Genomic DNA, 277,314 nt, shown 5'->3' on the forward strand with positions numbered 1-277,314 from the left:
TTTACGGAATGTCTGCTTTATGTTGGGATGATATTTTATGTGTCCTCACCTATTTCTAGGATGTTATGAGGCGCAGAACTTTAGGTGCAATTTTCTAATTTTCATAAAAAAATCGCCAAAACTCACATTTTGAGGGACCATTCAGCTTCCAAGTGACTTTAAAAGGCCTAAATAGTAAAACCCCATAAATTATAATTATAAAAAGTTCACCCCTCAATGTATGTAAAACAACTTCTATTTAGTCTATTAACCCTTTAAGTGTTTCACATGGGTTTAAACAATATGAATCTGTGATTTAGAAACTTTAGATTTTTTTGTGAAAATACATTCATTTAGGGCAAAACTGACAGTTTCGTAAAGAATAAAATGATGAAACGCTCTGCAAAGTTTGATGCCCAATTTCTCCCGAGTATACCCTATATGTGGTGGTAAACTGCTGCACTGGCGCAAAGCCGGGCAAAGAATGAAAGCAGCGCCATTCACAGCAGATTTGTATTGTCGCATTGTACAGGCTATAAATTTACATTTTTGTGGTAATGTGAACATATGAGGCTTATTATTTGCTGGGTGAGAAACACTTGTAAAAATAATTGATTTTGGGGGTCTATAGCTTATTCATGAGATTTTATTAACTATTTAAAGGGGGATACAAACAAAATCATAAATTTTTATTTTGGATTTTTAGCACTTTTTCCCCCCCCTGCTGATTATAATGTGAAACTTATATTATATGTTTATTCTCTAGTTTACTACGATTACAGTGATACCTCATTTATATAGTTTTTCTTATCTTTGCTCAATTTTACTAAGCAAAACCAATATTTTAGAAAATCGCATTGTTTTGACTATCGACAACTTTTCAGGGCCATAACTTCTATATTTTTCTGTTGTCAGATCTGGTTGAGGGCGGAACCCGGCGAGAAGAGGAGCCGGAAGCCTCGGGGCACTGACCCCGGGGCAGCGGCAGGAGGGGTCCGATCCACGGGGGACATACTTACACGCCGCGGTCGCACTTAGATGCACCAATAAAAAGATAGTGAACTCTGTCGGACCTGAGCGGGGAAGTGACACATTCAAGATATCGGGCGCACGATCTTAGTGAATCGCAGCAGGGTGCACTATAGTCGGCCAATGTGAACTCCGGTGACCGGGTAAGTAGATGTGCCCCTATGTGTGTAAGCTTCAAGGCAGGTGTCAGCTGCATTATCCTGTGGATAGGGGATAACATTAAAACTTGGTACAACCTCTTAACATGCAAACCCCCTAAATTAAGCTCAGTTTCGTTATTGCTGTATGTAATGTTTACAAGCATCAAACTGTGACTAAACTCCATTGCAAGTGCAGTCCCCCAGATCATCCAGCCTTTATTTTATATTTAGATTTCTTCATTTTTGTTTCTTATATACTTTTTTCATTTAAGCCAGGGGTAGGGAACCTATGGCTTGGGAGCCAGATATGGCTCTTTTGTTGGCTGCATCCAGGGGCGGACTGGGAATTTAAAGTGGTCCTGGAAAAAAATTTAAAACTGGCCCCATTCTGTGGGCGGAGTCAAAACAAGTAGACGTGGCCATGTGATATGAGTGAAGACACTAAACTCAACACTAACTGTTTATAGATGGTCTAAATCAACATCTACAGCGCATAGAAAGAGCCTCATATGTATATATATATACACAAAATACACCCTACTACAATACCTTCTCCGATAAACAAGAATATAACTACTATAATACTGCCTCCTATGTACAAGAATATAACTACTATAATACTGCCCCTATATACCGTATATACTCGTGTATAAGCCGAGTTTTTCAGCACAAAAAATGTGCTGAAAAACGTCCCCTCGGCTTATACACGAGTCTATATAAAAAAAAATGACCCACTTAAAAAAAAATAAACTTAAATACTCACCCTCCGATGTCAGCGCGGCTCCCCGATGTCGGCGCGACTTACCGATGTCCCCGATGTCAGCGCGTCCCGTCTTCTTTCTTCTCCGCGGCACTTCTTCTTTCTTCTATCTTCCGTCATGGACGCGGCCATGTCTTCTTAGAGGCCGCGCATACTATGACGTCAGCAGCGCCGCGTCATAGTATGCGCCTGCTAGAAGAAGAGATGGCCGCGTCCATGCCGGAAGATAGAAGAAAGAAGAAGTGTCGCGGAGAAGAAAGAAGACGGGACGCGCTGACATCGGGGACATCGGTAAGTCGCGCCGACATCGGAGGGTGAGTATATAAGTTTATTTTTTTAAGGGCCGTGGGGGCAGGCTGGCTGTATACTACTGTGGGCTGCTGTATACTACTAGGGGCTGCTGTATACTACAAGGGGCTGCTGTATACTACTGTGGGCTGCTGTATACTACTAGGGGCTGCTGTATACTACTAGGGGCTGCTGTATACTACTGTGGGCTGCTGTATACTACTGTGGGCTGCTGTATACTACTAGGGGCTGCTGTATACTACTAGGGGCTGCTGTATACTACTGTGGGCTGCTGTATACTACTGTGGGCTGCTGTATACTACTGTGGGCTGCTGTATACTACTGTGGGCTGCTGTATACTACTGTGGGCTGCTGTATACTACTGTGGGCTGCTGTATACTACTGTGGGCTGCTGTATACTACTGTGGGCTGCTGTATACTACTGTGGGCTGCTGTATACTACTGTGGGCTGCTGTATACTACTAGGGGCTGCTGTATACTACTGTGGGCTGCTGTATACCACTAGGGGCTGCTGTATACCACTAGGGGCTGCTGTATACTACTAGGGGCTGCTGTATACTACTAGGGGCTGCTGTATACTACTGGGGGCTGGCAGGCTGTATACTACTGGGGGCTGGCAGGCTGTATACTACTGGGGGGGTTTGACCAATGCATTTCCCACCCTCGGCTTATACTCGAGTCAGTAGTTTTTCCCAGTTTTTGGTGGTAAAATTAGGGGTCTCGGCTTATACTCGGGTCGGCTTATACTCGAGTATATACGGTACAAGAATATAACTACTCTAATACTGCTCCCTATGTACAAGAATATAACTACTATAATACTGACCCTTCTGTACAAGAATATAACTACTATAATACTGCCCCCTATGTACAAGAATATAACTACTATAATACTGCCCCCTATGTACAAGAATATAACTACTATAATACTGCCTCCTATGTACAATAATATAACTACCCTATGTACAAGAATATAACTACTATAATACTGTCCGCTATGTACAAGAATATAACTACTATAATACTGCCCCCAATGTACAAGAATATAAATACTATAATACAGCCCCCTATGTACAGGAATATAACTACTATAATACTGCCCCCTATGTACAGGAATATAACTACTATAATACTGCCCCCTATGTACAAGAATATAACTACTATAATACTGCCCCCTATGTACAGGAATATAACTACTATAATACTTCTCATATGTACAAGCATATAACTACTATAATACAGCCCCCTATGTACAAGAATATAACTACTATAATACTGCCCCCTATGTACAAGAATATAACTACTATAATACTGCCTCCTATGTACAAGAATATAACTATTATAATACTGCCCCCATGTACAAAAATATAACTACTATAATACTCCCCCCAGTATATAGCCAGACAGCCCCCCCACGGTATATGGCCAGCCAGTCCCCCAAGTATATAGCCAAAGAGCTCCCCCACAATATATGGCCAGCCAGTCCCCTCAATATATAGCCAGACAGCCCCCCCCCAGTATATGTCCAGCCAGTCCCCCCAGTATATAGTCAAACAGCCCCCCCCTTCCCCAGTATATAGCCAGACAGCCTCCCCCCCCAGTGTATGGGCAGCCTGTTCCTCCCAGTATATGGCCAGCCTGCCCCCCTCCCTGTAGGAAGCTACCACCCCCCTCCCCTCAGTGTACAGACAGCCTGCACACTGCCTTTCGCCCCTCCCCTCCACTCCACTCCACATTAAAATAAAAAAAATCTACTCACCTTTCCGAAGCTGCGCTGATGCGGTCTGGTCGGCAATGACAGGTCCGCGCACACCGGCATCGCATTGCGGCTGACGTCATAGTCTGTGAGCCACCGTCGCGCACGGACCTCTCATTGTCGTCCGGAACGCATCAGCACAGACTATGACGCCATCCGCTATGCGACGCCTGTGCGCACGGACTTGTCATTGCCGGCCGGACCGGGACCGCATCAGCGCAGCTTCGGAAAGGTGAGTAGATTTTCTTTTTTTCCGACCGGCCCCAGTCCAGTCCCAGACCGGCCCCAGAGCAATCGGCCCACCGGGATTTCTCCCGGTGGGTTATATTGCCAGTCCGCCCCTGGCTGCATCTGGCTCTCAAACAGATCTTTTTTTTTAATCAGATTTTTCTTTATTTGTTTTCAATTTTAATAACATACAAACAATAAAAGAGAAAAACAATCCCCCCCACCCCTATCCCAGCCAGGGCTATACATTATTTATGGCATATTCAGCATGCATCCCTTACACTCTTAGGTCGCCACGCAGGGCTATAAAAGGATTAGCTCATAAATGCAATAAGCTTTATATTGTATAATAATACATATGTTGAATAAACATTTCTCAGACAGATCTTTAACCCCTTAAGGACGCAGGGTTTTTCCGCTCATTTCTCGCTCTCCAACTTCAAAAATCCATAACTTTTTCATTTTTACCTGTACAGACCTGTGTGAGGGCTTGTTTTGTGCGTAACTAATTTTACTTTCCTGTAATGTTATTTATTTTAACATGCCGTGTACTGCGAAGCTGAAAAAAAATTCCAAATGTGGAAAAATTGAAAAAAAAAACGCACGTGCGTCATGTTCTTGTGGGCTCAGTTTTTTCGACTTTGACTGTGCACTCAAAATAACACCTCAGCTTTATTCTTTGGTTCGGTGCGATCACGGTGATACCAAATTTATATAGGTTTTATTGTGTTTTAATACATTTTCAAAAATTAAACGAATGTGTACAAAAAAGGAAAAAATTTTTTGCGATCTTCTGACGCTAATAACTTTTTCATACTTTGGTGCACAGAGATGTGTGAGGTGTAATTTTTTGCGAAATGAGGCGACGTTTTCATTGCTACCATTTTGAGGTCTATGTCGCAGAGGTCACCGCCGGCCGTAACCGTTTTTATATTTTGATAGATCGGGCATTTTGGGACGCGGCGATACCTAATATGTTTGTGATTTTTACTGTTTATTATGTTTTATATCAGTTCTAGGGAAAGGGGGGTGATTTGAATTTTTTATATTTTATTAATTTTTTTTCTTTTTTTTTTCCACTATTTCTTAGACCATCTAGGGTACATTAACCCTAGATGGTCAGATCGCTCCTACCATATACTGCAATACTTCTGTATTGCAATATATGGCATTTTTGCAGGTCATTCATTACAATGAGCCACTGGCTCATTGTAACGAATCTCCAGAAGCCATGTAGCCTCGTGTCAAAAGAAGACCCGAGGCTACCATGCTAACCGATCGCCGTACCCCGATGACGTTCGGGGGCACGGCGATCGTAAAAAACGCCGCCGGCGACTTTGTCGGCGGCAATGACAGGGTTAATAGCCGCGATCGGTGCAAGCACCGACCGCGGTTATTAGCGGTGGGGGTTTTCTGCAAAAGCCCTCTTCATACACTCCTTATACCTCTGCGCCGTAGAGCTACGGCGCAGAGCGTTAAGGGGTTAATAAATAGTGATGGCTGCTGTGTGTCTCTTAGACTGATCAGTGGACACAGGCAGCGATGTTACCACTACCTACGTCCTTTGTACGACCCAGGCGCCATCGCCGCCATCGTCTAAGCCTGGGTCAAAGAGAAGAGCGTGGGAGCGATGAGGAGCTGGCTGCAGGGAGCGCTGGTAAGTGAATATTCTTTTTTTCTTTTGCTGTGGCTACCTATCTACTGGGAGTGTGTGCTGTGGCTACCTATCTACTGGGAGTATGTGCTGGGGCTACCCATCTACTGGGAGTATGTGCTGGGGCTACCCATCTACTGGGAGTATGTGCTGGGGCTACCCATCTACTGGGAGTATGTGCTGGGGCTACCCATCTACTGGGAGTATGTGCTGGGGGTACCTATCTAATGGGGAGATGTGCTGTGGCTACCTATATCCTGGGGGCATGTGCTGTGGCTACCTATCTAGTTGGGGGCATGTGCTGTGGCTACCTATATACTGGGGGACATATGCTGTGGCTACCTATATGGCATCTGTTGGTCTTTATAAGAACCCAGGAAGTGGGCAGCGCCAATCAGTGCCCATGGACAGCCGGAACGGGAGCCGGAAAGTGGTGGGTTGAGTGAGCTCGGAAAGGGGCGCCACCACAGAGACCTAGATCGCAGGGGCACCTGTGACACTGGGACTACCTATCTACGGGGGGCATGTGCATATGGTACGGCTCTTACGGAATAACATTGCAAAATATGTGGCGTTCATGGCTCCCTCAGCCAAAAAGGTTCCTGACCCCTGATTTAAGCTCTCCAGTAAAAGAACATATTTTTTATTGTGTAAATTCTGTCTGTGTGGAACTGTTACTCAAGTCTTTTTAAAGTATTCATTGCTGAGTTTACTGGCAAAGTAGCCAAAATCACTGCCAAATAATTTCTGCTGCCAACTTTTAAAACACATGCTGACATGAGCATAACACATGACACACATAGGCTTTATATGTAGATAATTTACTGCTCACCTGTTATCAAACAGAAAGGTGAGGCCTCATGAATAATTAAAAAATAAATATAATTTTACACAATCTTAATCAGAGTCCAAGTACATAAAACACCCTTAAGTTAAGTTTCAATCAATACTTCACTCTTTGGATGCTTTCACACAGAGTCAGGAAGTAAGAGTTCTCCTTACTGAGCGTTTGCCAATTAAGGCCGCCTTATAGGCATGTCGAGACTTATAGTCATTGATGCTCCACTAGGGATTCCAGGAAATATGCAAATATGTGCAACACCCCTGCCAATGTATAGGCAAGGGAGGAGTTGCAAATAAGGCCCTCAACCTGTCAAGACCCATCTATTGATTCTGATAAACTCATCAAGGGATAATGCAGGGAAGACTCAGGTAATTAGCAGCTGTAGATTATGCCTGAACAGGCAATAGTTAAGTGGATGCAAGTTATTGACCAATGATGTTGCTGCAATGTAAACTGGAGTGTGATTAGAAGGGTGCTACCACCTGACCAGGAGTATAAAACCCCTGGGCAGGGAGGAGCACGGTCTCTTTACCACATGCCTCTTGGACCTCATGCTCCTTCTCAGGAGCCTGTCTTTTACCAGCAGTCCAGACCACATGGTTTGAGTGAAAAGAGAGACAATGGGGTGCATTTACTTACCCGGCCCTGTCGAGATCCCCGCTGTGCGTTGTCCGATGATCATGGACTCCGGCGCGATTCACTAAGATCGTGTACCCGATTTCCTGCATGTGTTGCTTCCCCGCTCAGGTCTGCCGGAGTTCACCTTCTTCTTCCTGGTGCATGTAAGTGCTTGGTTATGCGACACAATTAAAATGTTCAATCCGAACCCTTCGGAATGTCCGACAGCCCGCCTCCCGATTTGCGGCGCATGAAAGCTGGCACGATTGAGGCAAAATTCAATTGCATGCGCCACAATACCCTTTTAAATGCAACCCAAATCAGTAATTGTCGGAATATCCGAGGTTTGTGCGGTCCGTGGACCTTTAGTAAATGAGCCCCAGTGTGTAGTACACCTTCAGTACTGACACTAATCTAATCCTAGGACCGTAGTCAGGAGACTCAGAGCTGCAGCTTACACAGCTCGGACACAGCTCCATCCCAGCCTGCATCTACTACCAGGCTGGTGAACTATTCCTGAGGACCCTCTCCACGATCACTCCAGTACCAGAATTTGCTGTTAACCATTAACCAACCGTGAGTTCATTTGCACAACGTTGCCTCCGTCTGATCTCTGGATACGGCTGTCTACCACCACGGGCTCCCCATCCATTATCCAGGGACTTATCTTACAGACACTTAGAGGTTGCCCCAGGGAGAACAAGTACATCAGCCTCTCCCTCCATATTTCTTGCACACCATCCGCTGGAGACCTGCCAGGCTGTAGGACAGCCATCATACCAAGCACCATGATATCAGCGTGCCTAAGCCTCAACCGCCAGCCACTCCGGTATTCTGGGCCCCGGCTGCCTCCAGGCCCCAAGAAAAGGCTAGGTGGGGGATGTTGCATATGTTTTCCAGGGTTGGAAAAGGAAACCAATGCCTCTTTTTGCTAGCTTGAAAGGTAGCCCCTTTAACACCAAGTATGACTTACAAGAAGCCTAATAACATTATGATGGATTGGCTTAATGTTGAACTTTCTTTCAAAGCCGTGGTAAACACGGCAGTGGCATTTAATTCCCTGCTCTATCAGCTCCCCCAAAGCATTTTCAGCTGGCACCAATCTTTGCTATGGCAACCCTGGAGTCTGTTCTAAGTCTCCTGGACTGTCCATAGTAAATGCCTGTAAGGTCCTGTAACAGACAGGACCTTACAGGCAATGGGGGTCATTTACTAAGGGCCGGAATCGCGTTTTTTCACGGCGAGTTACCCAAATTTTTCCGTTTTGCGCCGATTTTCCCTGAATTGCCCCGGGTTTTTGGTGCACGCGATCGGATGCTGACCGGCAAAAAAAGTCCATCCTGCTTTGTGGTGGGCTCTGGTGAAAACTGGGTGCCACTTAGACTCCACTCCCAGGTGTCGGCTTACGTCATCGTCCGTGGTGGTACAGAGGATCCACTACAACTGATCCAACTACCAACTGTATATTGGCCAGTGGCTTTTCTAACTAGCTCTTGCTTCCTGCTTTCATTTCAGTGTTTATCAATATTAGGTTTTTTTCTAATATACTTTATACAGTTTTTTTTATTTAGTAGAAGAATATATTTTGTGTAAATTCAAATTCTAAATGCAAGGATTACTAAACATTTTTTACAGTATTTGTGCTGAGTTTACTGGCAAAGCAGCTTAGAGCATTGCTGAATATTTTCTGCTGCCAATTTTTAAATATGCTGACATAAGCATAACACATGACACACATAGACTTCACATGTAGTTTATCTACTGATCACCTGTTGTCAAACCATAAAGGTGAGGTCACACGAGTAATTGAAAAATAAACATTTTGCACAATTTTAATCAGTCTAAGAACAAAGTGCTTTGCATTTAGAAATGTATACCCCATTAGGCTGTCTTCACAATAATTTTCTTTTTGTTTGGAAAAAAAATTCACAAGCATAGTGTGCACTCACCCCAGTGACTTGTGACTTCACCACTGAGCCTCTGTATACATACAGAGAATGGCAGTGACTGGAGGCACAATGCACTGAAGAAAGGTAAGTGTTATTTATTTTTTTCGTAGCCCCCAGGCCAGTATAAAAAATTATTTAAAATAATATTTCAGACAACCCCTTAAAGGGGTATTCTCCCTAAGACAAGTTTCTTACATGTACATTCTCTAATTCACTGTTATTAACAAAAATGCAGTATTTCACCCTGTGAAATGCAGCAAGTCCAACCTGTCTCTATCAGTCTTGGTGTACACAATTTCACTTGCCCCTAGATCCGACCCTGTAACTGCAGACTTAGGGTCAGGTGGTGGCCATCTTGGATGAGATCGTGCTGCTGAGATTTCTGTGTCTTGTGCCTGTAGATAAGTAATCTGGGGGAAGGGGGGGGGGCAGGCACATATCTGTGAGAAAAAGTATGTCAGCCTCTGTCTGCCATTTACTTACCTGGTTCCTGCGCGATCCCTGAGGTGCGTTGTCCGCCGGAGTCTCGCGCGATTCACAAAGATCGTGTGCCGAGTTCCTGCATGTGTCGCTTCCCCGATCAAGTCTGCCGGAGTTCACCATCTTCCTCCCGGTGCATGTAAGTGCTTGACTTGCGACACAAATTGCTTTGTTAAATCCCGCGCGTTGTCCGAATCCCTTGGATCATCCGACTGCCCGCCCCCCGATTTGTGTGGCATGAAAGCCGACGCCGATGCGGCAAAATCCGATTGCGTGCGCCGAAAACCATTTCTAAATTTGGCGCACATCGAAAATCGTCGGTTATTCCGACGATAGTGTGGACCGTGGACCCTTAGTAAATGAGCCCCTATGTGTCAGTGTGTTAGTACAATGTCAGAAGCCAGATGAAAGTGCATATACACCTTGTATCCTGATGATCTAACCATATTGTCACCCCACAGAACTAGATGGATTATAATGTGTCGGCTTAGAGAGGCCACGCCCACACTCTGGAATTTTGCACTGAACACCATTGAGAGTGATAGGAGCTACAACAGCAATTAAACTGAGTAAAATTGTAAATTAAAGGATTAAAATTATCTTTATCGTGTTAACATCACTAGGGGATTGAAATGTGAGAATTTTTTTTCGTGGGAAAACCCCTTTAAATTCAAAGTATAAAGTAGATTTATGGTGACAGTGGGCAACCTTACCTACCGACCACTGTGCAGCAGCACTCTTGTCTGCTCCTGAGTTTTCCCAAGCCATCGCTACTGGGTTAAGCCATCTAGCCTTTACTGCTAAAATTGGAGAAAAATCGGGTTCAGGAAGATTGATTTTTAGATACCGAAAGTGAATAGTTATCAGAGCTTTACAATAGGCTAGAGAAGGTGCTCCTGCACTAGTTCTACAGAGTTTCAAGGGGTTGTCAGGGGCCTAACAATAGCCTCCAAATTTGCCATGTATGAATGCATATTAGACGCAGCCACAACCAGGGCCTTAATTATTGTAAAAGCCACAATATACTGCAATGCAGAGTTATTTTGTGTGCTATGTACAGGGAATTAAGTGATCACATGTTCAAGTCTCCTCGTGAACAAGAATAAAATTGCATAAAGTTCATCATGGCAGCGGAGTGAAAGCAACAATCTAGTGAGCAACATCAAAAAAAACGAAAGAGATGGTCATCGACCTAAAGAGGAACAAAATGGCCGCAGTACCAATTAGGATCAACGGGCGAGAAATAGATCAGGTCAACACCTACAATTACCTGGGGGTGTACATTCAAGACTTGATTGGAGGACCAATATCGACTGGGTATGCGGAAGGGAAATGACCAGGTTGCACTTGTTGATAAAACTGAGGTCATTACAAATCTCCACCCTAACATTAAAAATATTTTACAAAACGATGATTTAGCGAGTGTATTGTTCTACGCAGTTGTCCATTGGGGAGGAGTCTTAAACATTAGCGAAATGAACCGTCTCAAAAGACCAGAGCGCTATTGGGGAGAAGCTGTATCGGCTAGAGGAAGTCTGGCAAATCATATGCCTTGGGAAATTTGCCGCCATTGCGAAAAACAGCACCCACCCACTACACAATACACTACTGCAGCAACAGAGCTCTACAACTCCTTCATCACGAAGACAATAGAACTATTTAACCATATGGTGGCTAAAGCAAAGGCCGCACCCTCAGTCCCCCCCCCCCCAAAAAAAAAAACCCTGTCCCACAACCAAAAAATTAAGGTAGCAATTGTAATGTTATTTGTGTTGTTTATTATGTAAAACACTGTTCATGCCTTGCCTGGAGTAATAACGCACAAAACAATTTCCCAACGGGATTAATAAAGTTTTTTTCTATTCTATTCTATATAATGGCATTGCACAGTAGTACTACTCCTATCCAACATTAATGGACACAGCAGAGTATTGCGCTTCTTATCTTTAATTTATGAGCACAGCACAGTACTAGTGCTCCTATCGTTGTGCTCTACTATTCCTATCCTGGGTACATGGGCAAAGTACTGTACTATACTGTTCTGTACTACTACACCCATCCTGTATATTGGATTCCCAATGTCCTCAATAAAAATTAAAAACAGAAGAATTTATTATTTACTTAGTTTTGTTAGATTTACCGTATATACTCGAGTATAAGCCAACCCGAATATAAGCCGAGACCCCTAATTTTACCACCAAAAACTGGTTAAACCTATTGACTCGAGTATAAGTCGAGGGTGGGAGCCAGCCCCCATGTAGTATACAGCCAGCCAGCCCCCATGTAGTAAACAACCAGCCAGCCCCCAGTAGTATACAGCCAGCTCCGATGTAGTATACAGCCAGCCAGCCCCCATGTAGTATACAGCCTGCCAGCCCCATGTAGTATACAGCCTGCCAGCCCCCATGTAGTATACAGCCTGCCAGCACCCAGTAGTATACAGCCAGCCCTATGTAGTATACAACCAGCCAGCCACCAGTAGTATACAGCCAGCCAGCCCTATGTGGTATACAGCCAGCCATCCCCATGTAGTATACAGCCAGCCCGCCCAGCACTTTAAAAAAAAAACTTACATACTCACCTTCCAGCACCCCGATGGTCAGCTCCCGAACCTCGTCACGGCTCCAGGTGGCTCCTCTTCTATCTTCTCTATGCAGTAGTAGCCGGCATAGATGCGTCTCTGCCCGCTACTACAACACAGAGAAAATAGAAGAGGAGCCGCCCCGAGGATCGGGAGCCGCGTGGAGCATCGAGAACACTGGAAGGTGAGAATGTTTGTTTTTTTTATTGACTCGTGTATATGCCGAGGAGAGTTTTTTCAGCAAATTTTTTGTGCTGAAAAACTCGGTTTATACATGAGTATACACAGCAGTTTAGATTACATGGGCCATTTATAAACTGCAGGCCCTGTCTGATGTAGAATTTTATTACCAAGGACTGTTTATGCTTGAAGGGTTGCAGGCAATAGCGATTGTGCAGGCATGGGACAGACATGCCCCATGCTGGCCCACCCTGCCACTGGCCGTGCCCCCTTTACACCCACTTGCTATGGAGGTGGCATAAAGGGGAATATAATCCCTGCCAGTTTGCTATGCATCATGATCAAGCCCTGATAAATGTGTTTATATCTGTAACTCAATCAGACCTCGATGCAGAAATGAGGGAAATTCCCAAAGGGCTTACTTACGTTTTCTTTCAACTGCACTTCCTGTATAACTTTATATTGAAAAAGGATTGGATAACAATCAGTCAATAAACCTGATGTTATAAACGCAAAGATTACAATCAGTGCATGGAGTAATATAATATAATTTATGTAAACTTTCTCAATATTTTGTTAATGTAGTTCGGCTAAGTTCCTCTTAGCGCTGGAGCTTTTATCGCAAACCCAGTTTAAAAACATATTGGGGCACATTTAGTTACCTGGCCGCTGGAGTTCACAGAAAGTGCATTGTCCGACAATAATCCACAGTGCCGCAATTAACTGATCGTGCGCCTGATATCCTGCATGTGTCGCTTCCCCGCTCAAGTCCGACAGATTTCACCATTTTTTTAGTGGTGCATGTAAGTGCTTGGGCTTGCGGCACAATTTGAAAGATAAATCCCGGGCTCAGTCCGAATCAGACAGACTGTCCGACGGCCCGACCCCTAAATTGTGTTGCCAGCGCAGCAGAGCAAAAAAAAGATTGTGCGACACAATCCCTTTTGCGCGTGTGACCCTTAGTAAATGAGCCCCATTGAGATAAAATTTTCAAAAGGAAATGCACCTCTTTCGGAGGTGCTTCTGTGTGGAGAAATTGACTACTTCATTCTTTTTTTCTGTTTCTAGGTTATAACGCTAGAGGCTGTCATTAAGTCTGTTTTTAAGGTGTATTTTTTATTATTGTTCTCCAGTTATTCTGTACACTCACTACCTTTTGGATTATGGGCTCCTATTTGTGACATAGAATATTAGTCGGGTAGGTGGATGTGGCAAGTGCTGTGCTCGTAATTGTATTTAACATGTCTATTTTTGTGCAGCATATTTATCTTCTGTGAACAATGGTACATGTGCACACTTTACCAGGATTCAATGTCAGTCAGCTGTCTCTAAATATATCCACAAATATAACCACTGTACAAGGTATTGGTCCAGCCTGACCTGGAATATGCAGTTCAGTTCTGGGCCACAATCCATAAAAAGGATGGAGCTGGAGAGGGTGCAACAGAGAGCCACAAAAATGATGAGGGGTATGGAGGGTCTCAGTTATGTGGAAAGATGAAAATAATTAGATTTATTTAACCTTAAAAAAAAACAACTAAGTAGGGACATGGTTAATTTATATAAATGGTATGTGTAAGTGGGTAGGAGAGCTTTAACACATTAAGGACAAGCACCAAAATGGCCTTCAGAGCATTGCAGCATATGGCATTTTACATAGATTTATCACAATGCACCATACAGCCTCGGGTCTGACGAAGAACCGAGGCTGTCATGGCAACCGATTGCTGCTTCCCGATGAAGTCCCACTTTTCTAGAAAGCTTCTGTTTTCCACCTTTTCGTTTGGGTATGTGACTGGTAACATGAACAATTGTCAGAGGGCTCGCTTGTGGGTCCTGATTGACGCACCAGTGCATTAGCAAAGCATTGTAGGACATGTAATATCAGAAATACACAAATATACAAAACTTATATTTTTGTCATTCTTAGCCAATAGTTAAATATAAAGTAGGACTGTGGCGTCGGTAAGCCAAACCTCCATCATTTTCACTCATCCATTTCCTGAACTTCGATTCCAATTCCACAATCTGTTCTCCTGGTCACTCTAGCAGTACTGAGATATATACAGGAATTCCTTCCTAGTGCTTTATTCCTCTAAACTATTGCAGAGCAGCTTCACTGCTGAGCATGTACATAAAGGGCAGCACATATTCATGGTCTGGGGTCCCCAGCACTATTTTGTCTGCTCTGAATGCAGTATTGCAAATTTCCATTTTTTCACGATTCCGACCAAAATTGTCACAGACAATTTCATAAAAACCAGTATTTATGAAATAATTCTGTGGCATGTTTTTTCAACAAAGTCAACAGCTAAAATATATCCATAATACGAAGATCAAATGTTGGCAGGCAACATTTGCCAAGTGCAATGTAAGGCAATTCAAAAATACTTTAATGTGTCTGATATGGCAGTTAATAATAATATATTGTTACATGCCACATTGCAAATAGGGGATTAGTAGCACAGTCTAAAGATTATTTTAGTACATGTAGACCTATAATTGACCAAGTGCTAACAATTACCTAGTATTCCAAAGTGCAATATAATTAATCCTGCAATTTAATCCATAAAATACTGTCAGATGTGTTCCCAGGAATATTAATATACAACACACAGTTATAATATCTGTAATACATGAAGTGTTAAGTGACAGAGTTACCTGATTGTAGGATGCATCCCGTAAAACACAACTAGTTGCCGATTAATTTCATCCAGAGGAATGCTCCTGTACCAAGTTATTGTTTTTTGACATTGATGGACATTCAAATTTCTTGCGGGGGGGGGGGGGGGTGAGGAGGATCTTGTGCCAGAATCTGATAAAACAACTCAATTCGGTGTGTAGAGGCTCAGCTGCTAAACTGCAGTTTATTTTTGTGTTCTCTGTATTAAATATCCTATATAGCATTGCCTCTTTGGGTCAGTTAACACAATAGGATTTGCCCAGTATTTTGCGCTGGAAAATCCATAGTTACATATTGGGTTAAAATACCGTCACAGGGACCCCATAGTAGCTAATATAGTTACAGTGCCCAACAGTAATAGATATTAAATCTTAAGTTATATAGCATCATCATATTCTGGGGTGCTTTACAAATCATGTTACAAATAAAATAAGACATTAGAGAGTAATAACATATTAAACAATAGGAGAGGTAAAAGTGCATGGTCCAACCATTTTTTTTAAATAATGGATTCGTATAAATGAAGTAATTAAATAATGCTGTTGCTTGAACCAGTTATCAACCACCATCTTACATACAGGGTCCAAAGTGAATAGTACTGAAGCTTTGGTAGTTCAGTATTAGTTTGATAGCCAGGGGTAGAACATTTCAGAGAATCAGTGCAGCTTGGGAAATTCCTGGAGATGTGAGTGGAAGGTTTGATTTAAAGAAGAGAATAATCTAAGATCATTGACAGCACAGTAGTTAATATTCAAATTTGCCCGCAGTAGGCAAGTCACAATTGCCCCCACAGTAGACAAAAAGATTTTGGCATAAGAAAGCAGCAAAATAAGGTAGCCGGTTTGGATTATGGTAGTATGTATAACTTCTTACAGCACATGTCTGCACAAAGTATGGTGACTTTAATAATTTAGTGGTTCATAGTTCAATGAAATGTAAAGAATTAAAGAAATAGTGCTAGAGAGAGGTTTATATTCATTTCATGTCTGGCTTGTGTCCATACTATCATATTTGTTTTTTCATTCATCTTAGAATTGTCGTTTTTACAGTATACACCTGCAAGTACTGGAAAAATCACTTGATTTTGTTTGCACAAGTTTTTTTTACTGACTTTTTTCACTTCAATGGAAAGCGCTAGCCAATGATTCTCAGAATCAAAATGTTTATCTAAAGGGAGGGACTAGTCTACTAGTGAAATAGTGGCTGAGTATCACAGTCAGTGTATGAGGAGACCTGAGCAGAGGATAATGGGAGGAAAAAAGTCTGGATCACCTCCATGTGAACTCGGTAAGATTTAAGCCTAATCATTTCTATGATAAGGAATTTGTTACCACCTTTATGTTTCCCTTTATTTCCTTATATTTGTGTGTATGCTGTAGTGTTAAAGAACATATTCAGGCATCCACAAGAAAAATTTGAATCTTTAACATTAGTTAGAAGGAATAACACCTGGTTCCCCAGCTACATAATTGATAAAAGACTGACTTGTACATCAGTTTTGTTGGTGGACCCCTAGAATTCTATTGTCGTGTGTGATTCCACGAAGTGGAAAAAAATAGGACAGGCTGCCAATTTGCTGTCAGTTTATATCATAATGACTGCCTCAGAGAAGGAAGCACAAAGGATTGTGTCAGGTTGAAATCAATACTGTCTTTACTGTAATACAGTTCAGGGCTGCTGTTTAGCAAGGCAGAAGGTACCATACTCAATGCATCATATATAATGAGTCCCGTCCTCTGCACTGTCTTTGGATAACTCCCAAGAATACCTGGGCCACTTTCTGGTTGTATGGATGCAAAGATACTATTGAGCACACAAACATTTCTGGTTGTAAGCACTAAACACATTGTCAAGATTGCCGCATTTTACTTTTTGTAATGTATACACTTTTGAATTATTGATGCTGGACCTGTGTGCAGTATAGAATAGGAGGTATCCATGAATAAGATCTGTCGCTGCACCTGGGCTACACCTGTAAGGATGATTTCTGTGTAACCATGTTGGGCTATAATTTAAAGGAAATTTACCATCAGGATCATGGATTATAAACCAAGTACACTTACGTGCTGGTGTGTGCCCCCTTTATCGGGATCTGCTCTTCTTTTAACTTCTTATGCCCTCGATATTTAAGAAAATATGCTTTAAAAACTATACAAATGAGCCTGAGGGGCTCCAGGCTCCATTAACTTCTATGGAGCTCCTCCGGCTCATTTTGAAGCTTTTTTTCGTAAAAATAAGGGCATAAAAAGCTTAAAGAAGAGCAGATCCTGACAAAGGAGGCACACACCAGCATGTAAGTGTACTTGGTTTATTATCCATAATCCTGTAGATGTCCTTTAAAGGCTATTTTGTAATTGCTCACACTTTGTTGCCCAGTTGGTGGAAATGCTAGCGGCACAGAGCAGCAGTTACTTTATTGTAGTGTTGTTTGCAACAGGTAAAGACTTTGGAAGGTAATAACTAAGAGCAGCAGCTATAATATTTTTGTTTTTTGTTCTATACAAGAAGCAGAATCCTTAACTCACCTTTCCTCGTTCCCCCGAAGCAGTGCTCCGCACTGTATGCGACATCTCTGAAGCGGGCGCACATGAAGATGTCATAAGATCACGTGTGCTTGCATCAGAGCCGGCGGGTACAGCGGGTAGATGTCGAAGAAAGAAGGCAGCTGCAGGCGCTGCTTTGGGGGAATGAGGAAAGGTGAGTTGTTTCTTTCCTGGAAGGGGGGGGGGGGCAGTATGGCTACAGGGGGAGGGGGGATCCAGTATGGCTACAGGAGGAGGAGGGGGGATCCAGTATGGCTACAGGGGGAGATCCAGTATGGCTACAGGGGGAGGGGGGTCCCATGTGGCTACAGGGGGAGGGGGGGGGATCCCGTGTGGATACAGGGAGTGGGGGAGATCCAGTATGACTACAGGGGAGGGGGGGGGATCCTGTGTGGCTACAGGGGGGGGGGGGAATCCAGTGTGGCTACAGGGGGTGGGGGGGATCCAGTGTGGCTACAGGGGGTGGGGGGGATCCAGTGTAGCTACAGGGGGAGGGGGCTACAGGGGGAGGATGGGATCCTGTGTGGCTACAGGGGATGGGGGGGATCCAGTGTGGCTTCCGGGGGAGCCGGGATCCAGTGTGGCTACAGGTAGGGGGGGGGGGATCCAGTGTGGCTACAGGGGGAGGGATGCTATAGTGTGGCTACGCGGGGTACGACAGTGTGGCTGCTGGAGGGAGGCCCACGAAGGGGCTCACTAAGGCTCTGTTGCCCAGGGGCCTACTAAAACATGGAGCCAGCCCTGTCTGTTGGGGTTAATCAGAACTGCTACCAGGTCACTACTAAAGGAGCAGGGGAAATTACATAAAAATAATATATATTTGGGAAAGAGAAATGATACAATGTAAACATGATTCAAAGTCATACCTTTCTATTCATGGGGTCCTGGAAACTATACATCTGTTACAGCCAGCGGAGCTGAGATGAATCGACAAGTAAAGATGAAAGAGTCAATCTCTCATAACTTTACTCTTTTTTAAAACACGGTGAAGTTTTAATGATGAAGTCGTGGATTTGTTACAGTGTGCAGCCATTTAGACTTCTTCACAATGTACATCTTGATAAGCCCAGAATCTTACAAAAAGTCCCTTGTGAGTGCCCCTCTTAAAACTGCCATAAAAAGTATAGGTATGTACATAGGTGTGCTCTTAAAGAACAAGTGAAACACTTGAGAAAAGGGTGGAGAAAAGTACTTTATAACAGCCGGAGCATTCAAGGGGGTTTTCCATATTTTTTATAAAATAGCCAGCCTATACCTACAACAAAGTGTCATCCGTGTTTAACAGATTAGACATGGACTGCAGAGACCCAGGGGATCAATGGGAGCATTGCTCTAAAGCAGTCACATTGTTTGATTAAGAATATAAAGGGTCAAGACATAACAAATGTGATGTGATTTATTAATAAAGGATACTGAAACTGCATCAAATGGATCCTGTTGCTTAGCAAAAACTTACACCTTTTAAAGAAAGTAGTGCTGTGTTTTGGCAAAATAATTTCCAACACATAATTTCCTATTAACGTAAATTTAAGAAATGCTAATAACCATCCAACTATATTTCACCACTATTGGTTGTCTATTTCTTCCAGCCGCATTTACAGGTCTGCAAAGTGACCCATTGATGCAGTCAAGAGCAGTGCACAAATCCTAAAATCTATTTGCGATGGACGGTTAACGGAAATTAAAATGAAGGGGCACTTACTTATAGATCCAGACACAGTTTCTGTTGTAATATTCTTATTTTTGTTATCAATGGCCTCCTTCCTTCTAAAATCAAAGTTTAAAAATATGCTAATGAGCACGAGGGGCTCTGGTGGGTGTTTCCAGAGCCCCTCAGTGATGTCTTTTCACAGGCCGTTACAAGTCTCCACTCCTCCTGCCCTTCCTGCGGCTAGATTACACAGGCACAGGAAGAGAGTCGGGGGAGGGGAGACATATTCTGCTCATTGTAATAGTCCCTGATACTGCAGCACTGAGGGGATATGAAACACCAACCAAAGCCCCACAGCCGAATTAGCATTTAAGCATAGTGTTAAAAGTTTATTTTAGAAGGAAGGCCATGGATAAAAAAATATAAGAAAATTACCACAGTCACGGTGCCTGGATCTATGAGTAAGTGTCCCTGGTTCATCTTGCTTGATTTTGATGTTAGATTCCCTTTAAGGTCTATTATTCAGCACACTGTTGCATCAAAGCAGCTTTTCATCTGCATTGGACAACCCCTTTAAGAACTTATGAAATCTGCACAGAACTGGTATTACACAACGCTGGCTGCCAAGGCATACTTATAATGAAGAGTGGAAAACAATCTGTTCTGTGCATGTTCTAATTCTCAATGATTTCTCAACACAATTAACATAAACGAGTGGGCCAGGCTTATCACATCAGATTTTATCAATTGTAACCTCTAGTAAATATTCTGCCAGCTGGCGTTTGCAAAAATAAATGTGCCTTTCTTCCTCCTCAGCCATACAGTTTAGTAAATATTTGTGTTTCCTACATCATCTCACATAATTCTCAACTTTTAGATGAAAAGAGGGACAAAACCAAATAATCTTACGATGTCATGCTCCCTAACCCTGCCACATTGCTGTTCCAACCTAGTATACTGATCTTCTAAGTGTCATCATAATAATCAAGTCATTCATGGAAGTCCTTGCGTCATACAAAAATATGATGCAAGGACTCCCTGTCCGCTGGCTTTACGGCAGGGGCGACATTCAGTGGTGTAACTTGAAGCTGATCGACAAAGTCTGTGCCAGGCCCCCAATTATAAACCTATGGTTTATAGTACTTGTCTTCTCATATGGGAAAGTGACACCTTATGGGTCCCCTAACCCTCTTGGGCCCTAGTTGCAACCTTTCAAGTTACGCCCCTGGTGAAATTATAACAGCTGTTACAGTGTCTACACTGCTATTCGGCTGGCAGGCAGGGACTTCTTGCACTGCAATTTGCTTGGTCCATAGGTTATGACCAACACACATCTTTTTCCATTTCCACAAACCGAGTACTGTATATTCAAGTGCAAGAGGCCTTAAAAGCACCTGCAGTAAGGAGCTCCATCCCAGAGGCTGCATTCACACAGAACAGGGAGGAACGCATTCAATCAGACTGCCAGAAACAAAGTTTCAAAAACGATAAATTTTAATTAACCCCCTATTCAATAAAATCAAAATATGCCAAAATATAAAAACAAATAGTGAACGTTGTAATAAAATAAATGTCCAAAGTCTGAATCAACACTTTTTTTTTGCTATTTTCCCAACTATAAAAATTTCCATAATTAGTGGAAAATGTTTCATCCAGCAGGATAAAAAAGGGGAAGGGGCAAGTTTACCTCACTGGGACCTGACCGCAGTGTGGGGGCAGTTTGATTCCCAGGGACCAGAATGGCTGGCTTGCAGTGCGGCCTAGTGCCAGGATTGTGTCATGGATGGCTTGGTCCACAGGAACAGGCCACGTCCATCGGGGCCAGCAAGGAGATATACGGTAGGTACGGAATCCCCCTGGTGTGTGTGCAGTAAAGGATTCCCAGGCAAATGGTGAAGCGGAGGCCCATCTAAGACAAAATTCTGCCTTAATTTGCACTAAAAGACTGTCTGCACCACATTTATAAAGGGTTTTAGACAGTTTGCTTGCACTCCTGTGACTAGTTTGAAAAAAAAGGGTGTGGTATATGAAGAGGAGCATGTCCTCACACCAAAAGGTTTGTGCAACAAAAATACTGCTGACCCGAGTATGGCAGAGTATGCCTAAGTATAACAAAGACTGTCTAGTCTAACTTTATTTATAAATCTGCCCCACAGTCTCTGTAACGGCACACAGTCCAGAACATCAGCAGGTAACAGGCTGTAAAGCACACGCAAGGAGGTGAATTGGTTGTGGCAATGATTCCATTGTGGAGAAGGAATTTAGTAGTACCTAAGGCTTGATCCAGTAGTCCAGTAGGAAATAGGAGCCAGGTTGGCTCTGCTGCTTCTGCAGGAGGCTAGGTACAGGGATGCATCTCTCTGGCAGAAACCCAAGAGTGAGACTGACCCAGAGCCAGAATTTATAGACTTGCTCTGTCCAGGCAGTTCTGGAATATTCTGAACCTTCCAATCAATCACAAGCCTGGGATTCTGCAGGAAAGTTACGTTAGCATTAAACAAAATTTAAAAAGATATTACATGAACTCCTCAGTGGCAGACATAATGTAATACCAATGTAAACACAACTTTTCAGTAGATGGCAACAAAAGATCATTATTAGATAGCTATAGCATAATTTAGAAGATTCCCAGGGAGAAATCACAACCTTATTGAAGGTTGAATTAAGGGATGACACGTCTTGCGGGACATTACACAGGCTGCTGTGTTTTTTTTCATTCAGTGCTCCTTGCTGGACGCAAGGCCCCACCTTCCAGGAAAAGTCTTTGGAAACACTCAGCTTATATGTCTGGAGCTTTATTGGCCTATAAAGAATGTTGCCTGAAAAGGCTTTGTACACCAAAGTATAAAGTGTTTTGCATTTTCAGGTATTAAAACTTAAGGGTGCAGCCACATGTTCAGATTTTTAGATGCAGTTTTTGAAGACAAAAGCAGGTGTGGATCATAATGGATGAGGATTATGACCGCGGCGTGTAAGGGTGTTTGCGCTGTGGATCGGATCCCCCGTGCCGCTTACCGGGGGATCCGATCCACTTCTGGGCAGCTCCGAGGACTGGCATGTGCCCCGGAGCTGCCCGGTCTCCCTGGCAGTCAGACCCCTTCCGGGTCTGACTGTAAACTGTCTGAGCATGCGCAAGCTTGCTCAGACAGTTTACACTGCTCTACAATAAAATAGTATTGTAGAGCAGTGTATTGAACTTAAACCAGTGATCAGAGCATCACTGGTTCAAGTTCAAGTATGTATAAGTAGAAATATGCAAAAACACTTAACACTACACATTATAATAAATAAAAAATAAATACATAAAAATATAAGCCCCTAAAATGTCACTTTCCCATAAAAACACTTAATAAAGTATAAAAAACACAAAAACACAAAAAACCCCGCATATTTGGTATTGCCGCGTCCGTAACAATCTGTATAATAAAACAGAATTGTTACTGCACCCGCACGGTACACGCCGTAGAAAAAAAACCGCAAAAACGTTCCGAAAAAAGATAATTTTTAATTAATACCCTATAAAAAAATGCTCTAAAAAGTAATTTAAAAAATGTTATGCACTCCAAAATAAGCCCACTAAAAAGAACAATTCTTCTCGCAAAAAATAAGCCCCTAAGCAGATTTGTCAGCCGAAAAATAAAAAAGTTATGCATATGAAAAGATGGTGATGCTAAAATGAACAAGATTTTCTCCAAATTGGTTTTTATTCAGTACAATTGAATAAAATACACAAAACCCCCACATATTTGGTATCCCTGCGTCCGTAACAATCTGCATAATAAAACAGAATCGTTATTAGAGCCGCAAAGTGAACCCCGTAAAAAACAAAACAAAAAAAAGCTCCAGAAAAAAGATCATTTTCAATTAATACCCTATAAAAATGCTCTAAAAAGGGATTTAAAAAATGTTATGCACTCTAAAATAAGACCACTAAAAAGAACAATCCTTCTCGCAAAAAATAAGCCCTTAAACAGATTTGTGAGGCGAAAAATAAAAAAGTTATGCATATGAAAGACGGTGATGCTAAAATTAACAACATTTTTGCCAAATTACTTTTTATGCAGTAAAAATGGGAAAAAATAAAAACACTATATAAATGAGGTCTTTTTGTAATCGTGGCGACCCATAGAATAAAAATAATATACTATTTTTATGGTATGGTAAACAGCCAAAAAAAAACCCCCATAAAAATCTTCCTGAAAAGTGATGATTTTCATTTCCTCCACCAACAAAGAGTTAATAAAATCTCACCAATTAGCCTATAGATTCCCCCAAATTACGTACCAGAAAAGTGCATCTCATGTGGCAAAAGAAATAAGCCCCTATAGGTCCACATTAAAAAAAAGAAAAAAATTATAGCCTGTACAATGTGACATAGCAAATCTGATCTGGATGGCGCCTCCTTCCCTTCTATGCCCGGCCGTGCGCCCATACAGCAGGTTACCAGCACATATGGGGTATCCGTGTACTCGGGAGAAATTGGGTAACAAACTTTGTGGAGCCTTTATTCATTTAATCCATTGTAAATGTTTAATTTTCCACCCAAAATGGGTGTATTGTGAAAAAATATTACAATTTGCAGACTGCACCTCCATTTTGTTTTAACCCCTATAAAACACGTAAAGCGTTAACAAACTTCTTAAAAGTGGTTTTTCATACGTTGAGGTGTGTAGTTTCCACAATGGGGTAATTTACAAGTCTCACTATTACTTAGGCCTCTCAGTGTCAATTAGAAGTTGAGCAGGTCCATCTAAATACAGGTTTTGGTGATTTTACAAAAAATGTGAAAAATGATACCTAAATTCTGAGCCTCATAACATTCTAGTAAAATATGTGGAATCTTAAAAAACCATCCAACAGAAAGCAGACATTTGGGAAATGTAAGTTATGAATTTATTTGGGAGCTATGACTATCTGCATCAAAAGTAGAGAATTTAGAACGTTGAAAATAAATAAATTTTTTCCAAATTTTGTTTTTTTTCATCACTAAACACAAAAGATATCATCCAAATTTTTAAACTAATTTGAAGTACAATGTGTCACGAGAAAACAATCTCAAAATCCCCTGGATATCTCATAGCGTTCCCACGCTATAACCACTTATAGTGACACAGGGCAGATTTGAAGAATGGGGCCGCGTCCTTAAGGCCAAAAGAGGCTGAGTCCCGTAGGGGTTAAGAAGTGCTACTCCTGCTCTATTTTCACTCCACTCCTGGTTTGGGCATGAAAAACTGACAGTGTGGACACACCCTAAAGGGCTTTTCCATGAAACAAGTTAGGCCCCATCCACAGGATAGGGCCTAACTTACTGATTGGTGGGGGTCTTAGTAATGGGACCCCCACAGATCATGAGAATGGGGGTCCAATATACCCCAGTCGGATCCCTCGTCACTCCCTGATATGATTTGAGCATGGTTAGACTGCCCCGCTCTCTATGGAGCTGATGGAGATCCCCGTGCGCCGTGCTCGGGTACATCGGACCACCGTTCTCGTGATCTGTTATTAGGGCCTAACTTGTTTTGTGGGAAAACCCTGTGAACAAACTTATATAAATTAGTCGCCACTGTGATCACACTGTCCTAAGCAATATAGGGGATGTGTTATCAGTAAAGCCAGAGCCTGTATGAAAAAATTCATTGGATTTGGAATTTGTTTCCAGCTTTCTGATACATTGCCACTAGGAATTACAACTCATCCCGCAGATAACAAACATTCATAAGTCTCTGAAATAAGAAAAATGAAGTTATTACTTAAATCATTTATCCAGATTTTCATTGTACAGTAAATCTACACCCACTAGGGATACATGTGGATATGTACGAGGGCAGCTGAGAGGAGCATCCTCGCATCCTCTGCTGCACTACCAGCTCCTGGCAGCAGGGGGCTCCTCCTGCAGGTGCCGTGCTCATGCCGCTCATCCTTCCGGGTCACGTCACCGAGGGCCGGGCTTGTCGGTGACACCGCACACTGGTGGAATTTGCTATGGACGCTGCGAAGTGACTTGTCCCGTGTAACCGGCGGCGGTTCTAGTCATCCATCTGGGAAGGTGAGCGACGGAGATGGCGGGAAGTGGCTTCCGGGTATGGAGGCAGGGCGCCGGTCACATGGTGTGTGCGGCCATAGAGGGCTCCGGTGCCCCATAGTCCACCGCTAAGGTGCCCGCTGGTGCCCTTGTCTGATAGGAAGAGCTGGGCATACATATAGCGCTGCCATAGCGGGAAGACGTGCAAATACTGTTATATTGTAACAACATAAACGACACTGATTCCTGGCAGCTGTGGGGATGAGTTCACACACAGCAGATTTGTTGCAGAAGTTACTTGCAGTTCTCTGAATGGTGTCTCTGCAGCAAGTACCTGGATACCACACACTGCATCTAAATAAATGTGATAATGGAAAGGAATCTGCTGTGTGTGAATAAGCCCTTACTTTGCCTTTAAGTAGCCATTCTTTGCATTGTTTGAAGAAGTATGTAAAACCGCGTCTCGGGATTACAGAGATTACCCCCATGCTGTGCAACTATAGCTCCCAGTCATGAGATATACCCCCATGCTGTGCAACTATAACTCCCAGTCATGAGATATACCCCCATGCTGTGCAACTATAACTCCCAGTCATGAGATATACCCCCATGCTGTGCAACTATAACTCCCAGTCATGAGATATACCCCCATGCTGTGCAACTATAGCTCCCAGTCATGAGATATACCCCCATGCTGTGCAACTATAGCTCCCAGTCATGAGATATACCCCCATGCTGTGCAACTATAACTCCCAGTCATGAGATAAATCATGTGTAAGGAGAGGCTGGTGCTCGGCTCCATCCTCTGGATTCAGGATATTACACGGTAGATGGATTGGTGTCTGCGCTTAGCGCCTCTTGTACATATGCGTTGCTGCGTATTTCTGGGTGACCTGTTTATCTATACAGTATTGTGGTGTTTTTCCCATTTTTACAGACACAAAGTTTACCCCTCTTATTACAATTATTTGAGGTTGCAGTGACTTCTTTGGGAAGAAAACTGTACCTATAGGGGGCATTTATCAGTGCTTATGTCTCAGGTTCTGGCGCAGAAGCACTGAAATAATCCTAGTTTTTTGGGGCACTGCAAGAAATTGCAATTATTTTTGTGGCTACACTCCCTCCACACCATGTTTTTGCCCCGGGCCTGTGTACTTTTTAAAAACCTGCAAACTGTTTTGCTACTGGGCACAGCTATGCCAGGTCCGACCAGTTGTAGTTTTCCCCGCTGGCGAGGCTGTCTGACAGATACATCAAAGACACTGACCTCTAGATGTATCTGCCATGACAGCGGGGAAGTGGCCTTTATCAGTAAATTCACTCCATAGTATTTGACAGAATATAATATGACAGAACTAATATGCTTCCTGATATCCTCTTAAAATGTGTGTAAATATGCAGCAAATGTATAAATGTACTCCATGGGGTAACATTGTCTGTTATACTGGACCTATATCTAGTCCTATTCTTGATAGATAGCGATGTATGTTGTCAATTTTAGTGGATTTTATTTTGGGAGTCATGGAATATATTAGCTGACTTGCAGCACATGACCGTGAATACTCTATCCAAATGTATTAGAACCTTTAAGTACATAACAAAATGCATGTTTTTAAATACCTTCACATCCTCACAATATTTTTGTACTCTTTGACCTATCATAGTTGCTTGAATCATCACTTAGCAGATTCTCTTAAAGGGGTATTTCCACAAAGACAAGTTTCTTCTATGTACTCAGGATGACAAAATAACACATTCCCTTATTCACTGTTATTAACAAAAATACAGCATTTCACAGATATAATTCCAACCTGTCTCTATCAGTCCTGGTGTACACAATTTCAGTTGCCCCTAGACACGATCCTGTAATTTTTGACTTGGGGTCAGGCTGCTACCTTGGATTTCTGTGTGAGGCCATGCTGCTGAGTTTCTGTGTCTGTCTGCTCTCAGCCTGTAGCCACGCCCCCTGCACGGAGCTCACACTGACGCATACACTGATTCACTACCTTCCAGCACATTGGGAGCAGAGAGAAGCTGCAAACTACAAGAAGATAATTGATCCAGGGGAAGGGGGAGGCAAGCACATATCTGTGAGATGTAGCAGAGCTGACAGTGTAAAAGTCTGCCAGCCTCTTTGTAATAGGCATCTCATCATCTCTTTTCTGTCTCACCTCTCTTTCTATGTGTTAATACAATGTCAGAAGCCAGATGAAAGTGTATATACACCTGTACCCTGATAATGTAACCACATTGTCACCCCACAGAACTAGATGGATCATAATGTGTCTGCTTAGAGAGGCCCCGCCCACACCGGGGATTTTGCACTGACCATCACTGAGTGATAGGAACTAAAACAGCAATAAAACTGAGTAAGATTGTAAAATAAGGGGTTAAAATGATCTTTATTGTGTTAACAGCAGTAGGGAATGGAAATGTGAGAATTTTCTTTTGTGGAAAAATCCCTTGTCACCAAATTGTTTATTCTGTGACCAGTACACTGTGACCTCTCCAATGTCTGGTACAATTATCTATGATTTGGGCAAAGTCTATCTAGATTTTTTTCTTCTTTGAATTAAAGATGGGCACTAAGAGTTCATTAATCCAGTGCAGAATGGTTATAGAATGATGTTTGTAGATGCTTGCGTGTACCATCCAGTATTGGCGTGGGATAGTTGTGCTACTATGGGGTAAATGAATAGGTGTCAGCTTCCTCAGGACAAGTTGTATTTACAGGCTTGGGTGTTTTTTTCCACTTATTGAAAACTTCTGTCACGTCTTTTAAACTTGTTCTCATCAGCTATGGATTACATGTAAAAAACATGACTGCATTTATGTACATATTCATTAAATAGTACATAATGATGTATGCACAGTGATGAGGACAGGCCGGGAACCACATGCACAGAAAACTCCTCATGAAATACCTGCAGATTGACCACAGATTGGGGGAGATATATCAGTCTGCCTAAGGGTGCATTCACACGGCAGTATGCTCGCCGGGCAGGCATACCCCCTTGCGCTGGAGAGGAGGAGGAGGTGACCCTCTCTACCCCTCCATAGGAAACAACGGCGTACAGCCGGTAAAAGATAGAGCATGCTCTATCTTTTCCAGTGTATTGCGTGGAATGGTGTTGGCACCAAAACCGCCGCCGGGCCGCCATTGCCGTCTATGTGAACGTATATGCGGCCGCATATATATCCCCACAGACGGGTGTGTGAATGAACCTTCAGGGTGGTGGCACACGTGACGTTTTGAACCCGGTTTAGGCCGTTTTTAGTCATGCGATTTTTGAAAACGGATATGTTTTTGTCCGTTTTTAATTAAGATAATTGGGAAAACTGGACAAAAACGCATGCTTTTTCAAAAAAAACGATCTGAAAACACATGACTAAAAACTGGTTCAAAACGCCACGTGTGCCCTCACCCTCCGGCTGCAAAAACACAATGGGGGACATTTACTTAAAGTGTCAGTGTCTGCATTGGCTTTGTTACCGACCTGCTCTCGGTAAGAAGACACACATTTAATATTGTGGAGCTGTGCAGAGACATTTCTGGCGCTGAGACTATTTTCCCCTTCATCACGACGGCACCACCAGAGAGATAGGGATCCGCCCTCCAAGGACAGGAAACCTGAGCATAAAAAGAGGCTCCTCCTACTCCACCTCAGTTTGGTTTCCTGTCCTTGGAAGGAGACCTGAGCACGCCATGATGAAGGTGTCCCTGCGGTGTCTCACTTACCCTTCTCCATGAAAGGAGTGTGGGACGCCGGCAGTTCTATCCTCCGGTGTGGGGATGAGGTTGTGCCGTTTTTTCCTCCCTCCGGCTGTGCAGGACCGCGGTCTGAACGGAGCTGATAGGAACCTGCGGCTGCCGGCAACAGGGGTGAGTGATTAAGCGCGCACCGGAAGTGACGCATAGTCACTTCCGGTTTCAGCTACGAGCGCTCGGAACAAACAGTAAAGCGCGCCGCATGTCTTCAAGAGCGGTGAGGCGCACAATTTTTAGTCAATCAAAAGGAAAGCGTGTTCTTTTTGTGTTTCATCATCTTTTGATATTTTTTCTCGCCGCTGGCAGCCTGACCAGGAAGTAGGTCAGAGGCAACGCCTACTTGGCGGGAGGTTTAAATAGGATAAGTGGAAACTGCTGAGTGCTGGTTACAAGTCAGTAGTGCAGCATGGCAGACAAACGTGATCTTGCAGATACACCCAGGACTCCAGCCCCGGTAACTATACTGCAGGGCGGTGAGTGTTTTTTACTTCTTTGTGCTGATCTTATAACAGGTGTTATTGTTTGTCTATCTTAGGGAGAAGAGGGGCCTAAAAAGGCTACCCGTAAGACGCACCATAGAGAGTGTAAAATTTGCGCCCATAAACTCCCTTCCAGTTATGAAAAAGCCACCTGTAACACCTGTATTGGCAAAATCGTAACTGAGGAATCTGCCGTTTGGATGGAATCATTAAGGAGCGTGGTTAGAGAGGAAGTCCAAAAGGCCAGAGAGTTGTCAAACCCACCCCCACTCACTCAGGATCAGCCAGGCACCTCCGCGGTATATGTTGCAGAAGGGTCAGGATCGGAGGAAGAAGGTGTAGCCTCAGTCAGCGATTCAGGTTCCCTGGCCTCTGAAGTAGAACATGCAGGGCGTCCTCTGTTTAATATTGACGACTCGGATCGTCTTCTTAAATTGGTCAGGATGACTATGGACATTGAGGACAAGAAGCAACCTAAATCCGTTCAGGATATTATGTTCGAAGGGCTTAAAGAAAGACATAAATTATCTTTTCCCCTTCATGAGACAGTGTCATCCCTAATACAGAAGGAATGGGAGAAGCCAGATAGGAAATCGTATATTCCTAGATCAGTGAAGAGGAAATATCCCTTTGACTCAGAGGTATCCAATACATGGGGCTCTGCTCCTAAAGTGGATGCGTCTGTAGCAAAGGTCAGTCGCAGGTCTTCTCTCCCGTTTGAAGATTTAGGTTCCCTAAGAGATCCTATGGATAAGAAAATTGAAAGTTTTCTTAAAAGATCTTGGGATTCGGCTACCTCGGCTTTTAAGCCTAATATTGCAGCCGCTTGTGTTTCCCGTTCTATGATGTTTTGGTTAGATCAGCTAGAAACAGATATTCAAAGTAAGGTGCCAAGGGATGCTTTAGCCTTGTCAATTTCTAATGTGCAGAAGGGGGCCGCCTTTTTAGCAGATGCCTCTGTCGATGCCCTTAGACTTACTGCTCGGTCATCGGCATTGTCCAATTCTGCTAGGAGAGCCCTCTGGCTAAAAAATTGGCCAGGGGATATAGGGTCGAGGAACAGACTATGTGGAATCCCTTGTGACGGAAAATTGTTATTCGGGAAGGTGTTAGAGGAATTATTGGAGAATGCAGGGAGTAGAGTAAAATCTTTTCCCTCTACCCAGGGTAGTTCCTTTCGTCCCTTTCGGAGGCCGAGATCTCAAAGAAGGGGGACAGAAAGGAATCAGAATTTCAGACCCTTTCAAAAAAACAGAGGACTCCTGTTCAATCAGCCCAGAGACCCAAAGCGTCAGAGACCAAATGCTTTATGACGCCAGGCTCCCCGTAGGGGGAAGACTAGCCCACTTTTTCGAAGCCTGGTCGGAGATATCAGGCAGCAAGTGGGTGCTTCAGACAGTTCAAAAGGGCGTCAAGATGGATTTTCTATCTCTTCCTCCCTCTCGATTAGCCATCACGTATCCCGCTTCCAGAGAAAACAGAGAAGCGATGTTTACAGAAGTCCGGACCCTGATCCAGAAAAAGGTACTGTGTCAAGTTCCGCTTGCCGAACAGGGCCAGGGATTTTATTCAAATCTGTTTCTGGTAAAGAAACCGGGGGGTTCATTAAGAGTCATTTTAAATCTAAAGCCCCTAAACAGATTCCTGATGGTCCCAAAATTCAAGATGGAAACCCTGAAATCAGCGGTAAACCTGTTGTTTCCCGGTTGTTTCATGGCCTCAATAGATCTAGCCGATGCGTATTACCACATCCCCATACATCAGGACTTTCAGAAATACTTAAGGGTGGCTATTCAGGTAGACTCGGAGGTTCATCATTATCAATACAGAGCACTACCATTCGGGATTGCTATTGCCCCAAGAATCTTTACGAAAATAGTGTCAGAAATGGCAGCCCACATACGAGAAACACAGGGGTTGTTCATTCCATATCTGGACGATTTCCTACTAGTAGGGTCATCAAGTCAGGAAGTACAAACTCAACTATCCAGGGTTCTTCAGATATTAAAGAAATTAGGGTGGCTGATAAACAAAGAAAAATCATCTATGGTTCCCACAACAAGAAAGCTCTTTTTAGGGACATGGTTAGATTCACAGAGACAGAGGACTTTTCTTCCAGTAGGAAAGGTGGAGAAGATAAGACGGCTAGTGCTAGAGGTAAAACAAAATCCCCTGATTTCCTTAAGAAAGGGTATGTCTCTTCTAGGTCTCTTTTCAGCCGCCATCCCTGCTGTTCCTTGGGCTCAGTTCCACTCAAGGAGTCTACAGAATTTTCTTCTACAGAAGTGGGACAGGGATCAGGCCTCCTTAGAAGTAAAAATTCTCCTCCCCCAAAGAATCTTAAACTCCCTAGATTGGTGGTTAAACGTAACAAATCTAGAGGTTGGTCTTCCCTGGAACCCCAGTCAGGACAGGTTAATCACTACGGATGCCAGTCCGTGGGGGTGGGGGGCCCACATGGAGAATCAGTATTTTCAAGGCATTTGGGAGGTGACAGAAAGGGACCTGTCATCAAACAAAAAAGAACTATTAGCTGTCTTAAAAGCCCTGACGCAAGCACTTCCTCTGTTACAGGGACATGGGGTGGCCGTGATGTCAGACAACACTACTACCATTGCCTATATCAACAGACAGGGCGGCACAAGAAGTTCAGGCCTCATGCTCATAGCCACTCAGATCCTAACCCTGGCAGAGACCTTTTTTACATCTCTAAAAGGAATTCACATAAGAGGTGTAGAAAATGTTTCGGCAGATTTTTTAAGTCGAGAGACCCTATATCAAGGGGAATGGGAGCTGAATCAGTCAGTATTCCAAAAGATAGTCAGGCTCTGGGGGATGCCTCTGATAGATCTTTTCGCCACAAGGAAAAATCGCAAGGTAGAAAGATTTTTTTCCCTCAACAGAGCAGACCTTCCCTTAGCTGTGGACGCCTTTTCTCAAAAGTGGGACAGTCCTCTTCTTTATGCCTTCCCCCCCATGATCCTCCTGCCCAGGATTATCAGAAAGATAAGACAGGACAGGGCAAAAGTAATTTTGATAGCTCCCTTTTGGCCTCGTCGGGCATGGTTCTCAAGTCTAAGGGAGCTGTCAGTAGCCGATCCCTGGGTGCTTCCGGAATCCAGGAAATTATTGTCGCAGGGCCCGATCCTCCATCCAGAGATAAAAGCTCTGCATCTGACGGCATGGCTATTGAGAGGATGATCCTCCAAAAGCAAGGTTTGTCTCGTGAGGTGATTTCCACTCTACAGAAGAGTAGGAAAACAGTTACATATAGGATCTATCATAGGATCTGGAAGGCTTACTTTTCCTTCTCTGGTCAGGACCCAGAGCGGTTGGCTCAGCCTAATGTTAGTAAGATTCTTGAGTTCCTGCAGAAAGGATTAGAGAAGGGTCTCAAGCCAGCTACTCTTAAGGTTCAGGTGTCAGCTCTAGGAGCCTTATTTGATCAGGAGTTAGCCAAACATCCCTGGATTTCAAGATTTATTAGGGCAGCAGGTAGAATTCGGCCCACAATTAGGAGTAAGTTGCCTCCCTGGGATTTGTCTATGGTCCTCAAGGCTTTGTCAGGCCCTCCCTTTGAGCCATTAGATAATATTTCTATTAAGCTTCTCACTTTTAAGACGGTTTTTCTTACAGCCATTACCTCAGCCAGAAGGGTAGGCGAAATGGCAGCTCTGTCCTATAAACAGCCATATTGTAGAGTCTTGGATGACAGGGTTATCCTTAGACCAGACCCAGGGTTCCTGCCTAAGGTAGTTTCTGATTTCCATAGATCTCAAGACATCATCCTTCCATCATTCTGTAGTAATCCTAAGACAGAGAAAGAGAGTGCTTTTCATTGTCTTGATGTTAGACGGAGTATTGTACAGTATTTGGATTCCACTTCTAGTTGGAGGAAATCAGATAGCTTGTTCATTTTCTTTTCAGGAAAGAATAAGGGGAATAAAGCATCTTCCACAGCCATCGCTAGATGGATTAAAGTGACTATTCAGATGGCCTATGAGATGGCGGAAATTCCTGTTCCGGTCGGCATCCGTGCCCATTCAACTAGATCATTAGCTACATCATGGGCCGAGTGTAGGGATGCTACGCTGGAACAGATCTGCCAGGCGGCCACTTGGTCTACCCCGCACACTTTCCTAAAACACTATAGGGTGGATGTGATGGGTTCTTCCTCTCTTTCATTTGGAAGGAAAGTCTTCTCCTCTGTTATCCCCCCCTAATTGTTTGTATTTTCTCTGCAATTCTCTCTGGTGGTGCCGTCGTGATGAAGGGGAAAACAATGAATTACTCTTACCGGTAATGTTGTTTCCTCAAGTCACGACGGCACCTGGTATTCCCACCCGGGTGTTACTTTTTTATGTGGTTTGATTCACGGGTGTCGCAAAAAAAAAAAAAAAAAAAAAGAGACATGAAGAAGATATATATATATATATATATATATATATATATATATATATATATATATATATATATATATATATATATATATATATATATATATATGTATATGTTTTGTCTACTAACTAAACGGCTCTTCCAAGAAATTCTCTGTAACCTAACTGAGGTGGAGTAGGAGGAGCCTCTTTTTATGCTCAGGTTTCCTGTCCTTGGAGGGCGGATCCCTATCTCTCTGGTGGTGCCGTCGTGTCTTGAGGAAACAACATTACCGGTAAGAGTAATTCATTGTTTTCTGTCCCTGGGACCAAAATCTGTCCCGAGCACCAGAAATGTGTCCAACAGTCCCTGCTAGACCAGTTTTCTTTTGGTCTACTTTCCTGCCAGAGCCACGCCCCTTTTTGGAGAAGAGTCGGAGCAGACGGAAAAAGTCATTTTTTCTCGCGCCGCCAGCTAATAAATAGGTCTGAGAGCAGAACATGTGGTGAGAGCGCCACAAAACTGGCAGAAACGCTATAGTAAATGTCCCCCAATGTGTGGCATCACTGCTACATTCACAAGAACGTATGGAGGACATTTATATGTGTATATACGTCCCCCATATATCGCAATGGCCTCACGGCGCTGTATGGGAGAGGTGCAGCACACGTGCGGCACCTTACTGTTCCATAGCCCGTAGAAAGATAGGACATGTCCTGTGTTTAGACGGAATACCGCGCTGGGCTCTATATTAGACTATAGTGAGGGCAGGGGTGAGCTACGTTCACTCCTTCCTCCTCTCCCCGGGACCGCCGTGTGCCCGCTGTGCTAAGGTACAGCGGGCAATGGCAGTGTGAATGTAGCCTAAGCCAGATTACTGAAGTCATTTTTGAACCTGTTGTGCAGTTTTCAATGTTGTGCGCCACACTTATTGGAGGTATCAATCATTTTAAGGCTTTTTTTCCCTACTCTTCTGAAAAAGGGCTATGTCCTTTGTAACTAGGGGCATTGGGTAGACAATATAATAACCCGTGCAACAGAAAATTCAATATTGTGGTGAAGCAAACTAGATCAACTAATAGGAGGTGCTAAGTAGGATTTTCCAATCTTATACTGCACCAGATTCATCATCCAGCATCAGACATGCGGATTAATCTGGCGCAGCAGAGAACCGTCTAGTCCTACCATGCACTGGTCTAAGGACCGCCACACTAATACCACACCAAAGTCTTGTGGAATAGAGAATTTCTCCACTCTGATAAAGTGAAGTTTCACATTAATGCACGGACCGACCACAGTGCAGAGGACAGGACAGTGCATCATAGTCATCTATATATAACACACCTGCATTCAGGTATAACTCCTCCCCAATGTGCTTGAATTGCGTTTCTAAACACAAAGGCCTTGGCAATGAGGAGATCCAAATTTGGAAAACTCTAGCTGTTCTTCAGTTACATGGTGGGTTTTTTATCTAAATGACCGTCATGCAATACTACATTTTTACTGCTGTAGCTCACTGATTCACTGACAGCAAGCAGCGATCTGTTACTAAATTTATCAGAGAACTGTTTTCCTTTGCATTATATAGAAAATGACATTTATTGACTTGGTACAAGTGTGCCCTTTAACTTTTACTGTGTATAATCTAGATTTCTTTTTGAGAATTGTATCCTTTGTATGTTTGCGTTCTAGATAACAGTGTTGTCTGTTTGTGAGTGGTGACTTTTATCACTTCAGTTTATTGTGTTACCAAATTTGTTTTAGGTTTGAATAGATAAGGATGTAAGCTCATGAAAGTTAGTTATAAAGATACAAAGAATCTTCTTACAATAACTTTCTGAGCAGTTCAGTGCGGTGACCTATGGACTGTACAGATTCTTGTGTCATACACGTTAGATGAACATTTCAGTGGGAATGACCAATCAGGGGGTTGTCCGGAGGTTGGAAAACATGGCAGCTTTTTTCCCAAAGACAGCGCCACACCAGTCCATGGTTTGTGCCAGTATTACAGCTGTATAGAAATGAATGGAGCACAGTAGCAATATCATGGTCCGGAGAGGCGCTGTTTTTGTAAGAAAACAACCTCTGGACAATTGCTTTTTTCCTAATGGCAGATGTTGGGGTAAGAAGGATCAGGGGTGAGAATGTAACATGTATGACAGGCAGGTGTATGACACTGTCATTGATCCACCACTAATCTAATGTGATTCCCTGTTTCAGTCTCCTCCATGTGATGGTTACGTGTTTTTATGCTATGAAGTGACTGCATTGTGATGGATCATGGTGGATGTTCTTGCATTACACAGATAAACTGAACTTTTTTTTAATCAGTTCAAGCGTTATATATGTCAGGGATAGATAAGGAGTCTACAGAAACGACAAACCCTCATTATACAGAAAATTATGAACTGTATGAACACTGTAATGTGATCCTGGATGCTTTCCATCAAGGTCACATATAACGCTGGAAGATGGATCTTTCCATTTCAGGTCATTATTTCCAAGTATCCATAACCGTCCTCTATGGTGCAGAAAGCTGGAAAGTTGGCAATGTTCATCCTGAGCCTCCTGGTTGATGATTGGATTAGCAGAAATTCTGCATTATTCAGTACTGTCACTAAATGTGGAGCATGAACATGACATATTTCACCCTTTCCTTCAACCATCTTCCAATGGATGGAACAAGGATCAGACAAGTTGGAGTTATTTGTTAATTTTAGGAAATTTTTTAAAGTTTTCAATCTATATACTGTGTGTGAGATAGGGATAAAAGTTTTGTGCCCCAAATTATCTGCCAGGATTATCGCACGGTCATCAATACTACCTTGACCTTGCTTTCCAGCACCTCAACTTTGTATCTATTTGATACCTACAGACTAGAAGATATTCCGTGCTGGCAGTGGACTTGTTTTTTTCCCTCACTATTACGTATTTAACTTCTTGGCACACAAATTCAAAGCAGTCACCTGGTCTCACAACAGACGGCTCTTTGTTGCTGCCGGAGGTTTCGCTTACTATTCATGTGATACCCCAATCTCAAGCTTTGTTAGAGAAGAAGCAGATGAGTGGTGATGGCTGCAGCACATGTATTTTGGCTGCCACACATTGGGGGGATATAGATACACATGGGATTTATCAGAAGTGTCTTAGAGCAGAACTGTCCTAGTTGCCCATGGCAACCAATCAGAGCTCAGCTGTTTATAAAATGAAAGCTGAGCTCTGATAGGTTGCCATGGACAACTAGAACTGTTCTGCTCTCAGACACTTCTGATCTCCCCAGCAGTTTCTATGCTGTATATTATGTGTACATTTAGAATATAGTTCTCAATGATAGTTAAAGGGGCATTCACATTTTAATTCAATTCATTTGCCATATGTACACATTTCTTCAATTGGATGTTAATCAAATAAAAATGTTCCTGTGTGAAGATAATTTCTCATAAATGTAGTAATGTTGTCCCTTAGAAACGAGATGGCTTCCTTGGATACGACCACCTTACATTTTGGCCACGGTGGCCAGACATCCGACATAGTCCTGCCGGATCACCAGGATTCAGCAATCATTACCACAGGATGGCTGTGGGACCTGCAGTAACTCCCGGACATTTCATATACAAAAACCTTCTGTTTCTTTGTGCAATCCTTCCAGCAGAGGTGGCTGTATCCAAGGACACAGTCTTGTTTCTAAGGGACCATATGACTACATCTATGAGAAATTCTCTTCACACAAGAACATTTTTTTTTAATAACATCTAATTGAAGAAATGTTTATATATGGCAGATTAATGAAACTGAATGCCGAGACGAGAATACCCCTTTAAGAGCGCTTAGAAATCCTGGATCCATAGATACTATTGGTCAGACTACTGTGACTTCACAACTTCTAGGATTGTTTGCCATATCAAGTACCTTGAAAGGCTTCTGTAGTGTCTTTATACAGTATTTGTGTGTGTTTTTTCCTTCGTCACACTATGGTGGAGGAGTAGTCTACATCGTCCAGGTTTAATTGCATGATGGAAAAATGACTGCCCATCATGTAACTCTGCTGCCTGTCATGGAATAAAATTAGAGGGAAATCTACAATGACAGGTGTCAGAGTTACATGATTGCAAATGATTTTTTTCCAGGGGAGCAGGGAGCTCTGTTTATTTGCTTACCTGATAATCTTGCAATCATGGCTTGCACAGCAGTGTCTTCCAGTCTCCGGAAATACGGCGCTGACTACCCCCCTAGTAATGAGCCTCTGTGTTACTTTTCAGAGCACCACATATACTTCTTATCATAGGAGATAAGGTCCCGATGTCTTATCATTGGTTTCTTTTGTGCTGCATTGGATATAATGTGTATGTGTTGACACATAAGAAATTTCGTTTTGATATGACAACTCCCACAAAACAGTATTTTATGCAATTATTATGTGCTCACTCTAGCTCATAATAAATAATTTTCTACCCATATAGTATTAAATAAAATGGAGATAAGTTTAAAATGTCATATATTTCCTTTAAAGAGGCTTATGGGGAAATGGGACAGCACTTTTATGGTTTCTGTGCGAGACTGGAAGTAACAACATACCGGTACTCATGCAATTGTCCTGGAGCTGGATAAAATACTGTGACATAACCAGCTGTAAGGAAACATACATAGTTTGTTATCGTATATAGTCTTCCTTTGATATCTTACTCTTATTGTAGGGAAACATTGAAACACTCGATTGGTAAATGCATGAATCTTTGGTTCGTGTTGTAATATTTTTTGCACAATAAAATACAGAGTAAGAGGATTAGAGAGTTTTCACCACCCCAGAGAATGTTAATCACTCAACTGGATTATATATGTTCCTTTCTCTACTAATATGTCGTCTCTGTGGAGCATGGGTCGTGATGAATAATGCCACACGCTATTTTGCAATTGCCTCCAATGCTGTGATCAGAGCTGAGGAGTGTGTAAGCCAAATTTCTGACTCCTCAATTTCCTGACTTTGTATCAAGCTCCACCACAGTGGTCATCGACTCCACAACTCTGACTCCACAGTCCTGTTTTCCTGGTCATTCTAGCAATGCTAGGATAAATGTGTGCTTTTCTTGTCAGTGCCTTATTACACTGATCTGTAGTAAAGGAGCTTCACTACTGAGCATGTACATAAAGTGCAGCCACATTCATCTCATTGAAAAGCCTTGATGCCATGGCATGAGTTGGGGTCTGCACCCTTATGACAGTCAAAGTCCAATGAGCACTAACATAACTGATGTGTGTGTCTGGGTATGATAAAGGGAACATAGCCCATAGTTTCTTATGGCAGTATAGAAGAACCCTTTATATCAATTTGAGACCCTACATTGGATTATTTGTGTCCCATCCTCTAATGTTCTCCATATGTGAGCCCTTCTATAAGGTTGTTATATCGGCCACAACAGACGCAAGATGTTGATGGATCAGCTGAAACCTGATAATCCTGGCTGTGTTTCCGGCTGGTATATTGCACAACTCTGACAACTACATCTGATTACTTGTACTCTCACATTTTCCAGGTTAATATTTGTTGAAGTAGTAATTGTATGCTTACAGCTTGTCCAACACTCGCTAGGCCACACTTGCCTGTGCACTCAGATATATATATATATATATAAAGCCTCTCGTGCTGTATGCAAAGAATGGATTAAATATAATGATAATCATATTCTGAATAATTAAGTGGATTATCCAGAGATTTCCAGCTGGTACTTATGTTGCAGCCTTCATTATGGTATTTTATACTGTCTTGATGGATACAGTATATAGAATGTATATGTAGTTCATTCATTGTCCCAATTTGTGTCAGATAATGTTATCATCTATGTTAACTCGTCCCTGTTTTCGATTTTAGTTAATGTGGCCTATACGAAAGAAAGCGAGACACCTGTTAAAAGTGCCACCATGTCTGACCAGAATTACCGAAATCTAGATGGTAAGTTTTCCAAATGATGTCCTCACTCCACTGCACAGGTTAGCAACCCGCAACGCTCCAGATATTATGAAACCACTAGGTTGTAATGATAGACATGGTCTGTCAGAGCATGTTGGGAGTTGTAGTTTGACAACAGCTGGAGTGCTGCAGGCTATTGTCCTTGGTCTTGCTCCCACTGCTAGGAGTCTTCTATGGTTATCCTACTGATAATTACTTGTTCTTTTGCATCAAAGCTTAAATCCTCTAATCCTCAAGAACCTTATTACTCTACCATTGGAAATAGTTGGTGTTGTGCAGTATATTGTACACTGGCAGAGGTTGGTGTAATGTGAGGCAGGTTGTGGCATGCAGGGAACAGGTTGGAGAAAACGAAGATGGCCAAGCAAGTATACGAGATGTCATCCGTTGGTGAGTGTTGTTATCAATGGAGGGCAAGTCCTAATAAGGGTGTTTTCTGTCTAATCACCTCCCCGCAGGGTTTACATGCTTTTGATATCAGTTTTCTGTTACAATGGCTGTGCCGTGTACCGTATCCTAGAACTTCCATGAAAGTTTCCTGCAGTTTCACAAAGGTGTTTGTTAAATTACATTTCATTATATTTACACAATTTGAAAAAATACAAAAAAAAAAATCACAGAAAATTCTTTGGGAAAAAATGTAGTGTGATCCCCGCTAAAATTGGGGAATAAAATCTGTGATTATTCTGCATGTAATACAGAAGAAATACATGTGCCAGGGAAAAAATTTGATTCTGCAAATTTTTAATTTAATGTTAATTTCCATGCAGAAACTTTGTGTTGTGTGCACACCATCATTTTAAAATCTCGTTGATGTCAAAGTTTTTGCACACAAGTCAATAAATCTACTGTAAATACGGATTGTGTACAGGGACCCTTAAGGAAACCCCTCTGATTGATGCCTTGAATTAAAATTAAGAATTGTACACAATTAATTTGGCACATTATTAGAAATTTACAGTAAGGTTGCTCCATCTAGCTTGATCTCAATAGCAAATGTAAGTCAGCGCACAGCTAATGTTTTTTCTGGTGCACAATATCCATCTGGGGTGAAGGATGTCAGTACTTGTAGCAGTGCAAAAATTGATCCTGAGATCAGGGAACAAATATTATAGTTGAACTTTCTTCGTTTTAACATAGAAACATACAAAAGTTGGGGACAAATCTAACGCGTTTTGTCCTCCGTGCTCTACCTCCTATTTGATCTTATCATCTTAGGATTGGCCAAGTGATCAAACAACATACAAGCCAATGTTCATTTGGTGGGTTTTCACACCTACCTGATCATAGGTAACTGGGATGTGCTCCTGACTATATTAAAAACTTTAAAGGGTTAAACAATTCTATTCCTGATTTTTTTATCCCCATTCAGTGCTGATGAAGGCTCATTAATACTCAATCATTGGCTCCTGTAATAGGGACTTATTAATTTTCAGATGTGATTTGACTATATGTAACATATATTATAGCAGTATATTTGATATTGCATATAATCTGTGACAGATTGATGCATGAAAGTCTCGCCACTGAGGCCAGTGATGGTGTACAGCGGTGCCTGTGCATGGTCAGCATGTCATCTCTATGCCACAAGTGACAGATTGGTGGGGTCACTATGGTGCTGCTTGATTATCAGGGGAAATTACAGACCAGTATAAAGATTTATCTTTTCACATTCGAGTTATTGTTACATTTGTAAATGACCAGAAAAACATCTTTAATGAAAAATTGTTATAAAATATACAACAGTATAATATACTAGGATGAAAACACAACCGTTGTTTTGTAGAAAGTGATTCAGCGGATCATGGATCTAAGCAGGACATCAGCGATGGAAGTATCGAGCCCATCATTGAGGGGGAACCATTTACCAGCTATTTTGATGAAAAAATAGCCATTCCAGAAGATGAGGTGGTAAGTGCCTTAAGAAGAGTAGACTGGTGTGAATTCTATTTTTTTTATAAGTCCCTATTAATATTGCAGTAAATGATTTGGAAATATGTTCTAGCAAAAGTAGAAGTGTGTGCAAATACCTCTTTTCTTGTTTTTTTACATATTTATTTAAGAAGTAACCCACATGTCATCTCTCAGTAGAACCTGTACCTACCCATAACCCTATTTTTTATGTGTGGTAGAAATTGTATTAATCTTAAATTAAACAGTTACCATCAGAATCTCTGGGATCTGCTCCTATCCCTGCTGTGGAAAGCTTTGTCTTGTGACATTAAAAACTGACATGTCATACACTAATCGTGTGAATACAATTTTCCACGGATGTCACATCACAGCAGTTTCACAGTTTTTATACATGACATGGTCTCTTCACAGCAGCAACTGGGGCAAATGATAAATTTACAGAATTTTAGAAAGATTTTTCCATTAAACAAAAACTCTACATTCCCCTCTTGGGGTTTCTGATCAAAGTAAATTTTGCTTACACATGAAAAACTTATATGGCTGTTCCATTGTATAGTAGCCCTACTATATACGGTGTATCTTTACATATTTTTATCCTCCTTTTCAGCATTCTTGGTTCAGTTTTCGGAAGTTGTGGGCCTTCACCGGACCCGGCTTCTTGATGAGCATTGCTTATTTAGATCCTGGAAACATAGAATCAGACTTGCAGTCTGGGTCTGTAGCCGACTTTAAGGTACATAAGATATGTTTAATTGATATGTCTTTACATCATGACTGGCAAACTTTTGATAACAATTTCACATAAAGCTTTTTACATTTCTTCTGTGGTGCTACGAGATATGATGGCGCTATATTACATCTAAAAAGAAAATGGATTTAAAAAGCTAATGCATAAAGGGATCTATAGGGAGGTCACAGGTTGGATCCCAATCATAAAATGAAGGCATATCCTATCTACATGCTGGTTTTGCAGCCTGTATATCTGTTTGGTACTGTCCAAGCTTGCAAAAACAGTCAAAAATAGGACCCTCTCTGAGTTTTGGAGCTCTGCAGTCAGTTTACATATGGAGCAATGAAAAATCTGGCAGTGTCCTTAAGCCTAGAAATAAATGTGTCCTTGTGTCATCAGTTGAATTAATGTGCATTTGTTTTGTGCATATTTGATGCTTTCTGAATATTTAGGAATACTAATGGTTTTGTTCTGTTTTCTCAGCTCCTGTGGGTTCTTCTGGCTGCTACTGTTATTGGCCTCCTTCTGCAGCGCCTGGCAGCTAGGTTAGGAGTAGTGACCGGTCTTCACTTGGCAGAAGTCTGTAACAGGCAGTATCCAAAGGTATGCTCTTATCTGTCTCAAAGTATGACCACTTTTTTACAACATGATGAATCTCACAGTCTTTCTTTTTTATTTCATAAGTTATATGTTTATGAACAAAAAAAAGTAAAACCATCCCCTTTTGGCCCCAAAGCCCCCCCCCCCCCAATTCTTTTGTCAAGTGTACATTGTAGGACATCTTCCATCAGGTTGCCTGATGGAAGACTATTGGTACTCACACACTTGTTATGTCTTTAGGGGCTCTGATCCACTGTTATTATCTTCAAGAATGCTGCGGTTTAGTTGAAAAAGAAAGTTAAAAAATATGCAAATTAGCTGTGTCATTAGAGCTCCTCTTGGCTCCACCTAACCTATCTAATAATTTATGCATTCCCCCTTACTGTCTGGTCACAGGTTCTCTTCAAATTTCGATGTCTTTTAAGTCCTTCTACATCACACTCTCAGTGCAGCAATGTCCATCATTGTCATGAAACATGTTATAATTTTCAGTTGCTTTATTCTTTGTTTTTAGTTTCCTCGCATTGTCTTATGGCTTATGGTCGAACTGGCTATCATTGGATCTGATATGCAAGAAGTTATTGGCTCGGCTATTGCCATCAACCTTCTGTCCGTAGGATTGTAAGTTGCTTATTCTCTTTCTTAAATATCACAAAAATATCATCACATTCTTAGTTGTCTGCATAGTCAAACTGATAATGGTTGTTAGATCATTATAAACAATATTACTTTTTATATGAAGTGATTGACTTGTGCATTATCAGTGGGATTGACACCTGGCTGCTGTATAAATATTCATTATGTGTCATTAATCAATTTAGGATCATCTTTATATTATAGAACATCTGTAAAAGACATATGGAACAAAACATGTATCTTCTATCAATTTGATGCAAAATAAGTTGTCATCACTTCGGATTATAATGTTATATGTAGTTTTGCTTCATCAGAAACTCTTATTTACATTGTCTGGTATTAAGTATAGCCAGTATGCTAATTCCTCAATCTCACTCATTTAATTATAGTTTGTGGATGAAATATGAGCATCCGCTTTTCATGTAACTTGCAGACCGTAGACACTTAAAAGATTATCTGACGCCTTCTTGTTTTTCCAGAATTCCATTATGGGGAGGAGTGTTGATTACAATCGCAGACACTTTTGTCTTCCTCTTCCTTGATAAATACGGTAAGGATAAAAATTCATTGAAAACTACTACCGCGCTCTTTTGGTATGTAAATTTGTATTGTCCTGAACATGTAAATCTTTTAGGGAGCGTCCAGAAATCTGTGCTGTGGTGTAGGGCATCCATTCATGTCATGTTAATCATTTGTGAATGTTAGGGCCTTGGCTACATTGAGATTTATTAACATAATCTGGTCAACATAATCATGTCCTGTCTCATGTCCATGAAATGTGGCCCAAGTGCTGACCCAATTACCTGGACCGACTAGGAATTTGTAAGTTATGATGAAAGGAGCTCTGGAATGGATGGGCCACTACTGTATGGATTTATCAGCATCCATAAACACAGAATGAAGGGCAGCACTCATATGGTGATCACCTAATCAAGTTAAGGTTTTAATCCAGTGATGTAATTGTCGGCCACATACTGTATTTCTGTGTTCCTGCTTTCTTCCAAAAGGTTGTTTCGGAAGTGCTGCATCACTGGATTAAAACCTTAATATTTTTACCGGTGCTGCCCTTCAGTCTTTGTTTGTGAAGTTTCTATGGGGTAAAATGAGTCAAGATTACCTGCAAAATAACAATACATATACACATTTGTAGTTTGTAACTTTCTTCTATTTCTGAAGGACCTACACATGTCCTGTCCCAGTGTACTAGAACTGCAGTACTGATGACACACAAACAAATTTAGTTGACAAACTAAGGCCCTCTGCACAGAAACCTAGTTAGTCTGTGTAAATGGACACATGTTCTGATCAGCTTTAACGGACCAAACACAGAGCATCATGTTTGCATCATCCTGATATGATGCAAGGAGTCCCTTTCTGCCAGGCGAAAATCAGTGCAGGCACTGTAACAGTTGTTGGTGTCAGCACTGCTGTTCAGCCAGCAGACAAGGGACTCGTTGCATCATATTTCTTATTCATGTGCAGGTAGCCTAAGATAGCCGAAGATATTTGGCATTTAGGCTAACGTTTTTGACTTTACAGTTTAACTTTGACTCCTTCCTCATCGAGGGTCATTGGTGCATGAATGTCCAACTCTTATTTTGCAGCTCTGTTCTGCTCTTTAAATGACAATATCTTAACCCCTAGGCGCACCAGGACGTTATAGTACGTCCCCGGGGCTAGATGCTTAGCGCACGGGGACGTTCTATAACGTCCTGCTTCTGGCACCGGCTCACGAACGGAGCCGGTACCAGAAGCAGCGGCTGTCAGCTGTCTAGTACAGCTGACAGCCTGCGCTAACACCCGCGATCGGAGCCGGCTCCGATCGCGGGTGTTAACCCCTTACACGCCGCGGTCAAACATGACCGCGGCGTGTAAGGGTGTTTGCGCTGTGGATCGGATCCCCCGTGCCGCTTACCGGGGGATCCGATCCACTTCTGGGCAGCTCCGAGGACTGGCATGTGCCCCGGAGCTGCCCGGTCTCCATGGCAGCCAGACCCCTTCCGGGTCTGACTGTAAACTGTCTGAGCATGCGCAAGCTTGCTCAGACAGTTTACACTGCTCTACAATAAAATAGTATTGTAGAGCAGTGTATTGAACTTAAACCAGAGATCAGAGCATCACTGGTTTAAGTTCAAGTATGTATAAGTAAAAATATGCAAAAACACTTAACACTACACATTATAATAAATAAAAAATAAATACATAAAAATATAAGCCCCTAAAATGTCATTTTCCCATAAAAACACTTAATAAAGTATAAAAAACACAAAAACACAAAAAACCCCGCATATTTGGTATTGCCGCGTCCGTAACAATCTGTATAATAAAACAGAATTGTTACTGCACCCGCACAGTACACGGCGTAGAAAAAAAACGCAAAAACGTTCCGAAAAAAGATAATTTTTAATTAATACCCTATAAAAAAATGCTCTAAAAAGTAATTTAAAAAATGTTATGCACTCCAAAATAAGCCCACTAAAAAGAACAACTCTTCTCGCAAAAATTAGCCCCTAACCAGATTTGTCAGCCGAAAAATAAAAAAGTTATGCATATGAAAATATGGTGATGCTAAAATGAACAAGATTTTCTCCAAATTGGTTTTTATTCAGTACAATTGAATAAAATACACAAAACCCCCACATATTTGGTATCCCTGCGTCCGTAACAATCTGCATAATAAAACAGAATCGTTATTAGATCCGCAAAGTTAACCCCGTAAAAAACAAAACAAAAAAAAGCTCCAGAAAAAAGATCATTTTCAATTAATACCCTATAAAAATGCTCTAAAAAGGGATTTAAAAAATGTTATGCACTCTAAAATAAGACCACTAAAAAGAACAATCCTTCTCGCAAAAAATAAGCCCTTAAACAGATTTGTGAGGCGAAAAATAAAAAAGTTATGCATATGAAAGATGGTGATGCTAAAAGTAACAACATTTTTGCTAAATTACTTTTTATGCACTAAAAATGGGAAAAAAATAAAAAATCTATATAAATGAGGTCTTTTTGTAATCGTGGCGACCCATAGAATAAAAATAATATACTATTTTTATGGTATGGTAAACAGCCAAAAAAAAACCCATAAAAATCTTCCTGAAAAGTGATGATTTTCATTTCCTCCACCAACAAAGAGTTAATAAAATCTCACCAATTAGCCTATAGATTCCCCCAAATTACGTACCAGAAAAGTGCATCTCATGTGGCAAAAGAAATAAGCCCCTATAGGTCCACATTAAAAAAAGAAAAAAATTATAGCCTGTACAATGTGACATAGCAAATCTGATCTGGATGGCGCCTCCTTCCCTTCTATGCCCGGCCGTGCGCCCATACAGCAGGTTACCACCACATGTAGAGTATCCGTAGTATCCGTGTACTCGGGAGAAATTGGGTAACAAACTTTGTGGAGCCTTTATTCATTTAATCCATTGTAAATGTTTAATTTTCCACCCAAAATGAGTGTATTGTGAAAAAATATTACAATTTGCAGACTGCACCTCCATTTTGTTTTAACCCCTATAAAACACGTAAAGCGTTAACAAACTTCTTAAAAGTGGTTTTTCATACGTTGAGGTGTGTAGTTTCCACAATGGGGTAATTTATGAGTCTCGCTATTATTTAGGCCTCTCAGTGTCAATTAGAAGTTGAGCAGGTCCATCTAAATACAGGTTTTGGTGATTTTACAAAAAATTTGAAAAATGATACCTAAATTCTGAGCCTCATAACATTCTAGTAAAATATGTGGAATCTTAAAAAACCATGCCAACATAAAGCAGACATTTGGGAAATGTAAGTTATGAATTTATTTGGGAGCTATGACTATCTGCATCAAAAGTAGAGAATTTAGAACGTTGAAAATAAAGAATTTTTCCAAATTTTTGCCAAATTTAGTTTTTTTTCATAACTAAACACAAAAGAAAGTACAATGTGTCACGAGAAAACAATCTCAAAATCCCCTGGATATCTCATAGCGTTCCAAAACTATAACCACTTATAGTGACACAGGTCAGATTTGAAGAATGGGGCCGCGTCCTTAAGGCCAAAATAGGCTGTGTCCCCTAGGGGTTAAAATAAGCTGTTACATTTCATACCAATTGTTATTTAGCGTATATACTTGTGTATAAGCCGAGTTTTTCAGCACAAAAAATGTACTGAAAAACGTCCCCTCAGCTTATACACGAGTCAATGTAAACTGTAAAAAGTACTTAAATAATAAACTTATATACTCACCCTCCGGTGGCCCCGACATGCAGCGCTGCTCCCCCGATGTCCGCGCCGCTTGTCTTCAGGCTTCCGCACCCCTCTTCTTTCTTCTGCTGGGCGCCGCCATGTCTTTCCCCCTGGCGGCGCCTAGTATGACGTCAGCAGCGGCGCGTGGGTGAGTATATGTTTATTTTTTTTTAATGCTGGGGGCAGTGCTGTATGCTACTGGGGGCAGTGCTGTATGCTACTGGGGGCAGTGCTGTATGCGACTGAAGGGAAGTGCTGTATGCGACTGAAGGGAAGTGCTGTATGCGACTGAAGGGAAGTGCTGTATGCGACTGAAGGGAAGTGCTGTATGCGACTGAAGGGAAGTGCTGTATGCGACTGAAGGGAAGTGCTGTATGCTACTGGGGGCAGTGCTGTATACTACTGGGGGCAGTGCTGTATACTACTGGGGGCAGGCTGGGGAGCTGACTTCAAATTCACATTTCTCCTAGAAACACAATTCTATTGTCCTATTAAACATCTCTCCTTCAATATCATATTGGGATGCTGTCAGGATTCCAGGTGAAACAGAACCAGAGATATCCTCTTTCAAATTTACAGTCCAGTATTGAGATCTGCAACTTTAGTGGTGGATATAATTTTCTGGTTCTATTTTACACAGTTATATTAATATGATAACTTTATCCTATTAAATGAGATATTCTCCTCTATAATAGAACACCAGAATTGGTTACAGGTAAGTAGATGAGAATGTTTTAAGTGGAACGCTCTCTTGAGGTGTATGTAAGTAATATCTGGATGGTGGATTTGAAAATACGACGTCCATAGCCATATGGCAGTCGTGAAAGGGGTTAACTTCTTCTAGTCTATATATTATGTACATTTAACTAAATGTCTGTATCATTGGTAGGTTTGAGGAAATTGGAAGCATTTTTTGGGCTACTGATAACAATAATGGCTGTCACTTTTGGCTATGAGGTAAGTTGCCCAATGAAGAATGTGTAATAGGCTCTTGCCGTGGTCTAGAATTTCTAGAATGAAGGAAAATGATTTTGCTTTGCATTTCTTCAGTATGTGCGCGTCCGTCCAGATCAAGGAAAACTTCTTAAGGGCATGTTTTTCCCTTACTGTGATGGCTGCGGAACCCCTCAACTTGAACAGGCAGTGGGAATAGTAGGAGCTGTCATCATGCCTCACAATATGTACTTACATTCAGCCTTGGTCAAGGTATTTATTAAGTGTGTGAAAGCACAATTCTTTTATAAATTTTTGTTACTTTTTGTTATTTTTGTTACATATTTGTTACTTAACCCCTTATCACCGACACTTGTTTTCAGCTTAATGACCAGCCTTGATTTTTCGAATCTGATATGTCTCATGATAATTGGTTATAACTTTGGAACACTTTTTAACATATCCAGGTGATTTTGAGATTGTGTTCTCGAGACACATTATACTACATGATTGTGGTAAAATTAAAGTGATAAGTTTTGAAGTTTTGTTTCATTCTGGGAAAAAAATAAAAATTTGGCAAAATTTTGGAAAGTTTGAAATGTTCTGCATTCTAGACAGGTAGTAACACCACCCCAAAAGCTAGATAACTAACCTTTCCAGAATGTCTGCTTTATGTTAGAATGATATTTTATCCGTCCTCTCCTTTTTCTAGGATGTTTAGGAGGCTTAGAACTTTAGGTGCGATTTTTCAAATTTTTATGAAAATTTCCAAAACTCACATTTTGAGGGACAACTCGGCTTTCAAGTGATTTTGAAAAGCCTAAATAATAGTAAAACCCCATAGATTACCCCACTATATAAACTACACCCCTCAACGTATGAAAACAAGTCTATTATCCCTTTAAGTTTTTCACATGGATTAAAACAAAATGGAAGTGTGATTTAGAAACTTTTGACTTTTTTTTTTTTTTGGAAAATACATTCATTTAGGCCAAAAATGACACTTTCATAATGACTAAAATGATGAAATGCTCTGCAAAGACACCCCATTTGTGGTGGTAACCTGCTGTATGGGAACACGGCCTGGCATAGAATGGAAGCAGCGCCATTCAGTGCAGATTTTTATTGTCACAATGTACAGGCTATAAAATTAAATTTTTAAATTTTTTTTGGTAATGCAAACATCTGAGGCTTATTATTTGCGAGGTGAAATACAATGTATAGATAATTAATTTGGGTGGTCTATCGTTGATTCATGAGATTTTATTAACTATTTCAAGGGGGATATAAACAAAATTATCCATTTTTATTTTGGATTTTTTTCCACTTATTTTTCCCTGTTCGTCATAACCTAAATAAATATTGTATCTTTATTCTCTGGTTCACTATGATTACGGTGATACCTCATTTATAGAGTTTTTCTTATCATTGTTCAATTTTACTGTGCAAAACCAATATTGGAGAAAATCACATTGTTTTTACTATCGACAACTTTTTAGGGGCACAACTTCTATATTTTTCTGTTGAAAGGTCTAGTTGTGGGCTTATTTTTTGTGAAAAGTGTTGTTCGTATCATATAAGGGCACGTAACTTTTTTTGATCACTTTTTAGAACATTTTTATACGATTAAAAATTGTATTTTACGGGTAGTTTTTGTGGGTTTTTTTTACGACGTTCACCGAGCGGGTTCAATATTGTTTTATATTTATCGTTCAATTTGATATGGATGTGGTGATACCAAATGTACTTTTTTGTGTGTTTTTTGTGTTTTATATACGTAATTGGGCTGATTAGAGGAGTTTTATTTTATTTAATTATTATAAAATGAATTTAACTTTTATTTTTAAAGTTTTTTAACATTTTCTACTTCTTGGCTTGAACAAGCGTTCATCCGAAGTGTATTGCAGTGTACAGTGTAAGTAACTGGGCATGCTGCGCATCCTCAGTTACATACCGCCAGTCCTGCCAGGAGCCAGCAGCCTCGGGGCATTCGCTGGACCCTGGGACTGCGGTAGGAGGGATTGGATCCACAGGGGACACACTTACACAACGTGGTCATGCTTGACCGCGGCTTGTAAGGGGGTTAAACACCCAGGATCAGAGATTTTGGCAGTGATGTCACAGCCAGACATCGACACTTTCAGTACCCGATGTCCTGAAATAATCTTCTGACGAAGAAGTAGTACTCTTAATGACCGAAGTAGATTCCCGATAGGACAGTTGTTAAGGGGATAAAATATATTTTTGTTTTTATGTAGAATAGACTATTTCCTCAATACTCCAATTTTTTCCCCCCTCTAATTTGTTATTAAAAAAAAAATCTCTGAAGTTAAGTTTATACCTTGACTTCTTGGCAGAATCATTGTTTTTTTTATTTTATATAATTTTTTTATTTATTTAATCGTGTATTAATATACAAGATATTGTTATATCACTATGTTAAACTATACATGAATGTTTGTATGTTGGCTGTTGTTTTCATTGCTTTAATGTGTAATTTTAAAGTGATTTAAAATTTAATATTTTCTGCCTTCCAGTCTAGAGAGGTCAATCGTTCCAACAAGAAAGAAGTGAGAGAGGCCAACAAATATTTCTTCATCGAATCAACCATAGCCCTATTTATTTCTTTCCTTATCAATGTCTTTGTTGTGGCAGTGTTTGCTGAGGCCTTCTATGGAAAAACTAATGCAGAAGTGGTGAGAACTTTATTTGCTAAGACAAAGCAATTATAATTATATTGTGCCTTGGATGATGGTATTTTGTGCAGACGAAGCCTGCTGTATTTTGTATATAAGAGTGATTTGATTTGTATTTGAAAGGGATATGTTGTCAGCACCAGTATTCTCGTACCAATACCTTGGGCAAGTAGATCTTATCGTTAATAAATGCAGCAGACCCCAAGCATCTCTCCATACAGCTTTGGTGTTTGCTGCATATTGCTGCAGACACACATGGCAAACACCTGCAATAAGTGCTTGCACTGTTAAACGCCGATTGGGAGTGCATGCCACCATCCAGGCCCAGATCATCGTCCGTGTGCTGTAATCGGGGGCAGAAGATCCGTTGCTATCACTAGGAAAACAGTTTTATGTCAGTATATGGTGTGAGCGACACTTAAAAGCAGTAAAAAAAAAAAAATATTAAAACCTCTAATAACCCTACTTTACCTATACAGGCAGTCCCTGGGTTACATACAAGATAGGTTCTGTAGGTTTGTTCTTAAGTTGAGTTTGTATGTAAGTCGGAACCGTATACTTTATTATTGTAACCCCAGTCAAAATTTTTTTGGTCTCTGTGACAATTGGATTTTAAAAATGTTGTGTTGTCATAAGAACCAGGATTAACAATAAAGCTTCATTACAGGCATCATTGATAACTGTTATAGCTGATTATTGTAGCGTAGGACTAAAGTACAGGAAATGACCAAAATCCAGAGGACCGTTTGTAACTAGGGGTCGTATGTAAGTCGGGCGTTCTTAAGTAGGGGACCGCCTGTATTGAAAATTAAAATAAACTGAAAATTAAATGATCTATCAAAATGTTATAAACGGTTACTCCCACCGGTAAACCCCGTAACGGAAAATAGTTATAGGTATTTAATAGTAAGTGATTAATAGGCTGTACAGTGCCAAAAATCATAGCAATGAAAACGTCCTCTTGTCCCGCAAACAGTGACACCTTAAACAGCTCTTTACACAAAAGAATTAAAAAGTTATTAGCTTCAGAATATGGCGACACAGAGAAATTGTTTGCAATTTTGTAAATGCTATTATAACATAATGGCTGTATAAATTTGGTATCCCAGTGATTGCGCTGACCAAAAGAATAAAGAAGAGTGCACAGTGAAAACTGTAAAAGCAGAGCCCACAAGAAAATGGCACAAAAGAGTTTATTTTTCACAGCATTTGGAATTTTTTTTTGTGGACATTTAGCACCAATGACCCTCAGTCACGAAGGGTTAAACTACAGGTCTCCATAGATAAAAATGCAATTCTTTCCAGTACCTCAGAATGGTACAAATTGTCCAGTTAACACGTTTTGGGCTGATTCTGAATTTATTAAGTAAAAACCTAATATTAAAGCAAAGCTACCATTTGAGAGAATTCTGTAGCATTTAATACCTGAACCAAGCGGTATTGCTCAAAAACCAATTATAAAATCAGGACCTTGGGAAAGCTGGGTTGCATGCTGGCCATACATAAACACAGAGCTTCCTGAACTGTACAGGACTAGTCAACATAAGCTGGATGACTCCTACACAGCAGCTGGGGGATGGTGCTGAGATTGATTACTTCTGCCTGTCAGGGACAACACACTGATTACAGCATTCTCTGAAGCATAATTAGTGTAAGAGGAAAGCGTCAGGGGAGCAACAGGAGCTACAGCAAAACCCCTCAGCTCAGGGATTAACCAAGATATTTTTCTGCATAAGTGTAGCTACAGAATTCTCAAGGTACCCTTTATACTTGTGTATAAGCCGAGTTTTTCAGCACAAAAAATGTGCTGAAAAACCTCACCGCGGCTTATACACGAGTCAATGAAAAATAAACTTACATATTCGTCTTCGGGTAGTCCCGATGCTCCCGTCCTCACAGCTCCTCTTCTGTCATCTCTATGCTGTAACAGCCAGAAGAGCGCATGGATGTATCTCTGCCGGCTGTTACAGCAGAGAGAAGAAAGAGGAGGAGCCGTGGGGAGCATCAGGACCGGCCGAAGGCGAGTACTCGCCTCACAAAAACTTAGCCCCCACAGATCCTCTTGTGTCTTCAGCTCCCGCGCGGTCCTATCGCATACATCATGACATCAGCCACTTGCTGACATCATGTGTGCCGATGGCGGTGTACACACTATGATGTCGCCAAGTGGCTGACGTCATGGTGTGTGCTACGTAGCCACGGGGACTCGAAGAGCGTTAGGATTTTTCAGCACAAATTAGGGGCATTCCGGTGCTCAGTCTGACCATGCAAAGTCCAATACAAATGTGTCACACGCCCCATATTAAAAGTGCACCAAAAAAAGTTGGTGCACTCTGTCGGAGCAGTGCCTGAATCTGGCGCCCCCTGCACACTACACATGTACTATGTATTCTCACAGCATCATGGTGGGTCAGGCTGACATGCATGGCGGAAGTCTAGGTGGGTGCAGGGGAGGCAAACCCCACGTGTATCGTCACTCCAAAGTGCCACTTACCCCCGAGGAAGTCACTTCGAAGTGAGGATACGCATGTAGTTTGCCGTCCCTGCATTTTTCTAGACCTCCGACATATTTACACTTTACTGTCTGCCTGACCGACCGTGATGCTGTGAGAATACATTGTATTGCTCTTCTTGTATGCATTGATTGTACAAAATTAGGTGCATTAACCCCTTAAGGACGCAGGGTATTTTCGCTGATTTCTCGCTCTCCATCTTCAAAAATCCATAACTTTTTCATTTTTCCGTGTACAGAGCTGTGTGAGGGCTTATTTTGTGCGTAACAAATTTTACTTTCCCATGATGTTATTTATTATTCCATGCCATGTAGTGGGAAGCCGCAAAAAAATTCCAAATGTGGAAAAATTGAAAAAAACTGCATGTGCGTCATGTTCTTGTGGGCTCAGTTTTTACGACTTTCACTCTGCGCTCCAAATAACATGCCTACTTTATTCTTTGGTTCGGTACGATCGCGGTGATACCAAATTTATACAGGTTTTATTGCGTTTTAATAAATTTTCAAAAATTAAATGAATGTGTACAAAAAAGAAAAAAATTTTTTTGCCATCTTCTGACGCTAATAACTTTTTCATACTTTGGTGCACGGAGATGTGTGAGGGGTCATTTTTTGCGAAATGAGCCGACGTTCTCATTGCTACCATTTTGAGGACTGTGCGACATTTGGATCATTTTTTATTACATTTTTTATGTCATCTAAAAAGGTGTAAAAGTCGCATTTTGGACATTTGGGCGCCATTTGCCGTTCCGGAGGTCACCGCCGCCCGTAACCGTTTTTATATTTTGATAGATCAGGCATTTTGGGACGCGGCGATACCTAATGTGTCTGTGATTTTTACTATTTATTATATTTTATATCAGTTCTAGGGAAAGGGGGGTGATTTGAACTTTTAATATTTTATTATTTTTTTACATTTTTTAAACTTTTTTTTTTCTCTTTTTTTCCCACTGTTTCTTAGACCCTCTAGGGTACATTAACCCTAGATGGTCTGATCGCTCCTGCCATATACTGCAATACTACGTTATCGCAGTATATGGCATTTCTGCACACTATACATTACAATGAGCCACAGGCTCATTGTAATGCATGTGCAGAAGCCATGTATCCTCGGGTCAAACGAAGACCCGAGGCTACCATGGCAACCGATCGCCGCCCCCCGATGACGTTCGGGGGAGCGGCGATCGGAGGTAAGATGGCGGCGCCCACGCGCCGCCAAATTTAAAGTGCCGCCGGCGACTTTGCCGGCGGCAAAGAAGAGGTTAACACCCGCGATCGGTGCAAGCACCGACCGCGGGTGATAGCGATGGGTCTTTGCTGCGATATGCAGCAAAGCCCATCACTGTATGAAGAAGGCTCAGCCCGTGAGCCTTCTTCATACAACCTTCACAGCTCCGTGGCGGATATATCCGTCACGGAGCGTGAAGGGGTTAACATGGACCTTTTCAGTTGTTTTTATGACTTTTACTAATAAACTTTTGTATTTTTGTATGTTACTTTGGGACCGTTAATTGCATCTGTGTATTTTGTAAGGAATTGTAACTAAATCACTAGATGGATGGATGGATAGATGGATATGAGATAGATATTAGATAGATAGATATTAGATAGATATTAGGACTTGGATAGATAAATAGACAGCTTCTCACATGTTACTGATCTTTAGCTACTTCCCTGCTAGTCAGGGACAGGAGCCCCTTTGCAGGACAGCAGGGTAACATGGAGGGACAGTGAATGGTGGAGAGTACAGGAGGAGGATGCATCAGGAGAGGTCAGAGGTCAGCCTGTTACTTGTGTTATCTCTGCAGCCTCCTGTATGACCTGACTAATGGTGGAGGGAGGAGAGGGCTGCTGCATTGCTATGATCCATGTTAGGGGAGGACTCCTCTGTGCAGCAGATAGCCATGTATGTCTGCAGTTACCTTGTATCTGCTGCTGTAGGCTCCTGGGTGACCTGACTAATGGTGGAGGGAGGAGAGGGCTGCTACATTGCTATGATCCATGTTGGGAGAGGACTCCTCTGAGCAGACATGTCTGGCTGCAGTTACCTTGTATCTGCTGCTGTAGGCTCCTGTGTAGCTGGTGAGCAGTGGCCATCACAGCACAATCTCTGCCCCTCCTCCTCTCTCACCTCCTATTGGCTGCAGTGTGTCAGCTGATCTCTCAGTGTGGAGAGGAGCTGTGAGCCCATGGAGTGATCTGTAGTGCAGAGCAGCAGGCTGACTCCTTGTGCACAGACTCGGCCAGATCAGCTGTAGCTCAGGACGGGACACAGCTACCACTAGGGGGCGCCAGCAACCAGGACAAAAGGAGTTATCTCAGTAAGGCTGCAGATTTTGTAATAAGTGTAAATGGTGAAAGTACTTGCCACAATGGACCCAATTACAGCCATGTGCTATGGTGACACAACCCCTTTAATTTATTTCTTGTCCATTAAAATCCCTCTCTTTTTTTGTTTCCTTTCTAAGCATGAACAATGTTTTAACCAGACCAGCGGTGGCCAAAGTAATTTATTTCCCAATAACACTGACCCTTTGAAGGTGGATATTTACAAGGGGGTGAGTATATCTGCCTTATCTTTAGATTCTGATGCGAACATACAGAGTGATTGTGATTACAAAGCTTTTATTCTAGTTTTAAAGGGGTTGGCCACTTTTTTTTTTTTTTGTAATGTGTATAAGTGTGGGGGGCAGAATATTGGGTAATTTACCAATATACATCTATTGAAAGTTTTGTTCCGCTCTTTTGTTGTGTAACGTGAAGCCTGGAGAGATCACATGATCCTCCATCTGCGGCCATTTTATGGACAGGAACGTCTGGCTGATGAGGTAAAAGACAGGAGGCTTCAATTTTTACTTATCAAGGAAGGGGAGCAGAACTTTTAATAGATGTATATTGGTAAATTACTTAATATCCTGCTCTCCACACTTATACACACGTTACAAAAAACATGAGGTAATGTGGCCAACCCCTTTAAGTTTTGTATTTTGTCCATGCTTATAGGGGCTGCCTACCTGCTTCCGCTTTGGCAACAGTCCTTTTGTCATTTTTGTTGCATTTTATGAAATTATTTTAACTGGAGCACAGTGTTTCAGCCTCCTTCTCTTTCTGTATAGACTTTTTTTATTTGTCTCTACATTGACAATGAAAGTTCATTGTTTGTTTATTTGTGTTTTTTCCTCTTCTAGGGTGTTGTTTTAGGATGCTATTTTGGACCTGCTGCTCTCTATATTTGGGCTGTGGGCATACTGGCTGCAGGTCAAAGCTCAACTATGACTGGCACTTACTCTGGACAGTTTGTCATGGAGGTAAGTAGGCAACACACACAAAACATTAACTCAGGGTTCCATTTTTGTTTTGGTATGGTATACTGGCGGTCACCGACTTAAGGAAACCCAACTTACAGTTGACCCCTAGTTACAGACGGACCCCTCTTCCCTCTGTGACCTCTGGTAAAGCTCTCTGGATACATTACTTTAGTCCCAGACTGCAATGATCAGCTGTAAGGTGTCTGTAATGAAGTTTTATTCATAATCCTTGGTCCCATGACAGCAAAAAAATCTTCAAAATCCATTAAAAGTGAATAGAGAGGTGGTCACACATGCGCACCGCCACTATATTCTTTTGGAGTGTTCAGGGGCCTTAGTTTATTTCATTGCTTGAGGTTTCAGCATCCGACGCTCACTGGTCACACACTTAGTCTTTACCCTTATTAGAGAGTAGAAGTAAAACTGTGATGGGAAACGCCTTTACAAAACTGTTTTCTGGTCATCCCAAAACGTACCAAATCCTTTAACGTAAAACGAGCAAAGATACCGGAATGTCCATCAATGAATCCACAGACTGGTTTACATGATGATGATTGATGATGATCGTCGATGAAGATGATCGTCCATGATATTAAGATTTTTTTTTTTTGTGTAATTTGTTTTATAGGGATTCTTGAACTTGAAGTGGTCGCGATTTGCCCGAGTGATCCTTACTAGATCTATTGCAATTACTCCCACTCTGCTTGTTGCCATCTTCCAAGATGTTGAGCACCTTACAGGGATGAATGATTTCCTCAATGTGCTTCAGAGTCTACAGGTGAGAAGTTGTCTGTGCTGTATCAGGAGTGTCCTCAGCAGCTCTGCCTCTAGTATGATGTTTTTCAGACTAAATGTATAATTCTACAGTTTGGGATCTTTGCTAGAGAATATACTTATGGCATAAATATCTAGTCACAGATGTTGTCTTAAATTTACCCCTTCCTTTGCCTTGTTTTATTTCAGCTGCCATTTGCTTTGATACCAGTCCTGACCTTTACCAGTCTTCGGCCTGTGATGAACGAGTTTGCAAATGGATTGTAAGTATATAATTAGCCTTTTGGTAGAATATTAATATACACAATGGGAATTTATGTGTTATCTACAGAAAACTATTTCTACAATATAATGGAAACATTACTATAGAGGTGTATGGAAAAAACGGTGCATGTGTAGTTATCTCTCCCTTCACAACCACCGTAAGCCTTTTATATAGAGGTAGGATAGTAATGTTGGGACCCACATTGTAGAGCAGATCCTGTTCCCATCCTGATTTGTTTTGCAGCTGCTCATCTCCTATGAGCATGGGTAATCACTCACCAATGTCAACATGGCAGAATATTGACACAAATAGGGGATCACTTTTCCCTGTTTTTGGCTCAGATTGCAAACAAGGTTGTATGCATGTAGCCTTAGAGTGATATCCGTTCTTAATCTTAAACCGTTTTTCATTTCCCTGCAGAGGATGGAAGATTGCTGGCGGTATCCTGATATTAATAGTATGCTGCATAAACATGTACTTTGTGGTGGTGTACGTGTCTTCCCTTGGTCATGTGGGATTCTATGTCGGAGCAGCCTTCCTGTCCATTGCCTATCTATGCTTTGTAGCATATTTGGTAAGTGTCAGAATACCAATTCACTATATGTCCTTTTTGCCTTTCAATCATGGCAATATTATGTGGTCAGTTGAATGATAGTTTATTTTACATTATAATTATAATAATCCTATTATAAACAACTGAAATGATTCAAAATGATATTTTTGGTTAAATTAGCATAACATAGGCTATTAGACCTGTCACCAGCTATAAATGACATTTCTGTTGACAGGTTTCCTTTAAATGATTGTAGTTTTCGACAATCATATAAACAGGAGACTCCCCCCCCAATATAGCTGCCAATCCAGATATTTATAGGTGTTTATTTAAGCCTAGGGTGGGAAATGCATTGGTCACAGCCAGTATATAGCTTATCGGTCCCCTTACCCTCTAGTATGAAGCCATCCAGCCCCTGCCATCAGTATATAGCCAGCAGTCCATGGCCAGGTATATAGTCAGCCACTCCCCTGCCCCTGTCATATGGCCGGACGCTGGTAGTGTCACCCAGAAGAGCGCCACACGGACCTGCTGCCGCTGCCGGACTGCAGAAGAGACGACCTGCAGAGGAAGTCGGAAAGGTGAGTATTTACTTACTCTTTATTTTTTGACTCGAGTATAAGCCAAGTTATTTTTTTAAGCACATTTTTTGTGCTGAAAACCTAGGCTTACACTCAAGTATATACGGTATGTAACTCACAACATGGGGAGTCTGATTTATGATTGGTCAAATCAATCATATGATATTTATATTTACTCTTTGTCCTCTACCTATTACATAGTTTTCATCTTGGCAGCATGTAAAGTCATGATATCCCTTGATGCTACTATTGAGGAACATGTGCAGGTTGGCCAGACTCTTCTGAAGACGCCCAGGCGTGCCAGGATTCTAATACTATTTATCTGTATAAAAGAGTAGTCAGTTTTGCAAGTGATCTAATGAGCATATGTTTTAAGCCACAAAATAGGAAGGTTAAATAACAGTTTACATATTAAAAAGGATTTTTTAATCTAGCCTTAATGTATAAATTATCCATACTGTGAACACTTTATATGAATTTTTTTTTAATAGAAAATGATTAATGGCTATACATTTTACATTAAAAAAATATAGCTCGTCCCACAAAAAATACCTTGCATGTAAATATAAAAAAGTTATGGGCATCAGAGTATCCAATAGCCAAATGATAGAAATTCTGTTTTTAGGGCATTTATCGCCTGTAGTGTTATACAGGTGTCATATAACTACTGTTGTTCTTATACCGCTGTTCTTCATTCTTCACACAGACGTGGCAGTGTTTGGTTGCCTTGGGCATGAAATTCCTCGAATGCGGCCAGACGGTAAGCATCCATCAAATAATACAGGCCGAAGACCAAGCTGATTCCTCTATTAATTAAGGGATTGACGTCTATCTGGGCGTGGCAAGTGGCCATCAGAGCCAGTGTGTTTCTATGGTTTACTGTGTGAACATACCAAATGTATGTGCAATTTGCACAGAGGACGCTGTGAATCTTATAAAATATGGTTGTTTATTTAACTGACACATGTTCTTCTTTAGTTGAAGATTTGTTCAGATCTGTTATGGAAAAGTTAAAATGGCTGTTTTTGGAAAATCTTATGTGACTCTTTCTGATGCAAAGCATATGCACTTTACTCACCTTACTTACACCTCCTCCAGGACCTCTGCTCGCACAATCCTACTACAATTTTTAAACCATAGCAAATTTACAATACACTAACGTGGAGGATTTCTTCACATTGACTTTGTTGCAACTTTCTAACAAACATTTAATACTCTTGTACCGCTATGGTGTGTATATCATTTGTCTTCGAAAGTTTAATTGTTGCCCATTCTTAGTTGCATTAAAGTTAGCAATTTCTATAAATAGAGTGTAGTAATGGAAATGTATAGCTGCATCCACACAGGAGGTATACACATTGTTTGGGATTTTAGCATATTATTACACTCCCCACAGGTTTCAATCTGTACGGTATCTTTTTAGTTTTGCAAAGGGTTAAAGTAGCTGAATAATTGTTACTACAGCAGTAATTCTGCCTAAGCCTAGACACATATAGACACTTTGACTGGAAGACTGAAAAATCATTTTGTTACAATGGGAATGACGGGAATCTGCTTGCTGCCTTTATTAATATTTAATGAACTCAATGCTGCAGTTAAATAGGCAAGCCACAAAAAGTATAAGACCCATTCATTGGTACAGGCTACAATCAGGGGTTGCATTATTGTGGACTGTCATCAGTTTGGGTAAATTTGGTATTGTTCCCTGCTGCGGCTGCCAGTTCCAGCATGTGTTGGATTGCTGGGGCTACTAGTTGGGTCACGGGATGTACTATAGACAATTTCTGGCATCTAAATGTCTACTCTTCTGGTCTGCACCTTACTGGGACTGAGAGCTGAAGCAGCAGGGTAATATTTATGTATATTTATCACCCATGGGGATTTCTGAGATTTTCAGGAAAACGCCTTTAAATACCCAGACCTTTATTTGGTTTGCTTATGAATTATTGGAATCTTCGACAAAGTCTCCTCCTTTCTCCTTCTGTTTGAATGACTCATAATTTAAAAGCATCCATCAGAAGATTGCAGTGATGGAAATCTCTGGGCACTACAGAAGTCCCCTATAGTTATCCATTTCATCCTCTCTGTGATCTTGTTACGTGTCCCCTCACATGCAACTTAATTTGTTTTTTGTAAACCAGGTAATGAAAACTATTTTGTATCATGATTAAGGTAAAATGACATGTATTGTAAAATAGAGCATAATACATTTTGTAAAGATGGTACTGGAGAGCCGTGTCTTTATTGTCTATGGTGCCACACTGAGGATGTTCTGTGCTGCTTTTAACTGCTAGCATACAATGGAAACCCATACATTGGAAATCCTCTGGAAAATGAAGAGCAGGCATGGTCACCTCTCAGTTCACAGTCACTTCATGTTAGTTCCAAAACCAGCTGAGCATGCTTCTTACAATAGAAATGTATAGAGAGTGTCTGATGTGCATGCCAGGGAAGGGGCCCACTTTCTCAATCTCTATCCCATGGGAAACCCATCATAATGATAGTGTAAAGTAGGAAAATATTTTACGACTTAACTAAGACGGATACAAATAGCATCTGTAGCTCTGTCTGACCTGTACGGTCCTGTGTTATTCCTTATTTGGAAGGGTACTGGAAAATGCTTATTACTGCCCTCCAGATGCTTCCTGGATAGTTCAGCACTTACTGCAGGTTCCCTTTACAGATAAGTAAGAGGGATGAACCTAACATGGAGAACTTCCTAAATGAGATGTTATTTTACAAATTAACTATCATGATAATTTTTTTTAAAGATGACCTGTATGATTCATTTGGGATGCTGTGGGTAAGGGCCCCAAATTGACCTGTATGCAGCCTCTAAGTAGAGAAAATGAAAAAAAAAAAAAAATCGCCTACAAGGAAGTTGGTGAGTAGGCAGCCATATTAAAAACAAAAAACAATCCTACATGGCCATTTGGGACACTAAAAACCTTAAAGGACATCTACCACCAGGATGAAGGATTGTAAACCAAGCACAAGCCTCTTATGCCCTGGTTTAAAAAAAAAAAAAATTATGCAAATGGAACTAAGGGGCTCCAGGCTCCATAGATGTTAATAGAGCCTGGAGCTCCTCATGCTCCTTTGCATAATTTTTAAAGCCCTGTTTGTTAAAAACAAGGGCATAAGAAGCTAAAAGAGGAGTGGATCCTGGCAGAAGAGGCAAACACCAGCATGCAAGTGTGCTTGGTTTTACAATACTTCATCCTGGTGGTAGATGTCCTTTAATGACCCCGACAGGTTCCCTTCCTATAAACATCACAATTAATTATCTGCTCAGATTTTTTTTTTTGGTATTGTTTGTCTTCTGAAAGTTTGGACATAGCTTAGAATTGATGCCCTGCCCAAGCAGGTTTTAGCTTTCATCTCAGACTCCAAGGCCATTCACATTGCTTAATATGAAAAACATTTTTTGTTTGACCTTCAAATAAAAACAAATTAAAAAAATATATATTTTAATGGAGAACGAGACTAAATCCTATAAAATGTTCCTGTATGATGTTGCATTAAGATTTCTGTGTTGTAAGATATCTGTTGGCCAGCCTAACCGGGAGATTCTTCAGACTACAGTGGATTCTCATGGGAGTGTTTTGCCCAGATAACAATCTGACATCATGTTTTCAGGGGTTGTGAACTATATACACTACTTCATGTATTCTATGCAGCAGTGGACTTTTCAGTCTTGTGACTACTGTAATTTAGACTGTGGAGGTGAACATCCATGCCCTTTCTTACAGAGCAGAAGCTTAAAGGGCATCTACCATCAGTTTACTGATTGTAGATGTGTTCTATAAGGCTCCCTAAAGGCACTTGGGTGAAGTAGCCTGAGTTCTCCAGGGTAGTTATCACAACTTTTATTACTCCATATTTCCATGAACACGGCACATACTGTTATAATAAAAGTCCTGAGGAACTAATGGTAGATGTCCTTTAAATGACACTGTTGGATAATACATGGAGACTTGGGAACAATGCTACAATCACTTGTTTGTTTGTTTTTGTCAGAATCTTTTTGTACAAAATTAACAAATATATCAACATGAAAGATTTTAACAAAATCCAATTAGTAGGAAGTGTACAGGCTACATCACAACAACTGTGATTGTTGTTGCATTCTTGGCCATAACTTTGTCACCAAGGATTTTCCACAGGTTTTTTATTTGGTTTAGAACAGAACTGTATGAAAGGTCCAGCTCCTGCACCAGAAAACATTCCCCGAACCATGACGCTTCCTTCACCACCTTTCACTGACTTCTTTACACACTTTGTAGCCTTTTCTTAGTTTGTCGATTGAACATAATGTTTCCCATCAGATCCAAAAAATGTAACTTGCTTTCATCACTAAAATGAACTGTGGACCACTTCTCCTCTATCCACACAACATACTCCTCAGCAAAGCCGAGTCTAGCCTTCTGATTCTGACAATGAGAGGTTTGGATACAGCAGTGGGGGCTTTCAGTCCAAATGGTTTTAAACGTTGAGAACAATGTATGAAGAAACAGATCTTTACCCGGTTCAGTGCTGAACTGATGAGCAATTCCAGATGCAATGTTGAAATGGAGAGTTCCATGGAGAATTCTCTACATTACCCTGTCCTCTCTTGCATTTGTCTTTTGAGGGTGATCAGCTTTCTTGAGAGACTTAAATGAGTTTGTGATGTTCTACAGACAGTCTAGACCAGTGGTGGCAAACCTATGGCACTGGTGCCAGAGATGGCACTAGGAGACTTCTCTGTGGGCACACGGGTTGTCTCCCAGGAACAGAGTTTGCCAGACATGTCATCTTCCTGCAGTCTCGGGCAGTCCAAGTAGTGCCCTGCTATTGTAAAGTGACCCATCCTGTGCTGCTTGGTCCTGTCCAAAGAGTGAAAGGGTGTTGGATTGGAGCTCAAAGATTCTGGTAGCAATAAGTTTGTTACTGCCTAAATTGCTGTGTTGGCACTTTGGGAAAAGCTAGTGGTTTTTGAGTCTCACTTTGGGCACTCAATCTCTAAAAGGTTCACCATCACTGGTCTAGACAATCGGTGGAATGATCAACTTCTCTTGCTATGGCTGATAGGTCACCCCATTGACCTTCATTTCAACAACCTGCTGCCGGAGGGTTTCAGTCACTTTGTAACGGCACAACATTTTTTAAGTCCGTTAAAACTGGAAAGTTTGGCTGCCAGTTAAATAGGGTTGTCGGATAATTAAAGAAATTAGCACCAGATGCTGGATTAACATTTTAGTCTGTGCTTTAGAAATATAGAGTTTATTAAATAAGCTTTAAATACTGCAATTTTTTTCATGTTAGGATATATTCACAATTAACAGACTTTTAGGAAATTGTGTGGTGTTTTCAGCTCCGGTGTATATGGAGTGTGTGTGCACAACCAGATATATATTTATGTATCATCTGATAGCTGGTCCCAACCATGTATCAATATTTCCGGTCTGATAGGGGAAAACCGTTCTGTATTATGGTGCAGTATAATGCAGCATGCTGTGACAGGTCAAAAGTTACACTGGAAATGTAGGTTAAAGGACATCTACCGCCAGGATGAAGGATTGTGAACCAAGCACACTGACATACTTTGCTCTTCTTAAAGCTTCATATGCCCTGGTTTTTAAGGAAAAAAAAATGCCTTGAAAATGAGCTCCAGGCTCCATTAAAGGGGTATTCACACGAAGACAAGTTTCTTCTATCTCTTCAGGATAACAAAATAACACATTCTCTAATTCACTGTTATTAACAAAAATACAGCATTTCACAGATATAATTCCAACCTGTCTCTATCAGTCCTGGTGTACACAATTTCAGTTGCCCCTAGACACGACCCTTTCACTTCTGACTTTGGGTCGGGTGGCTGCCATCTTGGATTCCTGTGTGATGGCTGTGCTGCTGTGATTTCTGTCTCTCTGCTCTGAGCCTGTAGCCCTGCCCCCTGCAGTACAGGACGAAGCTCACAGACTTTCACTGACTCACTTCCTGCCAGCAACCCCATCGTGAGCAGAGAGAAGCTACTGTTCTGTATCATCTCTCTATGTGTCAGTGTGTTAGTACAATATCAAACGGCAGTTGAAAGTGTATATACACCTGTACCCTGATAATCTAACCACATTGTCACCCCACAGAACTAGATGGATTATAATGTGTCTGTTTAGAGAGGCCCTGCGCACACCCTGGGATTTTGCACTAACCAGCAATAACACTGCGTAACATTGTGAAGTAAGGGGTTAAAATGATTTTTATTGTGTTAACATTACTAGGGGATTGAGATGTGAGATTTTAATTTGCAGGAAAACCCTTTTAACCTCTGTGGAGCCTGGAACACTTTTTCTGTAAAAAACAAGGCATAATAGGCTAAAAGAAGAGCAGACCCTGCCAGAGGGGACCCACACCAGTATGTCAGTGTGCTTGGTGTACAATCCTTCATCCTGGTGGTAGATGTCCTTTAAACATGTTCTTTCCATCCTCTCATTTTGATGTGTACCCCTTTTAAGTAAAAGTTTGGTTGACACCCAAACCCCTCATAGTTTTTAGTGTTGTCTCTTTGTCTTCATTCCAATTGTTCTTGTTTTACCTCGGTTCATTATCCTGAGAATTGTACATTTTACTTTTTGCCCCTGTAGTCTTATTGATTTATTTTTCTGTATATGTGTATTAGGCTTTATGAGGCCGTACGTGTTATATTCATTGTATTCATTATAAGAACATGTGTTTCTTAAGCCAGCATGCCGCTCTGTGACGTCTGACATAAATGATCTTGACTTTTTCAATAAAGGATTGCACATCGGGAGGAGCTGGCTTGGTGTGATTTATTTAAGCACAGATCTGCTTGGTGCCGATATAGAAATGACACAAATTGTCTACATTAAACAGGTTTACAGCCGCCTGGTGTGGGGTTTCCGTCACTTCTGCAAGGCAAATGGATTCTATATTATCTGCTGCTCTGATCTCTGCTCTAAACGGCACAAGGATTACAGGGAAAGCGACTTCTCTATCTGCCTCGCACTCAATAAAGAACATTATAGAGAAGTAGTGAAGAAAATAAAGTGCCTGCTTTCTGTCACTCCTTCCCACTCCCTTAACTGTAGTCTAGAATAAAATCAGAAAATCAACTTGGGAGGGGGTTCAGAAAGAGCTTGTTTAGTATGATAAAATGCACCCACTTCACTGACGCTGATACACATATCAGGAACCCCCATTCCCTTTCTATCTACATGAAGAATTGTTTAAAGGGAACCTGTCACCAGGAGACCCATTTTTAGCACTCCCCCGGGCCCCACAGAGCTTGGTACATACGCTGCCAAAGTGTTTTTGTATTAAAAATTTGTTTTACAGAAAAAAAGATATGTTATATTGTACCTTTCATTAGTATCCGCTGTGTGACTAGGCAGTTGCCAAATGGGAGGGCCTGGAAAGGAGCATCCCCCCCCCCCACCCTTGGGGAACAGCTCCTCCATGTGACCTTTTCAAATATATGAAAACACCCATCACTGGGCTTAGCAACGCCCCCTGCTCCTCTACAAACAATCCTGAGTATGGGGAGTTATTCATATATTTGAAAAGCACACCATTATCAATAAAGATAAAAGAAAAAACAAATATAACCTATATAGAACAATATAGTCTTTATTAATACATATGCAAACAGTATAAAATGGCACAACAATGGATGAAAGTTAAAAACAAGAGAGCAGTGCATGAAACCATGAAATAAATGTGTAAAGCAATATAAATTAGCAGTGGAGAGGTAGTAATAACAACGGCAGACAGAGAAACAATAAATAGCACAAAGAGAATGTGCTCTAATACAGAATATAAATCCTAAGCCAAATACCATACCACAACTAGGAACATGCACTGCCAGACCCCGACACATGCACTGCATGTCACTTTGTTCACTGGGTTGCACTTTATTCACGGATTTAGTTTTTCACCCATATATATGCTATATATAAATTTTTTTTTTTTTGCTAAATGATCCTCACTGTGTGTTATTCTTTATGATTGTCAATTTGAATATCATGTCCTTGATTACACTACATTATTTATCACCACATAATTTTATATAACTCTGGCTATGAATGTACTCAATATAAATTAATTGTACTCTTTTTATGTATTTATTAGGCACTATTAACTAATTTTTTGTATTATTCCCTATTTTCATATTAGCACTAGCACTTTGCTTTTAATATGTATATAAGTGTAATTTATATTTATATTTCAACTATTATATATTACAATCCCATTAGCACTAGCACTTTGTTTAAGATATGTTTAAAATATGTCATACAACTACATCCATCGCAAGGAGTTAATACTCACCGGGCTGGTACTGCGCATGCGCACCCTCTTTGCCGTCTATCTGGCCTCTGTACTGGACGGCGCATGCGCCGTTCTCCACTCTGATGACGTCACTCTATCGCGAGACTTTCCGGCGGTGTCCGGAGCTCTCGTCATTTCCGTATCCCGCGTCATCACGCTATGCTAACGCCACGACTCCCTACTTTGGCCACACACCTGGGTTCCTGATATAGTTTTATATTCGCTATGGCAACAAAGGCTCCCTTAGTGGATCCTTTGATCTTAACTCCTCCCACCATGACTATGTCATCCATTTCTCGCCATCCTATTGGCTGACCCTTCTCATATATACCCATGCTCCCTAATCCCAGATACTCCCCTTGAAAAAGCCTTATGCGAAACACGTGTCGGGGTCTGGCAGTGCATGTTCCTAGTTGTGGTATGGTATTTGGCTTAGGATTTATATTCTGTATTAGAGCACATTCTCTTTGTGCTATTTATTGTTTCTCTGTCTGCCGTTGTTATTACTACCTCTCCACTGCTAATTTATATTGCTTTACACATTTATTTCATGGTTTCATGCACTGCTCTCTTGTTTTTAACTTTCATCCATTGTTGTGCCATTTTATACTGTTTGCATATGTATTAATAAAGACTATATTGTTCTATATAGGTTATATTTGTTTTTTCTTTTATCTTTATTGATAATGGTGTGTTTTATGGTATCCTGAGTGGGGATAATGCATATTTGCACTATCTGTATTGCCCATATCCCCTAACTCTATACTATAATAGTATTGATTCTTTCCTGTATTTCCTACAGACGACTCTTTTGTATCCATAATATGGACTTTCGGGCAAAAGAACAAAGTTGGCGCCTGGAAGCAGACGCTGTATTCGGCAGCAGCAATGGAACCACTGAGGACACACAATCAAAACAAAATAAGGAACTAAAAACTAATCTACGAAACCTCCTACACCGACGAACTCGAATTTGGTGGAACCGCCTCTCACTAGAAAAATACATCCTATCGGGTATGATTCCACGAGGACTACGCATACAAATCTGCCCTTCTTTCGGGTATGATGATCTCACTTTCTGTAATAAATGGGAGGAGATCTGTAATAAAACCTCTATAGCCCTAATGCAACTCATAGTGGAACAGAATACAAAACATCTTGAAAATTTGGACTCCGAACTCAACACTATTCAGCTGGAGATCAGATCATCTCTCCCAACTGGGGAATTTGAACTCTTCTCTACGGAAATAGATGAATCTTCAAAAACCTGGGAAAAACAAATTAAAAACCAAAAGGCAAAAAAATTCCAACGAGACACCCAGGATATGAACCTTGGAAAAATCTATAAATGGAAGAATTTCAAGAATACACCCCGTAGTCGCACTCCATCAGTATCCTCTCAGATATCCCTGAGTGAGCTATCACAGACATCCTCTGAGCATGTGAACATGAGACCACATAGAGGGAATAAAAGGCGTTACGAACCCTACCACAGGCAACAGCCGAAACGGTGGGCACGGGCAGAGAACAAAAATGAAACTAGGAACTCAACATTAAAGGTAATTAATTTAACAGATATTACACTAACTAAAACACAATGTGAAGTGTTAAGTCTTGGTCTGTCATTCTCTCCAAGTGACAAATTTGATTGTTTCCTAGCAATAAAAGACCTGCATCTGTTTGCTCGGAAACTGGCATTTAAGAAGATATTTCACGACAAGGAAGCACTATTGTCACCACAAGACCAAGAACACTTGGCTCTACAAGCCCTAGAAGAACTTCTGGAAGAACAAGACAACGTATATAAAAAAGGTAAAATTCCATCTACTTTATTACCTAAATCTACTAATTTCCCAATTCTGTCTAACTTTGCTAACATAGATCTGTTTGTTAAACTAGTCACACGTGACTTCAAACAGATATCAAGATGGGGCCAAGAAACCAACTGTACAACAGCCCAGCGCAAAGCAATTACTGAATTGAGGGAGATGAAAAATGTGATAATAAAACCCTCTGACAAAGGGGGAAACGTTGTACTATGGTCTACGAAAGACTATGAAAAGGAGGCTTTTCGCCAATTACGCGATATTACCTGTTATAAAAAACTTACCTTTAATCCTTTACAAAAATTCAAAGAAGAACTAACATGTATTCTCTCAACAGCAGTAGAAAACAACATTCTAACGAAAAGCCAGATGGAGTGTCTAATTCCGGACTACCCCAAGATCTCTGCGCTGTATCTGCTGCCAAAAATACACAAACGCCCCAACAACCCACCAGGTAGGCCAATTGTGTCAGGGATCAACAATCTATGTGAACCTATCTGCAAATTAATTGACTACCACTTACGGCCTTTGGTGGAAGCTCTACCGTCATATCTGAAAGATACGACCGATACTTTAAAGAAATTCAACGGCCTCCACCTAGAATCCGACATGCAGATTGTTACGTGCGACGTAGAGTCGCTATATACATCGATAAAACATAGAGATGGTATCTCTGCTGTCAAATTTTTTCTTGATTCCTCTGACATGGAACCGCAGTTTGCGACACTTCTGATACAATTGTTGGAATTCGCCCTAACACATAATTTTTTTCTTTTTAAGGGGAACCTCTACCTACAGCTCCAGGGAACTGCGATGGGGGCGGCATGTGCCCCCTCATACGCAAACCTGTTCCTGGGGCTGTGGGAGAGGGAAATTTTCCTTACCAATCCCAATACATTGATTGACAAGGTACATCTCTATGCCCGGTATATTGATGATGTCATTATGATTTGGCAGGGCCAAGAATCGGAACTACAGGATTTCATGACATCTCTGAATACGAACGATATCAATATCAAACTGACATATAAAATGGGTCGCCACAATATGGAATATCTGGACATTTTGTTTGACGTGGATGATCATGGGAACATCTCATCCAATGTGTTTAGAAAAGAGACATCGAGTAATACCTTGTTACATGCAAGATCGTCACATCCCAAGAAATTAATCAATGGTATCCCTATAGGCCAATTCCTCAGAATACGCCGTATTTGCTCAGATGATGCCTCCTTCGAACAGCAAGCTCTTGACCTATGCCAGAGATTTAGAGAACGGGGATATTCGGAACAATCCATAAAAAGAGGATACATAAGAGCAAAAAAAGCTAAAAGGGAAGAGTTACTAATGCCCAAACCCAAGACAAAAAACAACGGTAACACAATACGATTTATTACCACATACAATTCCCAATGGGAAAAAGTGAAACAAGTCTTATTACGACACTGGCAAGTGTTAAGAATAGACAACACCCTCCAACAATATGTACCATCTCATCCAGCAATTACATACCGACGTTCCCACAATCTACGGGACCGTTTGGTGACAAGCATTCATAGGGAACAGGAGGTAGGTAACATTTTTGGATCAAAAGGCCCTAAATGTGGCAGTCGCCCTTGTGGCAACTGTGTTGCATGTCCTAATATTGAGAGAACTACAACTTTTTGTAATTCAGACAGGCAAAAAGAATATGAAATCAGGCACACAATTACGTGTACAACGACTGGCGTCATATACTATGCCACCTGCCCCTGTGATCTAATATATGTGGGACTCACCACTCGTGAACTTCGTCGACGTGTCCGAGAACACGTTCTTGGAATCGAGGCAGCTAAAGACGAAAAAGATCTATATAAACTGAAAACTATCCCACGTCATTTTAGAGAACATCATGGAGGCGATGGATCCAAATTTAAGGTAAAGGGCATTGACAAAGTCTTGGTGGATAGTAGAGGGGGCAATTGGAAACGGGCTTTGGCCCAAAAGGAAAGTAAATGGATTTACTTACTTGACACGGTTTCACCACGAGGTCTTAATGAACAACTTAGTTTTTCATCCTTTTTGTAATATTTATAAACTCCTCAGTTTCTTTTATGTATGTTATCTGGTTTATATGATATGTGGTCTTGTTTGTCATCCCTTATTGTTTATTGTTTATTGTTTTTTACTATTTTTGAATTTCTTTGCTGTTTTTATTCTTTTATTACTTACCTGTATGAATTTGGGTCTGTCATGGTTTTCTTTTTCTTTCTCAACAGATAGTGTTCAGCGTATACGAACCATCCCCTTTATTCCTTCTCAACAGAAAGTGCCCAGTGTGTACGAATTCCCCCTTACTCATCTCTGCTCTCGCTTCCCGATACATCTATATACCTCTGTCATGGAATTTAGTGTTTCTCCGCCTTAATATTTTTACTGCACTGCATGTCACTTTGTTCACTGGGTTGCACTTTATTCACGGATTTAGTTTTTCACCCATATATATGCTATATATAAATTTTTTTTTTTTTGCTAAATGATCCTCACTGTGTGTTATTCTTTATGATTGTCAATTTGAATATCATGTCCTTGATTACACTACATTATTTATCACCACATAATTTTATATAACTCTGGCTATGAATGTACTCAATATAAATTAATTGTACTCTTTTTATGTATTTATTAGGCACTATTAACTAATTTTTTGTATTATTCCCTATTTTCATATTAGCACTAGCACTTTGCTTTTAATATGTATATAAGTGTAATTTATATTTATATTTCAACTATTATATATTACAATCCCATTAGCACTAGCACTTTGTTTAAGATATGTTTAAAATATGTCATACAACTACATCCATCGCAAGGAGTTAATACTCACCGGGCTGGTACTGCGCATGCGCACCCTCTTTGCCGTCTATCTGGCCTCTGTACTGGACGGCGCATGCGCCGTTCTCCACTCTGATGACGTCACTCTATCGCGAGACTTTCCGGCGGTGTCCGGAGCTCTCGTCATTTCCGTATCCCGCGTCATCACGCTATGCTAACGCCACGACTCCCTACTTTGGCCACACACCTGGGTTCCTGATATAGTTTTATATTCGCTATGGCAACAAAGGCTCCCTTAGTGGATCCTTTGATCTTAACTCCTCCCACCATGACTATGTCATCCATTTCTCGCCATCCTATTGGCTGACCCTTCTCATATATACCCATGCTCCCTAATCCCAGATACTCCCCTTGAAAAAGCCTTATGCGAAACACGTGTCGGGGTCTGGCAGTGCATGTTCCTAGTTGTGGTATGGTATTTGGCTTAGGATTTATATTCTGTATTAGAGCACATTCTCTTTGTGCTATTTATTGTTTCTCTGTCTGCCGTTGTTATTACTACCTCTCCACTGCTAATTTATATTGCTTTACACATTTATTTCATGGTTTCATGCACTGCTCTCTTGTTTTTAACTTTCATCCATTGTTGTGCCATTTTATACTGTTTGCATATGTATTAATAAAGACTATATTGTTCTATATAGGTTATATTTGTTTTTTCTTTTATCTTTATTGATAATGGTGTGTTTTATGGTATCCTGAGTGGGGATAATGCATATTTGCACTATCTGTATTGCCCATATCCCCTAACTCTATACTATAATAGTATTGATATATTTGAAAAGGTCACATGTTTCCCAAGGGTGGGGGGGAAACTGCTCCTTTCCAGCCCCTCCCAATTGGCAACTGCCTAGTCACACAGCAGATGCTAATGAAAGGTACAATATAACATATCTTTTTTTCTTTAAAACCAATTTTTTTTTATAGAAAAACACTTTGTATAAATGCTCTGTATGTACTATGCTCTGTGGGGACTGGGGGAGTGCTAAAAATGGGTCTCCTGGTGACAGGTTCCCTTTAAATAAAAGGGGCAGTGCAGCATGCTACTGTACAGACTCCAATGGCTGTTATGGATTTCCTGAGAGCAATAGGATAAGAGGTTCAATCTGTTTTCCTGTTGACCAATATATTCCATGGGGGACATTTATCATATCTGGTGCTCCATGCACATGGCATATGATAAAGGACCCACCCACCCCTGCGGATACATCAATAGAGGCTTAGTCTCCTGATTTTTCTGTCGGGAGTTTGCACCGCCAGACGAGACCTGGTGAAGATTTCTGTAAAACATTTATCTGTAAATCACAGGACAGTAATGCCGGCCGTGTCCCCTTCACGCACTCGTCGTGTGGAGGTGGGTTTTTCAACTCTATGACAAAAAACAGGCATAGAAAACACTGATAGATCTCTCCCCATGTCCGTATTAAAGAGTTAAGGGAGGAAGCTTAGACTAAATAAGTCACCTAATATTCAGATCGGTAAAGATCTATACAGTCTGTCAACACAATACGACTAAATGTAAAAGTACAAAACAACAAGGGGGGGGGGCAAAATTGAAGAAAAAACAAAACAAAAAAAAAATGACAGTAGGTGGAACATTGAAATCATCTCATCAACAGATGAAATCACCATGTTTATGTACAATTACTTATGAATAACTATATATTGTACTTGACCAGTAACAAAATGCTGAAGCCAAGTGAAGAGGACAGGACCGAGTACATACATCTACCATGTTACCCCAAAAATGTTACCATATTACGAACTAAAATTACGACAAAATAAATTCTCACAGGCTAAAATGAGATAACAAACAAATTAAAAATACATGTCGGATATCAAATACTTTAGTCTTCTAGTGGCTGACATCCAAATTCCCAACCAATGTAGAGTTTTACACATGTTACTTTGACTGGATTTATCAACTTCTTCCCAGAGCTTTAAGCCCGAGCACGTCATTCATTCAATAATATTGTCATTTTTACTTTTCTTTTTTTTAATTAAAGGCTTTAATTTAGTTTTTGCAATACAATAATAAAATGAGTACAACCACATGCACAGCAGTAGAGACACCATGATGCATACGAGGAGACCAGTGACTAAATTGTAAGAAATAGAAATAAAAATCAACCTGCACATTCAATCTGGGCATACCTGGGCAAGGGCGGTCCACATAAGGCTGTACATAAGGAATCCATGGGGGTGAGGGGGCTGTATCTAATCAATCCATTGGGGGTGATGGGGGCTTTATTTACAATAACCATTTTGTTTGGGATGCTAAACTAAGGAATATTTTGGGGAACCGCAGACTGTTTTAGTTTCTGAATTTTTAATGCTGCCCGGGAGTTTCCTGCAAAGGGGCCCACAGAGTCTCTGCCGCCCAGGGGCCTACTAAAACTTGGAGCCAACTCTGCATTCAATACTTAACTGTGCATACACCTGCCAACCCCTCAACAAGAAAAGTAAAGCCCCAGTTCATATTCCTATCACTGAATTTTATTACATTGTACTCTGTGGACACACTTTTGGCCACAATTTCATTATTTGCAGATTTATTTAAACAATGTAATTATCTATCTGCACACTAAACCACAATGTTGTTATTATGTGTAGAAAACGGATCTCTTAAACTTAGAAAGTTGTCTAAGTGATATATAGACATCTGATCGTAAATTGTGAGACATTGAGAGGGGAGGCTGAGCAGCAAAAGACGAGACAACGTTCGTCTTTTGATTTCTAGACTTTTGTTACGTTCTATACATTTCGATAACACGTAAACTAGTTCAGTGAAAACCCATAATGCTCTGTGTGCTTGGTGATATTCTTTGGCCATTAGGAATAGGTTTCTGTGTCCACACTTAGCTGATCAAGTATCTGAAATGAAATATTAAATCCACAAAGATGGTTCACAGCTATTAGCTGGTAATATTCAGAGTAATGCCACTAGCAGCTAATGGTTTAATGTGTATGGGGTAACACCCAAATTGAAGGGATTTTCCAGGCTAAAATACAGATGACCTATCCATTGAGTATATCCCCAAAATCATATTGGTAAAGGTACAATACCTAGCAGATCAGTTGTTCTCAGCAGCTGAGAAACAGAGTGGAACAGGATGCAAACAGCTCCATTCTCTGTAGTGTGGCTAAACAAAGTCACTGCAGCTTAGCTACCATTCAGATTAATGGTTCGACCTGTTCCTTCTCTGTATATCAGCTGCTGATCTGTGAGGGTACTGGGTGTTATACCCTCACCAATATGATATTGAATACTTATTCTATATATAGGATATCAATCCCCCATTAAGGTATTACAAGCTCTGCCCTTTTTTGTAAACATTGTATGCACGCTTTTCTTATGATTAAACATACAGGTATAAGAAAACCCAAAAAAGTAATAGAAGCACAAGCATCAGTAAGGGCCTATGTGGCAATACACCAAAATTAGCGCCATGCACACAAACGCTTTTTACATGTGTGCTGGTTTTTGCGGCTAGCTCATGTCCCTATATATTTCTATGGGCTCATACACACAGGTGTGGTTTCCTCAGGCCTGTGTGTGAGCTAAGTCCCCTTGAGAAAAAAACTCGGAGCAAGTCCTATTCTTGCTTGTTTTTATGGTACTTCTCTCATATAGATTATAAGCTCCAGTGAGCAGGGCCCTCCCTCCTATTGTTCCATATCACTGTGTTTGTACTCTGTAATATATTTTATTTGTATGTTTCCCCTATGATTTGTAAAGAGCTACGGAATATGATGGTGCTATGTAAATAAAGATGCACGCAGGTGTCATCTATGTGCCGTCATCTATTGCTCCCTGCTCTGTCCTAGGTTTCAATTGTATTGGCATCCTGAGGACACCAATACAGTAGAAAGGAGAAGAAATTCAGATTATTACTGTAGCTTCCCTCCAGGGTCCTCTGAACAGGTAGAATCACAGGGCTCACAGCAGGAGTTCCAATGTGAATGCATCTTTGTCCACACATCTTCATTACTACTGCAGTTCCAGTCACTTCAAAATATCTATATATGTGGTACATCCTGTGATGCCTGGGACCGCAGGACCAAGTCCTATCTGGTGAACTCTGTGCTGGGGTAATGATCTGCATGCCCACAGGGAAGGCTCTGAGTGCCACCTCTGCCATAAGCAGGGGCGTAACGTGAAGGGGTGCAGAGGATGCGGTCACAATCGGGCCCAGAACCTTAGGGGGCCCATAAGGTGTCACACTTCCGTATAAGAAGACTAGTGCAATAAACTGTACAATACAGTCGGGGCCTGGCAAAGACTTTGCACTGGGGCCCATCACCTTCAAGTTACGCCACTGGCTATAAGGGATTGTGATAAGCTACTGACATCTCTTGTCTGTCTTCCATTTTTTTTTGGGGAGGGGGGGGGTCTGAAAAAACACAGGAGGTGACAGCCAGCATTCAGTACATATTAATACAAGTGTATATTTAGTATAAACACATAGAACATTCATCCAGGTCCACCCAAACCCACCCCCTCCCAACAACCCTTTGGTCTGTCACCTCTCCCTTGATCCACCAAGTCGTCACGCATCCAACACAGCCTCCAGTATGATAGAATACCCCTTACGGCCCCAGTATACTCCCCAAGGTTAACCTGAACCAACCTCTGCGCAGTTCCTCAGTTGCCAATCCTGGAAACTCCACCCAGGCGAACCACTGTTTCTCAAATTTTTTGAGGTTACCCCTTTTCTGGTAAACCTTCATTTCCATCCATATAGTTTTATCTGTCATATTTATCACCTCTCCCAACCCTGGAGGATCCGCATCTAACCAGTGCCTAGCTACACTTTTCCTGACCTGATAAAGAAATGTTGCCACAGCCAATGGTTCATTTTGAGTCCCCATTGTGCTGGGAACTTTAAAGTTATTTATACCGTTTGTTGGTGCTTTTTGTATTGTAAATGATAGTTTATCGTTTTTACTCACAAATATGTAGTTTATAGATGTGGTATACACATTACATAGCTAGTTATTGGTACACTCGATTGGGATACGTTGGTGTTTATTCTATAGTGTGTTGCCTTCCTATGAATATATGATGTTTTTACTGTTTTGCAAGCTTTCATTACAAATAGTGGCAACGGATGGTGTAAGTACAAATGAAGAGATGAATTTTGCATGTCGATTTTAGTGTATTTTTTATGTTACATGTTTGATTCACTTAAAGGACACCTGTCATCAGGTCTGTGTCACTAGTCCTGTCACTACTACCTGTTGGAGCAGCTCACAAGGATCCATCCCAGCCTTTATCTAGTTATTTCATACATTATTCATTGTAAAATCATCTATTTTTTATCATGTAAATGAGGCTGGTCACATGGTCAGAGGCAGTGATGTCACCCCTGTTACCCCTCCCCTCTCCTCCCCCTGCTCTGTGTGTAATGTATAGTAAAGCATTGCATCTGCTGACATGCTGCATCCTCCTAATATACAGGTGAGAGACACAGACATCAGCTACACATGAATCTGACATGTTCTGCTGTAACATGGCTGCCTGGAGCTGCTGTATCTCTCCTAAACACACAGACATGCACACACAGGCTGCAGGGGGCGTGGCCAGCAGCACATGGAGCCATCACATCATTATACAGCCTCACACCATTATACAGGCTGTCAGTCATGCACTGGGGGTGTGGCTGTACCTCCCACTCATGAATAGAGTGGACAGCTTGAATATGCTAATGCTTCATTGGACATTTCACAGGTCATTTGCATACAGCTTTAGGACATCATTGCTTAGGTTTACAGGCATGTAGAGGGACAATGAAGGGATAGAGGCAATGCTCTCTAATGGCAGTTTATGGAAATATATTTAGTTTAGGGGGGTTATTTTGCATGACGGGTTCTCTTTAAATTGTCAATGTCATTTTAAAGGATATGACCACATTTGACCTATTTGTATTTGCTTCAATGTATTTAAAACGCAAATTGAAGCAACTTTTCAAACCCTGAAAAGTTTGTTTTTGTATTTTTTTTGTATAGCGCTGTGAATTATACATTTCTAGACATTCATTATTCTCTATAGTTTGCTGTGTTTTTTTTTCCTTTGTGCAGTTTCTAATGTGTCTTTTTCTCTTCTATTATAGTATAATTTGGGCTTGACCACCTACCCTGAGCTTTTCCTGCTAAACAATATGGAGAAGGAAGACTTACCCACCCCCCGGTGATGATGGGGATCACATGGCACACTCCTTTGCTCTAGAGATCCTACATTATTTCTAGATCTAGGAGAATTCAGCAACAAAGAGATGCCATGTCAAATCTTTAGGGGTACAATACAAGTGGACTCAATAGTGAATCATTATAATGGCTCTGGTGATATTTATTATGTTCTTAGCACTTTTCTAATGATCTGAGCCGGTATGCGAAGTGTAATGCAACCAGTGTCTTGTCATAGTGGCCCTATTTGGTTGGGTTGTACTATTCAGCAATATGACTGTAAATGGTAGGATATAGGTGGGTACTGAAAGTTTTATAATTGTTTTTACCATATGACAAATTTTAACTATTTGTATGATCACCACACATCTGATAGGAAGGAATACAAATGCAGGCAGTCCCCGGGTTACATACAAGATAGGGTCTGTAGGTTTGTTCTTAAGTTGAGTTTGTATGTAATTCGCAACTGTATATTTTATCATTGTAATCCCAGCCAGAACTTTTTTGGTCTCTGTGACAATTGGATATTAAAAATGTTGGGTTGTCATAAGAATCAAGATTAACAATAAAGCTTCATTACAGACGCCTGTAATAACTGTTACAGCTGTTTATTGTAGCCTAGGACTAAAGTACAGTAAATTACCAATATCCAGAGGTCCGTTTGTAACTAGGGGTCGTATGTAAGTCGAGTGTTCTTAAGTAGGGGACCTCCTGTAGCTGAAACTTAATTCACCAATTACAAAAATGTAAATGAAAACTTGTACCTGATAACCCTTCTCCTTACTGTACACAAAATATCATGGTCATCACACTGGGGTGGAAATTGTGTATTACACCACAATGTCATTTTACTGTTTACTTAGAAGCTGTCATACTTGGGTAGATTTATCGATCTATTTAACAGAATTCTGTTGTAATTTGCACCTAAAATTGTCTTAAAGGCTATGTTTACCTTTTCCATCTTTTTTTGCCTATTATATTTGGAGTGAGATTCAAATAATTTATCACTAGGGATGTATTAAAGATTCCATAGCCCTTGTGCCTGGCAGATTACAGCTCCCTGCTGCTCCCTCACTGAAATATGTTATTCAGAGTCAACTTCCTAAATCTCCTCTAGCATGAGCCTCTGCTGCTGCTCCCCTCCAGTTTCCACCAAATAGTTTTTCCCTTTCCCACATCTAGAACTGTCAGTAGAAAAGAAAATATCCCTCTATGCCCCCCCCCCCCCCCCCGCACACAAACATCCTTGGCCCACGGAAATGGACCCATGTACAGTTCAGATCCCACAGACGCAGTCCAGTGGACGGAAAAATATGATGCAAGTCCCTGTCTGTAAATTAATTTTAAACCAAAAAATTCACAAATGCACTGTGATAGATCTGATGTGCTGAGGAGCTCCTAAAACTGGTGCATGAATTCTGCCTAACGATGTATCTCTACTAGTGTCTTTTTTGCAAGCAGTATGTTATATAGCAGGAAGAGCTCTTTTTGAGCGTTTTGATTGTACAGGACGGCAGTGTCTGCTAGCTTTATCCGAGGGTTATGATAAGGCTAGTAGTGTAACACTGTGGCATCTGTTGTAGCACTGGGAGCTTACCGTATTTTTTGGCCTATAAGGCGCACCGGAGTATAAGGTGCACCTCTAATAAATGCCTGCTAAGACATCTAGGTTCATATATAAGGCACACTTAAGTATAAGGCGCAGGATCAAATGCAGTACCTAAAAATGACCAGCAGGTGGCAGACCTGTGCACAGTTCAAGCCAGCTACACTTCCCGGGAAACGTGTCTTCAGAGTGTCAGAGAGCTCTGATCTCAGAGGTATGGGCTGCTGGGGGTTAATGCAGGGTGATGCAGCAGGGGTTAAGCGGTCTCCCTCTGCCACTTCTCCTTCCCTCCTCAGCCAGGGTGTTATTCCTGTGGGGTTCCCAGTGGCTCCTTCTCTTTCCCCTGTTACAGGGCTGTCAGGTATGGGGGATTTCTTACTGATGATGATTGCCTCGTGGTCGGCACTATGGCAGCTCTGATCTCTCCGTGCTAGGGGAGGGCAGGATGGGCACAATGTTAGTTGTGGTGACAAGGCACTTCAGGAGCCGGGGACCCTGTGTACTGTGTGGGAAGGTGCAGGAAATTTCTGGGGATGGAGCTATTAAACACTGGTAAATGTACAGTACATCTTGTCTGTAGTACATTTCTGTATAAGTTCATATATAAGGCGCACCGGCCTATAAGGCGCACCTTTTAATTCTGAGAAAATTAAAGGATTTTTGGTGCGCCTTATAGGCCGAAAAATACGGTACTTTAGTAAGCACCTCCTAGTGCATTTTTATGGGTAACAGTTCCTCTTTAAACTCTAAAATTCTTGCACCCTTATGGCGAATTGGAATTACTCCCATATAAGCCAAACATGGCCGTTCTACACTAAAGCTCCAGACATGACACAGCTCACTCCGCGACACTACCCTTCAAAAAGCCACCTGGAAATCCACCTCTTTGAACAGGTTACTACAAAATTACATCAGGGGACCGCACTCCATGAAGGAGATACAAATGTCTATGTAGTGTGGGAAGTTCTTTGACAACCCCTTGAGAACAGCATTAAAAGTATTTGATACGTTTTTTTTTAATAAACTTGCAGTTGTATTTGGGGGAGTTAAAATAAGCAGTTTTACTCCAGTATAAGCCTTGTAGTTGTAGTGCAGCTTTAAAGGGCACTACAACACGTAAGGTGGCCATGCACAAATGTTCCAAGTCTATAATTTATAGAATTTTACAGGATAATCTCCATGGGTAACCGTTTCAACACTATGGGTGGTTTTACATTGGGGTTTTTTTTTACTGAACCCATTTTGGCTTACGGACATATACAGATTTTCTCTTCCTGGCTTCAGTCATTTGTCACTGATGACTTACTGACCTATTTTTTTCAGTGGGCCTTTTCACGCTTCAGTTTTTTTTCCACTGATCCAATGTTTTCAGTGAAAAGAACAGCTTCTAAACTGATCACTGAAAGAAAAGTGTGAAAAAGCCCATTAAAAAGAACGGTTCAGTAAGAGCATCACTGAATCCAGGAAGAGAAAACCAATCTGTATGGGGGAGATTTATCATTAGGCGGCTCCATGGGACAGTTCTATGTCTATGAATCTGGCATTGCACGGCGCTTCACTAGCTTTTTTGCAACTTCTATACGCCAAAACCAATGATAAATCTGTTCCTATGTGTCCATAAGCCAAAATAGGTTCAGTGAAAAATCACTGATGTGAAAAAAAAAGCAATGTGAAACCACCCTAACGCTGTAATTGCTCATCAGTTCAGCATTGAACAGGATAAGAATCCATCTCATCACACAGTGTATCAATGTTTAAGAGCATTTCAACTGAAAAGCCACTCTGCAGTGCAGAGGAGAAGTGGTCCGCAGTTCATTTTAGTTATGAAAGCAAGTTTAATTTATTTGGATCTGATGGGAAACATTATGTTCATTGACTGGGGAAACACTGATCCCAACGTGTGCAAAGAAGTCAGTGAAAGGTGGTGGTGGAGAACAGTAAAACATTGAAACAATATATTGGCCAGCCAAGAGTCCTGGTCTAATCCCAAAAGAAAACCTCTGGAAAATCCCTGGTGACAAAGTTATGGCAAAGAAACCCACAACAGTCACAGAACTGTGGAAGAAGAGTGGACAAAAATCCCAGCAGAGCAGTGTGGGAGACTAGTGATGTTCTGTGGCCGCAGATGTGCTGAAGTCATTCACAGCAAAGTCCTGTGCACTGCCTGCTGATAGGTGACTCTAGTTTGTTTGTTTGTTTTTTTTTGCAAAATTAAGGTTTTATGTCGATATACTATTTTTCAAAACACTGTTGTACCCCTTAAAAAAAACCCATCAAATATTAATCAATGTAGATTGCTGTATATACTTGAGTATAATCTGACCCGAGTATAAGCCAAGACCGCTAATTTTACCACCAAAAACTGTGAAAACCTATTGACTCGAGTATAAGCCGAGGGTGGGAAATGCATTGGTCACAGTCTCCCCCTGTAGTATACAGCCAGCCAGCCCCCTTTAGTATACAGCCTGCCCCCAGTAGTATAAAGCCAGCCCCAATAGTATACAGCCAGCCAGCACATAAAAAAAACAACTTAGATACTCACCCTCTGGCGCCCCGATGCTCGTTGCGGCTCCTCTTTGGTCTCTCTGCTCTATTAGCAGGCAGAGACGCTTCCGGGCGCCGGAGGGTGAGTATGTAAGTTTATTTTTTTATTGACTTGTGTATAAGCCAAGGTGAGGTTTTTCAGCACAAAAAATGTGCTTATACACGAGTGTTTATGGTACATTATTTCTGACATAAAATATAACAATTTGCTGTTTATAAAGCTCACTTTATGTGATTATAAGAAAAAGTTGTGGTCCTTAGGTGTTATGTCTGCAATCCTCTGCCTCCTCCAACATCCAGTGCTTAGTGGTCACCAAGCTCTTCCTTGTCAGTGATTCCATTTATCCTTTTGCACTTTTAAGTTGAGGTCCACATCATTTTTGAAATAATGAAAAAAAACTGTTTAGTTATCGCTATCTATGTTGTTAGGTTGGGCTCTCCATGTGCCTTTCCTGAATTTCCTGAAAACAAATACTATGTAACCAGCATTGCAGAAAGTATTAGTAATAAAGTAACAACATGAATGATCTTGTGTTCTGTGCTGATTTTCTTAAAAAAAAAAAAAAAAGTGGTTACAGAAGATGTTACTATCATATTTATTAAGTGCATAAATAAACAATACATTCTTGAAAACACTCCCATAGTAGTACATAGTATGTGATGCTTTATATTTGGGTTATAGTTACAACCTGCCACCATGAGTCACTAACAGGTATTCCTTCCTGTCCTAATCCCTACACTGTCTTTATCTAATCTTTTCCCCTTAAATAACTAAAAACTTTATATGCCTTTTATGCAAATGAACCTCAGAGGCTATTGGGGCATGTAGTAGCCCAGCCAGGGGCTGAAGCTACACCACTGCAGCGCTCTTCTGCTGTTCCCATGCATGCACAGTAAGGCCTCATTCACACGACTGCTTGGGGGACGTATATGTGTCTCCATAGACAGCCAGACGTGCCATACACGGAAAAGACAGCGCATGCTCTACCTTTCCCTGTGTGTGGAGAGGGGTGAGCAGCGCTCTGCCGTATGCCCGCCCAGCTGCGGCTTGCCCCAGGAGGTGAAACTTAAGCTCCCGGCCGGGCTACTCCACGCCCAAGTAGCCTCTGAAGTTCATTTGCATAAAGAACAGATAACGTTTCTAGATAATGTAAGGCACTGGAGGGCTAAGTAGAAAGAAAGGAAGTTACCATCAGGAATACCGGTAGGAATTTAACTGGAACATCAAATATTAAAATTATTCAGTGGGTCAATATCAAAATTTCTATGTTTGGATTTCAAGATCTATTCTTAATTTTGTCCACCAATATAGCTGTATGATGGATTATTTTATGTAAGGCACAGTGAATATTTTTTATGGCACTATTTAGGATGCAAAAGACTTTTTGATACATTTTTTTTCTATAAGCATGTATAAAGAAAGATTACAGCAGGCACGGGTGACAGACAAACACCCATTAGAGAGAAGCGGACCCGACGTTTGGGGCTAGCAACTGGCCATGGCTATGATTGGCCAGGTGTCCTCCTAGCCTATCATACCCATGGCTAGTAGCTAGAAGGGTCAATTTGCCAGATTTGCTGATCTGGCAATACAATTAAGTTGGGTGGCTAAATCCGGATGTGGACATCAAGTCTGCTCATCTCTAACACCCATGAAGGGCTTAAAGGGGTGTTTTTATTTCATCAAATAAATGTGGTTGTTTGAATAATGAAAAGTTATACAATTTTCCAATTTTAGGCTACATTCACACGATGTATGCCCGCCGTACCGTAGTACGGCGGGCATACATCGGCGCTGCGGAGAGGAGCAGAGGATGAGCGCTGCTCACCCCCGCCCCTCTCCATGGGAAGATACAGCGCACGGCAACATGTCCTATCTTTTCCCAGGCTACAGAGCGGTACAGTGCCGCACGTGTGCTGCAACGTACCGCTCCCGTACAGGGCCGTGAGCCCATAGAAGTATCGGCCGTATATACGTCCCCCATACATGTGTGTGAATGTAGCCTTACTGTACTAATTCCTTCTCTAGATCTCTTCTTGCGGCCATTCTATAGGAAGCTTCTATGCTTGCTTCCAGTGGACAGAAATCTGACCATGGTCACACAGGTGCACGGCTCATTATAACACACAGCTCTAATTACTCTCTGTGATATAATGAGCCGTGCACCTGTGTGACCATGGACAGATTTCTATTCACTAGAAGTAAACATAGAAGCTTCTTATAGAATGACAGAAAGCAGAGATCTAGCAAATTGTGAGGAATTGATACCGAAAGTATATAGGAAAATTGTATAATTTAACATATAAACAATAACATTAATTTGCCAAAATAGGAATGCCCATTTAATGCACAGGCTTGTAATAAGGCCACCCTGACACGACCACGGTCAGTTCACAAATCACTGACCATACGATGGTTGGATTTCACGGACCAACCACAGAGGACAGGACTCCAAGCATCATAATGATATATAATGTATAAAGTCCATTCTTCCCCACGTAAAAGCTGCACCAAACAGTAACAAAGACATCTAACAATTTCACAAACTGCAGCTAGAACTTACAATACAACAAATTTTGCTGCACAGCACCACCACAGTCAATACATTGTAGTAATGTTACAAAGTAGAATTAAATACTAGTGATAAGTTAGTAGTAAAACACAATATGAATGAGCTTGTCCGGGGTTCAGAAGGATAATCACCAGACTACGCTGGCATTAGCAGTTCCCGGCAGGCTCCACTTTAACTTCAGTCGTCATCATCATGATGAAAACGAGGCTTTATATATTCCTTGTACATGGAATATAATACTCCTAAATCAGGAAAAAAAAAAGGTCATACAAAGCGAAAGGACTAATAGATCATTTACATGGATAATAACAAATTATTTCATTGGTCAATCCTATACTAAATCCCCCCCAACATGATGCATGTAAAACATTATTGTACATCGTTTTTTAACCGTTCTGTTGTCTGCAAAACTGCAACAAACTTGTCATCACTCACAGCCGTGGCTGTATCCATTCATGATTGCAATATGTGGGTTCAGCTCCTATATGTGGCACAGCCCCGAGCAGGTGCTACACTATATTGCCTTATCCAATCTCCCATCAGAATCACTGATAGTGGATGATTAGTAGTCGCCTCCCCGTCCCCCTGGGCTGTGCTGCAATCTGCCTTTGTATTAGCCGGTACGGCCACATTCTTCAGTAAAACACTTTTATTTGGTATTCAAATTAGCCTGAAGGTTTGTGCAGAGCACCGCAGACTAATTTGAATACCAAATAAAAATGTTTTACTAAATAATGTGTTTGTTTCAGCTAATAACATTAGGAGACTCCAGCACCGCACAGGGAAGCCCATTAACTTTTTAGTATGCGCTTTAGTCAGGACACCTGTGTGTGTGTCTTTTTTTTGTTTTGTCCATGTATAATCAACCTTATAATCTTCGTATATATAATCTCCTGGTATAAGGGGATCTGCGGGAAAAAAATTTGGCTAAAATTTTAAAAAATATTAAAAATGTAAAAGTTAGTTACTAGGGCTCTATGGGAACCTATCACTAGCTGTATTTGTGAAAAATGTGGTGACAGGTTCCCTTTAACCCCTTCCGACATTTAAAGTAATAGTACTGCATGTCAGTAGGTGAGTTCCCGCACTAATCAGTACTATTATGTCAATACCAGAAGCTGCGGGTGTCACACATGACCGCAACATGTACGGGGTCTCTAAACTGGATTGGACCATTTGCATAGACAGGCAATTCATGGTCCATGGATTTTTCTCCAGTCCAGGTATGAAATGCTACACTGCCTGTATAAGCAGACCATGGACTAATTCCTTTGAATTCTTTGGCCCCTAGGGTCACAGCACTCCAAAGAGGTTTAATAACAGGCCTATTCACCTCTGCCTTGGCCCTAAATTGTAATTAGGATTTGTAAATTATGATAGGAATTTAGAAAGGCAAACTACAGAAAGTATAACATGGCAGTATTTTTGTTCTATTACCACAGTTCACAAGTGAAAAAAATAAGGCATGCCCCAAATTTTTTTACATGGACTACTGATTCGTTGACATGTAGACTAAAAGGGGTCAGTATACGATCATTGGAAATCCCAGATAGCATATTGAGAGAAAAACTAATTTGTTAATAATCTTTCCAGTCTCTTAAAGTGTCTTAAAAACTTTCGGAATGGTGACGCGTTATCTTAATTTTCTCTCTCCCACAGTTCTGTTAGCCCGGTAACACTGATAATACTGCAATACATGATTAAGTCCAAATATTACAAAAGGTGCGATAAACCAACGGTCAACCTACCCAGAGTCATAGCACCGACAACAAATCCTTGGGCACCAACTCTCATGTGAATTATATGTACAGACATCTTCTGGTTCCCACGGCTGCGGATTTTGTACAGGCCGTAAGCCACCACAGCCAGGAAGCCGGCCATCCCTGCAAGAAAAGGGCAAACATTACAAGGGTGTCTTGACTTCTGTGTCATCAGAACCCTCTGCAGGCAAAACAGAATGGCCCACATTTATTAAAGTGTTTGCACCAGTTTTCTTTCTGACTTTGCACTGAAAAGAACCTGCAAACTGCTTGCACATGTATTTATAAAGTGTCTGCACCAGTTTTGTGTAACGGCTCCACTGTGTCCGCTGCGGCACAAAATTCGCCACCTAAAGGGGCATTCCAGTGCCGATTCAGACCATGCACCACATTTATTACAGCGACTCAACAGAATTCTGTTGCATTCTCTGTATTAAAGGTGCACCAAAAAATGGTGCCCACTTCCAGTGCAGTGCAAGATGCGCCAGATTTATAAAGACCATGCGCCAGTATTCAATCATCTGCCACAATCTGCACTTAGGGCAATAAAGAAAAGGAATGGTTTAGCTCATCCCCATGGTATAGTGTATTCTGGTACGAGAATGACGGATGTCTGGGTTAATGGGGTCAGAAGTATAATCCAAAATAGCACTGAGGAATATCCAGCTTTCACAACATATCAGAAAAGAGTTTGTACAAGAGTTTGAACCTTGATGGTTTAGAAACGTGTCAGACTTAAGATTTAGTGACGTCCAAAGATGTTTTTAACTTTTTTTCTAATGAAGTGGACTTTTAACTAAAACTTTTTTCTGCTACATTCTGGAAGCGGGATATTGCTCACGGCTATTTTGCACTTAGGGCAGTTTGCACTATTTTTGATCAATCTAGGCCAATAACGGAGAGTGGCATGACCTGCAGAGAATTGACCAGGGTGACAGGTCCTCTTTAAAGTGGTTTTCCCACGAACACAAGTTAGGCCCTATCCACCAATTGTAACTAGCGGGTTGTCTGTAAATTGGGTGTCCTAAAGTCCGGTACTGCCTGTATAAACCTTTTAATTACCTTTTAACCTTTAATGGCCAAATTTTTTTTATTAGGCCCTGATGGAATTCAAAGAGGGTGCGCATTCTCAGGTTTATACATCTTCTCAGCAGACATAAGCTCTTACATGACCTGCATATTGATATGGACATCACTAAGCAGTGAGATAAAATGTGCCTATTTATATGCTAGGCTCTAGAGATTACATGAAGAATGGATGCGCGGCATCTTTTATTTATACTAAGTGGACAGATAACTGGGCTATTTTAATACATTCAATCCAACTGCTTCATACGCTAATAGTGTGGACTGTGAATACTTTATTCTTTTTCAATTCCTATGTACTAGTATGACTGATACAAATCTGATAGTTCTGCACAAAATGAAAATTGTGGATTGTAGTCCTTTAACATTCTGTTGGATAAACAGTCCATGGATGAGCCCTCGAGACCCAGAAACACTTCAATAAAAAGTTGTATTCTGTTATCTTTTGTGTGGGCAAACACTGTGGTCTCTCCACTCCTTACTATGAACAGTGGGTGCATAAAGTATTCAGAACCCTTTAAATTTTCACTCTTTGTTTCATAGCAGCCAAATGGTAATATCAAAAAAGTTCTTTTTTTGCTTATCCCAGCGATCTTGGTTCTTCTTTACCTCTCTCACCAAGTCTCTTTTCCCATGAATGCTTAGATTGCCAGGACGGCCAGGTCAAGAAAGAGTTGTGGTCACCACAAACTGTTTTCATTTAAGAATTATGGAGGCCACTGCGCTTTTAGGAATCTTGAGTGCTGCAGAAATTCTTTTTTAACCTTGGCCAGATCTGTGCCTTGCCACAATTCTGTCTCTGAGCTCCTTGAGCAGTTTAGTTCCTTAGACCTTATGATTTTGAGGTCTTATATAGACAGGTGTGTGCCTTTCCTAATCAAGTCTAATCAGTTTAATTAAACACAGCTGGACTCCAAAGAAGGAGTAAAACCATCTCAAGGAGGATCAGAAAGAAATGAACAGCATGTGACCATAAGGGTTTTATCATAGGCCACTAAGGGGCCTTAGGCTAGGACGACAGGTTTCTCTATCGGCATAGCCTAAGTTCTGCACAAGAGTAATGACATCCAATCCAACTGTTAACCCGTCAGATCCCACGGACACAGCAATGACCACGGGATCTACATACCCGGTGAGGGAGGACATACCCCGCTTGTCCTCTCAGCACCACACAATCGCATTGTGAGGTGCCGTCTTCTCTAATCGACAGCCGGGACATAATGAAGGTTCCCAGGTTTGCCCTCTACATTGCCTGAACCGAGCCTTTCAGCCGACATGGTTATTGCAGGGCATTAGTATGAGCAAGTGATGACCGCCAAAACCGCCGACAGTAAATTGTGGTCTGGTTCTATGGTCCGGTACCCCCATAGTAGGCCCTCGCACTGCCATAGACCATCAGATGTGTACTAAAATGAAGGTACCCAGCTGCTGCCGAAGCAGAGTGTGACGTCACTGCACTGCCAGCAGCAAAGTGCCACCATCTTAGAACACCTTCGGGGGTATCATGACACCGCGAGGGAAGATGAGGACGGCTCACAACAGGGGAACAAAGGAAGGTGAGTACAATTTTATTTTACCTAGGACTGTAAATAGTTATTATGGGTGTGTATATAGTTAAAGTGGGCTGTATATATTTATTATGTGAATTTCCCCACTGTGGGACTAATAATAAAGGATTATTATCTTATCTTATAGGAGGGCTGGATATAGTTATTATAAGGGAGCTGTATATAGTTATAATGGGAGGCTATATATAGTTATTATAGGGGGGCTGTATGAAGTGATTACTGGGGGCTATATATATTTATTGCTGGAGGTTGTATACAGTAATTACTGGGAGCTGTATGTAGTTATTATTGGTAGCTGTATATAGTGATTACTGGGGAGCTGTATATAGTGGTTGCTGCAGGAGCTGTATACAGTGATTGCTGGGGGAGCATTATACAGTGATTGCTGGGGGAGCTGTATATAGTGATTGCTGGGGGAGCTGTATACAGCGATTGCTGGGGGAGCTGTATACAGTGATTGCTGGGGGAGCTGTATACAGTGATTGCTGGGGGAGCTGTATACAGCGATTGCTGGGGGAACAGTATACAGCGATTGCTGGGGGAGCTGTGTATAGTGATTACTGGGTACCTGTATATAGTGATTGTTTGGGGACCTGTATATAGTGATTGATGGGGGGGGGGGGAGTTTAAAGTGATTGGTGGGAGCTGTATATGGCCCTGATTATCAGTTCCTGCTTTTGGAAACCTTAACTGGATGCTTATTCCCTTTAGTAAAAAATTGTTGAACTGTGATTTTGTGTAAATCTAGGTCTTTCACAATGCTGTACAAAGCTGTCTTCAGCTTCATGTATCTCACAACTCACTATTATATCTTGATGATTGTTTGCATCAAGGCATTGTTCACACTAACAAGTCTTTCCTAAAAAGAACAAATAGCAGAAATAAGTATTGAATCCATCACCAATTTACTAAGAATTTATATCTCTAAAGGTGATATCGACATGAAATTCTCAGCAAATGTTGGTAACAATCCATCCAATCCATACTGGCAAAGAAATTAAGACATAGATGTCCATTAACTGTGTATCATGTGTAATAATGAAAATGTATTGAAGATGAATTGATATTTAATCATTTGTACAAAAGCCTTTTTTGGTAATGGAAAAGAAGAGAGAGCGGAGGACAGCATTTATGGGGTGAGAACCTCTTTGAAAAGTGGGTCGTGTCTGCTGGTGCAGGGGGACTCACCTGAAAGGGAACCTGTCACCCCTTTTTCTCCCCACTAAACTACTAATCGCCCCCTTTACTAGTCCTTTATAAATTCCCTTTTTATGTGAAATCTCACACATTGCCCTATAAAAAATCTCCCCCAAAGCCAGTTAAATATACTATTGTTACCTCATTTTCACATGAGATGAGTGAATTTTAGAGGATGCAGGGGGAGGGTCACAAATGCCCTTATCTTCTGTTCTGTAGCACCATGCTGCTGGTATCATCTTAAAAAAAAAATCTCATCTTTTCAGTTCCCATCAATGCTTATGGTTCTGTGAGCTACAGAACTGGACATACAGGCAGTTAAATATTGTTGGAACTGGATCTTTATCTGCAGCCTGCATTTCCAACTAAGTTTTTTAGCTGCCTGTATCTCTGGTTCTGTAGCAGACAAAGCCATAAGTCTGATGTGATCTTAAAGGTGAGATTGTCTTCAATATGACATAATTGCATATTTGTAGGTACTATATAACGGAAGACTGGAGTATCTGAAGTGACACTGCCTCTGCAACCACTACACCTGACTCATTTCATGTTAAAATGAAGTGAGAAGAGTCATATTTGCCTGACTTTAGGGAGATTTTGTATTGTAAATGGGTGGGGGGATTCTAACAAGGACATTTCATAATAGGGGACTAGAAATGTAGTGGGGTAAAACCTAGTGACAGGTTCTCTTTAAAGTGTTAGGGTCAATACAGACTTTTTTTTCCTGCCACCTTTTGGAGAAAAAGCTGAGATTTTTCAAGTCTCTGTATCTTTGGAACTTTGGTCCCAAAACATGCTTATGTTTGATAATAATAATAATTTTACCATTGAATAAATAACTTCCCGAAACCTATATAAGTATCAGTTTGTCTTACACCTTAAATACCTTTGATTACCGGCTTCAAGACGCCTCCTGTATAAATACACAAAAACTTTCAGATCCTGAAGGTTTAAACTGTTGTGTTTTTGCTTTAGTTTGTCCCAACAAGTGTGACTCATAAAAATATGGTCTGATACCTAAGTAATCAATGCTGATATCCATATAATTCCAAAGGGTTCACTTACTTTGTCTTTCAAATGCAGTATTCTTACAACAGATCCAGTAATGTCATTTATTCATTTTCATCAGGGTGGTCCTACCCAGTGACTGACCTTCCCTGTATGAAAGTGCATAAGTGACAGCTGTCAATGCACCAATCGGACTTTATGGCCTAAACTGAGCAGATTTAATGAATAGAATCGTGAAGTTTTAGTATCAAAGCTATATATCAATATTCTCACTTATTGCTCGTTAGTATATTGTCTGGAGATGGCTTCACATTGCATTTTTGATGTGACAGGTTTCCATGGACCTATAATAGACTCCCAGGCTGGAGGCAAATGCTTACAGATAACTAGCAAAGTGCATATTGTAGTGTATGGTAGAAGTGATCAGGCACCTAAGGGTTTAAGTACCCTTGAGGTCTAAAAAATAGTAAAAAGTAAAAAAAAAAATAGACCCCCCCTAAAAGTTCACATCACCTGCCTTTCCCTAGAACTGATATAAAAATAAATATCATAAACATGTTAGGCACACTGCATCTCAAAATGCCCAAACTATGAAAAATATAAAAACAGTTATTCCTGGCAGAGGTCGCACTAACATTTTTCCAGAAGGGTAAAAATACTCCTCTCACCATTTTTGAGGAGTATTTTTACCCAAGGAGGAGTATGAAAATGTTGGTAATACGCCACGCACACTGCGCTCACACTCCACTACACTACACACTGCGCACACACTCCGCTCCACTACACACTGCGCACACACTCCGCTCCACTACACACTGCGCACACACTCCGCTCCACTACACACTGCGCACACACTCCGCTCCACTACACACTGCACAAACTACACTGTGCACACTACACACAGTGCACACTACACACAGCGCGCACACTCCACTACACACAGCGCGCACACTCCGCTCCACACAGCGCGCACACTCCGCTCCACACTGCGCACACACTCCGCTCCACACTGCGCACACACTCCGCTCCACACTGCGCACACACTCCGCTCCACTACACACTGCGCACACACTCCGCTCCACTACACACACCCTCCGCTCCACTACACACTGTGCACACACTCCGCTCCACTACACACTGCGCACACTACACACAGTGCACACTACACTGTGCACACTACACACAGCGCACACACTCCACTACACACAGCGCGCACACTCCGCTCCACACTGCGCACACACTCCGCTCCACACTGCGCACACACTCCGCTCCACTACACACTGCGCACACACTCCGCTCCACTACACACTGCGCACACACTCCGCTCCACTACACACTGCGCACACACTCCGCTCCACTACACACTGCACACACACTCCACTCCACACTGCGCACACACTCCGCTCCGCCCCACACTGCGCACACACTCCGCTCCACTACACATTGCGCACACACTCCGCTCCACTACACACTGCGCACACCCTCCGCTCCACTACACACTGCGCACACCCTCCGCTACACTACACACAGCACACACTCCGCTACACTACACACAGCACACACTCCGCTACACTACACACAGCACACACTCCGCTACACTACACACAGCACACACTCCACTACACACAGCACACACTCCACTCCACTAAACACAGTACACACTCCACTCCACTCCACTACACACAGCACACACTCCACTCCACTACACACAGCACACACTCCACTACACACAGCACACACTCCACTACACACAGCACACACTAGACACAGCACACACTAGACACAGCACACACTACACTACACTAAGCACACACTACACACAGCACACACTACACACAGCACACACTACACACAGCATACACTACACACTCCACTACACTACACACAGCACACACTCCACTACACTACACACAGCACACACTCAACTACACTACACACAGCACACACTACACTACACACAGCACACTGCACACTACACTACACACAGCACACACTCCACTACACTACACACAGCACACACTACACTACACACAGCACACACTCACCCGGCCTTGCTCTTAAGTCCCGACATAAATGCAGGCAGCTGCGGGCAGGTAGGGAGATGGAGCAGGAAGGGGAGCAGCTGCCCCGCTGTCCACAGGTCTCCCGGGGCCTGCGCTCTCGCTCCGGAGCGCTGCTGACACAGATCACTGTGTCACGTGTCGCGCTGAGCAGCCCGGCACGCGCTGTGATCGCGCTACAGACACTTACCTCTTTTGCAGCGCGCGCCGGGCCGCTCAGCCTGTGCGCTACAGGTAATAATTGCCAAAGTAACTTTACGCATGGCAATTATTTTGGGGGGTAATGGCGCCTCATCACACGTCTATGATGCGTGGTGAGGCGTTAATGCGACCTCTGATTCCTGGTAATGATTGGTTGTACAGTCAATCAAAATGTTATCTCATCCCGCAAAAAGCGAGACCATACATGCATCTGTACACTGTAGTATGGAAAAATGTATAGCGCCAAAAGATGGCAAATTTAAGAAATTCTTTTTTTTATAAATGGAATATTTTCATTTTTTTTTTTAAATCTTTCAAAACATATTAAAGCCTATATAAATTAGGTATTAGCATGATCATACCAACCTAAGGAGTAATGGAAGTGTCAATTGGAATGAAATATGAAATGCATAAATACAGAGCCTACAAAAAAGTTGCTACTTGTTTTTTTGCCAATTTGACCACATTTGGAATTTTTTTCCCGCTTCCCAGTACATAGCATGGAATATTAGATACAATCACTGGAAGGTACAATTTGTTACATGGAAAAACAAAGAACAAGCAAAAAATGGAAACACAAAACCCCCCCCAAAAAAGGCATTAACATTATGGATCATCTCTATGGATCATATATATATATGTGTGTGTGTCTGTGTGTGTGTAAATACACATATATATTAAGGTAAGTGCAGATCTCAAAGCCAGCAAGACATTGTTGGAAATTATTGGTTCAATACTCACAACTACTATCAATGTCATTTGTTTGGCTGCGCTCAGTGCTAATTACATTTCCGTTCGGTAAAGTAGATCTTTCTATTTGACCCCTTAACGTCCAGGCTTTTTCCTTTTCCATTTTTCACTCCCCACCTTCACAAATCTATAACTTTTTTTATTTGTACATGGAAAGAGCTGTGTGAGGGCTTGTTTCCTGTTTAACAAATTGCACTTCATAGTGACAGTATTTAATACTCCATGGCTTGTGGGAAGCGGGAAACAAATTCCAAATGCAGTGAAACTGGGAAGAAAACGTATTTGCGCCATTTTCTTGTGGCCTTGGTTTTTATGGCTTTTCACTGTGCGCCCCAAATGACACATCTCCTTTATTCTTTGGGTTGGCACGATCATGGGGATACTTATATAAGTTTTATTGAGTTTTAAAACATTTAAAACATTTTTTTTATTCTGAGCTGTCATTTTTTTGCAGGATGAGCTGACATTTTCTATGCTACCATTTTGGGGATTGTACCATCTATTGATCACTTTTTAAATGTTGGTCCAAAAAATTGTTGTTTCCGACATTTAGGGGCTACTTTCCATTACTGGGGTTCAACGCCAGGAATGTTAGTATATTTGGGACGTGGCAATACTGATTTTACAGTTTATTTTTATATCAGTTCTAGGGAAACAGGGGGGGTGATTTGAAATTTTTTAAATTAATCTAAAAAAATAAATTTTTAACCACTTTTTAAACATTTGTGTTTTCTATTTTTCTGACCCCCTAAGGTACTTGATCCTACCATATACTGTCATACTACAGTATGGCCAGTATGGCTGTATACAGGGATTTTACACATGATCTGGCACAGATCTTCTGCAACTATACAACCCGGGCAACAGCCCAGATGGCGTAGCCTAAGACACCTACTTCGCCAGCGGAAATCAAAAAGTGCTAGCACTAGGATGTTTGTTAAAGCAAACAGCAAACAACCACCTTTTATGGAGAGGGCTTAGCTCGTGATCCTTCTCCGTACACCCGCAGCTAAAGTGTGACGTACATATACATTGCATGTCAGTAAGGGATTAAAATAAATATGAAAGGCTGAAGAAAACACAACAGCTGAAAACTACAGGGAAATATATCAATTGAGTTTTCAGTTCAGTTCTCCCTTCACAAGGACATTTCTGAACCAGTTTTACTTTACATAATAAGAAAACAGCATAGAACATTTAATATATGTATATTGGTAAATTACTTAATATCCTGCCCTTCCACAAATAACAAAAAAAAACATGTAAAGTAGACAACTCCTTTAAATTCTTCTGCAGCGGCAGGTCCCTAAACCATCCCAAGTGACACCTGTTCTGATTCACTCTTCAATGTGCACAGAACCCAACTTATACAGTATACTACCAAATAAATATTTAATACTTTACCTATTGGGACAAAAGGCGACTCCTTAGACTTTTTGATCAGTTTCCTAGAGGTTGAGATCCTTTCTTGAGGTTTCCATTCCTCAGAAGACATGTTTGCTTTCTGTGTGGAAGAGGAAGACATGCTGAAAAAAGAATTCTAAAATTCAGGACCTTGGGAAAGCTGTGTCAGGCTGGCTGCCTAGATAAACACATTACAAATGGAGCTTAGTCATGATTTAGTCAAGGCATAACTAATCAACCCGAGCTGGATCACTCATCCACACCAGCTGGGGGATGCTGCAGCAATTGATTATTCTTCCTTCAGCCACAACCCAGGGATTACATCATCCTGTGCAGCAGTGAATAACCCACGTGCTAGGAGAAGCAGTGAACTAGCCGTAGAAGGGACAGAGCTTCATAATCATAATTTTATAATTGTTTTATCAGCAAAACCACTCAGTTCAGGGATTATCCAAGATGATCCTGCATCAGTATAGCTACAGCATTCTCAAGGTATGTTTGCTTCATACTGCATCAAATCAAATGGTAGGTTTCCTTTATGGTCCAGTTCACACTATATTCTGTTATGTTCTCCTTTATAGAACAGCATGACGGAAATTAAATAATATGGAAGGTAAAGGGAAGATACAATAGATGTATAGAACTGTAACTTCTGCTATTCTTTCATTATTCATAGTGAATAATATAGCGTGGGCTCCTGCGCTGATGGAAACAGATGACTGAAGCTGCAGAACTCAGGTAGGGGGGGCCTACATAATAAATGTTATTAGTGAGGAGAGGCCGCTGCTGGACATGTTGTAAGTCAGGGGAGGCTGCTGCTGGACATGTTATTAGTGAAGGGAGGCCGCTGCTGAACATGTTATTAGTGAGGGGAGGCCGCTGCTGCACATGTTATTAGTGAGGGGAAGCCGCTGCTGGACATGTTATTAGTGAAGGGAGGCCGCTGCCGGACATGTTATTAGTGAAGGAAGGCCGCTGCCGGACATGTTATTAGTGAAGGGAGGCCGCTGCCGGACATGTTATCAGTGAAGGGAGGCCGCTACTGAACATGTTATTAGTGAGGGGAGGCCGCTGCTGAACATGTTATTAGTGAGGGGAGGCCGCTGCTGAACATGTTATTAGTGAGGGGAGGCCGCTGCCGGACATGTTATCAGTGAAGGGAGGCCGCTGCCGGACATGTTATTAGTGAAGAAAGGCCGCTGCTGGACATGTTATTAGTGAGGGAGGCCTCTGCTGGACATGTTATTAGTGAAGGGAGGCCTCTGCTAGACATGTTATTAGTGAAGGGAGGCCGCTGCCGGACATGTTATTAGTGAAGGGAGGCCGCTGCCGGACATGTTATTAGTGAAGGGAGGCCGCTGCCGGACATGTTATTAGTGAAGGGAGGCCGCTGCCGGACATGTTATTAGTGAAGGGAGGCTGCTGTTGAACATGTTATTAGTGAAGGGTGGCTTCTGCCGGACATGTTATTAGTGAAGGGAGGCTGCTGCCAAACATGTTATTAGTGAAGGGAGGCTGCTGCTGGACCTGTTATTAGTGGAGGGAGGCCGCTGCTGGGACATGTTATTAGTGAGGGGAGGCCGCTGCTGGGACATGTTATTAGTGAGGGGAGGCCGCTGCTGAACATGTTATTAGTGAAGGGAGGCCGCTGCTGGACATGTTATTAGTGAGGGGAGGATGCTGCTGAACATGTTATTAGTGAGGGGAGGCCGCTGCTGAACATGTTATTAGTGAGGGGAGGCTGCTGCTGGACCTGTTATTAGGGGAGGGAGGCCACTGCTGGGACATGTTATTAGTGAGGGTAGACCGCTGCTGAACATGTTATTAGTGAAGGGAGGCCTCTGCTAGACATGTTATTAGTGAAGGGAGGCCGCTGCCGGACATGTTATTAGTGAAGGGAGGCCGCTGCCGAACATGTTATTAGTGAAGGGAGGCTGCTGTTGAACATGTTATTAGTGAAGGGTGGCCTCTGCCGGACATGTTATTAGTGAAAGGAGGCTGCTACCGAACATGTTAATAGTGAAGGGAGGCTGCTGCTGAACCTGTTATTAGTGGAGGGAGGCCGCTGCTGGGACATGTTATAAGTGAGGGGAGGCCGCTGCTGAACATGTTATTATTGAAGGGAGGCCGCTGCTGGACATGTTATTAGTGAGGGGAGGATGCTGCTGGGACATGTTTTTAGTGTGGGGAGGCCGCTGCTGGACATGTTATTAGTAAGGGGAGGCCGCTGCTGGACATGTTATTAGTAAGGGGAGGTACATCGGTTTACACTTGCGTATATGTGGTATGTATTTTTTTTTTCCTCACAGTGAAAAGCCAAAAGGGACATTATAGTTGTCTGGGGATTTCTACAGAAAACGGGGTGTTATTATGTCCCCTTTTCTGTAGCCGTCTTCTTATCAAGACATTAAAAAGGGGTTACAGAAAAATGGGCAGCTGCAGGAAAAGGGCATTTCAGACCAGGGGCGGCCGGAAATGGCAAATGATATGGGTTGAAGTTAGATATTTTATTACAATTTACAATTTTATTTTCCAGGGAGCATAGTAAGAAAGTTACCAGGCCATGGTAAAAAAAAAATTTGGGATTTGGGTGCAGCTGGTCCCCAGATACAAAAAGCTTGGGGAACACTGCATTAGATGACTGTTATTACATATATACTCGAGTATAAGCTGAGTTTTTCAGCACAAAAATTTGCAGAAAAAACCTAGCTCGGTCGAACAGTGTACCTTTCCAAAGCCCCTCGCAGCTCCTCTTCTCGTTTCAGAGGCTCCGGTGCCTCTTCGGGTCATTTGGGTCCTCTTTAAGGTACTTTGGGTCGCTGGGATCCTATTTTGGTCCCCGCTGCACAAACAATGACAGCGGCAAGCGGCTGACATCATTGTGTGTACCAGCCGTGCGCGAGGACCCGAGGAGGCACCAGAGCATCCGAAGCAAGAAGAGGACCTGCGGGGAAGGGGGGCCTCATAATGGTTAGTACAGTGTTCATTTTTTAAATTAAGGCTTAGTATACTCGGGGCAGGGGCTGGCTGGCTATATACTGGGGGGCCTGGCAGGCTAAATACTGGGGGGGGATGGGCTGGCTTTATACTGGGGTGCAGGGGTTGGCAGGCTACATACTGGGGAGGGGCTGGCTGGCTATATACTGCAGGGGTTGGCAGGCTATATACTGTAGAGGCAGGGGCTGGTAGGCTATATACTGGGGGGTAGGGGCTGGCTATATACTGAAGGGGCTGGCAGACTATATACTGGGGGTAGCAGGGGCTGGAAGGCTATATTTTGGGGGGGCAAGGGCTGGCTGGCTATATACTGGGTGGCAGAGGCTGGCTATATACTGAAGGGGCTGGCAGACTATATAGTGGGGGGGGGGGGCAGGTGCTGGCTATATACTTGGGGGCAGGCGCCAGCTATATACTGGGGAGGATGTGACCAATGCATTTCCCACCCTAGGCTTATACTCGAGTCACTAGGTTTTTTGTGTTAAAACTATGGACCTCAGCTTTTACTTGGGTTGGCTTATACTGGAGTATATACGGTACTCTGTAATGTCTAATTTTATTTGTATATGTTCCCCAGAATCTGTAAAGTGCTACGGAATATGAAGGCGCTATATAAAGATTATTATTGTTAGGATATGTACTGTATATAAATGAATCTACATAGGATCACATTTTTGGAAATGATCTCGGTCTGATTGAAACATGATGTACAGGGAGGTGCAGGGGATGCTCTTATATATGGGTTTTATAGTTGTAATTAAAATCTGCAATAGGGATACACATAGGTTATAGTATAACCTGCATAGCAACAACTGGGGAAGTTACACAGAACTATGTGCCCCCATGTCATATACACACGCGCAGCACACAATGTACTGGAGAACTACAAGCCCCAGCATGTCCTGTATCTGTAATAACTTATAACAATTTCCCAATAATTGTATAATAACGTATAACATCCCGTGCCGCATTAGTGGCGCTCTATGAGAGTACAAGGTCAGGACCCACCTTGCGCTGCCCCTCCCGTGCCCGGCGCTGACCGCTGCCACCTGACGCCAAGCAGATCTACTGCGCAGTCACATCGCGGCGGCGACAGCTGCCAGGACCCAGTGACGTCACGGAACCGCGCGGCCAATCGGAAGGCTCGAGGCTTGTATAATAATAACACTGCTGTGGCCAAGTGTGTTCTCCCATCGGGGGGCGCTGCGCTATAGTATATGATAGTCCTGTCACACTATACACACATGCTGGGACCTGTAGTCCTCCCGAGCATGCCAACCTGTACAACGTTATACGTAGGATTTGGATTGTAGTTGATTAGGCAACTACATATAAATAAACCGAAACCTCGAGTTGTATGAAAAGGTCATTATTATGTGGTGGCTTGCATTAGGGCTGCATAATAAGTGTGAGGTGTGGTAAATGGGAGCCTATTAGTAATATGGGTCTTCTCCTTCTTTCCTTTCTTCAACTTTGTAAGATATGGATTAAAGGACTTAAAGGGAACCTACCCCCACGATTCTACCTAAATTGGGTGGTAGGTGGATGAACGGGACGTGAGGATAGCCCTTTTTTGGGCTAATCCTCACGTCCCGGCTATCTTTTAGTAAGCGAGTATGTGGCTACTGGGGCGTGGAGTAGCCGGACATGAGGCTACACGTCGCGTCTACGCCACGCCCCAGTAGCCTCTTTTCTCCACCTACCATTTCATCTTCAGCGCGCAGCTCGTCGTAGCTGCGCGCCCTTGTCCGAGTACCTGGCGTTCTGTGCACCTAATGTGTGTAGTTGTGGGGGGCAGGATATTAGGTAATTTACCAATGTACATTTATTAATAGTTCTTCTCTGCTTCCTTGATATGTAAAGTGAAGCCTCTTGTGTTTTACCTCATCAGCCAGACATTCCTGTCCATAAAATGGCTGCAAATGGAGGATTGTGTGAACTGTCTATAAATAATCGCCAATTAGATATCACATGACCCTCCATCTGCGGCCATTTTATGGGCAGGAATGTCTGGCTGATGAGGTAAAAAGACAGGAGGTTTCACTTCAAATATATCAAGAAAGCAGTGCAGAACTACTAATAGACATTTATTGCTAAATTACCTAATATATTGTCCCCCTCACTTACACACACATTACAAAAAACATGGGATAGAGTGGCCAACCACTTTAAAGAAAATCTTCCATCAAAATCAAGCATGATGAACCTGGGACACTTACTCATAGAACCAGGCACTGTGACTGTGGTAATCTTCCTATATTTGTTATGGGGTTTACATAGAGCATCAAAATTTAGTACATACCCACCCAAGCAAGATGGCTCATTTACACTAAATTCTACGCTCTTAGCCCTGGTACTCATTTAAACCTTAACTGCCTCCTCCAATACTTAGGAAACTCTTTACATAAACCCCTCAACAATTTAGAAACACAAATTACAGATAAACCAATTTGCTAATCAATTTGGTAACCCTATATCTTCAGAAACATAAAGTAAGCAGTGCTACAACAGATGTATCAGTGTTACACTGCTGGCGTTATCAGAAACCTCCAATAAAGGTAACAGACACTTCACCGTTAGAATTGAAACGCGGGACCCTGATGTAAGAGGTCGGGCGTATTCATGAGGGGGTGGTCCGAGGCGCTTCTTCTCCCCCGGTCCACCCCGCCCACTACATAGGCCGCCGGTGACTGCCGAGCATCATGCCCCTTGTTTATGCCTGGCATTTGTCCCTATTCTGATTCTAAATGTAATTGTGAGAGGACCTATATGGCAATAATTTATTGTAATTTATTATTATGTACAATTTCCACACAGGGCCCCCTTCCTTCTAAAATTACGCTAATGAGCCTGAATGGCTACTGGGGTGGTTCCCAGAGCCCCTCCGTGTTGCAGATTAACAGGCTGTTATAATGTGCTGAACCTTGGTGTCATGAACTACAATAAAATGTTTGCTCCCTAACTTGTCGGTACTTTGTTATCCTTTTGTACTTTTAAAAGGGTAAAAGTAAAGAAGTAATATAAAAATTTGCCCACACTGTATTAGTTAATATATTTATTAAGTGCACAAATAAACAATATATTTTTACAAAACATAGTTAAACACTCCCACAGTGATATATAGTATTTGAGACTTTATACCTGGGTTATAGTTTCTGTAGTAATGGCAAGGAGAAAGCATACAATAATGTACAGTTCTGGAGCCAATTGTGGCTGAACGCAGTCATTGAAGCTTAGCTTTCAATTAAAGGAATGGAAGCTGATCTGCATGAACCTAGCCCAGCCCCTACTGTATATAGAGAAGGGCACGGTCTGCTTGTTTGATTTTATGTATATCTGCTGCTGAGAACAGTTGATCTGTATAGTATTTTAGAATGGTACAATAATTTTAGGACATATACTCTGTACTGTAAGCAGTTTTAACAAAATAAAGAAAGTTTGTCTGATCATACAGTGCGGCCATATAAAGCAGAGGTCCCCAACCTTTTTTGCACCAGGGACCGGCTTTAAGCTAGACCAGTTTTCCATGGTCCGGTGGGGGTGGGGGCGGGGCTTTGGTCATATGGGGTGGGGTTATGGAGGGGTGGAGCTTAGTGCATACTTATCATATAATTATGATATTTATAATGAGAATGTAATTCAACTTACCATAGGTTCAGAATGAGTGGGAGCACTGGGCTTGTTTTCCTGCAAAAAGACGGTCCCATCTAGGGGTGATGGGAGACAGTGAAACCCGAAGTGTGTTCCTTATGTCCAGTCTACTCCGTAATCTCGTTTTTGCTGTTGTCATGGCAGAAAACCCAGTTTCAGTGTACAGCACTGCTACTAGCACTGCTATATGCACCAGACAGCACTGTATGGGGAGGATACTTGCGGGACCTCTGTGTACAGCGCTGCTAAGTAGCAGCATTGTACATTGAGCGTCAGCGCAACACACTGAACACCGGTACCGGGAGCCGCGTCACTGAAGCCAGTCTGCTGCCCCAGCACGTCCCACATAACATGTTCTGCCGGGGGCGTGTCAGTAAGGAGAGCCTGCCGCCCCACCCTGTCAGGAACACACCATGCTGTGCAGGAGGACCGCGTCACTAAGACCCGCCCCGTGATGTACAACAGGTACCATGCTGTGCTGTGGAGGGCGCCATCACTAAGACCCGCACGACGCCCCACCCCATCCCATCCTGCATAATGTTCTCTGCCGGGAGCTGTGAGCTGTCACGGCTATGGCAGAAAACATCATAAATCCAAACAGAGCGAGCTCTGACCACGTGCAGGGCCGCGGAGTTTATCAGCTGACCGGCTGATAAACTCCAACGGCCCGGTCCTGGTCCGCGGACCGGCGGTTGGGGACCTCTGATATAAAGGATATACAGTAAATATAAAACAGCTAGATGCACTATGTCATGCAGAATTTGTTATCAGTACATTCAGGTAGGAATTGGAACAATGTATTCAGTGGTATGAACAGCGTCCATGACAATGTTCTCAATATTGGATTAATATTTAAAAACCAAGCTAAGAATGGGCTGAAAAAATACAGAAGACTCATATTTACCGATACTAAATACTGACCACAATACCAGTCTGTGAGAATGGCAAAACCTGTCTAACCTACCTCAACCACCACGATTCAATGTGCAATAAATATTCATGGAGATGTAAAATGTCTATTATATGCAGTTGACTTATGTTTTTGTCCTGCTAGACTCAATAGTCACCATTGCTATTCATTCTGCCTGAATGGATCTGTCCGACACTAAAGACTTCTAAACAGGGACACATACTGTGAATGTAGCTGTACAGTGGCCAGAGTAGGAGCAGCCTATGATGACTTATAGATCGGACAGTGATATCATTTTCTTATCTTGGCTGAGGCTTTGGTTTAAAACTGCAGCACATGCTTAATACATACTATATGACAATACAGCACCAGTAACAAATGGTTAAAAACAGATACAAAAATATAATGTAGTGTATAACTCAGCCACTAAGAAACCAGCACTGTACAAAATTATACCTTCAGTTGCTTTTTCTTACACAGTATCACTAACAGCTGTAAGTAATATACAATTTGTGAGGCCTACAGGTATAAAGTGACTTTAGTGTCCAACATCTGTGGTATAAAGGCTGCCATTGTACAATACCCACTCTGACAGAACAAGGAGGAATTTCAGTGGAACCTCACAGATTAGCACTGTCCTCTCACTAAGACTCAGTTCACACTACTGTTTCAACCTTTGTTCCTTATCTCCGCTAAAAAAGTAAAGAACTAAGTTGTTAGCTTACACTAGTTAGATATGACATGTAAATCACTGATTTGTCAAAATATATGTTAAAAGAGAACTATAACTGACATGTCTTTAGTTATGTTCAGTTTATTTATCTTCTTTTTAAACAGAGATAAACAGAAATGTTGAGGGTAGTGTGAACTGAGCCTTATAGATGCAGTTCTGATACACACAAACATATGCTTGTCCGGGTTGCATCCGGATGAAAGACTGCAAAGTATAGGACATGTAGGATATTGGTCACGCTGCACTGCGACACAGAACTGTGACACAATTTCATAGACCTCTATGATCTGGCCGGCAATTTTGTTGTAAGATCATGGTTCCCATAACGGACGTGTACATGAGACGTAAGGGGTGGTTGAGCAGAGTCCCTAATTAGTAGTTCACACCGACTGTGATGCCTTCCTACCCTGCCACACCAGAGCCTGGGACCTAACAGTAGCCACAGGTAGATTTAGATAATACTGAAATAATGGTGGAAGGGTAGGTGCTCTCTTTTATTGCCTATTGCATACATCATCCTATATAATCTTCCAATTCCTAGGAGTCCGAAGTTAAAAGTATTAACCTTTAGCCAAAATCAGTAGTTGTCCCTCATAATAATGGCTACAGCAAGTCAGGGTTTTCTTCAAGTAACAGACCCACATGGATAATGAGCAGTCTGCTGAAAACAAACATTGACATATTGCTTTTATACAGGGAAAGAGAATGAAAACCATATTTAAGAAGATAAGTTTATTATTACATTTAAAGGGTTTTCCGTGACCACATGATCATCAAAAATTCTCTGAAACATTATAATACAGGCCAAATTCAGCACCAAATGTGATTTGAAAACATGAAAATCCTAATTATTTTATCGCACCAGTAATATTCATAAGTGTACAGATCTATAAGCCATCTATAATTGTATTCCAGGAACCATCTTTTTTTTTTTCCTTTGACATAGTTGTATGAGGGTTTGTGGCACTAGTTGTCCTCTGCTTTGTATGGCAGTAGCACCATTTTAGAATATCTAGGAAGTATTAGATTTTTTCATGCGATTTATTTTTATGGCATTCATCGTGTGGAAATATAAAAATATAAATAAAATATAAAACTAAAATGTATTCCGTGGGATATTACAATATTAAATTCCAATATCTATTTTATTGTTCCACCAATGAAGCTGTATAAGGTCTTATTTTTCTGCAGGCAGAGAAAAATATTTACTGGCAATATTTAGGGTACAAAACTCTTTTTCAGAATTTTATTTTACTTTTTTAGCATGAATAAAGCGCAGTTATTGCAGTAGTTGAAGACAGATGAGCAACCATGAAGGGCTTAATGCACAGCATTGGAATAAGGCTGTTCAAGAGAGACAAGCAAACCCAAACAGCAGCCTTATGTCCACCTAGCCAATCACAGCCACAGTTCCTGGGAGCATAAAGCTACCTGACTGACTGATCTGCAGCCTATCAAGCAACATGTCCGGGTTAGGCAGATGTGCTGAACGGTGGAAGTCGAACCTAAAGTTTGGGTCCGCTCATCTCTACTGTTGAAATAATGATTGTTACTGGCCATTAAGGAGTTACAGGAAATCTACCAAAGTCAAGCATGATAAACAAGTGACTCTTATCATAGGTCCAGGCACTGTAACTGTGGCAATTTGTTATCCATCGCCTCCTTTCTTCTAAAAATGATGCTAATGAGCCAGAAGAGGCGGGTGCCAGAACTTGATGCCAGTGCCAGTGCTGATGCTGATGAAGCAGAGGGGGAGACAGTGAAACAGCATGTTAAGCCAGACCATAGAGGGCCTCTGGCTCATTAGCATAATTTGGAACATTGCTTTTAGAAGGAAGGAGACCATGGATAACAATTATAAGATTACCACAGTCACAGCGCCTGGATCCCTATGAGTAGGTATCCCTGGTTTATCATGATGGATTTTTATGGTAGATTTCCTTTAATTTCCACAAATCCACAAATAAAGACTGCTTGCAATTTAAATGTGCAGTGCTGCCCCTCACTCACTAATACTGGAACTAGTTGTCTCTATGAATTGGGAAATTCCAGTCAAACTGCAGCAAAAACTTACAATACAGCGGATATACCAATACATAATCATAAAGTCAATGTTACATAGTAGAATTAAATGAGCTAGTGATAGTAAATAGTAAAACAATGAGCTTGTCCGGGGTTCAGAAGGATAATCACCAGACAGGTCTACGCTGACATTAGAAGTTCCCGGCAGGCTCCACTTTTACTTCAGTCGTCATCATCATGATGAAAACGAGGCTTTATATATTCCTTGTACATGGAATATAATACTCCTAAATCAGGAAAAATAGATCATTTACATGGAGAATTGTTTTTGAAAAATATAATTAATTTATAAGATATATTTATATATAAATTCATATTTAATATATAAAAAGAAATAGTGGGTCAATCCAATAGCAACTGACCCCAACATGATTGACATTACCATTATTGTATATATTTTTAAAAAAATTCTGCTGCTTATATATTGTTAAAAGGGTTTAAGAGGTTTTTAAAGGGGTTTTCCCCATGAAGCCCAACTTGCTGATCAGTGGGGGTCAAGGGACCTGAAAAACACTTTTGGAATAGTGACCCATTATCCTTAGTTTTTCTCTCCCGTAGTTAACCCTGTAACACCGACATACACATCACCATTACTGCAGGGTCCATGAAACCTTTTAATTTTATTTCTTGTGCGCCAATGATAAAAACTACAAAGGTTACGTTAAACAACGCTCAACCTACCAAAAGTCATAGCACCGACTACAAATCCTTGGGCACCAACTCTCATGTGAATTATATGTACAGACATCTTTTGGTCCCCACGGCTGCGGATTTTGTACAAGCCGTAAGCCACCACAGCCAGGAAGCCGGCCATCCCTGCAAGAAAAGGGCAAAGCAAAAAATTACAAGGTGTATTAAAGTCTGTGTGACCAGAATCCTCAACAAACACAACATAATAACCGAGCGTGTCATGACTTGTCAAGATCATTCAACATACAGGGGGGGGATTCAGCTATTTTTTTATGACAGCATTCTGTCGTTATTTACATGAAAGAACACCTTGTATCACAGTTCTTAGACACAATGGTGCACCAAAAAGGGCATGTCTTTGGGAAAAGGGGAGTGGTCTCCTAAAAGTGGGTGTGACCAACAGTATGTTGCAACTTGGCAGATTTTTCTACTGAACTAATGGAAGATGCAAAGTATAACAGGTTGGTCTTAAACTACTCCAGACTTCAGATCTAATACCAGACATTTTAATAAATTTGATGGACTCTAACTTTGCGCTTGCTTCCTTTGAGACACTTTTGATAAATCTGCCCCATTGAATTTACCAGTTCAAACAACCTCCAACACAAGTCTGTGAAAGGTTTAGCTGCATTTAATAAAATTAATGTATTTTTAGTGACCATGTTGTGGTCAAAGCCCTGGAAATGAACTGTTGTCACTTGTAAAGCTTCGGAGGATCATGCATTTAATGCGAGTTGGGTTTATCAGAGGCCAGTTTTTACCAATAGACTGACAGGTGCAAAATTACGCATAGAAATTAAAATAAGGATTAAAGTGCATTAACTTGACCTTCATACACACATCTACACACTATTAAAGCAATAAAAAAAGTTTTATGGCTGTAGTAGAATGTAAAATGTCATATAAAATGCATTCTCTACTTTATGGTTCCAATGAAAGTGTAATATAAAAGGACTCCACAACGTATATGAAGGGCTAGTTAGTTACTAAATCGGGCAGAGGTAAGCGTTAATAACACCAAACAAAGTAAAGCATGTACATAACCATTTTTGTGGTCGTGATATGGCCGCAGAAGTTGCCCCCATAGAGGTCTATTACACTGGGTCACTGGTCGGTGAGCACACATTGTCTCACCGCACCGTTACCGAGCTGGGCAACCACACCGCAAAAGTTAGGTACTATCCTGCCCAGATTTGTGGTGCAGCCAGTCAACTTCCTATGGAGATGGAAAGGAGTGAGCAGCCCCCTCCTCCACCTTTCCAAAAACGGGCCATAAACTGGTTGTGTGCATGAGGCCTAAGTAATAATTACCAGCCTTCTGCCATGGTCTTCCCCATTGGTTGTGCCAGTGCTGCAGCAGAGAATTTCCAGTAAATGCAGAGTCATCACTGCAGCCACTGACTTTAGCAGTAAAAGGCCAGTGATTATTAATTGGACAAAGTTGCATATACTCCCTGACTACTTAGTTCCCACAGCTGACGCTGCAGCTCAACCTCTTTGTGTGACATCAAAGATCACATTCTTAGATGCTTGAATTCTTGGTTTGCTTAGCATAATATTCTGCTAAGTATAATAATATTCTGACAAGTATGCTGCAGTTATACATTGAATGGATATAACATCAAACTCTCTTCTCTTCTACAGGTATAGATCTCGATTGCTGAATCCATTTTCACCCATCTACTGTGTCTTTAAATCCACTCTCACTTTCTACAATGATATATAGCTGTTAATTACCCTAATATTGTATGTGTCCGTTTTGACCCTTTTCTGTCCTACGTGATTTAATCTTCATCTATGCCTCTCATACTCGATTTGGTCTTCTCCTGACCATCTTCAAAATTTAATATCTAATTTTACCAATTCTTCCTTTCCAACTTTCAGACCATAACTTCCTTTCTTTTATTTTCAATAATCCTTCACCTTCTAAGAACCCTTCCACCCATCATTCATACCAGAATCCATGTACAATAGATACTCATCAACTCACAGAAACCTTACAGTCTGCACCCCCATCTCCTCTTTCACCAGTCCAAACCTGGCTACTAACCACTATAAATCACACTGTCAGAAATGCGCTAAATGAGATGGCGCCACTCACTATTCACAATTTTCAACACAGATGCAGGCAACCATGGTACACCAAACAAACTCGTTTCCTTCGGCAGTGCTCTAGGATTGCCGTACGTCTGGAGAAAAGCAGACTTTTTACACTTCAAATTTATGCTTAAAACATACAACTCTGCCCTTAACCTTGCTAAACAGGTATATTTTACTAATCTAATATCCTCTCTAACAACCCCAAAAGCCTCTTTGATATTCTTCACTCCTTACTAACACCAAAGCTGCAGCCACCTGTCACAGACCTTGGTGCTGAAGATCTGGCCACCTACTTTAAGGATAAAATTGATTGTATTCACCAGGAAATAATTGCTCAATCCTCTCACCCCACTATTCCCCTTCCCATCTCCAAACTCCTGGAACGCCTGGTCTATTCTCGACTAACCCGCTATCTCTCAGCTAGCTCCCTCCTTGACCCTCTGCAATCTTGGTTTTCTTCTTATCTCTCTGACTGCACTTTCGTCTCCTTTTCTGGATCTCTCTCTTCTCATCTTCCTCTCAGTGTCGGGGTTCCTCAGGGCTCTGTCGTAAGTTCTATACTTCCCCCATCTGACAAACCATCAGCAGATTTGGTTTCCAGTGTAATCTCTATGCTGATGACACCCAGCTGTATACTTCTGCATGTCACAGCATCCCTGCCTTAATCCAGAACACTAGTGAATGTCTCTCTGCTGTCTCTAACATCATGTCCTCTCTCTTCTTGAAACAATCTTTCTAAGACTGAACTTCTTGTCTTTCCACCATCTACTAACTTACCTAACCCTGACTTTCAATCTCGGGCACCAAGGCAGCAGGCCCCCTGTCTTGGGGATGTGCTGGACTCTAACTTCTCCTTTTCACCATATATTCAATCTCCTGCTCACTCTTGCCGCATGCATCTCAGAAACATCTCCAGAATCCGAACATTTCTGACAACTGAAACTTCTAAAATGCTAATTGTTGTTCTTATTCAATCTCAACTAGACTACTGTAACTCCTTACTAATCGGTCTTCCACTCACTAAACTCTCTCCTCTACAATCTATTCTTAATGCAGCAGCCAGGCTCGTCTTTCAGACCAAACCCTACACGGATGCCTCAAGGTTGTGCCAATCACTGCACTGGCTGCCAGTCTCCTTCCTTCACATGCTCTTCGATCTGCCAGTGATATTAGATTAATCTCTACCTTAATTCGAACCTCTTGTGCACTTCTCCAGGACTTCTCCCGAGTCGTTCCAATTCTCTGGAATGCCCACCTTCCAAAGCTCCCACATGCTCTTAAAACCCATCTCTTTAAGCAAGCCTATCACACTCGCTAACTGCATGAAACATAACTCTCCCTTTACTAATCCATCCTATCTCCTGCCTGTTATCCGGCAAACAACTGATATATACCAATATATAAAGATGATCATTATTATACCCAGGTGTGTGCGTTACACACTTCATCCTGGACTACTATCAGCTGAAATTATTCCCCCCACAGGCCTTGGGGAGTCAGCAAACAAGGGCATGGTCAAAACTTTAACTATCCCTTCCTGCCCGTGTCAACTTAGTCCAAACGGTTCTCCTACGTAAGATCTGGTACCTTCAGTTCCAGTCACCAGTGTATATACTGTGCCAATTCTTCCAGAAGCTTCATAGTTGCATAGCCCTATTTATTTGGGGAGGGTCAGGATAGCCGCCAGCTTGCAGTTTCGCTCCTGGGAGGAGGGGGTTTCCAAATTTTAAGCTATACTATTGGGAGGCCCAGTTGTCCCACTTTCCTTGGAAGTTCCACCTATTCTAATGTACATACATCACCTAAACATCTCCTATTTGGAGGGGTTGAAGGACCAGAGGGACGTCCCCCTTGATGTGCCATCTCCTTCTGTTTTGCTGGCAAGAGTTTGCTTCCACTACTATACCACTCGGCTTGACAAGTACACCCCTTGGTGGAATAACCCAGCTCTTTCTGAACTTTCCCTGTTGCCTGATGGGGCTAGATGAAGCGCCAGGGGTGTGTCCCATGTGGAGGATGTCTGCGTAGAAGGAATCCTCAGCTCATTTTAGCAGTTAAAGGATTCCTATGTCTTGCCGAACTCTTTCCACCTGTTATATCTTCATCTCCTCAATGCCATAAAACACACAGTTTCTGGGTGACCAGTTAGTAATCACAACTTAATCAACCTACCTGTATGTATTGGAGTGTGGGAGGAAACCAGAGTACCCGGAGGTAACCCACGCAAACATGGAGAGAACATACAAACTCTTTGCAGTTGTTGACCCTGGAACTTGAACCCAGGTCCCCAGCGCTGCAAGGCTGAAATGCTAACCACTAAGCCAAAGTACAAAGAGTTACTATCCACTCACATCAAACGAACACCTGCACTGGCGAGGGTAAGGTTGGAGAGGGACCTCGGTCCTTTGATGGACAAGAAGTGGGATCCTGCCCTCTCTTCGCCTAAGCTGATCTCCCCCAATCTGGGGGACAATACCTAACTACTAGTAGGGTTAGCAGATTTTGCCCTGGGTTTTCGGACCCCGGGTACCTTGTTTCACTTAATATGGTCCTGCCCTGTGGGTAGAGGGTTTGCAAGTTTTTGTACGATAAAATGGGACTGTCCCTGACGACCCCATGCTCCCTCTCTGCGCAACTGGATCAAGGCAGTGAATAACGACCTCCCACTTAAAGAGTGGCTATTTATTCACTGGAAGAAGGATTGGAGGTGCCACGTCACCTGGGACAAATGGCTTGATTCCCGCTTTACTATGGTTTCCCAAATTCGATCCTAGTCACATGCTCTCTGATACGTATGGGTATTTCTCACCCTTATCTAGTTACACCACTAGAGGCGGCCCTGGGGTGGGAATATGGTATACTCGGACCCATTGTTGTGCAGCGCACTCTGCACCTGTAGGATTGTAAACATCCTTGATGTTTCTACATGTTCTTTTTTTTCTGTTTGCCGTGAAGACTATCCAGCTATGTGTGAGGACTGAGTCTGCATACTGTATAACTGTATGCTGATCTCTGTATTTTTTGCTTTTATGCAGGGTCCTGTGAGACCACTATTTATTTGCTGTATCTGCCCTATGTACTGTATTTCCAAATATCCTTTAATAAAGTTTATTGTTCATTTAAAAAAAAGGCAAGGGATTTGCTGCAGTGTTGTCACTATAAATGGGCAGGTCACTAGAGCAGGAGATGGGGGGGACCAGACTGCTGTAAGAAGAAGGCATTATCAGGGTGTACTAGACACTATTTATACAAGATCATCACGTCAGTCAGTACTGTGCTGAAATAAATTGTGGCAGTAAAAGTAATATTACATAATGCAGTAAACAAAGGGTGCACAACATTTCTCTTCGTCTTCTCAGGAAGTTGTGGCTGATGCCACCAAACACACCAGACCAGGATGTGTTTGGCAACGCCAACCAGCAACCCCCACCCCTAAGCCAAACTGTGGCTTATGCCCACACCCCTCCCCCCGGCCAGACTGTGGCTCATGCTGCTGACCTCCCCAAATTTTGTGTGTGTGGGGACGGGGGTAATTCTTAGATTTTTTTTACATTCTTTTTTAATTGAATTTGTGTGTTTGTAATTTTTAGGTGTTTTTTAGGGACTCTATATGTAACAGTGATCTTAAGGAAACATCCCATTGGATCACTGTTATCAGTGATCTGTATACAGACGCCACGGGATCCCTCTTCAGGCACAGCACTCAGTAGGAACGCTGTATTCAGGGGCTGCTGTGATAGGAGACTGATGATATCAGACCCGTCACAGTAAAGGATCAGGCTGTCCGTGTGACACTCAGCACACATCGTACACAGGGCACATAGACGGCGCGCTCACTACACAGGGCACATAGACTATACATTCCGGCTCAGCAATCATACACATGCATTATTATGTAAATATCAGATGAGTTTCTCTAATAGAAACATGGTGCCATTACCCTGGAAACTGACAGTAACACAAGCTACTATTACCATATTTTTCGGCCTAAAAGGCGCACTGGACTATAAGGCGCACCTCTAATAAATGCCTGCTAATACATTTAGGTTTATATATAAGGCGCAGGATCAAATGCAGTACCTAAAAATGACCAGCAGGTGGCAGACCTGTACACAGTTCAAGCCAGCTACACTTCCCTGGAAACTTGTCTTCAGCGTGTCAGAGAGCTCCGATCTCAGAGGTATGGGCTGCTGGGGGTTAATGCAGGGTGATGCAGCAGGGGTTAAGCGGTCTCCCTCTGCCACTTCTCCTTCCCTCCTCAGCCAGGGTGTTATTCCTGTGGGGTTCCCTGTGGCTCCTTCTCTTTCCCCTGTTACAGGGCTGTCAGGTATGGGGGATTTCTTACTGATGATGATGATTGCCTCGTGGTCGGCACTATGGCAGCTCCGGTCTCTCCATGCTAGGGGAGGGCAGGATGGGCACAATGTTAGTTGTGGTGCCAGGGCACTTCAGAAGCTAGGGACCCTGTATACTGTGTGGGAAGGTGCAGGAAATTTCTGGGGATGGAGCTATTAAACACTGGTAAATGTACAGTACATCTTGTCTGTAGTACATTTCTGTATAAGTTCATATATAAGGCGCACTGGCCTATAAGGCGCACCTCTGATTTCAGAGAAAATTAAAGGATTTTTGGTGCGCCTTGTAGGCCGAATACCGCACCACAGTGTGAACACACGCACACAGCCTGTACCTCCCCTGGTGACCAGCACCTCCGCTTCCATGCGAATCACGGCAGGGACCGGTGATGTCAAGGTCATGTGACCGGGCAAGTTGAGGGGGGGGGGGGTAGAGCTGGATGGAGAGTAGTGAGGATCTGCAGGGACATCTTTTTACCCCCTTACCTTTCCTGAGTACAGAGCTCCCACGGATCATGTGTCCTGCTAAGCGATCCGCCACGCGGTGCGACCCCGCTACTGATATTTCCCTTCTTTGCAGCGCGCGCTGGACCGCTCAGCCTTTGTGCTATTGGGAATATTTGGCAAGCGTTCTTTTAAGCAATAATTTTGGGGGGTAATAGCGCCACATCATGCGTCTATGACGTGTGGTGAGGCGTTAACGCAACCTCTGCAAGATCTGTATATTGATGGACTACGGACATCGCTGAGCAACAAGATAACATTTTCCTATTTATATGCCAAGTTGTAACCGTCACATGAATAGTGAAGGCATGCCATCTTTTATTTACACTCTGAACAGATAACGGGGCTATTTTAGTACTTTCAATCCTATTACCCTGAGACACTTCATACACTAAGGCTTTACAAACATACAACGTGTAAAATATCGGGCCGAAAGCAATGGACCTGTGGTTCTGTGGCCCATGGGTCATTGGCATGTGAGGTCCACTCATGGGCGCATTAAAGTATTAATGGACTGCCCCAGGCACAAACATAGTAGGAAACTACTCCAAAATTTGGAGCTCAGGCAGTCTCCTCATACACACACACACACAGGTCCATGGAAACCACGGTCATATGTGTAAGGTCATTGAAATACATGAGGCTGGGTGCTATCATTTAAAGCAACAGCTAGCGCACAGCCAATAATACGTTTGTGTGCATCCAGCTTTATAGTGTAGAACTGGGCATTACATACTTTTTGTATTCATATATGAAATACAGCTCTGATTGTTCTGCAAAAAGGAAATATCGGTGGATTGTAGCCAATTGACTTTCTTTTGAATACACTGTGGTAGACACAGCCCGAGGGCCAAGAGGCCCTTGACACCTAAAATTGTTGGAAAAAGATGGAGGTCTCTCCACTCCTTAGCATGCACAGCCCATACCTTGCATGGCGGCTATGCTTGGTATTGAATGGGACTGAGCTACAAACAGCCATATGACAAATGGACATGACAATACTGGTCTATGAAGTGAGGGTGCCTGGTGTCTTATGGATAGGTGATCAATATTTTAATCTCCAAATATCAATTTAGGTAAAATTCCACAGCGGAGGGAGTAATATTAAGTAAATCTTTAAATTTAAAGAAATCTGTCCATGGTCATGTGTTGAACAGGCAGGTGCACAGGCAGTGTCACAGAGAGCAATCAGAGACATGTGATATATAACGATACATGAAGCTGTGTGACCATGGACAGATTTCTTTCTACTGCAAGTAAACATACAAACTTACTATAGAAGGACAGCAATCAGAGAGCTAGAAAACAATGAGGAATTTATACAGAAAGTGTTATGGAAAATTTTTATAACTTTTCTTATAGAAACCATAATAATTATTTGCTGAAAGTGGAAAACACCTTTAATAACCTAGATATTGCTCTTTAGCAGCACTCGCCTCCACCATATGCTTGCTGTAGCTGCAAATAAGATTTGCATGCTGAAAGGTGACATATGGCAAGATTTCTCAAGATTTCTTCTGACATGTATTTAACACAAATTTAACTTCTGGTGCTTGCGTTCTGCAAGAAATCACCGCAGAACCCCAAAATTTCTATATGAAAAAAACTATGCCACAAGTTCCAAAGATCCAGGAGTCACATGATTGCCGGGTCTGCAGGGTTAATGAGAGCTGTTGTGTCTGATCACCGTCACACACTAGGAAATTCATTTATAATGGTTATTCTGAGTTAATTCGAAAAATATATATTTCATATTATATTACAAAATAAAATCTTTTTCCCAGTTTTTGTAACCTTACTCCTAAAAAAACTAAACAATATATAGAATTTTTTTAAACTATCCCCATGTGCCTCGAAAAAAAAATGACGAAAATTATTTTAATTGGTTGTCTGGGTTTAAATCGAAAACATAACCAACCAGGAAAGCAAGAAAGAGCTTCTACTTACCTTCGCATGCGCTCCCGTTGTCCTGCGCCATCTCCAGTCAGTGCCCTGCCTCTGTTTGTTTACCGAAGCAGGGAACTTCGACCCGACCACTGCCGCGCACTGGACACAGCATTAGATTAGATGCAGGTCCGGTCTAGTAGATATATCAGAGTAGTAGTCACCACCACTCCAGATACAGCAAAAGGTAGTGTTCGGCAGGACAGCTGCAGCAGCGTACAATCCTACTGCGTCACAGCCTGTGAACTTGCAGCCATGAAGAATGATGTAAAGGTAGAAACAATCGCAATTACTGGCATACAAGCCCTGATAAATCTCCCCAATATAAGCAGATTAGTGTACATCTCAAAGCCAACAAGACATTTTTTGGAAATTAAACTGATGTCAGTGCCATTTGTCAGGCTAAGATCAGTGCTAATTAAATATATGTATAATTAATGTTTTCTAAGTAAAGATTATTAGAAATATCTGTCTAATTACAATAAAGATAAAAGGCTGAAAAACACAGTAGCTGGAAATAATTGCTGTAAACAACAAATCAGTCCAGTTTTCAATCCAGCTCATGTTCATGTTCAGGCTGGAGGTGGCCCTCAGGCCGCACAATGCCCAGGTCTTCTCTTGATAAACCATCAATAGATGACACCTGGTCTCCAGTCAGCTCTCCAGTCCTATGGAAACACTGCACAGGGCCAAAAGCTGAGGATGGGCCATAAATATAATTGTTTGCCCAAACTAAATTACCGGGAAATATACAACTGCAGACAGTGATGTTTCCCATCTACAAACAAGAGTTACATATTAAATGGTACATTACTCCTTCTGCAGCGGCAGGTCCCTAAACCAGGTCCCTAAAACAGTGACAGCTGTTCTTATTCATTCTTCAATGTGCACAGAGACCAAATTATACAGTGTACTACATGATAAAAATATAATACTTTACCTATAGGAACAAAAGGTGACTCCTTAGACTTTTGGATCAGTTTCCCAGATGTTGAGACCTTTTCTTGCGGTTTCCATTCGTCAGAAGACATGTTTGCTTTCTGTGTGAAAGAGGAAGAAAACTGATAAAAATATTATTGCTCTTCATTCTATCCATTCATCTCAATTACCTTTCTGAAACATTACACATCTAAATCTATAGTTTGTAAGGCCCAGTTGACAACTATGTTAGAGGGGGTTCATATGTGCTATCCATTATAGAATAGTGTAATGGAAACTAGAAACGTTAGAGCATCCCATCTCCATAGTGTTACACGTGTATCAGGGTCACTTCCACTATGCTGAGATGATTCATAATGGGAAATATAACACAGGCTCCTGCACTGTGAAGGGCAAAAGAGAAGCTGCCAAACTCAAGTGGGCTGGCAACATAACGCACAACCTATTAAAATACCAATAAAAACACTAAACAATGGTAGGGGTCTCGTTTCAAGAAATGAGATACAATACAGGTAGAGAACAAGTACTGTAGCTGTGGATATATTGTTTTAGTATAAACTTTGTGTTATAACCTTTCAGTAAAGACTTTGTGCACTTATAATAACAAAAACCGCAAATAAACCTCAGGCCCTAACTTGTCACATAACAGCTACAAAAGAAATACTTAGAAAAACGAAAGTTCTACTGCAGAAAGAAAAGTGTGTGTGTGTGTGTTTGTTGAAATAAAGTTTTATTTATAGCAGTAGCTATATTCTAATATTAGTACTCAATATTATTATTAAAATCTAAGTAACCTAATAAAAAAAGGCTGAATAATAGAAGAATATGGTGAAAACAACAAGTGACCAAAAGGTAAATATACCACCGGACCTTAGTGCTGAACTGGTGGGATGTACAGGTCATTGCCGATATCAGTGATTTCTCTTTGCTTCCTCCATAATGGGGATCATTTACTATGGGTCGTGCTGTGCACTTTAGTCGGGCTGTTCATGTTCTTCATAGCTAAAACGGCTTGCACAGGTAGTTAAGAAGTGTCTGCGCCACTTTTGTGTTGCGGCTGCGCTGGCTTCCATGTGACACAAATCAGGGGGGGTGTGGTCGGTCTGACAGATTTGGACTGAGCGCGGTATTTAACATTCAAATTGTGTCACACGGCCTATGTTACAGAAGCACCACAAAAAAGATGGTGAACTCTGTCGGCCCCGAGTGGGGGAAGCGACACATTCATGATTTTGGGCAAACGATCTTAGTGAATAGCTGCATGCGGCATTATACACGGACAATGCACTTTCTGTGAACTTGAGTGACCGGGTAAGTAAATGTTCCCCACTATGTTTATTTAATTGGACAGCCAATTTCACTTATATTTTTTATCACATAGCAGGTGTTTGTTACTGAATAATAACAGTATATATTATTTTAATTCCTAGATCAGAATACAAACATTTAAACATCGAAACCAGTTAGCAAATAACCCTGCATCTCACCATTTAAAGGGAAGGGAATAATGAAGGGTAATCCTGCAGCTCCCTGGTCTGGCATTGTACTAGTTACTGTCCTCAAGTGACCGGGCTGCTTACACGCTGTGAGGTAGGAAGTGTGACAGGCCGTATCAGCAGCTGCTACACTGCACAGGCCTGACGGAGATTGTGCAACAGCCCAGGCCCCTGCAATTGTCAATACAGTGGACATTGAAGTATAGATGCAGTTACCGTGATGACATATAAATCCTATTGCTGCAGACAGCCCTACACTCCAGATCTGTTTTGTAAATGGGGACATCAGCATCCTCCGTTGCCAGATCCTAACCACTGGCCTATGAATACTAATCAGGCAAAAACATATTATATTCAATTGGCACCAATGTACCGGTGATCAAACCCTTTATTATTTGTATCTAATGTGTAGGAATGGGGTGCAGAAGGGAAAGACACATATAAAGGGCTTATCTTGCATTGCAGTGATATGTGACTTGCCCTCGTGTCATTCACCAGCTCTGTCGTTGACTCTAGTAAGTAAACTGGAAATATTTTATGATGTTTTTGTTTGGTAGAAATTTATACCTAAATATTTTAATACATGAAAAAGGAAATGCAGAGAGGAAGTAGAGATGGGCATAAAATAACCAATATTCATCAATTTATCAATTTCACGTCTGGTCAAACTACAGGCAGTCCCCGGGTTACATACAAGATAGGGTCTGTATGTTTGTTCTTAAAGTTGAATTTGTATGCAAGTCGGAACTTTATACTTTATCACTGTAACCCCAGCCAAATTTTTTTTGGTCTCTGTGACAATTGGATTTAAAAAATGCTGGATTGTCACTAGAACCAGGAATAGTAATAAAGCTTCATTACAGACACCAGTGATAACTGTTATAGCTGTTTATTGTAGTCTAAGGCTAAAGTACAGTAAATTCCCAACATCCAGAGGTCCGTTTGTAACTACGGGTTGTATGTAAGTCAGGTGTTCTTAAGTAGGGACCGCCTGTATATGGGATCACATTTTGCATTAAATTGGGGGACGGTTTCGGTGTGAATCACAATGTGCAGGGGGATAGGACTGACCTTCATGTGTATATATGAGGATTATATAGGTGCTGTAATTAAAAAAAACTATCATACAGCTGTGACCTGTGTCCTGTTCACACATAACATCAACACCCTGAATAAAGGTGCACTCCTATGAGATAGCACCCATGTTTTATAGCCTTGCACCCCGCACAGCCAAGACTGACAACTGTGGAAGTCACACAGGACTATGTGTCCACATGTCATACACTCACAATGTACTGAAGAACTACAAGTCCCAGCATTCCCTGGCAGACAGTCTCACGGGTTCTGCACCTGCAATAACTTACAACACTATAAAGTCATATATAACGCATAACATCCCGTGCATCCGTCTCTGTGCCCCTGGAGATGACATAACGCGGTTACAAGGTCAGGACCCACCTGGCGCTGCCTCTCCTGTGCCCGGCGCTGACTGCTGCGATCTGATGCCAAGGAGGAGATCTACTGCGCAGTCAACTCAGGTCACACACAGCTGCCGGGATCCAGTGACGTCACCGGAACAACGCAGCCAATGGGGAGGCGTGAGGCTTGTATGCTAGCGCAGCCCCGCCTCACCTGTGTATGCCAGGCCCAGGCCTCACACACATTACTGTAGTACATGATGGACCTGTATATTATACATACAACCTGACTGTGACTGGCGGTGCTGGGGCTTGTAGAAGAATGCAGAACCTCCCCCAGCAAGTGCCAGCATGCTGACCAGTGCAATGGTATGGGTGGTGTTTGGATTGTACTTGGTTGGTGGGCTACAAGATAAGTTGGGGCTTTTAATGTGGGCAATTAAAGGGGACATTATGGGGGAGGTGTATTAGTGCTTTATCATTTTACTGGCATGGAAACGCCAAAATATTGTTAAAAATAATTGTGATTTTTAGGCTGGGTTCACATCATATTTTCTGTATAAACATATGCAACACCACTGCCGATGTATAGGGTAGGTAGTTGTTAGGAATAGTGCCCTCTCCATGTAAGGCCGCAGTCACACGTTCAGCTAGGTGTCCGTTCATAACGCGACGCTAGTGCCCAGGGGTGGTCCTCGGCCCGAACGCAAATGCGTTTCCAGGGACTGCCCCCCCCCCCCGTGCGATAGCGTTGCGTTATGAACGGATACCTAGCGGAACGTGTGACCGCGGCCTTAGGAGCTGCCTAGGGAGACCGCCCATCCCTTTAGGAGATCAACGAAAGTGGTAAACTTAGTAATTGCATTGTGAAGCCACTGCCTCGTAAGGCAAGAGTTGAGAGCATCCATTTTTGACAGGTTTGACCAATTATCTTAATTCAAACTGGTCAAAAACGCACACGTTTTTTGACAGACTGCTTAAAAACAGGCCAAAAACCAGTTCAAAACGCCACGTGTGCCAACACCCTCAGGTCGCGTTGACACGTTGCATTTCGGCCTGCGTTTGAAACACATTACAAAAGCTGAGGAGAGGTGATTTGCCTAATTACATTACTGTTAACGTTTCCGTTCACAAAACGCATTCTAAGCGCAATGTTAACGCATGAGTTAACAATACGTAATAGTACGTCAAGCTTCTGTCGGCTATATATTTAAGCCGACACCCGCCTCTAACACCCGCGATCGGAGATTTCACGCTGACCGCGGCGTGTCAGGGGCATTTAGCTGGAATCGGACCCCCCCCCCCCCCGCGGCGCTTACCGGGGGGGTCCGCTGCTCCAATGCCAGTGCCCGGGGCTGCGTGATCTGCTTCCGGGGAGCCGGGTCCGTGCCTTCTGGCAGGACCCGGCTGTGACACACTGAGCATGCGCATCTGTATTAGGTGAAGAATAGCTTGAACAAGCGATCAGTGGATCACTTGTTCAAGCTAACCTGTAAAAGTAAAGAAAAAAAGTAAAAAACACTAATTCAACACACTTTTGAATAAAAAGAATTAATTAAAGTCCCCTAAACACAAACATACACCTATCTAATAAAGTGAAAAAACCTGAAAATCACCAAAATACCCCACATATTTGGTATAGCCGCGTCCGTAACAATCTGTACAATAAGTCAGAAACATTATTGGACCCGCACGGTGAACGGCGTAAAAACAAAACACGAAAAACTCGCTAAAAATGTAAATTTTCATAAAATCCCTTCACAAAAATGTTCCAAAAAGTGATCAAAAAAAGTTATGTGTACCAAAATGGTAACACTGAAAAGGACAACTCAACACGTAAAAAAAATAAACTAGCACTGTCAACCAAAAAATATTAAAGTTATATCTCCGAAAAGATGGCGATGCAAAAACAAATGAGATTTTCTTTATATTCGTTTTGTTACTGTAAAATTGTAAAATATATAAAAAAATATATAAATGAGGTATCACCGTAATCGTAGTGATCTATAGAATAAAAATATTATAGTATTTTTAGTGTACAACCTCCAAAATATACAAAAAAACCCCCCAAAATTGACAATTTTCTTTTCCTCCATACATTAAAGAGTTAATAAAATCTCATCAAAAAGCTACAGACCCACTAAAATGAAGTATTTGTAAAGTGCATCTCATGTTGCAAAAAATAAGCCCTTATATGTCCAAATTTCCAAAAAAGTAAAGATTGTATAGCCATTATAAATGACAATGCATAATCTGCTCTGAATGGCGCAGCTCCCCTCCATGCCCTGGAGTGTGCCCATACAGCAGGTTACCACCACATATGGGGTATTACTATACTCGGGAGAGATTGGGTATCAAATTTTGTGGAGCGTTTTGGTATTTTATCCACTGAGAATTTGTACATTTTATGAAAAACACCTTTAGTTAAAAAAATAATTTCAAAATTGCATCCGATTTTGTTTTAACCCCTGTAAACCAATTAAAGGGTTAACAAACTTCATAAAAGTTGTTTTACGTACGTTGAGGGGTGTAGTTTCTATAATGGGGTAATTTATGGGGTTCTACTTTTACTTAGGCCTCTCAAAGTGACTTCAAACCTGAGCAGGTCCCTCAATAGCAGTATTTTGCTTTTTTTATGAAAATGTGAAAAATCGCACCTAATGTTCAAAGCCCCATAACATCCTACAAAAATGATAGTATGTATAAATGTCTGGTGCTGAGGTGGCAAGTGCAATGCGAGTGCAATGCGTTTTAAATGGATGGGTTGCTAGGTGACATGAATAATTCCCCTGCTCGAGATCGAGCATTTAATTAAAAAAACACAGTGAAGAACAGTGAAGAATAGAATAAAAACAGTGAACACAGGATCATTTAAGAGAAAAACACAGTGAAAAACACAGTGAAGAATAGATTGCAGATGTTCGGCACATCTGCTTACTTGTCGGAGATACGCGCGGAACGGTGCGAACAAAATAGTATGTGAAGAACAATATATATGTGTGTAAAGAACACATTGCAGATGTTTCCATACATCTGCAATGTCTTCTTCACACATATATATATTACTGTGTTTTTCACTTAAATGATCCTGTGTTCACTGTTTTTATTGTATTCTTCACTGTTCTTCACATCTGCTAACTTGTCAGGAGATCATATTCGCGCGGGACAGTGAAGAATAGATTGCAGATGTTTGCATACATCTGCTAACTTATCTGAAGACATTCTTTTTCAATTAAATAAAAATTTTATTCCCGAACCATGGTCCCTTTGAAAAAGTCCCATTGACTTAAAAAACGCACCGAAAATGCAAAAAAACGCGAACAACACGCGCGTGAAAAACGCAAAAATGCTAATGACTCCAAGGAAAAATGGAACAAAAACGCAGTCAAAAACGTCAGTTTTTCACATATTGCACCCTTACGTGAAATGCAACGCTAGCGTGGAAGGGGCCTAACATGAAGAACAATGTGTCATGAGAAAATAATTTCAAAATCACTTGGATATGTTAAAGTTATAACCACTTATAGTGATACAGGGCAGATTTGAAAAAATGGGCCGTGTCAGGAAGGTGAAAAGTGGCTTCGGCGTTAAGGGGTTAAGGCCGTTGCCTGCTGTTCGAATAAAGAACCGAGAGTTGATTTGCACAACGTGCCTCCATGTGATCCCTGGATTAGGCTGCTTAACCATCAGGGGCTCCCCATCTTCCATCACCCAGGGATTCCCACATACACCTCAGGGGTTGCCCCAGGGAGAAACTTCCTTCATTATCTTCTCCCTATACTTTCTTGCACAAACTTGCTAGAGACCTTCCAGACTGTAGGCCTGTCCTCCGCTCCCAATACCAAGGACTGTGACCATAGCGTGGCCAAGACCGCATAAGCCAGCCACTCCGATATTCTGGGCCCCGGCTGTCTACAGCCACCGAAGAAAGGCCAGGCCCCGGTGGGGGATGTTTCACATACACCGGGATCTGTCTGTGCCGTGCATTGTAACAACACATCAGATCCCCTCCAATGTGTCCTAACAACATATGCCACGAAATGTAATGTGAACCTAGCCTTATCTTGACTACACCACCTTCACGCCATTCCTGCACACTTTCTACAAATCTGCAAACATCCACTTCTGAATGTTTACAGATTTTTAAGCAAAACTACGACAGATGAGGCCACGTTCACTCGTGACTTTACTTCCTGTTCTGTTTAAATACATATGTTTGTGGCCCTTCCGTTCTATGTTGCATTTTGGCTATTGCGTTTTTGAAAAGCACACGCACTTAATTATGTTGCATTTTGTGATACATTTTAAATGTGCAGTCACATGTCGCGTATAACAAATGTGTTTCAAAATGCATTACACCAGCTGGAGAGATATTTGCCATTTACAAAACACAACCATTAACACAATGTAAATTTTGTAAACGCAAGTGTTAACAGCTGTTTAATTAGGCAAATCTCTTTCCAGCTTGTGCAATGAGTTTTGAAACGCGTGTATCTGCACCTTACACTTTCGTTTGCTGGAAAGAAGTTTCCCTCAACTTTTTCATCAAATTTCCAACTTTAAATGCGTTTTTCAGAGGTGGTAAAGACAATTGCTTTCAGCTGCGAAATATTATTAAACGCATTCACAAACTGGTCTTTTGCTGTGTTAAAAATGCATGCGTTTTGGATGCGTCAGAAACGCAACAAAAACCATAGTGCCACCTATACACAACCTCAGACCTGGAGTAGGTTTGTCAGCCAGCCAGCACATCATGAGGTGTAAGGCTCGTGATGTATCCGCTGTAGGGGCGGTGTTTTATAATCTTCCCCTTATCAAACACCTGGGGACGCAGCTCTTCCTGATCGCATATAGGTTTCCATGGAGATACAATGCAATACAAATGTCAAGTGTGGCCGTACTCAAAGGGCGAATTCACACGTCGACACACGGGAGAGGAAGAGGGGGGCTCATGCTTGCCCCTCTTCATAGAGATACATGGCGCACACGCCGTAATACAGGGAAAGATGGGACATGTCCTATCTTTTTCCCAGGTACCGTATGTCTCCGTAAGGCTACGTGTGGGACGTATATACGGCGGCCATATATATGTCCCCCTTATACTGCACACTAGGGTGTAGGTTTGGAGGTTAGGTTAGAGATATGGCACAGGACCACAACTTCTCACCTTACTTTAAGGCTACATTCACACGAATGTAGCCTTTCCCCTACCTGGAAAAATCAAGAGTCTAAGAACATCAAGACATGGTGGAAATCCTGTTTTTTGACCGCCTATACCAGGCAGAGACAGATGTCCTTTTTGACGGTTGTAATGGATTTTTCCATGTACATAAAGAGTATTTTTTATGGGTTTTTCTCTAACTTTTTTTTTTGTTTTGCTTTAACTCTTGTTCTTGATGGTTGTATGAGCCTGTGCATTGGACCTGTACTTACCTTTTACCATACATATTCCAGTCCCTTTCTACCTCTTTATGTTTTATGTCATGTATATCTCTTTAACCTTTATTAACCTTTAGAATAGTGGAGAGTCAGCAGGTTGAGCAACTTTAGGTTGCACCATCTACAAAATGCTCATAAAAAGCTTATATTGGGATATCATATAATTTTAACATGACCACAACATATGACTGTACTGATCTGCAACACACAGTGGAATACCATTGTTGTCTGGCAGCTGACATCGGACCAGCTTAAACGTTCCAACCCCCCTCTGCCCAACAAAGACAAACTATGTATTCCTTATTTCTTATGCATCACCTGATAACCGGGTCTGAAAAATTATTCAGAGCTATTGGGGGACATTTACTATGGTGTTTCCGCCAGTTTTGTGGCGCTTTCACCGCATCTTCTGCTCTCCTACCTATTTATTAGCTGTCGGGGACAGAAAAAATGACTTTTTCCGTCTGCTCCGACTCTTCTCCGAAAAGGGGCGTGGCTTTGGCGGAGTGGAAACTCAGACACAATTAATATGTGTCGCAGCCCTTTTTGGGCGCTGTAAATTGGCGGAAAGTAGACCAAAAGAAAACTGGTCTAGCAGGGACTGTTGGACACATTTCTGGTGCTCGGGACAGATTTTGGTCCCAGGGACAGAAAATGGTCTCGGCGCCAGAAATGGGGGCTCTTATAGATGCTTCAGTTACCATGAGTGGAAAACATTTAAGAAAAAAAACTGTAAAATGTCCCCCAAGGCTCTTTTATGACCACATATGGGACATATTAAGTAAAAAACCCACACATACATAAATTGTGAAGAAATATATAAAAATACACAATAATATTTCCCAATAAAATAGTAAAAAATCTTCCACCTCCAATATAAAAGAACATTGCCACGGTAGCCCCGTTACCCGAGAGTATACATATATATGTACATATGTATATACCAAAATGACTGCTGCACAATAGGGAATTCATTTACAGTGGGTACAGAAAGTATTCAGACCCCTTTACATTTTTCTCTTAGTTTCTTTGCATCCAGTTGGTAAGATCAAAAAAAGTTCTTTTTTTTGCTCATAATGAGTCTTCTTGGAAAGATGCAACAAGTTTTTCACACCTGGATTTGGGGTTCATCTGCCTCTTCCTTGTAAATCCTGGCCAGTTCCCTGGATGGTGTATGATGAATGCTAGTTGACACTAATTTCAAGTCTCTCCAGAGATGCTCAATTGGGTTTAGGTCAGGGTGCGGTCACACGTTGCAGTTAAAACTGCATCGCAATTAGTTTTGGGTTGGTTTTAGGTGGTATTACTTATTTTAACAAGTGAAACACATGAAATCAACAGGTGAAAGACATTTGTGGAACAGCTTTCTCCTTAAAAATCTAATTCAACCGTTCAGTTCATGTCTTTCACCTGTGAAATTGACAAAACTTCACCTAAAACCATCTCAAAGCTAATTGCGATGCAGTTTTAACTACAACGTGTGAACGCACCCTCAGGGCTCTGGCTGGGCCAGTCAGGAATGGTCACAGAGTTGTTCTGAAGCCACTGATTTGGTATTGTAGCTGTTAGCTGGGTCATTGTCTTGTTGGAAGGTGAACCTTTGACCCAGTCTGAGGTCCAGCGCACTCTGGAAGAGGTTTACATCCAGGATATCTCTGTACTTGGCCGCATTAATCTTTCCTTCAATTGCAGCCAGTCGTCCTGGCCCTGCCTCTATAGCATGATGCTGCTACCTCCATGTGTCACTGTTGGGATTGTATTTGGCAGGTGATGATCAGTGCCTGGTTTTCTCCACATACCGCTTAGAATTAATACCAAAAAGTTCAATATTCGTCTCATCAGACTAGAGAATTTTATGCCTGGGAGTCTGGGAGTCCTTCATGTGCAGGGCCGCATCTGCCCGAATCGCCCTCCGGATAAATCGCACCTGTCTCTTTAAGAAACATGTGTGATTTACATGCGGAGCGATACAGCGCCTTTCCGGCTACTGGCGTCGCCCCGTACAGTGCAGTGACACAGGCGGCGGATGATGACGTCACGCTGCCTGTGTCACTCAGCGGAGCCGCGGCTGCCAGAAGAGGCGCGTGAATACGGGAGCCGTGCGCCGTGGGAGCACCCTGCCACGAGGTAAGTATAAGTTTTATTATTTTTAATGTCCAATTATTAATTAAATGTGGCCATATATATATTAGGGGGTGCTTACTGCTGTAACGGGGGGGGGGGGGGGGTCTTCTATATATACTTATATGAGGCCAGATTCCTTTTTTTTACTGGGGAGGCTGTGTACATTTATAAGGGGCCAGATCCGCTGTATATATTTATATGAAGGGCCAAATTCTTATTACACTGGGGGGGGGGGGGCTTTATATATTTATATGGGGGGGGGCAGATTCTGTTTATTCTGGGGGAGCTGTATATATTTATATGGGGCCAGATTCTGTTTATTCTGGGGGGCTGTATATATTTATATGGGGCCAGATTCTTATTTTCCTGGGCGGGGGGCTGTATATATTTATATGGGGCCGGATACTATTTATACAAATATATATATATTCATTAGGGGGTGCTATATATTTACATTAATCAGGGTGGCACTCTATATAAATTGTAACATAATAACTGGGTGGGATATATTAGTTATAAGATGCATTAGATTACTTTTCATCATGTAAAACAAATGTTGGGGGGGGTCTGTATATATAAATTATTGGTGTTGTATATTGATGTGCTGTGCCTGCTATAATTCCAGTAGAATATATATATAATGAAGGGATGTTTTATATGTGTGGAGAGTGTGGTCAGTTGTGTTGTGAGGGGTATATATTATTTAGGAGCGCAGTGTTGTTATCCAGGAGACTTTATACTGTAAGTGACTGTGGTATTTATGGGGACCCCGGGGGGAGATGCTGCACGGAGCTGAAGATATCATGCCGTGAACTCAGCAGCGGTACGTCATCGATTGGAGAACCCGGAATAAAGTCCTCCTGATCGGAAGAGATAGTGATCTATAAGGTACTAGATGCCACTAATGACTCCCAGAACCTGTAGCCAGTCACACAGTGTCACACATGTTAACTGTCAGTAAAGTTTTCAGCATTTACTGAACAGGGAGCAGGCAATGGAACAGGAGGGGGGGTGGGATTTAAATATTCGCCTCAGGCAGCAAATATGCTAGAATTGGCCCTGTTCATGTGTTTTATTGCAAACTTTATGCAGGTTTTTAAACCCCATACTGGTGGAGTGCTGCACTGATAGTTGACTTTGTGGAACTTTCTCCTATATCCCTACAGTATCTCTAGTGCTCAGTGTTAGTGATCTTGGGGTTCTTCTTTACCTCTTTCAGCATGTCTTTTTTCCCACAATTGCTTAGATGGGGTCATCTCAAACTTCTTCCGTTTAAGGATTATGTGGAGGCCACTGTGCTCTTAGGAACCTTGAGTGCCGCAGAAATTCTTTTGTAACTTTGGCCAGATCTGTGCTCCGTAGGCAGTTCTTTGAACCTCATAATTCTCAACAGATGACAAACCACAGTGCACTGGTAAAATGGTACTTAAAAATTCACCTCTAATCATCCAAAGCCTGGTTGGGAAAGGGGTGCAGCAATTGAGGGGAGTCTGAAACCTTAATTAACCAAAAGGACACTAGATGACCTAGGCAGACATTGTGGCTCAGGGAGAGCAAGGTCATTTGATTGAAGCTGAACACCAATTCTAAAAGCTTAGAAAATTGCAGCATTTGCCAACTCCCACAGGCCCCCAATAGAACCACATAAAAAATTGTTTAGAACTGAAATATTAAGTCCTTTAGTGTCGCGGCTTCTTCATACATATATGTTTCCCATTAAGTGCCCCAAATAGCTGCGAAACTAGGCCAAATGCTGAAAACCATTTGCAATTCTCTCCAGTCAGCTCTGACATCACAGCAGAGAAGAGACTTTACAAATCAACTCACAGGCAAGCTAACAATCCAGGAAATTGTTGAACTCAAAAGAAATTCAAAATGAAGAGAAGCAAAAGAATGATGAATCTAGACTGCAGACCAGACAACAATCCACACCCCGTAGCAAGTATTATGAACTAGATACAACAGACTAGAAACAATAATTAATACAGATTCCCATATGAGAAAATTAACAAAAGAAAACCCAATTTAGAACAATAAATAGTATAGACCCCAAGGCAGTCAAATAACTATCCAGATCCCACAACAAGTATAAACCAATCCAGACAAACACTCACAATATAATTAAAATCCAGTAGCAAATAGTAAAATATTGCATACCATAGGTGAGAATAATTCATATGGCAACCATAACACAGAAGATGCAATACAGATTACATACACTACCATATAAAAATGACCCCTCGCCATACAATAAACAACAAAGTCCGGACAGTAGAAGATAAAGTATATCACAGATAAAGTAACAAATAGTCCAATAGACATTATGATGTTGGTGATAATTCCTTCCTTTAAAGGACTAACAGGACTGCAGAGAGGCTGGCTGCGGCAGTTGAAAATGCTGTTTGCTAGTAGGAACATTAGTGTGGTCCAGTGATCAGCTATGCTGGGAAGAATCTCCTATGGAGCCAGGTTGACTCTGCTGCATTAGCAGCACGACAGTAATCTCTGTGGTAGCAGTACACAAAGACACACACTAATCTCTACAAAGAGACAAATCCAGAAGGAAAGAGAGATCCACAGCTCTAGAAACCCTATATTTATAGGATCAGTCTAGACATCCTGCAAAAACCTCTGGCAGATACGAAATGTAAACAAACATTAACCCTTACAGGCTACAGACATATAATAATACAAATAATGCACTGTAATTTCCTATTTCAGCCACTTGGTGGTAGTGGAATGCATCTTAACCAGGAAATATGGTTACAAAATTTATGTAGAAATTTTTTTTTATTTTGCCATATTCTATCGCTAATAACTTTTTCATACTATGGTGTAGAGAGCTGTGGGTGGTGTCATTTTTTGCGACTTCTGATGAAGTTTTCAATGCTAGGACTGTACGACATTTTGATCACTTTTTATTGATTTTTTTTTTTTAATATATTTTTCAAAATGGCAAAAAAGTGCCTTTTTTTACTTTGGGCGGTATTTTCCGTTACGAGGTTAAATGCAGTGTAAAACGTTATTATATTTTGATAGATTGGGCATTTTAGGATGCAGCAATACCTAATGTGTTTGATTTTCGCTGGTTATTTATATTTATATCCGTTCTAGGGAAAGGGGGGTGATTTGAATTTTTATTATTTTTTTTTATTATAAATTTTTTTAAAACTTTTTTTAATTTTTACTTTTACTATTTTTCAGACTCCCTAGGGTACTTTAACCCTAGGTTGTCCGATTGATCCTACCATATACTGCTATACTATAGTATGGCAGTATATGGGTATTCTCTTCCTTATTCATTACAATGTGCTGATGGCACATTGCTATGGCAGCCCTGTGGTCCGATCAGTACCACAGGGCTGCCTGCTGGCACTGCCTGAAAGATGGGCATGTGCATAGGCTGACACTGCTAATACCCTGCAATACATCAGTATTGCAGGATATTATCATGAACAAGCAATCAGATGATTGCTTGTTCATGTCCCATGGTGAAAATAGTAAAAAAGTAAAAAAAATCCGCGGTATCGCGGTTTAAAACACTAACGAAAATAAGCTCCGGCACCAGCTCACCCTGAGCTGGTGCCCGGTATTTCCATCAGAAACCTGCCACTACAAGTGGTAGGTTTCCTTTAAGAACAAACCTACAGTCCCTATCTTGTATGTAACCCGGGGACTGCCTGTATGTCCCGCAAAAGACAAGCCATCAACCAGCTCTTTAACCCCTTCCCGACGTGCGCCGTACTAGTACCGGGTCGCGGGCCGAGCCCTCTCCATAGCCGGGTGCTTTCACCACGATCGCCGCCGGCAATGCTGCCGGAGGCTTCAAAAAGATGGCGCCGCGCGGATCTTCGCTCCCCGATGACGTCACGGGGAGCGGTGATCCATTGCCATGACAGCATCGGGTCTCACGAAGGCCCGAAGCTGTCTCGTTTTAACCCATTCATTACAATGTGCTATCAGCACATTGTAATGAATGAGGAGTAAAATCCCCATAAACTGCCATATTGCAGTATGGCAGTATATGGTAGGATCGATCAGACAACTTAGGGTTAAAGTACCCTAGGGAGTCTGAAAAATAGTTAAAGTAAAAGTAAAAAAAAGTTTAAAAAAAATAAATTATATTAAAAAAACCTAAAAATTCAAATCACCCCCCTTTCCCTAGAACTGATATTAATAATAAACAGTAAAAATCATAAACACATTAGGTATCACCGCGTCCGCAAATGTCCGATCTATCAAAATATAATAACGGTTTTTCACTGCGTTTAACCCCGTAACGGAAAATAGCCTCCAAAGTCAAAAATGACATTTTTTTGCCATTTTGGAAAATATAAAAAAATTAATAAAAAGTGATCAAAAGGTAGCACAGTCCTAACAATGATAGCAATGAAAACGCCATCAAAAGTCGCAAAAAATGACACCACCCACAGCTCCGTACACCAAAGTATGAAAAAGTTATTAGCCCCAGAAGATGGCAAAATCAAAAAAAAAATGTTTGTACAGGAGGTTTTAATTTTTTTAAATTTATGAAAACATTATAAAACCTGTACAAATGTGGTATCCCTGTGATCGTAGCAACCCAAAGAATAAAGTAGACATGTCATTTGGGGCACACAGTGAAAGCTGTAAAATCCAAGCCCACAAGAAAACGTCGCAAATGTGTTTTTTCACCATTTTCACTGCATTTGGAATTTTTTTCCCGCTTCCCAGTATGCGCCATGGAATATTAAATACCGCCACTATGAAGTGCAATTTGTTACGCAGAAAATAAGCCATCACAGAGCTCTTTATGTGGAAAAATAAAAAAGTTATAGATTTTTGAAGGTGGGGTGTGAAAAATGGAAGTGAAAAAACTAAAAAAGGCCAAGTCGTTGAGGGGTTAAAGTAGACATATGGGAAATGTTATTCAGCAACTTATTTAGGTGGTAAATCTATCTGCCTAAAATTCAATGTTTTCGAAAATGGCAATTTTTATTTTTTTTAAAAAAATCATTTTTTTTTTGTAAATAAATGCAAAACTTATCAGCCAAAATTTACCACTAAAATGAAGTACAACATGTGGGGAAAAAAAACAATCTTAGATTCACTTTGGTATTGTAAGAGTGGTCTAGCCAAGGTGGATGCCCTTCTGGTGGAAAAGTTGCAGCCTTCTGACAAAATTATACGTAATCGACATCCTGAAATAGAATGGGCAAATATTTCTTGATTAAATTCTGTATCTTGTGAGTTTCCAGGCTATAATTGGTAACAAAAGGTGATTTATTTTGAAAACTCATATTTTTGCTCGGTCTACTGTAAGTAGACAGAAGTTCAGATCTAGACTTTGTAGAGCTGATAGTAGCAGCTCTATGCAAACTCCATTTAGGGTATCCCCAGACAGAAAGTCTATTTGCAATATTTGACAGTTCATGTCAAAAAGAAGATTCTGTAGAACAATTGCATCTGGCTCTAAGCATTTGTCCCACGGCGATGCCCCTAATGGTATGGGTAGGATGACTAGAAGGACCATGTAAAATGTTGTTCCTAGCCGTGTCTTTACGATACGTAGAATTGTGTATGCTCTGAGACACTTGACCTGCAGTCCCATGTAATGCCTCAGATACATTCAGTGATGACTTCATGAGTATGATAATGTAGCATAATTGGCCTACAGTCCTAAGTAACATCACTAATATAGTGATATGGCATGGAATTAATCTAGACGCAAGATTATGCACCAAATAAACTAAGAGTTAGGCCCCTTCCACACTAGCGTTTTTCACGCGCAGAACTTGCATTGCACTCTGTCCCATTGTTTCCAATGGGTCTTTCCTCATTTGCGTTGTTTTTCACGCGCGTGCTTGCATTTGCTTTGACACGCGTCAAAATCGCAGCATGCTCTACTTTTGCGTTTCACGCGCGTTTTTCCCGCCCCATTCAAGTCTATGGAGACGCATCAAAAATGCATTGCACTTGCAAGCATTGCAAGTGCAATGCGAGTGCAATGCGTTTTAAATGGATGGGTTGCTAGGTGACATGAATAATTCCCCTGCTCGAGATCGAGCATTTAATTAAAAAAACACAGTGAAGAATAGAATAAAAACAGTGAACACAGGATCATTTAAGTGAAAAACACAGTAAAGAACACAGTGAAGAATAGATTACAGATGTTCGGCACATCTGCTTACTTGTCGGGAGATGCGCGCGGAACAGTGCGAACAAAATAGTATGTGAAGAACACATTGAAGAACACGGTGAGCAAGACAGAGACACCGGGGCGGCAGCACGGAGAGACACCGGGGCGGCAGCACGGAGAGACACCGGGGCGGCAGCACGGAGAGACACCGGGGCGGCAGCACGGAGAGATCGGGGAGACTTCAGTGGAAGAAGAGGAGCGGATCCCGGGACAGCGTATCTCCCGACAAGTAAGCAGATGTGCCGAACATCTGTAATCTATTCTTCACTGTGTTCTTTACTGTGTTTTTCACTTAAATGATCCTGTGTTCACTGTTTTTATTCTATTCTTCACTGTTCTTCACATCTGCTAACTTGTCGGGAGATAATATACGCGCGGAACAGTGAAGAATAGATTGCAGATGTTTGCATACATCTGCTAACTTATCAGAAGACATTCTTTTTCAATTAAATAACACATTTTATTCCCGAACCATGGTCCCTTTGAAAAATGCTCGAGTCTCCCATTGACTTCAATTGGGAGACGAGCACTCGAGCGTCAGGAAAAGTTCGTCTCGAATAATGAGCACCTGAGCATTTTAGTGCTCGCTCATCTCTAAACGTAATAAATCACAAAAAATGCCCGTAAGCCCCATAACATATAAAGAGACATATAACCCAAAAAAAAGTCTAAATCATAACAAAAACCCCACATATAGAGTATCACCACGTCCGTAACAACCTGTAGAATAAACGTAAATCATTATTGAACCCATACAATGAACGCCGTTAAAAAAACCTGTTAAAAACCCATTAAAAATTATAATTTTTACCTATTCAATCTTACAAAAAATGCAATAAAAAGTGATAAAAAAAACATGTACTAAAGAATGATACTTGTACAAAGTACAACATGTCCTGCAAAAAACAAGCCATTAACCAGCTCTGTAGCCAAAAAAAGGAAAAATGTTATGCCACTTGGAAGACGGCAATGCAAAAATGATTTTTCCCCACATTAGGGTTTTATTTGACAAATGTAGTAAAATGTAAGAAAATATATTCAAGTCTGGTATTCCCGTAATCGTATAGACCCATAGAATAAAGATAACATGATTATTAGGCTAAACGGTGAACACGAAAAAAAAAAGGCAAAAATCCAGTACAGAATTGATGCTTTTCTACTCCTGCCCTCAACAATAGGTGATACCAACCCCAAAATGGCAACACTGGAAAAAGCATCTCATCCCGCAAAAAAAATGCAGTCACATGGCCCCAATGATGGAAAAGTGAAAATTTTAGGGCTAAATGAACGTATAACCAGCACAATTTGATTAATTTCTAAATTTCACCTCCATTTTGATTCAATTACTATGAAGAACTCAAGGGGTTAACAATCTTCCTAAAAGCTGTTTCTGATAGCTTGAGGGGTGCAGATTTGAAAATGGGTTGGTTATATAGGGGGTTTTGATGCTAATTATGTAAAATTTCATTCAAAACAGTATTTATTCGCAAAAGAGTACATTCTGAAAATACGGAAAAATTGCTATTCGATTTGTTAACCGCGCAGCATCAAAATAAATTGTCCAGACATTTCAAAAATTATGAAAATGTAAAGTAGACATATGGGAAATGTTATGCAGCAACTTATTTAGGTGGTAAATCTATCTGCCTGAAAATGCAATGTTTTCAAATTTCATAAAAGTGACATTTTTCAAAAAATTCATCATTTTTTTTCTTTTTTTTTGGAAAATAAATACAACACTTATCAGCCAACATTTACCACTAAAATGAAGTACAACATGTGGGGAAAAAAACAATCTCAGAATCGCTTTGATAAGTAACAGGAGTTCAAAAGTTATAACCATATAAAGCGACGCAAGTCAGAATACAAAAAAATGGGGCTGAGCCTTAAACTATAAATTGGCAGCGTCCTTAAGGGGTTAAAACGTGCCCCATTGTGCCAGCTCTTCTATACAATTCAGTAGTGAAATGGCTAGAATGAAGTTGTTTACAGGAGATACGTAGAGAAACTCTATTCTACCAGCATCAATACAAAACAGACTGGTGAGCGTCTATGGGGAGGTTTCTTTAGCTGCTGCAGAAAACCTTTTAAAATAATCCCTCAAATATATAAATTAGCCCTTTTTTTAGGCCAATTTTTTTTTTTTTTGCCCTGGGCAGCAAAAGGCCTTGCTCTGGCAATGATTTACCTTCACAAGGAGTGCCAGGAGGTGGGCCTCGTCTCGATCGCATAGGCGTTTCCAGTGATCGCATGCGATCGGTAACCAGCACCCAGTGTATTTTATTGTTTAAATACCTCACAACTTTTGCTGGAAAGAAAGAGGGACATGCCTTTTGCTGCCTTAGTGCCAGCTCCCTGTCACAATGTGGCCCTTCTGATATTGTGCCTCCAGCTACCTCTCATATGGTATTAAATCCCTCCCAGAAGTCCCCCGTCATTTTGTGCCCCGCAGGAAGTTCACCCACTGTTTTGAGAGGAAATAATCAATTTTCCTTCTAGTCGGCGCTCCAGAGTTCTTCTAATTCTTCACCTTTAGATATCCATTCGATGAAATCCAGCATTAGCTGACCTTAACTGATTCTCTGATTCTTGTCAGACGATATTGCTATGAGGAACATACAGGCAGATGGTGTAGTGTGTTTCAACAGGTTAAGAATTTATTAAAAAACATACTCTAAAAACATAAGTAAAATTGCGCATCAAAATTAATAGCGGGACGCTAGCTCAACCGAGCTGCCCGACCCAGGGTTTCGCCTCCAGGGCTTCTTCTGGGGAGCAATACCTGTTGAAACACACTACACCATCTGCCTGTATGTTCCTCGTAGCAATATCGTCTGACAAGAATCAAGAGACTAAAGGGGAATAAACGCGGTGGTGCTGGTGTGAACTGAGGCATAATTTCATCAGAAGGATCTGTCATTGCTAATGCTGGATTTCATCGAATGGATATCTATTACTATAGGAGAAAAATTAGAAGAACTCTGGAGCTCCGGCCACAAGGAAGATTGATTATTTTCTCTCAAAAAATTGCTTTATCATTGAGACTTTGTGGACCGGTCTTGTTCCGTGAGTAGCTCCGTAGGGGCGAATTGTGCACTGCAACAACAATAGTTCACCCACTTATTGTACCCCCTCTTAGTATGCCCACCCCCAGCAGCTCTCCCACATATGTAGCTCTTCCCCAGCAATTCACCTCTTATAGTACCCCCAAGCAGTTGCCCCTCTTATTGTTCATTGTTCCCGCCAGCAGTTTTCCCTCTCCCCCCCCCAATAGCTCCCCCTCCTATTGTGCTCCCACAGACAAAATAATAAACTCATATACTCACCTTTCACCTGCAGCAGCTCCTTTTCTTTTCTGCTGTATGGAACAGTGAAGTCGGTAGTCATAAATAACTTCATCACCTAGCGCCTGCCGGCTCTGCTATATACAGCAGAATCAGAGGAACAATGATAGTGCATGGAGCTGAAAATTGTGACTGTGACTGTCCCACTGGATCCAAGAAGATTGAGAGTTATGCAATCGGGCCGAGGTCCACCCCATGGACTCTAGCATTGCATTCCGATATGCTAACAGCCTCTTGGTAGATCCTGAGGTCCACTCCATCAATTAGCTCAGGGGAGGCCTGGTGGAGTTTTTGGCTATAGTCTTCCCCCCCCCCGACGTCCAAATTGGCGTTCGGGCTGGAAAACAAACAATTCAGAAGGAATTGGTGGTTGTAACATGCGTTGTCCAGCAGAAAACCAGCGGAAAAGGAATGTTAATTTCCCCCCTTGTGTCCTGCTCTTTCGCTCTTGTCTGCAAATAAATACTTATTTGACAGCTAAAGCAGATATGGAATATGTAAGCATGTTCGTTCGTTTGCCATATAACAGAATTATTGTCACTTCAAATTTGAATCCTGTGTCTCACATTCTGTAAATGTGGCTTGTAGTCTGAATTTGCTGATAAAGTACCTTACAAAGTCTAATAATTTAGGGTATATTCACAAGCGGTATACCCGATGTGTGGGCATACCGCTGTGTGCTGGAGGTGAGGAGGAGGTGTCCCCTCCTCCCTCCATAGGAAACAGCGGTGCATGGCCGCACACTCGCAAAAAGATAGAGCATGCTCTATAGGGACGTATATACGGCCGCATATACGTCCCCATGAATGGCCGTGTAAATGAGCCCTTATAATGCTCACTAAATACTAAAAGCGAAGAGTGCTTTAATTTATGGTTTGGATAAATTCATCGGGTTACCACAAGAGGGCCCTTTCTTTCCAGGAATCACTTTATAGTGACCATTTTCCACTTTGTGGTTGCTAAACAAGTGGGTGAAGATCTAGTTGAGCGTTCTAGTCCAGGACAGGATAGTTCAAGTTACTGCGTATATTTAAGATTCTTCATTTGTTAATATCTTTGATTTGCTAACTAAAAAACGTCCCGTCTTCATGTCCCACATGACATCTCACAATATCTGAAGATATTAAGTAGTCTCGAAAGCTTGCGATTGCTGTCAATTATTTTAATTAGCCAATATCTTTTTTGCTCAATTTTAGTCCTGTATATATTATTACTATATTATTTTATAAACACAAAGATTATTTGTATATCAAAGAAAAATCTTAAAAGCCTTCCATAGGAAATGATGGTGATGGTCCCAAGGTAAGTACTTCATCCACTCAACCCTATTGTATAAGTAAGACAGTAAGCTCCTAAAATACTTTGATTTAATTTATATTACAGGCCCTTAGTGTACATTAACATAATCATACTATTTCTTCATAGGTGACTTCCATGGTCAGAAGGAACCCCGAAAAACTGGCTTTTGTCTCATCTTGTTTTTGCCTTCCTCTGACTCAACATCACTTGATAACTAGATGAGCTAGATGTACATATATTTTAGCACAACAAGGAATCTATCAGCAGTATAGATCATGCAAAGCTGAAAACAGTGTTAGGTAGCAACCCCTGAGATTTGTGTTACCATACCTTTGTGTGTAGTGTTAGTAGAAGCAGGACTGTGGATACATTATTGTGGATAGAATATTACAGGTGTATAGCTGCTATTGGAACACTCTGACATACCCCCAATCTCCCCAGATCCAGCGGAAAATATGCTAAGTTTTCCAGGATGGGATAAGGAAAACCACGCCTCTTTTAGCTACCTTGTAAGGCAGCTCCATGTCATAAGACCTCTTGTAGGTCATGCTTGATGTCAAGAGTGCTGCCTTACAAGGTAGCTAAAAGAGGCATGGTTTTCCTTATCCCATCCTGGAAAACTTTGCATATTTTCCCAGAATCCCCCTAGTGGAGCATCCATGGCTATGAGACTCCACACGCCTACATGGTGGCACTCTCCGTATGGAGAACTCTTACTTCCCGACCCAGATCCAGCAGGACAGTCCAGTTTTTTGGCAATGTCCCCCCCAGTGGAAGGTATGTTACAGGACATCAACCCAGCTGGGAGGATCTGATTACAGTGATATTGGACAGAGCCTCTGGTGCTGCTGTATGTAGCAGGTGGTGACATCATGTCATGATGTTATCTCTGCCAGCTGTATTCACAGCTACATACAGCAGAAGAGAGGAAACAAGAAAAGGAGCTGCTGCAGGGGAATGGGGAAAGGTGAGTATTTGTGTTTATTATTTTATTGACGGGCAAAAAAGGAGGGGGATCTACTGCAGTGGGGGAGGAGGGAGAATAAGAGATCTCTTCACAGAACATAGCACAGCCCCCCCTCTGCTAAAAGTCATTACTGTAGTAGGCTTCTGCTATAGTATTACAGCAGTTACTTATGGAGAGGGACTGTGTAATAAAGAGTAGTAAAGCGCTCTCACAAACCCGTGAGCATGCAATAAATATTATTGTTAAATATTGTATTACAAACACCCAAAATAATTTCATATCTCACTGGATGACACCAGAAGGAAAAATCTTCAGTAAAAAGTATTATTTATTTTCATCAGCCAGGTTTCAGTGAATACAGAATAGTTGCAAAGTCTATCGGTCACATGTTCATGTCAGTCAGTCTGTGTCGAGGTTGTGTTCAGGTGCAGGTCAGTGGGTTTTATCATCTCATGTTGGTCTTTCCATTATGTCATCCACATATGTGTATGTCCTCATGTGTCCGGCGGATATGTGTCTGCTCCCCATGTCTCTGTCCGTCAGTCATAAATAGTAAACCTAGAGTTTTGTCTTGGAGTCTTTAATGTCTTGTGTATATGTAGTTTTCTTTATATTTAGGCTTTACGCACCCATACAGTAACCCAAACCTTTGTACTGATATAGATTGTGTGTGTGTCAGTAGTGTGTATTACCAGTACTTAACTCTTCATGGTCTTACACAGATGAATATTGTAGGTCATCATTTAATAAAGGGATCCTTTTACATAGGGGGTCGTTCACGGTCCCTCTCAGACCGTTGGAGGACTAAAGTTTAGAAATAAACACAAAATAAGAAATTCCTCTGTACACTGCACATATCTTATTTTGAACTAAAAATACAAAGCAGGAACAAATACAATATTTAAAGTAAAGAGAAAGTACTTACCAGCATCTCAATGGGAAGTATGAGTCTGCTTTTGGTAAGATGGTCAATTTCCGGTTCCTATTAATTATTTCATATGCTGCACCTCATAATTATTTCTTATTATTTCCAATGCTGCCCCCACACCATTAATTATTTCATATGCTCCCCCCCCACATTAATTATTTCATATGCTGCACCTCATAATTATTTCTTATTATTTCCTGCTTTTGGTAAGATGGTCAATTTCCGGTTCCTATTAATTATTTCTTATGCTGCCCCCCCACCATTAATTATTTCATATGCTACCCCCACCATTAATTATTTCCTATGCTGTCCCCCACCATTAATTATTTCCTATGCTGCCCCACCATGAATTATTTCCTATGCTGCCCCTCATAATTAATTATTTCCTATGCTGTCCCCCACCATTAATTATTTCCTATGCCAGTGGTGGCGAACCTATGGCACGGGTGCCAGAGGTGGCACTCGGAGCCCTTTCTGTGGGCACCCAGGCTTTCACCCCAACGCAGAGTTTGCCAGCTAGGACTCAAGGCTTTCTCCTGTGATCCAATACAGCCCAAGACGCACCATTCTCAGCGCTATTCTAAAGTAACATCCTTGGCTGCCTGGACTACAGGAGTACTACAGGAGCGGGAAAGGCTGGATAGAGATGGATTGTCATTTGAGCTCCTGCTCTGGGTTCCCTGATTCTTCCTCTTCAGGGGACCCTGGAGGGAAGCTACAATCCAAATTTCTCCATCTTTCTATTGTATTGGTGTCCTCAGGATGCTAATACGATTAAAACCTGTGATACAGCAGGGATCAATAAGTTACTGCTTAAATTGTCATCTTGGCACTTTGCGACGTGCAAGTAGATTTTGGTTGTAGCTTGGGCACTCTGTCTCCAAAAGGTTCGCCATCACTGTCCTATGCTGTCCCCCACCATTAATTATTTCCTATGCTGTCCCCCACCATTAATTATTTCCTATGCTGCCCCCCACCATTAATTATTTCCTATGCTGCCCCCCACCATTAATTATTTCCTATGCTGCCCCTTCATCATTTATTATTGCCTATGCTGCCCCTCCAACATTAATTATTTCCTACGCTGCCCCTCATAATTAATTATTTCCTATGCTGCCCCCCACCATTAATTATTTCCTATGCTGCCCCCCACCATTAATTATTTCCTATGCTGCCCCTTCATCATTTATTATTGCCTATGCTGCCCCTCCAACATTAATTATTTCCTACGCTGCCCCTCATAATTAATTATTTCCTATGGTGCACCTCATAATTATTTACTATGCTGCCCCTCATAATTGTTTATTTACTATGCTGCCCCTTGTAATTAATTATTTTCTACGCTGCCCTCATAATTAATCTTTTCATATATTGGGACCCCAGGCGCCACAATCTTTGTACTGCCGTTTAAAAAAAAAATCCTATACTCACCTCTGGCTCCCGCGTCTTCTTTCTTCTGGCTGCTGCTGGACAGGAAGGGGTGCGCGGCCGCATGATGATGTAATCAGGCGGCCACGCATCCAGGATCAAGGAGCGATGTGCGCCGGGGTTGTCTTCCAGCCACATCGCTACACCTGCAGTAATAGTGCTAGAGCGGCTGTTTCCGGCCTCATCGAGCACTATTCAGTGACGGGCAGGAGCTTCCTGTCCGGACAGACGGAGGCCCCTGCCCGACAGCCAAAGGCTGCGGCCCAACTGCCGAGGGCGACGGGGGCCACATAAAAACGGTCTGCGGGACGCATGTGGCCCGCGGACCGTAGATTGGGAGCCCCTAATTTAATAGATGCACAATCCTGCTGCTACAAAAAGGTGTGGCTCCACAGAACTCCTCCACCTAACATTGTCTGCACCTTTGTAGGTTCATAACAGCTGACAGATTCCCTTTACAAATAGTAATTCTTCTATGTAAACAAAAGGTCATCCAATGGCCAAAAAATGCATTTTGGGAAAACTCTGTACATTGATCTCTGTGTAAACAATATGTCTTTTGTACATGGTAAACAAGATCTTGAGATATTTTGTTAACTGTATTTTGACAAAACTAGATATCCTTTATAAAATACTGGGTACATAAGAACATGATATAAATCATGGCCACAACAGAGATCCTGAGTACCTGCAGAAACTGAAGGCCCAGTTCACACCTTTGTAACTTCCATCGCTAAAATGATAATAACAGATGCATTAAAAGGTCACTTGATTTCAATGAACTTTTAATGGTTGTGGTTAGTGTCCATTTGCATTACTTCTGTTAGGGTTTTGTTATTAGAGACAGATAAAATAGCGCTGAAGCTTCTGTCTAACAAATGGACACCAATGGAAGCCATAAAAAGTCCAATGACTTCCATTATTATTCTTTTAGTGACAGTAGTTGATAGCAGATGTCTAAACACAGGTGTAAACTTGCCCTTACAGAAAGAATAGTCCTTATTTATGATCAGTGTGTTTTCTGATAACATCAAAATGTCCCAATTTGTACTCATTTAGATGCATTAAAAATTGGGCCTTTGACAAAATGGTGCCTGCTGCTAAAGCAAATAAAATTATGGGATGTATCAAGAGAGGAATAGATTCTCATGATAAAGACATAGTTTTGCCCTTGTACAAATCCCTGGTCAGATCACACATGGAATATTGTGTACAGATTTGGGCACCAGTGTATAAAAAGGACATAGTAGAGCTGGAACGGGTGCAGAGGAGAGCAACCAGGATTATTAGGGGAATGGGGGAACTAGAATACAATGACAGATTACAAAATTTTGGATTAATCAGTTTAGAAAAAAGACGACTGAGGGGAGACCTCATTACAATGTACAAATACCTGAACGGACAGTACAAGGATCTCTCCAAAGATCTTTTTATACCTAGGCCTGTGACCAGGACAAGGGGGCATCCTCTACACCTAGAGGAGAGGCGATTCTACCATCACCATAGACAAAGGTTCTTTACTGTAAGAGCAGTGAGACTGTGGAACTCTCTGCCGCAGGAGGTTGTTATGGCCGACTCTATGTACATGTTCAAGAGAGGCCTGGATGACTTTCTGGAGAGCAAAATTATCACGGGTTATGGGGATAAAACATTTATTTAATTCTTAAAGGTTGGACTTGATGGACTTGCGTCTTTTTCCAGCCTTATATACTATGATACTATGATAAAGCTAAGCCCTCTTATGTAGGGTGCAGGGTTTGGAAATGTGAACAGGAGATAAGTAAGAGATCATTTTGCTTCTGAACTATGGGATGTGCAGCAATTCCAAGGACCATTGGGAGAACAAAGTACTCCATTAACTTCTATGGGGCAGTACATAATCCCCATTCTAGCAGCAGCATAGAAGTAACTTCAGTGCGAGTGACTCAGAGAGAAGCAGAACCAAAGCTATCGCATTTACTCAGGCTACTGGAACAACGCATACATTATATCTAACATGCATTTTATGGCAAGATAGCGTAGTTGTTTTGCTGATAGTTGAATAGTATATCCAATGTTATGTTTCATACAACTACAGTCAGAAGTTTAGATTTGACAGAAGACAAAGCAACTATTAGGTTGGACAATCTGTCCAATTTTCTGGCTACATTGCTCATGACTCGGGATTTTAGCCAGCAAGATTTTTGACTGATTTAATTCTCAACCCTCAATTGGTTATACCACATAATGGGGCACATTTACTTACCCGTCCTGATGCGTTCCTGGAAAGTGCATTGTCTGACCAGAATGCACTGTTCCGTGATTCACTAAGATCTCCTGATATCTCAAGATATCCTGCATTTGTCGCTTACCCGCTCCGGTCCGACAGAGTCCACCACCTTCTTCCTGGTGCATGTAAGTGCTTGGTCTTGCAACACAATTTGAAAGTTAAATCCCACCATCAATTCCAACGCCCCCCCTCCCGATTTCTGTCGCATGTAAGCAGGTGCAGCCGCGACAAAATCCCCAGTAAGATACCTGTCAAAGCAGCACAAAACCCGAAAACGTCAGAAAAAATGACGAAAGTGCGGCTGTGGACCCATAGTAAATAAGCCCCAATATCTTGAGATAGCACCCAAAATGTAAATGTCTTTTTAATGAAACATACTGTAAACCATGTGAATAATGATAGTTGATCTAATGTGAAGTAGCAGTATATGAGGCTGGTGCCTAATCTTTGAGTACAGAGGAAGCAGGTGAAGGCATGTTTCTTATTCCGTTTTTACCTAGTAATTATTTCCTTCAGTAACTCTCGAATTTAGAGTTTTATTACTCTTGTCTGTTTCCTGTGCACCAATATATTTCATTTTTGTGAAGTGTTCTCAGAGTTGCCATAGTGTAGATATTTCACAGACCAGACATATTTTTCTACCAAATGAATCATGAAAAGACACTGTTTTGCTCTCTGCTGTGCGGAAGTTTACATGCACCATCAATTTATTTGTATTTGTTTTGTTCCCCTAAATTCAAGAAACCACCTAAAATAACATGGAGATGTGCTGTTTTGTCTTGTTGATGAAACAATAAATTGCTTACCCTGTGGTATCTAAAAAGTGTATTCATGTGTAAAAAAAAATGTATTTACAGGGAATGTGTAAGAAGAATTTAAATTATAAACCACTAACAATGCCTTACAAGGCAGAACACTGCCCAAATGATATTCCTTTTACGGCCCATAATATTACATAATATAATTAGACATACAAAATATACAAACTATATATATATATATATATATATATATTACATACAGTATAAACACACCATATACACACGTATTGCATATACATACATACATATAGTAGATAGATGTATCCTCTCCAGAGCCTCCTGACTGAAACCCAGGGTCTGGCAGAGTATCCCCGTTTCAGCTTCTTCTTCTGGTTGCTCAGGTACACTAGCAGTCTTTTACTCCAAACTTTGTCCACTAACTGCAAGACAATAGGGACTAGTACTGTACTCCTAATATACCTTCTACCAGGGGAGGAGTGGTTACATTTCAGTAACATTGTCCTATAGACTTACATTGAGTCCCCATAATATTCTATGGCAGCAAGTTTCTAAAGTGTAAACAACTTTCCAGACAGAGCCTGTCATTCTAAAGGTCAAGCTGTCTTCTTTTCTGGTAAACGAGTCTATTTGCAAAACAATCACTACTATAGCTGGAAAATTACTAGTTTCTCTTAGCGATAGAGATACACAGTAAGAAATTACTCTCAATGTTCATTAACCCTTTCTATTAATCTGTACAGATACAGCACTAATAAACAATTTATATGACAAAAAAATATAGATTAATCTAAGTTAACTCTCAATGTAAATTAAAGTAAGAAGTGCTGAGTTTGCAATAGGTGAAATATTCAAATGTCCACAAATGTTCCAAGTGCAATGCTCCTCTGTTACAGGCAGGTCCGCATCTGCCATGAGGTGAGATGAGAATCTTGCCTCAGGCTGCAGATGTCTGGGCCCTAATGGGGGCGGCAAATGGGTGAATCATTGTTCACCTTGCTGCACTGTTGCTGCCACTGTTGCTGCGGTGCTGCCAGTAGACCGATGGCGATACTGCACACACTAATAGTGCATGCCTATGCAGGATTGCCTGCGCCCTTGCACACTTCCTGTCAGCTGCGGATGTGGTGTGACGTGGGAGCGGATAAGAGAGGACTGAGAGGAGCTGTAAAAAGAGGACCAGAAGCAGTGCAGAGAGGCCCAGAGAAGTGCGGAGCAGAGAGGGATGGGGGAGAGCAGAGAGGAGCGGTATACAGTGGACCAGAGAGGGGCATAGGAGAGCCGTGCCCGAGAGGAATGGAGCAGAGAGGACCGGATAGGAGTGGAGCGAGTCAGTGTGATCAGGTACTTCAGCACAGTCTACCCATCTCTCACAATATACATTTATGAGGGGGCCCAGGCCCTCAGGCCAGTACCAGGCACAATACACCAACAAGTGAAGCAGTGAGACGCTAAGGGTTAACAAAGCAGACACCTTCAGTGGGGCAGAAATAGCCACTGCGTCTTTGTTAACCATTAAAATGCTAGGACTTCGCTGCTTACATGCTTCCACATTTTTAGGTTGGTCTGGCAGTATATAAAGTATACATACTATCTACTAGGTATAACTTGATTAGAAGAGGAGCTTCCGGCACTGGCTGTAGCAAGTTACTTGGTTTAATTTGTGGTTAACATCCCAAAAATCTTTATTAGGGTATCAAAAAGTTAGAAGATCAAATTCATCATGATGAGCTTGCTTGAATTTCATCATGATCCATTTGATCTTTTAAACCAAATCACTTAAGTTATCCACAAGTCTGGGTGTATACAACATCTTTGGAGGGTTTTGGCAGTATATACTATCTATTGGTGGTGGTTTGGTTGTATATTGTATCTATTGTGGGTTCTGGCTGTATACACTATTTACTGGGGGCTAATGGCTGTATACTATCTACACATGGTTCTATACTATCTGTTGGGGGTTATCTGGCAGTATATACTGTCCATAGGAGGGTTACATTCGCTAAAACGCAATGTAACCTCAGCATGTGGTCACGGCTCAAGCCTTTGCAGTGCGTCAAAAAACGTGACGTATCAGGTCAACAAGGCCAATGCTTAGTGGGGCTTTATATTATTCATGCGGTTTTATGTAATCAGTTCAGGAGGTCTGGTAAATATAATAAATTGTGGGTGCTGTACATACTATTATTTATTTGGGTGACTAAATAAAGGAATTTTTATGGGGAATTAGTGTGCTCAGTAGTGTTGTCAGGAAAATATATATTCAGGAACACGATCTATTATACTGTAAATGACTGCAAAAATTAGAAGTAGAGGGATGCGGGGTAGCATTTAAAATTTCGCCGCAGGCAGCAAAAAGGCCAGAATCAGCACTGGTTACAGAGCACTACGCATGTCCATAATACCAGTTATAACCAGCCTAAGGCTATATTCACACTAACGTGTGCCCGCCATACCGTAGCACGGCGGGCACACGGCAGCGCCGGGGAGAGGAGGCAGGGGTGAGCACGGCGCTGTATTACGGGGAAAGATAGGACCGGACTGCTCCCATGCACCCATTGCCCTCTATGGGGGACGTATATATGCCGCATAGACGTCCCCCATACAGCAGTGTGTATGTAGCCTTCGTGCATATGACATTAGACTTGATCAGTCTTAGATTCAGGCCGTAGTGCACAAACTAGAGGGCTTTGTAAGTTGTGCAGAGCAGGAGCTTAGACTGTTACAACTTTAAGCATAGCTATGCATATGTCACCAAACTTAGTGTGTAGAGAACTACATTGTACCATATGGCAAAGGACAAAGTACTTAGACCGCAGCTTAGTTTTTTGCAGGTATGCGCATGTTATTGGAGGCAAAGGACTTAGTCCACTGCTCGGTTTTATACAGGGGCACGCGTATCATTGGACTTGGTAGAGATATTTAGGTAAATATAAGTGCGGATGACATTTGTCTTAACATAAAAACGGGTTTTTTATCAAGCGTCTAGAGCTGTACTTACTATCTAGGCGCAGTTTTGTATATCATTTTGTGCAGAAAAGCACCACCGATAAACACAGTAATATTTTCTACAAAGAAACATATGTCAACAAGTATAAAGAAAAAGATTAAAAAAGATAACCAGGTAAATTGAATGTACTATAGCCATTTATATCAAACAAACCTCCACTAACAGTCTGCTCCTCTCCCCTAAGCCATACTGGTTTCCTTGGACCAGTATTATTTGGCCCACAGAAACTGTTACAATAGCCCGTTACCCCTGAGGAAGCCAGTTCTATTGGTTCTAGATAGCCAATCACTTGTATTTGACTCCAGCTAGTTAGATCAAACCACTTTAGCCTGTAGTTCTGTACTGCAGACAGGAACACTACTGATCTACCCTAACCATAACACTATAGGAACTGCAATATCTTCTTACCTGATGTCTGATGTGATTGGTGCAGTTATAAGCACTTTTCCTGACTGCCCATATGCACATCAGGGATAACCCTTCATAGAACTGTTGCCATCCCACAGTTGCAGTGGCATGAAAACAGTTCAGCAATCAATGGGGTGGATTCATATAGGGTTCCAAGCAGATTACAATTGTAATATTTTTTAAAGTTTCTCTAAATTAGTTTTTTTTGGCTCTGTGACAGGACTTTAAAGTATTTATTATGGACAGCCTTGTGGTCTTAGATCAGACCCCGGGGTTGCCATAGAAATGAATGACACCCGCAAAACGTTTCATTGGGTGCAGATCGGGCAGGGAATCTCTCCACAGTCATCTAAATGCCGTGGTCGCGCTGACCACGGCATTTAACAGGTTGACAGGGATGTCAACTGTAAGTTACAGCGGACACCCCATGTTTCCCAATGCCAGTTCATCTCTGGTGATTAACAGCTTCATGGCATACTGAAAATGCATAAGTGAGTTATGGCTTTTGAAAGGTGAGGAGTGTAAACTACCTAAAAAAACCCTCATACATTAACAAAATCTACAACGTAATTTTTTCCTTTAGTCCATGCTGGTAAAAGTCCAAAACTGGGGCCCAAAAGGAAGATTCTTTAAGCTATCATTTCCCACCCAGACTTCATTGAATGTCGTCTTTTTTATGCTCGTGAGCAAAACACAAACCAGGAGGCTTCAAAAATGAATGTTTTTTTTTTAAAATAGAAAAGCAAACCAGATGGTAAAAAAAAACGCGGGTACAACTAGATTTCCAGAATAGCAGGAGATGAAATATGCAGCAGAATGTAGGCGAGGATGAGCATTGGGATGTTTTTGTAGGAGTATAATGGAAAGATAATTTAATCTATTTATTTTCCATTCCTGACAATGAAAACCTATTTCTTCATTTATCTGCAAAATATAGGTGTAATGAATGATACAATATTACATGAATCACTGCAAATCATAGATGTAATATTTTCTATAATAAAAGGTTATATTGTGTACAAATAAATCTAATCTTCTGTGTAATAAAATGGCATTTTTTTTGTTTTATCATTCACGTATCATTATTATAAGAATTTATTACATCTGTTGCTCGGTCCTCTGCAATTCATGCTGCCAGGTTGAGAATATGCTGAATTCCATCTGGTGCTTTTCAGTTGGCAGTCTGAACAGTGCTCTATTTGCGGGACTGCTGGCTCTTTGCATCTCTTGCTCTAAACCAGCAAGGGTTAAGGCTTTCACGCCTTTGGAGCCCCATCTTTTTCACCTTGAGCCCTCTGAAATTAACTATCCACCTTTGCTGGTAAAACAGTTTTTCTTGCTAGCTTCATGTTCCTGGTACTTTTCTTGCTAATTCTTATACTTCTGGATTTTCAATTTTGGCTTGCACTCTCAACTATTCTATGAATTTGATTTTTGTAATTTTGTACTTTATTATCTTGTAGTGTCTCGGATTTTTGACCTCTCCTTTGTGTTATTTGTTTATCACAAAGTGCAAGGAGGTACCACTGCCCAGTTACTTGCCACTGTTTAGCGTGGACCATGTAAGCAGGCCGGGACTTAGGGCACATTGTCTTTGTCCTGCCATTACATAATTCCACCATTTTGACTTTTTTGTGGTTGAGTTTTCATTTATAGGTGCAAATTCAATTTGTATTATCAGATTAATCTACAAAAATTAGCAATCCCACATACTTACAATTAACTGAACCTTCCCATTTGTTCTGTCCCTGTATAATGGTAGTCTGTAACTAAATACAAGTACCCAAATACAACATAGCACCATACTTAAGTTTTTTTTCAGGATATTTTAGGTTCTTAATATGCTCCTGTCTATTAGATTTTTTATCATAATGAGAGACAGTTGTACACTAGCTCTTTAAGTCAAGAACAAGTTTATATCGTAATGAAAGGTAACACACATCTTTAATCCCACTATCACTGTATCTTAAGGCTTCCCTACAGTGCTGATAATGATAATCCTAATTATAATGCTGAGTATGGAGTGGCCACTGTAAATGGAACATTAAACTGAGCATGTGGCCCCTTTAGTATACAGTGATGATTTATCTTCAAACTGGCATCCACTTCAGTGACACAGACAACTTTTAAATTTGTATACCAGATTCCAAAATTAACGTAATATCAGACTCCGGAATTAATTTAAATTATACTCCTCCTATTCCTAGATCAAAAATGATTCAAGACCACCCATCAGACCCAGGAAACCTGTCAAACTGGCAGGATGCAAAAATCTTTGAATATTGGCTACATGCCAATGAGTAATCCTCGGCCATCTGTTATTCATGCCCAGTTCACATATATTTTGTATTTGTGTGTCCATTTTTAAAGGACACATATCTGAACAGCATCATTTGTTTCCCTGTTGGAAATAAATCATCTGTTCTTCATGGATGGCACGTGGATCCAATGTTTGTTTGTTTCACTGCTCATGAAGTGTTTTTACTGTGCACCTTAGTGTAGAAAATCTGCACAACTGGGGGCGTGGCTTGATAATGGTGTGATGACATGCAGTGCATGGGCTCCACACCTTCTGCCAGCAGTTGGGAGATGCAGTCTCAGCTGCCAAAGGTACAACAATCTCCCACAGCCAGTGGGGTCTGGAGCCTTGGCCTCCTCACAGTCGATGGCTTCAGCTGGCCACCAGCAACCGGGTTTATGAGCCAGCCCCATGTAATCAGAGTTTCAGTCCCCTAGGTAGCTTATACAGACCCTCCCCAACAGGCATGATCTGGACTCTGCTCTTCACAACAGTTGGCTCTGGAGGGATTTAGAGAGGACCATGAAGAGGTGGCTACTCACACTTTAAAGGACATCTATTACCAGGATCAAGGATTCTAAACTAAGCGCACTAACATACTGCCCCCTGTGGCAGGATCTGCTCTTCTCTTAGTTTCTTATGCCAAGGTTTTTACCCAAAAAGTCTTTTAAATTTTGCAAATGAGCCTGAGGGTCTCCAGGTTCCATAGGTGTTAATGGAGCCTGGAGCACCTCAGACTCATTGCATCATTATAAAGCCTTTTTTTCTTAAAAACAACAGCATAGGAAGCTTAAAGAAGGCACACATTAGCATGTCAGTGTGCTTGGTTTACAATTCTTGATCCTGGTGGAAGATGTTCTTTAAATGTCGAAAATGGGGCTTGGAAGTGGAAATAAGACAGTCCAAATCGCATATTCAGCACTTAACAAGCCTTGGATGTTTAAGAGAACCACAGCAGACGTAATAATATACGAAAAAAGGTCACAATGCATGCCCAGCCGCTAACAATCTGAATGAAAGGGTGACACATATCTTCTGTGATATCCTTCACCGCTCTACTAATACTTGCTGTTTAGTTGCTGTTTTATAGAATCCATAGAGTCTCCAGAATGTCTAACACTGACTTGTGTGCTCCCAGAGATGTCCGGTGTCGTCTGCACTATTTCACGGATAAGGAGAAGATTTTGTGTGTTCTATTTTGCTTGCTCTATTGCCTTTGACGTTCCCTCCTTAATTCTCCTACGGAGGGGAATTAAATCCCTAGTGTTCACATTTGGGACTTAGGTCTTGCTCCCTTTGTCGTATACTTCAGTTCTCCATCTTGTGCCTCTACTGAGCCTGCCCTTCAACGCACTTCTCCTTTTTCTTCCTTTCCTCTTTGCCCCCAGTCTAGGGTCGCTGGTTGACCACTGTTGGTTTACTTGTCCCTTGCCCAAGCCTTCCTCAGAGTTCAACTCCCTCCAATATTCCTGATCTTTCTCATTCCCTTCTCTTTCCCAGGTTCTGACCTCATTATCCTACTAATGGCGGTGCCTGATCTGGGTGGTTTGGGGGGTCCAGTGCAAATCAGTGATTGGCTCCCTCAATGTGAAGGGATTACACAGCCCTGAGAAGAGGCCCATACTTTTAATTTGCTTAGAGGGAGGAAGATACAGATTGCCTTTGTTCAGGAGACTCGTCTTACTGAAGTGTGACCATACAACTTCACAGATAGAAGGTATCTGCACACCTATTACACCTACTACGCTACTGACCCTAAGGCTCACAGCACCTTGATTTTGATTTCCACCTTGGTTCCTAGTCAAGGGCAAGATAGCTAACAGTGTATATACGTTTGCCTCTCTTTACTTGGGGCCAGCACAGGCCCTCTCCTCTTTTTAAAAAAAATTATTTTCTCATAAAATTCTCATAAAAGAATTTGCCGAAGGAATCTTAATCATTGCGGAAGACCTAAATGTTGCATTAGACCCAAGTATAGACACGTTTTCTGGCTCTTCCTCTGTGTCACCGGCCAGTCTGCGCTCTTCCTCTGTGTCACCGGCCAGTCTGCGTAGGCTAAGGGGACTGCTCCATGACAGACGTGTGGAGACTCTTGCACCTCTCTGCCAAAGAATTCACATTCTACTCCGTGACCCATAACACTTACTCACAATAAGATAACTTTTTCCACAGCAGCCTGGGCCTCCACCAAGCGACCATTGTGCTCTTTGTGCTTAATTTGCCTGAACCTACTGATTGATTTCCAATTGTAGTGGAAACCGAACACATTGCTCTTGAAGGACGCACTGGTTGCAGTAGAAATTAGGGTATCCCTTTAAACTCATTTTTCTAGGACATCTTCAGAGGGCATTCATCCATGCATTTCTTGGGAGGGCCACAAACACAACATTCGCAGTATATTGATCACCTACAGTTCTCGCCGCAAACTGAAGAGGGCTTGGGAGATGACATCCCTACTGGATAAAATTAGGAGGCTGTAGACATCTCATAAACGATCCCCCACAGACGAGGCACAGTTAATTGGTAAGGCAAAAGGGGTCTAGGCCAAATGTTGCAGACTATTTATGAATACAGGCGTAGTGGTGTAAAATTGTTAATACACAGTAGCATATGTTCTATCTCCTGGGCCTATGGGGAGACTGCGATGCAACACAGGCACAGACATGATAACAGAATCTGGTAAGTAAAAAACTATTAAATAGACAATATAAATGTATTACCTAGGTGCCAGGATACACGTAACCACCAAGATGCACAAGTACCCCGACGCGCGTTTCGGCACGCTGCCTTCGTCAAGACCCCTTGACGAAGGCAGCGTGCCGAAATGCGCGTCGGGGTACTTGTGCATCTTGGTAGTTACGTGTATCCTGGCACCTAGGTAATACATTTATATTGTCTATTTAATAGTTTTTTACTTACCAGATTCTGTTATCAGAATGACGAAGGCAGCGTGCCGAAACGCGCGTCGGGGTACTTGTGCATCTTGGTGGTTACGTGTATCCTGGCACCTAGGTAATACATTTATATTGTCTATTTAATAGTTTTTTACTTACCAGATTCTGTTATCATGTCTGTGCCTGTGTTGCATCGCAGTCTCCCCATAGGCCCAGGAGATAGAACATATGCTACTGTGCATTAACAATTTTACACCACTACGCCACCTGATGCTTGCATGTTACTTGTCCAGTACTAGCTGTTACCCCCCTCCCAAAAAAAGAATGTCCACTCCACATTTTTAATTATGTACGCTTTTATGTCATTTCATTTGATCAATAAAACTTTTTTGCTACATACTTTTCCTAACATAGTGTCTGTGCATATCTGGGTTTTGTGTGTTGAGTAGGTCTTTGTGTATTTAGGTCCAGCAACAGACATCACGATTCCTAATTGAGGACCATTGGGTGTTACTTCTTTCCTCGTAAATTATTTCTTACATTGTTATTTACTAAAACTTCATTGCAGACCCCTATAATAAGTGTTAGAGCTGTTTATTGTACCCTAAGGAAAAAGTACAGTACATTACCATTATCTAGAGGTCCATTTGTAACTAAGGGTCATCTGTAAGTCAGGCATTCTTAAGTAGGGGTCCGCCTGTACAGTAATAAATGTGATAGGTCCTTAGCCAGGGCATTGCAGCTCCAATGTTCCTATACTTAAACTCCTGAACTCTCAATGCCTTCGGGAATCACTTGAAATCTAAATTCTGACATAATAGCCACATTTTGTGACTATTATCATACATGGTACAATCTTGACCAACAGAGTATGCAATTCGCCGTCAGCTATGTGGGGTAAGATACTGTTCCACCTCTCTGAATCTGACCTTCCCACCCTTACTGAGGAGGAAGCAGAAACCTTAGAGGCCCCAATCACTGATTTAGAGTTTCCGTTGGCAATTAAGGAAATCCAAGCAGGTAAAGCTTGGCTCTGGCCCTGAAGGCTTCTCCCCACCATACTACAAAAAATTCCCTGGGCTCCTTGAACCCCACAGGACAAAGGCTTTAAATGAGATAGCTTTGGGTACCTCCGCTTCCTAGGGACACCCTCCCAGCAACCATTGCAGTAATACCCAAACCTGGGAAGGAAGTGACTCTATGCTCCTAATTACTCGCCGATTTCCTTGTTAAACCAAGATATAAAGCTGTTTACTAAGGTGAGGGGTTCTGTGTATAAGATAGCAGCATACACCGGTGACCTGCTCTTCTTTCTCACTAACTCCCAGGTCTCCCTTACAAATTTAATCCAGGAAATACATTCATTTGCTCAATTGTCTAACTTTCGTGTTAACTGGTCCACGTCACAGGCCTTAAACGTCTCCCTATCTGCAAGCCTCAGGGAAACATTAGAAGCGTCATTTAACTTTAAGTGGGAATCCCTACATAACTAGATATTCAGCTGTCCACTGACCTGACTAAGCTTTAAGCATTACATTTTCTACCAATACTTAAAAGAGTTCAGGAGGACTGCTCCAGGTGGAGCAGGGGTATCTTCTCATGGTTCGGTAAATGTGCTATAGTAAAAATGAATATCTTGCCTTGTTTATTCAATATTTTCCAGGCAGTCCCTATTACATTGTTAAAGGCCTACTCTTTGTCACTGAATGCTATTCAGCATAAATTTGTTTGGGCTGGCGAACCAGCTAGAATTAAACGCATTAATCTATACTGACCCAAAATGTTGAGGGGGAATGTTGAACTCCCAGACTTTTCACATGGCTGCTGTAATTCTAGCTTGCAGCCCCAGATATGCCTAAAGCATACTGTAATTCCCTTACAGGTAACACTATGGCTTGACCCTAGTAAGATGCTTACCCGGAAAACCCATCCCACGTTGAATTCAACTGTTCATTGCTGTGAAATAGTAAGAGAACGCCTTTTACCCCAGCAATCCTTGCTCACGCTGAACCTGAGTTATCCGGATTTTCCTCCAGGATGTGAGGATATTGTTTTCAAACAGTGGAGAGGAGCGGGTAAAATCAGAGCGGAGCACTTGATTAAAGATTCTACCTGACTATCTACCCAGTGGCTCATGGATCTCACAGATCCTAGCCCACTGGGTTAGTGGAGAGCTCAACATTATCTAACCTCCCTGCCTTAGATAATGTTGCAGGGCCGATTCTAGCTTTTTTGCTTCCTGAGGGGAAAACTGAAATGCTGCCCCCCCCCCCCAAAAAAAATTAAATCCTAGCCCTGATTTCCTCCTGTAGTCAGCCCACTGAATTTACAGACGCATCTTTTTTTAAAATCTTTTTAAAGTATGCCTACAACATTGCTAACAATATTCTCATACAAGACTAAAAATCAAAGACACCCTGTGACTGACAATACACAGGCTGACCCTGTCTCACGCACTAGTATCAATCAGTGACACAGATATTAGTGGCTTCTAGTAACTTACAGGTGACACTTTGCTCCATCAGGAAGAGGACCTCATTATGATTTCTCCAGGCCATGGTTTATCACTGCTGAATTCACCGCCAGGTGTTTTCAGCTCCATGCAGTATCTCCACACTGTGCCCGTAAAAATACAATTGTCTCTTACAATATAATATCACCTGGATATCCCAAACTACTCAATTTAATATGCAGCCTCCTTATAATTTAATAAATAGTGGCACCCTAATGAATTAATAAAACACCACCCTAATGAACAGCCCCCAATCAAATTATATACAGAACCCCTTATACAGCCCTCCTGTAATTAAAATCTGCACCCCATAGATGGAACCCACTTTAATTATATACAGTATGCCATAACAGCCTCCCCATAAATTCCCCCTTTATACATAAGATCTGTCCCCCATATTAAATTCCCCACCAGTTAAGTTTTATAAAGTAACATTACATACAGTACATATATCCACCCCTCCTCATACACCTACTTGTGTATAGAGCACCATACTGAGTTATCACCCCTCCCCCCGGTTTTGTCATATATATATATATACAGCTCCATAACTCTGCCGCCCCCAATTAAGTTAGTATTTCGGCCCAATATTTTAACATCCCACTCTACTTTTTTATTATATACAGCCCCCCAAATGAGTTTTCGTGGCCAGTTTAAACATAATAAAACTTTTACTTAACTACTTCCATGCCGTGGTCCTCTCCTCCAGGATTTTCTGCCGGGCAGCCCTTCCTTGCACTGCGTAACGTCATCAAATGCCAGCTGCTTCCTCCAGAGGACAAATGGGTCTGCGCTGCTCTGCACCACTGTCGGGCAGTATTGACTGCCAGCGGCAGGTCCGTACTGCTAGCGGGCGGTTCGGGCAAGTGCTGCCTCCTTCTGCACTCCACATATGCCACCTGAGGCAGAATTTTCATCCCGCCTCATGGCAGATGTGGCCCTGGGGCCACATGGGTCAGTTTTTAAACTGATGAATATTTTGGTACTTCTTTAACCTTTTGTAGTTATGTTTTTTGCTTTGGTCACTGTATAATGTCCTCTGCATGTACCCAAATCACATGGCCTCAACCTAAGGGGACATTTTCTTTTTTTATAAGTGTTAGATAACTTTAGGTTTTCTGTTTGACTAATATTAACTCTGATGAAAATCATGATTATTATCTTTATTACAGCCATTTATACTGATCAATCTGGAATTGTAGACATTCCAAGGTTCCAGTGGTTAAATCTCAAAGAATGTATTTTCTATTTTAGTCTGGAGTATTTTGTTTCTCAGTGTCAGCCAAGAACTGAATTTTCCCTACACATATACCGTAACCACCCTTGTTGTTATGGAGAACAGCTGAATTATATGAAAATACCAAGAAATGGCTTGGCAATCAGACGTATCCTATTTGTGTATTGGACACATTACATTATGAAAAAACTTTACAACTTCTCCATCATATTTTTGCAATGTATGTTATAAATAAAATATATATGTAAAAACCATTTTACAACATTTGGATGCACAAATGTAAATTTAAGGTTAAAACACATGGTTGTTGTCAGTCTGTGAATCACAGATCGAACAGTGTGCTGTTTCACAGACCTACTATGCTGGCAGTGATTCGACTCCATGCATCATAGCAAAATATGACGCATAAAGAGGCCCTAGGCTGAGGCTGCACACATAGATTTATTACCATTTACCTATACACCTGGAAATATAGAACAAACTGTCACAATAATTGATATAGGCAGTGAGAATGGCAAAACTGAGCCTTGAATTTGCATGCAAACATTTATTATAATGGGGGTCATTTACTAAGGGCCCGAATCGCATTTTCCCGACGTGTTACCCGAATATTTCCGATTTGCGCCGATTTCCCCTGTATTGCCTGGGATTTTGCCGCACACGATCGGATTGTGGCGCATCGGCGCCGGCATGCACGCGACGGAAATTGGGGGGCGTGGCCCAACGAAAACCCGACGGATTCGGAAAAACCGCCGCATTTAAAAAAAGAAATGTGTCGATTGGGACGCGCTTACCTTCACTTGGTCCAGCCCGGTGAACTCCAGCGCGTTCAGATGCTTTTCAGCACAGTAGCGCCACCTGGTGAACGGCGGAGGAACTACCTTGATGAATCCCGGCCGGACCCGAATCCAGCGCAGAGAACGCGCCGCTGGATCGCGAACGGACCAGGTAAGTAAATCTGCCCCAATGTGTTTACACATTCAAGTGTCGATCATAAAAGGACAGAAAAAGATTTTCTTGTTTTATAGCCTCTGCCCGTTGTGGATTCACAACACTGTCGCCAGGTTTTATGAAGAAGCATATGAATAAGAAGAAACTGTAAGTCTATCTGTAAAGCACCAGCTAGGAAATAAGAATAATCTTTATTTATATAGCGCCATCAAATTCCACAGAGCTTTACAAATCATAGGGGACATATACAAATATAACATTACATTACAGAGTACAAACAGTCATATGGAGCAATAGGAGTGAGGGCCCTGATCGCAAAAGCTTACAGTCTATGAACCCATGAAGCACCATATATTTAATGCAACAGTAGGATCTCAGTAAAGTTAGGGGCACACAAAAGTGAGATGAATATCAGCGTGAATGTTTGAACATTTGAGACTTAGGCTAGAAGTAGGTTCTGTGCGCTGTTTGGATTTCATGCACCGACCACAGTGTAGAGGAAGGTCCTCTGTGCATCATATTGATATGTGATGCAGGGAATCCCTTCTTCCCTGCAAAACAACAGTACCAACACTGTAATCATGATCACAGCATACCACTGCTGTTCTGTGGGGAAGCAGAGGCTCCATGCATAATATATCACGTTGATGCATAGAGGCCTGTCCTCTGCACTGTGGTTGGCGACCAAGCCGATTTTTAACTCAGTTTTCATCCTTCTTTCAAGGCCTAGGTGCGTCTATGTAACATTCATTTTTCACTGATCTTCATAAACCAAGTCTATGAGTGAACAGTGAAAAACACACATCACACTAGATCACATTATCTATTTTTACAGAACAGACACATGGTGATGTGAACGGATCCATTAAAAAGTACTGTATTCATTGCATCCTTGTGCTTTTAAAAATGCAGTGGGTCCAAGTATCTAAATCCTAGTGATCACACATGTATTTCTATACTGGACGGGATACATGTCGGTAGTGGAAAGACCCCTATACTCTATGTATGAAATTTCCCACTTTGCACTAATGAAACAGAGCACTGAAACCATAAGAAAGATAATTTTTAAACATCTTTTAGCTTAACAAAAGTGTTGAAGTGGGACAATCACTTGAAAGTGTTACCCTTCTCTGAAGGTACTGTACAGGGACTGATATTGCATTACTGCCTGGAGCACATTAAGAAGGAGGGAGGTATAGAAGATTTGAAATTCTGCAGCAGAGAGGTCACTTATTCCATACAGCTCCACAAACAATTTCCTTTATACTATTGAATGGTAGAACATCAAAGCAAAGTTACTTTTGAAATATGGTAACCAAACAGAGTAAAAGCTTCTCTTCAGTATCATTACCATACAGACCAAAGTGGACACTTCTCAACATGAAACAAGAAGACAAATAAATAAAGCTGAATATTGCATATGAATATTATGAAGCAAAGTTGCATGCTAAAAAATATTAGAATACAAGCTGTCAGCAGGGTAAAGCGACAGCAATACACGTTTATAAGTCTACGTCTAGTGATGAGTGGATCCGTTCAAGTTAGGATCTGGGTCTGCTCATCGCTATTTATGGCTAGGCTGACCATATGACCTGATGGAGGTCAAAATATTTTTTAACTCCATAGGAGAGTGCAGAAAAATCCTACACAGATTTTTTTTTTGTTATTTTTTTACAATATGAACATGTTCAATCAATACCTATACAGTTGCATACATAAGAGGTACCAAGGGGATCCTTGGGCTAATCAATATGAATGTTCACCCTTTATAAATATGCAGAGCATATGAACATGCCCTTTTAACTGTCCTATAAGCATTGCACACAAATTATATCATCAAAAAAATGGAACTCAAAAAAAGGACTAAAAAAATGATTAAATTTAAATCAACTAACAGACCCTAGAAAGTAAGTGACTTTTAGCCTGATGGTACAACAAGGTGATTGGTCAAGGAAAACCAAGTTTCCAGAGAGCTTCACCAGAGGTCACAGTGGGCAGAGGGGTCCGTCTGTAACTATGGGTCGTCTGTAAGTCGGGTGTCCTTAAGTAGGGGACCGCCTGTATATACATCACATATATGTTATATACATGTTATGCTGTACAATGTGCAGCATAATATGTATATAATGGTGCACATCCTCCACTCTTTTAGTATGTCAGGTCGGATGACGGGGCCCCCTGACACTGCTACCACTGTAGTTACGCCCCTGCTTGAAGACCTAAATAAAGTTGAAATAAGGAAGAGATATTTGGATTATCAACATAGCTTCGCTCAAAGGTTCTCCTGATCAGGAAAAATCATAGGCCCCGAAGCCGAACAACTGTATACCTGTTAATTCTTCCTGCTGTCCCAGGCAGCCCACAATGTTTAGAGGAAACCTACCACTTTGCAATAGGGCTTCTAAGCAGCAAATACCGTGCGCCAGCTCCTCGTTATGTTCTTAATCCGTTGTAAAGTGTTTAAACACTTGAGTGATCTTTATATACAAAGCAGCTCCGGCAGACGGTGGTACTTCCTATTCAGGCGCACGCACGGTCGTGTGCATGCTGCGCCGAGCGCGTACCACCGTGCGCCGGAGCTGCTTTGTATATAAAGATTACTAAAGTGTTTAAACACTTTACAAGGGATTAAGAACATAACGAGTATATGCTCCGGCACCAGCTCACCCTGAGCTGGTGCACGGTATTTGCTGCTTAGAAGCCTTATTGCAAAGTGGTAGGTTTCCTTTAAAATAGAGCTGATTTAGGCATGTCCTGGGTAGCCGGCAAGAGGAGGCCTTGAATCCTGCTAGGAAAACTCGGCGCTGGGGCACCAGCATGGGTGCTCACAGAGAGGGCTAACTTCCAGTTCATTAGACCCTTGCCCTTAGGCTACCAGCAAACGACAGGTGGCGTGTTATGGGACACAAACAACATTTCTGTGGACAAGTGTTTGCTTCCCGTGTGTCCTCGGTGGGTGCACTCTGCTGTGTCTCAGGCAGTCTGCTTCACAAAGCCATGGTCGTGAATGGGGATATGTGCTGGCTGTTGAAAAAACATCAAGCATATGTCCTCAAATTATCGCTGTGTGTATAAACCTTTAAATTGGGTTTCTTTGGCTGAAACTTTGAAACCTATTTCAGAACCCACTGGAGGGTTGTCTGATATTTCAGTGGATTTAATTGGAAAAAATTACCTGTTTAAGTTTTTATCTTTTTTATCAGCATCCATCCATCCATCCATCAAAAAGTGGTTCAATCTCTTTTCTACTTTATTAGATACTGATTATTTGGCTTTGAGTTATTTTGATAATAACTGGTAACACATTGTACAATGAAGACACACATGCAAACATTTACCGAAGGCTGCTACCTTCTCTCCTAACATATAGTTAAAGTGTGATATTTGCATTCATTAGAAGAATTTAGTCAGTCACTTATTTTATACTTGCACATATTAGCTCCTTGACTGCTATAGCTCAGTGTACATACATGTGATGTGATCTGGTCTGGATTAACACACACCATTCTGCTTTATACAACGTTTTTCTTAGCAAGCCACTGTAAATGTGAAAGTCTGTAAAGAAATATGGAAAACACTACATATAGAGTGGCATTCATAGGGTCAGTTTGTATGCAATGTTTTCAAAATTCTGCATACCATGGATGCTATAGAAAGATTTTATCGTGACACTTTTATCATAGGTTTTTCTAGCAGACAAAAAAAACAAGAAGAAACTTACCTGTATGTACAAAATGTAAATGCAAATTTTTTAAAAAAGTTACAGAACTGGTAAAAAAAAAACACTCTAAAAAACACAGAAGTTGAATGTCTTTTTGTTTGTTTTTAAACCATCTGTGTATGTAAAGGAGCCGTTAAGGACTTAGCTGACCTCTGTATTTCAGTGTAGTATTGGGAAACACCACTGTTGTTATTGGTACTAGTTCTAAATTGTGAGTCTCCTCTGTATTTCTTGGCATTGCTTATTTTATTCACCAAAGGCATCAACCCTGCACATTTGGAAATGGATGTCTTTTTTTTTGGAAAGCTTCACACAATTTGATTTGTTGTGATCAGTGTATGTTTCGTCTTATATAGATGTACAGATATACACGATCCGTGCCTGATTAAATGTGCAATTATTTACGATGATGCTGAGGAATAATAATGAAAATTGTAAATGGCTTCATACTGCAAATATACGATTTGCAAAAAGCCTTAATATACCTTAAAAATGGTTGCATTTATTCCCTACATTTTGGTTGTGAAAGCACACTCTTTCTCAGTTTGTGAACCGAAATAAGTTGATTTTCTTTTCCAAATTTGAACTGCTACTACAATTTGTTACTATTAGAAAAACGACCTTCTCAGACTCCTGTTGCACACACATATATTATCCCAAGTGCTTCTCTTTGTATCATAATTTGATATACAAAGGCATACATAATTTTTATGAAATCATTGGACCCAAACTAGTTAGACTGGGATACACACGGAAAACCTAACACAAAACAAACAAAAAGATCATTAGATACTACATTTGTTATTGGTTATATAGTATGAATGTTTGGAATATTGGAAAACAAAAAACCCCTTTGCTTTATTAAGGTCCTCTGCGCCTGGCTTCATCTCAGACATCTTATCCCTTTAAAAACTGTGCAGCTGGCGGGAAAAACAATCTATGATTTATGTAAACCCAGGCAAGTCACATGGTTTTCAGGAAAAGATGCCTCCCCATGTCATTTCTCCCCACGCACTCTCCTCCAGTACTCACTCACTCCCTCCCTACCCCTCCCCCTGATGTTCTCTTTCTCCCCAATGTGGCCTCAGATTGGCATGCAGCAGTTTGCTAAGGAGGCCTAGGGAGGAGAAGAAGGAAGGAGGGAGAAAAAAAGGGAGTAAAAGGCGACCTAAAATGACACAGGAAACCAGAAAATTAACCTCTTTACTGCCACAGGGCTCAAAAATAATGTATAGGCACACATATTCTCGAAACCAAGTACAACACACACAGATGTTGTATCAGTTTTCTCATTTCCCTTATACATTCCAATAGTCAACAACATGAACCTATCTCACATAACTAACATAGCGCGAACTTCAGACATGCCATACAAGCATTGAATAACACTCTGAAGTCCGTCACAAACAAAAAAAAAGGCTTATGTGTATGTAGAAGACACAAAAACCTTAATCTATATATTACAAACATCTGCAGTGCTCTCCGATCTGGAGACCCGGGAAACATACAAAATGTAATATTAACAAACATTCAAGCATCTTACCATATGATAAATGGTGACCCTCAGCATTTTGTAATATAAGATTTTTGCACCGCAGCGCGTTAAAATAACATTGCATGAGGCAATTTTTGTGTTTGAAAAAGAATTTAAATATTTGCAGCCAAATGCACAATTTACAAGCAAACTGCAATAGGAACACAGAAAACACAGCATTTAATTTTATTCATAAAGCATAAAATGATTTCATCTGGAACTTCTGTGTCAGAAATTTCATTTTAGAGATAAACCGCATTACTAAAATGGTTTATTGTATGAACATGTATTTCCTTGGGGCAATGAATTAAAAATTAATTAATCGAAATTTTGATCATAGTTTAAACGGTTGAAAATCATCTAAGAAGCTTCTCACAGGGTATTTAATGAAAAGACTACTTTCATCAACTCAGTGTATGCCTCCCTTACAACTCATTCTGGAAATATAATGACAAGTCCAGATATAGTCATAGTTTTGAAAAATCCAGCTGAACAGGCAGAGCAAGTGGATTTTTTCAACATGAATTTTTTTTCTAAGTATTTCAGAGAGCAATTGCGCTTTTAGTCTTCTTTGAGAAAATCCCATAATAAATGTTTATTGTCACACCAACATATGTTATTACCCATATATATACAAATTCTAACAGTCTATTCAGTAGCACTATCAGCTGTGTATCCACCTGACTTCTGCACAACACAACTGATGGTCCCAACCCCATTTATAAGGCAAGAAATCCCACTTATTAAACCTGACAGGGCATCTGTGATGTGAAAACTTTTTCTGGTGACTACCTCTTGAAGCTCATCAAGAGAATGCCAAAGCAAAGTAAAGCAAAGCAAAAGGACCTAGAATATGACATATTTCAGTTGTTTCACACTCTTTTGTTAAGTATATAATTCCACATGTGTTAATTCATAGTTTTGATGCCTTCAATGTGAATCTACAGTTTTTATAGTCATGAAAATACAGAAAACTCTTTGAATGAGAAAGTGTATCCAAACTTTTGGTCTGCACTGTATATATATATATACATTGCCCATAATAAAAATAATAATAAATCTTTATTTATAAAGTGCCATCATACTCTGCAGCGCTTTACAGATCATGGGGTACATATACAAATAACAATTAGAGTGACATGAGCTTATATTCTATTCATTATATATAATGTACAATATAAAGAGCAACATAAAGCAAATTATTTTAGAAATACATGCCGAAACTCCAAAATTACTCTATCATTTCTGGGGAGAGTTTTTAGGGTGTGCTATGCAGAGGGAGAAGGGAAGCTTTCACAATCACCAATTGTCAGAAGGGTTTTTGTGTCATAAAACCAAGGTCCACATGGCACCCGATCGTGGTCCTGCCATGAATCATAGACCATGCACTGGCTACATTTCACTGCCAAACCCCGGGACAGAATATCTTAGTGATAAATAATGCAAGGACTCCCCTCTTCCCCAAAAATCAGCAGACCCAAACTGTAATCAAGATAAAAGAAACTTTAAGCTCCAAAAGTGTTTAACAGAAAATAAGTATCTAACAGAAAACATCACTTGTTTTTTACTTACAACTAGATTTTCAAACACCCTATTATGGAATTTTGAGGAACTTTAACTCCTGTTTCTCTGAAGGACCTATCCTAAAATAATGAAAATAGAGGGGAAATTTATCAAGTCTGAAAGTCAGAATATTCCAACCAATTACAGCTCAGCTTACATTTTACCAGTGCTCATGAATATTTTAAAGGGGAGCTGTGATTGGTTGCCATGGGCAACTTAGAATATTCTGACTTTCAGACAGCTTGATAAATCTGCCCCAGAATGTTTCTATGGCACCATTGTATCCTACAATGCATGTACAACCAAAATAGTTGTTACAGAGTAACATCTAAAACCTTACAATTTATGAGGAGCACAGGAGCTAAATGTGCTTATCCTGCATTACATATACAATCCATTGCTATGGACAGGAACTGTATAATGTTTCATTTGCCCTGTGGCACAACTGATAGGAAACTTACCACTTACCACTCTTAACCCATGGATTACAGATGACCACTCGAGGGCAGATTATTTTCAAGGGACATTGTTGCTGCTACTGCACTATGACGTTTTTAAAGATTTTAAAGCTTTGGGACCAAAGCATGATCTCCCTCCTGCCTGGTAGGGTGTTCCATTGTACCTATACTCTACATGACATGAGACTGAAGGGAGACAATGTTGACAATTAGTTCCATCATCTATAATTTTTTTATGTATATTTTATGACCTAACACAAGAAAACATACAAATGTTGAGATGCAAATATTACATAAATAGAACAGAAACCTCATGTATCTTTTGTATTTCTCCTTTTGTCAAGTAACCCTTTCACTAATTAGAGAAGTGGAGAACTCCTATCACAAAAATAATACCAAAGATGTGTTGTGGGATTTTTCCCTTTAAGTGCTTTTGGGTGCCTGTAAAAATGTCTAGTCAGAAGTCACATTCAACTACTAAATTATACCACAATATATTCATACAGAGGTAATAGAAATTGAAAAAAAGAGCAAAAAGGTAACTATAGAGAAGAAAAAGGTTGACATTTCTAATAAACAAATATTCAGTGCAGGCACCAAGGACATTGCTCTGTGTTCAAAAGGTATACAGTATACCCACTTGGATGAGAAGTTTGCCCTTTTGCATTGCGGTTAGTGGCTAGCACACGTCTCTGATTACTTCTATGGGCTTATGCACACGGCCATCGATCCCAGGGCCCCCGTGTTGCAAGAGATAGAACAGGACCTTTTCATGGCTGAGTTTGCAGCTTGGTGCAGTCTTTTTCTACTGTCATCAGCCCTTGAGTGGCGCTCATCCACTATTGACACACGGGCCACAAACAAAAGCCGGTTGAGAACTGCACACACGTTCAGGAAGCCTTAAATAGACATGGGCATCTTTTGGAGCATTGGCTGGGATGCTTCTGTTCTCACTTTATAATTTTCACTGTTAGGTCATTTTTTTAAAAAAAACCTAAACGATCACCTGAAATACTGCTCTTGTTTTTGTGTGCCAAGGGCCCATATTCTGGTCTAATTCCACAGGTTGAATACATTGTACAGGATGGGCGTACTTGCATCATACAAAAACACAAGGAGGGAGTTTTTGGTCTGTCTTTGGGGCTTTGCTGCTCGTCAGATGAAATAAATTGGCTTTGGCCCTTTGTAAATGTTCTTATGCTGTACTTGTGTCTGGGATTTTTCTTTCAAAAAGACTCAAAAAAGGTTCAAAATGCATCAAAAGTCGCAGCACATACACCAGCAAATTATTATTATTTTTTTAAAGTAATAAATGTGGCTTAGCATGGCGTTGCACTAGCAGAAGTTCTATGTTTATGCCAGTATAGTGAAGTGGCGGGAATAGTCATGTGCTACTTTTATACGCAAAATAAGCCCAGCAAAACCAATGATAAATCTCCCCCAAGGATTCTGCCACTCTACATTACTGCCAGCCAAACTGTATCATTGCTCCAACAGACGGGTAGTCCTTGCACCATATTTTTATATGATACAAGGACTCCCACATTGTGCAATGTCTTCAGTCTGTTGGATTGGACCTGTATACTAGTCCACTTCCACAAGCTGCACACTTATGCAGTCGGCCTTACACTACAGAAGTTAATCTATGCAATGCAATTGATAATCTGTGGGAAACTAGCTACAAGTTAATTGTTACTATTTTTCAACTGGTTTCTGCTGCAATATGAATTGCTGTGGAATGTATGTTCCAGACATCTTTGCTTAAAATGGCTTACCAGTTTCTTTGTTTCCCTGTGTTTGGCTGCCTATATTGCAAATTTTCCAAGCTATTTCATAGTAAACTATGACTATAGTTACACCCTTCACACCCCTTCTAGTGGAGCTGCAGAGGACTCACTCATTATTACCATAATTACACAGAAGTTCCACTTCTGTTTCTTTGAAGACATGTTCTTTAATCCATATTTTATGGCTGTATTTACAAGGTGGACGTTTGAACAAATTATAGCATAGGAATGTAGTCAACTGGACAAAATGGACTCATAATCCAATAGGTGGATTACTACTATGAGAAGGAAATAAATAGAACTAAATAAACATAATATTTTATTGGTTTTGTCTTTAACACAATGTTCAGAAATATGAATCCTGAATATATGAATGTGAACCATGGATAACTTGTGATATTGCGGTACAATCTTTGGTAAGTTATAATTATCTGCATGAGCCATCTGCCGTGCTATAGAAACCCATTGACAAGCTGTGTTAAAAACTTTCAGCATAAAATTACCGGTATTAGTATTGCAGGTTTTTAATTCTTTAGGCAGATTTCAACCTTTGCAATATAAACGTTAAACTCCACCCCTGTCTGGACATAAATTCAGGCTTAATATACAGACATTGGCCCACATTTATTAAAAGTGAGGTAAACTGCATGTAGTCCAGAGTGCACCAGCACCGGAGCGCGGTCTTCATGAATCTGGAGCGCACAAAGTACATAAATTGAGTGCACCAGTTTTTTATATCTGGTGCAATCAGTTTAACAAGTGTGTGCCACAATTATGTTGGATGCACTGGTACGCCCATATATATGCACATAATTGTGTCACGCCATGCACACTCCAGTCGCGACAGATAACGGGCAGAAAAACTTCATATATACATGTCTAAGCAGACGGCCTGTAAATGTGGGACATTTTGTTTCACCGCAGCCAGAATCATTGCAGAATTTCTGCAGGTATTACATAGTGATTTCTCTCCTTTGGTTGTGGCCAAAATGCTGAAAATAAGGCAACCCCTGATTGATAATCTGGGTAATCAAAAGGAAATCTACCATCAAAATCCATCATGATAAACCAGGGACACTTACTCATAGATCCAGGCACAGTGACTGGTAATCTCCTTATATTTGTTATCCATGGTCTGATTCATTCATGCTTGATTTTTATGACGGATTTCCTTTAATGGTGTCTCAAGATCTTTGTTAGATTTCCATTGCCACCACTTCTTGCGTGTGGATGAACATGTACAGTAGTTAACTTGAGATTGAATGACCTTAGTGTTAATGTTTAGTATGTTGTGTTCTTGATCACAGTAATTGGAGACCACTTTCAATGCAACGCACACTTCACAACTTGGGCATAAGTGATTGTCTGAAAGATAATAATAATAATTCTTTATTTATATAGCGCACACAGATTACGCAGCGCTGCACAAAGCATGTCAAATTGGTCCCTGTCCCCCTGGGGCTCACAATCTAAACAACTTAACAGTATGTTTTGGAGTGTGGAAGGAAACCGGAGTACCCAGAGGAAACCCACGCAAACACGGAGAGAACATACAAACTCTTTGCAGATGTTGACCTGGGTGGAATTCAAACCCAAGGTCCCAGCGCTGCAAGGCAGAAGTGCTACTCACTCAGCCACCGTAAGATCATGAGTATACACTGATTGGCTACATGTGCTCCAAGGCTCTTTACCAACACCAGGAAAAGCTCTGAATACTAGGTGTTGGGAAGCTCTGTAAATGTATTTTTTTTATTACTAATTTATAATAACTATTTATTGTTAAGGAAAAAAGTTCTTGTACTGTATTAGACTGTGGTGAGAAATATTACAGAGTTCTAAGATATTGATATCTCTTTTTGGCTCACTAAATGGCTGATGAATATAGCAAGCTTTCAGGACTACAGAATCATCATAAAGCATGGTATAACGCAATAGGGCACATTTACATGGGCCGTGCGGCAGTTTTCAGTTGGACTTTGCACGTTGTTTTAGGTGAAAACTGCTTGCACTGGTATTTAAGAAGTGCCTGCGCCACCTTTGTGTTGCACTCGACCCTTTTGTGGCACGTTTGCTCTAGCCATCATACGACACAAATTAGGGAACGTTCTGGTGCTCTGTCAGATTCAACATTCAAACTCCGACAGAATTGTGTCGCACGCCCCATGTTAAAGGTCCACCAAAAAAAAGTGGTACACTCTGTCGGAGCAGTGCAGGGGGCGCCAGATTCATGCAGAGAGTATGGACCAGAAATCCTGAATCTGGCGCCCCTTGCACAATATACAGGCAAACTGCATTTAGTGCAGTTTGCACTGTTCTTAGTAAATGTGCCCCAATATCTGAAGAAAAACATATTTATACACAAAAGCACTTAGTTGCCTTAAGAGTTTCAGTTTACTCAAATGGAAACTAAAAAGGAAACAGAAACATATTACATACTGAGATTGGTCTGCACTCAAAGAACCAATTACAGTAGACCAAGCATTAATAATCAGCAAGTACATTGTCAGGTACTCCAGCTGATCTGTTTGGAAGAGCTGTAAAACAGGTCATCCAGAGGATAGACTTCCACAAATTTTGTGGTAACTAGACCATAAAAGTACTATGTTTACACCAAGTGCTTCCTGTTCCGATGTGGGATCAAAGCATTTAGCTACAGTGTTTTGCTCTTACTTATTTCCAGGCAGAAGATCTTTAAATACTTGACCTATTTTTTACTAACCCCACACAGGACAGGATATTAGAGACATGCTTAGATGGTATATACCCTCATGTAGATAAAAAGTTATCTAACTTAAGGCATATATTTCATTCAGAATTTTATTAATTTGGCCATATTTAAGTCAGTTTTTTTTCCAGAATTTGTAATTTATTTACTAATTTTCTTTATAAAAATATATGAATAATGATTTGAAAGTGTAAGCCCTCATGCACTCAAGCTTGAATATGGGACACATGCTAGCACACAGCCCCAATAACCACAGCCCCCTGCATGGGCCGAATGCACAAGGTCCTTTTCCTGCCCAAACTTGTTGCTCAAACAGTCTTTTTCAATTGTCATTGGGCGCATGACCAGACCTCAAATGCCAATGACACATAGGATCAGTAAACTGCACTTGTCATGTATAAGAGGCCTAACACAAACTAACTGGTGCACTAGGGTACAGGATGATCATGCGGTAAGTATAGGTATGGATTGTAGAAAGTCCCATCCAAAACTGGACAGATAATGGGGCACATTTACTAAGGGCCGTGCGCTAGTTTTCTGGCGAACTTTGCACAGGTATTTAAGAAGTGACTGTGCCACAATTGTGTTGCATGGAACCCTTTTATGGCACAGCTGCACTAGGCATTATTACGGGGCGTTCCAGTGCTCAGGCAGACCGCGCGCCAGATTTATCATGCAAAGTCTGATAGAAGTGTGTTCGGTGCCCTATGTTAAAAGTACACCAAAAATAAAGTTGGTGCACTCTGTCGGGGTAGTGCAGGGAGCACCAGACTCAGGATTTCTGGTGCCCGCTCTTCATGAAACTGGTGCCATTTGGTGCAGTTTGCCCTGTTCTTAGTAAATGTGCCCCATTATAGAAGGGTCACCTTCCATGCTGGTTTATTAGTACAGGCGGTCCCCTACTTAAGTACACTCGACTTACATACGACCCCTAGTTACAAACGAACCTCTGGATATTGGTAATTTATTGTACTTTAGTCCTAGGCTACAATAATCAGCTATAACAGTTATCAGAGGTGTCTGTAATGAAGCTTTAGTGTTAATATTAATTCTTATGACAACCCAACATTTTTTAAATCCAATTGTCACAGAGACCAAAAAAGTTCTGGCTGGGATTACAATGATAAAATATACAGTTCCGACTTACATACAAATTCAATTTAAGAACAAACCTACAGACCCTATCTTGTATGTAACCCGGGGACTGCCTGTAACCTGTCGGATCTAATGTATGACCTAGGGAGCAGAATTCAACCAAAATTACTAAAATAACGATTCAGGTACCTGTTTAAATTTTTACATAATTGAATCCTAATTATTCTCTATAATTGATTCAGATCTACTATTGTAAAGAATATGGAGTGCATCCATATGCTTAGCCACTAACTTGATCCTACACAGGCTTTTAGACAACCGATTGCTATCCAGATATTCTGTTGGTGACATATTGCTAGTGTGGATTTTACATGTACTGTATGTATACTCTTATTACAACTATTTTAAACATGTATTATAACACGGAGCTCTGTCATTAATTCCTGGAAGGAAACTGGGTGAACCTAAGAGCTAATACATTTCCTATGCTGAGTAGTTTTCTTGATCAGCAGTGAAATGTGAGTTGAATAGGCCCCAGCAACCCTTTATGACCTTCCCTATCCATCTGTAAGACAGAAATGAACCGGATACAGGCTTGAAGAAACGCCACATTCCTAGCATTCTATTCTTCCTACAGACTTTACAGACAAGCCCACCTGCTCCGCTGGCTATACTAATGAAAAGCACTGCAGCCCTCTCCCAAAATGTATTCTGCTTATGTATCCTTTAATATATATCACAGAGAAAGAAATATTGCAGGGGCTCAGCGTATATATAATATGTGATTAAAGTTACTGCATTCTTTCTTGATCTTATATTACCAGTTCTGGGAAACACACAAAATGTAAACGCTAAATGATTTACTTATCCTCCTTCCCCTTCTATAAAGCAGTGGTAAAATTGTCGTATGTTTCTGTTTCACAGTGTGATAACTGAGGTTTATATGTTACTTTACAATAACATATCATGATACAAGCTGTGCCATTGATAAGATAACCTCCGCTACATTGACTCTAACATCTGTACCGGATACGCTTAAATAATGAGTAGTTATCTCTTTATACACCATTGTATGTCCTCTTATACTTTAGTACAGTACAAGTTGTGACTTGATACCAAATACTGCAATGAGCCCCCCAATCTAACTCCTGTCTCCTAAATCCTTCACCTCTGTGGTGCATGGGCGGGCGGGGAGAGGAGAAGGCTGTTGCTCAGAGCTCAGGAATGCATAGCCAATGTGGCAGCAATAGGAAACAACCTCAGATTACAGCAAGGGGCCCCACTAAGGGAAACTCCAGCCATGTCCAAGCTTAATGTAAACATTGTATAGCAGAAAAGTTTAAGAGAGAGAGAAAGAAGCTGGAAAAAACAAACATAAATACATCAACGCAGACATTTTCGTGTCCGCAGACTCTGATAAATGTAGCAACTATACGCGGAATTATGAGTCTCTGTAAAGCTGGATTTACACGCAGCGTTTGTACAGCATTTTGTGAGGTATTTTAGTAATCATAAATGTTGTAGTAAGATTTCCTATAGCCTCAATAGTAAATAAATGAAATGTCTAAAAAATAGCATTTTATGACTTTTTATTGAGAATCTGGGTTTTTTGTTTACATTCTGTATTTTATTTTTATTGTTTCATTCTGTCATTTTTCTCCACAGGATTATATACTTTAATGGACTTTGGAATGTAAAAAAATCTATGTTTCTTATGTTAAAAAAAAATGTATAATTTGAAAAAAGCCAGATGCTTGCTGCCTGTGGTGAGTTATGAAATGCATTGCATAGTATTTTTTTCTTTTTGTTTTAGACAATGGTATTTTTTTGCAAATCACAGCATGCTCTGAGACTTCTTTTCAAGTGTTTCCTCTATATGGAGAACGTGCTTCTTAACCCCTTCACGCTCCGCGGCGGATATATCCGCCACGGAGCGCAGTGACTTAGCGCTCAGTGGCGGATATATCCGCCACGGCGCCTATGCCGGCTCGGCTCTGGATCAGAGCCGAACCGGCATCGGGAAACACGGGGTGCCGGCTGTAACTAATAGCCGGCACCCCAGTGTAACACCCGCGATCGGAGTTGTCTCCGATCGCGGGTGCTTAACCCTTTAGATGCCGCGGTCAGCGCGACCGCGGCATCTAACAAGCATCTGGGGTGTCTTTCCCCCACGATCGGCCCCCCCGAACCGTTTTCGGGGGGCGCCGATCGTTGCTATAGTAACTCTGGGGTCCGATCTGGACCCCAGAGTTACTAGCAAGAATTGCCAGTAAGATGGCGTCTGTGACGTCATCTTACTGGCAAAGTGCCAGCCTATGCAAGTGCATAGGCTGACACTGATAATACTCTGCAATACATGAGTATTGCAGAATATTATCATGAACAAGCAATCAGAGGATTGCTTGTTCATATCCCATGGTATAAAAGTAAAAAAGTAAAAAAAAAAGTTATTCAATAAAAAAATAAAGTCATAAATCACTAAAAATGCCCCAAACCCCCAAAACATATAAAGAGACATATAACTCAAAAAAAAAGTCTAAATCATAACACAAACCCCACATATATAGTATCACCGCGTCCGTAACAACCCGTAGAATAAAAGTAAATCATTATTGAACCCCCACGATAAACGCCGTAAAAAAAAACTGTTATAAACCCTCCAAAAATTATGATTTTTACCTTTTCAATCCCACAAAAAATGCTATCAAATGCGACCAAAAAACCATATGTACTTAGACATGATACTGGTGCAAAGTACAACATGTCCCGCAAAAAACAAGCCATCAACCAGCTCCGTAGCCAAAAACGTAACAAAGTTATGCCACTTGGAAGATGGCAATACAAAAATTATAGATTTTTCCCCACATTAGGGTTTTGTTTGACAAATTTAGTAAAACGTAAGAAAATATATTCATGTCTGGTATCCCCGTAATCGTATCAACCCATAGAATAAAGATAACATGATTATTAGGCTATACGGTGAACACCAAAAAAAAAAAAGTCAAAAATCCAGTACAGAATTGATGCTTTTCTACTCCTGCCCTCAAAAAAAGTTCCTAAATTTTCAACAATAGGTGATACCAACCCCAAAATGGTAACAATGGAAAAAGCATCTCATCCCGCAAAAAAAATGCCGTCACATGGCCCCAATAACGAAAAAGCGAAAATTTTATAGCCTTCAAAAGGGGCCAATGAGGAAACTAAAATCCTGGCAGCTGCAGGGCTCTCCTTCCCTTCTGCGTCTCGCTGTGCGCCCATAAAACAAGTCACAGCCACATGTGGGGGGTCTTTGTACTCAGGAGAAATTGCAGAACAAATTGTATGGTGGGTTTTCTCTTTTTATATTTTGGAAATGTGTAAATTTTAGTGCTAAATGAACGTATAAGGGAACAGTATGACCATTCTAAATTTCACCTCCATTTTGATTCAATTACTATGAAGATCTCAAGGGGTTAACAATCTTCGTAAAAGCTGTTTCTGATAGCTTGAGGGGTGCAGATTTGAAAATGGGTAGATTATATAGGGGGTTTTGATGCTAAATATGTAAAATTTCATTCAAAACTGTATTTATCCCCAAAATAGTCAATTCTGAAAATCCGGAAAAGCGATATTCTATTTGTAAGCTGCGTGACATCAAAATAAATTATCCAGACATTTCAGAAATTATGAAAATGTAAAGTAGACAAATGGGAAATGTTATTCAGCAACTTATTTAGGTGGTAAATCGATCTGCCTGAAAACGCAATGATTTAGAATTTCGAAAATGGCAAATTTTTCAAAAAATGTATCATATTTTCTTTTTTTTGTAAATAAACGCAAAACTTATCTGCCAAAATTTACCACTAAAATGAAGTACAACATGTGGGGAAAAAACAATCTCAGAATCGTTTTGATAAGTAACAGTGTTCAAAAGTTATAACCATATAAAGCGACGCATGTCAGAATCCAAAAAATCGGGCTGAGCCTTAAGCTGTAAAATGGCTGCGTCCTTAAGGGGTTAAAAACATAATGGGGGTGACTTATCAAGTGCTGGCACATTGCATGCCTCTTGTTAAAACTGGTGCCCAACCATGCGGCAAAGCAAATCCATGGCAAATGCAGCCTAGCGTAAAATTGCACTATATCCTGGGCCCAAAAATTGATGCAGGCTACAGCTAGTGTGCCGACGCAGGGCATGCCAAACGCTAGCTGGCCGGCTTTGCTGTGGGCCACGGGCCACTCATTGCCCTTCCCTGCCTAGTTGGCATAAAAGTAACAGAAGGGGAGAAAAAGTGCGCCAGCGCGCCCGGAGTTTAGACTTTATACCAGGCTTTTAGGCCAGTACAAGTCTTGATAAATCCCACCAATCAATGTGTGGCTAGAAAAATAAACATCAAGGCAAAAACCAAAAGTGACAGACGGGGTCGGACATTCCTCAGTGGTCATTGCACTACAATTTCGAACATCAGAAAAATGTAGCAATTCCAATGCAGCAGTGGGACAGAGCATTACAAAGGTTGAATTCAGAAACCCGGATCCCCAGAAATCATTAACATGTAGTAGATTGGAAACCTAATTAGTATCCTGCTAATGTAAATAGCTTTGGATCAACTGCAGGCGATTTTGCTGCAGCAAATCCACAGGGATTTTACCCTGTTAAAGCCTATTAAAACAAAACTATAAGGGCACGTTCACACGTTGCGTTTTGGTTGCGTTTTCATTGCGTTTGAAACGCATATACAACAGCTGATGAGAGGTAATTTGCCTAATTACATTACAATGCATTAACATCGCGTTTATGATGCGTTTTGTAAACGGAAATGTTAACAGTGATGTAATTAGGCAAATCACCTCTCCTCAGCTGTTGTATGTGCGTTTCAAACGCAATGAAAACGCAGGTCAAAACGCAACGTGTGAACGAGCCCTCAGGGTGATGCCACACATGGCATTTTGAACCCGTTTTTGGTCCGTTTTTAAGCAGTGTGTCCAAAAAAGCATGCGTTAAAAAACAGTTAAACAGTTTTAATTAAGATAATTGGTAAAACCTGTCAAAAACGGATGCGTTTTTTAACGGACTGCTTAAAAGCGGACCAAAAACGGGTTAAAAATGCCATGTGTGGCATCATCCTAAGGGTGCGGTCACAAGGTGAGATTTGGTTGTGTTTTGAAACGCATTATAACAGCTGAGGAGAGGTGATTTGCTTACATTACATTACAATTAACATTTGCGTTTACAAAATGCTGTGTAAATGTGATGTTAACACATGTGTTAACACTATGTTAACAAAACCAAAACATGAATGCATCATTAACATTGCGTTTTGTAAAAGCAAATGTTAATAGTAATGTAATTAGGCAAATCACCTCCCAGCTGTTGTAATGTGTTTCAAAATGCAAAGAAAACGCAACCAAAACGCACCGTGTGACCGTGCCCTAAAACAGAATGGCCCAGATTTTATTAAAGTGTTTATGCCAGTTTTCTGTCTGACTTTGCACTGAAAATTATGTGCAAACTGCTCGTACATGTATTTATGATCTGTTTGCGCAAGTTTTGTGTCCGCTGCTCCCCACAATTCTGCACGTAAAGGATCGTTCCGGTGCCAATGCACCACATTTATTACTGTGACTCGACCGAATTGTGTTGCATGCTTTATGTTAAAGGTGCACCAAAACAAAGTTGGTGCACACTTCCCGCGCAGTGCAGGAGTGCAGAATTCATTAATCTAATAATAATAATAATTCCAATCTGTTTTAACACTTTATTTACCAGTTAATCCTGTGATTGTTCCTTCACAGTTTTCATGTCCTCAATATAAATCTACAATGTAGAAAATGTAAAAAAAAGAAAATAAGTAAAAACATGGAATGAGAAGGTGCGTCCAAACTTTTGACTGGTTTTGTAGGAATAACCCCTTTGAGAGCTACATTGGCAGTAAAATTGTTTGTCATTTAGCTTTCCAGAAACAGACGTAACTGAGACTACAGAAAATGTAATAAAAAGAGGGGATTTTAAGTGAATTTCTTAAATTATGAGGGAATGTACATTAGAATAATTCATATTCCTATAAAGTTGTTTTCCACTTACATTTATATTACTTTGCTAAAGTGGAGACGTGGATTATATTCAGAAGGTCTTAGACTTGTATGTAGTTTGGAGATGCTTTCCCACTATTTGGGGCCTCAAGATTTCTTTACTAGTTGAGTTTTGATCTCAACCAGAGAACACAACACAGGATGTTGTTGGGGTGGGGTAAGGCCAAGAACATAAAATAATGGTCCAGTGTCATGTCAGTTTCATTTCTTTCTTGTTTCTGTGCAGACTCTGTGGTGTCCCAGCTCACACTGTGTGTCTCAGGATTTCTTGGAAAAATGAAAACATACCCTGGCGTACGAGGAGAAAGCAGAAAGTTCTCGTTAGTTCTATAGGTTTTTTTTTTGGTGGCGAGAAATAGAAGTTTATTGAAACTTTATAGCAGTTAATATCATTCTGTATGGGATTTTAACTACACATTTTAACTAATACATTGTGTATTTGTATTGTGCCCTTTACATGCACAGATATAAATTTTGACACTATGTAACTACATATTTTTGTTGATCTTTCATGCCTACACATAAGTAATGCAGTGGACCAAATGAATATCCTGTGTTGGCAGTATAATAATGTGCCTGTATCATGTAATTATAGGTAGTCCGATCACGTGCCTCCTGCATGGCAGCCGAACATTACCTTGTGAAGCTTTTAGAGTTGGACTGGCATGGCAGGCATCCAAGTGAAGAGCTGGATAAACACTTAAAGGGGTTTTCCATTTGGATCCCTAGAATAGGTTCTCCCTTTGGAACACCCAGCATTCCCCATATATAAGCTTTTGTTAATAGCAAAAGGGACACAAAGGGAATTGAACAGAAGGCAAACAGCTCCTTTCTCAGTGTAGTGATCACACCAGGGGAGTGTAGAGCAGTTCCATTCATTTTAGCTGCTACACGAAAAACAGAGTTGTCTACTTACTGTTCCATTCTTATTTACCAGCTGATCTGTAATGGTGTTGGTAGTTAGATCTCCAAAAATAACCCATAATATTTCAACTATGGGTTTTTTTGGACTATAAGGCACACAGGATTATAAGGCACACCATCAATAAATGCCTGCTTAAATGTCTAGGTTCATATATAAGGCACACCGGATTATAAGGCGCACCTGATTTTAAGGATGAATGACCAGCAGGTGGCAGACCTGTGCACAGTTGAAGGCAGCTGTTGTCTGTAAGTATGGTTCATATATAAGGCGCACTGGAATATAAGGCGCACCTTTGATTTCTGAGAAAATCAAAGGATTTTCTGTGCGCCTTATAGTCCGAAAAATACGGTACACCTCTTGGGCTGCAATCAGACTTTGTGCTACTATGTGTTTCACAGTTGAATGAGAACCAAGTGAAAAACCTCAGTGTACACTGCAGTTTTGTTGAAGTTTAACAATTCGTGTAATCATATTTTTCCCATATTTTATCAGTCCTAAAAAGTGATCCTAAAATTACTTCCTATTTGGACATACTGCTAAATTCCCCTGCCTTTTACGTCTCTTGCACATGGATGTTAAATCGGGATTCTGAAACAACAATCCTCATTTACTTCTGTGTGCTCATGTACATGCCCATGGTCTTACACCCCAATGACACACAGGCTACAAACAAGGGACCTCTGGCCCTGGTGAAATGTACATGTTTGTGTGCAAGAGCCAGAAAGCTTTTTTACAGTGACCTGTTATATTCATCAAATCATGAAAAAGGGTCATCCACAAAAAATAGTGCTCCCATGTAAAAATGGTCAGCTTTATCCATACCTCATTCATTATGTATAAAACCTTTTAGTTTCTGTTGCATCTGAACAAAACCAAAAGACGTTGGACAAGCATATGATAACAACAAATCAGATTGGATTAAATAGAAGATAACATCTATAAAAAAAATACTCATGATTACATCCAAAACTGAAAATATGTGATGTCACAGTTTATCTGCATAACCTCTACCATAGACCTCAACTTGTCAACTCCAGACTATTGCCAGAGACTACTGTAAAGCATATCACTAAATACTGATAAACTAAAAATGGCAGCTGTCACAGTCCTCTCAAGATATTGGAATAATAAAATATATAGTAGGTAGTAAAAACAGATGACAAAAAATAACGATAAAAAAAAAAAAAAATTGATTATGCGGTCCCTTTAAGAGAGCTGTGCATAAACAAATTTCCACAAATCTCAATGTACTGAAAACACACTGTAGAAAAGAATGAGCCAAAATTCCTCCAGAATGATGTGATACACTGATAAAATCATACAGAAAACTTAAAGTTGCTAAAAATGATTTTACAAGCTATTGAATCTGTGAAGAACCTGTCCAGAAACAGTGCAACCGCAACCAGGCCTGGCACTATCTGTCAGACTGGGTAAGTGGTGGTGAACTCACCCTGCAATGTCCCTGTGGGCTATGGCCCTGCCTGCAGCAGATTAGCTGCACTGACAAGGGCGAACCCGCTATCCGGAACCTAACTAATGGTCCCTGAGTGACCCTACAAGGTAGGTGCTGACCCCTATATGTGACCCCAATCCTATGATGTGGGAGCAGCTTTATCAAACTGCTCTCTTTTCCCGGCCGCATTGGTTTCTGTGGGAGCCATAATTACATTCAGTGCTCCCTGGCCAAATGCAGAGTTACCGCGCATGCACGCCAACTCTCCATTGGTTTCTCTGGAAGCGACTGATACTTTCAGCGCTCCATCGGTAAATGCAGAGCTACCGCGCATGAGCGGAGGCTCTGCAATGATGTCTATAGAGCGGCGTGTAGTTTCCTCACCCCGATAGACATATGTTTAGCAGGACAGGCAGAGTTTCATCGGCGACGGCGCACGTGCCCACAGGAACGGCTCTGCGTGCCGCATGTGGCACGTGTGCCATAGGTTCACCATCGGTGGTGTAGGAGATGTGGAAGTTACCTCTGGCTGGCCCGGCCTCTGTGCTCTGCAGCTGAACTCACTCTCATACTGTAAATACTCACGTATAAGCCAAAGCTCCTAATTTTAACCCCCTCCAAAAAAAAAAAAATGGGGAAAGTTATTGACTATGGTACGAGCTCTAGGGTAGGAAATACAGCCGCTACTCTAATAACATGTCCAGCAACAGCTGCCCTTTATTATTGAAATGTCCTTCAGCAGAGCCCCCCTTTACTGAAATGTCCACTGGCAGGGTCCCCTTTTATTGAAACTCCACAGCATATGCCCCCTTTAATGAAATGTCCACCAGAGATGCCCCCCTTTAATGAAATGTCCACAGCCAATTCCCCCTTTAATGAAGTGTCCACAGCAGATGCCCTCTTTACATAAATCCCCCCCATCATAAATAAAATGTCCATCCCAGATGCCCCCTTTAATGAATTGTCACCCCAGATGCCCCCTTTGATGAAATGTCCACCCCCAGATGCCCCCTTTAATGAAATGTCCACTCCAGATGCCCCCTTTTATGAAATGTCCACCCCAGATGTTCACCCTTTACATAAACGCCTACAGCCGTTATACTCACCTTCCGGCTTCTTCTCCTCGGCCCCGCAGCTCCGTCTTCTCCGTCCAAGGCCCCAGGTGCCCGCCCATACCGCCTATATTTATCGCCTTGCTGTATGGTCTCATGTACTACTTTTTGAGACACCCTGGCGCGGTGGTTCAGGGGGTGGGCGCGGACGGGCGGGGAGTGGTTCGCTACTGGGTCTTTCTGTCCCCTCGCCTGGCACTCACTGCAGCCGGCAAATTTTCATATATGACTTCACTGGGGTAAAAAAAACGATGTGCAGGTCTATATAGTTGAATGAGACATGTTGGGGGACATTTTGTGCCTTACAACAGTACAGCAAAGCACTTTTAAGAGCTATGAAATATATATATTTTTCTGTTAATATGGTCAGATGTTTTTATCACATACAGAAATACAAGTGCAATCATATTATGAGTAACAAAAGCTTTTATTGACAGTCAGAATGAGTTAATGCAGCAAGTCAATATTTGTAGTGTTGACCCTTCTTCTTCAGGACCTCTGCAATTCTCCCTGGCAGCTCTCAATCAACTTCTGGACCAAATCCTGACTGATAGCCGTCCATTCCTGCGCAATCATTGCTGGCATTTTGTCACAATTTGTTGGTTTTTGTTTGTCCACCAGTCTCTTGATGATTGACTACAAGTTCTCAATGGGATTAAGATCTGGGGAGCCATTTAGCTATCACCTTTGCTTTATGGCAAGGTGCTCCATCATGCTGGAAAAGGCATTGTTCATCACCAAACTGCTCTTGGACGGCTGGGAGAAGTTGCTCTTGGAGGACATTCTGGTCCCATTCTTTATTCATGGATGTGTTTTTAGGCAAGACTGTGAGAGAGACGATTCCCTTGGCTGAGAAGCCGCCCCACACCTGAATGGTTGCGGGATGCTTTACAGTTGGCATGAGACAAGTCTGGTGGTATCGCTCACCTTGTCTTCTCCGAACAAGCTGTTTTCCAGATGTTCCAAACAATCGGAAAGGGGATTCATCAGAGAAAATGACTTTATCCCAGTCCTCAGCAGTCCACTCCCTGTACCTTTTGCAGAATATCATTCTATCCCTGATGTTTTTTCTGGAGAGAAGTGGCTTCGTTGCTGCCCTCCTTGACACCAGGACGTGCAGATGCACTTACACCCGCCTGCTGCCATTCCTGAGCAAGCTCTGCAATGCTGGTAGCTCGAATCCCGAAACTGAAACACTTTTAAGAGACGGTCCTGGCGCTTGCTGGTCCTTCTTGGGCCCTGGAGCCTTTTTGGCAACAATGGAACCTCTCTACTTGAATTCCTTGATGATGTGATAGATTGTTGACTGAGGTGCAATCTTTCTAGCTGCGATACTCTTCCCTGTTAGGCCAGTTTTGTGCAGTGTAAGGATGACTGCACGTGTTTGAGATAACCATGGTTAACAGAAGAGAAACAATGATGCAAAGCACCAGCCTCCTTTTAAAGTATCCAGTGGTGTGATTCTTACTTAATCCTGACAGATTGATCTCCAGCCCTGTCCTCATCAACACCCAAACCTGTGTTAATGGAGCAATCACTGAAACTGTTAGATGCTCCTTTTAAGGCAGGCCTGCAATGAAGTTGAAATGTGTTTTGGGGGAAAAAGTTCATTTTCTAGGCAAATATTGACGCTGCAATTAATTGCTGTTAAGCTGATCACTTTATAACATTCTGGAGTATATGCAAATTGCCATTATAAAACCTGCAGTAGACTTCGTAAAAATTAACATTTTATCGTTCTCAAAACTTATGGCCATGACTGTATAGTCGACTACTGCAACAACACGTATAACACAAGTATTACACGTTTATTTTTTGTCTACGGAGTAGGTTATGGGCTTGTCTTTTGCGGGATATGTTGTACTTAACACTAGTACCATTTTTTACATTTTTTAATTTGTGTTCATTGTGTAGGTTCATTAAAGATTAAGTTTTATTGTAGGTTTTTTTTCTTTATATCCAATCTTTATACATTTATATGATATTTTAAAATCATTTTGCAAATATTTCAGGTAAACACTGCTGAGGGCGAAAGCCACTTTAATAAATCTGAAGGGAAGTGGAGCTCCAAAGGCAGTCTTAGAACTGTCCCGAGAAGCCTACCTAATGATAAAAAAGAGAGCAGTGTTGGAACAGAGACAGGCCTATCATATATTATGTGTCTGGGAATAATTGATGGCACTGTGTGGCTAGCACTAATTGTATATATTGTGTGATTTGCATTAATAGGGGCACTGTGTGGCTGGGAATAACAAGGATTGAAACAGCATGAAAAAGAGACCACCAGTGTCATGCACTGTTTCCTGACACTGTATACTAAGTAAGAAAAAGGGAAAAAGTTTTTTTTGTGTGTGCTCACCCTTCTGTTGAATCGTCCCAATAGATGGCCGTGCTGGATGAGAAGAACTCTTGGTCTGGATCCAAGGTGATAAGTTGCAAAAAATGAGGAGAAAATAAAGGAAATCCGCACAGGCAACTGTTAAAAGTGAAAAATCCTTGTAAAGAGCTTTATTAATTACATGTTAAAAGTGACATGTTAAAAGGTCGAGCATGACCGCGGCGTGCAAGTGTGTCCCCCGTGGATCGAACCCCCCCGGTGAGCTTACCGGGGGATCCGATCCCTCCTGCCGCTGCCCCGGGTCCCGACGAGTGACCCGGGGCTGACGGCTCCTCTCTGTGCCGGGTTCCGCCTCCTGGCAGGACCCGGCTGTAAGTAACTGAGCATGCGCGGCATGCTCAGTTACTTACACTATACACTACAATACAAGTGTATTGCGGTGTAAAGGCTTGAATAAGCGATCGGATGATCGATTATTCAAGCCAAGAAGTAGAAAATGTAAAAAAGTTTAAAAAAAAAAATTAAATCTTTTTATAATATAATTAAATAAATAAATAAAATAAAAGTCCCATAATCTCCCCAGTAACACATAAAATGCAAATAAAGTAAATAAAACACAAAAACACGTACATATTTGGTATCACCGCGTCCGTATTAATCTGTACAATAAATCTAAATCAATATTGAACCCGCTTGGTGAACTACGTAAAAAAAAACTCCAAAAACTTCCCATAATATACAATTTTTCATCAAACACCATCACAAAAAATGTTCTAAAAAGTGATCAAAAAAAGTTACGTTCCCTAATATGATACGACTGAAAAAAAACAACTGTTTTCGCAAAAAATTATCCCTCAACCAGATCTGAAAACAGCATAGTAAAAACAATGCGATTTTCTCCAATATTGGTTTTGCTCAGGAAAATTAAGCAAAAATAAGAAAAACTATATAAATGAGGTATCACCGCAATCGTAGTGAACCAGAGAATAAAGATAAAATATTAATTTTACTTTACGGTGAGCAGGGGGGGGGGGGGAGATAACAATCCAAAATAAAAATTGATTATTTTGTTTGTGTCCCCCTTGAAATAGCTAATAAAATCTCAAGAATAAGCTTTAGACTCCCAAAATAAATTATCTATACACTGTATCTCATCCCGTACATATTAAGCCCTCATATGTTCGCATTACCAAAAAAAATAAAAATTTATAGGTCGTACAATGTAACAATACAAATCTGCTGTGAATGGCGCCTCCATTCATTCTATACTTGGCCGTGCGCTCGTACAGCAGTCACCACCACATATGGGGTATCAGTAAACTCGGGAGGAATTGGGCATCAAGCGTTGCAGCGCGTTTCATCATTTAATTTATTCTGAAAATGTCAGTTTTGGCCTAAATGAATGTATTTTCCAAAAAAATTCTATAGTTTCTAAATCGCAGGTCCATATTTTTTAACCCATGTGTGAGGGGTGAGCTTTCTATAGTGGGGTCATTTATGGGGTTTTACTATTATTTAGGCTTTTCAAAGTCACTTGGAAGCTGAGTTGTCCCTCAAAATGTGAGTTTTGGCAATTTTCATGAAAATGAGAAATATCGCACCTAAAGTTCTGCGCCTCATAACATCCTAGAAAAATGACCGGAAGCATAAAATATCATCCCAACATAAATCAGATATTCTGTAAATGTTAATTATCAAACTTTTTGGGTAGTTTTACATCTTGTCTGGAAACCAGAACATTTCAAACTTGGAAAATGAAGAATTTTTACAAACTTTTGCCAAATTTTCACTTTTTTTCAGAACGAAATGCAAAACTTATCACTTAAATTTTATAACTAACATGAAGTACAATGTGTCACGAGAAAACATTCTAAAAATCACCCAGATATGTTAAAGCGTTCCGAAGTTATAACCAATTATCGTGAGGCAGGGCAGATTTGAAAAATCGAGTCTGGTCACTGAGGTGAAAACTAGTGTCGGTGATAAGGGGTTAATGTTATGTTTACATTGAGTTTACAATGTGCTACCATTGCATTCACATTGCAATAACATTAAATGTTGTGTAAACACGGTGTAAACATGATGCTAACACTATGAAACTCACCATGTGAATGCAGCCTGATTAGTTTAGATAAAACCAAAAAACTTGGGTCCCAGAGGGATCAAGCTATCCCATTTATCCCTAAGACGTGTATACTTTTTATTTTTGATTTATGCCAGGTTTATCATTCGGTATCAGACACTTTGATAAATCTCTATCAGTATTCAACTGCCTGTCTATCTTTAAGACACTTTTATACTCCTGAAAAATCTGCACCATTGTACTGCACGGGCGGCACGGTGGCTGAGTGAGTAGCACTTCTGCCTTGCAGCGCTGGGGTCCTGGGTTCTAATCCCACTCAGGTCAACATCTGCAAAGAGTTTGTATGTTCTCTCCGTGTTTGTGTGGGTTTCCTCTGGGTACTCCGGTTTCCTCCCACACTCTAAAACATACTGTAAGGTAGTTGTAGATTGTGAGCCCCATAGGGACAGGGACCAATTTGACATGCTTTGTTCAGCGCTGTGTAATCTGTGTGCACTATATAAATAAAGAATTATTATTACTGAAATGTGGTTATAGATACAATGACAGCTCCTTGCGATAGTTCTATGTCTGTTTTTGGAGCTCCGCTGCCCATGAGATTCATTAGAGTGGCTTTGGACACTTAATAAATGTTTGTTTGCTCTAATTGCTGTGTTTTTTCAAAAAGTTCCCAAAAAGTCTCAAAATGCATAAAAAGTCCCAGGGAAAATATGCAAATAAGTTTTTCAAAAAGCCCAGTAAAACCAATGATAAATAACCCCAGTATATGTAAAATGTATGGCTGGTATGGTGTACAAAAACTTGCCAATGTGAGGGGTATAGGAGAGGAGGTTTGTAAATAAAATATTCTAATATGTATATATGGGTTAGACATTCTTTGTAGAGTTTAATCTTAACAAAATAGGATCATGGTGTAGCACTGAAGCGGTAAACATGGCATAGTACCAAGCGATTGACCTCATATTACCTCTGTGCTAGAGGCCAGTGTTGTTTTTCTTAGTGACGCTCTCACAGTATTTGTGTTACAAGGACAGAGGGACTGTACTTCTCGCTATAGCAGAAAGTTTAACGTAAACCTCACATAGGTCACAGGGTTTTCTCAGCTGCACCATCTGTGTTTTAACTGTGTTTTTTGAACTAGACATTTATTTACTAAGGCATATATTGCAATTCTTTGAAAAAAGTACTATATATATATGAGAATAATGGAATATAAAAATTCTAATGGAAATCCCAATGTAAAATTACACAGTTACACAAATATAATAACCACAACTTTATATTTATTTGTATATACAGTACAGACCAAAAGTTTGGACACTCCTTCTCATTTAAAGAGTTTTCTGTATTTTTATGACTATAAAAATTGTATATTTACACCGTAGGCATCAAAACTATGAATTGACACATGTGGAATTATATACTTAACAAAAAAGTGTGAAACAACTGAAAATATGTCTTATAATCTAGGTTATTTTGCTGTGATTTCTGATTTGCACACTCTGGCATTCTCTTGATGAGCTTCAAGAGGTAGTCACCTGCAAAGGTTTTCACATCACAGGTGCCCTGTCAGGTTTAATAAGTGGGATTTCTTGCCTTATAAATGGGGTTGGGACTATCAGTTGTGTTGTGCAGAAGTCAGGTGGATACACAGAAGATAGTCCTACTGAATAGACTGTCAGAATTTGTACAATGGTTAGAAAAAAGCAGGTAAGTAAGGGAAAACAAGTGGCTATCATTACTTTAAGAAATGAAGGTCAGTCAGGGAAAACTTCGAAAGCGTCCCCAAGTGCAGTTGGAAAAACCATCAAGTGACCAGCCTCAGAAATTGCAGGTTAACAGCAGCTCAGATTATAGACCAGGTCAATGCCACACAGAGTTCTAGCAGCAGACACATCTCTACAACAACTGGTTAGAGGAGACTGTGTGCAGCAGCCTTCATTGCAAAATAGCTGCTAGGAAACCACTGCTAAGGACAGTTAACAAGCAGAAGAGACTTGTTTAGGCTAAAGAAGACTAGGAATATACATTAGGCCAGTGGGAATCTGTGCTTTGATCTGATGAGTCCAAATTTGGGATCCTTGGTCCCAACCACTGTGTCTTTGTGCGACGCAGAAAAGGTAAACAAATGGACTTTACATGACTGGTTCCCACCGTGAAGCATGGAGGAGGCGGTGTGATGGTGTGGGGAGAGCTGGACCGCAGAGTGAAGGCAAAAGGCGCTAAGAAGCGCTAAGCATCCCTGGGAACACCTTCAAGCTTGTTGGAAGACCATTTCTGGTGACTACCTCTTGAAGCTCATCAAGAGAATGCCAAGAGTCTGCAAAGCAAGAGGTGGCTACTTTAAAGAACCTAAAATATAAGACATATTTTCAGTTGTTTCACACTTTTTTGTGTATATATTCCACATGGTTTAATTCATAGTTTTGATGCCTTCAGTGTGAATCTACAATAGTTTATAGTCAGGAAAATGCAGAAAACTATTTGAATGAGAAGGTGTGTCCAAACTTTTAGTCTGTGCTGTATAGACACTAGAGATTAGCTAACAATGTATGTTATAATGTTACAATGTTATAATAATGTACTGAGGTAAAAATGTTATCTACATTGATCAACATTTGATGTTTTGTTAGGAGTACACCATGCCACTAGCACAATGTGGGAAATATGCAAAAAGATTTTCCTAGATGGAACAAGGAAAACCATTTCTCTTTTGCTACCTTGTAAGGCAGCCCCCTTTTCATCAAGCTTAACTTTCAGGAAGCCTAATGAAAATATTATGTTCGATTACAGCCTCCTGAAAGTCATGCTTGATGGCAAAGGGGCTGCCTTACAAAGTAGCAAATGAGGCGTGGTTTTTCCCATTTAGGAAAACCTATTTGCATATTTCCAAGAGTCCCCTAGTGGAGCATAAACATGAGTCAAAACATGAATGCGAAATGGCCTTAATTAGCAAACTCTCTGTAAAGAGAACTCTTACTCCCTCACCCTAGTCAAAAGCCTCTCACTCAACTAAACCAGTACACTTCACTGTACTGAAGTGACGCAACCACATTGAAAAAGTGCTGTCTACAGTTGGGGATCTGTTACTTCTGGAATAGATATATTGGTTTGGCTTTAATCCTTTAGAAGATTAGGCTTTCCGAAAGACATGCGTGATGGTAAGGGTGGCCTTGATCACCCAGCAATCACAGTCGAGAGGTGCCAAAGAAAAGGAGAAGGAGCCGACTCCTTATGCTAAACATTTGGATGCTGCTGATAGTATAAACAGTAGTGCCTATGGGGTTCAATGGCCACTATTAGGGAGAACAGTGATTGCCACTTTTAAAGGAATTGCACCCGGAATTATTGTATGTAAAGGGGTGTAAAATACATGCTTACTGGGATGGCCAGTTGCGTAAAGCTGATGCTATTGGTATGCAGAGTTATAACTGGGAAGAAGTGGCTGAGTCCACCATTCACAAAGATTCAGCTATATTTAGATACTAAAATGAATGTTTAACTGTCAGGAGACCAATGATGTTTCTTTAGGCGTTATCCATTTTATAGCAGTTTTACAGCTCATTACAGCTTTGTCCATGTCAAATGAGTAGGACTGAGCAGAAATACAAGGCACAGCTGCTACTCTAAGTATGGAGCAGAGGCTGGCAAACAACCAAGTGGATGAGGCCACTTAAATTATCTGGTTATCATGGTGCCAAGAGTCGGAACCTCACCAGTCTGAAATTGTTGGCGTATTGTATAAACTGGATATCTAACAACCCTTTTCCTTTCTTTCCCAACTCTCTTTCACTAAGGGCTGCAATACCAAACAAAGCTGTACATGGAATGCTGACCTCAGTGCCTTGAAGTATTTTTGGGATATGGTGGAACAGTATGACATTACTAATTGTCTTATTTCACTTAATTTTCTTAGTACTACTGTGGGTAGTAATAAATGACAACTGTGTGTTCCCTCTGCCATTTGTTGGCATATTGCTATGAGACAGTATTGTATTTCCCTGCATGATGTACACTACTAATTTGTCAGTGGGATCTGCTATTTAGCAGTAATATTGATTTCTTGTTAGCTGTTCTAGGCTACATTCAAATCTTGTTATTGCCATACGTTGTAAAGATTCCTGCCGTGTCCTTACAACTTATAGAACGGACGTATCCCACTGTATGCTGTACAGGAGGATAAATTAACTGGTATCTCCTCCCCCCTAAATGCAGCCAGTGATTATTGGTGTTTCCAGTGAAGTCACTATCTGTTTTTTGTTCAGTGACATAACTGTGGTGCTCCTTCCTCTGATGCATATGCTCAGTGGATGTCTGGGGGGGTGCAGTACTATTGCATCCACCCCCATAGACTTCAAGGCCTCCTCTGAACATACATGGCACTCAACAGGAGACAGCAGAATAGAAAGACGTAGCTTGCTGCATCTTTCATTCAGCTTTTGCACAGTATACAACATATACAAAAACGATGCCTCCGTCTGCCAGTACAAGTCTAGGTATACTCTGAGAGTATACACCAGGAGCTTTCCTGACCTATTCGCTCCGCATATACATAAAACATGGTGTGAACCTAGCCTTGAATACATGATTTGGGGTGGGGTGTGACAGAAATAGCTGCCTGCAGGGGCCTCTAACAATCATTTCAATGAGAGATTCCAAGTTTATATCCTCTGCAAAGAAGACTTTGACATGGTTGAGGATTAGTAGGGGGTTCATGCAAATACACTTTTATGTTATGTATTGTATTGCTATGCCATAAAAGTTCATTTGTGTTTAGTCTACTAATATGTGAACTAGGTAGTGGATCATTGTTCTAGGCTTTGCTTGTTTATCTATGGGGGTTGTGAGAACTCTAGGTATGTCTCCAGCAGATTGCTCTTGTGTCCATTCATTACAGATTTATTACAGAGTATCTACAGACTGTAATGTTTCTGCCCAATTAACTCAATGTCATGCCCATTGACAAAAGATGTCAGCTGGGCTGAAGTCTACGTTTTTTTACATAACTGCATTTTTTCCAGCGCCCACACTAACTGCAGGAACAGGACAGTGTCTTCAGCTGTCAGAGGCAGCCAGAGAGCCTGGGGAGAATGCCCCAATATACTCCTATAATGTACAAAATTTTGCCAAAACCAGGAGTTTTTTTTGCCAATTGGTCCCCTCTACTTCCCTTAAACAAGCCAAAAATGCGTGCCTGTATTGTAAGTTGTATGGCCATCTGAAGAAGCCTTCCCATATTTTCTACCACCATTTCCCAGAACTGGGGATCTTTGCTACAACAATCGTATCTAACAAAATATTTCCACATAAATACTCATGTATTACCCTCACCTCGCCAGTCCATTTATCTCCTATTCTCTTTACATTATCACTATGTTCTTTCTTTAACCAAAATCGAAGCAATCTTTTACTTTTCAATTTAGTACCAAGAGTCCAAACTGTAGCCCGACATATTAAACTTCTCCAGTGATTTCCACCAGTGGAACAGCTGTAAATAGGAGACATAGCAGAACCCAGGCAAACAAAATTCTTTCTGCAACTCTTGGAATGATTTAAATATGCTCCCATTACCCAATTGAAAAATATATTTAATATCTTTCTCCATCCAATATCTGCAATCAACATCTGGTACCAACAATTTCTTATTGCCCCAGATTGGTGTAATAACATTAAAGCCATCATTATAGGCTTGGGACTTTAATTATTTCCATATCTCCACCATAACATTTTATGTGGTCATTGGGGATCACCTTTAATTGGTTTCCAAATCTCAGTTTCTAAAATTTCCAAAACATTGTACCTGTATCTATCCATCTTCACAGGCTGATCCAACTTTGATGTAATGTCCATAAAACAAAATGAGGCTCAGTATTGTGTGTGGCCTCCACGCGCCTGTATGTCCTTACTATAACGCACACTACATGCTCCTGATGAGGTTGCGGATGGTCTCCTGAGGGATCACCGCCCGGACCTGGACTAAAGTTTCCGCCAACTCTGCCAACAGTCTGGTGCAACGTGACGTTGGTGAATGCAGCAAGACATGATGTCCCAGATGTATTCAATCAGATTCAGGTTTGGGGAATGAGAGGGCCAGTCCATAGCTATGCTCGCCTGTCTCCTGGTAGCACATCCAGGCTCTGGAAACTACCAAACAGATGCCAAACCTTCTTGCCACAGCTTGCATTGATATGCCATCCTAAGTACGAAAACTTGCCAAAAATGCTTCGTCATTAAAGGAAGCCACCAACAGGGTCAAGGACTATAATCCCAGCACACTTACTTTACATGCTTGGCAGGGCCACCTCTGACAAGATACACTCTCATAGCTTCTTTTGCCCTTGTTTTTACTAAAAAGGGCTTTAAAAATATGCAAATGATCCTGATGGGCTTCTGGCTCCATAGGTGTTAATGTAACCTGGAGCAACTCAGGCTCATTTGTATAATTTTTAAAGCCTTTTTTCTTAAAAACAAGGGCATAAGAAGCTAAAAGAAGAGTGTATCCTGCCAAAGGGAGCACACAATAAAAAGCCCTTTCAGCCACTGCAAATTTCTACATTTGTGTTTTTGTTTGTAGCACACAATTTCAATTACATGAGCTTAAAAGAAATAACACTTCATTACTGACCGCGGTCTCTGGTTCAAAATAACAGGACACAATGAAAACGTGTAGTGTTCACATTAATCATGTAGATGCCACCTGTCCCAGCCACCAGATGACAAGTCCAAACAGTTTCGTGAAGTGCATCCGTAGAGCAAGTAACATGTGAAAACTAGCTTTTTTTCTTAGAGTATCACATAGCAAGCAATTTATTATCCTTATACTAATGAGAAGGGGAAGAGAAAAAAGAAAAAATGCATTTATGTTTTTCTACACCGCAATGCTTACATTCCAGACACATATTCCAGGACATGCAACTAAATTGTACTTCCCATCGCTTTTAGAATCATAGACAGTGGGATTCCATTAGGGCATTGCTGAAGGATATCATTGTACTACTATTCAAGAAATTAATTGTACAATTAGGATCTGTCCAAACTTTAGTTTTGTCACATTTATGTATACACCAGGAAATCTTCCAATGCACATGCAGACGATATCCATAGGCCTTTGTTTTTGGTAAACATGCATTGACATACCTTTTTTGTAGCAAAGTCTGCTACATATTTCTATAGAATAAAACACAACAATAAAGTATGCTGTTACATATGCCAATCAAGGGCCGGATCACAGGAAGAGCTCCAGGGGCGTGCTCCCCAGGGCCCCTACCACTTTTCTTATAAGGGGGCTAGCACCAGAAATGTCTGTCTCTGGCAGTGATGCACAGGTGCCACTACACTGCATGTTCGCCTTGCTCCGAGCAGTGACTCATTTGCAACAATGGCAGCTAGGCTAACATGTAAGTAGGATAAAGTTTAGAATATTAATGATAATTTAGAATAGTAATGTGTTCCACTGTCTGGGTTACATTCAGTGGGGCTCCAACCAGATTTTGCGCCTAGAAGCCTCCACCTACCTTAATCCGGGCCTGTGCCGCTATATGCCTATAAAAGCATATATTTAGAGGCTTCTGTGATAAATATGGCCAGGGGGAGGGGAGGCCTTATACTACTCAAATCCCCCACTTCCCTCTAGCCTCATCCCAATTGTTGCCTTGAGATTACTTCAGGCAGAGGGAGGGGAGACACTCTAACTGCCTGTGAAGCTACAACACGTAGGGGCTCTTTTAAAACCTCCAGAGCCCTGGCTCATTTGTATAATTGTAAAAGTTGATTTTAGAAGGAAGGAGGCAATGGATAACAAATATAAGAAGATTACCACAGTCACAGTGCCTGGATCTACGAGTAAGTGTCCCTGGCTTATCAAGTTTGATTTCTATGTGGATTTCCATTAAGAATTAAACAAAGAAGAGCCTTGAATTGACCAGATCGGATGATTATGGTACTATTGTTCATTGTTACCGGTCACATTTATTTATAAATGATTGTTATTAACTTTCTTTCTCATTCACAAAGCAAACACGTTCATTGTGTATGTAAGTGCATTCTTTCTCTTCTGTAAGACGTACCCTGCATAATCTGTAAATTTGAGCTGTTCTAGCTTGCAAGAGGCCCAAGTAAGTGAGTGTTAATGTAACTCAATCTCTTGTTATCGCTTCCCTATTTAGGAGACAAACTGCTGCTTGATGCTATATTAACGTTTGACTCTTGGAGAATGGGGCTCACATGGCGTCAGTGTGTTATAGATTCTCACAGGACTGTCTTGTGGGTGGGGGGATGAAAATAAAGGGGAAATTATGGATTACACATTTTAGTCCATGCAATTTATAATGTTTTAGATTGATGTTGACGTGTTAATGAAGAGAAGATTCGTTCTAAATGGATAGATATCCCGTTTGATATAAGCTTTTTTATAAAATTGGTTTACATTTTGTTTGTGTACAATTTGTTTTGTAGATTTTTGATGAACTCCTGATGGATAGTATGGCACATACTGTTTTTGACATCATCTTTATTTGTTTTATTTAATCTTTTCTTTTTTTATTATTAGTTTTATCTATTTATTGTTTTTATCTATTAATTTATTTTAATTTTTTTCTGGCTGTATAACTTCCACTGCTACATATATACTCTGGTCATTCTTAAGTAATAAACTATACCCCTGGTATTCCCCCACTTTATGGCGACTTGGTTTATGATATATAGTTAGGTTCACTGGGGATGGCTCTGAGAGGTGTTTGACTTAATCATTGATCTAGTGATCAAGTTTCATCACCAGCTAATAGTGGACAGGGGAATGATGTTGTAAGTATGTAAAGCTCTTGAGGCATGGCGTAAAATTGGAGTCTGTGCAGTGTCATTATATCTATTTATGCTGTGGTGTTTCAGTAATGTAGTTTTCTTTTGTCTACCTTTTGTTATTTTTTGTTATGTTAGCTTTTAAAAATATATTTAAAAAATTTTTATTTGATATTCTCCTTATTTTGACTTTGAGCTGGGTTAAAAGTGAGATAGTCGAGCCTTGTTCAGCACTGCTGTGCTCATTTTTCCTGTGATTGACATGGTGCCTATTAATACAATTTATTATTATTTATTTATAGAGCACCATTGATTCCATGGTGCTGTACAATCAATAAGGAGTTCACATACATTAAATTAAGACAAGAACAATTGTATGTACAAATACCATAACTACAGTGATCAGGACACAAGTAGAAAGAGGACCCTTTATGCAAGGGTAGATGGAGACACAAGGTATGGGACCATAGCAGTGCACTTATACCACATGTACTTTGATTGGCATTACAGGACTCCTCTGTAAGAGATTGGAGACACTAAACCACACACTGGTTCATATGGACTGGCGATTTAGCATCCCAAATCATCCTATATCATTTTTGTTCTGACCCCTAACAAAAAAAACAAAAACTTACTAATATACCCCAGCAGGGCCGATTTTAGACAAAGTTGGGCCCCAAAATAAAACTATTTAATGAACGTCCTTAAGGTGCACCCGCCCCGGAAGAAGCTGAGAACGGCGAAACCCAGGGTCGGGCGAGCGAGTGGAGCTGGAATAAAATCCAAGGTTTTAAGAATGTACTATGCGATTTGGTGCCTACTTTCTCTTTTAGTTTTTGCTACCACACTGTTGAGTGAGTTTAAGGAGAAAACTGCACCTTAAGGACGTTCTGAATAGTGACCTACATCTTGTTGCAAAACTTTCCTCATCGGTAGAATATAATTGAAGATCTTTGAAGGAATTTTGAACAACAGCCGTATTGGATTCATTGGGAGCTCCGGTCAGAGTTTTTTTTATACTCCTTTCTTTATTGTTTAAAGTGGGACTTGTTGGATCGATCTCGGACTGTGGTGTTAGCTCCTGTGGTATGGAAGTGTGCTGCACTGTTTTTTTTTATAATTTTTGCTATTTAATGAACATATTCAGTAAGAGGCTCCTTTAGCCCTGCACAAGTACTTTAGATATAAGAGATACTGTGGATAGATACAGTAAAAGAGATAAAAGACTGATAGATGGATAGATACAGTAATAGACAGGAAATAAATAGGTCGATAGAAGAAACATACATAAATAGATAGACAAAAAGCCAGATAGATAAATGGACAGATAGGAAATAGGCAATTTATAGGAGATAGATACAGTAACTATCAACCAAGGGGTATTAAAAGAGCAATACATCCTCTTTCCACAGGGGGCCCTGGGAAAATGCCCATTTTGCCACCTCCTAATGCCAGGCCTGCACCCTAGCTACCCTACACATGTACCAAAGGTCCCTTGGCTCTGGCAGCACCATGGTTTAGTATGTTACATCTTATCAGAATCATCTTTAGGTAAGTTTAGGTAAGTTTAATTTTTTTTTTTAATAGTGGCCATGAACCAAGATGATATAGGGAGATTTGGGACACTAAACTAAAATACTTCACAGATTGACAGGTTCCCTTTAGAGCAGGGGTCGGGAACCTATGGCTCGCGAGCCAGATGTGGCTCTTTTGATGGCCGCATCTGGCTCGCGGCCAGGGCCGCATCCATAGATCACGTTCGAAAAATCTACTCATTTAAAAAAGCCCCGAGTGTATATATGAGCTTGGGGCTTCTCTCCTCCCTCAGTCCCGGCAGACACTTACGCCCCAAGGATGGTCATGTGACCGGAGCCAGTAATTGTGTACATACCGTTGTTGCTCCGGTCACATGACCACGAGGTCTGCCGGGATTGAGCCTCGCGCTGCTGGAGCTGTCCCTCACCCCCTTCTGCAGCAGCAGCCGACTGTGTGAGGAGGGGGGAGGGGCTGCAGCTCATGTCTGCCGGGATCCAGCTCAGAGAGCAGACACTGAGCTTCCTGTGCAGCCTCTGTACAGACCCCTGCACTGATATCCTGGGGGATTTGGGATCTATTCAGAAGATGTAAGTGTGTAGAAGTAACTGTCAGTGTGTATTGTGCTGTGTGTGTGTGCAGTGTCAGTGTGTGACATGTATTGTACTGTGTGTGTGTACAGTGTGTGACATGTATTGTACTGTGTGTGTGTGTGCAGTGTGGTGTGTGACATGTATTGTACTGTGTGTGTGTGCAGTGTCAGTGTGTGACATGTATTGTACTGTGTGTGTGTACAGTGTGTGACATGTATTGTACTGTGTGTGTGTGTGCAGTGTGGTGTGTGACATGTATTGTACTGTGTGTGTGTGTGCAGTGTGGTGTGTGACATGTATTGTACTGTGTGTGTGTGTGCAGTGTGGTGTGTGACATGTATTGTACTGTGTGTGTGTGCAGTGTGGTGTGTGACATGTATTGTACTGTGTGTGTGTGCAGTGTGGTGTGTGACATGTATTGTACTGTGTGTGTGTGCAGTGTGGTGTGTGACATGTATTGTACTGTGTGTGTGTGTGTGCAGTGTCAGTGTGTGACATGTATTGTACTGTGTGTGTGTGTGTGTGCAGTGTCAGTGTGTGACATGTATTGTACTGTGTGTGTGTGTGTGCAGTGTCAGTGTGTGACGTGTATTGTACTGTGTGTGTGTGTGCAGTGTCAGTGTGTGACATGTACTGTGTGTGTGTGCAGTGTCAGTGTGTGACATGTATTGTACTGTGTGTGTGTGCAGTGTCAGTGTGTGACATGTATTGTACTGTGTGTGTGTGCAGTGTCAGTGTGTGACATGTATTGTACTGTGTGTGTGTGCAGTGTGGTGTGTGACATGTATTGTACTGTGTGTGTGCAGTGTGGTGTGTGACATGTATTGTACTGTGTGTGTGTGCAGTGTGGTGTGTGACATGTATTGTACTGTGTGTGTGTGCAGTGTGGTGTGTGACATGTATTGTACTGTGTGTGTGTGTGTGTGCAGTGTCAGTGTGTGACATGTATTGTACTGTGTGTGTGTGTGTGTGTGCAGTGTCAGTGTGTGACATGTATTGTACTGTGTGTGTGCAGTGTCAGTGTGTGACATGTACTGTGTGTGTGTGCAGTGTCAGTGTGTGACATGTATTGTACTGTGTGTGTGTGCAGTGTCAGTGTGTGCAATGTATTGTACTGTGTGTGTGTGCAGTGTGGTGTGTGACATGTATTGTACTGTGTGTGTGTGTGTGTGTGTGCAGTGTCAGTGTGTGACATGTATTGTACTGTGTGTGTGTGCAGTGTCAGTGTGTGACATGTATTGTACTGTGTGTTTATGTGTGTGCAGTGTGGTGTGTGACATGTATTGTACTGTGTGTGTGTGCAGTGTCAGTGTGTGACATGTATTGTACTGTGTGTGTGTGTGCAGTGTCAGTGTGTGACATGTATTGTACTGTGTGTGTGTGCAGTGTCAGTGTGTGACATGTATTGTACTGTGTGTTTATGTGTGTGCAGTGTGGTGTGTGACATGTATTGTACTGTGTGTGTGTGTGTGTGTGTGCAGTGTCAGTGTGTCACATGTATTGTACTGTGTGTGTGTGTTTATGTGTGTGCGGTGTGACATGTATTGTACTGTGTGTTTATGTGTGTGCGGTGTGACATGTATTGTACTGTGTGTTTATGTGTGTGCAGTATTAGGCCACATGCACATGTGAATTTTGCAGTGGGGTGATAACATCTGATAACAGTGGGGTGAATGGTACTTATCTCGCCACTGTCCATCGTAAGGGACTGTGTGGGATGCAAAGATGACAGGTCTTAATCCTGCCGTCTTTGCATGTATAAGGAGGTTCTGCAGCAGCTGAGGCTTGTGCGTAACAGTGTTCCTCCCTTCTGTGCTAAGCCACCACTGGACAAAAACAATGGTATTTCCCTGTAAAATAAAAAACTAGATAATTTACATTGGAGCCTGTGATGCTTGACAACTCTTCCAGGACTCTGGCTTCTTCTTTTTAATGGACTGGATCTGGCTTCTTCCCACCTGATGAGAGATGCAGCTTTCAGGCGTGCGCAGAAGTAGGAAGACTGCTGGACGAGATGTCATGCATCACAAGCACGAATGTAAATTATCTATTTTTTATTTTAAAGTGAATTACCATTGTTTTGCTCCAGTTGTGGCTTAGTACAGCAGGGAGGAACACTCCTTGTTGTCCTAATGATTACTGGAGCAATTGTTCTGTCAGTGTCCCTTTAAACATATTGTACGGCTCTCGCAGAATTATATTTTTAAATATTTGCCGCTTATGGCTCTCTCAGCCAAAAAGGTTCCTGACCCCTGCTTTAGAGAGATTATATCCACAGAGGGAAGGATGGTCTCAAAATGATATATTTATCATCACTATATTATCCTACTAATTATTGGCAGCATAATCGCACACCGTATTTATCCTATATTATTGGAAACTTTGTAAAGACTCCTACAATGATTTATGGTTATATGGTTTGCATGATTTCATGCTCATAATTGAAGGGGAATATCTTTCATGACAAGAGGGGTCCTGTCTTAACACCACAGCGACAGGTGAGATGACTGCACATTTCCGGATAGCTCTATTTATTTTTATAGGAGATCCGAGAATAGCTATGTACCTGAATTCAGCTATTCTGTGTTTTCCTACAGATGTGAATGGAGAGAGCTGTGCAAGCATAAGACAGGGGTCAGGGGACTTACTTTAACATGTGCAAGTAATTGTACCAAAGTGGTCTGTTTATGCTACCCAGGGAGATTCCTCGTCCATTGCGATGGCTGCTGCATCTTCACTTCTGGTTATGCAATGTTAATGCACCTGCACTGTAACGGTAAGGGTAAATTCATTTGCAAAATTTTCATGGTTGAAAATCTGTTGAATAAATTAAATAGGGTTGTGTATATAATAATATTGATTCCCACAATCAATTCCAATAATTTACACAACACATACATGTGCTTGTATTTATGCAAACTTTTTTTTATGTATAATAGGTATTTATTAAACAGCACCATGACGTTGGGGAAAGCCATGGTGGGCTTGTATTTCGCACACCATGGCGTTCCCCAAGGTGACGGAGATCGCATGGGCTCAGAAGCAGAACCCGTGTGATCTGTGCAGGAGGTCAGCTGTATGTGTCAGGAAAGCCTTTGCATGAACAACTGGGATTCGGATAGTTGGCTTTTTAACCTATAGGTGCCACGGTCACCCGCTCTCCATGCCAGTTACAGGGGTGCCAATCGTCTCCACAGCAACCCTGAGATTCAATGAAGGACCCCAGGGCTGTCTTGCTTGACTGCCTGCTGGGTTTTGACTCTGGCAGGACCTAGCAATGCCAGTGTCAGCCTATGTAAATGCTGACTCTTCTAATACACTGCCACACAACAGTATTAATTGATCAAATGATCACTTGTTCTAGTCCCAGAGGGTGTAAAACAAAGTAAAAAAAAAAAGTTTAATAAAAATAAAATTTAATACACAATAAAAGTCTCCTAATTGCCTCATATAGTCTAAAATTCCCAAACACAATAGGTAAAATTCACCACACATTGTCACGGGTGCTCCCGCGATCCCTGTCTCGGATCGCGGGCGCATCCGTGCACCCCCGTTTGCCCCCGCTGCAGGCCCGTCGCTGGACTCACCTCTCCCGGCTCCAGCTCTTCCCCGGACTGCTGTGCGCGCGCGTCCCCGCCTCCTAGGGCGCGCGCGCGGCTCCTGCCGAAAATTTAAAGGGCCAGCGCACCGCTAATTGGTGCACTGGCTGAACCTCACCTTTAAGAATCCTGCCTCTTCCTGTGTCCCCTGCCGGATCTTTGTGCCTCATAGCCTTAGAGAAAGCTTCCAAGCGAGTATTCCTGCGTTCCTGTGTATTCCTGCGTTCCTGTGTATCCCTGCGTTCCTGTGTATTCCTGTGTTCCCGCTCCTGAGTCCTGTGTTACCTGAGTTCCTCCGTGTTGCTGTGTTCCGTGTGCCTGTGTTCCCGTTCCCACCTGCCTGGACCTCCCGTTGCTGACCCCGGACTTGGACCTGACGTTGCATCTCTGCCGCCTGCCCTGACCCTGTGCCTGGACCCGACTACGAGCTGTCATCCGCTAAGGTACCTCGACCTCGGCTGCCACCGTGGGCTAGTCACACCTGGGAACGACCTAGTGGTATCCTGCCGCAGCAAGTCCAACCCGCTTTGCGGCGGGCTCTGGTGAATACCAGGTGCCGCTGGGCTCCGGTTCCGGGTGTTGGCTAGTTACATCTCCCACGGTGGTCCAGAGGATCCACTGATCCTAACAGTAAGATCCGGCCATGGATCCCGCCGAGGTTCCGCTTCCCACTCGACCAAACTTTGCCGCCATAGTGGTCCAGCAATCCCGGGAGATTGCCGCTCAACGCGAACAGCTGGATCAAGTTACCACTATGCTGCAACAACTACTAGCCACCCAGCAACAGCAACAGGTTCCCGTGTCTGCTCCCGTGGCTCCTGCAACCCCGGTCTGCCTTCCTGTTGCTGAACCACGACTACGGCTGTCTATGCCCAGCAAATTTGACGGAGACCCCAAACAGTGCAGGGGTTTTATTACTCAGTGCTCCCTACAAATAGAACTTATGCCTTCGCAATTTGTCACGGAGCGTTCCAAGGTGGCATTTTTCGTCAGTCTTCTCTCTGGGAAGGCCCTGGCCTGGGCCACTCCTCTTTGGGACAGAGGCGACCCCGTCACGACTACTCTTGCGGCTTTTCTGGCGGAGTTCCGGGCCGTTTTTGAGGAACCAGCACGGGCTTCTTCTGCCGAGACTGCGTTGTTGAATCTGCGCCAAGGCAACTCATCTGTGGGAGAGTATGCTGTTCAGTTCCGCACCCTGGCCTCTGAACTTGCCTGGAACGATGCAGCTCTCATCGCCACCTTTAAAAAAGGACTCTCGCCGCAGGTCAAAGATGCGCTGGCGGCTCGGGATCTACCGTCAACTCTGGGTGGTCTCATCTCACTGGCCACTCGGATAGATGTCCGGTTTAAGGAACGCGCCGAGGAACTTCGCTCTGAGCATCCTCAAGCTCAGGTAAGACGTTTTCCTCGCCTCGCACCTGCCTTCCAAAGACCGCTCCAGCCTCCGCCTGTGTCGTCTGCTGAGGAACCCATGCAGGTGGACAGAATCCGGCTCTCTCTGCAAGAGCGTTCCAGAAGACGACAGGAGAACCTTTGTCTGTATTGTGCCAGTCCAGGGCACTTCATCGGGACTTGTCCTGTTCGTCCCCCACGTCCGGGAAACGCCAGCACCTAGGGCTCTTGGGAGAGGCGTCCCTAGGTGTATGCAAAGCTTCTCCACGTCTGATTATTCCTGTGCTCCTCAGCGTAGACACCGGCACCCAGATTCAAGTTTCTGCTTTCCTGGATTCAGGCTCTACAGCGAACTTTATGGACGCAGCCCTGGTCTCCCGGCATCACTTCCCAGTGGTTCGTCTTGAGAAACCATTGTCCATTGCCTCAGTCAGTGGCCAGATCCTTTCCGTGCCCATCCGGTTTCGCACGGAACCCCTGCTTCTGCAAGTTGGAGCCTTGCATAAAGAAAGACTTTCTTTTTTTGTACTGCCCCAAAGCACTTCCACCCTCCTGTTGGGTCTCCCCTGGTTGCAGCAACATGCCCCTGTGCTGGACTGGTCCTCTGGGGAGATTCTCCGTTGGGGCCCGGCTTGTTCTTCTCATTGTATGGATGTCCCTCGTCCGCTCTCTGTCTGGACTTCCACCTTGCCTCCCAAGCCCCTGGAGGGGCTTCCCGCTCCATACTTGGATTTCGCAGATGTGTTCTCCAAGAAACAGGCAGAGACTCTTCCTCCACATCGTCCCTATGATTGCCCCATCGACTTGCTGCCCGGCTCTTCTCCTCCACGGGGTCGGGTGTACCCGCTCTCGGTACCCGAAACAGCCGCCATGTCTGAATATATTAAGGAAAATCTGCAAAGAGGTTTCATACGTAAATCCTCCTCTCCAGCTGGCGCAGGTTTCTTTTTTGTCACCAAGAAAGATGGCTCTCTTCGCCCCTGTATTGACTATCGCGGTCTTAACAAAGTCACCGTTAAGAATCGCTACCCCTTGCCGCTGATCACGGAGTTGTTTGATCGTCTACGGGGCGCGAGAGTCTTTACCAAGTTGGATCTTCGTGGTGCCTACAATCTCATTCGCATCAGGAAGGGTGACGAGTGGAAGACTGCCTTTAACACCCGTGATGGGCATTTTGAATATTTAGTTATGCCCTTTGGACTTTGCAATGCACCAGCCGTTTTCCAGGAATTCGTTAATGATATCTTCAGGGACTTATTGTACAGCTGTGTTGTGGTTTACCTGGATGACATCCTCGTGTTTTCTGCTGATCTCGAGTCCCATCAGTCCCATGTACGGCAAGTGCTCGGTCGCCTCAGGACTAACCATCTCTATGCCAAACTGGAAAAATGCCACTTTCATCAAAGGAGCCTTCCATTTCTTGGCTACATTATTTCCGACAGAGGCCTGCAGATGGATCCTGCTAAACTATCTGCAGTTCTTCAGTGGCCACGCCCAGTGGGACTGCGTGCTATCCAAAGATTCCTGGGCTTTGCCAATTATTATAGGCAATTCATTCCACATTTTTCTTCCCTGGTAGCTCCACTGGTGGCGCTAACAAAGAAAGGTGTCAATTCTCGTCTCTGGCCCCCTGCGGCTGAGGAGGCCTTCACGAGATTAAAGACGGCGTTTTCCTCTGCATCTGTTCTTACCAGACCTGATACCGAGAAGCCATTCTTTCTGGAAGTCGATGCCTCTTCCGTAGGAGCTGGAGCGGTTCTTACCCAGAAGGGGCCTAGGGGCCGAACTCTCTCCTGTGGCTTCTTCTCCAAAACATTTTCCTCCGCAGAGAGAAATTATTCTATAGGGGATCGTGAGCTTCTGGCTATCAAGCTTGCCTTGGAGGAATGGCGTCATCTACTGGAGGGAGCTCGATTTCCAGTCAGTATTTTCACGGACCACAAGAACCTTCAGTACCTGCAGACTGCTCAACGGTTGAACCCACGTCAAGCCCGGTGGTCCTTATTCTTTTCCCGTTTTGACTTCCAGATCCATTTTCGCCCAGCCGAGAAAAACATCAAGGCTGACGCCCTGTCACGTGCTTCCGATGTTATGGGGGAGGACTATGCTCCGAGACACATCATTCCTCCAGAGCGGCTTGTGCTGGCAGCGCCGGTGGACCTTCGGCAGTTACCTCCCGGCAAGACTTATGTACGACCTGGACTTCGAAAGAGGATCCTGACCTGGGGACATTCTTCTCGAGTGGCTGGGCACCCTGGGGTGCAGCGCTCTGTGGCCCTGATTTCCCGTTTCTATTGGTGGCCTGATTTGGTCAAGGATGTTCGGGATTTTGTGCGGTCTTGTGCCTCTTGTGCTCGCAATAAGCCCTCACGACAAAAACCAGCTGGTCTTCTGTTGCCGTTACCCGTGCCTACCTGCCCGTGGTCTCACGTGGCTATGGACTTCATTACTGATCTGCCGCCATCATCTGGCAATACCGTTATCTGGGTGGTAACAGACCGCTTCTCTAAGATGTCCCATTTTGTCCCTCTACCAGGTTTGCCTTCTGCCCCACGTCTTGCCAGTCTCTTCTTCCAGCACATCTTCCGGCTTCATGGTCTTCCCCGGCACATCGTTTCTGATCGAGGTGTTCAGTTCGTGTCCAAGTTCTGGAGATCTCTGTGCAATCAGCTGCAAGTGAAATTGGACTTTTCCTCTGCCTATCATCCTCAGTCCAACGGCCAAGTAGAGAGGGTGAATCAGACTTTGGGATGCTATCTCCGCCACTTTGTGTCCGCTCGTCAGGATGACTGGGCTTCTCTCTTACCATGGGCGGAGTTTTCCTACAATTCCCTGGACTCCACTTCTGCTGGTTCTGCTCCCTTCTTTATTAATTACGGACTGCACCCACGGCCTCCTCTTCCGTTACCTGTGTCTGCAGATGTTCCTGCTGTGGAGGACTTGGTACAGGATCTAAAAGCCATCTGGGAACAAGTCCGTACCTCATTGCTCCAAACCTCTGCCAAGACCAAGCATCAAGCGGACAAGAAACGTCGGCCTTTTCCTGTCTTAGCTCCTGGTGACAGGGTCTGGTTATCCTCCAGGTACGTCCGACTGAAGATCCCTGGCTACAAATTGGGACCCCGGTTCTTGGGTCCATTTGAAATCCTCAGTCGCATCAACCCGGTAGCCTACAAATTGCGTCTACCTCCTAGCATGCGCATACCCAACTCCTTCCACGTTTCCCTCCTCAAGCCAGTCATCTTAAACCGCTTCACCCAACAAGTTCCTCTCCCTCCGGCCCCACAAGCAGACTCTACTGATGTCTTCGAGGTGAAGGAGATCCTGGATACTAAGACAGTGAGAGGTAGGCGGTTGTTTCTGGTAGACTGGAAGGGATTTGGTCCTGAGGAGAGATCTTGGGAGCCAGAGGATAACATCTTGGACAAGAGCCTGCTCCAACGTTTTCTCAGGCCCAAGAAGAGAGGGAGGCCGAAGGGGGGGGGTACTGTCACGGGTGCTCCCGCGATCCCTGTCTCGGATCGCGGGCGCATCCGTGCACCCCCGTTTGCCCCCGCTGCAGGCCCGTCGCTGGACTCACCTCTCCCGGCTCCAGCTCTTCCCCGGACTGCTGTGCGCGCGCGTCCCCGCCTCCTAGGGCGCGCGCGCGGCTCCTGCCGAAAATTTAAAGGGCCAGCGCACCGCTAATTGGTGCACTGGCTGAACCTCACCTTTAAGAATCCTGCCTCTTCCTGTGTCCCCTGCCGGATCTTTGTGCCTCATAGCCTTAGAGAAAGCTTCCAAGCGAGTATTCCTGCGTTCCTGTGTATTCCTGCGTTCCTGTGTATCCCTGCGTTCCTGTGTATTCCTGTGTTCCCGCTCCTGAGTCCTGTGTTACCTGAGTTCCTCCGTGTTGCTGTGTTCCGTGTGCCTGTGTTCCCGTTCCCACCTGCCTGGACCTCCCGTTGCTGACCCCGGACTTGGACCTGACGTTGCATCTCTGCCGCCTGCCCTGACCCTGTGCCTGGACCCGACTACGAGCTGTCATCCGCTAAGGTACCTCGACCTCGGCTGCCACCGTGGGCTAGTCACACCTGGGAACGACCTAGTGGTATCCTGCCGCAGCAAGTCCAACCCGCTTTGCGGCGGGCTCTGGTGAATACCAGGTGCCGCTGGGCTCCGGTTCCGGGTGTTGGCTAGTTACATCTCCCACGGTGGTCCAGAGGATCCACTGATCCTAACACACATATTAGGTATCGCCACGTCCATAACAACCCATACAATAAAATATATTATTACTGAACTCATATGGTGAACGCCTTAAAAAATAATTAAAAACTCAGCAAAAATTATGACTTTTGCGCATCCAGCCAAACAAAAAAATACCATAAAAAGTTATCAAAAAGTCACATTTACCCCTGCACGATTCTTCTCTTCAAATGAGGTTTTATTCTGTAGAACAAGTCAAACAAAAAAAGCAATATAAATAGGATATTGCCATAATCGTATGCACCCATAGAATATGAGTAATATGTTAGCTATGCTATTTGGTATATAAAACACAAAAAAAGTCAAAATCAATTACAGAATATTTTTTTTTGTATCCCCCACCCAAAAAAGCTAATAAAGGTTAAACAACGGGGTATATAGTGTTACTGCAATCCTTGAGGGGTCTAGTTTTTAAAATAGGTCCACTCTTTTGAGGTTTTTTACTGCCCTACAATCTTAGGGGTTCAGCAATTGGGACATAGCACTTGAAATCTCTTCTAGCAAAATCTGCCAATAGACTCTCCTTTCCTTCTGAGCCACATTTGTGCGCCCATACAGCAGTTTGTGATCATATGTGGGATATTATTGAATTATAGGGAAACTGAGCAGCAAACTATGGGTTGTGTTTACTTCCTTAATACCTTCTAAAAATGAAATTTTGTAAAAGTGTTTTTCCTACTTTCCCTATCTGGGATTGCCAGCATTAATGCTATAAGTTTCTTAGTTGCCAATCGATGCAGCATATGAACATTATATATATATATATATATATATACATACATACATATAGACAACCCCTAGTTACAAATGGACCCCTGGATGGTGGTAATTTACTGTACTTTAGCTGTAGGCTATAAAAATTAGCTGTAGGAGATATAAAAGGTGTCTGCAGTGAAGCTTTATTGATAATTCTGGTTCTTATGACAACCCAACATTTTTAAAATCCAATTGTCACGGAGACCAAAAACATTCTGGCTGGGATTACAGTTATAAACTATACAGTTCTGATTTACATACAAATTCATATATATATGTTCAAGTGCAAACTTTGTTTATATGTATGTGGCAGTCTCTACTTGATTTCTATAAGCTTCTTAGTTTAGACTTGGTGCATTCTAATGATGTAATCAAAAATGTAGATCCATAAAAATAATGGTAAAATATTTTGGGTGCAATTTATCTGATGCACAATGCTGATTTCTGTCAGAGAACCTTTTATTTTCATGACGCTACATTACTCAAATGTTTTTCACATTTTAGAAGGCCTGAATGTAGTACGATTACTTGTTTTGATTTGCAAGTCTTGACAGTGTATATAGCTTGTTTTGTGTTCGGATGACTAGCTCCCAAATGACATAGACACCAAATTCTGTTCCTGGCGTCCATCTCACTTTCTCGTGTTGTGTAATGGGAACCGTGCCCTGCCGTGTCACATGACTGTCGCATAGCAACCTCTGCTCTGGGGCTCCACGCTGCACACTGTTAAACGGGAGAGCTGTGTAGGAAAACAAGAATGACATTTTTAGTCTTGCTGAGAGCTCTTCTCCGTGACACAAGTCTTTCCTAGTATATATTACAAGTACAGGCACTGCATGATCTGTCAGTCGTATTTAAAACCTAGGAAAGAAAACATTTCAAAGGTCAGGATGATGTTGTATTGTGAATTAAAGACTGGTGACGAAGTCCCTGTGGTCTACCGTTTAGTTTGCAGAATGTTAATATTGAATGCACTTATATATACATACAGCAGGTGTAGCGGTGAAGCAAATAGGAGTGTAGTATCCTAATATTTCTCCTCCTTTATGAGGGATTTTGTATACAACAAGTAAATACGTATTGGACACATTTCCAAGTAACTATATTTCTACAGAGGTTATTGACATGAAATTATCAGCAGATGTCGGTAGCAACCCATCCAATCCATACTGGCAAAGAAATCATACCATAGATATCCATACATTAATTGCTTGACAAAGGTATTCACACCGAAAAGGTTGCCACACTTGAATAAACGTCACCATTGATACACAAAATTGGAGTGCTGCCTGATTTCTTATATATCGTTTGTAGGCCCTGCCTGGACCTGTGGGCCTTGCACCCCTCTCAAGGAGAGTTTTCACCACACAGTACTGCCTTGAACTTTCTGTTACTTATATCCATACATTAAGTTTAAGGGATATTCTGGGAATATGAACGTCTGACAAAAACACATGATGATATAAATAAATGAATACAACAAAACTCGATGTCATTAGTCACAAAGTGGAGCTTAAATAGTTTGATTTTATGACTTAAAAAATGAATGACCACTCTAAAGTATGCAAAATGATCACCAAGATGGCCACCACAGGAAACTACAAGTCCCATGATCCTTTAGTTCTGAGTAACAGCTCCTCCCTCTTATTCTCTGCTCCCAGTGATGATCTAACAGACTTTCTTGCTCTGTTACTATAGTAATGATGTGTAACTGCCATCACTGTACATTACCTCACTGAGATGACGTCTCACCACAACACTGGCCATACTGGATTGCACTGCAACCAACCAGCTACAGCCAAACGTACTGGTTATCACATGACCTGCCCAGGAAAGTGCAGGACATGTGATGTGGACATGTGACCAGCGGCCATCTTCTGCATTGTAATTCTTCATTACAGTGTATGTAAACAGCATTTTCTGCTAAGGGGAGAAAACATTTTTAATAACAATTAATTACATATTAGTTTATATTTTGAGGACCCATTTGTATATGAATTATGCTTATTCCTGGAATACCTTTAAGTGTAATAATGAAAAATGACACAGGTAAAATGTATTGAACACAAAAAGAAAGAGAAGTTCAAAAAGCCATATAAAATCATGACTAGAGATGGTTAGGTTCAGCCAACTGACTCATACATTTTGGCCAACATTTGTGGCCGAACAGCTTATTTCACAAAGTGACATATTGATTTTGAGGTATATTAATAAAATTTAGACCCTTTCATTGATCTCTGAGCTATCTCTGCAGCTTCCATGTATTTTATTACTGACTTCCACAAGGCTGGTAACCACACTGGATACACCCACTCTGGAAGGCAGCAACCCTGAAGAGATCATTGCCCTGTTAAGTCCACATAGCCCATTAACAGAGTTTTGCCTGTGATAAGCACCTATTAACAAGCATTTTTTATAAAAAATATGTATATATATATATATATATATATATATATATATAGCATATATATATATTACCTTATGAGCACCAGCATTCTGTTAACAAAAGCATTCTGAAATGTTTTTAAAATATATTACTAAATCACCCAAGTGGCCCCAATCTTGATATATCCTATCTGGTTCTGGGTCATGGGATTCCACTTCCTTTTCGTGATCATGATAGCGTTTTCTGTGTCCATATGTCACTAAAGCTCTTATACAACTAAGATAGCTATTGGGTGAATGGGAGAATAGAAAGAAGCTTTCTCAAACACATGCACTGGCCTGGACAAAAGTGCATATGTGCAACAGCTTAACATCTTGGGGCAGATTTATCAAGCAGTCTGAAAGTCAGAATATTTCCAGTTGCCCATGGCAACCAATCACAGCTCAGCTTTCATTTCACCAGTGCTCATGAATATTTTGTATTTTTAATACATTAAATGTCAGAGGGGATACGAATCAGATAAGGGGGCAGATTTATCAAGCAGTCTGAAAGTCAGAATATTTCCAATTGCCCATGGCAACCAATCACAGCTCAGCTTTAAAATATTCATGAGCACTGGTGAAATGAAAGCTGAGCTGTGATTGGTTGCCATGGGCAATTGGAAATATTCTGACTTTCAGACTGCTTGATAAATCTGCCCCCTTGTCTGATTCGTATCCCCTCTGACATTTAATGTTGGCAGAGATTTAGGAGGTTCAACCCTCAAAAACAGGTGGATTCTGATAGCTTTCATATAATGTCTATAGGCTCCTTAAAGGGAACCTTTCATAAGAAATTTTTCTAATAAACCACCACCAGTATGCGGTCAAGCATCTGAGCAGTTTTATGTCATGTTTCTTTCATGGCCTGGTGCTGTGGCATCATACAGAAAGTCAGCTTTCTGACAATGAGATGTTAATTAGCTTTATGAAGTCAAGGTGGAGATTTTAACACTGAATTAGAGTTTACCCTGCCTCAGATTGCCCCCTTCACTGTAATTTATGGTTCTGTGTCCAGGGACATTATTGACTAGATTAACTGAAGTACAGCGCATTATATCAATCACCGGGTAAGAGGTTTCAGAGGCAGGGAGAGCTTTACTTTAGTGTTAAAATCTCTGCTTCCCTGACTTTAAAAGGAAACCTACCACTTCGGATAGGGCTTCTAAGCAGCAAATGCCGTGCACTAGCTCAGGGTGAGCTGGTGCCGGTGCTTATCTTCGTTATATTCTTAAACGGTTTTAAGGTATTTAAACACTTTATTAATCTTTATATCCGTAGCTTCCCCACACTGTAGTCCACACTCAGCGCATCATGCGCGCTACCACTTCCTATTCAGGCGCACGCACGGTCGCACGTATGGTGTGCCGAGTGTGGACCACGGTACGGGAAGCTACTTCGGATATAAAGATTAATAAAGTGTTCAAATGCCTTAAAACTGGCTAACCACTGCAAAGTTGATTTTCTGGTTGATGCCATTGAGCATGAAAGAAACATGATCAAGTTGTACAGCCGCTTGAAAACATACTGGTAGTGGTTTATTTGGCCAATATCTGTTGATAGGTTCTCTTTAAGGCTGTGAGTGTTAAGCTGGCCTGTGCTACCATTTGATTTTATGCATTATGAGGCAAACATACCTTGAGAATGCTGTAGCTACACTGATTCAGGATCATATCTTGGTTAATCCCTGTGCTGAGTGGTTTTGCTGATAAAACAGATCTAACATTATGATAATGAAGCTCTGTCGCTTCTATGGCTGGTTCAGCACTTCTCCTAGCAGGTAAGTTATTCACTGCAGGAGAGGATGATGTAATCCCTGCAATTGCTGCACCATCACCCAGCTGCTGTGTATGAGTGATCCAGCTCAGGTTGATTAGTCATTTCTTAACTAACCTCCATTTGTAATTACAAGCTCCGTGTCTAATGTGTTTCTCTAGGAAGCCAGCCTGACCCAGCTTTCCCAGGTCCTGAATGTTATAGTTGTTTTCTCAGCAAAACCACTCAACTCAGGGATTAACCAAGATATGATCCTGCATCAGTGTAGCTACGGCATTCTCAAGGTAAGTTTGCTTCATAATGCATCAAATCAAATGGTAGATTTTCTTTAAGAAAGAGTAGAAAGTGGATGTGTCAGGGCCAAAGGCTTATAAGTACAGGTTGATATACTAAGAGTGAAAAGACAGTTTTATACCAGGCAGAATTGCACCAGACAAAACTGTCCGTAGACAGTAGGATGATGTGGGTTGTGGCTCCTACACATTAGCCCACTCCATGCCCCTCCACCCCACTAGGTGTAAGGAGGAATATAGTAAAAATTCCTGTTTGTGACCCAGGAATTGTGACTTTATCAAGACTTGTGTGTCACAACTAGCCTTGATAAATCCTCCCAATGTTTTTATTTTAACTAAGCAATCATCAATATATTTATAAATACAAGGAAGAAAAATAATAGGATAGATTCCTTCTACTTTACTTTTTCAGCATACAAAGCATGGATTTAGGGTTGGACGTCTTGGTCTGACAGATTTACTAAAATAATGTATATTTCAGTTCTTGTGATCACTGGATGTCCCAGATATAACAGAATTATAATTAGGCCAGAACCTCTTAATAATTCTGGGGTACCTCTTACCAGGGGTGTGAGGATAATAAATTGAACCCATTGTATATATATATATATATACGGTACATTTCCAATTATTTATACTGAAGATAAATGATAATAAATAATCTTATCTCAAAAGAAGGAACAGAAGGTTAATAATAATATTCGATAAATGTGCATGTAGCAATTTCAGTACAAGCTGGTGGTAGTTATACGTAAGGATAACGTAAATCCAGATTTGTATTTTTGCCATCTGTAAATTCATTTGCAACAGTTGCTGTGTTCTGCTTGTCTACAAAAGAGTGATCCAAGAAAAAGTCATTGAAAATACACTGCTCAGGATCTTTATGTGATTGGTGCCATTGGTGGCTACTTGCTGTAAACTTTATGCTTTTAATGCATGAAAACCAAATGAAAAATAACATATCAATTTATATTTTTATTAAGTTTTTTTAATAAATACAGCGAATATACATAAAATGTGCCTCTAGAAGCATCTTTCAATGCATATATCGGTAGCAATTTTAAAAAAAGTGGTCACAATACATTTCCACTAGGACCTTCAGAATCAAGAATTTTATCTTCTACATTTCTAGATAGCATAAGGCAGTAGGATCCTGATAGCCCAGTAACCCGATGGCTATCTGCCTATGCCTTCTCTCTTCTCTTCGCTCATCTCTTTAGGCAAGCCTATGACAGCCTCTAAGCTCTTAACTGTTTCCCCTTCACCCTCATACACTGTAAGCTCTTGTGAGTAGGACCCTCACTCCTATTGTTCCTTATGACTGTTTGTATTTTTATGTATGTAAAGGTATGTAAATGCAACCAGCCTAATTAGGCAATGCTTGTTCTGCTAGAAACTTTCAAAGGCCAGATGCACATTACCGTATGCTCGCCTAGGCTGTAGCCCATGCAGCCTTACAGCCAGGTGCAGGAGAGAGGAGGGATGAGTACTGTTCACCCTCTGCTCTCCATTGATAGCTGTACTATAACACAATATAGGACATATATATGTGCTCACTGCACCATGACCAGGAGCCATAGATGTCTATGGTGGCAGTAATCTAGCCACAAATTGTGTGGCCGGATCACATTCCCCAATATGGTAGTGTGCATGAGGCCTAAGGGAGACTTTTCTTTGTCATGTAGTGGTACTGATAACAATTAAATTGTCTAAGAGTACTGATGTCTGGAAGAGCAGATGCCATTATATTTAGCGTAAACTACTACCACACAAGTGGTAGAGTTCCTTTAAGTTTGACTGCTTAGTTTTATCAACCAGAATTATTAAGTGAAACATAGTTTGTGCCTGTATCTACCAAAAAGACAAAGCCTTTTAGTAGATATGGGCTCCGGAGCGCCGGCGGGGAAAGATTTTGTGAATTAAATTCTCCCCATTGACTAAAACCATGCACTAGTTTCACCTCTTAGTAGAATGCTAATGAAGAAAAATTTCTGGAAATTACTTGTAATTTACCATATGTCTGTTACTGTGAGCAAATGAAAAATCTAAGAGATCTCATTTCCATCACCAATCACCAACTTGTTTTCTGCTGTTCCTTCTGCTGTTTTGACACATTTTTAGCCATTTTGCATTCATATCATGCTCAACACTTTTAGAGATGTTTCATGTAATGGTCAGACATTAACGGGACTCAACTTTGAAGTGAACACTGCATCTTTTGATAGGACAACTATTACCATCTTACCATTGTGTAAAGTTTGGTACTGGCATAACAGGCATAATAAAAAATGAACAAAAGATACATCCTACAAAGTAATCAAGGGGACCATTGACTGCTCCTTTTTAAACAGCCAGTTAGTATACTCATTGCATGCCATGCACTGATTTTGTATTAAAAGCATTCAAAATGATGCATTAAGTTGAGCATTAAAACCTTTGGACAACATAGAGAAAGTCCGTCCTACACACAAAATTAGTGTCTCTCCATCTAAATGACTACAACTAGGTTAGCCATTGATTTTGATGGTCAGAATGTAAATCTATAATTCCAACTTCACTGACCATTGTCAGGGACTTCAGAAGCACCTTATACATGTAACAGTAGATCTTCATTACACATCTTCATTAGACAAAGCTCCCTATATTAACATGAATCAAGTGTGGAAGTGGATGAAGCTTATAAATAATACATTCTTTCCATTTTAATTGAAATAGAAACATACTAAATATGTCCTTGTTGACATACTTTAAACAAGATTTAAAGTGATATTCCAATAAGGAGTAAAGTAGACAGAGTTATCACCAAGATGGCTGCCACTGGAAACTACAAGTCCCATGATCTTTCAGTTTTCTGTAACTCCTTCACCCTATTGTGTTCTGCTCCCAATGATGATATAACAGACTTTCTTTCTCTGTTACCATACACTGGCCATAATGGATGCACTGCATCTAATTAAAGGGCCAGTAGCATTTTAATTCTTCATTATACTGTATGTCAACAGCATTTTTCTCCAAAGGAAGCAAAAAAAAGTTGTTAAATAACAAATAATTACAAATTACCTTATATTTTGAGGACCCATTTTTATATGAATTATGCTTATTCCTGGAATACCCCTTTAAATATCACAAAGGATGAGGGATTGGAACTGAAGAAAGCTCTGGTTTCGGTAAAGAAATAAGATTGTTCTGTTTCCACTTTCATTGACATACATTCAGGATTTTAACTTTTCCTTTTCCCTGATATTATTTACATTCAATGTAAAACCTACAAATTCTTAAAGCACATTCTTAGTCTTTTCTATTTCATATATTCTATACTGATATTAGAGGATTTTACTCATTCTCCAATGTGTTCCTATGTGAGAAATTATAAACTTATCAATTTATGTAATTGTCTACTCAACTCACTATCAAGAGACTATTTAAAGATCCTGAATGACAAATGAATACCTGGTTTTTGCATATCATGTTGATGAAGGATATAGGTCCCATTTAAAGACAACCTGGCTTTATACTTTTTTTTCTTGAGATTAATGTAGGCGATTACTCTAGTTGCATAGACAATGATAAAAGTTTCCTGTTCCTGTTTTTCTTAACTGCTTTATTGTGCAGAGGGACCGTTATTATTTTGCTTAAGGAATACTGAGGAGTCAGATCTCACCAATCACACAACCATTACCTATTCCTATTTAGCCTAAATCATGAATGTTACATCTTTTATACAACAAATAAATACTTCTGTAAGTTTCTATCAACTATAATTACCATAAATTAGTATGAACAGAGGGTTAAATTCTTCAGTGGTGTAGGAGGACTTTAGAAAAGATAAGTTTTTAGGAAACATCTCATGTGGACATGAAAGTAATTTGAAAACACATAAGTTATGGTTATAGGAAATTGATATCTGTGCAATGCATTTTTTTAATGTTCAAAGAAATGACCAGAATCTAGCTCTTTAAAAACAGGAAACCCTCCCTTTAAATTGTATTGTAAGATGACCCGAAGCACCAGATGCCCTTACTCTAGAGCTACACCACTATATAGTGAATTAACAGCCATTGGCTTTTGCAAATGTGGCCATGTATGTGCAGCCATATGGGATAAATGCTTATAGATGTATAAATACATGAGCCATAACCCTACACAGTGCCCCTCACTTATGGAATTAAGGGGTCAGTTTTCCACATAGGGAACAATACTCACTAGTTGATTAACACGTGGAATCTGGATGAAGAGCCAACAAGGATCATATACTGGACAGTAGACAATTAGGGAAATCCACACAGTAAAGAGTGGAGTTAACTTCACAGTTTACCTTTTATTAGTTCATTTAAAACATATCTTAGATCATTTTTTAATCAAAAAGTTGAAACATTTTTGAAAGTATCTAAAGCAATGACAGTAAGTATTGTAAACCTGTATTGTAATTATTACAACATTTACACTAGTTCTAAATTATAACTACAACTAAATAACTTCAAACTATTTTTTCACGTATAATCTAAGAATCTACAAAATCCAGTTTGTATCAATTTAAATTATTTGTTCTATGAACTTAGTGAGTTTACATTTCTAAAAATAATTTTTTTAGTTTTTTCATATTTTATGATACTACCATTTTTAGGTTGGGTTTACACACAAGTCTATGTTACAGCAGTTTTGTGAGCTATCTATTTTCATATTAAAAAATGCTAAATCCATGTGTTACATACAAGTCAATAAGGAATAGGATACCCCACAAAAAAACTACCTGAAAACAAGTTTCTCACAAAACACATTACCAAACAAAACCAACAAATTTTTTTTTTATAAATGTACGAATTTCATCATGTTTTTTTTACCAGCCCCAAAAAACTACCCCAAATATCTACACATGGAAGTCCTCAAAAGGAATTCTTTATATATTTTTCAGTAAATTATGTGCATTGCAAACATTTTATGCATTTAATTTTTATATTGATGTTATTGTAAAGTTGGTTGCTTTTTGACATGTTAAAAAATATACAAGCAGTTACATACAAGATAGGGTCTGTAGGTTTGTTCTTAAGTTGAGTTTGTATGTAAGCCGAAACTGTATATTTTATCATTGTAATCCCAGCCAGAACTTATTTGGTCTCTGTGACAATTGGATTTTAAAAATGTTGGATTGTCATAAGAACCAGGATTAACACTAAAGCTTCATTACAGACACATTTGATAACTCTTAGAGTTGATCATTGTAGCCTAAGACTAAAGTACAATAAATTACCAAAATCCAGAGGTCCGTTTGTAACTAGGGGTCGTATGTAAGTCAAGTGTTCTTAAGTAGGGGATCGCCTGTACAAGGAACAATGCAAGAAAAAAATTAAAATGAGCAAAAAGCACAAAAGCTGTGTGGAAAACGGAAAACTTCTAAATGTTCTAATGTTCAGTTGTAGAACTGTTTAAGAAATATCAAAATAATAAAATAAGAATTAAAAAAATAAGCATTTAAAAATGGATTTGTGGCTATAGGTGTCAATTACCAGAGAACTAACCTAGCCTAATATAATCCTTTGGTACTTTCATTGCCTTCTAGAATTAAAGATACTGTTTTGGTATAGTACCATCTTTGATGTTGACCTTGCATTGTACAATCTTTTTTTAATTTATTGCAAAAGAGTTTCTGAACTCTATTTTTAGATATACTTCAGTTAAAGTTCAAAGCTCTAACTTTTGCTTTTGATGGGCAGTAAATCATGAAGAAAGTGAAAGGCTGTGTATGTTGTCATATTCTTGAGTACGTCCCAGTCACACCCTGATTCCCTGATTATAGAAGAAAGTAAACTGCTCCTTGAGCAAAAATGTGTATGGTAAGAGAATGAATGTGAGTTCTTATCACTGTTAAAAATTAATCAAAGTAAGTACTATTATTTGTTAATCCTGGATTCATTTTTGATCACATGGTCATTGTGAAGTTATCCACTAAAGTTGCAGAGGTTTTATATTCACCTTGATATATGGATACCTCCAAATCTAATTTTACATAATTATTTTCTGATTTACTTTCAGGTTTATTAGAATGGAAACAACATTCCTGTGTTGGAAGATGGAAATTTGACAGCTATATCACAAATACAACTACAACTATATTTATTACAATTCCTTTATTTATATAGCACAAACAGATTACGCAGCACTGTAAAGATCTTGCCACAATTACAACAATTATAATAATTATAATTTATTTATTGTATCATAACAATTTCTACAATGTTCCTATATATTTTATACATCAATAACTCAATTGGTTTAATGATTTATGCTGGTTGTCATTCTTGAGAAACCCTCATTATTTACAACCATTGGACACCCAAGAAGTCTTCTAACAATGAACAATCCCACTGAATGGAAAAAAAGCAGAGATCCATAAAATAAATAAATAAAAGGAAATATTACAGAAAATATCTTTAAAAAAAGTTGCAATTATTGTTGTTATACAAAAAAGCTGTATTTACTGCAACTGTAATTGTAGGTAGGCAATAAGTAGGTTTTTATTGTTTACCCTACACACACACCACTCACTGGTTTTCCAGCTATAATGGCGTGTATCTTTTTGTTAAATCTGTATCAGGAAATATATATATATATATATATATATATATATATATATAAAAGACATGATCAATCGTAACAAATGATTTATGTGAACTGTAGAACACCATTTATCACTAATCAAAAAGAGAAAAATGCAAAAATGATTATGACTTTATGTATAATACTCTTGCACAATGATCTCCGCTGAACAAAGCATGACAAATTGCTCCCTGATAGGTTCATTCTTATGGGGGGGTTGTCAACATGAGTGTTTTTTCTAAAATGTTGACAGGAAATAAACAATATACAAACAGAGCTAAACAATATACTGTATATGTAAATAAGTTAGCCATCTAATTCATCAATAGTTAATGAAACACAAAAAAGCCTTATTCCTGTATATATAAAACAATATAACAGAATCATCAATTATTATTATTATTTTTAAACCCTGCATGTTGTACACAATTTTGTAAAAGATAAAATATTTGACACGTTATATTGTTTGTTTAGTCAGACTGGTTACTAAGTGTGCAACCTTCAGTACACAGATCTTACCACTTTCTAAATTCTGAAACATACCATACCTTGTTCAATGTACTCCACTTTCCTACAAATCAACCATGAATAGCCTCTCTTGAAACTGCATAGGTCTCGAGGGATATATGGATCATGGAGGAAAATATGTTTTTCTTTGAAATCACTGGTGAGCTTGTGTTTGATAGACACAAGGTATGTCTTACTCTAGCTGTAGTGTATTCTACATTGACGTGGTCAGATTGACAGATTTCTCATGATGTAGGTTGGGAAAATACATAATGTGGCTCAGGATTACATACCCTGATTACAAAAGTAAACATGTCACACACATAAAGTTTTTTCAAGATAACACATGAAAAACTTACATTTAACCTTCATTTCTTTTCATAAGAGATCTTTTATACAATGTTTTCAGCCTGCATGAACTACATAGTTATCACACATGCTCTGAAAGTAGATTGAAGGAAATTGATGGTACAAATCTTCTTGAAGGAAGGATCAACAGAATTAATGGCCAAGGGACCATGGGAAATGGTGAGTATAGCTTCTTATGTTTTGTAAAAGCCAAACTAGGTCATTTTATAAACAGAAAAAAAGTTTTATGAAATGCTCACCCCTACATTGTGGGGTGACATATTTCAGATGAGACTCCCTTGCTTGACAAAGGATTCTAATCTAAAACATGTTGCAATGCATATAAATTGAACACAACATTGTTTACTGTCAAAGGAGGATTCCAGATCCCTACTTACAGCTATTTCCTCCCATGACAATGGTGGCACTCAGTTACATTGTCAGATTGTCAATGCCATGCAACTATCACTTGCAGTATGTAGTTTGTAGGATGTAGTATTTCAAACCAAGCACATTTACACCCTGGCATGTGTTCTCTTAAAAATGATCCATTCTTTTAATCTTCTAATGTCCTCATTTTATAGAAAGTAATCTTTTAAAATTATGCAAATGAGCATCAGAGGCTCCTGTCATCTGATCTAAATGCCTCTTTTCTGTGTTGCTGCCCACCTCCACTCACCCCTAGTAATGTCATAATTAGCAGATTGTTAGCAACATTGTAGTCCTAATTTGTAATTATAACTGTATTGCTTTTTGTGCATGTAGTAAAAGGAAGAGCCATATGGGAAATTGGAAGAGAAGTGCACACTCTTGTCAATTCAGGTGCTGGAGAATGAGGCATTGGGAGGGCGATGGAGCCCATTAAATATTGTTTGGAAGTTTAAAAAAACTCCAAACTCCAAAACTTGACAATATAAACCATGTCCTTGGTTGGTTGTACCTCTTTAGTATTGCAATCTCAACAAAAGCTTAGACTCTCATGAAAATTTAATCTGTCAAATGATGCAGGATTACGGTTAAAAGTAAGGGTGCATCTGATTTGTCTTTGGCTGCTGATGTGCCACGACTCATGAGGGATGTAGCACTTTCCAGGACTTTGTCACAGGTTAATTGGCAAAAATGTTGATCTGCTGGGTTCGAAAGTATGGAGTCTTATAGAACATTAGAATAAATATAGAATATTTAAGTACACATTACATTTCTTCTGTTGTCACTTTTTACAAACAGCTTTGTACAATATCTATTTGTAAAGTTTTGCACAGAGGGGATAATGATCTAATGGTATTTTTCATAGTTTGTGCAAAACACTTTTCTACTGAAGGGTAATATCAATACAATAGTCATAGTGAAACTATAGCATGCATGCCCTATAGCACTCAAAACCCTTTCTATGGGCACCCACTGGCTGTTGCCGCAGCACAGAACTCACCAGACAACACTCAACACTACAGAAAGAGTGAGAAGTTGCAGACAAAGGGGCACATTTACCCGTCCCGTTGCGATCCCCGAGGTGCATTGTCCGGTGAGGATTCGGAGCTGCCACAATTCACTAAGATCGTGCATCAAATTTCCTGCATGTGTCGCTTCCCCGCTCAGGTCCGTCAGAGTTCACCATCTTCTTTCCGATGCATGTGAGTGCAAAGCTTGTCACACAATTTTGGATGTTGCATCTTGCGCTTAGTCCGAATCATACGGGTTGTCTGACGGCCATGCCCCCGATTTGTGTTGCATGAAAGTCGCCAAAAACCCCAGTTAAACACAGCGCAAAATGGAAAAAGTCGGGAAACCTGACGAAAATGCGGTCCGCGGCCCCTTAGTAAATGTACCCTAAAGAGTAGAACCACAAAAAGTGCCCATATTACCACACAGGTTTTCCAAAAAGTTCATTTGGAAATGAACAGTTATTTCAAATTAAATGGAATCCCAAAATTGGTGCTGCACACTCAGCTGCAAATTCAGAAACTATCTGTTGTTAGTTATGGTAAGTGGCCAGTGTATTAAGTTAGGTTTTGTCAAATATAAGCCCAAGATAACAAGCTTGTTGCTTAAAGGTCTATAAATTATATATATGTATGAAAAAAAGTTTTGGAAAGATTGAGGAACAGGGAAGACATGGCAGAAGAGATAGCTGACAGACTTTTACTAGAGTTGTTCAGTAGAACAGGAACCCCCTCAGGGTATGTTCACACATGTCAGATTCTATTCTGAAATTTCCCAAACTGCATAAAGTGTTATATTTCTGAAAGGGATTACTTAATTCTTACCAACCTTATGCAGATCTATATTGATTTAATACAGATTTTGATTTAGTCATAGAAATGTCTGTTATGTAGATCCATGAAATAATATTTTATGCTTATGCGCCTTGGTCTTTCCCTAAATTTATAGATAAAATAGCAAAAAACAACCCTTTCAGTTTTGTCACCAAATTCGCTCGCACAGCTTGGACACCACTTATTGAAGGGCTTCATAAAAAAACGCACAACATCAATTGATAGCACTTCATAGCATGTCGATTTATACAGATTTGAAAAATGGAATTTAACCTTTGGAATGCTCCTTTGCTCATTTAGCACAGGTAAACTAGTTTTCGGCAGCAACTCTGTCATGTATGTCCCTGGCCTTAATAGGCTTTCTACCATTTTTTAATTATTCCACATGTCTCAACAATACTTGTAATATAAATAGTGGCCTGTGACCAACAAAAGACATTACCTCTAATAAGAGATTGGGGCTTGTTTACTAAGGGTCCAGCGGATCGCACATTTGTTGGCTTTTAGAAATTTTCTGGACTTGCTCCGCTGGGACAGCTATATAGAAGGCGATTGTGTTGCACGCAATTGGATTTTGGCGCTATCGTGCCTACTTTCATGCAACAGAAATCAGGGGAGCGGACCGTCGGACGTTCCAACGAATTCGGACTGAGCACGGGATTTCACTTTAAAATTGTGTTGCAACAGATGGACTTACATACACCGGGAACAAGAAGGTGAACTCCAGCGGACCTCAGCGGGAAAGCAACAGATGCAGGAAATCGGGCGCACAATCTTTGTGAATCGTGGCAACGTTCATTTTCGTCAGACAACGCACAGCGGGGATCGCGCAGGACAGGGTAAGTAAATGTGCCCCATTATTTTCAATCTGAAGTACCACAAAGAAGTCAGAGATTGACATTTATTGGTATTCTTTTCTATTTCCACTGTGTACACCCTTACATTGGCATATGAATATATGGACTTATATGGTTCACTATTAAAGTCTGCCTCAACTTCCATATTTACAATTCTAAAAGAGTAACTAAATATCATAATTAATCATCATAATCTATGTATTTGGATATTCTATGTACAGGTACATGAATATTATTCTTGACAAGTCTGCAGGTGTAACTAGGAGAGGCAGGGCCCCATAGCACTCTTCTGAATAGGGGCTCCCCTTCCTACTTAAAAAACATACATATTTGTATACTCACACATGCGAGTTACAATCTTATTCATTTATACATACATATATATATATATATATATATACAAATGTATATACTTATATATATATACACATACAGTTCTTCACTCATACACACATATAGAGCATGTACACACACAGTGCCATAAACAAATTTATAGCATATATACCATACACCTTAACACATACATCATTTACACATCACAGATATACATTCTCCATTCTTTAGTGTGTCAGTTTGAATGGCGGGGCCCCCTGACACTGTGGGTCCCACAGCAGCTGCTATGGCTGCTACGGCTGTAGTTACGCCCCTATTTGGAGGTTTATTTTATTAGATATAACCAGATTTGTATGTTTTCTTCAGCACCGTTCGAATACCACTGTGCTCTTTGGAGTGGATACTTCCCAATGGCCATGCACAAGCTGAAAATTTTGGAAAAGAAGGCACCCATTCTCATTTTATTCAGCCTTCTCCCAGGACCATCAATCAAAGAAAATGTCTCTACACTTTGTACATGTCTTCATTATCTACCATCTATCTACCAGATTATTGCACTAGTCTTCACTGAAGCTTTCTCATGCACCCTTCTCCAATTTATCCTCAAATCTAGTTGCCCAGCAAATGAATTTTATCATATGGACATTGACATATAGGTCTGTTCACAATACTTCTTCTCCATCTGTACCCTTGCCTTTTGATACCACCCCACAGCCATTCTTAACAAAAAAAAAATATTTGCTCTTCAGATAGACAATAGAAGAGAGAGTTTGAAGAAAACAAGGGGTCTGTTGGGGTCGCACGTACCACGTCGGACCCCTCGTCGCTCCGTCAGAGTAATGGAGTAGACAGCCGCCCATGACCGTTCTTTATGGAGCTGGTGGAAATTGCCGAGAAGGAGCAACGAGAGGTCTGATGGAGGTACGTGGGACCACACCGGACCCCCTGTTTTCATGATCTGTGAGGGTTTCACCACTGAGCCCCACTGATCAGCAAGTTAGGCCCTATCCTTAGGATAGGGCCTAACTTGCTTTGGTGGGAAAACCCCTTTAAACTCATGAACGTGGCCTGAATGTGAATGTATGGAATGTGTTTGCCATGTAAAGCTTATATTTAGCATTGTATCACTTATATTCCCTAATAGGTAGGTGGATATGAATTAAGTTCTGTTCAGGGCAGGGGTAGGGAAACAAATAGAAGAATAATTAGACTAGGTTCAATTTGTTTTTTTAATAGTGAATAAATTAGCGCAGCAGGCTCCATCTTTTTGTGCCACTATTAATATCAGATGTTTAACGGAACATAATGGAAGGTCAATTAAAGTCATTGGGGAAAGTCTTCCACCTTCTGTTTTTAGTTTCTGTTACACTCTCCATAAACAGAGCATCTAACAGAAAGTCCTGAGCCTTACCCTGCTCCATATCCTCCATCGCTCTGGTACTTATAGTTTTTGCCATTGCTTCTTCCTGAAAGTAGTCAATCCATAAGTGTTAAGAAGAAAAGATGCAGCTCACCGACCCAGTATGTTCCTCCAATGACTCGAAAAACCACCAGTGTAATTAATCGCTTTTGCATTGCAATGCCAGCTAGACTGCAGGATATGTATCCACAGAAGAAGTGTGGATGTTTGGATCCCGGCTCCTTTAATAAAATGTTTATTCTTTATTTGTGCTTCTTTAAAAACATCATAGACTAGAAGTTTATGAGGTCCCTGGTCAGGGCCGGCTCCAGGTTTCAGTGGGCCCCTGGGCGATAGAGCCTCAGTGGGCCCCTTAACGGTGAACTCTACACATTCAATATATACACACGGCACATACGCACAGATATACACACGCATCCAGTATATACAATACATACGCACAGACATACAGCATATATACACACATCCAGTATATACAACACATACACACACGTATACAGCATATATACACACACATCCAGTATATACAACACATACACACAGATATACAGGAGAGGTGGGTAGCTTGGGACAGGTAACATGTGAGGTGGGTAGGGCAGGGGGCTCTTCCCACTACCTCTCCGCCCACCTCCTATGCGGCCTACATTCAGGGGAGGTAGTGGGACCGGCCCGCGGGAAAGTAATAGACCTTCGTGGGTGGGCCGCTTTAAAGCTCTGGGGCCCCGGCACTTGCCCAGGTCAGCCGGGTGCTGACGCCGGGCCTGTCCCTGGTGACAGTTTCCCTTTAAGTTTGAATGAGTGGATCACATTATCCTTGGTAATACTTGTCTAGTGCTGAGCAGTAACCATCCAGGGCTGAACCATATCATATTTTTACTACAGGGGTAGATACAATGTATGGAGCATGTAGAATCTTCCTTCAGATTTATGATTATCTTGTTGAATGAGGAGAAAACGTTATCTGATTCCTCCTCAACGGCATTTCTTTATGAGTAATCATGATTTTGAAAAAAAAGAACATACTCTCCAACAAACCATAGAAGGAACCATTTCCAATGTAAAAGTGATTTAAAGAAGAGAGAATCTTCAATTTGAACACACAAGGTACAAATCAGCAAGAGACTGGATCTCGTTGTCTAAACAGGCCACCTCTGACTTCCCACACAAGCGGACAAGGTCCATCAACATCGGGTGACAGGCCAATAGGAAAGATCAAGGAAGAGGGTTTTTTTAGATAAAGAGTCCCCAGTGACATCTCTTGATGGGCTGCAAACCCATATAAACATGATATAGCGCACTATGCAGATCTTGAACCTCTTGAAAATTGTCCTCAAACCTACAGAGAGGGCCCGATAGTTTATCTTTTGTACCTACTACAGATATGATCCTTTATTTGGATGAAAGACCTGCATCTATCCTGCAGAAAATTGAAGAAGAGAAAACTCTTCAAGATCCATGATAACAGACAATGTACAGAACTGCACATACATAAAGAAGAGTTGCCAGATGCCCAATTACTAGGGTGACTATGGGAGGAGAGATAATGAGAGACTCGGAAAGAACCATTTACTATCTTGCAAGACCAATCCAAAAAATATCCACCATCACACTCCCATTGATACCTTCATGTCAGTGGTTAAACTCACATGAAATTCAGAAGATATGAATCAATCGAGGGAGGAAAGTATAGCTTTTGGGATCTTACGACAGACCCCTTTAATTAAAATAAAGACAGAAGATAATGGAGGTAATACATTAAACATGAACAGGGACACATGTCTCAATGTGTAAAAACATTTTGAATGACACATCTGAATATGAAGTCCTTCCCCTAATATAGTGCACCAGGGCAACCTGAAACACATCATATTAAGTCATAAGTCCTATCATCTCATTATTGCAAGTGAATTTGAGTTTCTACTACCGGAATTCCCACAAAGAGCAACCTTATATTCATTGTCCATGATTAATACAGGGAGCAACCCCATAAAAGGACCCACTATAATCCCAGGAATTGGGAGCTTCATGAAGAACATCAGCAAGATCCTACGTCCGTTTGTCATTGCTTTCCTTCATAGTTTGTGATGTTATGTATGAAATGAGGAGGATCAAGGATATTATGATATCACCTAGTACTTTCCTGACATATCTGGATGTGGAAATGCTCTACAGCTCCATTCCTTACTCATAGTAATGTTTTGCTGTGGAGTGTTTCCTCAAGACAAGAGGAGCACTTCAGAGATTTATTTTGGACCATAATGTATTTATGTTTGACCTTCTGCCAGATCAGGGGAGTGGCTATTGGGAGACCATCATATGATAATCTCTACCTGGGCTGGTGGGAAAAGGACCTTGTGTTTACAGAGGATATGGAGAGATGGAAATTGCAAATATTGCTTTGGTTGATGTTCATCAATGATATCCTGATAGTCTGGGATGACTCGGTCCAAGAATTCCAAGATCTGGTTGGAAAACTCAAACCAAAACAATGGTTGGAAATTCAGGATGATAACATTCTTAGACCTGCTGACCGCAAAATCAGATAGCAGTCACCTAAATATAAGGATGTTTCATAAACCGAAATCAGGTAACAATCTCATTAGATAGGATAGCAATCATCCTGAACCTCTAAGGAGTGGAAACCAATATTTGGGAGCCAGGCTGAATTGCTTGCAACTTGCAATACATTGCACAAGGAGGTCAGAGAGGTGCTTGAGGACTACTGGGGCATTCTAAAATCTGATCCAGACATTGGAAATCTAGTAGGAGACAGACCGCTAAACACATATGTCAAGGGTTCTCATTTACGTGATACATTGCTGCAGGGCCTTCTAGCTGTGGCCACACCAAAACAATATTGGTTAATCAACTGCAAAATACAAGGTCTCATATGTCTGGCCACATATAGATGTGGAGCTCATTAAGACTATTAATGAATTTAGGAATCGGTTTCCTAAATAGTTTTTAGTAGATTTTAAACATATTTTGACAAATTCTGAGGCCAATAACTTTTTCACACTTCGGTGTACGAACCTATGTAAGGTGTTATTGACGCTACAAAACACCGATATAGTGGTGCGGGTCCGTAAAGAACGAGCCTCTTGCTATCAAATTAGATGGGAACCATGGTTCATGGCAGCAGTTAGGTGTACAACGCAGAAGCAATATCTCAGCCTGTTTGCAGCTCCAGCTCACATGCTACTTGGTAACCTAAATTATAAACTTTAAGATTTTTGCAGCCAGGAAGAGCAGGAAAGTAGTGACCATAATCAGAGGTTGTGAAACCTGTGCGGCCCCAGGACAGACAATGGTCCAGAATTATCAAAAATTACGGCAGTCTGTACTACATGCAATTCACCTGTGGAGTGCGCTGGATTAATCAAAAGTGGTGCACAGTCTTCATTAACCTGGCGCCCCCTGCACTGCCCTGAAAGTGTGCACCATTTCTTTTTTGATAAACTTTCTTCATGCTGTAGAAGTGTGGCGCATGTCAGTAATAAATGTGGCGTAAACTCTGACTAAAGCACTAACACGCACCTTAAGGGTGATGCCACACATGGCGCTTTGAAACAGTTTTGAAAAGGTTTTTGGCCCTTTTTTAAGCAAAAAACGGGCCAAAAACGGATTCAAAACGGGTTCAAAACAAGTGTGACATCACCCTTAGGTGCACATTTTTTTCTGTCTTGTTGGACACAGCGCAGCCGCAACACAAAACTGGCGTAGACACTTTATAAATACATGTGCAAGCAGTTTGCATGTTCTTTTCAATGTAAAGTCAGACAGAAAACTGGCGCAAATGCTTGTGTTCCCTTCTTCCGCACGGATTGTACGCTCTTGCGAGCCGTGCTTTCACTCCCATCGTTTCATATGACTGTTTTAACTCTGTACTGTCTTATTATATTTATATATGTCCCCCCTATGATTTGTAAGGCACTGTGGAACATGATGGCTATATAAACAAATTATCATTATACCTTTTTATTTCTATTTATTAGTTTTAATGCTCATTCTTTTTTAGTATGTCACCATTATTATTACTACTTGTTGTGGGCACCATATACTTAGTTTTCTTGCATATCTGCCCCTTTTTTATCACTTATTTTCAGGATTAGCTGTGACTGGGAATCTATGAGGGACCAGGACATGTGCTAATGCCACTACCGGTACTGGGTGCCGTCCACATGCACTTCTCAGGGCAGTGAGAGGGGCAGGGGACATTATGAGCAGGTTGGGGCTGCTGTAGACCCCTCTGAGGCACGGCGGCGGCCCATTAGCAGCACAGGGCTCATGCACTGGAATGTAGTTAGATAAACACTGCATAGTAAGAGCCCGCCCTTTTAATACTGCCCACAGAAGTGGCAACCAATCGGCTTTGGCGGCCGTTTCAAGTCTCCCCGATCACACTGCCCTGCTCTAGGAAAACAAAGCTTAATTTCCACGAAATCTTTTATTTTCCCCGCTCTGACGATCATAGCTTTTAGTTGTAAGCCAAGTTACGTTCCCGGGGTGCAGCTCTAAAGAGGATTGCAGTGCAGAAGAGGCAGATCTGAGGAGGTTGTTTATCTATAGTATTGGGGGGGCCTTGAAACTGCCTGTCCTATTTCCTCTGTTGTTTTGCTTCTCTCGGTCTGGATTCTCCATGTTGAACCAATTCTGATATTTGGGCTGGGACCTGCCTGTGTATGTATGTGCTGCTATAGGTTATGTGTAGGCTCTTATTCTCCGCTGCTGCCGGCCGTGAGCGCATTACGCGGGAGAGGATTGTGTAGTGAGAGTGACAGAGTTAGGGATTTGCAGGCGAGATCGCTCGGGGTGGAGATCTGCAGATCAGATCTGGGAAGACGAGACCAACACTGGATCCGTGCAAGTATTAGATGGAAAGCAGCTGTATCATCACCCAAGTGCAGAGAGAAGAGCCTCTGGTGCATCCAAAACAAGGTAATTGCGACCGCCGTCGCTTGCGATCTGGATCGATCAGCACTTGTTTATTATCTCACACGCTTCATAGGCTGTGTGCACTGCTGCTCTCTATTATATGCATCCTCATGAATTATAATAACATGTATCCTGCTATGTATATGGTTATTCTGCAACATTGTATTGTATCCGAGATCACCCCCCTTTCCTAAAAATCTGATTCTATAGAAGAGGAAAACAAGTGAAGACCCCTCCCTGTGTGTAGGGGTGTGATCAGGGCACATTTCAAATAATGCTTTTCCTCCTGGTGAAGGTTTGCAGCCTGGTGATGATCATTACCAACCTGTCATTGCTGCTATTATCCTGAATGATCGATGTTGACAGTTTTTTTTTTTTTTTTTTTTTTTTGCCAATGAAGCTTTTGGTGTTTTTTTGCTCTAGTTTTAGGTGATGCGTCAAGTTTTGATGTTTCCAGTTGTTTTTAATTGGTCCTTTGACAGGTATTGTAGGATTATGTTTATGTACACAGTGTGGACGGTGTCACATTGCTCTCTCTGATTGTCACCTATGTTGATAGCTTCAGTTTTGTGCATTTATATTTATATGTGTGTGATTTTATATATATAATATTAGTGTTTTTTTGCTATCTTTTGAGCTCCTATGTTAATAATAAATAATTATAAGTAATAATAACTCCAATGTGGTCTTGTTATCCTCTACCCGTGTTATTATATAAAGAACTAGTCTCCTCCGTCCTCTTCTAACTAAAACGTAAACAGCCATTTCCCAGAATCGCACAGGTATCCGCACCGCCTGCCTCTTTGTGATCCTCTGCTGCTCAGATATAATCCATCCACTACTGGCTGTACAGAATATGTCCCATAGTCAATCCCATTATTGTCGCCCTTTAAAATTATTTCATCAAATTTGTCCATATGTATTTGCCATAGAGAAAAAAGGGTCTGTGCTGAGCTCAAAATGGATTCCTTGCATCTGTTTAGTTTGTCGGTGCCATGTGATGGCTGTCTATATACAACCGCTCGTCGCCCCGCACATCCCAGTCCTGTGTTTTCGTGAGCTGTGGGATGTGTATGGCTGGTAGAGGAAGGGTTAATGGGTAACCTATCTGTGCTGTGTACATTTTGATGCTCAAGCTGACCCTTTGATGTGCACTTATCAGGTGCAGCTGTTTGTTCAGATTATTTAATGCAGTGCCATCAACCATCTGGGATGTTTACGACAACTGTCACAGGTCATCTACATTTGGCACTATGAACCCTTTGCCCTTGTTTTTTGTTGTTGTTGTTTTTACAAATGTGTTTTCCTTCTAAGTTGTGTAAATGAACTTGCAGGTGGTGGAAGTGTTGGGGCACAACAGGCTCTGACAGGTGACAGCCAGAAAGTTCCCCTACTACCAGAGCAGTGTTTTCCAGACCTCATTGAGAAGAGACTGGGATGTGCCTAGCGAGAACCCCTACCTAGTTTTATTTTTTTAACAATTATTTTTATCGTAGTGGAAGGGGGGATCTTTCACTTCTATCAGAACTTATTACGTTATACTAGAATTGCTTCCAAACTCTTTGTTTCACACTGCAGTATTCCAGTCAGTATTTGTGATACACATCCAGGAGAAGAGCGTACACAGGAATAATATCATTTGTACATCTATTGTGTTTAACATCCATTTGTGATTTTTGGATTCAGAATGCTGAGCAGACTATTGACTTAAAGCTCTGTTTACATCTTTATTTAGGGTTTAACGAAAGTAACCTTACAGTTCCCATACAGTTGCATGTATGAAATGCGTCCCTTCTTTCATGCGTCCACAATATGGAAGCATTCTTTTCATAAAATTCCTTACGTCAATGTCTGTTAACGGAAGGGTTTCTATTTACCATCGGTATTTGGTTTCCGTTACTCTCTCCTATGACAAACTGAGATGTGAACTGACCCAGATTATGGGTGTATGTATATATATATATATATAATATATTAACAATTTTGATGTTACAGGCAGTCCTCTACTTAAGGACACCCGACTTACAGACGACCCCTAGTTAAAGACGCACCCCTCTGCCCACTGTGACCTCTGGGGAAGCTCTCTGGATGCTTTACTATGGTCCCAGACTGCCTGTATTAGTTAGAAAAGACCACAACTAGACAAGTTGATAATCCCTTCCACTTTTTAAAAACACGCCATCAAAAATACCTCAAATTGAGAAGGTTATGACTCTGGAGGAAATCTTCCATTTGCAATCTACTTAGTAGATCCAGACGGTTGAGTCCCCAAATCTAACTCCTCCCTATACACCTTTTACTATATTTTTTTAAAACAGAGCTTGTTTATTTATATGTTTATATGTTAATTTGCTGCAGTGGCCACTCAGGGATGGAATAGCTTCTGTGAGTTCCTAAGGCTGCCTTGCATCACGCTTTTTGCTGCGTTTTTGCTGCATTCAAAAGGCTTGAATTATGATCACGTGCTGAGGTTACATTGCGTTTTAGCAAATGCAGTTTAAACACAATGTGACCTTAGTATGTGATCAAGGCTGAAGCTTTTGGAATGCATCAAAAACGCAATGCAACGCATTATGTGAATGAGGGCTGAGGGTGTGTTCACACTTGGTTTTAATGCATGTGTTTTCAAATGCAATGCAACAGCTGACAAGAGAAGAATTGCCCAATTACATTGCTGTCAACATTGTGTTTACAAAAGACACCTTCTTTTGTAAACGCAATGTTGACAGCAATGTAATTGGGCAATTCTTCTCTTCTCAGCTGTTGTATTGTGTTTTGAAAACGCATTTCTTAACGTCATGTGTAAACGTACCATAAGGCTACTCCATGCCCCTGCAGATAAGCCTTCCTGCATGTCCATGCCGCCAGTGAATACTGTGCACCGGCTCCTGGCGTGTCACCGGCATGCGCAGAGCTCCCCTCTGGCAGGCAATGCATTGGATGCCACAGCACTCGTGCAGGTCTTGTCACAGCGTTTACAGACCGCATGGACGTGCAGGGAAGTGGTTCTGAAGGACTTCCCTGGGTGTGGAATAACCCAAGGCTGCGTTTTTTTAAAGTCCTTTTTCTGATGCTTTTTATTTCGATTAGTTTTTTGCAGCATCTTTGGATGCATTTCTTTACACTGCCATGTTTATTACCATCATACTGGATGTCATTTTCATGTAACAAACAAGGCAGTGTTCTGTCCTTGTGTTTATGCCTTATTATTGTGTAACTCGTATAGAGATTCCTATTGGAAAAGAGAAGGGGCATAGGTTGTACCCAGTCACAAAAGCAAGTCACATGTATAAACATTTGGGGGGGGGGGGGGAATGGCTAAAATACATCTTCCATCATTATCTCTCCACATAATTTAACTTCCTCTCTGGCATAATGCTGTTTTTAACTTTAACTTCCCCTTTTAGAAAGATGTGAAGCATATATGAAAGTTTTTTTTTTTTTTTTTTTTTTTTTTTAGAAGAAGTTAGTTATTTTCTAATGCCATTTTACGTCACTCAGAGGATAGCTTGCCAGGTTACATTTCAATGCCACCACTGTGCCTTCATGTTTTGTTATAGGAGAGGGAAAACTCATACATTGCCTGTTATAAAGTATTGATAAATGTGATACAACTATCCCTTTAAAACCCCCAAAACTGTTAAACTGCAGCATGTGCACTGATGCTGCGGGTTTACCCAGAGGCTTCCAGCAGAGGTGTAAGGGTCATTCCACACATGGTGTTTATAGTCCGTTTTTAAGCATGCGTTTTCAGTCCGTTTAAAAATGCATCCGTTTTTAACCGTTTTCCTATTCGTTTGGCTGCTTACAACCTGTTCATCTATTGAGAGAATTGGGGGAAAAAAGGACAAAAACTGATGCCTTTTTAAAAGGACTAAAAACGCCATCACCCTAACGCAGAATGTTTACTGTGACTTTCAATTGAAATGTGATCAATTCTGATAGTTGGCTTGCAAATTATTGGCTGTCGCCTTTCAGAGTATTCTGATGATAGGACAGGGACATTAAAGGAAATCTACCACCAGGATAAAGAATTGTAAACCAAGCACACTGACATACAGGTGTGTGCCCACTCCGGCAGAAGCCGCTCTTCTTGTAGCTTCGTATGCCTTTGGTTTAAAGAAAAAGAGGTTTTAAAAATTATGCAGATGAGCCTTCGGGGCTCCATTGACATCTATAGAGTCTGGAGCCCCGGAGGCTCATTTGCATAATTTGTGAAACTTTTTTTATTGTAAAAACAAGGTGGGGCACTCACCCGTATGTCAGTGTGCTTGGTTTACAATTCTTTATCCTGGTGGTAGATTTCCTATAAAGAGAGCTGCAGTTCCCATGAACCTTCCATAGTTGCCCGACCCAAGATTGGTGACCATGTCTGACCATAACAGCAGCTTCTATTGTGCTGATTCATTTGCAGGACACTTTGAGAATAAAGATTCTCCCTCTTTATCTGAATTTTTAGAATGCTCCAGGTTATAAAGGGAACATTCCCTATTCAGGTATGATGTAAAAAATGACATACAGTAATTATCTAAAGCAGATTTTTGATCCAAAGCCAAAAGTGGACCCAGGAGGAAGAAGTCTGTCTCTTATACTTGACGTTCCTTTTGAATCCACTCCTAGCTACAGCTCAGGTTACTACATGGACTGGATGTGTATATTGCTCCCTACTAAGATATTTGGAAATAGAAATGTGTCACATATAGACTTAGTATCAGTCCATTTCATCTTAAGCCTCTATGGTAAACAGCATTTGGAGGGAGAACACATGTACTGACACGAATCCTACTATGTAAGGATTGCCGTGTGCCTTCTCACACAATGAGGCGCTCATTCTTTTGCTTATAAGTGGCCTATCCAGGCTTATTATTGACTTTCCTGGCTGATGGTGTCACAGGACCATTGTTAGGTGCTTTTTTTTTTTAACTTGGCTCAAAATAACCATGTTGTTTGTTGGCTCTCCAGCCTTTATAGAAACTACAAATCCCAGCATGGCTGTATGCAGTCTCTACAAAGACGTGGAGATCCACAGATGTTTTTTCCAGGCCATGTTCAGTGATTATGATGTAAACATGAAAACTACCAATATAATAATAATACATTAAGAGACAACTGATATGAGTATTACAAGTAAATATTGTTTATTTTTCACGCTTTATCTTAATTGCACATATTAACGTATACAGTGTCTACCTGGGCACCAATCGGCCCTCTCCATAGCTGATTGTATAGATGCTGTGCACACAATCCGGAGCACAATGCTGTAATACACTGCAGAAAAGATCAAAGAAGCTTCTAATCTCCAAAGTTAATCCTTTGTATTTTACTATCAAGCTGACTACAGTATGAAAGCAAGGACATATGGGGGGCCTTTTGGTATCATGTATAGTGGCCACATACCATATATATATATGCACTTACCAGCTATTTGTCTGTGTTGCCTTTTGCTCAGTCATAGTATGGTTAAATGCAAGAGGTAAATACTTGTGCAGTGGTATACGGTGTGTATATATGTGTGTTGGCTTATGTTCAGGTAGTGATAGATATAAAAAGTATATTGGGGGAAGTTTTACTTGTACTGTCTAATATTTAGACAATGTAAACTCGTGCCCGTTTCCCAAGAGTGAGTTCAGTCCCAAAAACCTGCTGTGTGCTTCAAGAATTTCCCGGACCGAATCTTAAATTGTTATGGATCCGTTCACACGTGGTGTTCCAAACGCCAATGCGATCGGGCCGAGGCCCGCCCCGGTGGGCGCGACTTTGTCTGCGTTTGCAAGCGCAGACAAAGCGCCACGTGTGGTGCCGGCCTTAGACCGTTTACTATGTGTTTGGCTGCTTAGAACCTGTTTATCTAATAAGATAATTGGTAAAAATGGTCAAAAACGGATGTGTCTTTAAACGAACTGAAAACTTGTGCTCTAAAATGCACCAAAAACACCACGTGTGGCATCACTCTAAACTGCCCTGAGCATGTCCTTTCAGTTAAGTGATTTGAGGTTTGATTAGGGAAATCCTGCAAGTGCATGGGGTGAGTTTCTTTGACCTGGGCATCTGGCCTTGTCAAAGAAAGCCACTAAAGCAGTAAGAAAACTTGCACCAAATTTATCTGCGTTGTTCACGGTTTCCTTCCTTATGTGTTTTTAAAACGCATGCGGTTTTTAGCGGACTTCTTAAAAACGGGTTCAAAACATTTCCATTGCACAGGTTGAATTCTGGACCAGCTGCTTTTTCTACCCTGTGTATGTGGGATTTGGATAAATCCCCCAGACTATACTACTACTGTATTGACCACACAGAAAATCCATGTGTAATACGGTACATTAGGGGGCACCGTTCTCCCTTAATTTGGCTTGTTACAAAAAAAAGTGTTTTTTCTCACATGTTCTTATTAAGAAACAATCCTCATTGTGGTTCGATATTAGAAGCACTGTAATACTAGAGATATCCTATCTATCTATATGTCACATAACTGCTTAGACCTTTCTTGGTTTCTTAGATTAAAAGGATACCCTCAGCATAGCTGAGCAACTATAATGCTATTTACATTAGAATTGTAAATTATTTTAGTACCTTACTAGTACATTCAGCTGTTCTCTAATGGGTTAACTTTGTGGCGTAGTAACTGGAGACATTTGCCTCTTAGTACAAGGCTCACTGGCGTCTACATTCTGGCTATGCCGAATATCTGTTTCTAGAAAGCAGCTTCTTGTCAATCAGTTCTGTGTGTTTTAGTCATACGTATGTTATCTTTATCGTTTAATTTGTATCAGTTTGGGTTTACGCTTGCATGTCAATAATTTTATTTATTGAACAGTTACAAAATTTTCTATAATTGTGTGTGTCTTTAGGAAAACACACGTGCTAAAACTTCATCTCCTATGCCAATGTGAACATAGCCTTACCCGCACATCTATTTACATAAGAAATGTAGTGAGTATGTATAAAGCTTTACTGTTACCTAGTAGGCTAACATGTCACGCTTACTTGTCCCCAAAGTGAAGCCAGGGCTAGAGAATATCACTTTGTGGGACAGATTCTCCCATTGGAATGTAGACTTTCCTTTCATTCCTGCTGGGATTATTCCATGTGACATTTACATTCCTCTGAAAGTAATAAAAAAAACAATAATATTGACAACAATTATGATACTCAGTAGCTGCTGTCATCGTGTAGTGCATGTCATTTCCAACTTTTAGAAGTTTATTAAGAGGATAACCCCCCCCCCCCCATTATGTTGTGGGATCAGTGATCCTAGTTGCATGGAAGTATATGGTGCTACTTTATGTAATAACCATAAAAGTAAAGATAATCTATAACTGGTTTGAGGAAGAATCCTTACAGTAAATTTTTATTGCTTACGTTTTTGCTAAACCGTGAGCAGTTTATATGTGTGCCATGATGGAGTGCTCTAATAAAGTTCTGGAATATCCTGTACATGGCATAATGGAGACGACTGTGGTGGGCACCTGCTCCCTGGTTGGCACTATACTGCAGATGCCCATCTTCAGAGTGAAGTTTTGTTTGTAACTTTATACACGACTATCTGATTCCAGGAAGATACAGATCTTCATTATTATTTCCATATGAATGCAGAACTGTCTGTGTTGAATACATAGAAAGAATGCAATGATTCTTTCATTTCCTAACCTACTCTAGAGGAATAAAAGCTGGAATCTAGTTTCTATGGAAACTGCTCTTGACTTTGCCTATTGCTCTGTCACCAATTGTCTGCTTGAAAAGCACAAACAAAATTGGACGCTTGATATCGGGTAAGTCTAAAGGCCCATCGGCTCAGTATGAGGTGAGGAATAAACGTTTGGATATATTGCGGTCTGATGCTTTACTGGCTGGCTATATACTTCTGCACACATAACGTAAAGGGGGCAGAATTTACCCCATGGATTATCCCAAAACCATTCCACAAACGTAAGGGACAAGATGAGATTGACTCGATTCTTGTGTATAAAATGGTGAATGAGGGTTGAGCTTGGCTTTTGCATTGCAAAGATTGACTACTGCAGCAATAATTGACAGGTCACTTATTTGCTGCTGGAGACGGAAGTAAATAATGGAGCAAATCTGGGAGAACGGTTCTGAGAGCAGAACCGTTCTAGTTGCCCATGAGAGCCAATCAGAGCTCAGCTTTCATTTACCCACAGCTGTTTAAAAAATTAAACCTGAGCTCTGACTGGTTTTCATGGGATACTAAAACAATTTTACCTCAGACACTTCTGATAAATTTCCCCCAATGTGGGATTGTAATAAATCCCATACACTGCTATTGTATTACACTGGAAATCATGCATAGCAAATCTGTGTACAGATACTGTTAGAGCTCATTCACCCAGACTGGATCCCGGGCAAAGCACTCAGCCGAGGTGAGAAGGGAAAGGCGGTGAACTCTCCTCACTCTTCCCTTCACCATAAAAACCTGAGCGGCTATGCCACACAAAAAGATAGAATTTGCCTCATCGTACGATGAAACACAGTGTGCTCACTACATCGTGATCAGGTGCCATAGTAGTCAATGGTGGCCATGATCTTGCTGTGATAACGTCAGTGTGACTGGAGCCTTAGATCTACATGACCAGATGTTTTTCAGCAGCTGCAGATTATATGCTTCTGTGTGTTTGTAGCCTTCATTGTCTTTACTCTCCTTCTCAGGCATAGGCATAATATGCTGAGGAGCGGTTCTATAGAAATAGTGTGAAATGAGTAGTTTTGCATTTATTATTGAGCATAGTATAAACTTAAACCAGGGAATACTCCTTGATTGATCGCTCTTCTGATACACAATTTCAGCTGCCCCTAGACACGACCCTTCTGACTTGGGGTCGGGTGGCCGCCATCTTTGATTCCTGTGTGACTCTGTGCTGCTGAGTTTCTGTCTCTCTGCTCTGAGCCTGTAGTACAGGACGGAGCTTACAGACCCGCACTGATTCACTTCCTGCCAGCACCATATCGCGAGCAGAGAGAAGCTGCAAACTACAAACTCCAGGCAGATAAGTGATCCGTAGGAAGGGGGAGGCAGGCACATATCTGTGAGAACAGAGATGTAGCAGGGCTGACAGTGTAAAAGTCTGTCATGCCACTGTGTAATAGGTATCTCTTGCATCTCTGATCTGACTCCTCTGTCTTTCTATGTGTCGGTGTGTTAGTACAGTGTCAGAAGCCAGATGAAAGTGTATATACACCTGTACCCTGATAATGTAACCCACAGAACTAGATGGTTCATAATGTGTCTGCTTAGAGAGTCCCCACCCACACCCTGGGATTACACTGAGCAGCCTAGGGAGTGATAGGAGCTAAAACGGCAATAAAACTCTGTAAAATTTTAATGTAAGGGGTTAAAATGATCTTGATTGTGTAAACATCACTAGGGAATTGAGATTTGAGAATTTCCCTTTCATGGGAAAACCCCTTTAATGTTCCATAGATCCTGCATTGAATGCTACATTGGCCATGAGGTCCCTCTTTTGACTTTCCCTAGAAAAGCCTAAAGGGTCATTTAGTCATTATTATATTGACAATGCAGTCGCTTCTGTCATCGGTGTCCTTTTTGTGCCTTTATAAGTGTATGAATAGCCTTTGTCTATTAGTGTTTGGTGGTTTCCTTTGATGACGGTGGTTTTATTTTTGGTCGACGTGGAGGTGCATATGTAGCTCAGCTGATCGTTGTATACAGAAGACGCACCCATGACTTCCGGTGTGATATTTACTTCCTGTAGTTTCAGTGTGTATGACAATACCACAATAGTGAAAATGACTGATGTTATATTTATTCTATTCTGTCAATATATAAGGCTACCTGCAGGCAAACGTGCCCAAAATCTACCCCGATTTGCATCAGTCTCGCCTCCATGAAAACCGGTTCGGACAAGGACATGCGCTACTTTTCAATGGATAGAGAACACAGATCCGTTGTAGAATATAGCATTCAGTGCAGCGCACAGCTGCTGTTTACTGTCGTGTAGTATTATTTTAGACTAGTCTGTAAACTTCCTCACTGAACAGCTGCAGCCTCCAGCAGCAGAGGACACTATCTGCAGGCAGATAGATATAAGACCTAATTATGGCTGCTAGTAAAAAGCACCTTGCTTTCCAGCAATTACTAGATGAGAATAAAAGCACAACAATAGTTTTCTAAAGTTGATGGGGAAAAAAAAAGTTTTCTTTTTGCCACACTGAAATAAGTGTGTGAATCTCTAGAATCAAATTCTTAACCATATACCATAGACCAGTGGTGGCGAACCTATGGCACTGGTGCCAGAGATGGCACTCGGAGACCTCTCTGTGGGCACTCGGGCTGTCTCCCAGGCACAGAGTTTGCCTGACATGACACCTTCCTGCAGTCTCAGGCAGTCCAAGTAGTGACCCATCCTGTGCTGCTTGGTCCTGTCTGAAGAGTGAGGAGGTGTGGACAGGGTCGGATTGGAGCTCAAAGATTCTGGTAGCAATAGGTTTGTTACTGCCTAATTTGCCGTGTTGGCACTTTCGGAAAAACTTGTGTGTTTTAGGTCTCATTTTGGGCACTCGATCTCTAAAAGGTTCGCCATCACTGCCATAGACCATATACTCGTCACAGCTGTGCGGTGATAGATCACCCCTTCGGTAAGCCTTTGTGGTTTTCAGTTCCTTGGGCGGGAGATCCCATGGGCGGGAGATCCCATGGGCGGTCTGATGGGCGGGAGATCCCATGGGCGGGAGATCTCTGCACACGTGATGACAATACTAAGACTGCCCGAGCCACAAACTCGGGACGGCTCTAACTTTTGCAGCTTGGGTCATGCAAAGCTCCATGGCCTTGAGCTCTTATAAGCTCCAGTGCAGTCCCTTTCCCCAGTGATCTCCCTTTGCATGTTGTATAGGGATTTGTTTTCCCTGAGACGTTTGGTTAAAACTGCTCCTATTTACATTCATTTGTGCCTTTATTGTACATTATGGAAACGCATAGCTGCACATTACATGTCTGTTCGCTCAAAGGGTCGCCATGTCTTTCCACTCTGACAGTATCTATATTCCAAAGGTAACTTCCGCCTCTCCACTTCACATGACGCCTTCCCGCTGCCATAATCGATCCCAGGAGGGGTCGCATCATGTATGCAGATAATGCTCATTGTCTTGGGTTGGTACGCCCCCTGTTCCTGAAGTCATGATGAAAATCAGTGTCCTCACTGTTCTGTACTGCGCATACCCGAGATTTGAAGAGACCGAGCTGTCAGTCAAACAAAGGGGACGTGATTTGTACATCAGTCATAATATATTATAATCTGTGCTGTATTTTACGTTTTTGTATTGTGAATGATGTAATTCTGGTTCTGTAAATGTGATCTGCATGAAGCAGTAGGTTGTATAAGTGAATATGTAGGATATGAATACTGTTTTGCCCATGATTTTACATGCAGCTGCCAGAGATTCTATAGAATCGGCTTATCGTTGGGGAGACAACGTGGGGCACCAGATTTCCTAAAGCTAGAAGTGTACAGGATATGTAGGGTGCGGGCTATTGTCTAGTAGTAACAGTTCGCTGTCCCTATGTCATATGGTCTCATTGAGATGTAATGTATTAAAGCTATACATGATGGCGAGATGTCCATTCTGGAGAATCTTCGCCCCTGTGTATTACTGTTCCTTTAACATTATATATAAAAAATAATTATAAGTAAATTAACATCTGGGTCTATCTAATCTATTCCTAATTGTACTGGTATTGCTAACCCTAGTGTCATTTATAAGACGACAAAGATCAACAAATGCTCTCTAAGGTGTTTTACCACCCAATTTGTTTCTGTAATACCACAAAGTGTGATCCGTGCTTCTTCCTTCAGTGTACAGCTCTGTGCAGTTCCGATGTTTCTTTCCTTACAGTCTTGTGTTTTCGTTTCATTTAACGAGGGACATTTTTCATCTTAAATGTTCATTTCTGTTTTGTAATGATCTCTTAGGGCTTTGTACATTTTCTACAAAGACTTTCCAGTCCCTGTTCTTTATCTCTAAAAACCCGCTAATGGGGTTGTTTTATTATGAGGCTAATTTATTGTTATTACCGCTTTAGCAAAGCTCCCAGCACCCTCAAATAACTCAATGTTTTACCTAGCGGCTGACAGGAAACGTATTCTCTTTCACCTCGGGTTGATCTTTGGCACATGTAATTCGAGGGTCCTCTCTCTCGGGGTGGCCTCTCCAGGGTACAGCTTGAGAAGTGCCCTTCTTCTCTTTTCTCCGTGACACAAGATCCACAAGACAGATTGGAGCACCATCTGCCTCGTCAATGCTACATGAAAGCATTGCCAGCCCCAAGTCATTCCCTCTGTAAATTATCTCTCTAGTAAGTTGTGTAAATAGTTTTTTTCTTATTGGTGATCTTTTTACTCTTTTGTTCCTTTTTTTTTTTTAGCTCACAAAAATGCCTATTGTTAAATGTGTTCTAACTAATTATAATAATAAAAAAAAAATATGTAGTAATCAGTAATCATATTGTGCAGGGCCAGTTATGACATAACATTAGCTAAAACTTATACACCATTGCTTCTGTCACATTCTTGACTATATTGTGATATGATCAGTGATCATATCATTTAGGGCCAGGTATTAGGGATGAATCTAAACTGTCTGCTGCGGGAGGCAAACTATAGAACAACACACCTTCCTGCTCCATCCCAAAGTTATATATAATGTTATTTTTTTAGTAAGTGGGTTTTCCACACATTGTCTGGCTTTATAGCAGGCAATGCTGCCCCTCATCTTGCTGAAGTTGATGCTGCCTGAGGCAAGAGGCTCAACTCTACTCATAGATGTTGCACCCCTGGATGTATCGCTAGCTAAAACCTATGAGCCACTATTTGCCATCTTCTTCTTGTCTATATTTTAACTCCTTTTTCATTATCTGATCCACTTTTGTTAAAAAGTGTCACATACTATCCAAATCTATCATGCCCTTCATACCTTAATCAATTGTGCATTAGTAGGTAATACTTGATTCTGTATGCAGATAAAAGCTAAATAGCAGGTTTTAAGCCAATCTGATGAGCTATAATTGTGATGTACTAAAAAGTGCGTAGGAGCTTGGTCTTTCACATACTAAATTATTCATCTTCTCTTTATAATACAGTATCCATATTTAACACAGTACAGTATAATGTATGTTCTGCTGTCTTGCTAAGTTAATGTGTAATAGAGTCCAAATAGTAACTTTCATATTCAGGAGATCCCCAATTTAAGGACACCCCTGATTTACAGACAGACCTCTCTGTCCACTGTGACGTCTGGTAAGGCTCTCTGGATGCTTTGCTCTAGTTGATGGCTCTAAGTCTAAGGTGTCTGTAATGACAGCTAAAAATATTGAAAATCTATTTGTTATAATTATAAAATTGTTCCGACTTGCATACAAATTCAACTTGAGTACAAACCTAAAGAACCTATCCTGAACATAACACAGGGACTGCCTGTACTTAAAACGTAAACTGTTTGCCATGTGGTCAAAAGGTCTGAATTTTAATAATTTGTCAATGGCAAACTGTCTGGAAGTCTTAAAGGGAACCTGTCAACAGGGGGCTCTTTTTCACTGTTGTCAGGTTCCAACAGAGACTGAACAGTACATGGCAAGCATGCTTTATCTTTTCTGTTCAGTACTTAGTTTTAGAATTATGCTCTTGTGAACTTTACCTGGCTCCCTGGCAGCATGCACTCACAAGTCCCAGGGGGCTGCACTTTCAAAAGGGTAACGGTGCCTGTTCATTTGAATCCATGAGAGGCTCGTCCCCCGTCCCCCCCCCCCGCTCCTTGCTAATCAGTCCAAACCCACTCCCATATCCTTCTTGAATTCAACCTCCTGCTAATGACATGGGCTCCCACTAACCACATAGGCTTTGTAATCCTGGCATGCGCAGGTCCGCACTGCTTAGTATGACAGTGTAGCAAAGGGATGCATGCGCAGGGAGTAGCAAGGCGAGCCGCCTCGCTGCTCTCTATGCATGTGAGGATTACAAAGCCTATGTTGTTAGTGGGAGTCATTAGCAGGAGGTTGAATAGAAGAAGGATGTGGGAGTGGGTTTGGGCTGAATAGAAACGAGCGGGGGGATGAGCGTCTTGTGGATTAAAATGAGTTACCATTTTGAAAGTGCAACCCCCTGGGACTTGTGAGCACGAGCTGCCAGGGAGCCAGGTAAAGTTCACAAGAGCATAATTCTAAAACTAAGTACTGAACAGAAAAGATAAAGGCATTTTGGCCATCTATTGTTAAGTCTCTGTTGGATCCTGTCATCAGTGAAAAAGAGCCCCCTGTTGACAGGTTCCCTTTAACATGGGAACACCCCCAAAGATCCAGCACTGAAATAATATAATTTGGATGTGTAGGATAAATCTGAGATCACAGGTTTAGGTATTGCAGTGGCTCTTTATGGTGCTAAGGACCTTCCGGGGAAGAAGTATTATTGGGACTGTACATAAATGAGTGACTCACTGGTTTATTTGCTTTGTGCTTGTATAGATGGCTTGACAGATAAAGTGAAGGTTATGAATAGTAATAATTATTTTTTTTAACAAAGACCTGTCAAAAGCATAGAAAACATGTACACCAGGAAAATCAAAGTAATTGAGATCCACCAGCTATCGTCTTCCCTCTTCTTAAGAATCGTGAGGTAAAGATTCTCTCAATCTCTGGTGTCCAAAGTGTCAACTACTGTGTAGTAACATGCCATGTTGGATCTATAGTATTGTGGACAAGCTTAACTTCACAAACTTGCTAAAGCTTCCCAGCTCATGACCTTTTTGATATAATTGCCATAATGAATTCTAGGAAAATCAGAACTAAATCTTCACCAAAATTGGCGTCCTTATGCTCTTTGTGCTCTATGCTCACATGATGGACACTAACGGAGACTGACATCTCTGTCGGCTACTATTTCAAGTAAACTTGAAAGAAGGTACCTAAAATGTGAATAGGGTCCGCGGAACGCACTTTCGTCAGATTTTGGAAATCTTCGGGATTTGCGCCGCTGTGACAGCTATTTAGAAGGGTATTGTGTCACACGCGATGTGATTTTGGCAAAGGAGCTGGCTTTCATGCAACAGAAATCAGAGGCGGGCCAACGGACGATCCGACTGATTCGGACTGAGCGCGGGATTTAATATTCAAATTGTGCAGCAAACAATGCACTTACATACACCAGGAAGAAGATGGTAAACTCCGGTGGACCTGAGCAGGGAAACGACAAATGCAGGAAATCGGGCACATGATCTTTGTGAATCGCGGCACAGTGTATTGTCGTCGGACAATGCACTTCGGGTGAACTCCGTCGGTCTTAAGTGAGAGGGCGTGTTTCCTTTCGGGGGCTCAATACAAGAAACTGCCAATTAACATCAGGTTTGTAAGTTTTTTCTGGAAAACCACTAATGGGCCATACATAGCACTGATTTTCTGGAAAGTTGATGTCCACATTTCTTTTGAGTTTGTCTCAAAGTACAGTGCAAGTCAGTGTGGATTTTACAATGCACCTGGCTTAAATCTGTGGATTTTAGGACAATCTGTGATAGATCTGTGCATGTCTGGCCCGGGGACCTAGACTTTACCACTGTTAGCTCTGCACCAACTGCTTTCAGCATATGGATTGCTGCTGCTCTCCTTTAGCATTTGTCAACTAAGGTGTTAAACAGATGTGCAGTGAGGGTCCAGCCTCCTGTTGCATTACCCTGTAGATCAGTAATTGAAATGCAGTAGGACATAATGTACTGTATTCCAGCTGCTCTCCGTGCATGGTTGTGTCGCTCATAACCAGCGCGTCAGGAGAGAACATTCCTTATCTGCTTGAAGAGTCTTGTCCCGCTTCAGGGAATGGTTCTTGTTATAAAGGAGACAACAGTCTGTGGATTTAAAGGGTTTTAATTTTTTTTTTTTTTTACTGGCCGGGGATTGCTAAAAATGGTAAAAGACCAATTTATTACCTATTTTACTACCCTGACACTCTGGTTCTCCCTGGAGATATTTCTTTACTTGGCTTCAACAATGATTTTTTTTTTTCTTTTCTATCCATGTGACCCCCTACAACCACTGGTATTAGCGGTCTTATGTCTAAAAGTAGTCTAGTGATTGGCTGCAGCAATGACTCGGTTAATAAATGCGTCTAGCGGGAGCTGATGGGTAGGTATTTAAGAAGTGAAGAACCTATTTGAAGCATGGCCGGAAGTCATTATGGGCCTAAAGGAAGAAAATTCAAAAGATCTTGTAGGAACTCCCAGAGAAGGAAGCTGTGGACCTATAATTAGAGGCTTACTACAATGGATATATATATAGCATCACCCAACATGAGTCAGGTTTAAAGCTCCTACTCCCAGAATCTTCGGTCTTTGTTAGTCATTTAATGGTGACTGTCTATTTCTAAAACAAAGATTTGCGTCATTGTGCGTCTTCATGAAGTATGTTCAATAAGGTCTCACATACAGCTTTTACATCTGTCATATGTTATTGTAGAACTTCAACTGGGTTCATGGAAACAATAAAATGCCACTTTTGCTCTTGGCGCCCCTGAATAATGTGTTTACCCCAGAAAAATATAAGTCTACGTAAAAAACTTTTTAAAAAAGACCTACGAAGTCATATATTTTGTGGGAGATAAATGACCATAATGATGGAATGATGGTGGTCCTCATTTTAAGTATTTTTGGGTGCCAACGGTGTCTGCTGTGGGACCAATCTGTCGCTATAAATTTTTGGTGACATACTATTGCTAGTAGCCTCTTGCCCAAGTTTTCTGATAAACTGGTTAAGATGTAATTAACTTCTAGAAGGAAACGACCATTCTACTCCTGATGTCTTCACCTGTAAACGGAGTTAAGTATTAGTAACACATTAGTAACAGTTGGTAACACTGCTTGAGACCCAAGCAGTGTTACCAACTATCTTTAAATTCCCGAACAATTGGTAGAAATTAAACATTTCTTCTTTTGTCCATCAGAAAATGTTAACGTTTTTGAAGCTTGAGGACAAGTACCACTTTTAAGATTTGTTTGGTGCTTTGTTACTCCAATGTAGCTGCAAGTATAAAAAAAATTGTGATTTTTGGATAAATTGCCCAGAATAAAAATACTGACTGACTGACTGCCTTGGAAGCAAGATCACAAACGCGGTGCATCCTGTTCAGGATTGGTTAGCCAAGCAGTAGCCTTTGATGAGACAAATTATAACATTAGACACAAAGTATAGGATGCTTTATCCACTCCTACACAGAGTTTCATTGTGTCAGGAATGGCATCAGGGATCTCCAGGGGCTTTGTTTTAGTAAAGAGGTTGGGATTTGGTTTTCTAGATTTATCCAACTATACTAATACGTAAAAACAATCACTTGAAGAAGTGTTTCCTGACCGAAAAGGCACCTGCAAGAGGAGCAATTGGCAAAAGAGCCCGCAACCAATGCTCAACTCTCCTTTCTATACCACAACTAAAATCCAAGAAAGTAAAAGGTAAAGAAAGAGAACAGTACATTTAAGTTGGAGGTCACGTACACCACTCCACCCCGTCTCCGAAATGCAAGACTCTCAGTGCCTCAGAGCTTGGCCATTACTCCCAGTCATGATGTATGCTGTCTACATAAATCCCTTTACAAGATCTCATATTTGAATGGGAAAGGACAATCATAGATCCTACAGATGAGAGAGAAGCCAATTGTGCAGATCACCAAGATTAAGAGAGACAGATATTTATTATTATAGTTCTCACAAACATCGTTTTAAAATGGCGCTTATAAAGTGTAAAAGTTTCCACAGGACGCCACAGCACCTCGCCCCTATACTAATGTGTAGCTGTTTCACCCCAGGGATGGAGAAATTACCTTAAACCAATAGCTTCTTCGCTGTTTTGTGGAAGTCATTAAAAGTGTCTGGCTGCAGTCTTTTTTTTTAAGGTCCATAACCCTGTAGTCTGCTTCTGAAACAGTTTTTGGGTAATTTCACACCTGCTCTCAAGTGTTTACTACTGTCTGGCAGGTTTGCCGCTCGTTCATCAGAGGGTTCCAGATGGTATTGACCATGTAACCCTATATCCTACTGTTCTGGTGTTAATACTACTGGACAGATCCTGCTACTTTTGAATCTTCATCTTCTGCCCCTCCCTTGCCCCCCAAACAATGACAAAGCACATGTTCTTAAATTTGAAACCTCCGGATGTATTGTGATGTGGGAAAATGCTGTCTTTTTCGTAAATTGCTTTAAAGGACATTTACCACTAGAATGAAAGATTGTATGCAAATGATTCTGAGGGGCTCCAGGCTCCATTAACACCTATGAAGCCTGGAGCCCATTGTGCTCATTTGCATACAGTCTTTCATCCTGGTGGTAGATGCCCTTTAATAAAGGCAGATAATCGGGAGGATCTGTGGTCTTGGGAGCATTACTTTCGTAATTATTTCTAAGCATAAACCCGAAAATGACCCTCTATCAAAATGAGGTGCATATGATAAATAAGCAATCAAAATACTTAAAGGGGGTTTCCCACGAAACAATTTAGGCCCTATCCACAGCGTGGCTCTCTGGACTCTCTGACAGCTCCATAGAGATGGATAGAGCAGAACGGCATGCACGGTCGTCTGCTCCATTCATCTTTGGGAGCAACGAATGTATCTCGGACCCCTTGTTCCTGTGATCTGTGGGGAGTCTCCTCACGGAGTTCCCCACCAATCAGTTAGTTAGGCCCTATGTTTTTCCGACCCCTCTTGTGGACGCCTGGCTCAGCGTTGGCATGTTTTTAGCTGACAGACTCCTCGGGGGACGACCTATCTGCCTATGAAAGAAAAAGGATCCAGCATGTCCATTCTATTCAGCAATTTACCCACAAACGAAACCCCTAGATAATAGCAAAGTATAGGAAGCAAGCACAATTAAGCAAGTGCATATTTAAGGTTAGACTGTAGACACTATCTCGGATCAGTGGTGAAGCGTCTTGGAGCTCTTCCAGTCTCTCGGTTATTAGTTCTGTCTCCTCACAACCTACTAAGTCGTTGTGATGCATGGAATTCTTTGATATGAACTCTTAATTGACTGTTTTCAAGAAGAAAGTCGCGTTCCACCTCCAGGCATTTCCTGAAATCTGAGCATCTTGATTTTTGTGTGATGTATTTTCCATTATGTGGCTTCTGTTCAGACAGCTAAACACCAGGTTCCTGCAATACAGAGGGGTCTAGTCGGTTATGATCATCTTAACAATGATAGGGTTATATGCTTAGCGTTTTGTGTGTGGTTTGTTTTTTTTTGTTTTTTTAAAATATTTATATTTTTTAAGGAACTGGTTAAAGTTATAGCATTTGAAATATAAAAAATTCCCTTCTTGTAATTTTTTGTAATTAAAGGGTATTGCATAGAAAAAGAAGTGCTGCGCTTCTCATTATCCTGCAGGTCATTCCCCCGAATATGACCGTCTGTCTTTTTCTCTGTTTGATAGTTCACAAATACTTGACATTTTTGTAGGCAAGATATTTGAACCCCAACCCCTCCAAAAAAAAGTCAGATTATCTCTAATAATCTCTCATTTCATTGATGTTATTTTCCATCACATTCCCCCTTGATGGCCCAGCTGAAGGTTTCTCCTTCACTTTCTTTAGGGACAAGAAGTTGCAAAAATTTTAAAGGCCAGTGTGAATAAAGTCAGTGCCTTGACCGCCCCCTAGTGTTGTTGATACGCCAGTGTGGCATGGGCTGTAAATGTTTTTGTGATGAATTTTCTTTTTTCTTCTTTTAGGATACCTTCTACTGTGTGTTGTGATGGTTGAGTTGTTAAACACTGATCTTTTTTTCATGTCTTACATTTGTGGCACATAAAAAAAATCACATTTGGTGCTGGCATATGACCTTTTTCATGATCAAACAAGGCATGAACGCTTGCGAATGTGACCACTGGCACAACATAGACATATTACACATATCCCTTCATATTGTTAGACCTTATGGCTGTTGATCAAGTACAAAGTGTCAGATCGTAAACTATTGGCAACCTAAAACAAATGCCCTAGTGTTAAAACAAAAAAAATAACCTAAAATTTCATAGAAATAATACATAAAGCGTAACTGAAGTATACATGTCTGCTTTCTTCCAGGGCTGGTCTCCAGGTCCTCGCCAAAGAAGCCTAGAAGCCGGAGCATATTTAAGGCACTATTCTGTTGCCTAAGTGCACAGAATGTCAATCGACCAGGAGGCACGGGTGAAGCTCCTACCCAAAAGGAGGAGACCCAAACTACCCCAAAGGTGTGTTCCACAATAACATTTAGCAGTCGTGTAGGGTCCTCGAAAGAGATGTGAAATGAAGATATCTATATTTAGTGGGCTAATATTTTATAAGGATGGCTTACTATCTTCCTTTTTCTTTCAGTCGGAGTTACTCCAGTGTCTTCAGTATCAGTTTTATCAGGTATGTCTTATTTGGTGCTAGCATCACTTCCATACATACACCAATATCAAAATTATTTTACACTGTTGGTTTATACGCGGCTTCAAAATTTTCTTAATGTTCCCATGCCTAGATATCCCTGCTACACCTGTTTTATTGCCCCCTTGTGGTCCTTTGATTCATGACCACCTTGTATTGGTGCTGGTGGTGACAGTTGCTCAGTCCAGTAAGGACAGGTGCACTAGAAGTGGTTTCTTTTATACCAACCCAACACGTTTAAACAGACCATGGAAAGAACCACAGAATCACAAGTAGGTGATGGGAATATCTAGGCACAGGAACATCTAAAACAAATATTTGTATACAAATTGAATTGCAAAAATATATACTTATGAATTGGAGGACAAACCCTGTAAGTAATCATAAGGTACAAAGACTGACTAGTCTTATTTAGAAGGATCCTCTCGGTGCAAGCCTCTTAGAAATCTTGTTCATTAGCCAGTTGGGCATATGTCCAGCACGTTGGATGAGATGGGTGACCCCTCCCCTCTCCATAGAGATGCACGGAGTACGGCCGTGCACACGGGGAAAGATAGGACACGTCTTATCTTTTTCCCGTGTACGGAGGGGTATGGTTCCGCGTGTGTGGGGTATCACATCGCTTTGTGCGGCCATTGTCGTTTGTAATGGGGTGTTTGTAAGCCCAAGCTTGCGGCCATACATGCGTCCCCCATACTGCTGTGTGAATTCGGCCTTACAGTGTTTGTTAGGTCAAGGCAACCCATGCTATCATCTCCATTAAGACTCCATAAAAACTCCAGTGTAAGATATCCCATGTAAAGGCTGAGGCTCCTAATTTTTCCACAAAAAATGACTTCAGTGTCAGCCTAGCCGCTACAATTTAATGAAACTTCCAGCAGCCTCTCCTCATTAATTAAACATCCAGCAGCGCCCCCTTAAAATAATACTTCTGTAACTTCTGTCTCCTCTTCTCCCTGTGGCTTGCGGGGTCAAGTAGTGGCACATCCAGTCACTTTGCCCACGCAGACTATTACATCACATGGTGGCAACCCCGCTGTATCATGGTGTGTGCGGGCAGAGCTGTGAAAAGAAGAAGCCAAAGCTGTGGGAGTGCCAGAGTGGGGCTTTTTTAAGCACAAAAATTGTGCTGAAAAACTCTGCTTATACTTGAGTATATATGGGAATAGTAAGATTCTGAGAAATGGTATAAAGAAGTAGATATGTAGGAAACTTACGGGTTGGCTACTAATAAGAAAGTTTACCAGGTTAAGTAAAATACCTCAATAGGCTCTTGCATATTGTACTTTCCCCTACTGTTCATAGGAGCTGTGTTACAATATGGTTGAACCTGTTGGGGTATTCTGGTAAACTTTGTTATTATTGCCCAACCCCTTTAAGTAAAACCAGATGGCCACATTGTGATTTCCTGGAGGCTTTGCATCATCAGAGGTAGTGGATGGTGGACCAACATGGTTCAGTTTTCTTAAATAACGCACAACTTTTAGATAGGCACTCCCAAAGTTTGTTTTAAACAGCCCCCTTCCCTTCCAATTGTTAAATATAATTCCCATTGGTGAGTGGTCGGAAAGACAGAGCAAAAAGTACAGAAATGTAATTTTAGGGTTACAGAAATGCAATTTATCCTGACAGGTTCATTCGGGGTGGAGAGGGGCTAGTGAAATAAACTTTGGGAGTATCTAGTCAGTCACATGTTTCCCCAGACACTTGTCTTTTTGTTACGTCTTAACATGATCACGGTGACCTCATACCAGTGTGAAGTTACTTCTCTTAGTTTATTCCATTTCTTTTAACCCTCCAATCCTGTCCCCAGATTTTTGTTCTGATTTTCATTTTCTGTGCATAGCTCATAAAATCTCAAGAAATTAATTTGTGAAATTCAGCTTCACCAATAAGCTTCTTCCACCTGCACTTTTAATGCTTCAACCAGTGGGACCGAAGAGGGTGCTCAGCCAGCTGAGACTCCTGCCTGGAAGCATCTGTGTGACCTGCAGGTCGCAGGATCTAATCCCGGCTAGCTCTGCTCACTCTTTCATCCTTTCCAGGTAGATAAACTGAAGACCGGTGATAATTGAAGTGCTGTCTTCCTGTATCTGTAAAGCCACCTTTGTCCCAAAGAATAAATTAGGACTGCTTAATAGATACATTTTTTTTCTTTTATCCCCTCCACTTTGTGGTAGAAAGATAGAGTGAGCATAACCTTTGATAGGAATAGCTGCCTATTGAGAGTCCCATAGGATTTATCTTAAAGGGGTTATCCAAGAGTGTAAAAAAAAAAAACATTTGTGGCCAGGAGGGGGGCTAGTTAAAAAAAAATTTACTTACCTCCTGGTGCCCTCCAAGCTGCCTGTGCTGCCATCTCTATGGTCCGTGCCCCATGTAAATAAACAGGGGCACGCAAGTTGCGTTGGGTTCAGCTTCCGGCATGGCCAGCCAGAAGCTGAACGTGTAGCGCGCCTTCCGTCCCCCTGTTTGTTTACATGGGACACGGTCCGGGGTGATGGCAGCACACCAGGAGGTAAGTAAATGTTTATATTTTTTTTTAAATAGCCCCCTCCTGGCCACCAATGAGGTTTTTTACACTCTCTGACAACCCCTTTAAGTCCATTGTACTAGCATGCATAAAAATAGACAATTTTATTTAATATTAAAAAAAAATGTTCTGACTAAAATCCCCAAAATGTGTAATATATATTATAATTTTAGCATTCTATATATTATTACTTTTTATAATTTTCTATTACATGTCTTTCATGAATTGAAAGTTGTGTTTTTAATTATATTTAATTTTTTTCCTAGTTTATCATTTCACTACAGTGCATATTAAAATATTTTTTTGATCAATAAAATATGTCATATTTTTTATGCATGTTTCCATAGGTAGGACAGAAGCAAAGATCTGTGAGAAGGATCTTTCAGCTAAATTAGTTTAGAAATGTCCCATTCTCTTCCCTTATTATTTACAATAGATTGTTAGTGTCAGATTGTGATGCTGTTTCTGTATTGCTAATTAGATATAATAATTTAATAATATAATAATTCTAATATATAACCTATGTTTTCCTCAGATTCCAGGAACCTCTTTGCTCCCTGAGGTAACGCCAAAAGACAAGGGAAAAATATGCATGGTCATAGACTTAGATGAAACGCTGGTCCATAGCTCTTTTAAGGTAAGGATTAATCACAAAGGGGCTATTTTGGACGTCTACCTTTTATGTATTTATTCTTCATTTTGACTTTTTAAATGTATTTATTTTTTGATGTAGCCAATCAGCAATGCAGATTTTATAGTTCCCGTGGAGATCGAGGGGAACACTCATCAGGTAAGAACAAAAATTATTTTTCCTTCAACATTCAGAAGAAAAAGTGAAGACTTCCTAAAGTTATGGCTGCTGCCCGGTTCAAGTAATCCAGGATAGGCTGTTTCCTCACAGCGCGGCCTACTCTTGATTACTTGTTTCAGGAAGCCGCTGATATTTCACCTAAGAAGGAGCATAAGATGAATCTGAAAAAGGGATTGTTTATGTGAAGATATTATTATTATTTTTTTTTTTTACAATGTTAATGGTATGGTAATAAGAAATTGGCCATTGGTAAGCGTGATAAATGTAAATTTAAGGAGTAAAACCAATGGCACCTTTAACTTATGAAGACAACAGGGGTATGGAAGTCACCTGTTTCCATTGGGGCAGTGCTGGTGCTTTGTCCTGCAAAAGAAAAAGTTTACAACATCTGGCTATCTCAGGCTTATGGAACTGAATGAAATGGCAGCATGAATATGTGCCTGTTACTCCGATCTTTGGGGGATACTGAAATCTCCATTCTTGTAAATGTTGTTGGTCCTAGTGGCTGGTCATCTAACGATAGCAGTGGATATGGGATGACATGCTATTATTGGAATTCACATTTGAGAACAAGAAGTGCTTGTACTGTCTGTAAGCTTCCTCTCTTTTATAAGCTTTGCTAATGATTACATTTACATGATGAATCCAGAAATGTTTTGGCTTCTTTGTCTGATTTTTGTTTCTCTGTCACTAGGTGTATGTTCTGAAGAGGCCTTATGTGGATGAGTTTCTGGAAAGAATGGGGGAACTCTATGAATGTGTACTATTTACTGCTAGTCTTGCCAAGGTAAGGAGAAACTCGATGAGGATATAGAAATGAGTAGCACCGTAAGGGGAAATTACAAGGAAGGAGGGGGGGGGGGACCAAAACAAAATAACAGCATGGAGTAGAAAATGGTCCCCATCAATACAAGTGGTCCCAGACCTAAAGGGCACCTACCACCCCGATTCTACCTATAAAGGTAGAAGGGGTGGTAGGTGGATGAATGGGATGTGAGGATAGTCCTTTTTTGGGCTAATCCTCACGTCCCGGGTGTCTTTTAGAAAACTTTATTGCATGTATATGCACATTTTTTTATGTGGCTACTGGGGCGTGGAGTAGCCGGACATGAGGCTACTAGTCGCGGCTACTCCACGCCCCAGTAGCCACGTTACTCCACCTACCAGGTAATCTTCGGCGCGCAGCTCCTCATCTGGGTCCCCTGCATTCTGCGCAGCCGGAGCTACTGCGCATGCGCAGAATGCCAAAGATGCCGAGGCAGCTCCTGGTAGCTGCGCGCCGAAGATTACCTGGTAGGCGGAGTAACGTGGCTACTGGGGCTATCCTCACGTCCCATTCATCCACCTACCACCCCTTCTACCTTTTATAGGTAGAATCGGGGTGGTAGGTTCCCTTTAAAAATACCTTCTATATGACCCCTAGTTACAAACTAACTTCTCCTCCTACTGTGACATCTGGTGAAGAGATCTGAGTCCTGGTAATTTACTGAACTTTATATATATATATAAAAAATGGATATTGTAGCATTACCAACTACTAAACATGGTAGATAGGTGTAATTAAAATTTGCTTCAAAATGTGTTTGGCAGTCAGACTGAGAAGTTAATGCAAATAAAAAGATATGGTATGCAGAGAAATATTTTCTACTAAAAATGTTTATTTAATTTAAAACACTATAAAATAGTAATAATAATCACTAGAGCCAAAAATGTATTAATTTACTGAACTTTAGCCCCAGGCTACAATGTTCGGCTGTAAGAGTTATCAATGGCCTGCAATGAAGCTTTATCATTTAATCCTTTTTTCCCCCCAAAAGTATGAAAATTATATTGTCATAGGTATGTAAAATACAATACACTTACAAAATATACCAGTTCCCACTTACATACATATTCAACTTAAAGGAAATCTATTATTTGTTTTTATGCATTGTAAACCAAACATACCGTGAGAATGCTGTAGCTTGTTTCATCCCTGATCTGAGTGGGTTTGCTCAAAAAACAATTATAAAATTCAGGTAAAGCTGGTAAAGCTGGGTGCATACTGGCTCCTGCATTTCAAGGAGCTTTTCAACCTGAGCTAGATGGGGGATGATGCAGCAGTTGATTACATCTGCCTGTCAGGGACAACACAATGAATACAGCATTTTCTGAATCGGTGCATAATTCGGGTAAGAGGAGAAGCGCCAGAGCATCCACAGGAGCGTCTGTCTCATTATCATAATTTTATGACCCTTTTTCAGCAAAAACACTCAGCTCAGGGACGTAACAAGATATGTTTCTGCATCAGTGTAGCTACAGTATTCTCAAGGTATGTTTGGCTCATAATGCATAAAAGCAAATGGTAGGTTTCCTTTAAGAGCAAACATACAGAACCTTGCACATGACCGGGGAATGCCTGTAAAGATGTATAAAGGTCTCCTTACTTTGTGGGGTTGTAGCTGCTGGTGACCATGGATTGTCACAGGAATAAACTCCGAAATGAGTAATATACTGGTGTCAGTACAACTCTACATCTGCTTTATTCTTTCTTTCTTTTCTTTTTTTTTTAACCATTGCCTTTAATAAATGCTTTGTTCTGACATTGATGGGTATAGAGGACAGAACCGTCTCATTCCTTTATTTATTTTTTTAAATTGCCACTGGATTACTAGGTAAAAAAGTAGATAAATAAAAAAAAAAAATCTTTGGATAAAATTTGTTAATTGTTACTGTAGTTAATGCAGTCAACCCTGATGATTTGTCATCTGTTTCCAGTATGCCGATCCAGTGACTGATCTTCTGGATAAGGAAGGGGTCTTCCGAGCCCGTCTCTTCAGGGAAGCTTGCGTATTCCACCAGGGGTGCTATGTCAAGGACTTGAGCCGTCTTGGGAGAGACCTAAAGAAGACTATCATTTTAGACAACTCTCCAGCATCTTACATCTTCCATCCAGAGAATGCTGTAAGTGTGGTCTTGAGGTGTATTAGAAAGCTTAGAGTAAGTTTAGGATCATCTAAAATAATGACATTGCATTTATTTATTTCATGAAGTAGCCACTTTTATGCTGCTTCAGTATGCAGACTCTTTTATTTTTTCTTGTTTTCCTTTTACGTCTTGTCTGGATATGTTTTTAGACCTTCGGTACAAGGAGTTATCACCTTGTTCTCTGCCAGCTGCCCGGCAGATGCAGCTACAGGTCATTATTAAAAGCAAAGCCTCTGTTATTTTCCAGGGCCCTCTTTTTAATTATCACACACAATAATATTGCTGACAGGTTGTATAGAGAGGTAATAAGTGCAGGTTGCTAGGAGACTCTTAACAATGCCATATGTCCAAAGCTGCTTTACAACATTGATTAAATGTGCTGGTGCTTAAAAATTATCAAGCATGGGAAAACTAGCTTTTGCTTATAGATCCACGCACCGTCGTAATCTTCTTAGATTTATCTATGGCCTCCTTCCTTCTAAAATCAATGTTTAAAATGATGCTAATGAGTGGTTCCCAGAGCCACTGCATGCTGCAGATTCACAGGTTGTTACATTCCCTCCCCCCTCCCTTTCTGCTCCCCCAACATTCCCCCCCCCCCTCCCTCTTGCAGCACAGGAAGTTTCAGCACACGGTGCAAGGGAGAATTTCTCCTTGCACACTGTAACAGTCTGTGAATCTGCAGCACAGAGAGACCCTAAGAACTCTCCCAGCATAATATTAGTTGATTTTAGAAGGTGCACCAACTCCCTAATTACCATACAGATTCAACTGGGAATATCTTGGAAATGGCATAATAGATCTAAATATTAAAGGCATATTGGAAATCACACGGCATCACTCTACAACCTGTTGCCAGCAGATAATAATACTTGATGGAGGTGGTAGGCTGCCTTCAATGGTTTTCTTGAATACAAATGAAATTGTGCTCTGCTTAGATCGGGACCACTGCAGTTTCTGTGGTCAAGGGATGCGTGATAAACGCAGTATTCTATTTTTCAATTTTATTTTGTCACATTTCCAGTTTTTTAAATTCTATAAAAAGAAAACCTGACAATAAATGAAACCTTAATAGACAGTAGACATTAAAGTAGATGTTTTTCAAATAATATTTCCTTTACTGGGTGAGTAAAATAGAAAACTTGCTTGATCTGCTCTGCCATGCTCGGGTACCGGAAGTTTCAGGGGGATCACGGGAGCCGCTGCTGGCAATTCATGGCCTCCTCTGACCCAGGGACAACACAGCAAGTGAAGTCTCTGGAAAATGGAAGTAAAGTCATTGTCCAATAAAGGCCACTTATTGAATGTAGCGGTTTCGGTGATCCCCCCCCCCCCCCAAACTTCCTGTCGGCAGCAGGCCTGGAAGTATCTGATCGATGTGGGAGCCAGAGGAATGTAAGCAAGTATGTTTTTATTTATATATTGGTTTATTACACCAGCCTCCTTTATGTAAGATGTAACATAGTGCGGTACAGCATAACAGAGTAGCACATTCTGCAGTGCAATCTTCTGCCTATACGGGCCTCCTCCTCTAGAATTAGTACAGATAATTGAATCGCTCGCTGTATGTGGTTCCATTTACATCGCCCTAAATAAATGACATGAAAGTTTTTTTTGTTTTTTTAAATTCCTTAATTTTGGGGGGTATTCTAGTAGCTGCAACACATGCGCCATCACTTGTTGTGCTCTGTCACATTTCCCTTCATTGAATACTAACTCTTGGTCTTCTGTCTGCAGGTACCCGTGCAGTCTTGGTTTGATGACATGGGAGACACAGAACTTTTAAGCCTCATCCCAATCTTTGAGGAACTCAGTGACTCTGAGGACATTTATGCAAGTCTTGGACAACTGAGGGCACCTTGAGACTCTTCGTCTCTGCTTTGTTTTTTTTCAGGGGACTTTTTATATCTTAAATGATCTTATTTTTGTCTTTTCAAATTTCTCACTTGCTGTGCCTTTGGCCTCAGAGGAAGAGGAACACAATCTGGTATTCATAAGCAGAAAAGAAATTTCGAGGGAAATTCTTTTGACCTTAACAAGCAAACTGGCTGTGGCTTACACTCCTAATGGCTGGCGTGCCTAGCGGCATGCTAGCGGTGAATGCAGGGATCTATTAATGCCATTACTTGGTGCACTAGTAGAAGACAGAGTCCTTTTTAAAAAAAAAAAATAATAATGGTACCGTGTACCTATGGTTTTCGGTTCTCCACTACTGTTTTTAGCTTTCATATCAATAAATATGTCAGACTGTAACAAGAACAAGGAGGATGCAATGCCAAGATGCTGATAACTTAAAGGGCACACACAGGTACTTTTAGATAGTTTAATAATAGACACATGTAAGGAATCAGACTGCTGAAATGGGACACCATCAAAACTCTCTCTCTGATTTCTTAATTTTTATTTTTTACATGCCAAGTCTCTTATATGCTCGTTTAGTTAAATGCACTTGCCTTGGTAGCGGTTTGCATTTATTGGCCTATAGTGCCCATATATCTTTGGGAATATGTGTTGTTGTCAGATCTTTCATCATAAAATAATTTTACAACATCCTACCCAAAATTGGATCAATGCGGTATTTGTATAATCAAACCAGCATACCCCTGCTTCATAGAAATGCCAGTGATGTACAGGGTATTGTTATGGCAAAAACACTGTGCAGATGAAAGGCAGTGGGGTAAATGCAGGCCTAGTCATCACTCATTATACTGTCGCCCCCAACCCCCTCCGCATTTATATGATGGAACACAAAAAAAAATATATCAAAGCCAAAGGAATTTTTTATGATTGATGTTTTTAGCCACTTTGAGATTATTATTTTTTTCTAATAACTGACTTGAATTAAAAATGTTTGTCCATCTGCTGCCATGGTGGGTGGGGGAGGGGATTTAATAGCTTTACTGTTCGCTCTCTATTGGTTTGGTAATCAATCCTATGGAGAGTGGTGCTTGGAAACTTCAACCTGTTTTTGACCATACACTACAAAGGCCATGGCTTCTTATAGTAAGGGTAAATAACACCTTCCTGCCTTTATTTATAATTCCATTGGCACTTCCCAGATATAAGATGGCCATGGCCTTACTATGCCAGTATTTGGTCACAGAGCAGGGACTTTCCTGATGAGAATGAATGGAAAACCATGCAGTGCCTTTTTGGCTAATTTAGACACACACATATTTTAAATGCCTATAGCTAAAAAGCTATATTTTTTTACTCTTTATAACACTCGTTGAGGTATGTAGTTATCACCTTCAGACCTACTTTACATGCTGCCTCTCAGGTAGTGAGTGATCTACACAATTCTGTAAGACTGTTACAAATTAGACCTCAGGGGAAACACTCCGACTGAATTCTATGTATCGCGTAACATGGCCGATCCACCGTGTGGTCAGCCATCCTGTTTTTAACAAACACTTCTGCACATACGTCAGCAAAAAAAAAATTCAAGGAAAAAAGAATAACGTACATTCCTGTGTGTCTTTCTATGGTGTAAGGATGTGCGTTTGGGGATACGACCTTCTTGAATGAGGGTATACAATAAGTATTAGGTTTTATTCTTCTTTTTAGGTTGAGCAGCTGTTGGATGGTTTTTCAGCACATTGCTGTATTTAAAGTTCTACAAGACTGAATGGGTGAATTGTTAAAATATGTAATCCCTCTAACAGAGCATGTAATAAAATCTATTTTTATGCCCTACCTTGTGTTGTGTGCATCTATACTCCAATGGAACGTTAATGACTTTGGAAGCAAAGTTAAATCTTTTTAGTCTTCTTATACCTCTATATACACACACAGTTTTATTTGGATGTGTGCTAGCTGTTGTTTCACCAGCTGGCACAAGTTCCCATGTATATCTACCACACGACTGTGTGGTAGATATACCACAGCCGCAAAACTTTGATCAGGTACCGTGTCCATGTTTACAGCTCAGGCAGCCTTACCTACTGTGATTGGAGTGTGAGTGGACCTCTCATGCCAATGACACACAGGCTGCAGACAATGGACCACAGATCCGTTGTTTGAAGGTAGCCTTCTAGAATAATTGTTTCATTTTCTTGGTGGCCACACAGGCTTATATGCCTGTCCAACACTAACAAGTTGGTGCCCTGACAACGGGGTGAGTATTCTTTTCACACAAGAAGCTAATATACTTATTTATCCTTTAGTGACATTAAGTGGCCCAGGCAATAACAAGTTTGGTTCTTTAAGAGTAACTAAAGTTTTTTTTGTTCTATGGCTGAAATAGCTGAAAATATTTTTTTTTCTCTCAATATACATTCATTACCTTCTTGCAGCTGTTTCTCTGCTAATACTCTGCTACAATACTGTGTCAGCCCCCAGCCTGAATCCGTAGGGTGAAAGAGGAAAGAACAGGAGATGCAGTCTATAGACTGAGAAGGGTGAAGTGGTGGGGCTATGCATACCTACCAACCGTCCTGGATCCAGCAGGACAGTCCCGGTTTTCAGGCACCTGCCCGCTATCCAGCCTGGCGGGAGGTAAGTGTCGGGACATCAGCTTTGTTGGCACGCAGAGAGCTTTACTATCACTGTGCCTCAACTGCTGTGTTGAGTGTGGCAAGTCATACAGCCTCCTGGCTTCAGATCTCCACGCAGGGAAAGAGTAGTGAGGTGAGTATCTGTGTTTTTATATATTATTACACAGCAATAAGTGGGAGCTGAGACAAGACAAAAATTCTAGATTTTTTTTTTTGTGTACAGAAAGGTGTGAGGGCTTATTTTCTGCAAAAAAAATTTCTTCTCAGTGACTTTATTGCCGTATCATCTCGAGTATAAGCTGACCTGAGTATTAGGCTGAGGCCCCTAATTTTACCACCAAAAACTAGGAAACCTATTGACTCGAGTGTAAGCCGAGGGTGGGAAATGCATTGGTCACAGCCCCTCCCCCCCAGTATATAGCCAGCCAGCCTGCCCCCTGTGGTATACATCCAGCCTGCTAGCACCCTGTGTGGTATACATCCAGCCTGCTAGCACCCTGTGTGGTATACAGCCAGCCTGCTAGCAACCTGTGTGGTATACAGCCAGCCTGCTAGCACCCTGTGTTTGGTATACAGCCAGCCTGCTAGCACCCTGTGTTTGGTATACAGCCAGCCTGCTAGCACCCTGTGTTTGGTATACAGCCAGCCTGCTAGCACCCTGTGTTTGGTATACAGCCAGCCTGCTAGCACCCTGTGTTTGGTATACAGCCAGCCTGCTAGCACCCTGTGTTTGGTATACAGCCAGCCTGCTAGCACCCTGTGTTTGGTATACAGCCAGCCTGCTAGCACCCTGTGTTTGGTATACAGCCAGCTCCCTATAGTTAACAGCCTTGCAGCCCCTGCAGTATGCAGCCAGCCCACCCAGCACTTAAAAAAATAAACTTGTATACTCACCAACGGCTCCTTTTCTTTCTTTGGTCTTCTGTAACAGTCGGCAGAGACGCGGCCATGCGCTCTGCCGGCAGACGCATACTATGATGCGGCTGCTGATGACATCATAGGATGGACCGCGTCTCTACCAACTGTTACAGAAGACCGAAGAAAGAAAAGGAGCCGTTGGTGAGTATATAAGTTTATTTTTTTAAGTGCTGGGTGGGAGCCGCGCTGACATCAGGGTGCCGTGCTGAGCATCGGGGCCGCCGGAGGGTGAGTATATAAGTTGATTTTTTTATTGACTCATGTATAAGCCGAGGTGAGGTTTTTCAGCACATTTTTTGTGAAAAACTTGGCTTATACACAAATGAGTATATATGGTATTCCATGCAGTGCACTGGGAAGCTGGAAAAAATCCAAATGTTTAGGTTTTTTTAAATTTAATTTTTTTAAGTTTTAATTTAATTTCAAGCCTAGATGGTCTTTAAGCCTCCTTTAAGCCTAGATGGTCTGATTATTCCTACCATATACTGCAATACTGCTATATGGCAGTGTATAGTGTTTTAACACCAGATTCTTGACACTGTTCCACTGGCTGTCATGGCAACCAGCCGCCGCTCCCCAATGACATCCTGGGGAGAGATGACGGCCACACACCGCCAGCTTTTAAATGCCAGCGGCAATCAAAGGGTAAACGCCTGCGATCTGTGCTAGCACCGACCACTGGTAATAGTGGTGGGTGTTTGCTGCAATATGCAGCAAAGCCTACGTCTGTATGACAAGGATTCACCCCGTGAACCTCTTCATACTATATTAGCAGCTCCGATAAGAGGATAGCCTTCCATGCACACCACCAACTGCTCTGTAGACTTTGAGAAACCTGTAGTCTGGTCAGTGAGAAGGGGGTAGGATCAGCCCAATTCTGTGTGTGCTCTCTCCTCCTTTCTCTGTACTCGCCATACAGGCTTCATTGGAATGGTTGTCAATCTCTCTCCATTTGTGCTAAAACTCTTTTTAGCCAGGTGACTTTTGGGGTTGCATGTTTTGTTGAAGAAAAAAGTAGAAAATATATTTACAATTGTAGAATATTATTATTGGATACATAATAAGTACTGCAGTATATTGTATGTGCGATCAGACATATTGAAGAAACAAAAAAGTTAAAACAAATGTTAGAAAAAAGTTAAAGTCCCTGAATACCCACTTTTTACATATAAAAAAAAAACATGACAGAATAATGCTAAAAAAAATTAGGACCATCCGCACTGTAGCAATTCTTGCACTGTAAAACTATCACATAACACATTTCAATTAACATTTCTTTTAAAAACAACTGCAGCATTCATACAGTTTTTGCTGTGTGACTTTATTTTTCCACATTATTTATTCATATGGATTGAAAGGGGTTTTCCAGGCTACATAGGATAGGTTGTCAATATGAGATGGGTGGGAGCGTGACACATGGACACATGATCATCTGACTGTACAACTGCTGCAGAATCCGCTACACAATTAGGAAAAAATGTAGAATTGCTTCAACACTTGTGTCATTCTAAGCACAAAACTCATGTTCTATAGTAAACATATTGTGGAGTGATACAGGAGATTTTTCTCAATTCCAACTACGATCATGGGAAATGTCAATGCATGCAACTAGACGATAATCTGGCTCAGATCATTTGATGCTACTGAAAGGAAACTTTTGGGACCCATAAGCCTTGATTTATGTACAAAATCCACAGTTTATGCGATCTATCTTAGGAAAGTTGCATCAAGTGCTTCTTATTTAGCATAATAATGCAGAGGGTTACAGAAGACAAGTTACCAAAATGATTCCCCTTCCACCAGTAATAGCTGCTAGTAAAGGGTTAAAAGTCCTCTGTATATCACCTAATATTATCTGGCACTGTAAGAAAATTACAGCCATTTTTCTGATGTGCAAATGCGTATAAATCCTCAAGAGAAACATCACGCTTTCCATAGGCTGCCTTTGAACCACGGCTGCTTCTTTTGATTGACAGCTCTGTGTCTCTTCAAATCTTGCCTGAGCAGACAGGAAGTGCTCTTCCTGTCCACTTCCTGTCCTTACCAGAATGATGTCCCTCTCACTACATGGTGTATTTAACAGTGAGCTCTGTGAGAGAAACTGCAGAACATGAAACCACTTCACACACCCAGTGATGAGTAGAGCCAACATAGACAAGGGCAGAAAAAGTTTGGGGAATGATTTTATTGGTGGGAGGAGGCTGATATAATCTGGGACATCTGCGCTGCACTTTTAAACAAAGGGGGGGGGGGGGGTTAAGTAAGGTTTATTGTGATATTGTGACTGTGCTTGATGACAAGTTTCCTTTAAGTACACACTAATTTTTGATCATGTGTTGTATAATTATGGGCACCGGGCCAAGAATTGACCTGTGAAGCTGTGTGCTAACTAAAGAGCAGCTGAACAAAAGAATAGGGCAGATGGTACATGATTGTCTTAGTCCTCAAACAATGGACAGTGTTCTCCCCAAATTTTACAGTTCTCAGTGTACTACGATACAAGGACTCCTATCTTCCCCACAAAACAGCCGCATAAAATCTTAATCAGATAATGACGCAGGGGCTCCTTGCATCATATTTTACTTTGATGCGTGGAGTCACACGCCTGGCAATGTGGTCAATCCATGAAATCCGGCCGGGCCCACGGTCCTTTTTTCATGTCACTTTAAGTCATTTTCAATCTATTGTGGGATTTTTTTGTTTTAAACATTTTACTAATATATTTTATAAATTAATGTGTCAAATGTTTCACCTTAGCAACACTCTAAAAAAAAAAAAGTAGACAATATATTTATAATTGTAGAATATTATCATTGGACACGTAGTAAGTACGTATGTGTATGTACGTATATTGTATGTGCGATTAGGCAATCGCCTATTGGAGAAACAAAAAAGTTAAAACAAATGTTAGAAAAAAGTCCCTGAATACCCATTTTTTAACATATAAAAAAAAAAAAAAAACACATGACAGAATAATGCTACGTGGGAACGTCCTTTTTTTTCACCTTTATTATCAAAATGGCCGCAAGCACAACGTGTTACATGGGACAGAGAACTCTGGGAAGAAGAAAGAAACACCCTCGATCACATGTACAGACACGTAAGGCAATCAGCGACCGGCAGTCTTATGTGATGTCACAGCCCTATAAAAAACACACAGCCATTTGCAGTCCTGTCTTTTCACACTGCATTTGCTGTCTCTAGCGTGTAGCTGCTTGTACTCAGTAGCTGCTGGAGTGATTTTTTTTTCTCAAAGCCCAGGGTGTCTGTTTTTGGGGTTCTGTATTTTGTTGATAAAGTACATTTCAAGAAATCCATGTCAAATCCACATAGTTGATTAAGCAATATGTCAGACAGAGAGGTGGCAGGTGGAGCAGGCAGAGGTCACAGCAAAGTAAGGGGACGTCGCAGCAGGGGTGACTCTTCGTGGCCAGAACTGCTGGTGTCATCTAGCGGCAGTGTGTTGATGAACAACGCAAAGGTTCTTAAAGGTTGACTAGGTCATCCACTTCCTCCCATACGACATCTGACAACCCCAACCAAGAATCTGTGGGTTCGTCAGATACAACCCATGGTTGGCATGGCCCAGGAGCAGGTCAGTGGCCCTCACCTTTCCTCAACCAGCCTCTATCCTATTCATATCCCTCAGGCAGAGATCTACTAGGTGGTCTGGGTTCAGCGCCACTGACGTGAAAAAAAAAGAGGCAGACATCACTGCTTTGTGCAGTAGGCAGGAAAGTAAAGATGTGGAGAGTGGCAGGGGAGGTTATGTTGCACTTGGAAGTAGTCAGGCTGTGCATACTGAGACTGTTGAGGAGAATAGCAGTGACAGGGAAACAAAAATGGATGATGATGTAGCTGATCGCACTTGGGAGCCAAGTGAAGCAAGGGCTTCATCATTGTCAGGAGAAGAGAGTGTCAGTTTGCGCGTCAGGCAGCGAAGCAAGCAGCAAGTTTCTACTGTGGCCGTGAGTCAGCAGGGTGGCAGCAGTGCGAAGACGGGAGCCACACACTGTAGGTCCAAGTAAGCAGTGGCACAAGGGCTCAGCGCAGGGCAGCGGCCTTAGTAGTCACGACGTTAGTGCACAGTTTTGGCGGTAAAATCACCCACTCGGCGAAGTGGCAGTTTTTTGTTAAGACCCCAGAGGAGCCGAGCGTGTGTATATGTAAAATCTGCAAGCAGAAAGTGAAGCGTGGCCAGGGAGCTAACGTTGGCACCCTGGCCCTGCGCCAACACATGCAGCATCACCATCCAATGGCCTAAGAGAAACTTGTCTCAGATGTGGTGGTCCATCCGGCCGCCGCAGCAACAGCAGCAGCACCTAGTGGCACGCATGTTATTTCAGCCAGTCAAGGCTCCAGCCCCTTTGCCGAAGGGAGCTGTTTGTCTTTGACATCATCTCCCAGTCCAGATGATGCTGCTCCTTGCTACGCATGGCGCCAGCGGTTGTTGAACAAGGCGATTACAAAGAGACAACTGTATGCGTCCAGCCATCCTAAGGTAAAGCAGTCCCTCCCTTTTCAAGTCGTGGACCCTTCAGAGAACTAATGGCTTGTGCCGAACTGAGGTGGAGTTCCAAACCAAAATTTCTATTCCAAAAAGGCAGTACCAGTCCTTCACAAATGTAGAACAAAAGGTCGGACAGACCTTGAGCTTATTGGTTTCTTCCAAGGTGCACGGGAGCGCGGACGTGTGGAGCTGTAACTACGGTCAGGGCCTGTACATATTCTTTACGGCCCACTGGGTGAACGTGCTTCCCGCCCAACCACACCAACAACTTGAACAGGAGACGCCGCTTTCTCCTCCACGTTGTCAAACTGCTTCTCCTGCGCCAATGTCTGCCTCCTCCTTCTCCACCACCACCTCAGCCCCCACAAGTCTACATGCTTTTCCATCATACCACATGTGCAGGGCACAGCGATGTCAGGCAGTTCTACACCTGGTTTGCTTGGACAAACGAAGTCACACAGGGGAGGAACTGGTCCGCATCATGCAAGAAGAAATCAATGTGTGGCTTTCTCCACGACAACTGCAAATCAGAACCATGGTGACGGACAATGGCAGGAATATGGTGTCCACGATGCACTGGGGAGGGATGGTCCATGCGCCCTGCATGGTGCACATTTTCAATCTGGTCATTTGTCAGTCACCAGGACTGTTGAATAAGGCCATTCCACTGCTTCATGTCCTGGAACAGATGCTGCTAAATCTGGTCAGGGCACTGGAAAAGCGGCAACTACATCTCATGGCCACATGAGTCTGGTGGGGGCTGAACCAGAGGAGGAGGAGGAGGACATTGGAGCACAAGCAGAGTCTGGTTAAATTAGTGGTTTTTATACTCAGGGGACAGGAGAGGAGGAGCAGGAGCATCCGGAGGAGGTAGAAGATGAGGCAGATAACCCAGAAGCACCGTGGCAGTATAGAGTGGAGATGGAGGCCGGGAGTCCCTGAGTCACTTGTGCAGATGGCCCACAGCATGCTGCTTTGCCTAACTAGTGACAGCCAAATAGTCAACATCCGGCATAGGAATGACTTTTGGCTCTCCACCCCCTTGGTCCCTCACTTCCGGTCCAAAATGGGTGCCTTTTTTCTAGCTGCTGAGAGGGAGGAACAACTGGCGTACTATAGAGAAATATTGTGCAGACAGTTGGCCGCTGCCTATGTGCGCCATTGTCCATCCTCTGTCAGGTCTGACATACTACTGCCACGGCTACTGTGGGGAGCTGGGGGGTAGGAGCAGTTGCAGCTCCATCAGCAGCAGCAGTTTAAGTGTGGAGTCCTTAAAGGGGTATTCTCGTCTGGGCATTTACATCCAGATTCATTAATCTGCCATATATAAACATTTAGTCAATTAGATGTTATTAAAAAAATGTTCCTGTGTGAAGATAATTTCTTATAAATGTAGTGATATGGTCCCTTGGAAACAAGACTGTGTCCCTGGATACGGCCAACTCTGCTGGAGGGATTGCACAAAGAAACAAAAAGTTTTTGTATATGAAATGTCCGGGAGTTACTGCAGGTCCCGCAGCCGTCTTGTGGTAATGGAGGCTGAATCCTGGTGGTCCGGCAGGACTCAATAGCACATGTCTGGCCACCCCTACCAGAGTGTGAGGTGGTCGTAACCGAGGAAGCTATCTCATTTCTAAGGGACAACATGGCTATGTTTATGAGAAATTATCTTCACATAGGAACATTTTTTTTAATAACATCCAATTGAAGAAATGTTTATCTAAGGCAGATTAATGAAACTGAATGTGAATGCCCAGAAGAGAATACCCCTTTAACGAGCAGCTTCCTTCACCCGCCTAGTGAGGAGGGTAGCCGCCACCAGCAGCAGGACATGGAGCAGACCCTGCACCAGCAGGTGGTGGCCTACTTGGACACCCCAGGTAGAGGATCCCCTGGACTACTGGGCAGTAGTGTGGTATCAGAGGGGTGTTCAGTGCGGCGGGGCCCATCGTTACCCCGCTTGTCCACCTGTAATGTGGAGAGACTGACCTTTGTCAAGATGAATCATGGCCAGGATGGATCAGCCAGGATTTCAACAAACCAATGCCTTATGCATCAGATTAGATTAGATGAGTCTGGATTCTAACTACCTGCCTCAGCCCTCAGCCACTATTCTGATGCTGCTACCCCCCTGATGCCACACATCTGCTGCCAGTTGCTCCATCTGCCTCCCACCATCTTTACCAGGGACTGGAATTGTCACCCACTTCCAAACTTTCTGACCTCTTGCTGCTGCTGCCGGCACCTCCACACTCTGTCATCGTGCCGTGTTGCTGCCACCACCAGAATTTCTCATTGTTCAACTCTCTGCCTCAGGATTGATAGCCAAAAGCAGTAGTAGATGCAGAACACAGAGGACATGCAAATATCTCATTTACTGGTCATCTCTCTTTTGGATTGACCCCTGTATGTTTTTGGCTTTAGCAATACTGATGAATTATTGACCAATTGAAAGCGGATGCTGACGGACGAAATGAAGGTCAAAATGATCAGTGATGTCAATGCAAAATTACTGCCGACACCCTCTCCACTCTTTCTACATGTATCCGCGTTTAACAGAACAGGTTCTGTCGTAATCTATGGAATCATCTGATCCTTTCGAGCTGGCACAGACGTTACCTTGTCAGGCTGCGTTCCCACTTCGCTTATTTGGTGAAGTTGGCTTATGTATGTGCACATGGAAGTGAAGAGTGAAGCGATTCTAAGAGCAGCGGCTGTCATGTGCATGTCATACTAAAATACAGCATTGTTTGAAGACCAAACCACGCTCCCTATGCATATTTAAGCATGACAAAACGTTCTTCAACACGTTATTCTACCTGTTTTTTAACATGATTCGCCATAATTCGATTGGGGTCATTTTTGTTAATAACAGTGAATTAGAGAATGTATTATTTTGTTATCCTGAGTACGTATAAGAAACTTTTCTTTGTGGCAAAACCCATTTAACAGTAGAAGGCAAGAAAATACTTGCCTCTCTCAGAGAAAAATGTAATTTATTGCTGAAACCACAAGATGGCGCAGCTGCTTTACTTATTCCACTTTTCAGGCCTGGAGATCTCTGAGCTCTATAATGCACACACAGTTTTCTATAGTGTGCAAGGAATAGGGGGCAATTCTTCACACTCATACACCATCAGGGGCGTAACTTGAGGGGGTGCAGAGGTTGCGGTCGCACCAGGGCCAAAGAGGTTTAGGGGGCCCATATGAGAAGACTAGTACTATAAACTATACATTATAGTCGGGGGGCCCGGCACAGATTTTGCACTGGGGCCCATCAGCTACTAGTTACACCACTGTACACCACGTTTACTTTTTTCATTTTGCCTCATCCCTTGTCATGCAAATAAATAAAGTGGTAGAGTTTCTTTTTGCATAAGGATGATATAGTTACTTCTGGAGCCTCTGCTGTGTTGTTTTAAAGGCTTATCATGTGTGCATGATGAATAAAAAGGATATGTATTACATGTACAGTTGTGCAAAGGGAGTATTGACCTGCAATATATGTCTGTGAAAGAGGTATTCCCATTATAACATTCATATGATAGGATATACGCATATCATAGGATATATGCATGATAGGTGAGTTATTTCACATATTGGGGGCACTTTAATAAATTACCTGTAACACAAATATCAGTAATCTTTAACAGTGTAAGTACCTTCCAAAATATGACAGACTTGTTACTAATTGAAAAATTAGGTCACAGCTTTATTGTTTTTATATATTAACCCGTAATATCTAAAGATCAGGCACCTGGGATAGAATCACACATTTTTGAAGCCCTAGAAGCTGTATGCCCAGCTGGATTCCCAGCTGGCATGTGGGCCAGCCGGGCCAAATACCATCTCAAATCTTCCACCATTCTGCCTGCTATGACTTGAAATATAATATATAACGCTGAGTGTGTGACTGCACAAATAAAATTTAGCCCAACCACCAGGAGCACAGGTGTCGCAGGTGCTCCCGCGATCCATGTCACGGATCGCGGGTATACCCGTGCTCCGCTGTGTGCCTGTCCCCATCTCCCTTGCCCGGACATACCTCTCCTGGCTCCTAGCTATGCTCCGGGTCCCGGCGTGTAGACTGCATGCCTCCTTCCCTCCAGGCTGTGTACGCGCCGACTTCTCAGGATTTAAAGGCCCAGCGTCCTCCTGATTGACACTGGCTAATCCGGCTCACCATTTATAATCTGGCACCTCCCTTCCTTCCTAGCCGGATGTTCAGCATTCTAATGGAACTTCCAAGGTTTCCACACCTCGCTTCCCACAACGGTTCCTGTTGAAGTCATTGCCCACCAGCGTTCCCAGACGTTCCTGTCTTCCAGCGTTCCCAGACGCCTCCGTGTCTCCTGTCTCCAGCATTCACATATGCTCCTGGTGTGTCCTGTCTCCAGCGTTCCCATACGCTACCTGCTGTACCTTCCAGGGTTCCAGTCCAGCAGTGTCTTTAGTCCATGCCAGTGGTAACAGTGTTCCTCCATGTTCCTGCTGTCATCCCAGGCTTGGACTGTTTCCCACATACCCTGTACCTCGGCTGCCACCGCGGGCCTCATAGCAGAGGGTCTAGTGGTCCACAGACTCCTCCCTCCGGACTCTTCCCATAGAGACTTTAAGTTCCTGTTGTCTGTGTGACCGTTACAACAAGCCCCTTTAACGCTGAACCAACAACTACCTATACTAAAACAAAGAGTTAAAGTTAAACTTGTGGGTTGACATGATGATCGGCCACAGCTTTAATATAAATTAACCATTCATATAGAAATATTTTTTGGTATATTTTCTAAATATTAATTAAACAGTTTAACATCTATGTACAAAACATTCAGTGAAAAAACTCCCCACCTGTATGCTGGCCAGCCAGTGGGCATGTAGGCCGATAACCCCAACCTATCTGCCAAGGAGGTTGTGTACCACCTACACAACCCTCCGACCCTCAGCCACCCAAAACAAGGGCCTTTCTATGCCATCTTCCAAACCTGACAAAAATATGTGCAGGACAATGACCGTAAGATGAACCCTGTCAGCCATCAACAAGCAACGGTTGTCTCCTTCCAATTTCTTATGCGAATCACAATGCCACCTCTGGCCCGTACAAACCTAGAGACCTGGGTATTCAGCCTTCGCCCTCTCTCAATGGCCGCCACATCCCGGGCACCTTGCCACACAGCCCTCAGAATAATTTCCAACCACACCAAGACCAATTGCCAAAAGTAGGAAGCAAAGCGCTCTAAATCAGACTTTATCAATGCGATGAGCTCGCTGAGGCGAACATGACAGATGTCCCGGAACTGGAGGATCACGACTGATCTCCACGACTTCTGGGAGAGCCTGGAACTGACGCAAACCCTGGAGACCATGCCAAAAGACGTCCACATCATAGAACACCAGCGATCTTCCACCCGGACGACCGTGAGCCCGATGTTTCGCCCAATAGACATAGGAGTGGCCAATTATCCACACAGCCAGGCAAGGACCTGAAAAGGAAACAGTTTTAATACAAAAGCAAATCAGGGCGAACATAGCCCGCAAAACCTCTTTAACTCCGTAGCGTCACAGTGTTTTTACGTTTATATATCACTCTCCACCCTCAAAAAATCTATAACTTTTTTATTTTTATGTACAGAGCTGTGTGAGGGCTAATTTTCTGCTTAACAAATTTTACTTTTCATTGATGTTATTTATTATTGCATGCCATGTACTGGGAAGCAGGAAAAAATTCCAATTGTGGTTAAATTGGCAGAAAAAAACGCATTGGCATTTCTTTGATTTGGTACGATCACAGTGATACCAAATTTATATAGGCTTTATTGTGTTTTAATACATTTTCAAAAATTCAAACAATGGTGCTCTGTCAGGCACCAGGGGTAGTGGATCTACTGGACCACCGTGGATGATGACGTAAGCCGACACCGGGGACCAAAGTCTAAGTAGTACCCAGTTTTCACTAGAGCCTGCCGCAAAGCGGCACAGGTGTGACATTTTCCGCAGTGGCAGCCAAGTCGAGGTACAGAGTCATTGAGCAGAATCGTAGTCTGGGATAGGCAGGAGGTCAGAGGTCAGAGGTCACAGGATCAGAGTCGGGACGAAGCGATAAGTCAGGGCAGGCAGCACGGGATCAGAGTTAATAACGGAACCGGTGTCACAACAGGAAATCTAAAAGAACTGCTGAGGAACATCGATCTTCAGGGAAACGCAGGGCATCAGGGAACAAGCTTTCTAAATGGCTATGCAGCACAAATATCCGGCGGTATGTGCAGGGAGAGGCTGGATTGTTATTGTTTTTCTGCCGGATGGAAGTGGATAGGAAAATTGAAACAGGAAAAGAAGAGTGAACATCGAGCTTGTCATGGATTGAGCCGCTGAGCAGTCTGGAAATAGAGGAGGTACTTGTGATCTGTATATATGCAGACTTGAAAATGAGCTCACTCCAGGAGATAGCGCCACTCTTCTAAGGTAAGTTTTATAGCCAATAGTTCACAGTCCCCTATTGAGTAATTCCTCTCTGCAGAGGAGAAAGTCTTAGAGAAGAAACCACAAGTGAGAGTTCGACCTTTGGGCCCTTTCTGGGTGAGCACTGTCCCAGCTCCTACTTAGGAGGCATCAACTTCCAACTGGAAAGGCTTCTCCATATCGGACCGTGTGAGAACTGGGGCCGAGGCAAAGGCAGACGCTTCTCCCGAGAACCCTAGGTGCATACGTTTCCCGGATGCTGAGGATTGACTGGACAAGTCTCAAGAAACTGCTCTGGGCTGGCACAATTAAGACAAAGGTTCTCGTGTATTCGTCTGGAAAGCTCTTGGGTGGTCAGAAGAGCTCTATCCACCTGCATCGGTTCCTCTGCAGCAGACATGGAAGGTGGCAGGCACGATCTTTGGAAAACAGGAGCCGGACGGGGCAAACTTCGGGTCCTGATTTGCAGTTTTTCCAGACGCTGCTCCTCACAGCAAACCGTATGTCACTTCGAGTGGCCAGAGAGATGAGTCCACTCATTGTAGATGGCAGGTCACGTGCAGCCAGTGCGTCTTTAATAAGCCAATTTTTTGAAAGTTGCGACCATAGCTGCTTTGTTCCAGGATAGTTCAGAGGCCAGAGTACGGAACTGAACAGCATAAAAACTGACAGACAAGTCCCCTTGAAGCAGATTTAGCAGTGCGTTCTCAGCAGAGGATGCCCGTGCAGGTTCCTCAAAGACGGATCGGAACTCAGTGAAGAAGGAGGTAATTATAGCTGTGACTGGGTCTTTTCTGTTCCACCTTAGACCTTTCCGTGACAAACTGTGTCAGCATAAGCTCAATGTACAGGGAGCACTGGGTGATAAAGCCCCTGCACAACTTGGGGCTCCCATCATACTTGAATGGCATGGAAAGTCTCACCCTAGGTTCAGCGGAAGGTAGGCTAACCCGAGTAGCAGGAGCCGCAGGAACTTGACGCTTTTGCTGAGTAGCCATCAATTGCTGCAACATGAATTGACTTGTACAAGCTGTTGACCTTGCATGGCAATCTGCTGGGACTGCTGGACCACTATAGAAGTAAGATCGACGATGACGTACGCCGACACCCGGGACTGGAGTCTAAGTGGTACCTGGTTTTCACCAGAGCCCGCTGCAAAGTGGGTTGCTGCGTGGTACCACCAGGTCGTTCCACAGGTGTGACTTTGTCCGCAGTGGAGGCCAAGGGAAGATACAGATACGTTGAGCATAATCGTAGTCGGGGACAGACAGAAGGTTAGGACGGGCAGCACAGGATCAGAGTCAGGACATAGCAGTAGGTCAGGGCAGGCAGCACAGGATCAGAGTCAATAACGCAACCGGGGTCACAACAGGAAATCTAAAAGAAGTCCTGAGGAACATCGATCTTCAGGAACTTCTTAGTACGACACATTTACCATCAGTAAAAATGATGGAAGATGTCCTTTAGGTGCATCTCCTGACATCTGCATAAGACAGACATCAAATCTATACCAGCAAGTAACAAGGAGATACTGGGAGACTAGTAGCTCTGTAGGTGAAACTTTGCAAACTTTTAATTGTGTAATTTATGTTTTTTCACATCCTTTTCTTATAACTGTGTGACAAAAATATGATATCATTTGTTACCCCCTCTTGTAAAATAATAACAGTTCAATATCCTTAGAGCTAGACTTTCTGCTTGTTCCTTTTGCTTTGGTCAGACCTGTGGACTATGCAACATAATTTACATATCTGCAAACTGTATGCAAAGGAAGCTCCCTGCTATATTAATGTATTTGCCTCCTGTTAAACATAATAGATACTGCAAACATAACACTACTACAGCAAAGTATAGACTGAGAGAAAAGCAAGTGAAAAATGTTATTTGGTAAATGCCTAATATTTGCAGGTTTCCAAAAAATTTAATAATAATAAATGTCTTACACTTACTGTGATGGAACTAATTATCTACAGTTGTAAAAATATTTGGGCTGTCACTATACAATTGTGGATACAGGTAGTGCCTGGGTTATGTACAAGATAAAGCTGCCAGCTGTCAGTCATCAGGTTACAGTGTGATAGTTACAAGTGCCCAGGTGAGAAGAGAAATTAGAAGGCTTAAAGTGGGCAGCTTGGTGGTATCATTGCACATATGTTCAATAGGAGCCAGAGGTTGGAAAGAGTACAACAACTGTGGGAAACATCCTGTGTGGTACCAGTTCCAAAGACCCTTCATCGGTTTGACCTCAACAGCTACAGGCCGGTGGCACTAACATCCCATTTGATGAAGGCCTTCAAGAGGTTGGTTCTCATACATCTCCCCAACTAAGTGTACAGTTTTCTTATCAGCCTGGCATTGGGATGGATGATGCCATCCAACTAAAGAAGTGGATGCCATCATCCATCTTCCACATCATTGGGCAGCGAACATAAAAACACTTTACAGGAAGGGTTAGAGGAGGCTATACCTCCTGAGGAGGCTGAGGGCATTTGGATTGTCAGGGCTACTGGACAAACTGATTAGGAAAGCCAGCTCTGTCCTGACACAGTGCAGGTGGTAGCTGAGAGGAGGACACTGTGTAAGTTGAAATCTATTCTGGAGAGTAGCTCCCATCGCATGCAGGAGACTCTGGTGGCATTGGGGAGCACCTTCAGAGACAGACTGCTTCACCCCAAGTGTGAAAGGGGGCGTTATCAGAAGTCATTCCTCCCCGCTGCAATCAGGCTGCAAACAGAAGTAACCTGTGCTCACCACCTAACCAGTCCCAGCAGTCCCCAGCCATAGGCTGAGTACCAAACTGCCGATCATTGCTTGTCTTTTTTTATTCATTTTTTCTTTTTGTTCATTTATCTCTAATATTATTGTCCCATTATTGTTTGTACTGTTCTCTCTCTGCTGCTGTAACACTTGGTATTTTCCCACTGTGGGACTAATAAAGGATTATCTTATCTTAAGATAGGTTCTGTCGGTTTGTTCTTAAGTTGAGTTTGTATACAAGTTGTAATAGGTATATCTTGTAAGTGCCACTCCAGGAACAATAAAAATTGTCCCCTGAGAAATTGATTTTAAAATTTTGGGTAGTCATAAAAACAAGCATTAACAATAAAGACACCTTTGATGGAGACACTTTTGATAACTCTTGCAATTAAGTCTGGCAGCCTGGGGATAAAGTACAGTAAATTGCTGCAGGGCCGGATTAAGGTTGGTGGGGACCCCTGGGAGCAAAATCTGGTGGAGGCCCCCACTGATTGTAGCGTGCATACACATCCTCCTGCTCACTTTCCACTATCCCAGCTGTAACACAGCTACGCACAGCCGCCTCGCCCCACTAACACAGCTACATAGAGCTGCCTCACCCCCAGTAACACAGCTACATACAGCCACCTCACCCACAGTAACACAGCTACATACATCCGCCTCGCCCCCAGTAATACAGCTACATACAGCCACCTCATCCCCAGTAACACAGCTACATACAGCCTCCTCGCCCCCAGTAACACAGCTACATACAGCCGCCTCGTCCCCAGTAACACAGCTACATACAACCGCCTTGCCCCCAGTAACACAGCTACATACAGCCGCCTCACCCCCAGTAACACAGCTACATACAGCTGCCTCATCCCCAGTAACACATCTTTATATCTACCTTCACCCCTACCAGATATGCAGTCCCATGTAACATACACCTCAGCCCGCACAGCCACACACACACACATTCACTGTACAGAGCATATACTGTACATACATACCATATACACAGCACATACAAAAACACACATCATATATATACATATATTTAAAGGTGCACATATACACTCACCGGCCACTTTATTAGGTACACCATGCTAGTAACGGGTTGGACCCCCTTTTGCCTTCAGAACTGCCTCAATTCTTCGTGGCATAGATTCAAGCATTCCTCTGAGATTTTGGTCCATATTGACATGATGGCATCACACAGTTGCCGCAGATTTGTCGGCTGCACATCCATGATGCGAATCTCCCGTTCCACCACATCCCAAAGATGCTCTATTGGATTGAGATCTGGTGACTGTGGAGGCCATTTGAGTACAGTGAACTCATTGTCATGTTCAAGAAACCAGTCTGAGATGATTCCAGCTTTATGACATGGCGCATTATCCTGTTGAAAGTAGCCATCAGATGTTGGGTACATTGGGGTCATAAAGGGATGGACATGGTCAGCAACAATACTCAGGTAGGCTGTGGCGTTGCAACGATGCTCAATTGGTACCAAGGGGCCCAAAGAGTGCCAAGAAAATATTCCCCACACCATGACACACCATGACACAGTTGATACAAGGCAGGATGGATCCATGCTTTCATGTTGTTGACGCCAAATTCTGACCCTACCATCCGAATGTCGCAGCAGAAATCGCGACTCATCAGACCAGGCAACGTTTTTCCAATCTTCTACTGTCCAATTTCGATGAGCTTGTGCAAATTGTAGCCTCAGTTTCCTGTTCTTAGCTGAAAGGAGTGGCACCCGGTGTGGTCTTCTGCTGCTGTAGCCCATCTGCCTCAAAGTTCGACGTACTGTGCATTCAGAGATGCTCTTCTGCCTACCTTGGTTGTAACGGGTGGCGATTTGAGTCACTGTTGCCTTTCTATCAGCTCGAACCAGTCTGCCCATTCTCCTCTGACCTCTGGCATCAACAAGGCATTTCCACCCACAGAACTGCCGCTCACTGGATCTTTTTTCTTTTTCGGACCATTCTCTGTAAACCCTAGAGATGGTTGTGCGTGAAAATCCCAGTGGATCAGCAGTTTCTGAAATACTCAGACCAGCCCTTCTGGCACCAACAACCATGCCACGTTCAAAGGCACTCAAATCACCATTCTTCCCCATACTGATGCTCGGTTTGAACTACAGGAGATTGTCTTGACCATGTCTACATGCCTAAATGCACTGAGTTGCCGCAACTTGATTGGCTGATTAGAAATTAAGTCTTACCGAGCAGTTGGACAGGTGTAACTAATAAAGTGGCCGGTGAGTGTATATGCTTATATAAATTTATGCGTGTATAAATAGAGTATATGCGTCTATGCATATATCCACAGTATATGTATATATACACAGCATATACATATATACACAGTAGATTCATATATACACATATACACAGTATGTATATATATATATACACAGTATATGCATATATACACATATATACACAGTATATACATATTTAGGGCTCATTTACTTAGACGAAAATTTGCGGGCGCATGTACATCCCCATAGAGGGCAATGGCGGGCCGATCCGCGCTGTACACCACAAAAAGATAGAGCATGCTCTATCTTTTTGTGATTGTGCGGTCGTGCGTGGCTCTTTTCTATTGAGGGAGGAGAGGTCACCTCCTCCTCCTCTCCAGCACACGGGCAGTATGCACAGTAGATGCACATATACACAGTATATACACAGTAGATGCACATATACACAGTATATACACAGTAGATGCACATATACACAGTATATACACATATACACAGTATATACACATATACACAGTATATACACAGATGCACATATACACAGTAGATGCATATCTACACAGTAGATGCGTATATTCACTGTATATACACAGTAGATGCGTATATTCACTGTATATACACAATAGATGTGTATATACACCGTATATATATGTTGTAAGCTTTACGGGGCTGTTTATGTAGTCTACAAGGACTAAGGATATCATGGATGGAAGAACATCATCTGTCATGAACTATATACGATCACAAGGTTTACACTGAGGCATGGACAATTCACCCACCAAGCAGGGATAGGGAGGGGGTGGGAGAGGGGTTTGGGGTGTTTTTGCTGTGATGTATATGTTGTTTAAATGCAAAAAATGGAAAAGTACTGTTTGGTTTTTAATAAAAAATGTATTTGATCAAAAAAAAAGAATTAGTTTATATATCAATACTGATATTGTTGTATGCTTGCCATTGTAAAAGTGAGAACTGTTCATGTTTACAATGTCCTCATAACAAAAGTAATGACCCTCCCCAAAAGAGCTGCTGGTCATTTCCACAACAGATTCATTACAATTAATTATTGATCAGCTAAAAAGTGCACTT

The 277,314-nt window shown here is 41.5% G+C and overlaps 4 protein-coding genes and 3 long non-coding RNA genes across 14 annotated transcripts; 4 read left to right on the forward strand and 3 right to left on the reverse strand.

The window, feature by feature from the left end:
* The first annotated feature begins 16,390 nt into the window (after positions 1–16,390).
* SLC11A2 (solute carrier family 11 member 2) lies at positions 16,391–82,134 on the forward strand. Of its 5 annotated transcripts, none has more exons than XM_072134805.1 (18): positions 16,391–16,477; positions 39,898–39,978; positions 41,783–41,907; positions 42,518–42,643; positions 43,124–43,243; positions 43,755–43,861; positions 44,356–44,426; positions 48,993–49,060; positions 49,154–49,309; positions 51,574–51,732; positions 56,713–56,802; positions 57,433–57,552; positions 58,181–58,330; positions 58,516–58,589; positions 59,012–59,165; positions 60,432–60,485; positions 77,840–77,869; positions 78,867–82,134. In XM_072134805.1, the coding sequence occupies exons 1-18, from the start codon at positions 16,414–16,416 to the stop codon at positions 78,945–78,947; spliced, it is 1,830 nt and encodes a 609-aa protein (XP_071990906.1). In that variant the 5' UTR covers positions 16,391–16,413; the 3' UTR covers positions 78,948–82,134. The 5 variants fall into 5 exon arrangements, with proteins under 5 accessions (XP_071990906.1, XP_071990910.1, XP_071990908.1 ...); XM_072134807.1 differs by lacking the exon at positions 16,391–16,477 and adding an exon at positions 25,237–25,430; XM_072134808.1 differs by lacking the exon at positions 16,391–16,477 and adding an exon at positions 25,781–25,852.
* Positions 69,911–73,294, forward strand: LOC140117764 (uncharacterized). Its single transcript, XR_011853077.1, has 4 exons — positions 69,911–70,333; positions 70,837–71,448; positions 71,555–71,796; positions 72,138–73,294. It is a non-coding gene; the product is annotated as an uncharacterized lncRNA (long non-coding RNA).
* A 3,157-nt stretch (positions 82,135–85,291) lies between the features above and the next one.
* On the reverse strand, positions 85,292–100,828 carry LOC140117765 (HIG1 domain family member 1C-like). Of its 2 annotated transcripts, none has more exons than XM_072134811.1 (4): positions 100,702–100,828; positions 96,697–96,796; positions 87,411–87,545; positions 85,292–85,904 (listed from the first exon to the last, which is right to left on the reverse strand). In XM_072134811.1, the coding sequence occupies exons 2-4, from the start codon at positions 96,785–96,787 to the stop codon at positions 85,840–85,842; spliced, it is 291 nt and encodes a 96-aa protein (XP_071990912.1). In that variant the 5' UTR covers positions 96,788–96,796; positions 100,702–100,828; the 3' UTR covers positions 85,292–85,839. The 2 variants fall into 2 exon arrangements, with proteins under 2 accessions (XP_071990912.1, XP_071990911.1); XM_072134810.1 differs by having other exon boundaries at positions 96,697–96,818; positions 100,702–100,791.
* Positions 100,829–102,733: 1,905 nt separating this feature from the next.
* On the reverse strand, positions 102,734–120,709 carry LOC140117766 (HIG1 domain family member 1C-like). Its single transcript, XM_072134812.1, has 4 exons — positions 120,556–120,709; positions 117,603–117,702; positions 107,751–107,885; positions 102,734–107,296 (listed from the first exon to the last, which is right to left on the reverse strand). Exons 2-4 carry the CDS (start codon positions 117,691–117,693, stop codon positions 107,232–107,234), a joined length of 291 nt encoding a protein of 96 aa, XP_071990913.1. The 5' UTR covers positions 117,694–117,702; positions 120,556–120,709; the 3' UTR covers positions 102,734–107,231.
* Positions 120,710–177,188: 56,479 nt separating this feature from the next.
* LOC140116513 (uncharacterized) lies at positions 177,189–208,182 on the reverse strand. Of its 3 annotated transcripts, XR_011852787.1 has the most exons (6): positions 207,942–208,031; positions 206,893–207,103; positions 205,756–205,791; positions 199,018–199,137; positions 177,529–177,825; positions 177,189–177,261 (listed from the first exon to the last, which is right to left on the reverse strand). It is a non-coding gene; the product is annotated as an uncharacterized lncRNA (long non-coding RNA). The 3 variants fall into 3 exon arrangements; XR_011852786.1 differs by lacking the exon at positions 207,942–208,031 and adding an exon at positions 208,096–208,182 and having other exon boundaries at positions 177,189–177,825; XR_011852785.1 differs by having other exon boundaries at positions 177,189–177,825.
* On the forward strand, positions 196,251–217,234 carry LOC140116514 (uncharacterized). Its single transcript, XR_011852788.1, has 3 exons — positions 196,251–196,366; positions 199,068–199,145; positions 216,888–217,234. It is a non-coding gene; the product is annotated as an uncharacterized lncRNA (long non-coding RNA).
* A 10,346-nt stretch (positions 217,235–227,580) lies between these two features.
* CTDSP2 (CTD small phosphatase 2) lies at positions 227,581–258,539 on the forward strand. Its single transcript, XM_072134813.1, has 8 exons — positions 227,581–228,127; positions 248,203–248,351; positions 248,476–248,514; positions 251,601–251,702; positions 251,799–251,855; positions 252,571–252,663; positions 254,634–254,819; positions 256,581–258,539. The coding sequence occupies exons 1-8, from the start codon at positions 228,064–228,066 to the stop codon at positions 256,704–256,706; spliced, it is 816 nt and encodes a 271-aa protein (XP_071990914.1). The 5' UTR covers positions 227,581–228,063; the 3' UTR covers positions 256,707–258,539.
* Positions 258,540–277,314: the final 18,775 nt, after the last annotated feature.

This window comes from Engystomops pustulosus, chromosome 2 (genome assembly GCF_040894005.1).
Source record: "Engystomops pustulosus chromosome 2, aEngPut4.maternal, whole genome shotgun sequence".
Taxonomy (NCBI): domain Eukaryota; kingdom Metazoa; phylum Chordata; class Amphibia; order Anura; family Leptodactylidae; genus Engystomops; species Engystomops pustulosus.

Coding starts and splice junctions, on each gene's coding strand:
- CTDSP2 (XM_072134813.1), top strand. CDS start 228,064: ATGGAAAGCAGCTGTATCATCACCCAAGTGCAGAGAGAAGAGCCTCTG. Junction 228,128..248,202: donor TCTGGTGCATCCAAAACAAG/GTAATTGCGACC, acceptor GCTTTCTTCCAG/GGCTGGTCTCCAGGTCCTCG. Junction 251,703..251,798: donor TGGTCCATAGCTCTTTTAAG/GTAAGGATTAAT, acceptor TTTTTGATGTAG/CCAATCAGCAATGCAGATTT.
- LOC140117765 (XM_072134810.1), bottom strand. CDS start 96,817: ATGTCTTCCTCTTCCACACAGAAAGCAAACATGTCTTCTGAGGAATGG. Junction 87,546..96,696: donor GTCGCCTTTTGTCCCAATAG/GTAAAGTATTAA, acceptor CTTTTCTTGCAG/GGATGGCCGGCTTCCTGGCT. Junction 85,905..87,410: donor TGTCGGTGCTATGACTCTGG/GTAGGTTGACCG, acceptor TTCCTGATTTAG/GAGTATTATATTCCATGTAC.
- SLC11A2 (XM_072134805.1), top strand. CDS start 16,414: ATGAGGAGACCTGAGCAGAGGATAATGGGAGGAAAAAAGTCTGGATCA. Junction 39,979..41,782: donor GAATTACCGAAATCTAGATG/GTAAGTTTTCCA, acceptor GTTGTTTTGTAG/AAAGTGATTCAGCGGATCAT. Junction 58,331..58,515: donor ATGTGCTTCAGAGTCTACAG/GTGAGAAGTTGT, acceptor GTTTTATTTCAG/CTGCCATTTGCTTTGATACC.
- LOC140117766 (XM_072134812.1), bottom strand. CDS start 117,693: ATGTCTTCTGACGAATGGAAACCGCAAGAAAAGGTCTCAACATCTGGG. Junction 107,886..117,602: donor GTCACCTTTTGTTCCTATAG/GTAAAGTATTAT, acceptor CTTTTCTTGCAG/GGATGGCCGGCTTCCTGGCT. Junction 107,297..107,750: donor AGTCGGTGCTATGACTTTTG/GTAGGTTGAGCG, acceptor TTCCTGATTTAG/GAGTATTATATTCCATGTAC.